This window comes from Asterias rubens, chromosome 18 (genome assembly GCF_902459465.1).
Source record: "Asterias rubens chromosome 18, eAstRub1.3, whole genome shotgun sequence".
In the NCBI taxonomy this organism is placed as follows: Eukaryota; Metazoa; Echinodermata; class Asteroidea; order Forcipulatida; family Asteriidae; genus Asterias; species Asterias rubens.
In genome coordinates, this window is record NC_047079.1 from 4216939 (window position 1) to 4505296 (window position 288358).

Consider the following 288358-nt stretch of genomic DNA (forward strand, 5'->3'; position numbering starts at 1 on the left):
ATAATTGTTTTGAGTAATTACCAATAGTGTCCACTGCCTTTAAGCAACAAATAGACTAGTTCAAATTTTTAAAAGAGAAACGTTATCAAAATCTCACAATCACTGAGTAAAATAGAAAAAGTTCACTTGTGAGAGTCCTGATAGGCTTCACAACCAGAACCAATAAATGAAACTTAGTTTATAGTTTAATATGTTTTGTGCATTCGGGATAAAATGTTTGATGTTTTGTAAAGAAGGTCTACATTTAGCTAACAGTGCACTAATGGACTTTTGGAAAAAACTGTTGTTATAATCAACGTCGTTAGACTGGTCTCAGTGGATACAATTGGATAAACGTGCAGTGACGTAAGCATTCTGTATCTGTGTTTTGATTGGTCTGAGGTGACGTTTGGCAGCTGCACTTTTGGTCGTCTGCATATGAATCTAGGTGAAAGGTGAAGATGGACGGTGGTTGACCTACGCCAGAGGCCATTCTCTGGCGTTATTCACGAACCTCGACCCGTGACGTCAGATATTCAGGCTACAAGGAAGTGTGACCTGTCAAGCATCAACCTCTTGAGGTTGCCCTACTTTTTCCACCCTTGATGGACCGTGACGTACTTCAGGAGGGGAGTCTGAAGGGTCTGCTCTGCGGCTGAGGCAATTTCTATCCCGTTGGTCCCTTGCTGGTAGAGCTGGCACACATTGTCTGTCGGCTCGATGGGATCTAACACGATAGGACTGTTTGGGGAAACATATAACAGTAATGAAAGTTTAATTGAACAAATTATTTTAAGGAAATTTATATCTGAAGAAACTAAACCCTCAAAATTAAACAAACTGCCACGCCCTCTTTCTTGATTCAAAAGTTAGTGACAGAAAAACACACTGTGTTTTTGTAACTAACTATACTGTATAGGTCATCCACCGACCTTTTATCAACAGCCAGGCCAAGTGTTGCACCTATTTGATTTGAGAACTGGCAGCCAGGTTATTCCACGCACTTATGGAGATCAGCTATGAAGCCTTCCATACTCTGGTTTCGCTTCCCGGTATTTTAAATTTGTGCAACAAATCTAATCTAATCATTTATTGTTTAAAGTGCACCGCATACAATTATCCCAGCACACTGTACATAGTGACAATAAAAGTTAATGTTAAAAAGTTGAACAAGAAGAGTAAAAACTCTATATTATAGTAAACAACGACTACCAACAACCATAAAGAGACAAATTTAAAATAAACCCAATGGCTGGGCACTTATAATTTTACTTCACTTACTTTTGCATTCCAAAGCGTGTAATTGCTTTTTGTGCCATTTCGGTGTAGATTTGATTGGATCCTGGCCAGCTAGTAACACGCAGTGCTGTCAACTTCGTCAAGACCTCAAGGACGTTCTTCAACCCCTGGGCTTTGCTGAATTTAACGGGTTTCCCAGCCTTCTCCCAAAGGTGAATGGTGATCAGCTCCAGCCGGTAAGATTTCTTGAGTTTCTCGGGGAGGTAGTCATTCGCCCAGTACTTCACGAGACGTACGAGCTCCTTCACGTACCCAGGCTGGCTACCGACGAAGTTGACCTGATGTTCGGCAAGGGAACCAGAGTAGAAAACCCTGTCTTTGATGTCGTTAAGATACAGCATGGCAAGGAACATATCTGAATGATGAGCAGGTGAAGAAAGAGGAAAGTATGCTGTTAAAAATAATACAATAATATTGCTACATCGGTGCACCGATACGGTGTTCAAAGGTGCAAATGATTACAACAACTTTTAATTAAGAAATAAGGCCTCATCAAAAGTTACAATAGTATCGTCGTCGTCCTATGAGTCATGGCTGACCCTTTGTGACCATGTTATGATGTAGTTCCACTTCTGTCTATCCAGTGCAGATCGATAAGCAACGTTTATTGAAAAGCCCGTGAGTTCTTTGATTCCGTCTGTCCAACGAAGTTTTTGACGGCCACGTCGGCTACTACCTGCTACACATCCTTGCACAATGATCTTCTCAAGGTTGTCCCCCTCTCTTCTGGATATGTGACCAAAGTACTGATTAAGCTTGTTTTTGTTAATTTTTGAGGACAATGTGGGTCTATCCTCTCCTATCAGGTTTCTAACAAAAACATTGGTCTTGTGCTCTTACCATGATATTCTCAGCATTCACCTCCAGCACCACATCTCAAAAGCGTTGATCCTGTTCCTGTCTGCTTTACCCACAGCCCACGTTTCAGACCCATAGGTGGCTATTGGGAAGACGAGAGCATTCATGAGTCGAATTTTGGTAGTTCTGGAGATCCCTCTGTCCTTCCAGATGTCAGTCAAGGAGATAGCTGATGTTCTTGCCATAACAATAGTATATACCACTTTAAAATTAAAAAATATCAATATAATATTGTTTTTTTTAATATTCAAAATCATTTGCCCTATTCTCAATTTCCCCGTGACCATTATGAAATAAATAATCATAGATTCAAAATATTTCTTGACACGTAATTTAGCCGACTTACCTCGACCGGGGCCAGCACACTTGCTTGAAGTTGGTAGAAAATCGATGCTCATACACCTTGAGCCCACTCTGATGTTGAAAATAACCAAGAACTCGTTCTTGCTTACTGCAGATACGGACGGCAGCCTCTTCAACGCCGTGTAGAGATTTTCGATGACGGCAGCCAGCTTGCGCTTGTATTCGCTCAGTCCGAGTGTTAAGATGGAGTCCAAGTCTGGTGGATTGATGAAGGCGATCAGATCGACATCAGAAAGGTCCTTAACCATGGTTCCTTTACCAAGGGATCCACCCTGCAGAAAAAAAACATTGGACCCATTAAATACTCACACTTAAACAATTTCCCGTGGAATTGTCGGGGTGAAGCTTGTCTGTTATATTGAATATAATATTATGGATTGTATATTTTAACGTACACACCTTAACAATTCTATCAACGTTGAAACGTAGACCGCCCGATTTACAAATGCTCTGCACCGATAGGACCACTTCATTGATAGCTCTTTTGCAGTCCCTGTCGAAATCCTCCGTCCCACGTTGAATATTCTCGTTATACCATGTCTCGAGACTGCTTGAATCCATGCACCAAGGCTGTGAAAATCTCCCAGGTCCAGCCATTGCGAGTTGGTTTAGTTTATGAATCCTTCCAAGTTCAAATGCAGCTCTGGTCTGCTGAAATTCCAGGCAAATATTTGGGGGGTTTTAAAACTCCGATTTCACAACTGTGAGCGATTGTATCATGTGATTCCCCATATTTCTGACGATGATGAGAAATCATTTATAGAAATAATGTTAATCTGGACAACAGTCAAGTTAATTATTCATACCACCCTGCGTCACGCAAGCAATCTGATTGGACAATAACATTAAGCAGCTGCGTGATGCCGTTAATATTAACGTAGGTTGTGTATGTGGCCGTCGTCTTCGTGAGATGTTGGGGTTTCTGAACTGAACAAAAAAAACCGCTAGACTGGTACCCTGTCTTTATCTTTAAAGATGCTATAACAGATTTTTGGCCGATTTGACTCCAGAATTTTGATTTAAAATTCAACAGGTTTTTTGATGGGGGTCGAGAAAGTTACAAGCTTTCATTTGAGTCATTGCTCGAAAAAGTCCGCCAATTATTAGGAGCAGTGAAATAAAGTGCTCAAAATTAGTTTTTGTCGGGATCCCGACAATATATCACGTGACCAATTCTTATGTGTTTTATGGGCACGTTCGTTTAGCTTCCCTGGGTTTACCCCGTTGTGTATCGGTTTTTTTTTCCAGGACGAACGTGGGTAATTATCTACACACGCTCGTCCTGGAAAACAAAAACCGCCACACACCGGGGCTGACCCAGGGGAGCTAAACGAACGCACCCTATAAGAAACGTTTTACATTTTTGACATGGTTCCTGACCATTAAAAGTAAAAGTTAAACTTGTTTTCGTTAGAGCGGGTGATACTCTTTGAAATACCATTCACTCAAAAAAATCTATATTTTTTAATGTTTGGGGCCAAAAATCTGACATAGCATCTTTAAGGATCACACGGGTATTGTCTTTATGTATAGACGATGTGACCTCTGACGTCACTCGAAAACCATAACATGATTCGCGCGCATGCAATCGTACCATAACTACGCATCTTTTTGCCCGGCGAAACATAACGTATACAGTGTTTTTTTCAACATAAAAACATAGGTCACATCATCTATACACATGTACGTCAGAATTAACTGCGAATATCCAGAACCAAAAAGACAATGTGTCTGACTGGGAGGTCAAAGGTGATTCATAGACGTGTGCTCAAATGCAGATCTCTGGCGTAATTCACGGGCCTTGAAGTGTGACGTCAGATGTTCAGACTAACCCAGTGGTGCGCTTTGGCCCAACCATAACTCAACAAACAGTTGACGTCAGTGCCTCAATATCTGTCCAATGAAATCATCGGGTTTGCATCACATGTTCTTCTCTGTATAAAGGTGCGCCCCTCTAAATAAACGCCCATAGCATAGGCTATACAGTGAACAATGCTAAATATTCTAAAGTATACATGACAACACTATACTTAGAAGTCTAACAGCTTTTAACAGTAAAGGGACAGTTATAGAATTTATTCTTGAACTTTAATCCTCTGCTCAATTGAACAATAATGGGGAGTCCTGGGCCCATCGAGTTATTCCCCCTCCAAGCCTTGTGCCAGCCGATTGTCTACCTTCCGCCCAGGTAGCAGTTAAAAGGTACAGTTCTTTTCAAAAATGAGAAGAATATAATATAGCAAGACAGTTTTCTCAAGCACAAAACCTACCTGGCAAATAAATACACACGTGGTGTTACCGCAAACCAAATAGTTATATAATAAGTCTAGTCTGGGTGAACTTGTTTGTTTACTAAGACTTTTGCTCTTTGCCTTCTGATTTAGAATTGCATGATCACTGTGTATTTGTGTCCCTGGCCGGGTATCAGGTTCGGTATTCACAGTGACTCACTGTAGCGTTAACGTTCACCACTTTAATATTTTTACAAATACATCGGAAGTGTAAAAATGGCGTTCATGAAAAATGCACTGTTAGTGTGTATAACAGCAGTGTTGGTTGTGTGCGTACCGTCTCTATGGACCAAGACGCCCCCTACACTTACGGCGGGAACTGTACAACCAGGATTCGAACCAGTGCTGAAGGTTTTCAGGTCTGTTGTTTCACCATTACCGGTTCTCTTAAGAGCCTCAAAAGGTTCCCCCGCTGTTATTCTATCTCAAAATCCTACTCACGTTTGGGGAGATTTTGCTTGGGTTTTCTCGTTTGTTTGATTACCTCAATTATTTCACAGTAACTGGTGATTTCAGTTGATCCACTCACTTCAAATTCTACTGCCATTGATTGCAGAGAGACACTCGTACATGGCCATAAAATTACACGCTCAATTGCACAATTTAAAAAAAAAAAGCTAAAAGAAAAACAAAAACAAAAGAACACAAATCACTAATCACTGAAGTCAATTCAATCATTCGATTGAAAGAGACCATGGGCCCGTTTTCGGAGCTGCTTTTAAGCAGCTCTTAAAAGCAAAAAAATGGCTTAAGCACGAAAATAGCTCGCTTTATTTTACACATGTTACAGGCAAAAAATTCATGCCATATAAATTGCTTGTGACTGGTATTTAGCTGTTGTTTACCTAGCATAACGAATTAGCTGGTAATCTGATTTTACTAAGCAACACTTAGTGCTTAAGCAGCTCTATAAAATATGGCCCAGGTGATGGCGGCGACTCCAGGAGTGCGCCCCCATTATAATTTGAGGACGAGTGGGCCACGAACGCAAGTCTATGCCGAATGATGATGATGATGATTCGATTCAACTGAATCAGTATTATCAATCACACCCATTGATAAATCAATAAATCAATAATGACACTATATAATCAATATGACATCGACCAATAGGTTGATCAGTTAAATCAACTGCCTCAAATAAATGCAAAGATTCAGATCTATCCAATTAATCAAATCCGTTTGTCTAAAACACAAACTAGCAATGAAAATAAATGCCCCTTAAAACATAGGTTTAAAGTCTGAAAACTACCGTCGTTTGGTGCCCATTCAACAGTGATGACTAAATAACACAATAATTCATAAAAATGAACATTACTTAATTGGTAGTAAAACAGTTGCTGACAGTGTAGGGCCTAAGCACTTTATTTAATCCTCCATACATAAACTGGAAAAAAACTATAGAAAAGAAGTTTGAGATAGATCGGCCAACCCATGTGGGTCACTAAAAAATAGTGCAAAACCAATTAAATATTTTGCATTAAATCGATGCAAAGATACTTACTGAGCGATGAACTCAAAACGGGGAACTAGTTTTATTAATTTCTTATCAATAATGACACCTTTATAGGCAATGATAATTCATTGGGTGTTTTCTACACTCATCATCATCATCGTCACCAGACTGTGTCAGTTTTATGTAAATCTGTGATCTTCACAATTGTTTTCTTACCAATTCTGTAACGTTCCTTTAGACAATGATCACTATCATATAATCCTCATCCATACGCAAATGTACAAACTAACTAATTATATATACCAACTAACTAAACCATGTATGACTATAATTATAATTAAACGACGCACACTTACTTGCTATTATAACTATAATACCATCTTACTAACTGCATGCACTTTAGTTGGACCACATAGAAAAGCAATCATTCTTATGAGAATTAACTTATACCACATTACAATTTGCATTTTGAACATTAAATAATTATAGTGATTTTGAACGAAAAGCTGGCTGCCAGTGTTTGGGAAACAACATAAACACACTACGAAAACCATCCGCAGGAAAACAAGAACACCACTTTTCTTATCTAAAGAACCTCTATAATTTCAATAAGCATTTGTTGCTAATACCATTGTAAACTTTTAATTTGACATGGCCTAAATATTAAATTAATCTCTGGGGTTTTCCTCCCACATCTAAAACTGAAACATCTTCATGGTCTGCTCCCTATTGGGTTCTTGGTTGGTACATAGTAATTGTTCGTTTGTTGAGAGTCCTTTGTTCAACCAGAACCCCAAAATTAAACTTAGTTTAGTTTAGTATGTTTTGTGCAAGAGGGATAGGATGTTTGATGTTTTGTAAAGAAGGTCTGCAATAACTAACAATAGGCCTTTATACCATTAGACTGTTGTTCGGAATCAACGTCAACAGAAGTGTGACCTGTCAGGCATGAAACTCTTGAGGTCGCACTACCCTTTCCACCCTTGACGGACCGTGACGTTCTTCAGGAGGGGAGTATGATGAAGGGTCTGCTCTGCGGCTGAGGCGATTTCTCTCCCGTTGGTCCCTTGCTGGTAGAGCTGACAGACATTGTTCGTCGGATTGGCTGGGTCCAACACGATCGGACTGAAAATAACAAAGAAATGAAAAGGTTTAGGATTTCAAGGTTTGTTATTTCCAAAGTAACAAATTGTACCACAGGCAATGTACATGTTCCAAATAATACAGTCAAGCCTGGAGGACAGCACAACAAAGATAAGAAGTTATAACATTTTTTTTATTTTACAAAATACTACCTGAAGGAATTCCTTCAACATCAAGCTACATCTAGGCCTCAACTTATACGAACTTCTTGCTTCAAAAGTCAGTGATCGGAAACAAAACTCTGACAGAGAATAACAAACCAACACTGTGTTTCCGTCACAAAATAGTTTCATTGGACTTTATAATGTGAGAAACGTCATCCGCTGAAATCTTTATCAATAGCCAGGGTAAGTGTCGCGGCGTATTTTGACAATTTTGGTGAACTTTTGGTTTTCATGTAGGCCTATTATTTTAACAAGTGATGGAATCCGAATTGCACTTGTTCAAACCACAATGGTAGCGAGAAAGTATTCCACGGCCGCGCTGCTGATACGCGGCTTACATGTAGTATTTCCAGGCTTCTCGGTGTGGCAGGAGTATCTGCCTCCCATTGCGAACTGCGTACACATTTCTTGTGATAGCGCCCTCTTTTGAATCATCCTCCTTCAGCCCATATTTTGTTTCCATTATGGCGGGACAGAATCTCAGATACACCTATGACACTAGACTTTTTAATCTCGTGCACATAGCGCGTGCGCACTAACATTTTGGTTGGCAAAATAATAAGGAAACATCAGACGCGTTTGCGCGTCTGTTTAGCGCACGATAGGGTCTGTACGCATGCGTGAATGTACTTAGCATAATTTCATGGGAGGGATCCATTGATGGGCAGTAAGTTCACCTACTTTATCATTTTAAGCTGTGTAATCGCAGTTTGTGCCAGTGTAGCGTCGTACAGACGGGATCCAGACCAGCTAATAACACGCAGTGCTGTCAACCTCGTCAAGACCAGTAGGACGTTCTTCAAACCCTGAGCTTTGCTGAATTGAACGGGTTTCCCAGCCTTCTCCCACAGGTGAATGGTGATCAGCTCTAGCCGGTAAGATTTCTGGAGATACACGGGGAGGTAGTCATTCGCCCAGTACTTCACGAGACGGACCAGCTCCTTCACGTACCCGGGCTGGTTACCGACGAAGCTGAGCTGATGTTCGGCAAGGGAAGCGGAGTAGAACTCCCTGTCATGGTTGTCGTGAAGCTGCAGCATGGCACGGAACATATCTGAGTGAGCTGGCGGTATTAAAGGAAACAAGAAAACATCGATTTACTTATGATTAATATTGGTGCACCCTCTCCATCCAATCTGATGGTGTTTAAAGGTACAAAGGACAACAGCGTTGCCATAATACTCTTAACACTTACATAATTTATAAATAAAAATATATACAAACGCAGCATCAAATTGCTACGTAATAAATTCCAAAAACAGTCACTCTCTTGATCCCCTTTTTAGACTTAAGTGTTTAATTTTTGCCTCAAAATGTTTCTTGATGAATGACTTGGGCTTTCAACAAACCGACTAACCTCGACCGTGGCCGGCACAATTGTCTGAAGTGGGAAGAAAATCGACATTCAGACACCTTCTGCCCACTCTGATGTTGAAGTTGACCATGAACTCATTCTTGCTGACATTAGACACAAACGACAGACCCGTCATAGCTGAGTAAAGATCCCGGATGACGACGGCCAGCTTGCGCTTGTATTCGGCTGGTCCGAGTCTGACGATGGGGGCCAGGTTTGGTGGATTAATGAAGGCGATCAGATCGACATCAGAAAGGTCCTTCACCATGGTCCCTTTACCAAGAGAGCCACCCTTCAATCAATCAATAAATCAATCAATCAGTCAATCAATCGATCAATCAATCAATCATGCCATGCTAATGTATTTGCTTAAGTGTTAATTTTGGGTTTTGTTTCAAATCCTAGCTACTGACCTATTTTTGTTGTAAAAGTTTTTCAATTAAATTCAATTTAATTCAATTCAATTCAATTCAAAAACTTTAATCATCCTTTGCAGGCAATAACAATAGCAGACCAGCTCCATATAAAAAGTAAATTTGGTCTCATGAGACCAAAACTATTTTAGCATGTAAAATCCCCTTAACCAGTTATGATAGTATACCTAAACCATAGACGAAAATTATTAATTTTACTCATTTCTCAAAAACTACAGCACCTCAGTAAGTAAACTTTCAAGGGAAGCTTTCTTCTATCATAATCTTTAAACTGTATAAGTTTAATGTAAATCTGTGGACACTGTTTTTTGTTAGGAAAAAGCACATATACCCTTTAAGCTAAAGATGAAGGGGAATGACAAAATCCAGTTTTGTAATGTAGGCCTAGCTATTTTCCAAAAACAGAGTGAATAAAGAAACGATTATAATTTTATGTGAGTGAGGAAAAACTAAAAAAACGTCCAACAGTGTTTCTATTACCCGTCCAGGACAAAATGAATTAATGTTTTAACATCTAAAATATCCGACGAGAAAAAATGGGTCCTCTTCAATTTTGTTGGTTCGACTGACTTTTTCAGAGCAAAAATTGAAACATCTTTTCAGAGCAAAATTTGAAAAATGTTTCAAATTTTGCTCTGAAAAAGTCAGTCGAACCAACAAAATTGAAGAGGACCCATTTTTTCTCGTCAGATATTATGGATTTCAAAAACTATGAATCTCATTTCAATGAGGAATTATTTCGAGAAAATATCTCACGCCTAATAAGATAATGGCTGTAATGATGAGGCATACGCACCTTCAAAATTCTGTCAACATTGAAAAGGAGACCGCCCGATGAACAAATCGTCTGCACCGATCGGACCACTTCATCGATAGCTCTTCTGCAGTCCCTGTCGAAATCCTCCGTCCCACGTTGAATATTCTCGTTATACCATGTCTCGAGACTGCTTGAATCCATGCACCAAGGCTGTGAAAATCTCCCAGGTCCAGCCATTGCGAGTTGGTTTAGTTTATGAATCCTTCCAAGTTCAATGCAGCTCTGGTCTGCTGAAATTCCAGGCAAATATTTGGTGTTTTTTTTTAAACTCCGATTTCACAATTGTGAGCGATTGCATCATGGGATTCCCCGTATTTCTGACGATGATGAGAAATCCTTTATATAAATTATGTTAATCTGTACATCAGTAAACAGTCAAATTAATTATTCATACCACTCCTGCGTCACGCAAGCAATCTGATTGGACAATAACAATATAAGCAGCTGCGTGATGCCGTTAAAATAAAAGGGACACACCGGTGTGGCGGTTTCAACTTTCCGCTGTGTTCAGTTTTCCGAATGACCAAATACGGTAGCATTACGTCATGCGATGCCTGCGCACAGCAAGCGAAAGTAGTCCATTTTTAGTGCCGTATTGAGTCAGCCGTTACCCTCCGGTAGCTGTCATGGCGGCGTCCACGAGTCGAGTACAACTAGCGGCAAACGCGCGCGCGTGGATCGTATGAGTTGTTTTTTATGCAAGCAGAGTGTGACCTGCCTAAAGTAGTACACATGTAAAGATGGGGCAAGAGATTATGTGACTACACAGAAAAGAATGTGGCCGTCGTCTTCGTGAGATGTTTAGTCTTGAAGTCAAGACTGTAATTGTTAAGCGCGGTGTGTAGTTACAGCGCGGTGTAGCTACGGGGACGATACACACACCCTCGATCCCAGTATGTGTGTGTGTGTTAGAGCTGCCTCGCGCTACCTACGACTGTTGCATGTGTAACATCGCACTGTGACTGTTGCATGAAAGGCAGACAAATAGGTAGCGCCTAACGACTTGTCATCAAGTTTATGTTGGGTTTTTTTAACTGAAAAAAAACCGCTAGACTGGTACCCCGTCTTTATCTTTAAGGATACGCACGGGTATTGTCTTTATGTACTGCATAGACGATGTGACCTCTGACGTCACTCGAAAACCATAACATGATTCGCGCGCATACTGCCGGGCAAAACCTTTGTGTTTTGGCAGCCAGCTTTAGTGTATGCAATCGTACCATAACTACGCATCTTTTTGCCCGTCGCATCTTCTAAACACATGTAAGTCAGAATTAACTGCGAATATCCAGAACCATAAAGACAATGTGTCTGAATGGGAGGTCAAAGGTGAAATCGAAGTACTACACTAACCACCTCTCATCCGCTGACACTAGACTGTGTTTAAGACGCTTAACACGTTGTTAAATCGCTCTGTTGTCTCCCTACCTTCGAGTGACTCAATGAAGTCACTTAGTAACCGTTTTTGCAACTACTTCAAGGAGAAGATTACTAAAATCAGGCAATCCATCAGATCTTCTCTAAGTGACCCAAATGTCCAACAGGCCGAATCACAACACCTGACTGAACACCGCACTTCATCTGGTGACCGGGGTTTCTCTGCTGCAGGGCCTACTTTGTGGAACCGACTACCCTACAATATACGCCATTCATCTTCATTAGCAGCCTTCAGAAAAGCTCTCAAAACCTATTTATATGACTCTTAATTTTGTTGTATGTTTATCTTGTTTTTTCTTTCTTTCTGTGTAAAGCACTGTGATACATTTTTTGTAAGAGCGCTTTATAAATGCCTTTGTAGTATAGTATAGTATAGTATCCATAGACGTGGGCTCAACTGCAGATCTGTGACGTCAGATGTTCAGACTAATCCAGTCGTGCACTTTGGCCCAGCCATAACTCAACAAATCAGGCAATCCATCAGATCTTCTCTAAGTGACCCAAATGTCCAACAGGCCGAATCACAACACCTGACTGAACAGTGTTGCCCTAATGTCCAGCCCCAGAGCTCACAGACTTCTCTCTCCTGAGCCCAGATGAGGTTGCTAAGCTTGTCATGAAGTCTCCCAGTAAATCATGTGGTCTCGACCCATTGCCCACATGGCTCCTCAAGAAGAACTTGGACATTATGCTGCCTGCTCTGTCATCAATTGTGAACACATCCCTGTCTGCTGGATCATTTCCTTCTTCCCTGAAACCAGCCATAGTCACACCCATTCTGAAGAAACACAACTTGGACTGTAACAATCTTAAGAACTTCAGACCTGTTTCTAATTCAGCGTTTTTGTCTAAGATCATTGAAAAAGCAGCTCTGTGCAGTGTAAATAACCATGTTTGGAGTAATAATCTCACTCAAATGTATCAGTCTGCCTACAGGTCCGGCCACAGTACGGAGACGGTTCTGCTGAGAGTCAAGAGTGATATCATGTCTGCTCTAATTGACAATCGGCGGGCTGTCTTCCTGGTGTTGCTGGACCTGTCGGCAGCTTTCGACACAGTTGACCATAGTGTCTTCTTAGGCAGGTTGTCTAATATCTTTGGCATTAGTGGTAGTGTATGTAAATGGTTTGAGTCATACCTTTGTAATCGCTCCAATAGAGTGAAAATTGCTGGTGCTTTGTCTGATCCACAATCTGTTAACTTTGGTTTGCCACAAGGCTCTGTAATTGGCCCCCAATCCTTTTCTTTGTACACTCATCCTGTTGCAAATATAATCAAGTGCTACAAAAATGTTATGTTTCACTTTTATGCAGATGACACGCAATTGTACATTTCGTTTGACCCTCGTAATCAATGTGAAGTTAATGATGCCCTGTCTTCCCTTTCCAACTGTATTCTGAGCATAAAGAAGTGGATGGCAAATAACATGCTTCAGTTAAATGAAACTAAAACAGAGTTCTTCATTGCTGCAGGTCCCTGTTTCACGGACTTACTATCTTCTGTGACACTTAAGGTTGGCTCTGAAGTAATTCTTCCGGCTTCAACAACAAAGAACCTCGGTGTTGTATTCGACCAATCAATGCGCATGTCAAACCAGGTTTCTTCTATATCCAGTGCTGTCAATGTTCACCTTCGCAATTTGTCTCGCATAAGATCTTTCCTCACTCAATCTGCCTGCCAGGACGCAGTAAGAGCAATTGTCACATCAAGGATCGACTACGCCAACTCTCTGCTTGCAGGTCTCTCCTCCAAAGACACTAAACGGCTTCAACGTCTACAAAACCGGGCTGCAAAGCTCATTTTCCAGGCCAAGAAATATGACCACGTCTCTCCACTTATCCGTGAACTTCATTGGCTCTGTATTTCAAAACGCATCCAGTTCAAACTTCTCACAATTGTTTTTAAATGTATCACCGACACAGATGCTCCGCTATATCTCAAAGAACTCATTAATCCGTATGTTCCAACTAGAGAAGGACTGCGATCTGCCAAAGATAACAGAGTTCTGATCATCCCCCATTCTCGCACTTCATCTGGTGACCGGGGTTTCTCTGCTGCAGGGCCTACTTTGTGGAACCGACTACCCTACAATATACGCCATTCATCTTCATTAGCATGCCTTCAGAAAAGCTCTCAAAACCTATTTATATGACTCTTAATTTTGTTGTATGTTTATCTTGTTTTTTCTTTCTTTCTGTGTAAAGCACTGTGATACATTTTTTGTAAGAGCGCTTTATAAATGCCTTTGTAGTATAGTATAGTATAGTATTCATAGACGTGGTCTCAACTGCAGATCTGTGACGTCAGATGTTCAGACTAATCCAGTGGTGCACTTTGGCCCAGCCATAACTCAACAAACAGTTGACGTCAGTGCCTCAACATCTGTCCAATGAAATCATCGGGTTTGCATCACATGTTCTTCTCTGTATAGGTGCGCCCCTCTAAATAAACGCCCATAGCATAGGCTATACAGTGAACAATGCTAAATATTCAAAAGTATACATGACAACACTATACTTAGAAGTCTAACAGCTTTTAACAGTAAAGGGACAATTATAAAACTTACTCTTGAACTTTAATCCTCTGCTCAATTGAATAATAATGGGGAGTCCTGGGCCCATCGAGTTATTCCCCCTCCAAGAAAGACCCCTACACCAGTGAAATAAATGTATTGAAATGAATGAAATTAATTGTCCAAACGTCCGAGCATCAATCTTGACAAAAAACCAACAACCTCTAATCATAAATACCTCAGACAGTTTCGTTATTTCTATTGGTGGAGAGCGCGGCACGAGGGGTGTTTAAACCTTTGATAATGACCAGTGTTTATAACCGGTTGTGAGCGGGACAGTTTATTCATTCCTATTGGTCGAGAGCAACGGCTGGAACAGTTGTGCCACATCACGCGATACGCGCGACGCGCAGAGCAATCTCCTTACAACGAGTTGTTTACCCGAGGGCCTTACCATTTCATAGCTGGAGGGGTGTTGTGTTGAAAGAAATCATTGAACAATTATAATTTTTGCATTTATTTTACCTTTTTGACCAAAAAGTGTTGATGTTTTTTGACCGAAATTTATGAATGGGAATCTAAGTGTGTTGAATCGGTTTTCAAATAGTGATTTAAACCCCCGCCAGGGCCTGGTTGTTGATAACATTATCAAGAACCAGGCCTCGTTGGGTTTAAACCACTAGTTGAAAACCTCTTCACCACACATTGATTCCCTTTATAAGAGTAGAACAATTAGTTATATAGAGCATAGTGTCATCCACTCCTATAAATATACCTACTTCTTTCTACATTCTCCTGACGATGACTAACTCAATACAAGCTAGTCGAAACGTTGAGAGTTCTTAAAAGAACTCACTCCGCGGTTACTAGTGGAGTTAATAAAGATCATCTTTAAAGACACTGGACACTATTGGTAATTGTCAAAGACCAGTCTTCTCGCTTGTCTGTATCTCAACATATGCATAACATAACAAACCTGTGAAAATTTGAGCTCAATCGGTCGTCGAAGTTGCAAGATATTAATAATGCAAGAAAAACCACCCTTGTCACACGAAGTTATGTGCGTTTAGATGGTTGATTTCGAGACCTCAAGTTCTAAATCTGAGGTCTCGAAATCGAATTCGTGGAAATTACTTCTTTCTCGAAAACTATGGCACTTCAGAGAGAGCCGTTTCTCACAATGGTTTTAACGATCAACCTCTCCCCATTACTCGTCACCAAAGTAAGTTTTTTTGCTAATAATTATTTTGAGTAATGACCAACAATATCCACTGCCTTTAAGCTTAAGTGCCAGCCGATTTTCTAACTTCCGCCCAGGTAGTAGTTAAAAAGCAGGACAGTTCTTTTTAAAATAATGAGAAGTCTTCCGAAAAATCCGAAAGTCTACTCCGCGGTAAAATAATATAATTTGTATAGCAAGACAGTTCTTTAAAGACCAAAATCTACACGGCAAGTAGATATACACTAGTCATACCGCAAACCAAATATTATACATTAAGTCTAGTCTGGGGTCAACTTTATAGAGCTGCTTAAGCAAAGAAATTGCTTAAGCACGAAACGAGCTCGCTTATTTTTCACATGTTACTGGCAAAAATTTCATGCCATATACATTGCTTGTGACTGATATTTAGCTGTTTGTTTACTAGGATTTGCTGCTCTTTGCCCTCTCATTGTGATAAAGAACTGCACGATCACGGTGTGTTTGCGTCACTGAGTATAGCAGTGGCCACTGTAGCGTGAAAGGTTCACCCACTATAATAATTATTAATAATTAATAATTAATAATTTCTCAAGCACAAAACCTACCTGGCAAATAAATACACACTTGGTGTTACCGCAAACCAAATAGTTATATAATAAGTCTAGTCTGGGTGAACTTGTTTGTTTACTAAGACTTTTGCTCTTTGCCCTCTGATTTAGAATTGCATGATCACTGTGTATTTGTGTCCCTGGCCGGGTATCAGGTTCGGTAAATACAGTGACTCACTGTAGCGTGAACGTTCACCACTTTAATATTTTTACAAATACATCGGAAGTGTAAAAATGGCGTTCATGAAAAACGCACTGTTAGTGTGTATAACAGCAGTGTTGGTTGTGTACGTACCGTCTCTATGGACCAAGACGCCTCCTACACTTACGGCGGGAACTGTACAACCAGGATTCGAACCAGTGCTCAAGGTTTTCAGGTCTTTATAGCCTTTTGTTTCACTATTACCGGTTCTCTTTGGAGACTCAAACGTTCTCCCACGATACAATTCTCAAAATCCTACTTTACAGTCATGTTTTGGGTGATTTTGTTTGGGTTTTCTTGTTTGTTCGGTTAACTCCATTATTTTACAGAAAATGGTGATGTGGTTTGACCCACTCTTTTAATTAGTATGTATTATATTCTTTGTAAACCATCATTGATTGCAGAGAGACACCCGTACATGGACAAAAATGGCTGTTTAAGAGTCTGCACATATAAAGTTAAAGGCAATGGACACTATTGGTAATTACTCAAAATAATTATTAGCATAAAACCTTACTTGGTAACGAGTAATTGGGAGAGGTTGGTAGTATAACACATTGTGAGAAACGGCTCCCTCTGAAGTAACGTAGTTTTTGAGAAAGAAGTAATTTTCCACGAATTTGATTTCGTAACCTCAGATTTAGAATTTGAGGTCTCGAAATCAAGCATCAGAAAGCACACAACTTCGTGTGACAAGGGTGTTTTTTCTTTCATTATTATCTCGCAACTTCGATGACGGATTGAGCTCAAATTTTCACAGGTTTATTATTTCATGCACAGGATGAGATAAATCAAGTGAGAAGACTGGTCTTTGAAAATTACCAATAGTGTCTACTGTCTTTAACAACAAAACATTTTGAAATTTCTTGGATTTAAAACGAACCATGCTAAGTAAAGTGAAACATACAAGCTGGCAAATGCCTGACTACCTCACGCCAGCTGCCTTACGCTATACATGAGGCCCCCAGTGTGTGTGACCTTTTGCCGATAATTGCGCTGATTTTCGCCCACATCAAGTAAGGATGTTTAAACACACCATACTGGATGTGTTGACAACTTGTTTTTACATTAACGGCAGTGCCCCTGCTCCTCTTTGCACATTTTTTTTTTCAGGGAAAATTTTGCCAAGGGAGTGGAGTCGCCAACAGGGGGCAGCGCATTCTCTGTTTACTACAAAGGGGCAAAGGTCATTGACCTATGGGGAGGTTACGCCGACACCGAGGCTCTAAGGCCATGGCGGGAAGATACTATGGCCATTGTTTACTCGTCGACTAAAGGTAATCAAAAATTGCATTACTAAACTAGAGCAAAGGCAATTAATGTACACCTTTGGTTTTAGAGCCGTTTGGTTGTTTTGGTCCCCAAAAAGATGTATACAAATGTCACTTTGTGAAGTTTTTAAAAAGGCGGTAGCGTGTATCAGATTTCACCGAAACTGTGTCTCTGTGTGCATAATTCCGTGAGGGCGCCCTTTATTTAAAACTTGTCACTTTGGTTGTGTGTGATCCAGGAATGGCCGCCACTTGCATTGCTCTACTAGCGGATAGAGGTCACATTGACTACGACAAAACCGTCGCATCTTATTGGCCAGAATTCGCTCTGAACGGCAAAGAGAACATCACAGTGCGCATGCTCCTAAATCACGAGGTATAAGTATGATTTCGTTGCGTTTCTACTGCCACGACAGAAACAAATAAGCATTTATAAGAACTTGTTACCACTCTCTGTAACTGATATGCCGATGGCTGCAAAAAGGCGTACAGTGACACTCTGTGCCCAAACCATTCAGATATCATAGGGAAATCTGTCAATTGGAGATTATCCCCCCCCCCCAATTGGAAACCATGGGCTGATAGAAAGAGGGAGCTATCAGAGGATGTTTTTACGCAGATCGCCGTGATGGGGACAGAATCTGTCACACAGCCATTATTAGTAGGTTTATTTTGGTCGTAGTTAGGCCTTAATAAAGGTACATGCCTTTGAATAGAAGATTGATCAAGACGCATTGAGGTTGATGTTTTGGATGTCTGGTTGTTGCATTCATTAATTGTGAGAAGTTTCTGTCGTAGTGAGCGTCTCTCTGTATTTTTTATTTCGTGCATTATTATTCCAGGGAGGATTGTCATACACGGATGGACCAATCAGCTTCGAGCAACTCGCAGACCAGGATGTACTGGGGCAGCTGTTAGCTAAAGAAGCTCCAAAGTGGGAACCAGGCAGTGCCCACGGGTACCACGGAATGACGTTTGGTCTCTACGTCAGCCAACTTCTACGGAGAGCTGATCCAAAGCACAGGACACTCGGGCAGTTCTTCAAGGAGGAAATAGCCCAAACTTTTGGTAAATGTTGGGTTTATTAATTAACAATATTAAATCTTGATTGGGGTTCCAAATACTACTTTGGGGCATGTCCGGTGGTTAATTGGGGGTTGGGGCATCCTGCGCTTGATCGCAGGGTCGGGTTCGAATGCCACTTAGAGGAACAGTAGCATATAGTGTAGACTTGGTTTCAAACAGGACTGGGAAAGCCCCGAGTATACAGAGGAAAAACTTCAAGGTATTATTGATCCCGATGCTGTTATATACTTCATGTATATGACGTCATAAGCTTGAACAGCGCCCCCACTGGGGTTAAAAGAAGAGTTATCATTGGCTGAGAATTGTGCAATACTGGGGTATGCGTCTAGAGTGCGTTGCGTCTAGAGTGCGTTTTATGCGACCCCAACCAAAGCCCAACCGACTCAACAAGTCGGTTACCGGTTGGTCTGAACAGCATCGATCTGTTTGTAAGTTAGGCCCTATCGCATTTGTATTACAAAAGTACTTTACGGTTAGTTATTAAAATCGTCTATATCTTTCCCTTTTTCAGATGTAGATTTCCACATAGGACTGCCCTTAGAGGTCTACCACCGCGTAGCTAGACCTCCGGCTGTAACAGCCTTGTGGCAGACCCTATTCAAGGGGCTTACCAGCCCGTTAAACAGACAAGTCATGTGGGCCATGGCTACCGGGAAAACAGACTTCCTGAAAGTTCTCAATATAGAATCAATGACACAGGTAAACTAAACCTAACCAATTTCAAGTTGATGTAATTTTTGGTTTAATAGTAGGGGAGGTCTGCTCTACCAGCCAGGCTTCTGATGAGTGATACCAAAGACTACATTTGTAAAGGGGGTAGCCCTGTTTCAGCCCACAATTGTGACCCACACCTTGAAGTTGCCTTCAGACCTTGTGTGTCTGGCGACTTGCATAAACAACTTGTAAAAAAAATTTAAAACAGAATTTAAAAAAATCATAATGAAAACGATCGATTTAATGAAGCAAGGGAAGATCTGCCTGAGCAAAACAATATAAACAAATTACCTTTCTCAAAATAACAACCACAGGGGAAACTGACTAATTAAAAGTTACCTTTAGTATGATGTTTTTGCAAATAAAATAAGACATTATCTAATCCCGTTACAGCCCAACGTACCACACAGAGTCACCATGGTCAAGTGGACTTGCAATCACAAGGTTGTTGGCTCGAATCCTACCAAGCTAACCACTGATTTCACAACGACTATAGAAAAAGTGTCTTATAAACTCATATTTCTAGTAATTTCCACAATGACTAGAGAAGTGTCTGCTTGTTCTGAATCAGATTTCATGATTTAATGACGTTAACCAATGATTGTAGTACAATCACAAGGTTTTGGGCTCGAATCCTACCAAGCTAATCGCTGATTTCACAATGACTAGAAAATGTGTCTTCTTGCACAGTTACCGAGGAATCACAATATCTTGATTTTGTGGAATTCATGGCCGTTAAATCAATGTCTTTATGAGTTGTTGCCAGCTTGGTGTTTATATCCCCAGCGCGGGAGTTTGCCGGAGTTGTGGTGGTTAATATCATACTTTGTGTTTCATTGGAACCAGGCGGAGCACTTTTTGAATCCAGAAGTTCTAGCCCTCGAGCAGCCGTCTGCATCCGGCATCGGAACGGCCCGGGCCATCGCTAAGGTGTACGGGATGATGGCAAACGGAGGAACAACCAGGGACGGTCGAAAGTTTCTCTCGGACGGTCTGATCAAGAAATTTATAGGAGAGGCTGAGAAAGTTGCCACAATGGACAGAACCATTGGGCTTAAGATGCTCTTTAATCTTGGATTCATGATCACTGATGAGGTAAGCTTCAGAGCAAACTAAGTCCATAACAACAAAGATTCAAAACTCTGTATTCGAAATGGTGACCTCGCTTTTGTATTAAATGGGTTCACAAGAAGAGGTTTGTTGTTGTGGTGAGATGTTTTTTGTTTGTTCGGTCTAGTTTATTTTTTTCATCTCCTTCTTTGCGTTTACGGTTTTAGTTTATTTTTTTTATATATATTTTTTAAGATACATTATTTCAGCCACAAAGGTACTTTTGTCCGGACCAAGAATAATTTGTACATGTTCAGTCGTTGTATTTATTTTTTGTTTCTGTTACAATAACACAAGCGTTGACATGATTTTGAATTCATTTTGTCTTCTTGGCTTTCCAGGGGGAGCAACAATTTGGCCATCCTGGATCGGGTGGTGCGCAGGGGCGTGCCGATCCAAAATGGCGGATCGGTATGGCATACATAACGAGTTATCCGACCCCCTTCAGTATGGGAGACGACGAACGTTTCCTGACTCTTGAAAAAGCAACCTACGAGTGTGTCAAGAAGTTGGAGGCAAAGTAGATGCATCTAAAAGATGGGGAGTGGACTGAAAGAAGCCCTTGATAATTGGTAGTCTTGGTGCAAGACGTTTCTCGTTTACCTTTCCCGCACAGTGCGGTCAACACATCAATAGAGCCGGGCCCGCCACGACCACCCGTATACACACGTCTTGCACCAAGACTAGATGATTGGAAACAGACAGTAATTTGTTGGACATCATAAAGCGACCGCAACAAAATTGGGCTACTTTATACACTTCCGGTTTTTACTGGGGCATATTTTAGTGGTTTTTTTAGTGGTGTCCAAAAGTTTGTTATCAGTATCTAGTTTTGTTGTGTTGCACATAATGTCATTGTCTTGCACGGTTTTAATAAATAAAAAAAATTAAAATATATATATTTCTTCTATGTATTTTACTAATTCGCCAATAAATCAGGCAAGCTGTTTAAAGGCGCTGGACACGTTTGGTAATAATTTTATTGTCAAAGACCAGTTTTCTCACTTGGTGTATCTCACATAAGCATAAAAAACAAACCTGTGGAAATTTGAACTCAATTGGTTGTCACAGTTGCGAGAGAATAATGGAAGAAAAAGACACCCTTGTCGCACAAAGTTGTGTGCTTTCAGATGCTTGAATTCGAGACCTCAGCTGAGGTCTCGAATTCAATTCAAATATTTCAGTGATAAATTACTTCTTTCTCAAAAACTACGTTACTTCAGAGGGTATGGTATATTTTATACCATCAACACTGAGCTCCCCATTACTCGTTACCAAGTAGGTATTTATGCTAAAGATTTGTTTGGGTAATTACCAATAGTGTGCAATGCTTTTTAAATACAGAAGCTCCATTTTGAGTCCTTGGATCCATGTTAGTGTGTTCTTGTACGTTTTTACCAAAACGATTTTTATTTAAGTAGATATTTGCGACAAATCTCAGCTCTTCAACTCGAATTCGAATTCCATGGGCGTATACAAATTGACACTGCACACTTTGTAGATACCACCGGAGGGGAAAGAACAAAAATATCAAAATTTACACCTGATGGTGTTTAAATAACACAAGTTTCTGCCAACAGAAGTGTTATTTTAACACCCTATTATTGTGATAGTTTTCATTGTTCTCTTGAGAGTATGTGTCAACACCCATTGTCACTTTTACTACCACCAGTGTTGGCACTAAACACATGAACTCTATTGCCCAATCCTCACTGCACAACATCATCGTTGTATGTGGTGGTCTGGTCACCGCTAACTGTAGACTTAATTTCAAGTCTGAGATCGTGATATTCTCTGCATCAGCCACGAAAAAACCCTCCCAGATTAGCTATGATCACGCGCCCACGGGAGGGCGCTATTTCAGGCAATGATGGATTGGCTATCGGGTATAAGACTGAAAGACACGATTACAGTCTTGAACCAAGTCTACTCGCTCACTCTTGTCTGATTATGACAATGACACCAGTCCCCCTATTAATTACAAGGTTGAACCGTTGAGCTCACACTGCTTTGAGTCACAACAATACAGTCAGCTGTCGGGTAGACTAAAAGCCACGATCACAGACTTGAAACAAGTCTACGCTCACTCTTGCCTTCTATGACATTGACACCAGTCCCCAGTTAAAGTACAAGGTTGAACCGTTGAACTCGCACTGCTTTGAGTCACAATACATTAAGCTGTCGGGTAGACTAAAAGCCACGATCACAGACTTGAACCAAGTCTACGCTCACTCTTGCCTTCTATGACAATGACACCCCATTCCCCATGTAAAGTACAAGGTCGAACCATTAAACACACGAGTCACAATACAGCACATGTCAACTTGTTGAACCCAAAACACGCCAGTATATTGAGCAGACGTGCCTGTGGCCGGGTACGCGGCCATAATTACCAATAACTAAATACTTCAACTGCAGGTCGACCATGGCGTTCATGAAGAGTGCATTACTCGTGTGTATCACGGCGGTCGCCGTACTATACTTGCCGAACCTGTGGACTAAACCTCTACCCGTGCTCATTTCCGGGACTACCGCACCAGGGTTCGAACCCGTACTCCAGCTTTATCGGTAACACTACTTTTTATGTTTTCACAAAATTTATGTAGGTGGGGGACGGGAGAAAACAACCACTAGAGATATGGTGCCTGTTTTGATTGTTAGAACTCAAAATGTTATGAACGTTTACGAAAATCGCTGATTGTACATACAATTTTACAAACGTTTCTCGTGTCCATGGTGTTCAGTCAGACCATCATGTAGAGCGACATTTTGTTGTACCTCGGTAACAGTTGTGAAGTTTGATTGGTTGAGAACCAATCAAATGATGTGATACAAAAAGTCGAGGTGACTAAGATCAACGTTCTTGTTTAAAAGTACCCAAGTGTCGAGACTGGGGCTGGAACCAGAAAGTCTAGGCCAGTGCGGTTGACTAATAGACCAGGACGCGCCAACAAATTGACCTTACGATCTTCAGGCCAAACACAATATTTGATTGTAAGGTTCTTCATCAAATGGTTCTGATTGGGATTTGAACTCAAGACCCCCGACATTCCAGGCACTGCTCTCCGAACTCAGAGAGCTATGAGGCAAATAGCAGTTGTTCATCTCGGTGTTGCATGGGTGCGCAACTGGGCATAAGTAACAAACACAATATTTTCTTTGGTATGGGTGCCTAAAAGGTCGTAGCCAAAAAGAATTAAAATGACGCAGGTGGTATTGCGCACATTAATAGTGTATCCATTATCCGCCGTCTGATTGGGTGTTTCTAAGGCTCTGATTTTCAAACTCACGGTTTTTTTTTGTCAGGGAGAATTTTGCAAACGGCGTGGAGTACCCGATCGGGGGTTCAGCTTTCTCGGTGTACTACAAGGGGTCAAAGGTCGTTGATATATGGGGAGGTTATGCCGACAGTGAAGCACTCCGACCATGGATGGAGAACACAATGGCCGTCGTTTTCTCAACAACCAAAGGTGAAAAGAGGCCTGCACTTACATTCAACAAAAATTTCAGTGATTAAGACACTGGACACGTGTGGCAATATTGTCAAATGCCAGTATTTATGGCAAACTATGTACACACTTCTTCTGGCAGTGCCCTCTGTTAAATCATCCTCTTTCATCCCATGTTTATTTCCCATAGGGGACAGAATGCCTGCGGACAGAATTCCCTGGATGGGACACCGCCTATAATGAGACAATATGGTTTCGCAATAGATAATAACGAATGTCAGTCTTTGAAGCATTACCCGCGTAAAACATTGTTGCATTTTTCAAAATCGATAGAATCCAAATGAAAATTTTTTTTCGATTGTACGGTTGTTCTTGTCATTCAGGAGTCGCTGCCACATGCATGGCTCTCCTTGTGGACAGAGGACAACTCGACTACGACAGAACCGTCGCATCTTATTGGCCAGAATTTGCACAGGAAGGCAAAGAGAACATCACAGTGCGCATGCTCCTTAATCACGAGGTACTTAATCTCGATATTCGGACCTCTGGAGGGGAACGGGAGAAGAGAAAGGGAAGAAATTTGATTGAAATCGAGTGTTTTTACCCTAAAGTAAGGTACAATACAAGTCAAACAGTAGCATAGACCCTGTGTGTATTATAGGCATTTACTACATGGCGTCAAAATGCACAAATTCCGTGTGGTGATACTGAATGAACAGACGTAAGAGAAAGTTTTACTATAATTGATCAGTATACGTTATGTATGGTCGCCTTTAACTTCTGTAAATATTTCTGGTCGCCAATGAACTTTTGTTTATATATTTGGTCGCCTTTAACTGTTGTAAGTCTGGTCACCTTTAACTTTTGTTAATATTCCTTGTTGACTTTAAACTATTGTTATTTCTGGTCGCCTTTAACCTTTAAGTTGTTTTAATTCGTAAAAATGAATCATATCGTGTTTATAGGCTGGGCTTCCATACACAAGTAAAGTCATCACACAGGAAATACTTGGAGACCAAAAAGCCTTGAGTCAGGTATTGGCAGAGAGTCCTCCCGTTTGGGAACCAGGCACCGCCCACGGATATCACACCCTGACGTTTGGTCTCTACGCTAGCCAGTTACTAAGACGAGCTGATCCAAAACACAGAACGCTGGGGAAGTTCTTCAAGGAAGAAATCGCTGAACCCTTCGGTAATTTATGTGTTTATTTAGCCAAATGAAAGTGCATGCGTTGTTTTGTCCCCACATTCGTTGGGTTTGGGTGATGCCCCCCCAAACATTAGTTGGGTTGGAGAGCATTCCACGTGAACATGTCATAATAGTATTTTGTAACGCACATTCACCAACCTTTAACACTTAGCATGAAAGTTGATGATAACAGTAGGCCTACTTTTAATATTGGCTTCTTAAAGCGTGCATAATAATCGACGTTCAGTGACGCTCAGTGCATGTGTTCCTGATCCTGCAACGTGTAGGGGACTATGTTTGAATTGTGAGACCTAATCCTTAGCACCATGCTGTGGCGCAATATGCAGCCAATCAAACTAGGACACTGGGCCGGTGACCCCCTTCTCTTTTCGATAGCTGCACTGTGTTATTTTACGCGCGTTACACAACACACGGGACCCACGGCTTTACGTCCCCGCCGAAGGACGCAGCAATAATGGTTGAAGTTTTTTTTGTTCAGGGGACCAAGTGTCACGACTGGGACTCGAACCCACACTCTGATGAAACAAAAACACCGGAGACTGAGTCCGTAATATCACCTCAGACCAATCAGAACACAGAATCCGTCACTGCGTCTAAAGTTTTAACCAATGAAATCAATGAGCCTGTAAGACCGGTGCATTACTTTATTATTGCGGATAGAGACGGGACAGGTCTGTGGGTAACATAGCTTTGTAGTGAGTTAGATTTGTTCTTGATTCCCAACAGGTATCGACTTCTTCATAGGAACACCTTTCGAATCGTTCTACCGAGTGGGGCGTCTTACTGGTGACATCAGTGGTGTAGTGGCCACACTTCTCAAAGGCATGGGCGATCCACTAAACAGAGAAATCGTGTATGCAATGATCATGGGAACAAATAAAGACCTCGCCACCTCATTTGAAAGATTTTCTCTAAACGCGGTAATCATTACGATTTCATTGTTTTCAATATTTCAATTTATGCTTATACTTGGCATGATGATAATTTAGCACCTCGATCCCACACCTCGATCGATCCCATGCAATGCGAAAACTGGGGTAAGTATTGTTTCAAGCTTTGCGTGCGACGTGTGGAGAAGATAATGTTGAGTGTATGTATCCTTCAAAACCGCACGGTGATACAGATTGGCAAGACAGAAGAGAACGTTTTACTATTAATTATTATTTTATGACTGTTCATCTTAAACTTGTAAGTTATTTGTATTGACAAAATAAATCATATTCTGTGCCTGATATCAGAGCGATGTGCAGCAAAATTACAGCGAGTGCCTTTTGCTTCAGAAGAATTATTTAAATTTGAAAACTCAAATTGTATTGTGAAGTTCATGTCACCATCGCGTTATATGTACACTTTTCATTATTCAATTTATCAGATGGAAAACTTCCGACGAGCGGAGGTACTTGCTCTCGAAAACCCATCAGCTGGAGGTGTGGGAACCGCCCGTGGTATTGCGAAGCTATTCGGCATTTTAGCAAACGGAGGCCAGACTATTAGAGATCAAAGGTTGCTTTCAGAAGACGTCATCAGTAAATTTATAGGCGAATCGAAAGCGCCCTCTTTGGACAGGACCGTCGGAATACAGACTGCTGTCAACCTCGGATACACCATAACGAAAAGTGACGTAAGTTTATGATACTGAAATATATATCGAAAAAATGTATCCCCAGCACTTTTATTGAATAGATACTTTTGACAATAATTAATCTCATGACGTCATCGTTTCTTTTCTAGGGGGTGGAACAGTTTGGACATCCCGGGTCCGGTGGAATGCAAGGACGTGCTGATCCACAGCGTAAGCTCAGCTTTGGTTACGTGTCAAGTTATCACTCCCCATTTGGACTAGGGAATGATCCACGGTTTTTGACCCTACAGAAAGCTACATACGAGTGTGTAAAACAAATTGAGGGGCAGTAGCGAAAACGTCATTGAACATTCGATGTACAAATTGTAGTAGTAAACAATATTCGAGGTCAGTCCAGTAAACACAAGTTGACGCGAAAAGGGAGACGTTGAGGCCACCAAAGTCGCCTTAAAATCTAGCGTCACGAGGCTCGTGAATAACGCCAGACACCAGTCTTGAGCGAATGTCCGAAATGTACCTTTTAACTCGCATCCAGTCACCATGGAGATTCACAGTCAAATCCCACGTACATATATACAATAAAACAACCGTACATACATGTAGACAACAACATCACAAACATTATGCACGCTGTATGCATACGACCGAAAGTGCAGCCAAACATCGGACCAATCAAAACACAGATATGGAAACCTTACGTCACTGCACGTTTATCCAATGAAATCAATGCATCCAATGAAGTCACTGGGTCTGTAAAACCAATGCGGATAAAGACTAGAGACCAGTCTACCATCGAAGTTGAACTGCCTTGGACTTTTGAGAATGTTCGAACGCACACACCCTCTTAAAATGTGTACTTCTTTTATACTTATAATTATCACAAGTCATTTTGTTAAAATAAGTCTTGATGTAGGTTTCTTGTAAACAGTTTTTGTAGAATGACTGACTTTTCGTACAATAAAGAGTTTCAACTACGAAATTTGTGTTTGTTTTTTATTTTAATTATTTTATTTATCAGGTGCATAATTCAAGGCTTCAGGCCTGAAGTCTTTTAATTATTTTGTCTGTGAGAAATTACCTCTTTCTCAGGAACTATCTTCTGAGCATGGAGGAAGACGTTGTTAGGGAACCGTTTCTCACCATGTTTTATACTATCAACAGCTCTCCATTGCTTGTTACCAAGTAATTGTTTATGCTAACAATTATTTTGAATAGTTACCAGTAGTGTGCATTGCCTTGCCTTTAAAGCCATTGGACACTTTCGGTAAAGAGTGTTGTCCAAGGCCCACACTTCGTAAACCACAACTTATCGGTTCAATCGGTTATCGGAGTCGGGAGAAAATAACGGGAAAACCCACTCTTGTTTCCCCACGTTTCGCCGTGTCATGACATGTGTTTAAAATAAATCCGTAATTCTCGCTGTCGAGAATTGATATTGTTTTTATGTTTTCTCAAAAAGTAAAGCATTTCATGGAATAATATTTCAAGATAAGTCTTTCACCATTACCTTCTGTAAACCCTGTAAGTTTTTTTGTATATCTGTGAACTTTTGTTCTGTTCAAAAACTGACCAAAGGCTTTAATTGTAAGTGAGGTGGAACAACGTTTCTTCATCATGTAACGTACCACAGACCTTTGTTAGGCTTCGGGGTTTGGGTTCAAAAACATTCAATGTATTTACTGATGATCATTGTTCATTCGTGTAAATGTATATTGAACCGTAATGCAAGGTCATTTTCCATTATCGATGTACTTGTAGTTGGTGATCAAAATAGTGTTCGTAAAGAGTGATGTGATTATGCTGGTGTATGCCTGATCCCATAAGCATAATATTTACAATTACTTAACAATACAATCTAAGTTCAACCATTCATTAACTCAACGCCCAAACTCTTGGACTCTGATCTGATGGAATTCATATATTACCATGGAGGACATCCATGCTGATGATACCATGTAAATTGCATAATGTATTATAATTATTCAGTTTATACAGTGCAACCCTAGCCCCCACTGTGCTCTGTCCAAAACCATTCAGTAAATCACACCCAACTTCTTGGACTCGGCTGTGCCGGGTCCCATGTTAGAGGCAGTGGACACTATTGGTAACTACTCAAAATAATGATCAACATAAGACCTCACTTGGTAACGAGTAATGGGGAGAGGTTGATAGTATAATACATTGTGAGAAACGGCTCCCTCTGAAGTGACGTAGTTTTCGAGAAAGAAGTAATTTTCCACGAATTTGATTTCGAGACCTCATAGTTTACTAGAACTTGAGGTCTCGAAATCAAGCATCTGAAAGCACACAACTTTGTGTGACAAGAGTGTTTTTTAATTCATTCATATCTCGCAATATCGACGACCAATTGAGCTCAAATTTTCACAGGTTTGTTATTGTATGCATATGTGTAGATACACCAAGTGAGCAGACTGGTCTTTGACAATTGCCAATAGTGTCACTTTATCATCACAGTGCAATCATCAGTCCAACAACACCATTCATCAACTCAACACCCAAACTCTTGGACTTCAGTGGTATACCATGTAAATTGCAAAATATTATAGCATCCTTAGTCCAACACCATTCAGTAACTCAACACCCAAGCTCTTCCAGTGATTTTTATTCTTAACACCATGTAAATTGCATAATAGTACAATCAGTTTACATTGCAATCCTGAGTCCAACACCATTCATTATATTAACTCAACACCAAAACTCTTAGACTCTCTGGTGGTATTCCTGATACAGTTTACAAGTGCAACCCTCAGTCCAACACCATTCAGTAAATCAACGAGAAAACTGTTTAACTCGAAAGTGTAATGTTCATCGCATTATCATTGCACATTTCTTTTTGATTTCATTGCGGGGGGGGGGGCAAAAGGGCTTCCCCTGAAATGTTACGTCACCGTTGACTCACACAGGTGTTGCTATAAAGGAACATGGGTTTACTGTAAGCTTGCCTGCTGCTGTGTTTGTACATACATCCGCGTGACTGTTGCACAATATAAAAGCACGCATTGATTATTGAACCGTACAGCAGAGATCGGGCATCGCTATACGGCTGTCATTATATCGATAACTAATGAACCAGTTGGTGATCAAAATGGCGTTCATGAAGAGTGCATTACTCGTGTGTATCACGGCGGTCGCCGTGCTGTACTTGCCCAACCTGTGGACTAAACCTCTACCCTTGCTCATTTCGGGGACTACCGCGCCAGGATTCGAACAAGTCCTTCAGCTTTATCGGTAAACAACGCTCATTATTTATGTAATAAATAATAAGTAATTTTGTTCAAAGGTGAGAAAACGTCATCGCCTGCTTGGATTGCCAAAATCGAAATATAGCTTTTATGAGAACATGTGAAAATCTCCAATGATGCACATTATCTGTCAAGTTTTCACTGAATAATAATTATTTTAAAAACCATGGAGAAAGGAAACCATGGTTAAATCATGTTGGTTGGCATAGAGCAAAAAAACATGGCGGTTGCTTGTGTTCAGCGTGCGCGAAACAGTTTTTAAAAAAAGTCAGCCCTATTAAAAACAATATAAGTTGCCGTATTGCCACATCCATGGCACATGCGCTGACTCATGGGTAACTTCTTTGGCTCGGTTTTTCGAACTCACTGTTTTTTTTTTTCAGGGAGAATTTTGCAAACGGCGTGGAGTACCCGATCGGGGGTTCAGCTTTCTCGGTGTACTACAAGGGGTCAAAGGTCGTTGATATATGGGGAGGTTACGCCGACAGTGAAGCACTCCGACCATGGATGGAGAACACAATGGCCGTAGTTTTCTCAACAACCAAAGGTGAAGAGACTATTCCATGAAAACCTCCATGATTTTATCATTCAATGCACGATAAGTCTGTGCTGCACAGGACAGGTAAATTGACTTCAACTACTCGTTACAAAATGTTGAGTTTTGCCTTGTCATCGTTTTATGCAAATTAATAATCAGTGCATGATTGGATCAAGCTCAAAGTAGATCTAATATGATGAAGGGATTAGTGATTGGAATCAATGAGATATTTTAGCACGGGCATATACATAATTATCTGTCATAACTTCGTTGGAGATTTGCAAACACACTCCCTACAAAAACTAAATGGCATGCCCATGTGAAGCTTTCTGATGCAGCATTGACCCAAATTAACTCATAAAAACTCCGCTTGGGTTAAATGGGGGTAGCTACCTCCATGGGTTAACTTATTAGGGTCACATTAATAATTGCATGGTTCTATGAAAAGCGTTTGAAACCGTTCGTAATATATAATGCATAGAAAGATGTTTTAAAAGTATAACATAGTGTGATCCACACATATGCCTCGAAATTGCGTGGTTTTCCTTTTACTTTGCGAACTAACACGGTAGACCAATGGAGCCAAAACTTTGAACCCGTGCGATGCTATCATTGGCCGGGAGTTATTTGCAATGCGTGCACATCAAATGTTTGTCATCAAATTATGGCGGTTGGTGACGCTATGTGCAATCCACCTTCATCAGAAGCACTTCCATGTGCTCGTTATTTTTGTTTCTTTCAAACTCGTTTTTATAAAACGGGCCTGGAGTTTCCTCAACTGATTTTCTCTCTTTTTGTTTGTCATACAGGAGTCGCTGCCACATGCATGGCTCTCCTTGTGGACAGAGGACAACTCGACTACGACAGAACCGTCGCATCTTATTGGCCAGAATTTGCCCAGGAAGGCAAAGAAAACATCACTGTGCGCATGCTTCTTGGTCACGAGGTACAAAATGAGACTTTTGAGACGCTGGCGGCAGCAGACAATACGGCCCATGAGACCTTATCGCAAATACCAATGCGCAAGCGCAGACTGTTGAATGAGGTGCATTGTGGGATAGATATGAATCAAATTTGGATACCAGCTAGACCACAATGCACCTAATTCCAAGCTTTACGCGCGCGCCCCGGTATTTGCGAAAAGGTCTTTGCGGCTCTGAGCGTGCGCATGCTCAGTACTGCGCGCGTAGGTCTGAGCACGTGGAATATCCGTGAAAAAGGATCGTCTAAAAATCTCCCGTTATCGTGGGTTGAGCCACTGTTGGGGCACCAAATGCAGGAAAACATGGCAAATTTATTATTATTATGTTTGCAAAATCGTCGATTTGCCAGTGTGCTGATCTATTGTACGAAATAATGTAACTGCATGGGTTGTGTTCGCCCCCCCCCCCCCAACAGCAGTTCAAATCATTCAAACTCAAATGTAGTTCCATACTTCATGAAAAGAGTACCATAACAAATATAACAATAATTAATAAAGAAATAACAAATAAACAAGGCTATTTTACAAGACAGGGAATATATTAATTGAGTACGGAGGCATCATCAGGAAGCCGAGGCCTGTGTTGAGACTGCCCGAGGACAGACAGACATTGACATAACTCATTTACTGAACGTACGGACGAACAATTAGAACATAAAAGAAAATGATTCAGACAACAGTTCTTGAAGGCCTACAACGTGTGGACTTGCATTCACCATAAAACGTCAAATTGCTCATTGGAATGGCGTAGTACAGGTATCCTTCAAACCCGGATGGTATATTGAATGGACAGAGTGGAGACTGATTTACTTAAATTGACAACTCTGTTAGATTTTAACTCAACAAAATCTTATCATGTCAGGGTGGGCTTTCATATACGACTAGAGACATCACAGAGGAGTTACTTGGAGACCAAGAAGCCTTGAGTCAGGTTCTAGCAGAGAGTCCCCCCATTTGGGAACCAGGCACCGCCCACGGATACCACGCCCTGACGTTCGGTCTCTACGCTAGCCAGTTACTAAGACGAGCTGATCCAAAACACAGAACGCTGGGGAAGTTCTTCAAGGAAGAAATCGCTGAACCCTTCGGTAAATGTGGAGCTTTTTTGTTATTTGGGAACAGTGGGAAATTAGTATTGCCTTGAACTTTCACTTAAAGGGTCTATGTACCTTTGGTAAGACACAAAACAGAATGTCCACCGATTTACATTTAACTTGAAGATTAACTGTAGAAAGCTTCCCTTAAAATATAACTTGATTGGGTGCTGTAGTTTTTTAGATGCCCTTGAGAATTCCAGGGTAGGCAAGAGAAGAGTAGTCTTGGTTCTGGACGCTCCTGTTAATAATTATCTCTTTACTCGTGCGGCTAATTTCCATTGCTGATTCGAGGTACTCGAAAATATAAATAATAAACTGCATTCAAAAATAAAGATGGCACTAACAGGCTTTCGTACTGACGTCACTACACGTGTATCCAATGAAACCAGTGGGCGTGCAAGACCAGTGCATGTCTTTATCCTTCGGGACTAGTCTATGGGTAAATAGCTTTCCATCGAGTAAGACTTGTTCTTGATTCCCAACAGGTATCGACTTCTTCATCGGAACACCTTTCGAATCGTTCTACCGAGTGGGGCGTCTTACTGGTGACATCAGTGGTATATGGTCGACACTTATCAAAGGTCTTGTCGATCCAATGAACAGAGAAATGTTGGTATCAATGGTAACAGGAAAAAACAAAGACATCTTCACAGTATTGGAAAGATATCCACTAGTAGCGGTAACTATACGTTTACATTATTATTGGAAGTTTCACAATGATTTTTCTTATCATTTTTTTAAATATATTTTTTTTAAGACCCGGCATTTATATCTTTGACCTAACCAGGCATACGGTAATTAATAAATAGGTCTCAATTAACTCAACGTTTTATTGCACTCAATAGTTTAAAAGATGTGTTAAAACAAAAATCATTAGAAACTTTCAAGAACGGTCAGGAAGGGGATTCCAACCACGTTAAAGGAAAGTATACCTGTCGAAGATCTGGGGTATTCTCCGTTTTCGTTAAGTTCCCTTTTTTTCGCCTGCTCCCCACAGTTCCTATGAATTCACGGGCCGTTACAAAAAAAAAAAAAATTGCGCTTTACGAGAAATGCTTTGATTTGAAAAATATGATGTCACCACCATTTGTTTCAGTGATACTGTATTTCATCATTCAACATTGATCTGATTTTTTTTTTTTTCAGTTGAAAAACTACCGACGGGCGGAGGTACTTGCTCTAGAACAGCCATCGGCCACAGGTGTGGGAACCGCCCGTGCTGTTGCGAAGCTGTACGGCGTTTTAGCAAACGGAGGCCAGACTATCGAAGGTCAAAGGTTACTCTCAGAAGACATCATCAGTAAATTTATAGGGGAATCAAAAGCGCCCTCCTTTGACAGGTCCATTGGACTGGAGACTTCTTTCAACCTCGGATACGAAATAACAAAGATTGGCGTAAGTTTACGGCTCTGAAAACTGTGTTATTCAATAATTATTTGGAAAAAACCCATAAAGTTACAAAAATAAGATCTTTATGATGACGTCATCGTTTCTTTTCCAGGGGGTGGAACAGTTTGGACATCCCGGGTCCGGTGGAATGCAAGGACGTGCTGATCCACAGCGTAAGCTCAGCTTTGGTTACGTGTCAAGTTATCACTCCCCGTTTGGAATAGGGAATGACCCCCGGTTTTCGACCCTGCAGAAAGCTACATACGAGTGCCTTAATAAATTAGAGGGTCAGTAGGGAACTGCATTGGATATTTTAGCCACATACGGTAGTAAAAAATCAACAATTTTCGAGGCCAGCCCGTAGCAACTTTTTTTTTGCGGGAGAGAGATACTAAATTTTAGCTGTGCCGAACTCTTGGGAAAGTTCGACTGCATACGTCGCTGACGTCATCGATGAATGAATAGCTTTATGGTTTCGAACTTTTATCTTATATCTTAGTGTAAAAGAGTGAATATTTCACTCTCTTGGTCACAAGTGGTGTCTTTCGCTCTTTATGTGAGTGAAATTCAATCTGTGTCACTCTTTTTGAGTGAAATTAGAACGAACTTCATTATTTTTATCTAAAATCGTCGTCTGCCATATTAATGGCTCTTTGCAAGAAGAGTGTATGGCGGACAAAACGAGTGGTTTCTCAATATATCTCATGAAGAGAGATACGATAGCATTTTTTTCAAAGGAATAGTAAGAACTTTTGGTGTTCAGACAGCTTTGTGGGTTGCTTGTCTGTGTACTAACATCCCCGCCATTTTGTATGCAGGCCATGCCTTACTAACAACTATTTCAAAAGTAACGGCAACACTACAAATCTTCACATTTTCTAAGTTGTTCGTCTGAACTATTACTATTTATAGTGTTTATAACATCATTGATAATATAGCTTCATATTGTTTTTTGTTCAAATATAACTGCTATGTCTTTACTTTTGATAGGAAAAAAGTGACATTTCTTAATGTTATAGGTTTCGTTTTTAATAGTTTACCAAGAAAAGCTGGCATTTATTATTTTAATAAGAACGTTATTGAAGGATTACTCAAGAGTTTGTTTGCATTGTTTCCCTTCATTTTGGAAGTTTTAATTTATCTGCAGTTTTATGGGTTTTTTGCATTGTTTTTCTTCATTTTGGCAGTGTTAATTTATCTGCAGTTTTAAACTCTAAATGTAAGAGTGAAAAGCACCAGTATTTACATTTCGAGTTGTCCCTCAATCAAATGGCTCTTTAAAAAGAGTGGTGGTTATTTCACTCTTTTAGAGGGGGTTCTTCAAAAATCTAAAAGAGTGGAAGACCACTCGAAAAAGAGTTGTCCCTCATTATGGCTCTTCAAAGAGTGCCTTTTACTTCTATGCATTTGTAGCAGTATCCGGAGGCCGCTATTACAGTTGCTACCAAAACGCATGTACATACATGCAAAACTACGACAGCCAGATACCAGGCAAAATCAATCAAAGCGGAAAATTTGCTGTATAACAATAACGTAGCTTTTATTTGTGATAATTTTGTTTGTGAGTGAGAAGCACGTGGAACCTCTCGACAGCTGTTTTAAAAGGATACCCATGTTCCAATCTTCTATTTTTCGGAATTTAATGAAACAGCAGTACACAAAATGGTTTAATTTGGCCGCCACAGCGCTACCTTTATTTTCTTCAACAAAACCGGACCAAAATGAATACAGTGCAACCAATTTGTTGTCCCCTTGAACATTTTTTTAAGAGACTACACGAGGGTTAACTTTGACTTTGCTATGGCTCTGACGGCCACAGTTTCAAATCAATGGACACGGCATAGACAGAGCCCGATCAGAGGAGAATGTCCAGTTACCATTATAGTCTGGTTCCTAATGTTCAAATTAGATTGAATCAACACAAGTGATCGCACTGGGATAACGGCCCGTATACAACAAACATTTTTAGAAGGCACTTGCTTATTAGTGAGAATTGCACAAAACTCATTGAATATTTCTAAAATTTCCAAAAGAAAGCGACAAAATGGGCTTAAACTTTGTTTTCTCTCTCTCTCTCTCTCTCTCTCTCTCTCTCTCTCTCTCTAAAAAGAAAAGCAGATTTACACTGAATGTTTTTTATGGCGGTATACAGCCTACATCCTTTAAAGGCAGTGGACACTATTGGTAACTACCCAAAATAATTATTAGCATAAAACCTTACTTGGTAATGAGTACATGTAATGGGGAGAGGTCGATAGTAATTATTGTGAGAAACGGCTCCCTCTGGAGTAATGTAGTTTTCGAGAGAGAAGTTATTTTCTACGAAGTTGATTCCGAGACCTCAGATTTAAAATTTGAAGTCTCGAAATCAAGCATAAGAAATCAAGCATAAGAAAGCACACAACCTCGTGTGACAAGGGTGCTTTTTTCTTTCATTATCTAGCAACTTCAACGACCGATTGAGCTCAAATCTTCACACGTTTGTTATTTTATGCATATGTTGAGGTACACCAACTGTGAAGACCAACTGCAATTACCAATAGTGTCCAGTGTCTTTAATGATCATTTTTTTAGAACTCCATTTACAAAACATTTCCTAGAAAATTATTTACAATCAGCCTCAATATGACAATAAGACGATCGTTGTGTTTGCGTTTAACTTTCCCGACATTTGTTGAGGCCTTATTTAAGACAGTTTCTCCGAAATTAGAGAATACAATGATTTCCTATTCAAGCCAACATTTTTAGTGCTTTTATATCACGATTCCTGCATAATTGTGCTTGGTAGAGAAGAATAAAGCAATATTAAAAGCAGCTCTATAAAAGTTTAACCTTACGTGCGTATAGCACGCCATGTGGGGGTAAATTTTATTGAAAATGTTTGCGTAGATTACTTTGAAACAAATGTTTAAACAAGGTTTTTTTTTAAAAACATTTTGAGAAAGTTTCCCATTACAGAAAGAATTGTGAATATATTACACTGCCGGTAATAATGATATTTGCTTGTATTCTCCATTATAAACCGCGGGCTAGATCAAAGTGAAAAATGAATTAAACTCTTTCACATAATAACATCACGAAAATACTATATTTTTGTACACTTACAAACTTTAGACAATAACTTGCAGACCATAATTCTGACTATACATCAATTTATTCTATTTTTACATAATTACAAAATAGTTACTCGACTATCTTTCAGACAAAATAAACTCTTTCCTAATTACAAACAATAGCAATACAAATTTTCTGTCGGATAAAATCTAAATCCCAAATATTAAAACATTAAGAAGCTAACGAGTCAGACGAAACAAATAAACAATTTTGTAAAATGTTTGGAGATACTTCTGGGTTTTCATCTCCTCAAGATAAAAAAAATGATTAACATTTACAAGCTATGTAGAAAATCAAGCGTGAATGAATACTCAAAGGTACGAAAGTTGTAGTGCGAAACCTATCAAAATGGTCCAGTCCAATATGAAGCTCAACTTATTGCCTGTACAAGAAGAAAAAGCATGTATCAATTACACTACCCACAACAAAATTTAAATGATCATAATTGCTCCAAGATTTTACAACAAATTTTTTAAAAAGTAAAATAAGCATTGGGCTTAGTTAACTTAGTCTCCACCCCCTACCTCCCCCCCCCCATGTTTTCTAACAGTGGACGTTTCCCGAACCAAGGACCTGAAAGTCCTCTTTTGTTAAAGGTCCCGGTTTGAATGTGTGCATTGTATACCTACTCACAGAAAACACGCAGGGCAGTCAGGTCAGCACAGTGGCTTCTGTCCCTGTCTTTCACCTCTGCGGACCCCAGGTCGATTCCAGGACATTGCATTAAGCCCGGTTCATACTTCCTGAAAATCTGAATGCGTAGCGAATTTTGGTGACGCAACAATTGGTACGCGCTCCATTTCCCTTTGTGACGTGATGAAGTGCGCATCACACGAAGCATTCGCAGGAAGTATGAACCAGTCTTTACACATATTTTGTTTAAAGTCCCTACCTGACTATCAGGTTCTACCCAGAAGAGGTTTTCCTCCCACGTCTAAAACTGAAATTTCCTTGTGTCTTCTCCGCACACAATTTGTATGACGTTTAGAAATTCCCTACTAACTTGCCCAACCGCGGTTGTATGTCATTATAAACTTACCACAGCATTTTCTAGGTTGATAAGTTTAGCAGTGGTGTCGCATAGTTGCTGGTCTTTTTCGCTCAGTTCCTGCAGAGAATAAAAAGTAGGTCAAAAATGACTCTGACTAAACCTCAACAGCCCTGTATGTGACAGTGGGCTACATGACAACCGACGCATTTCATAGAGCCTGTCATGGTATGTATGTCTCAATCCTGACATTTAAAAAAAACTTACCGCTTTTAAGCTTGACAATTCGTAACTCTTCCTCAGCATTTTGTCTTTCTGCGCTTTTTTCTTTCCATCCTTCTGCAAAATTATTTGTTAATAATCGTTAAAAATCATGCATATGATCAATAAATAGTTATATTCTTTAGGCCTATAGATTTATTCATGAATTTATTTCCTTTAATAATACACTAAAAAGAATATAAACCTTAATGGCAATGGACACTATTGGTAATTACTCAAAATAATGATCAGCATAGAACCTTACTTGGTAACGAGTAATTGGGAGAGGTTGATGGTATCAAACATTGTGAGAAACGGCACCCTCTGAAGTGACATAGTTTTCAAAAAAGAAGTAATTTGTACATGAATTTGATTTCAAGACCTCGGATTTAGAATTTGAAGTCTCGAAATCAACCATCTTAACGCACACAACTTCGTGTGACAAGGTTGTTTTTTCTTTCATTATTATCTCACAACTTCGTTGACCAATTGAGCTCAAATTTTCACAGGTTTGTTATTTTATGCATACAATGTTGAGATACACCATGAAAAGCCTAGTCTTTGACATTTACCAATAGTGTCCTGTGTCTTTAAGTCTCCACAATGTGTGGACACATTTAAGTCCACATAGTGTTTCAAGTCTCTACATTATGTAAACATCTTTTGTTCTCAGGTCCAAACTTTCTCTGTTATGCCTGCCCACATTGTGTAAACACAATATCAGGCCTAAAGCTTGTTCAATGGTCAGCTAAATCATAAACAATTTACCAACTATAATGATCCATTATATAGGCCTATTATCAAATCAAATAATCTATACAAAAAATATACAAAATTTAGCAAGTTACTGGGTAATTGTTAAATGTTTATTATAAAAGTTAAAAATACTAACAAATACTTAAAAAAAAAGCTGTAAACCAATATATAAGGACAGAATACAAGAATTCAAAGACACATAATGTGCACAATTTGGCACAATTCAATTAAAGGAAAGCATACATTATAAGATACACAGCCAATCAAAGTACATGTACATGTATACAGGTAATGTAAGAAAGAGCACATGAATGAGAGATCTGCAAGCTAAAAATAAAATGGTTAACAATTTTAAAAAAATTTCTGAGCAAAAAAAAAAAAAAAAGGCAAAAATCAAAATAAGGAAGTCGGATTAAAATAGAAATAATGCCATGCATGTAATACAATCATTACAAAACAAACAAATTCAAACAAACAAATTCAAAAATTATTATACAATTATATAATGAAGTTACACAAAAGTACAAGTTATACGAGCAAAAAGAAGACTTAATATTACAAATAAACGAACGAACCAACACGAAATAGAACGTGAAACCAATGTCAAAAAATCAACAATTAAATGATACCCTTTCAATGCAATATAAATCAATAAAGTTTTTTCTTTAATCAAAAAGAAAAAGAAAATTACCTTAATTTTGGTCATTTCATCCTCGTAGCAGTTATGCTTTGGCCACGTCTGCTTGTTATTTTTATCATCATTCTCCAAATGGAATGTCTGTCAACGGAAAAGTCACGAAAAATTATAAATAAATAAACAATAATAAATCCAATGTCTCCCATTGCTTACAAATCTGAGTACAAATCTGATAATGGGTCATACTTTTGACCGCATGAGGGCGCTCTCAATCACTTCCGGGGGTATATTTGGTCATTCATACTCAAAACAGTTGTTAAAGATTGGAACACATTACCACCACAGACATCTAATCAATCGCGGACAATGTGACTTTTTAAGGAGCCGTTATAATCCACCTCTAAAGCAAATGGAAACTACGGCGCAACAAAAGTGACTGAACGCCTACGCAGGGCGAATCGCGTATTCCATCCGGAAGTGATCAAAAATACTATTTATAGCGCCCTCGCGCAGTCAAAAGTAAGGCGCATTGGGAAGAGACGGAACCAAGTAGAAAAAGCAACCAACCTTTTTACTCTTGATGGCTCTATTTAGTTGTCTCTCCTGGTCTAAGCTTTCTCGGGTTCTTTTCAACGTCTCACGTAAATAGTGAGCCTCCTCGGATCGCCCACGAAGATCGTTCTAAGATGGAAGGAGAACAGACAATAAGATTCAACAAATAAATTTATAACAAATTGACAATGAAAATTTGACTCGAACGGATTTGAACCAAAGGTGTCCAAAGAGTAAAATGTAAAATGACCACAACGGCAAGCCACAGGGGATGTGTTCAAACAGATGGACGGACAACAAACAAAACAATTCAGAAACATTACTATTAACTTTCTAAAAACCAATCGCACTTTTAAACATAAGCTGGAAGAAAGTAATTAGTAGGGACAACAAAAGAATAATAATATACATTCTAAAGGGCAATAAAAAACTAGAGATCCTTAACACAAGTAATGTTTTACCAGGAATCTACACTTATTATCATTTTGTGTGATATTTCTTTTTATTTGAGATCTACAGACAGCAACTTCTAGATTAGGGATTAACATAACTTTCTCCACCTTCTCCTGGCGCTGAAATAGGAAATTATCCTGTCCAATGAAGGATTATCAAAAAAGCCAGTAAACTATAATTGTAGTCACTCACAGCGAGAGTCTCCACCTGCGTAGCTTTCTCATTGGCCAGCCTCTCAGCCAATCGCAGCTTCTCTAAATCCTTCTCGTAATCCTTGAGTAGCTCATCTTTCCTATCCAGCCTCTGGTTCAGTGTGCGCAGACGACTCGCTATCAACTCGTTGGTGTTGGCACGCTCACCGTCGAGTTTCTCTCGCTCGTCTCTTGGTAGGTGACCCATTGACTCTTGACCTGCGACCTCACCAAGACTCAGCAGATTGGCAACTGACTTGGCTAGCTTGAGATACTGGGGACAGATGAAATTGGTATTGATTGTAAAAAAGCAATAGTGCCAAATCAAAAATCAAAAGAGCAGTATTATAAAATGTGTAGAAGAGTTTCCTGTTTATCGTGCCCTCCAAAAATAAAATCGTTCGCAATAAAAAAAAAAAGGTTTCCCTCAAAATATTTGAGCAAAATATTAATTTCAAGGGTTAGAAATTATATTTGAAGGGAACAAAATATTTCAAGGATATGGTGACATAGTAATTAAACGAAAAATGTGTCCACAGGCTTTGCACTTCTGTGTGACGGTTTAATGTTCCCTTCTTTAGGCATACTCTGAACGATAAGAGTAATCACTTTACAAGAAATGTCAACTTGCTGATAAGTTTACAACGTCTGGTAGAAGAGTGTTGATATAACTTAACACAGTAAAGAAATCACAAAACGATAATCTGAAATACTCACCGACTGTTCGCTGATTTCCAGACTATGTTGCATTTCTACCCGAGCACTACGCTCGATCGCAGCGTCGGACGACGCCGTTGAGATTTGCCCGCGAGCCTTGGCGACCTCTCGGTCCAGCAGGGCCTCGGGGTTGGCTCCTTGGTCGATGATCTGGGCCTGCTTGGCTCGCATCTCGGCTAGTTCCTTCTTGAGGAGGATCACCTGTTGAAGAGCTTGGTCTTGGGTGGGTACTGAGGAGAGCAACAATGATCTCAAACCGTTTTACTTCCATCTTTGGTGATAATTGTATCGGGGGAAAATGTATTTTTTGGGGGATTTCTCACTCTGATATTTCCGCTTAATCAGCAAATGCTGCTGAGCATTTTTCTGAGCATTTTTTCACACATGAAATAGTTTTTTAGCTGGTAACCTTAACATGATCAGGTGAGTGTTTTTTTGGCGGTAGGCTGTTAGATCTCTTTTGAGAAGTGGTGGTTCTGAGAAGAGGTGGTTATTTGTTTGACAACTCAACGTTTTGATCAGTATGCTGTGATCGTCTTCAGGAGGTCACGTGTCAGTTTACCACAAGAAACACTGACCTGATTGTACTCCCGCCTTGAAAAATTTCAAAATCCTACTTAACCCTAGAATAGCAAGCATAATTTTGTTGTATTATTTTTGTTTTTTACCAATAAACACTGATGTGTGTAATAGCACTATATACTCGGTATTTTCCCGAGGTCTGTGAAAAAAATTACAGGCATATATATATATAGTATATATTTCTTGAAAAAACCAACAGCGGACGAGGCGTCAATTACAGGAAAGGATAATACACAACTAAAAATATTCATATAGCCTATATAAAATATTATGTATATGTACACCAAAAAAAACAATTAAAAAAGAAACATCTTAGGAAAGAAAATTAAAGCAAACATTGAAGATTAAATAAATTAAAATTGGTAACAGAAACAAATAATCATATTACTCAGGTGGAATTTGTTTTGTTGTGCTATGCTACTTTCTGGGCCCAATTTCATAGAGCTGCTAAGCAAAACAATTTGCTAAGCATGACATTTTTGCTTTCATAATACAGGTTTTCCAACTAAATTTCCATGTGGTTTTCAGGATAAGCCAACAACAGCTGAATACCAGTAACAGGCAATATCCATCAAATGGAAGTTTTGTTGGTAATCCTGTTTTTATCAAGGAAGACATTTCATGCTAAGCAAATTTTAGTGCTTAGCAGCTCTATGCAATTGGGCCCTGTACTTCAGCAGCTCTAGAAACCAGTCCTTATACAGTTTATTTCCAATTGTATGGTCAACTTAAGTGGAACAGAGTAAATTTGAGCAACAAAGGAGAAAGATTTAAACATACATGGAGGTCTATTTGATTCCATTCCTTTGATACGTGACCTCAACTCAGCGAGGGCTTCGCGTTGTCTCGCGATGACTTGAGAGTGTCTCTCCCCGCGACACTGAGCTCCAAAAGCCGACATCTCGCTGGTGATCATTCCCTGAAACATCAAAGATAAACCATGATAAATTTATGAGAGTTATATGCACTCGGTCGAACCAAGTTGGCTTCTCAATGTGGATTATTAATAATCAGCCTTTTGTTAAGCATCTGAAAGCACGCGTTTGTGCAATAAGGGTGTTTTTTGTTTCATTATTCTCTTGCGGATATGATGACCAATTGAGTCAAAATTTTCACAGGTTTGTGAAATATTTTATGCATATATTGGGATACACCAAGTGGGAACACTGGTCTTTGACAATAGGAGACTTTCCAACGCTAGGTGGCAGCAGACATACCGGGTAAATTTCCATTGTTTACGTAGTTCTGAACATGCGCATAATTCTGAGAACAATGGATTTACCCGGTAAGTCTGCTGCCCTCTATCGTCCCTGAAAGTCTCCCATTCCCAAAGACGTCCTGCAGCTGATTTCACGAATCTCGAGTTAGGACAAGTAAGTCAACCTGAACTTAGGATGGGTTCAATGCGTCCTAACGTCTTTGGATAGAGAGCTTAACTCGTCCTTAGTCCTAAGATTAATCCCCAAGTTCAGAAGAGTTAAAACACATGTTCTTACTGGAACCCTAACAATCTTCAGAACTGGAAATCATGGGGCTGTGAGTCCTAAACTTACTTCTTGCTGGACCTGCTCCAGGGCTCGTTTGCTGTTCTCCTGCTCATGATTAAGCTGCCCCTGTATCTTCGCCAACTCATCCCCTCGCATCAACGATTCTTGCTTGTGTTTGGAAACCAACTCCTTCTGACCACTGTTGAAATCAGAAAAAAGGAAATCGATGCAAGATCTTCTTTGAATTGTCATGCATAAAAACAAAAGTATGTCTAGTGTGTGGATGAAAACAGATTAAGGGTCACGTTTAACCGGTTAAAAGATCAGCTGTAAAAAAACTCTTGTTTGTGTTTGGACACCTTTCAACAAAAATGTCTCCGCTGCTAAAACATAGGGTTCGAACTGCCTCTAGCTAACATGCTAGCTCGGAGGTCTAGTGGTAAGACATCTGCTGTTGCAACGCAATGGTTGTGGGTTCATATCCCAATTTGCCTGTGGATTTGTTTTCACAGAACTTGGGGAAAAGTAACAAGTATACAGTTATCAGCACAAATCGGTGTAAGGAAAAAAACAAATAACATTTTTTAACCCCGATGCAAAACTAAGATCCAATTGTGCGTTTAACCTTAAAAACTACCTGTAAAGAATTTGTACCTATTGGTTGCCATATTGTGCATTCATTTCAATGTTGTTGTTTTTATGAAATAAACTAATAAATATAATATAATATTTAAGAAAAATGTCTCAGAAAAAAGTTTATTCTTACCCGAGATCCTTGATTAACCTCTCTATCTCGCTCGTCTTCTTGTCAACGAGTTCTGAGAGTTTGACGAGCTGCTGCCTCTGAGTGGTCAGCTCGGCATCTTGGTCTCGTATCAACACTCGGTTGTTTTCGAGTTCCTCTTTCTGTCGCTCGTTCAGCTCACCGGTCATATCGGAGAGGCGCGCAGACGCACCTGCCAGGTCCCGCCGGAGGCCGAGGATAATATCTTGTTGGTTTTGGACCTCCTTCTTTATATCAGAGTTTTCCCGCCTAAAATTTGTGGGAAAGGACGAAAAGATTAAGCATATTTGTAGATTTACTGTGATGTTGTGGTAGCAAGTTATATGGTGTATTTTAAATTAATAAAAGTTTGAAAACAGAGGTTAAAGGTTGAGCTTACTTGAGCAGGACGATGAGCTGTTCCATGCCTTTGACATCTGCGGCCGGTTGCTGGACTATGACTTGTTTAGGAGGTAGTTGTGGCTTACTAGCTTGCTGCTGGAACTTCAACAACGTCTCCTGAGACCTCTTGGTTTGCTCTGAAAGGGAAAAAAGAAATTGAAAAGTCAATCAAATTATAATAACTAGGTTATAATAATAAGACAAGAAGAAGCAGTTTTTATATAGCGCATTTTACATTAACCACATCAATGCGCCTTACATAGTGCCCTGGTCATTGGGCCAATAACATCCCTTTACTCTTTCTCAGCTCCCTGGGGAGTACACAGCCCTGAGCTGCCAGGGCTCTCATGTGGATTTTTTCATACACAATATAAAACTGTTCCTTGCAGGTACCCATTTATACCCCTTTATCATAATTGCTTCTCTCCACCTAGGAGTACAATAGGGTTACCGACAAGGGCTGAGAATGGACTGGCATCCTGTCCAGGGGGAATACAAATATTCAGAATGCTGTTGAAACCGAATAAAAACACCGACCTGACGAGCCATTTTGGCTCGTTACAGACTTTACTTTTAGTTTATATCAAGAGGTCTAGCATTCTCATCTTACCTGAGAGTTTCTGTTGTAGTTCAACTACCTTGGCCTGACCCTTGGCCAAGTCTTTCCCGGATTTGATGATCTTATCCTCCAAGGCCACGATGGTCAGAGAATGTTGTTTAATCTGCTCTCTGAACGCTCCCGTCTCCGTCAAGTGTTGTCTCTCCGTTGTGGCCATCTTGTCTTGTAAGACGCTCAACTCCGATTGATACTTCTCATTGAATGAGGTCAATTCGTCACTCAGCCTCTTCTGTCAGAGTTATAAAAGAGAGTATTTTTAAAGACACTGGACACTATTGGTAATTGACAAAGACCAGTCTTCTCACTTAGTGAATCTCAACATATCCATATAATAACAAACCACCTTTGTAAAACAAAGTTGTGTGCTTTCAGATGCTTGATTTCGAGACCTGACAAGCAAATTTTGAGGTCTCGAAATCAACTTTGTGAAAATTACTCCTTTCTCGAAAACTATGTCAGGAGGGAGCCGTTTCTCACAATGTTTTATACTATCAACCTCTCCCCATTGCTCGGTACCAAGTAAGGTTCTATGCTAATAATTATTTTGAGTAATTACCAATAGTGTCCATTGCCTTTAAAGGCACTTGACACTTTTGGTAATTACTCAAAAATATATATATAGGCATAAAAACCTACTTGGTACAGAGAGCTGATGATAGTACAAAACATTGCGAGAAACAGCTCCTTCTGAAGAAACGTAGTTTATGAGAAAAAGGTAATTTCTCACATTTGAATCCAAGAAAGACTTCTGGTCTGAAGACTTTTTGAGGAATCTGCACAAGGGTGTGTTTTCTGTCATTAGGCAAATTTTCAGATTTGTTACTTTATGCATAAGTCAGCCGCTTTCAATAGTACAAACATGACCACCTTTTGCAACATAATTTTCACAGACTTTATGCAAATCTGCTCCATGAGTTAGTTACACCAATGGGTATTTTATAACCCAACATTCCCTGATCCTGTTTTCTGCTCCGTCTAAACTTACCTCAGCTGCTGCAGACTCCCGTAATCTCTCCTCATATTGCCTTTCAAGAGATTCCAGCTTTCCTTCTGTTGAGTTTTTCTCCGTCATCGCCTAAAGAAAATTTAAAATAGCGAAATACAAAGAAAAACTAACTAATTTGGGTCTTTGTTTCTGTATGAGCACGTCGCAGAAAACATAATTGGCATTTAAAAAACCAATGGCACATAATAATGTATACACATCAGACGGCAGAAACACTACAGCGAAACCTTCCTCATAGGGATACTGGGCTCTTTTCCATGCATTCACGATAAATAGAATGCATTTTATATAATAGATGTTAAATTTGCATCGGGGGTGTTAAGAATGTTAATTTTGTTTTTTACCCATACACCGATGTGTATTAGCACCCCCCCCCCCCCCCCCCCCCCCCCCCCGAGTCCTGTAAAAAAATATCACAGGCATTACTCGGGTGGGATGCATTTTGTTTGTGCATTGGCACACTCTGTTAAAACTAGTTTTCCTTTTTCTGAAATCTGGTTTTCCGTTTTTCCATATGAGTTAAGCACAAGAGCTTTTTTTAACTTTCGTCTTTTTAGGAAAAAGTGGAAGGTCAACAGGCATTTTGATACTGCCAGTTGTGTGGATACTATGAGAGTTTCGATACAAGAGCGCAGCCAAGTAGCTCTACCAAGTTGGATTGGAACTCATTCTGTACCTGTCTGAGCTCTTGAATCACGGCTTCTTGTTGTTTCACTCTCTTTGTCTGCATCTTCAGAGCGTTCTCTCTCTTGACCAGCTCCTCTTGGCGTACCTCATCAAGCGTCGTCTGGAGCTTCTTATCGGCTGGAACGAAAGTTATAAGATAATAATAATTAGCCTTTCCGACGCTTGGGAAATATCTTTTCAACATCCTCATCTCCTGTGGAGTATACAGCACCAACAGCTATATGGGAGCGCGGTTTGCTGTTCATTCACATCACATCAGTAACATCTAACCTTGCAAGTACTCAATATACTCCTGGGCGAAGGGAAGAAATTAAGTTGTTCAGGAATGGGGATGGCAAAAATAAACGCAACGCATTCTATAATCATAATGACAGGCATTTAATTGATTTATAGGATTATAGGATTCAAAGCACTTTGAACAAGACAGAAAACAATTTGTTTTTTTTAGAGATACAGCAAACCAGGTAGGAAGAGAAACTCAGAAATTCTTTTAAGGAGCTCTCCCATAATGCCAATAAGATGAAGGATGTAAAGAGGGTAAAATATTAACTTTAAAGGCTGTGGGGGACACTAAAAAAGAGGGAGGGAAAAACGAGAACAAAGAGATAAATTGTTGTTACCTTCAAGTCGAGTCTTCTCTAGTTCATCAGCCAGTTTAGTTTCGTATTCGCTCTTGAGACGTCCAACTTCTTGGCTCGTATCGCTCTTCAATGTCTTCTCCAGTTTGTTAAACTTTGACTGGACTTCCGCCGCCTCTTTCTGCGCAACCTCCTTTGCCGATTTCAGATTGTTAATGAAAGCAGCCAGACCTAGACGGAATGCAAAGAAGGCGTAAGTTTGTGTGATACAATTTTTTGAGCATCTCCTACTAAAACATTATGCAGAAGAAAATCTGAATCTTTTTAGGAAGTTACGTTGTTTAAAACAGGGGAAAGTAAAGAGCACACAGTTCTAACACAAATATAATTATTTAGGCCCAACAAAAGTCAGTTTTCAGAAAGAAAAAAAAGAAGGTTTTTACCCTGTCCGGGAGTGTTGACATCTACACCGCACTTCTCCAATACATTCTCATACTCCTGTTGCCATGACAACTCATCCTGTAGCATCATAGCAACGGTGTCTTTAACTCCTTGGAGGCTCTCGTCCACGGTGACCGATGATAGGAGTTTGATCTCGTTGCGGAGGTGGGTGCAAGTCCTACCCCCGTCTTGGAGACGTTTCTAAAAATTAAACCAGAGTTGTTCTCATCAATAAACAAATTATTGCCCAGTTCTTGCTAAAATTGACTAAGCTGCTTAGTTGATTTCACTTGTACATTTAGTTTGCGTTAACACCATGGGTATATCTACTTTCTGGGTAGATTATGTAACTAACGCAGAGTAGACTTTTCGGATTTCACTATTAAAAGTTCAAAGAGGGTGTTTCGCCATGATCAAAGCAGGCCTTTGCTTAAATATTGAGTACAAATTTTCTGCTAAGCAGAAATGAACAGGATACCAGTCACAAAATTACACATGTGAGTTTGTAGTTTGGCGGGTAACCTTGTTCTGGTAAGCAAAAATTTCATTACCTCCAACGAAACCATCTGCTGCTTGAGCGTCTTCCCGTGGGTCTTGGAATCTTTCTTGTAAGCTTCCAGACCCTTGTTGATCTCCTTCAAATCCCGGAGTTTATTCCTGACATCCGTTCTGTCGTCAATCACTTTCTTCATCGTCTCGACGATGGTGTCGTCGCTGACATCGGCGTCTTGGTCCGGCATCTTGAACCCGGGAGTGGAAAATGTTGTCTGCATGACGCGGGTGCGGAAGCGCTCCAACTAGGGAGGGGGGGGAGGGGAGGAATTGTCTAGAGTAAATGTTTGTGCTGGCTGAATCTACAATCGTTTCACAATCCTTTCACAATCGATGGACTGTGTAAGCCTCCACCCATTGTGTACATGATCTATGTATGGAGGTGTTTATCAAGAAATTAGTCTCTAAAGTGTCAAGTTTTAAAGGCCATGTCATGAATCCCTACTCACTGTGAATGAAGATGTATATCATGTAATTTACCCGAAGTTTCAGCTGTATAAGTCAGCAAGTTTATGAGAAAAAAAAAGTGGAAAGGAGACGCGCATAAATCAGTTGTAGATGCTAAAATAATGTTTGTGAAATTGTTTAAACTCATTTCTCAAAAACTACAGCACCTCAGGAAACTTTCTAAAATCATTATCTTTGAATGTAAATATTTTTAATGTAAATCTGTTGACATTTGTCTTTTGTGCTGTACAAAAAGGACCAAAACCCTTTACAACAGAATGTAAGATTGTTTCAATTTTAAAAGTAGAAAATATGGATCTTTTGTTCTTACCCTTTTCTGCATTTGCTCAACATCAGCCTTGGCCGTCTTCTCCAGCCTCTGGATGTCAAGAAATTGTGTCTTGGCGTGGTCCCTCTCTGATTTATACTTCTCCTCCGTCTAGAATTGATCAAATCCAACAAATTCAAACAGGGAAATACGCCTGGTAATCACCTGTTAAAGCATTGGACTCTATTGGTAATTACTCAAATGGTTATTATCATAAAACCTTACTTAGTAACGAGTAAAGGGGAGCTGTTGATAGTATAAAACATTGTGAGAAACGGCTCCCTCTGAAGTAGGGTAGTTTTCGAGAAAGAAGTCATTTTCATCGAATTATATTTTGAGACCTCATAATTATTTAGAGTTTGAGGTCTCAAAATCAAGCATCTGAAAACACACAACTTCATGTAACAAGTGTGTTTTTGCTTTCATTAATATCTCGCAACTTTGACGACCGATTGAGCTCCAATTTTCACAGGTTTGTTATTTTATGCATATGTTGAGGTACACCAACTGTGATGACAAGTCTTTGACAATTACCAATAGTGTCCAGTGTCTTTAAATTACGCCAATAAAAATTCACTTGGTTAGAAGTAGGCTACAGCAGCTTTTGACAGTATCACAAATTTTGAAAATACATTTAAAAATTAAAGTAATGTCGTTAAGGAACAATTTGTTTTTTTGTTTTTTTTTGCCCCAAAGCTTTTGAATATGAGAAACATTTCTGTCAGTTGCATTTTTCAGATTTTGGATTTCAATAACTGATTATTCTCCCTGTGCGGAAATATCCACTCTGGATTTTCAGCGATATCTCAACAATGGCGCAATCATTTGAAATGAAATTGTCAATTTTATTGTGTAGGCCTATCTCCATTTTTGAAAACCAAAGGTATACGTTCCCTAAAATTGTTGGTTTGGGTCGACAAGTTAGATTTGAATTTAAGCTATTTCGATACATTCAAGAAAATTACAAGCATTCATTTAATTTATTGCACAAAACATCCACCAATGATTAATGGTAGCAGAATGATTTACACATCTTTTTCAATAAACTTGCGATTTAAAAAAAACAATGACCTCTTTTTCTTCAAGGATGTGTTTCTTCATCTTCTGGATGTCCTCTTTGTGAGCCGCAATCTCATGAGTCAGCTCACCCACCTTGGTCTCAGAGGCTCGTAGTTTCTATTAACGAAACAAAAGCACAAAAATACAGTCAAATTAAATGCCAAACGAGTAACTTAATCATAAGTGATGTGATCAAGCAAAATGAGTTGTTAGTTGAACTAGGTCATTTCAATTCTTTTTATTCATTTGAAAGGAGCATTATCAAGGCTGTAATACTGTTCCAGCCCAATGTTACTACCACCTTTGGTCAACAAGTTTTGAGAGTAAAAACACCAGTAGATATTGCTACGCCAAAAAATTGAGTTGCCACCGGTCGCAACAATGTTAAGTTAGGGAATGTTGGCTGGTTAATTATCTGTTTCTTCTAAGCAAGTTTGTTCTGTGCTTAGCAAGTTGTTGTGCTTACAGGCTTTATGAAATTAGGCTCAGGAAGGTACAAGCTTACATTTTTATGAGCAAGCCAATAAGAGGGGTTAGGGTAGGAAGAGATGACTGTAAGTAAGGCAACATATAAATTTGAGGATGACTCTATAGAAATGTTTTGCGGTAACACATGGATGTAATGACTATCTCTAATGAGTTGGGGTGGTTCTGAAAAGAACCGTTGGTTTCAACTCGACGTTTCGATCAGTTATGCTCTGATCATCTTCTGGAGAAAGAAAAAAAAAAAAAAAAAAAAAAAAAAAAAAAGTTGAAACCAACGGTTCTTTTCAGAACCACCCTAACTCATTATATAGTCGTTACAGGGTGTCACCGCAAACCTTTCTATATCGTTTTCCCACCATGCAAAGTTTCAAATCCTACTTAACATAAAACTCAGCAATTGATTGATTGCACATTACGCCACTGACCACCATCTTTGATGAAATGTGCACGCGTGAAAGGTGACCATTGGCCGAGAGTTGTGCGCAGCGCGTACACTTTTCAATTGGTTTATCATCAAATATGGTGGTTGATGACACGACACCATCCATCTATACTAGAAGAGAGCAATTTCCTCAAAGCATGCAGGTATGCAAATTGAGTTAGTGCACATGATTAGCTACAGCGATTAGCCAAAATTAAAAATGCTATGTCAGATTTTTTGCCACAAACATTAAAAAATAAAAAATTTTGAGTGAATGGTATTTCAAAGAGTATCACCCGCTCTAACGAAAAAAAGTTAAATTTTTACTTTTAATGGTCAGGAACCATGACAAAAATTTAAAATGTTTCTTATAAAACACATAAGAATTGGTCACGTGATTTATTTTCGGGATCCCAACAAAAACTAATTTTGAGCACTTTATTTCACTGCTACTAATAGTTGGCGTACTTTTTCAAGCAATGGCTCAAATGAAAGCTTGTAACTTTCTCGACCCCCATCAAAATACCTATTGAATTTTAAATCAAAATTTTTGGGTCAAATCAGCCAAAAATCTGACATAGCATCTTTAATTGGAAGCATGAAAAAATATTTTAATTGCGAGGTTAATGGCGTATCTTAAAGTTCATGATCAATAAGCAAAAGCTTGAATATCTGTTGCAAAGGTTTACCTGAGCTTTGATTAATAAGTTTTTTGATATCCAAAATTTGAATTTTGTTTTGCAAGCTTTGAAAGCAAAATGATGTAATGGCCACCTATGATGATTAAAGGCAGTGGACACTATTGGTTATTACTCAAAATAATTAGTAGCATGAAACCTTTCTTGGTAACGAGTAATGGGGAGAGGTTGATGGTATAAAACATTGTGAGAAACAGCTCCCTCTGAAGTGACATAGTTTTCGAGAAAGAAGTTATTTTCCGCATATTTGATTTTGAGACCTCATATTTAGAACTTGAGGTCTCGAAATCAACCATCTAAGCGCACACAAGTTCGTGTGACAAGGGTGTTTTTTCTTTCATTATTATCTCGCAAGTTCGATGACCGATTGAGCTCAACTTTTTACAGGTTTGTCATTTTATGCATATGTTGAGATACACCAACTGTGAAGGCTAGTCTTTGACAATTACCAATAGTGTCCACTGCCTTTAAAGCATACAGCAAGACCGCAAAGCATCTGTAAAAAAAGCCAAGCAGCTACCAACCGCGTTGAAACCCAGATACTGTAACTTACATCCAAATTTTGTTTAACCTCACGGCCCTTTCGGACAGCTTCTTCTTGTTGTTGTTTATTATTTACCTCCGATTCCATCAACTAGTAAACAAGAAAACAAGCTGTGTTAAGTGGTGGGTGCAGCACACTTTGGTCAACTTACATTTTTGAGGCTCAATAATTCCTTGTTGCGACTGGCCATTTCCTCGTCGTGTTTTTTGTTCTCTCTGAACCTTGAAAACTGGCAATGGGAATGGCGATGAATATATGCATTAATTTAAAAACGAAGATGAATGAACATGAAAGAGTAACAAATATAAATGAACAAGCAGGAGTTAGAAATATAAATGAAATAGCCTTTTTGAGGTATGGCGGCATGATAGGAGTGTACTATTTGGCTTGGGTGTACATATATACAGACAAATTTACCCAAACCTTATTGTGTTGTGTCCGCCATATCTCAAAAAGGCTTATGTGCATTAACTTCAACAAAGATAAAATCAATATGCAATTGCTAAAACTTGAAATGAAAATGCATTGATTTTTCAATGAAATTGTGCTAATGGGATGATGATACAAATATTCAACCCTCTTTTCGATAGAGAGAGAGCAAGAGAAACAAAAAATTACCATCTTGTGCAAAAAAAAGAACTATTGACTATAAAATGTAATATAGGATTTGAGGCATTGCATGGTGAGGTATCAATATATTAATTTGGTTTGTGGTAGCACTATGTGTATCTACTTGCCAGATAGAGTTTGTTCTTAGAGAACTGTCTTGCTTTATTCTACTACCGCGGAGTAGATAGTTCGGGTGTTCGGGAGACTTCTCAGTTCTGAAAAGACTTTGTATTCCAATTACGGATTATTCACCCTGCATAAACAAAACTCCTCTAGATTTTCTGCAATATCTCAAAAACACGACCACCTGTTTAAATGAAATTTTCACAGGTTAATGTTATTGTAAATCTACATTTTACATAGGACTTAAACTATCTCACGGCTCCATAAACACCAAATGTATACTTTGCCTTTAAAGCTGCGATGTCACAATTTGTCAGATCCAATAAATGAAGTACTTTGTTTAAACACAGTCAGACAGTCCGAAATGGTTCAATACTATTTCATTTTCAAAGCATTTTGTGGTTTTGTAAACCATCAATTCTTAAAATTATGTTTACCTTAGCTGTCATTGCTGATAATGAGACCTCCTTCTCTCTCAACTCTCTCTTGACAATCTCTGATTCACCCCTCATCCTACAAATGGTATTGTCCCGATTCGACATGTCCCTCTGTAGTGTGGTGACTAGACTGTTGGCTGTGGCTTTCTCTTTCTTGGACCGGTCCAAGTCTTGTTTCAGAGAGGTGAGATCTCGATCTTTCTGGACGATGACGCTGCGTAAGTTTGCTACGTTGTCCATCGGATCTGAACTTTCTGGTCGCATTTTTGTCATCTGTAAGACAAAAAATAATCATCCAAAAGTAAAATAAATACATCAGATATGAAAAAAATCAGCCCAAATTTAAAATTCCATAGACCAATCCAACAAAGCAATTTATCTGTAACAAACAAATATAATAATTGCATAAACTTGCATTGACATAAACTTAACAATGTCAAATTATAAACCAAATGGAAAAATGACTGCGTAAGTTTTAAATGATTTGGGATTGAACAAAGAAAAGCTTACTTGAGCAGGATTTGAACCAAAAACCTTCGGATAAAAGTGCTTGTTCTCTACCAACTGAGCTATCTAACCCCGTATCTGGTGGTCTCCCTATTTTATCAAAACCTTCGTTCAGGGTGCCAGTCAGAAGTTTTTGTTTACTGCTCATGAATTGTTCTGAAACAGCAAAGACTTAAACTATTGGCATAACTTTAATAATAAACATTGTAATTGTTTTTGTATGTTGTTCTTTTACACACACACCTGAAGCGTGTCTCAAAGCACTTCAAACATTATGGGTTGATTTCACAAAGGTAGACAGACCTTAGGACTAGTCCTTGAACTCGAGTTATTAAAAACTTAAGGCTAGTCCTAAGTCAGGTAATGGTAACTCGTCCTAACTCCAAGATAATTAGACTAGTCTTAACTCTTTGTGAATTCTACTCCAGGGGTCGATTTCATAAAGATAGTCCTAACTTAGGATTAGTCCTAGACTCCTAAGGAGTCATTAAAAACTTAAGGCTAGTCCTAACTTTACTAACTCGTCCTAACTTGAGTTACGACAAGTCTTTGTGAAATCCATCGCAGTTCACTTTCCTACCTGGTCTTTCAGTGCGTTGATCTCAAGCTGCTTCACGTGAATATCTCCCTCCAGTTCTTTCACCCTCGTGTGCAGGGCGAGAGAGTGACTTGCGTCACCCCCAGCAGTTGGTTTGACCGACCTGCTGAGGTCGGAGGTCATCGCCTCCATCTCGTCTCGAAGCTGGGCGATCACACCGTCTTTCCGCTGGGATTCCGACTCGAAGACGGCGAGGCGATTGATTTCGTCTCCCATGCGTAACAAACGCTGCTCCTGAAAAATATTTAAATTGAAAATTCATGAATATTGGGGAAAGTTGCACGTTTGGTGAGTACAGTCTTAAAGCATTAACTGTTGAAGGTGAAAATTTGAATTTTGTTTTGTCTCCTTACTTTTTCTTGAAGAGCAATCATCTCGTTGACCGGTGAGGCACGAGTACCAGGACTACCAGCCACCTGCTGGGATGTGACGACAGTCCTCGCTCCGGCTGAACTGACCCACCCTGTGGTTACTACAGCAGAAAAAGGAAAAATGTAAAAGTTAAATTTGGGGGGACAAAAAAAGTCAAAACTCAAGGTGTTCCAAATAAAGTCAAGTTTTTCTGTATACATGAGTCTTAAGTAGTTTCTTTAATTGTCCAGATATCAATTATAACAGTTGAGTCTTAGTGGTTTGTTCATTTATTGTAATTCTGTGTTTTTTATTTTGTATGTTTTTTTTCATATATTATTAATATTTATTGTTATTATTGTTTCTAGGTGTTCCTTTTGTGGCTTTAACTTAAATTCTTAACATATTTTTTTTCTAATTATTGTATTTCAAATTCAATTCAGCCTCTGACTCTGACTTTTGAAATGTTTTTAATAAAAAATAGTAACAAATTCTTATATAGCGCATTTTACAATAACTGTATCAATACACTTTACATTAGTGCCCTGGTCAATGGGCCAATAACATTCCTTTAATCTTTCTCAGCTCCCAATAGGGAGTATACAGCCCCGAGCTGCCGTGGTGGTCCGAAGGCTTTTTCATTCACCTCTACCCTCGCAGGTACCCATTTATACCCCTGGGTGAAGATAAACCAACATTTATTTATTTCACTTGGGATTCAGTCCATTTATACAAACCTCTCCTTGGTGGTCCCGGGCTACCCGACGGACTGTTGTTACTGACCATTGCATTTCCCCCACTTCCTCTCCGATTCCCGGCACTAGAGGGCCTCGGCCTTGGAGGTCTCGGGATAACTACAGTTGCTGTTGGTTGGACAGTTGAGGTCCACGTTGAGGGTTGATTGGTGGAGGGCGGGGCCGTGGATATCATAGGCAGCTGTGATTGGCCGAGACCAGCAGGGTAGGCGGAGTCAGTGTTATTGGCAAGGTGGGGGAGTTGTTGTTGTTGTTGGGTGGGGCCAGTGACGGGAACGTGGTCGTTGATGACTCTGAGGGGTGTGCCCCATGCCGGTCGCTGCTGAACAGGTGGGTATGATACCTGAACAGAAGAAAAAATATTAACGATTATTAGGCCCCTATAGCCCCATTTGTCCCTTTTTTGACCCATAGGACTGAAAATTCAGCCAATTACAGAAATTCCAGTCATAATAAAACAAACTTTGAGTGAGGGGGCCGGCAACCCTGCCTCCTGTATTAAAACTTACTGTAACAGGCTATGTCAAAATATGTACTTGCTCGCAAACGTACAGCAAACTATTAATATCTAGTCTGGCAGGCTAGTCAAGAAAAAAAGGTTGCCAAATACCGTCTTTATAACAAGGCGCCTTTCACGAAATTAACAAAATTTGTTTTCTGTGTCATTACCAAAGTTTGAACCGACTACCATGTGGCCAGCGGACCACTATTGAAGGGAGAATTGCCCAAATATTTTGCAACAGATCTAAGTCTTCATTTAGTTTCTCGAGGTTTATTTGTCCATTTCTTACCATTGGAGCATCTTCAACATCCAGTTCCATTGGAATTCCTGAATATCCAAATCGTATGATATCACCGGGGGCTAACCGGACTGCAGCATTTTGCACACGACAGTCGTTAACGTATGTTCCATGAGCGGTGTTGAGATCTTGTAAAACGAAGCAATATTCACTGTCACTATACTCAATAACAGCATGCTGAAGCTCCACTGTTGAAGACTGTAGGGGAAAATTATGGTATGCATCATTGTTATTGTTATATAGGCCTAAATATCACACAATTTGTATCAATATTGATTTAGCATTACAATATTAAGTTTTGAAGTTTTATAATTCTAATTTATTGGAGTTGGGATTCACTGGATTGTTTGGTAACAATAGCTTTATGACGAAATTTACAAAACAGGATGAATGTGAACAATTACAAAACAATTTGGTTTTAAGAAGACGTACCATAAAATCACTATTTTCAAATTTAATTTTAATTTTAAAAATACCATGCATACTTTCTTTTAAAAAAAAACACGGATAAATTTCCGTATTACAAAAAGGGATATATCAATCAGGTAAATTAGATACTATATTATTTTATTTTGAATGAAAAAGTGGTGGCGCCATACGGAAACTTTTCCAAAAACACTCTGCAGGGTATCAATGATAGACGGCAATTCTGTGCTGAACACAATGTCTTGGATGCGTGCAAAAAATCTTCATCTGAACCTATATAGTTACTAGTCGTTGCCATCCATCACAACACTTACACATACTTGTCATGAATAAAATATTGATTAATTTAAAATTTGTAAAGAAAAATTACCTCTATATTGATATCACAATTCTCCCTGCCTATAACTGTCACCCCAGGAGAAAGCTGTAGCACTCCTTCTACACTCTTGAAAAATCCTTTCACCATTTTGTTCGTTCTGTTGTCCTCTCTTTCAACTGGCTGCACAAATCCAGCCAGGTGCTGTTTTGCACACACAGACCACACACCACACACAAGCCGTAGACAATTTAGTTCACAATTTCGGCAACAAAAACCTGTGCATTACCAACGGTTTCCCTGCACAAAAGTCAGCTGGAATTCGTTCAATATAACACTGCATTTTGGCACAAATTCCATCTTGTCTAGAGTACGGTAAAACTGTTAATTTATGTACAAAAGAAGGAACCGGTGGCCGCATTCACCTGTTTTCAAAGATAATTGAGTGGTATTTTATTCAACAGGAAAGTGCGCTTGCGCGTGGTTTCCAAGGAACGAGATAACGACGGTAAACAACACAGCGCCCTCTGTTGCTGAGTCCGTTATGGGAAAATAAACATTTTTTTTTTTAAGAAGATTATTAATTTGTTGTTGGTGTTTCCTTTTGTTTCTTTCTACTACTTGAGCACCCTTTAAACGTTTTAGTTTGTAAAATATGGCCGTGTGCTAATCACGACCTCAAAAATAAGACAATAAACTGATTATGATTCGAACCAGCAAACTTTTGTTTTATGAATATTCATTAGTTTGAAAGCGTCAAAATATAACCTTTGACACATCGCGGAAGTATTTCGCTCACACACACGTGTCAAGTGTCAAAGTTGTTTTGGGGATTGGAACAGGGCGAAGATTGCTACTCGTTTCTTCCAGAAAGACCTAGGAATTCGGGTGTTTTTTCCCGGTTGGAGTACTTAATTGCACTGACACATAGACAATTAAAGATGTCTGCATTGCTGATTTTGGCGAGTGGGGCGGAGGAAATGGAGACGGTGATTCCAGCCGATGTTTTACGGCGAGGAAAAGTAAGTAATAATAAGTAAATAATCACAACTATTTTGGAAAAGATTTTTTTTTATCTAGCCCACAAAACAACTGTGTTCAATATACCATGAATATTCTAAGCTGTGACTTAATAAAGCCATTGTTCACTTTCTGAACAGAACAAAAATTAAAACTTCACAGATTTACAAATAATTTACAGGGTTTACAGAACTTAGAAGGTAATGGTGAAACTGAAAGACTTCCCTTGAAATATTATTCCATGAAATGCTTTACCTTTTGAGAAAACATTAAAACAATTATCAATTCTCGATATAAGAGAATAACAGATTTATTTTAAACACATGTCATGACACGGCGAATTGTGCGGAAACAGGGTGGGTTTTTCCTTTATTTTCTCCCGACTCCGATGACCAATAGAGCCTAAATTTTCACAGGTTTGTTATTTTATATAAGTTGTGATACACGATGTGTGGGCCTTTTGACGATATACTGTTTACGTTGTGCGATTGCTTTAACCATGTTTTTTTAACTGTGTTTGTGCCTTAGATTGATGTGACAATAGCTGGTCTTATGGGAACTGCGCCTGTCACCTGCAGTCGTAATGTTGTCATTGTCCCTGACAAAAGTCTTGAAGAAGCAGAAAAGAAGGTGAGAACATCTTGAAAATCACTACAATCAGTGCAAAAAATATGGATCTGTCGGAGAACGATTTCATCCAGGACTTTCGTTTTAGCAAAATAGTTTGACCGGAGCAGACTTTGTGCCCCAAAAAATGCTAAAAATATTGAGTTGCAAATGGTGATTTTTTAGTAGACCCAGTAACTGGGGGGCTTAGACCAAGCTACTGGGGTGCTGTCTCCTTTAACATTGTCATTATCGGTCGTTCTAGCACGACCCATAATGACAAAATTGCTAAGACAGGAGTACAGCGCCCCAGATACCATGGTTACTGGGTCTAACTTTTGAGTAGCAATTGAATGTTAGAGGTAGAAAACCCATCGTAGGCCTACTTATGTTCAATCAAGTAAATGCCTTGGTGCCCTTACCGTTTCAATAATGAAGCATACAGACCTGGTTTCTTATTTGGTGTTTTTAATAACTGATTATTTGTTTTAAAGAGAATATTACTGTTAATCTAAAGTGTTTGTTGGTTTATATTTACTGACATGTTCTTGTGGAATTACAGGGTCTGTACGATGTTGTCATTCTTCCTGGTGGAGGCGAAGGGGCAAAGAATCTAGCTGAGGTGAGTTTACTGGGACGACGACCCCCTACAGACTGTAAGCTGTATTACAAGTAAGGCCTACCTCATCTGTGAGGGTAGAGGTTGGTATTGTGTATTCAAAAGCCTTTGGAGCCATACGGCAGCCCAGGGCTGTATACTCCCGAAGGAGCTGAGAAAGATTGAAGGAATATTAGTTGCCCAATGACCAGCCGTCGATTTCACAAAACTCTTCCTAACTTAGGATTAATCTTATGACTTAGGACGAGTCCCAACCCTGCACTGTAGCATGCAGACCTTAAGATTAATCCTAAGTTAACTCGTCCTAACTCGAGATAAGACGAGTTCTAACTCTTTGTGAAATCGACGGCAGGGCACTAATGAAATGTGCATTGAGGCGGTTACTGTTTTGCAAATTTAGATAATTATTTGTTCTTCTTTTTCCCCAAAACTTTATATTACAAGTCATCTAAAGTGGGTGAGATTCTGAGGGCACATGAGTCTGCAGGGAAGATAATTGCTGCTATCTGTGCAGGTAGGTAGGCCCTATAATTCATTTTATCGAGTAAGCGATGAAATTCTTTATACTCTGCATATTGCTCCCTGTTGGAGTCAGCTCTCATGAGTCAAGGGGAGACTTGTTTTCAAGTCTAGGTTTTTCCTTGCTTGCATTAACACGATGGCGTGTTGTGTGTGTGGTATTATAGACCTTTTCGCAAATACCGGGGCGCGCGCGTTAAGCTTGGAATTAGGTGCATTGTGGTCTAGCTGGTATCCAAGTTTGATTCATATCTATCCCACAATGCACCTCATTCAACAGTCTGCGCTTGCGCATTGGTATTTGCGATAAGGTCTATGTATACAGGGTAGTGTTGGATACTCAGCAACCAATGGGAGCCGAGCTTACATAACTTTGTGTTGGTTTGGTTTACATGGTTGGCCAATAAGGATCGGTCTTGCAATTGAGTGGCTGAAAATTTGGCTGGAGCAAGATTGTTGTCACTTTGTCTCACCTTTTTTTGGAGTAACTTACATGCCAGTCAATCATCATTCCTTTCAATCAATCAATCAATCATTCAATAATCAATCAATCAATTAATGAGATATATGATTAGAGACACTGCAAGGTGAGGTTATCAAGCACGGCGATGAGGAGTGGAGCGGGGGTTGTGATAGTTGAGTGATAGTGATGAAGAATGTCTTGCGCCAAGACTAGGATTCCACCTGTGCGATTAAACGGGTTGATCTCACACCCTTCAATCAAATCTCAATTTCTTTTGTTGCATGAAAAATTCATGGACTGAAGCAACCTAATGTCATTTAGTTTCACCATGAATCGCTCAAAACTGTAAACACTTATTTGTTACCAATGTTTTATCTGCAGCACCCACAGCACTGTTGAGTCATGGCATCGCAAAAGGCAAAATACTCACATCTCATCCAGCAGTCAAAGAAAAGATGGAGGCAGATGGTGAGCTATTTCCTTAATTCTTGTAACAAGAGTTGACTAATTTCTACCCTAATTGGATTTCTTCTTTGGACTAATTTGTCATCAAGACTAATGCTCGAAGTATTAATTCTTTGTAATCGGTGTGATTTGATTTCACTTCTTATCAAAATATTTTAATGATTTAATGTATAATTGTGAAATGCTGACCGTTATCCCCTGAAATAGAAAAAAAATTCAAACAAAATAACATATTTTATTTCAATCCGAAACTATTGTTATATTTATTATTAAAGGCAGTGGACACTAATGGTAATTGTCAAAGACTAGCCTTCCCACTTGGTGGACTCAACATATGCATCAAATAACAAACCTGTGAAAATTTGAGCTCAATAGGTCATCGAAGTTGCGAGATAATGAAAGAAAAAAACACCCTTGTCACACGAAGTTGTGTGCGTTTGGATGGTTGATTTCGAGACCTCAGATTTAGAATTTGAGGTCTCGAAATCAACCATCCAAACGCACACAACTTCGTGTGACAAGTTCTAGTAAACTATGAGGTCTCAAAATCAAATTCGTGGAAAATTAATTCTTTCTCGAAAACTATGGCACTTCAGAGGGTGCCGTTACTCACAATGTTTTATACCATCAACTTCTCCCCATTACTCGTCACCAAAAAAGGTTTTATGCTAATAAATATTTTGAGTAATTACCAATAGTGTCCACTGCCTTTATATGAACTTTCACGTCTTGTGTTTGACCATATTTCACTTTTTGGCAAAACATATTTTTTTCTCATTCTTGCTGATTCTTCCTCTTCCCAAACCAGGAACTTATAAATACTCCGAGGACAGTGTCGTTAAGGATGGCACACTGATTACCAGCCGCGGGCCAGGTACCGCTTTCAATTTCGCCCTGGCACTGGTCGAGGCACTGAAAGGGAAGGAGGTAGCGGAGAGCTTGGTGTCACCGATGATACTCAAAGTATAAAGGTGATGATACAATTAGGCCTTTGTGGCCAACGTTTCTTTGCCATAAAAACACTATTCTCAATCAACTTCAAGTGGTGCTGCTTTCTGTAGTTGATGTTCACTCATTATCACTTTTTACAGTTTTAAAAGTTGTGCACAATATTAATTAGATCGGTGGTTATGGTTTTTTTAATAGATGTAAAAGGAACACAGTGATAGATAATTCAAAAAGTAAAATGTAAAGATCCTCAAAATTGCACGGTTTTCCTTTTACGTCGGTCATCTTGTGGAGTCAAAATTTTGACTCCATAAAATGGCCGACTGTGTTAGTTCGCGACGTTAAAAGAAAACCGTGCAATTTCGAGTGATACTTGTGTGTATCATTATATTCTACTTTTAAAATATCTTCCTAACCATTTGCATCTCATAAAAAAAATGGTTTCAAATGCCTTTCAAAGACCAACTCGTCCGATCTTAGGTAACGTGATTTGGAGATATAAATCTTCACAAATTAACACATAAGTTGCATGGTATAAGATGGTCAGAGTGGAGAATTTCCCTTGAAATATATTTTTGCCTGAAGTGCTGCAGTTTTTAAGACACAAGTTAAACTTGTTTGTGATGTTAATTTACAGTAGCGCCCTCTTCTGACAGAAATTGTCCAGTCTCTATGGTTATGAAAAATGTAAAACTTTTGAAGTTATTTCTTTAAAATTGTCCTTTTATCACAAAAAAATATGTTTTTGCCAAATTATGTTGAACAATCTAGAAAACTGAGCCCAAATTACTGGTTTTTTTTCTTTTTTGTCTCTTCTATTTACATGCGGGGAAGTTACAAATAAGTCTGAAGTCAATTTTAAACCAGTTTAAACTTTAACCCAATGACTTTGAGTGTTTGGGAAGTTTTTGCATGTAACTAAAAACATTTATAAAGTAGTAATTGAAGATTTCTTTATTAAATGATCTCGCCAAGGAGGTTTTTCAAAAAAGATTTGTGTATTTAATGATTGAAATTGTCGGTAGAACTTGTTGCAGTATTAATTGAACATATTCAGACGAAACAATTACTTGCCAGTGTTGATTAACTTTAACGAAGTTTCTCAGCCAACAATGTTGTATAAGTGCATGAAGTGCTTAAAACATGTAGCCAATTTCATCAAGCTTGTAAGGACAAACACGACAAAAATATTGCTCTAACGAAAACAAGTTTAACTTTTACTTTTAATGGTCAGGAACCATGACAAAAATTTAAAACGTTTCTTATAAAACACATAAGAATTGGTCATGTGATAAATTGCCGGGATCCCGACAAAAACTAATTTTGAGCACTTTATTTCACTGCTACTAATAATTGGCGGACTTTTTCGAGCAATGGCTCAAATGAAAGCTTGTAACTTTCTCGACCCCCATCAAAATACCTATTGAATTTTAAATCAAAATGTTTGGGTCAAATCGGCCATAAATCTGACATAGCATCTTTAAGTTTACATTGTTGTGACTGGTGCCCCACTTATTTTTTTTGCTTACCAAAAGAAACTTGTAACATGTATGAAATCTAAGTAAGAGTAAGCTGTTGTAGACGATTTAGTTTGTTCCTCCGTCGAAATAGACGTAAACACCTTTGTCCCACAAAGCTTCACTGACCTTCTCTCCTCTAACAATACAAAATGTCGAGTAATTATTAGAAAGAGGGCAGGACGTTTCCAAGAGATGTATGACTACAAAAGAAACCACAAAAAACAAGACCAAGCAAGAAGGACCACAAGTGCACTTTCTTAAAAATATGATAATGAGTTTTGTGTTCTCCAAGGCTGTGCTCCCCCCCCCCCACCCATACTGGTTTTGATAATCTAGCGGCTTATCAGCCTGACCACAGACCTTCAACTATGGAGGTGTCTACCTCCATGCTTCAACTAACTGGAAATGTAGACTAGCCAACCATTGTGATGGTGTTAGTCATTGGGCTAAATATAGAGCAATGTATGGTTACCCCCCCCCCCCCTACATGAGGTTATGAACTTTTAACATGTATGTAGCAGACAAAGAACACTGGTTTTATCCAGTAAAATTTATAGATACTTCAACTTGATATAGGTTTGGAAGTTTTACTCGTGTTGAGATGAGATATTTGTCATATAATTGTTGCTGGTCCATTCTGATGAGGATATTTCTAATTATTCTTGGCATGTCTATTATAATTAAAATGCCTTTTTTGAAGAAAACTGTTGGCTCTGATAAGTGGAGCTGTTAAAGATGTTTTCTTAACAGTCCGACTAGCTAGCTCTGTCTTTAGGAGAAAAATTTACCAGAAATGTACACTTCCAAATGAAAAACATAAATGTTATGACTTAAAAAACAAGTTTAAACTGTTGAACAATTCTTAGGTTCACTTAGGTACATAATGTCATGAATGTACCATTGCTATTAACATTGAAACAGTAGAGCTTTGCCATCGAATTGCTATCCATTTAAATCTTTTTAACTATAATCTAAAGTTGGTCGCGGCGGGACAACTACAGTCACAAAACTCAAACAGTGGCCTCACAGAGATCATCAACATCTAGACTTATCATTGGCTGTGAGTTAGGGCGCACAATTTTGCTTATTTCCATTGTCTGACCTCATGATGACTCCCAGTGCAAGGGGTCTGTGCAATTTATGAATACCTTTTTGATATTACAAAGAAGTCGGCTAACCACAATGTAATTCTAAAGAAGTAAACTGCAAATGGCGTCCCTTTGTGTCCAGTGTTAACAACAAGTAAGCCTTTTAGCAGACCACAGTTCAACCCTATAAAACACAATATGTAGGTCAGTGTCCCCCATCATAGCAAGGTGACAGGCCCCAGGTTATTTGAGCCCCCCCCCCTTACCAGTACCGCCCCATGTGGCATATTTTTAATTAAGTTTCCACCTGTGCGATTTAAATCAAATTAAAGTTGCAATTAGGGGATTTCTTTGATTTGAAAAATAATATACAAAGGTGTCTTTATTAGTGCAGTGAATGAGTTTGGATCAACATTACAACCTCTTTCCCAACCATAAGTCTGTAGCCAGAGTCTGTCTTTGTTCTACCTTGATATTTTCATGATAAATGAACCACCAGTGTGTCCAACCTGGTTCCATTGTCAGTGTAAAACTAGGCTTTCTGCAGCTTGTTCTTACCCATTCACACTTTGCTGAGATATTATTTAAAAGAGCCATTCCAACAGCTTCATTCCAGCATCTCTTTGGAACTCTTTGCCTAATTTTGCAGCCGTCGATTTCACAAAACTCTTCCTAACTTAAGACTAATCTTAGGACTTAGGACGAGTCCCAACCCTGCACTGTAGCATACAGACCTTAAGATTAATCCTAAGTTAGGACGAGTTACTCGTCCTAACTCGAGATAAGACGAGTCCTGACTCTTTGTGAAATCGACGGCCAGTTCCCCCAATCCTCTACAATCTAGAATGCTTTAAAAGGAATACCAATTCCTGTCTTCAACTCCCCCAAGTTATCTTGTTTGTTTCTTCTTCTTGTAACCCCTTTACAAAGAGTGACTTTTAGCCTTAACAATAAGAAATACATTAATAATTGTGGGGTTTTTTTAAATCAGAAAACTCACTGTGTGTTCCATTCCAAAAAAAGCCCTTTAAAGTTCCATTATAGTTTGACAGTGAGGTGTTAAAATTGTGATCTTTGCTTTGTTTAATTTATTCTGGTCAAGGCAAAGGACTCTCAGAAAAGCAAACTTTATCACTGTACTAGCCTCAAACCCCATGGAGAGAAGACAAGGAAAGGAATAAGTTTTAGATGTGGGAGGGAAACCCCAGAAAATTACTCCAGGGAAGGGAAAACTGAAAACCCATTCAACATAGTGCCCCCGGTGGGATTCGAACCGGGGCCCTAGAGGTGGAAGGCGAGGAAAGATACCACTGCGCCAACCTGACCACCCAAAATGATTCCTTTTAGAGTTTTGGTCCATTCTAGCCTATAGCTATTAAAGGCAGTGGACACTATTGGTAGTTGTCAAAGACCAGTCTTCTCACTTGGTGTATCTCAACATATGCGTAGAATAACAACCTGTGAAAACTTGAGCTCGTTTGGTCGTCAAAGTTCCGAGACAATAATGAAAGAACAAAACACCATTGTCACACGAAGTTGTGTGCTTTCAGATGCTTGATTGCGAGACCTCAAGTGCTAAATCTGAGGTCTCGAAATCAAATTCGTGGAAAGTTACTTCTTTCTCGAAAAACTACATCACTTCAAAAAGAGAGTCGTTGCTCACAGTGTTTTGTACCATCAATCACTCCCTATTACTCGTTACCAAGTAAGGTTTTATGCTAATAATTAGTTTGAGTAATGCCCCTTATTTTTGACCGCGCGAGGGCGCTATAAATAGTATTTTGATCACTTCCGGGGGTACACGCGATTCGCCCTGCACAAATTAATAGGCGTTCTGTCACTTTTATTGCGCCGTAGTTTCAATTTGCTTTAGAGGTGGATTATAACGGCTCCTTTAAAAGTCTTATTGTCTGTGATGGATTAGATGTCTGTGGTTATAATGTGTTCCAATCTTTAAAAACTGTTTTGGGTATGAATGAATATACCCCCGGAAGTGATTGAGAGCGCCCTCACGCGGTCAAAAATATGGCCCATTACCAATAGTGTCCACTGCCTTTAAGTGTAAGAATTGAAGGATTGCACGATGTAGTTAAAGGAAGTATGAATTGTCTAGAATGAATAGTGACACCACCAATAACAAAATCCGGTGAATAAAATCTCCTCTGGGGAGACTGGGAAGTGGGAACGTGACACATCATAATTACAGGATGCTGCTTTTCATCTGATCAGCTGATTTCCTTTTTGTTTTAGGGTTTGTTTGTTTAAGTTTTTAGTTGTGCCATTGAAAACTGATAAACACTACACTAAAGGAGTTTTCAGGTCATTTCACAAATATGAGGGAATTTACAGGCAACAAGTTCCAGACAGTCTCGTGCACCTATTTTTCTTGCCGATCGTTAAAGACATTTAATCCAAATATTGTTTGGCCAGTTCATAAAAATGTGTGCATTGACCTCATTTGACCTCCATTGGAATGCTTAGTAAAGTCATTGGTGCCCACATTGCTATGGAAACCGCCTTTAATCGGGGCCATTCAGAGAAGTCGATGTTAAAAGTTTCACCTTATTTCCCCCAAATTTTTCCCAACTTCCCTTCCCATATCTCCTTTGTGGTGAGCTCGAAAACTATTTTGTGTTAATAGCCTACAGTTAAGACAAATTGCACATATTTCAATCAAATGTCTGATGTATTATAATTATTAGAGAGAATTACTTTGTTTACTGACAACCGTCCTGTATTATATGGCTTCACTTGGCTACCTCATATGAAAACATAGAGCTACAAAACCATTCCTTAGAATTTCCTAGATAATTCCTAGATGATGAAGTGTTTTGAAAGATTGTTATTAAACTCTTGTATAGCAACCGTGCAGCTTATTATAATGTAGCTTGATTTCCAATGTATCGTAACTTTTTGCGAAGCTATTAGACCAAAGTCTTGCAAGAGCCACTCCCCAAGTGACTGGAGTGTCACTGGCACTCAAGGACCTACACAGCTGTCTTATAAACTCAATAGTTGTAAAACTTCACAACTAATTGTAGGGTTATTTAATCACATGACTTGATTGAACCTTATACAAGTGACAGTGTTTAAGTTTGATGTGTAAGAGTGCAAAACGCAGACTACATTTTCAATTTCATTGTGTAATTGGATACATCCTTATAGAGCTGAAAACTACAGATCTATTTTAGGGGGAACTCTTGCTAAGACTGAAATGTGTGTCTTTAAAGTTTTTGAATGCCTTAGTAGAGAGGCAGAATAGGTGACATTACTGTTATATCTTTATGGTACAGAACAATATAAGAACCCAGAAACTGCTAAATCCTTCGCTAGGGCGAGCAGTTGAAGAAATCTCAGTTTGAGATGGGTTGGAAGGGCAGGAAAAACAATCTAAATGCAATGTAAATCTAGATGCAACTGCCTCCATGCCCTGCGTCATTTTCCAGTACAATGCTAAACCTCCCTCATTCAGGATGACCAAAACTGAGAAAAACTGCCCTGCACAAACATGTGTATGAAGCATCATGCCTGCCATTCCTTAGACAGTTTCATTGGACTAATAATTGACATTTGTAAGGTTTCTTTCTGGAGAAAAACATGACCACTGATGCAGCCAAATTACAAACTAATTTAGTCTACTAATGATGTTATTGTCCTACGACTCCCACTGTGTGCGATCACTACGGGAACAACTTGCCACACTACCAGTCATCACCATGGCAACCAACAATTAAGGTCATATCTATGTGCCTATGGCAACAGTTTCTTTCAAACTAATACTGTCGGGATCATGGTCGGTGAAAATGGCAAAGTTGTATGCATTGTGGCTTCTGGCTTCTACCCACTCCCCCTACCAAGTTCTTTGAATGGCCATTTGATAAGTTTGGATTGTCTGTCCCTCGTTCTCTATGCTTTGACACAGCGTGTCTTGGCTGACGGTCCAGCACACTCTGGTCTCAAGCTCAGGTGTTTCTGGTCAGCAGAGTGTGGGTTTGAGTCCCAGTCTTAACACTTGTGTTCTTTAGCAAGACACTAACCATTATTGATTTGTCCTTGTTTGGACAGAAAGCTGTATAGGTTTCGTGAGTTACCATTTAGTACACTTATCGCAAAGAAAAGGGGCTTGCCTCTGTGTTTCTGGCAGTGGCCTACTGGGAACCCCATCATCTTCTTGGCCCATTTTAATACCCTAAGGCCAAAATCTCTCAAGACACTATCCATGATGAGGCCTCCTTAATTTGAAGAAAAAAAGAAGAAGAAAAAGGAAATCTGGGTGTGGTTGTCTTAAAATAAAAGCATAATTCCCAGTTCACTTTCACTTGTCTAAGATTATCAGTGTTAATTGAAACATTTCATATCTCACTGCAAGTAAAAAATCAGTCCAAACATTGGAAAGGATATATTCTATTAGAAGAAAGTTTGAACGGAATGGCGGCCATAATTAATTTGTTGTCCAGGGGTCTAAAGTTGGCGTGAGGGGGTAATATTGATTCACAGAGTGGAAATTAACGATTAGCCCGATACGGTTTATTTTGGGAAACCAACTGAAAATCAGATCCTGTGGTTGTAATTTGAGATGGCTCGACGGGTAAATCAAATTATAAACCTAACAAGATTTTTGTTGGATAACGGCGCAAGGGTTTATCAGAACGTCCTAAGGGCTACTGTAACCGGTACTCATGGGGGATCAAGTCAGTCTCTAATAGATGTATTGTCTTACTAGCGAATCGATACAAACTAAGTATTCGATTTCAACTTCTCCTGGGAATCTACAGTGTTTTTAAACAATGAATCGGTTTTGGGAGATCAGAATGATAACAAACAACGTTGTCTGTATTTCTCAAACCATCCCATTTTAAATGATCTCTGTTCCTTTATCTGTTCCCGTACTTCGTCCGTGACCCCTTCTCCCTTCCCTGAGTTAGAAGCTAACGTTTACCCTTCCCCTCTCCTCCCCTGTTGATGTTGATGTTGCTGTTGATATTGTTGTTGTTGCTGTTGATATTGTTGTTGTTGTTGCTGTTGATATTGTTGTTGTTGTTGTTCCTTTTATTTCGATCCTGATCCCTTCTCCCTTCCCTGAGCAAGAAGCTAACCTTTTAACCCCTCCCATCTCCTCCTCCCCCCTGAGCAAGAAGCTAACCTTTTAACCCCTCCCAATTGTTAGCATAAAAACTTACTTGGTGCGAGCAATATAGAGCTGTTGATAGTATAAAACATTATGAGAAACAGCTCTACTGAAGTAATGGTTTTTTGTTGTTGTTGTTGTTGTTGTTGTGTTGTTTTGTTTTTGTTTTGCTTTGACCTGGCAGATACAAGCTGCAATAGAAATGGATCCGGCATAGATTAGTTAAGGGTAACAGTGTCCATTATTATAAGTGACAATACCTGTAGCCACAACAAGAATCTTTAAATCCACTTGAAAGCCTATTCACTCTGTGTGCGTTTCACCGTGGGAAAACTGTCCATACAATGGAAACAGTTTACTTTTTATCCCTAGGCAGAACAAAATATGAACAAACGTCAAATAAATAAAAAAAAGCTAGAATGGTAAAGATGACAGAGGAAGAGTAAACTTGAAAAACAATACTGTATGTGTTGGTTGAGTGTTGGCTTTAAGTGCTGCTAATGGCATGGTTACTCTCTTACAATCAATACGAGGTAGCTTTTGGTGTCAGCCATACACAGCGAGCAAGGCAACAGAAAACCTGAAACAAATTTAATTGCAACTCCCTTGTGATTGAAAGGCTGTAACAAAGTGTCAAAAATTAGCTGCCGCTAAATTATGATGATTATAATGTCTTTGAATCAAGAGGGTATACAGCGGGATGTGTTTACACTTGAAACTTTACCAACAAGAAACACTTCATAGTGATTCAGTCATGGCCTTTTACAACTATTTCTGACCAGTTAAAAAAGAGAAAAGTTATTAGTCACAACCTCAGGACAAAGTTTAAAAATATTATATTATGAAAAAAATCCTCATTAAAACCACGACCTTGTGACATTTTATTTTACTATGGGTGGAACTTCCACTGATTTGCACGCTGGTTTGATGAGGGGCGCGTGCATTTCCACCGTTAACGTAGTTTGTATACCAAGAACGTTTAACGGAAGGATATATCAAAAGTTGTTGGAGTTGACATTTCCTATTGACCCAGGAAACACCAAGGACATTTCAGAGAATCTTGACGTAAGACTTGTAGTTTTTATTCACGTGATTATTGACGGATAAAATGTCTCAAGTTCAAACTTGAACTCTATCCTCTATAGTGTGAACAGGAAAGAATAGCAAAGCATTGGCATTGGAAGATTGGAGTATTTTTCAGATCTCAGCACCAAGGCTTTGGAACTATAAACTTTTAAATTCAATTAGCATATTCAAGAACAGTTTTGAAGTCCTACTTGTATACAGAAGCGTTTGGTCGACTTTATTATTGGTTTGGGATGCTACTTGTTTTTATTGTTTTGTTGTTGTTGTTGCTTTGGTTTTTGGCTGATCAGCACAGCTTGCAGCAGCTATCGGGGTCCTTTTAAAGTTTTGATTATTTTTATTATGGTTAGTTTTCAAAGGCCAAATTTTCTTCTACTGCACAGCAATTAACTTCGAAAAAACTTTGGTATGATACTGGTTTGACCTGGTAACTTCATGCACAGTGAATTGCAGTTTGACCTTACATTGCCCAATAATGACATGCTCTATTTTCCCAATTGCTGAGACAAAATCAACTTTGCTTTTGCAATTGATGTGAAGCGTGGTCCACTTCAAACTGTTGTTGCAACATCAGGATTATTGACGTCACAATTGCAGGATGTACAGTTTGACTTCCTGAAATCTAGACTATAGGAAGTCTAATGTTGTTGATGGCAGTTTTCAGAGAATAATTTTGGGTTGAACCATGGTTGAACAAAGAACAAAATTTACGGAAGCGAGACTTGATCCTGCTGGACCTTCGAATTTATCCAGTCAGTTTCCCCATGTGGTGTACTGCTTGATATGTGACAATAAATGTAACATCCCAAAGTCTTTTTAAATCGCAACTCAAAACTTTTCTTTTTAAGAAAGCCTTCAGTAATGTGTTGTGAGTTTTGTATATTTTAGTTTTTAATTTTATGGTCTCTATTGAGTGTTGCTCTCTTGTATCAAAGTTGCGTTGTTTTTACAGCCTTTATCGTTCTAGGGTGTTAATGCACTTTTTTGCTTGTAAAGTTGTATATCTACTTTGCTTATATATTTTTACGGATGTTCTTTTCTTTAAACTTTTCACTTATTGCATGTCATTTTCTTAATCTTTTGCAATGTTTACTGTCGTGCACCCTCGAACAGGCTGGTCCTGGAGAGAGCGCAATATAAGATCAATAAATTATTATTATTATTATTATTATCCCTCTCCTGTCGCTTCCCAGGTTGTAAACTTGAATGTGATCCCTGGCTGTATGGCAGGTTGAATGCAACCTAAACTAAGTTATTGAAACAAATTTGGAAGTCAACAACATTAGGGTTCGCGTCATATTAATCTGTCACTCTAGTCACTGTTTCTTTGTTCAACCCCAAATTGTTACTCTCTTAAAGTCTAAAACTGAATGAAATTCCATCTAATCAATTGAAACTAAAGACAATCATCTGCGGGTAGTCACTTGTTTCAATTGATATGAGTGAACTTCAGTTTATTATTCCTTCTGTCGGTTTCCATTCTCGTTATTTTGCTAAACAGGCTTTCAACGAGTACCAGCATAGAGTAATAGAAATAACTTAATATTATGCCCTTTTTAACATTACATTAGGCCATGTCATATCCATTTAATCAAGATATACATGTACTGAGTATACAGTGCTAATCAAGAAGTACTGAGTATACAGTGCTAACACTGCATCGGTATGGGTAAAAAAAAATATAAAAAAATTAAGATGTACTGAGTTGGACATTTGTGAATTAGCAGAGCTGCTTTCTAAGTCCAATTTTGATAAATTTTTGCTTAAACATATCTTGACTGTGTGTCTAAATAGTCCCTTGGCCTATGGTTCTGCCTGCTGAAGAAGTCTCAGACAAGCTCTCCTTTGTCAAGTCTCAGCTCAACTCAATTTGCTCCAGTTCAGTCAATCACAAGTAATGTTTGTTTGCATTTGTTTGCTTGTTTGTTTTTTTGGACTAAGACTGATTTACAATCTAGTGTATAGACTGACCTTGCTCACAGCTTGATCCTTTGATCACACATTGTAAAGATATTGTACTAATCATTGGTGGTATATAACCCTGACCCCAGGGGCTGTTTCTGCTTAAACAAAAAATGCTTTCTATAAAACCATTTAAAGTGCCTTCATAAAAAAGCACTATCCATTGTCCAGAGCATCTATAAATTGGGGTCAGATTTAAGGGAGTTGACACTTACATGTAGGCTATCCTGTTGAAAACTATTGATCAGAACAAAAATCATGAATATGGGGTTTATTTAAGCTTAATAGATTGTTGTACCTGAGGCAGTTTTTTATAGTATGTTTTACTTATGGGCTTATTTGTGTCACTCAATTTTCTTGATTTGTTTTTGGTGGAAAATCGTTAAAGAGGTGCAGTAAAATTTACTTTGATCTGTGGTGTTATAGTTCAAAACAGAGATCAGATAAATACTAATAATTATTGTAAATTTGTAAAGCGCTAGTATCCGTCAACTTATAATGATATTGATGACAATATAACTTCATAAAATACACTTCAAGAATGAACAAGAATTATGTTGTTAAGATAGCTTCTTTGCTTTAAACTTGGCAAAGATGGCGTGATTTCATAACGAAAAACGATTTTATCAAAAGTTGTTTATTTTCATTTGCAGAACAAAACATCTCCTAGAGGATTAAGACTCGGTACAATTTTTGACTCCCAGAGATGGCCGACCATATTACTTCGCAGAGTAAAAGGAAAACTGCGCAATTTCGAGGCAAATTTGTGTGGATCATTGTGTTCTACTTTTAAAACATCTTTCTACCAATAACAAACGGTTACAAACGCTTTTTATAGACCAACTCGTCCGATTGTTCCTTTCAGATATGGTGTTTCTGATCACGGGTTCGAGTCTACTCACTGCAGAATATGCTCTTTTGGAAGCTTGTCTAGCTATAAAGGCTAAATTCTAATACCACCGAGTAGATTTCACAGAATTAGGGAGACTTCTCAGTTCTGAAAAGAACTGTCTCCTTCTTCCTGGGTGGAAGGTGGGAAATCGACTGGGTTATAAGTAAACAAGATTTAAGTAGTACTACCATTCATTCCAAAATGATCATTGCTTTTGATCTTTAATTCCCAGCCTTGGGAGGGGTCAGGGCTTGTCAGGTCAAACTTCCTACCATTGTCGGCAAAAAGGGGTCAATAAACCATAAACTGATCATGTGAACTGTAAATCCTTTCATTACCTATAGTTAAACGATGGCCAGCTACTAAAATAGCTTTGACCCAAAACGGCCCTGGTCATTATAAGACAAATCACGAGTCAAGCTTTGAGCTTTGTGACTGAGTGACAAGTCTATAGTAGCTTCATGAAATGGACAATCTACTTTGGATGGTTTGTTCAGTTAACTCTCTGAACTGTGAAAAAGCCTTAACAATGTCACCACTTTACTCTTGTACTGGACAATTATCATAGAGCTACTTTAAATGTATTGTACGGGTTTGGTTGAGCTGACAACATAATCGCAGAGAGTGTTCTTGTGTGATCAACTGTATACAAGAAATAATAAAACTGTGAACAATTTAGGCTTAAAGGCAGTGGACACTAATGGTAATTACTCAAAAATAATTATTAGCATAGAACCTTTCTCGGTGACGAGTAATGGGGAGGAGGTTGATGGTCTAAAACATTATGAGAAACGGCTCCCTCTGAAGTGCCATAGTTTTCGAGAAAGAAGTAGTTTTCCACGAATTTGGTTTCAAGACCTCAGATTTAGAACTTGAGGTCTCAAAATCAACCATCTAAACGCACACAACTTCATGTGACAGGGTTGTTTTTTTCTATCATTATTATCTTGCAAGTTCAATGACCGATTGAGCTCAAATTTTCACAGGTTTGTTATTTTATGCATATGTGGAGATACACCAACTGTGAAGGCTAGTCTTTGACAATTACCAATAGTGACAAAACATTTTCAATATGTAAAAAGATGTCCTTAGATTGAGTAACCAAAACCAGCTTTTGCATTTTTTTTTTCTTTTTTTTTTTAGATACAGTTCTATTAAATATGACTTCAGCCTCATGCTCTAGCTCCTCTCGTGCGCATAGTTAATTCCTAATTAATTATTTATTTCCTTTGACAGTATATACTTATATGCGCTTTTGGTTTTGTTACCCTTATGTACTGATATATTTTAGAGGAAAATATTTCACCAGAAAATTGGTTCTGGTATGAACTTCATAATCAGAAATCTTTTGAGAGACTAAAATAAACTGCTCATCATTGTTGCTTAGCAGAAAATGGTATGTAATGCATGATACATATACTGATACCATGATACCTTGTGTTTATCGCTCTGTAATTATCTGATAAAACAGCTTATCTCATTTAACTGAATCATGAACCTGATAGATATCCTGAAATACTACAACTTCTATTTTGTATGCATTTTGGTGAAACAGGAAATGCTTTTCTGGAAATTGATAGGCTTTTCTATGAAACAAGGATTTCTAGGTGTTTTTTTTTTTTTTTTTAGATCCTGCAAGATTCATCTCGAAATAAGGGTTTCTTTTGTCAGTTAATTGCTTTCTCAGAAGCTTGGAAAATTTTCTTCTTTGAAGAAATGAGCAGGATACCATGTACATGTTACATACGTAACTCGACCAATCAAACTTTACAATTTGTTTCCGAGGTATAACAAGGTATTTTGGCTGGCAACCGTTTTCATGTAAAAAGGCATAACTGTGTTGTGTTTAGCCACATTTTGTGTAAAAAATCAGCTCAATAGTCCAAAGTTCTCAGTGTTTTCCTTTACTTTGGTTGTCAAACGAATTATAGACCCTGGACACTATTGGTAATTGTCTTCTCACTTGGTGTGTCTCAACATATGCATTAAATAACAAACCTGTGAAAATTTGAGCTCAATTGGTCGTCGAAGTTGCGAGATAACAATGAAAGGAAAAAACACCTTGTCACACAAAGTTGTGTGCTTTCAGATGCTTTATTTCAAGACCTCAAATTCTAAATCTGAGGTCTCAAAATCAAATGCGTGGGAAAATTACTTATTTTTTGAAAACTACGTTACTTCAGAGGGAGCCGTTTTTCACAATGTTTTATACTATCAACCTCTCCCCATTACTCATCACCAAGTCAGGTTGTATGCTAATAATTGTTTTGAGTAATTACCAATAGTGTCCACTGCCTTTAAGCAACCTATAATTAAATGTTGTGGCGCTGACAGGTCCGGGTTTGGGGAGGAGGTGGGATGACCATGGTGACAGAGCATCTTCCTCTTGATAAAACCCTATTCATGTACTCTATTCCCTGGGATTACCTCTGGGGAATAACGGCTGGCCTTTTCACACAATAGTCAATTTACCCCCGGTCTGCCCCCCAGTCTGCCCCAGACAATGGGTATAATACCAAGGGATAGCCACCCCTGCTCCGGGAAAAGGGGGTAAGCGGTAAAACCCTGGGGTATTCTTGAAACATTGCAACCGGAATAAGGAGACGGTGTGACAGTGTATATAGGGCATGGCCAGGGTCTTGGGGCCTCCCCAGGATTGTACTCCATGGGGATAAGAAATGTGAAAGGCTAAAGAAAAGACAAGGCCAACTAAACTCTTAAAGTCCTTAATATTTTTGGTGATGTCGAGTTTTAGCAAATCTTCGGCAACACACACACTGTTCATAGACCCTCAAGTTGCTGAATGGCAAGGACTATCAAAGGAGGAACTGATCCTGCTAGGAGCTAGGGGGATCAACCCTTCTGTTGAAGCATTAACACTCGAGTGTGATCAGCACAGTTCATAATCAATTCTAAAGTTGATGGCCATGTGTGGGCCATTTAGAACATCTTTATTATCAACTGTCAAACATTCAGAACAGGATTAATGGTTGTTCCTTATCTGGACTTATCTTGTTGTTGTTTGAAGATTAGTAGTTGTCTGTTTACTGAGTAAACGCATGTCCAGATGGTCAAGGCTTTACTTTTCATGTCCAATAACTAAAGGACAACAACATATGCATTTAAGTTAAGATCAGTAAACAAAGAGAAGTGTTCATTGTTGGCAAATGGCAACATGGGATCTGAGAGAAATGCTCTCTGTACTTCTCACCTTGGAGAGTTTCATGTTCTCACCATCCAGCAGGGAAAATTGGCTCCACAACTTTGCAGAGGGGGGGGGGGGTACTTTTGTGAAACAAAACCACATGTAGATCAGTAGTAGATGGGTGTAGCAAGTTTCATTGCTTTACATATGACCTAGTCTTGGTGCAAGACGTTTCTCGTTCCCTTTTCACGCACACCGCAGCCAATTCACCGACAGCGCGCACACCAACTCACCTGACTCACCGCCCCGGGTGGACTATAAGTCAGGTGAGTCGGTGCGCGCACTGTCGGTGAATTGGCCGCGGTGTGCATGAAAAGGGAACGAGAAACGTCTTGCACCAAGACTACATAAGACCTTGCTCTATTGACTACATAAGACCTTGCTCTATTATAATTCCAATGCAGTCACAGGCCATTATTTGTACTGACGTATTAGATAGAAGTCACAAAGTGTTCTAAAACTCCTAATAAGCATTCCCTTAGGCGAAAACGCATGAAATAAACTGTATAGTTTCTTTTTGCTTATGGGCACTTTGTTAGTCTTCCCTTCAGCTAAACTCAATTTCTACCTCCATGAACTCATTACCAACAGCAGAAAGCCAACAACTGTTTATTCTTAAAAAACAGAACTTATTAGGCCTGTGGACCACACAGATGTTTTTTCTTCTCAAGTTTTCAAATTATAATCAAATCTTATACACCCTCTAAAACTTCAGATGCAGTTTCTTATGAGTAACTGCTTAGCCTTAAGGCACCCAAACATATTAATCAAAGTGGTTTGAATCCTAATACTAGCTCGCCTGCCACCCACAGCAGTTAAAATGTACTTTGGTAGGGAGTCATAACAAGAAGTACCATTGCACAACAGTCCCATAACACATACTTGAGGGACCTCCCGGGTTCCACTTGAATCCAAGGTAGACAAAACATTATTAATAGTGCAGTACCATTTCTTAATGATTGAACTTAAACACAAGTTTAAGGCCGTGTCCGAAACGGCGACTTCGGCTACAGCTACGGCTAGATCGCGCGCGTCTGCCTATTCTTCAACACTGGTAGACGCGCTGATCTAGACGTACCTGTAGCCGAAGTCGTTGTTTCGGACACGGCCTAATTTTAAGACGGGGGGGGGGGGGTGATATTTCTAGTCATGGTATTTTGCCAAGTCAATGTTTTTCCTTGTTTGTTGGTTTGTTTGTTTTCTGTTACTGCAACTATCAAACAAGGAAACAGTTGAGAAGCCAAAGATCCTTATGATCTAATAGACCATTTAAAGGAAACGATCACCCCATGCTGTTGAACACCACCAAACAAACAACACGTGAAAGTCGCCAAATATGGAGCGGCCAGCCAAAGTTCTATTGGAATAATTATTTTAGGGAGGGGATAAACAATTGAAATGTACTCAGAATAATACTGTGCTTGATCCAATTATGGTCATCTTTTGGTATGAAGAGAACTGTCCTGAACAAAAAGCTGCCATACAGAGCATAATACAAAACCCCCAGTCTCTTGAATTCTCTTTATTCTTAGTTTCGCCCACTCATGTTAAAACGAGAGCCCTGTTAATAAGAAGGTACTTTGTTTGGTCCCTGTGATCTGGTTACAAGAGTGAAGAAGAAACACACCCTAATCTTTCTTTATGCTCTACCAGGCCTGTATGCTTTTGTTTTTGAAAGGGCAAGGGCACCAAGGTATTTCTCCTTGGTAGAGGGCACCCTACGAGGAAATTGTAAATATCCACTGTAGCATTTTAGGGGGCATGGAGGCAATCGCCTTTGATGCCTCTGTGAAGTATCATGCCTGCTCTATGTTAGCAATGGGAAACAAAAAACCATGTATCAATACCATGTGCAGGTCGGTCAAACTGTGCCAGATTGACAGATGGAAAAGCTGTAGTAACTCGTTCCGCCAAAATGGCTGCCCACATGGATTTCCTCAAAGAGGACGTTGTCATGTTCTCAATATTGGTCAACTTCAACTTTGCCACGACCCTAACATTATACTGCCTACTGTCTATCTTTGTCAAGGCAAGGCGATTTTTCCAAATTACAAGGGCACCTCTATAGCGGCAAGACACATCTTTACTAAACATTTATTGCGCCTTTCAGGCCGTTGCTCCCCCGGCTGTGGAGTATTTTCCGTGTGAAGCTAGACTTGAAACCGATTTGTGTAATCATGCCATATACTTTTTGCCTGTGTAGTTTTTGTATGCATTGTTTGTTTGTGATCTTCATTTATAAGAGGGCTTTTGTAAAGCATTCCGATCTTTGTGGGGCAAAATGATGTATGTATACACTGTGTGTATGTATGAACATTTCAAAGGGCACCAAGACAATAACCATGGGCATGGAGGCAGTTGCCTCAGGTGCCTTGGTGGGGACGGATTCAGCAGTTTGCATTCTGAATGAATTTAGTTCACAATGTAAGAAGGGGACTAAGAATCTAAGGAATTCTTTAGAGGGGGCGGCTACGAAATAGTTTGTTCAAGTAAGGGAACATTCACAGACTACTCTGCACAGCCGTAGTTAAACCAATGGCTGTGCCTATAGCTAGAAGTTACTATGTCCCTAAAGCCAACAGCCACAGCCTTAGTCAAAGCATGGAGGTAGAATCAGTTCTCAATTTAAGCAAATCACAAAACTTTCACACAGACCAAACAAAATTGTTGTTGATTCTCAAAATATTTGCAAAATTGTTGTATTTTTAATAATATTAAATGTGAAACAAAGAAATGGTTTGGCATACACTTCATTATAACAGATACAAGAAAAACTCAACAGAAATCCAAAGATAAAAACAACAATCATTGAGCACTAAAATGTCCACATATTTAATAATTTACAACCAACGAGGTTGCTTTATAAAAACATTCACAATACAATGTAGGATGTCACAAGAGTAAGTTACTGTGACACATAACCATGATTACATACACGTCTTAACAATGTAAAATAAAAAGACGTCATCTTTTACTGATGTCAAACTGTCTTTCAGATCACATGATTTCATAATTTACAAAATGTCATAATTTATCTGTCAGTCGTTTAAAAATAGCTGTACAAAATGAGTGTCTTGTGTGATAATACAGTATTGCCGTGAGAAACCCCGATGCAAGTGTCTGCCGGGCACACACTCACAAAATAAAAATTACAAACATTAATACAACGCAAGCCCTGAATCAAAACCAGGGCTCAAGATAAGACTCCCTCTTAAGTTCCCATAAATTAAAAAGGCAAATTTTATGAGAAGTTTTCTTTTAAAGATTGCAGAAATTGGAATCTCTGTATAAGTTTAAAAAAAAATCACTGAAAGTACGTACAGTAAGAGTTTCCTTTAACTACATTGCGACCAATCAGCATTTAGTTCATTAAAAGCTAGACATGATTAGTGTTTTTGTTCTGTTTAAAGGAAGAAATTGAGAAAGGTAGTTCTTCTCCGATTGCACATATTGCACTGTTTCACACACAACCGATGTGATGACTTGTTTACTTGCACCACTTTAAACAGATGGCTATATCAAAACGTAAAAAAAAAAAAAAAAAAAAAAAAACATATCTCAAAGAATTCAATAATTTAACTGTTGAGTTGCACCCCGCTTTGCAGCATTTTAAAGGGAGAAAAAATGCCAGATAAAAGCGGAAAAAAACACACCATCCTTAAAAATACTTAAATACTATGTTTTCTTTTTAATTTAGAAAAAAAGTAACCAGAACAATTTCATGTTAATTTCAGGTCCTTAGTTTTTTTGCCACAGCTAGTGGCAATTAAATAGTTTGGCAGCACTTTTAAACTTTCACACAAATCTGAGTTAATCAGAATAAATAACGGCAAAAATAAATACAAATAACTGTTCATCAGACCCCTGTTTTGAGCATGTGTGGTACCTTGCCTTCAACTCCCCACAAGACACATTACTCGAATACAGATAATATTACATTTGATTTAGATGGTATCTGACTATCTTCAACCAGATTTGTTTTCAACGAATACTAATTTACTCCACACACAAACTCCATTATAATTTGATTTTCAATCTTAGGTCGTTTCAAAATGTTACATCTTTTACAGTCCCCCACCCTGTCTTTACATGCATGATATAAAATCACTTGGGTCCCCGGTGAGTGGATCCAGAAACACCAGGGTCCTTCAGTATGAACAGTGCTCGAGTTTTCACCCGCATTTTGAGGGGAGGGTGAATGAAATCAATATAAATACTAAACAATTGAATAAAATTGCATTGATCAATGCTTTAAAGGTAATTGTGAGTTACTATTTAAAACACCCTGAAACACTGCCTGTGTTTGACACGGACAAGCTCGTAACAAAACAACTTTAAAGACTACCAAATAAAAAACTTAAAATTAAATAAAAAAATTATCACAGGGATGAAAAAAAAGAGTTGCTACATTTGTCTATGATATTGGAGTGGCTAAAAACACTTGAGTGTAGACTAAATACAAAAAGTCAACCAAATGGATACAAATTGGATGGAAACACACTGGAGGCACCATGTGACATTTCTTCTTTTAAAAGCAGTACTGTTCTTTTGTTTCTTCTTTTTTTAGCGGTGGTTTAGGTTGTGCTTCTGTTATTTTAAGGAGAGGCTTTTTTTTCTATTGGAGTGTATAATTACTGCTTACTTAAACTTGTGCGAGGGAAAACAGGTACTGATGTGAAATTTGCAGCCTTTAATCACAGCCACCTAATGGTCGCTTCTGATAGGGGATCAAATAATAATTTCTAAGAGATTATTAATTAATTGATTAGTGGTTCCTACTTAAGCAAAGTTAATCAAGTCATCTGTTTAGAATACAGAATTGGTCACTTCTTACACCCTGTTTGAATATTAATAATAAAAAGAAAATACCTCAAGTTAAAAAGTCGTTTACAAATGCACTTGGGTGGAAGTAACTTATCAAGAAGTAGGTGGTTGTTGATCACTGAACATTAGTTACAGGAAGGTCCTTAAGCCAAACAGTTTGATTGGAAATTACTCTTGAGGTAATGTACAGAACAACTCCCCCTTTATACGAAATACTTTGGTCCAGTAACTGGCTTTACAACCCAATATGTGATGAGTCTCTGGGCACGATCCATTCTTTGGTGTGGGGGCGGGATGAAATACGCCAAAAATGGTGCATCTCAAGGGGCGGTCGCTGTGGCAACTCACTGACAGTTCCTCCACGCAGCACTTATGGTGTAGACTCGGGGCATCCACAAGAAAATTAAACTAAAAGATGGACGCAAAACTCTTGGTGACCTGCAACCCCGATTTCTCCATTAATCACCGGCGCAAGTCAGCTCAGAATTGTTTTTTTTTCTTCTCAGCGTTGAGCAAATCTTTGATCAGTGAGCTCCCCCATGATTTGGCTCACCCAACTACAGTAATCTCGTCATTCTTTAATAAATTAAAAATAACTCTCCGGCACGTTGGTTGAGTCATCGTCAAATTGCCTGATTAAAGTCCGCAGTAAATGGCAGCACTTAGTTTTTTTTTTTCTTCTTAAAAAAAAAATGTTATAAGGTAGCACCAACCCTTGAGAGGGGGATCAAGCAGACATCCTTCCATGCGATGAACTTTTTCAAAGTCCCAGCAGCTTGGTGGTCGAAGATAAACGAATGTGTTCATCAGATTTTCTTGTGTTCACGGCCGGCCGATAAGACGGTCAATGGTTCACTGGTACAAGATGTATCTCTTGACCATGGTTGGCAGTGGGAGTTGGTAAATGTCCTCAAGGTGCTCTTTACCGACGGCAAGGCGAATTTCTCTCCGACACAGATCCTGCAGAGGGAGGGGCGAGGCTGTGGAAATACAAAGAACAGGAATATCGGTCAATCATTTTGTTTACGTGACAGATGTGCTTAGATAAATACATGAATTAAGAGTTTCTTTTTTTGTAAATCCAGCATTTCTTTTTTAATGTAACCACAACATTTGACCTTTGTGCAGTTGCGCACATGTATCATCCGTAAAAAGGCAACAAAGAACGGTAAAAAAGAAATTTGAGAGCAAAAAGTGCACATCACTCCTCTCATGAGCCGTAGGGGAAAAAACAACCACATGAATGTTTGTGACGTTGCAATGATTTCAGTTCACATGTTTCCCACTCGCTGCCAGCCTCAAAAACAGAGCAACATTTCCAAGTGGGGATTGCCTATTATTGCCTAATTTTTGTATGCTCATCTTTGGTCGATGAGTGCCACATCGGACAAAAAAGGAAACCAGGTCGCTCTCTCTCCCTTCGGTACCAAACCCTTCCGAAGGGTTCGCATTGCACTTTCCCGCCTGCGCCCCCCCCCTCCCCCCTGCGTCCTATTTCCCAGACTACATTCATGACGCCGGCAGTCATTCTACACAAATTGAAATGCGGAGAGAGAAAAGACTTTTTAACCAGAACAGGAAACTCTCAGGGAAGTTACGCACGCTCATGATGAAACTCTGTGGGGAGGCAACGGCGACAATGTTGGAATGGACTCAACTGTTTGCCCATCATCATCACAATTTTGCATGGATGTCGCCAATAATCTTTTAATTGAATAGTGCTACTTGGTGACTTAAAATTTTCTAGATGGTTGGGGGGGGGATTTGTAACTCACAAGTAGAATCAATTCTGGAGATAATCCAGTGTGGGTTTTTTTTTCCTGTGCTGTTTTATAGATCTTTTTAAGTGATTAATGTTTGTTTGCTATTTCCTGTTCGTTTACTTTGTTTGTGCCACTTCGTCTTGGTCCTTTGCCAGACCACCTGAAAAGATTCACAGGGCATAAGATCCCACACACGAGAAGTTCTCACCCAGTCTTAAAAAGAAGCCTTTTCTTTCCCAATTTTCTCAGCCTTCCACAAAACCCCAGCTGACAACAAGAGGTTAATAACCCTACAATCCCCCCATGTAAACACAGTCCAGCCTTCTCCGAAAAAAATCAATTTACCCCTGAAAGTTGCTTCACATTCACACCAAGTCACACAAAGCACTTCCAACCTTGGGTATGTTTCTTAAAGAAGGAATTAGTCCCTACTAGAAGGAAACCCAGTACCTCTTTCAGAGAACAGGAGAGGAACACAACCTGTGTGTTTATAGTTTTACCTTGGGGGGGGACCAAGGACAGAACTGTTATGCTGGGTCCCAAGGACTTAGAGTAAGCACGTACACACTGGACATGTCCTCATAAATGGTCACATGTCTAAAACACAGTGGTAACACCAATGATAACCCCTCATGCTTGAAGACAAAGCCTTTGTGTGTGCCTGTTCATGCCCCCCCCCCCCACCCCCAACACACAACACACACTATAGTTCCCACTGTTTTGTATCTTTAAAAGGGGTCCCAAAACTCTTGTGTTTGCGCTTTGTCTTTTGTTGTTTCAGGCATTGTTACAGTTAAGTTGTTTGTTTGGATTTATAAAATGTTGTTCACAAGTTTTCAGAGTAGCTTTATGCAAGTATTGGAAGAGCTTTTTTAGAGCTGTGTGAGGCCACACAATGGTGGTTTATCAGGAACAGATGGTCATCAGATAATCTATGAAAACACTGATGGTGAGAAGAATTCATTGTTGCCCATTTCCTCATACAAATTGTTCATCTGCCAACTGTATCACAGGCTTTCAATTTCACATTTAACCATTTCCACCACGTGTTCCTTTTGATTTTAGGTTTAATTAAAGATAAATCTTCACAGACGACAAGTTAAAAGAAAAAAATGCTAAAACTCCTCTATTTTTCTAATCTAAGACAAGCAATTAAGGAACAAAATTTGAAAAACTTACGTTCAAGCCCTCCAAGGTATTTCACAGAGATTTCACAGTGTCCCCAGACAGCGCTAACAACAGGGAACAAACGCTTGCCTTTCAGTCCACGGAATGCGACGCCAAGGAATTGTCCGTTTGCGATGAAACTTAGCGTTCCCTCGTCCATGTCTAGTACCATGAGGAATTTGTCCGGCACAGGGAAGTTGTCAGAGTTTGGCAGGAGTGGATACGACATGCCGGACTTGTGCTTGGCATCGTGGAAGATCTTCTTCCGGCATATGTCCCATCCCCACGACTCTGCATTGCTACCGACTAATGACTGGTACCCGACACAATGAAGTGGAGCGTTCGCTGTGGCCACTCCGACGACGGCGTGGGTACCTCGTTGTCTCGTATTCCAATAAACTTCAAAAACATGTAGTCCTCTTGTGAATCCCACCTTCCCTCGTATACAATCCGTGCTCTGCGCTACAGGGTGTCTGTGGAAGGTCACGGGGTCATCCTCCTTCACAAATATATTCAGCGACCGGTCCTCTTCGTTCCAGGCGTATTTGTACTGGAGTTCCTTGTCCGCCGGGGGCATGTCCAGCAACGTATCTAGCCTGTTTGGTTTGACCAGATCGCCGCTGTAGATGAGTTCTCTCTGTGTGATTTTATTTGAGGGTTCTCTGGCAATTTGCTTCATTCCGCCGGACAATTTCTGCCCCATGACCATCGACCGACTCATGCAATTTCCCGCCGTATTGGCTGCTAGGAACGTACCACTCCGGTGATCCAGGACGTACGGTGTGTAGGTTACACACGCCAGTAGAAACCCGACACTTTGATTTCCTTTTTTCTTTATGCAGTATCCAGGAACAGCTAGTATTTTAGTGATCCTCACTCGATGCTGTCAGCTTCACATATGAAGTCATACACTGGATACCCGGCACTTTATAAACAGCAGCTTATTGTTGTCGGTGACTAGTCAGTGTTGGTGACGTCACTCACAGGGTCTGCACCAAGGATAACGGAGAAGAAAAGAAAACAGTCAATACACTATCAGGACTGACTGACCAGTAAACAAATTGACCATGCACTATAACCTTGGTGCTTTACCATGCACAGGTATTGGTCGTTAATCCACCTGATTAATTAAGTACGCAAGTAAACTATGAAGCAAGGACAACAACAAAGTAAATCCACTAGGTCACAAGTTTGAAAGGTCAGGCGCTGATGTAGTAAACAACTTTTAATCCTGTTTGTCAACAAGTAAACAATTGTTTACACTCGAAAAGCTTCCTAGGGGGGGGGCAGTGAACCATGGACTCCCACGGTCTCTCCCACAGTACAAAGAAGAACCTTTGTGGATGTAAAATGATCATCATACTCAGTCTAAAATAACCCACATTCAATCCTGATGACGTTAATATCTAACAAAAAGCGCAAGGTATCGAGTTCGCGTCACAAATGGTAGCTTCTTAATACTGGTCATCTGTCCATTCTTAGATTTTGTTGAACCAGGAAGATTTGAACGAGGACTATTTATCAGACAATCAAGGCTGGGTCAATAGATAAGTCTCTGTTAATAACACAACCCACATCCTCTTTTCCTCCTCAACAAGACAAAACGAGAAGAGAAAGCACTTTGGGGATTTCTATAAAAAGGCCAGAGGGTTTAGAGGGGGAAAAACCGAGAATCGGGAAGACATTTTGAGGAGGAAATGTAGTTCCCTCATCAGAGATTAGGGGACATTATTGCTAAGAGGAAAAATGTTGGCTGGCTGTTACTCACAGACCATGAATATCCATTTTGGCAGGAACTTAAGGATCCTGTTGGGAGGAGAGGTCCAGGGGGTGGTTGGAAGGGAATACAGGAAGTGAGATCTTATTTGGGGGATTTCACCTTGCCACTGAAGGTCCCCAAACAAAGGAATGGGATTATGACCTTCTGGGGATTTACTCCAGAGTTGAAGAACAATGGTTGCACTATAAATCATCACCAAAAGGCCAGGGACACAAAGAATATCTTTAACTCATTCTTTACAGTTAGTTTTTCAATCTTGGTATCTAAAAATAGTAATACCACTGACCATGGCGTGAGCCAATGGGAGATTCGGTTCAAGAATGGATAAAATATATAAAATGATGGATGGGAAACAGTTTTAGAATAGATTTAAGCATAATTTGATCAAAGAAGAATGAGGTGCAGAAGTATACAATGCTATACAATAATGTTTAGACTGACTTTCTGTACTGATATCTTTCTGACATCTTTCCTTTGACACTTTTTAAAAGCATGAAGACAAAGAAATGTCACTGAAACATAATAACAGGGAAGAAACATGTTGCTGTTTTGATAATTATTGTATCTTTGATGTCATTATGTGTGTGCGTCACACTTTATGGTTGCATAACGAGTGAGTTATGCCGTCCTTTGTATATGGCTTAAGTTATTGTTACTAAAGGGGGTGTTTTTAAAGACAAAACACAGGGTGAGTTATCACCGCAAAAGAAAGTTGATAAGTTTTAATCTAATTTTTAAGATATTGTACCTTTCTTCATAGAGATAATTATATACAAAACGTTGTCGAAAAAAAGGAAAAAAACACCATTTGAATACATAAAACACCTTTGATTGTTTTAATTGCAGAAATCCAAATAAGTTAAGAGCATGTCTGCCAAAATATTGATCAAATCAGTTGTGTTCGGTAGTTTTCACTTGAACTGAATCACCGAACTTCATAAAACTTTCACAGGTTGGTTATTACATGGTGTGTTCAGTGAAAACTAGAAAAATTAAATAAGCTCTTCCAAAAACAGATGACATAATGCAATGCAGTGTACATTTTCAGCAGAATTGACGCACTGCCAATATTATAAGCCATGTTTGAATAAGGTCCGGTACCATGAATTGCTTAGTCACAATATTGACCACTTCGCATTGAATTCCTCGGTCTAGAGCTTCGTCACACAGTTCCAGGATTTCAGTTACGTAAGAGACGGTAAACACCCAGACACGATTCCAATTAAACTACGTGTATGGTGTATCATGGCGCAATAGTACCAGGCATTGCCCATTGTGGAAGTTGCTATAATGTAAAACCTTTCCCTTTGAAGGATCCATAGTGATTGTTGTTAAGCTTGCCTTTGGCACGTAGCAATGGGTTTGGGTTCAATCCGAAGTCGTTTCAGAATTCATGCTCTTGTCAAAATTAAAGGTAAGATTATACTTTAGTAACGTAGGTGAAAAGAAATTAAGTAATTTTTATCTGAAGTACGTACTTGTAATAGAGATTGTAATGGCAATACCGCCCTCAAGTAGGCTGCCCTCAATACGACCACAGATGGGGTTACTACTTGCTCCTTGCTAAACGGGATGAATTCAACGATGAAAATACCGTGGCAGTTTTATGCCGGTTTTTCAACAATAGATCTATTGTTGAAAAAAAACACAAAAAAAACTGTCCCGATATTTTCACTGTATGCAACTGAAACTGTAGCCTAAAAAGTGACTTCGATTGTATTGTTCTTTATTATTTTGCTTATTAATCATCATTAGTTTCAATCCACCAAATGATGATCCTACAAATTTACCTTTAATAATACACACTGGCCTTTTCCATGAATTGCAAAATTCCATCAAAGCATAGAGGTAGAAATCAGAGCAAGGATGTGTTTATGGTGACGCTTTTTTGTATATGTGTACTTAACATCCTGTTTGAATTGTGTTTCCACGAATGACATTCATTCAAAATCTGCTCATCTAATCTCTTATTTATTAGGATCCTCTGAAAGTTAGGATTGGTTGAGCTGACCATGGTTTTGTGTGTTCAATTAGGCCAAGTACAAAAAGAAACATCCCCGCCCGCTTCCTTTTTAGAGGCGCCTCTTTTTATACTTTGTTAATGATAAAAAAAAAAAAAATGATTTTTTTTTATAAATGAAAAAAAGGGATATATTTTTACGGTTTCATCAAGAAAATACTTTACTTAAAAAAATGTGCGGGCAGTCATTAAAAAAAAAGGGTCTTCTTCCTTCTTCCTTCCCCCCCTTTTTTTTTTTTTAAATATGTTTTGTTTTGTTCAATGTCTTGTCCAGCATGTTTCATTTTTTTATTGTGAGTTTGAACAGTAAAAAAAAACAATGGATTTTTGAAATTTTAAAAAGAATGGTGGCCATCTAGAAAATCAAAAATCAAAAGCCCCTCCTCCTCCCCTTATTTTTAGAAACCCTGATGCTAAACATGTTTCTTTATTTACACGGCCTTAAGGCTACATGAAGTTACAAACCCTACAAAAAGAGGAGAAAATAAAAAGAAAAACCATGAACAATTTTCAGCATATAGGGTCCCTAAACTCATTCTCCTTATTTTTGGTTGTAAAATGTAACAACCAAAATCAACAAAAACGTCTTTCAGACTAACTGATGATTTCTTGTGATTTCAACCAAGACATGTACTCCAACAAACTTCCCTTTCAACTTCGGAGAGCAATTCGTCTCAAATCAAATCTACATTGACAGCACTCACCATTTCATTTATAAATAAAAACAGGTGAAAGAAAAAAATAAAATATCAAATTTACCCTGACAAAACGCCATCCCTGAAGTTCCCACATAATTAACAAAAGGATTGCCCGTTGGCGTGCAACTATACAACCGAACAATGCATGCTGCATGCCTCGCACGAGTAGCAATAATACGTAAACAGTCACACAAGACTAACTCCCACCCATGGTAACCAAGAATAGAGAAAAATATACCCGTTGAAAAATCAATTGCTGGAATGAATATTCGTTTACGCTTATTTGTAGGCACACCCTATGAAGTATGAGAAAAGGGCATACATAGTACAATGGATGGGTTCTGCTAACTGCCTCGGCTACTACAGGGTTGTGTAAGCCTTTCTGGGGGCACAACAAACGGTTTCAACCCTCAAAGAGGAAACAAGGAACAAAGGAATCCCTAAATGCGCCCCCACAGGCAAATACTGGACATTCTTGGAGCATTTTTACGGTTTGTTTTATTAGGTCATTTTAGCCCCATTTTACACCCACACTCAAAACTACACAGCCATTCTTTGCTAGTAGTGCAATGAACCTAGTAAAATATGATATTGCAAAAATTATTTTTGTAATAAAAAAACAATGTGTTGTGAATCGAAGCAGTAAACTGTGAGTCAACATTTCTGGAAATGTTAAGTCTGTTTGTTTTGGATTTTAGTTGAAATGGATGATTAATTACCTGTGAAATTCTTCAACAATACGATCATGATGTTTACAGGGCCTTAGTGATTTCACAGTAAACAAAACTTTTGTAGCCTAAAAAACCTTTAAAAAACAAAAACAACATTCTTTCTTTTTTATATTAGATTGATTGAGCTTGTGAAGCCTAGAATTTCAAATTTTACAAAGTGGGGTTAATTCTTAGAAACTAGGGAAATGGTTTATTAATTTTTCTATTTGAAAACAAGTCAGTACACCATTGTGTAGTGTGTCTAGCAAGGCACTGGGAAACACAGTGCTGCCAACTGTGAAAACTTTCATGCGAGAATTTATTGCCTTTTTAGTGTATCAAAAAACAAAATTGTATCTCTTAATGTTTTTTGTGTGTAATTTTTAACATTTTTTTATTTCTATGAATCTCTGTATTTTAAACTCAGTTCAGCTTGTAGTGCGATGTTTGAACGTGTTTTAATAAACCAATAATAATTAAACAAAAATAATAAAAATGTAATGTTAGCTTTTCATTGATATACACCCGGAAAAGAACAATTGATGGTTTCTTTTTGATGACAATTAAATGTTATCAGATAAAAGATACCACTTTCTATCAATTATGAAAAGGCAATATAATTACATTGAACACAAGATAAATCGTAACTGAAACACTTACGTAAGTGTATACTTTCACTTACTGACATTAAATTAATTATCTTTGTGTCATGCTTTGCATTTGAAAATGCTGAACAAAAACAAACACTTTTGCTTACTGACCTTCGATCGAATTGGTCAATTTGAAATGGTATGAAATCAATAACAACAATAAATAACAACAAAAAAGCTTACCGTCTCCACTCGTAACTAGTACGTCACAGAAAAACACCACATCTCAAACATGACACTACGACACACAACTTCAGCAACAATTTATTGCGTCGGTCTACTCAGTTAAACAATTTTCTCTTGTAAAGCAGAGTTAAATGCTACACAAATTGTTTCACTTGCTCCTCCAAAACCAGGATTTCCTACTCAATCAGCATTCAGTGTGCACAAAATAAGTACGGTCTAAATTTCTTGCTATGCAAAATTGCCGAACGAAATCGTTCCGTGCGACTATAGCCACACTGTACTCGGGGAATACCAAACAACCACTACTGGTACATTAGGTATGTATAAAAAATGAGGATCGTAGGAGGAGGACCCCAGTGAGTCAGTGCCTACACACATACAACACCAATGAATCATAACGCAAGGATGACTGTAGCATTACACACACACACACACACGGGTTCAGGGCACCACTCCTACATATAGTCTCCCCCACCACTATTATAGATCTGGTTGGGTTTTTAAAGATCGTTTAAAAAAAAATTATTGATAGCATGGGTGATTCATAGATAAATAAGCACTAGCCTTGGTGATTAGTGGAATTTAATTGGGTAGAACATATGTTCGCTCTTACACGGACACGATACTGGTTGCACTATGCATGGAGCAATACACTATGCAAACCATAAGTATGATATCGCAAAAACACACACAATGTGTCATCGGATAATTTTACAATCCATTTCATTTTACAATCCATTTCATTTTATCACTGACAATTATTTCAAAGAACTTGTCTAATATATTCATATTTTGATGACAGCTTGTAATCATATAATTTATATACATGCAGATATTTTTTTTGTTTGATCAAATTAAATATAAATAGGTATTTTTAGAGAAATCACTATAGTCTATAGAGTTGCAATGACAAGTATTGTTTTAGGGAACAAATAGGGCCTACTTGTTTAGCTTGATGTTGTGTTCTTATAAGCATCACACATCTTTGTGATGTTTAGAAAACAAATGCTGGTGCTCTCTTATCAATCATGACCTAAATTCAGCCTACATAGATAATGACAAAAACAGCACTGCATAATAATAACTAACTTCCAAAGAACCAACAGCGACTGGGATTACCACATAAATTAACGACTTTGACAAACAAAGAAAACGGTTTGATGAGAAAGTTTATGCCCACAGTACCTGCATCTTCAAACGCAAAGTGATCCCATATTGCAGAGATTGATGAAGCCACAACCTTATAAATAGATTGTAACTTCACAGGGGCAACGAAGGCGATTGCCTCCATGCCCCCAGTACCTGCATCTTCAAACACAAAGTGATCCCATATTGCAGAGATTGATGAAGCCAAAACCTTATAAATAGATTGTAACTTCACAGGGGCAACGAAGGCGATTGCCTCCATGCCCCCTGATCATTGCCTTGGTGCCCTTCAAATGCTCAGACAGTAGAAATGTACAATTTCCTCATAGGGTGCCCCTTACCAAGGAGAAAATGCCTTGGTGCCCTTGCCCTTTCAAAAACAAGGCATACAAATACAGGCCTGCTGTAATCAACCATCTGCTAGGATAGAAGTAGACGAGACTCAAGTCAAACCAGTGTGTTCTACATTACAGTACACTAAACATAGAATCGCCACGATGAATGTTATGTATACCCCAACCATGCAGTTATGTGCTGGTAATCTCTTCAGCAGACTCAATTGTGGCATTTAAATTCTGAATTCTTTTTTACTACTTGTATGTTCCGAGTCAACATCATCAACCAAAGGGCCTGTTTGAGCATAGAGAAGCCTTTGTCTATGGCTTGAGGCAGAAGACATTCCTCTTGAACTACTTCATTTGCAATCCAGAATGTTACCAAACAAGTCGAACCAAAAACTTGCATAATACCCATGTCTGATAATACTGTATTTTGTAACAATCCATATGACTCTCAGTACGCCCTACCAGTTCTGTATTTGTTACTCAATGGATTATTGTCCACATAATTTTTGGAAACCAATAATAATAAGGAATAATAAGGAAAATTTATATTGCACATGTATCCACCTAATAAGGTGCTCAAAGCGCATGAAAAGAAGAAAACAGAAACAAATCAACAGAAGGAAGAGGGAACATCAGGAAAACAAAAGAAATAAACTACTGAAAAGCTGTTTGATACATATGAAATTTTAATTTGTCTTTAAAAGTGTCCACGGTGCCACTATCCCGAATGAATGATTTCCCTTGCGTTGAAGAACAAATAGCCTTAGCCTTCACAAAATGTATCAGCCGCAACTCAAAAATCATCATTTGCGACTCAATAATATTAGCATTCAGTCTGCACAGAGTATAAGTTCAGTCTGAATTTGTTGCTATGGAAAATTCCCTGACAAAATTGTTCACTGGAAACAAAGAAAGACTACATCATGCAATACGCATGCATGATTGTTCAGTATCAATAATAAACAGTACTGCCTGCATATTCTGCTCAATGTACACAGATACCCAACACAGCATTAAACCTGACTCAACTGGACCAGCTGCTTCTCAGTATTACATGACCAAATAAGTACACCAATCTGCAGGTAGACTTGTTGTAAACCCACAAAACAAATAAAACCTATTTCGTTTTGTGTTACCCAATGCCCCTTATTTTTGACCGCGCGGGGGCGCTATAAATAGTATTTTGATCACGTCCGGGGGTACACGCGATTCGCCCTGCACAAATTAATAGGCGTTCTGTCACTTTTGTTGCGCCATAGTTTCAATTTGCTTTAGAGGTGGATTATAACGGCTCCTTTTAAAGTCTTATTGTCTGTGATGGATTAGATGTCTGTGGTTATAATGTGTTCCAATCTTTAAAAACTGTTTTGCGTATGAATGAATATACCCCCGGAAGTGATTGAGAGCGCCCTCACGCGGTCAAAAATATGGCCCATTGAGAATTTCAGACCGAGTGTGTTGCCGATTTCAGGGATACTGCGCTTCTACAGCTGATTTGAATAATTCAGCATGGTTCCATAATAAAGGAAACCACACACATATATCATGGAGCAGTGTCCTTTTTCATTTTTTTTTTCCCAATTCAGAATTTCAAAGGTCATGCAGTCCTTTGTTTAGGCATCTCTTTCTCCTACATCCATGTACAGGAGCTAATTAGAACAAAACAGCATCCAAACACACGTACTGGTACGTACATGTACTGGTACGTACATGTAGGCCTAAACTCTTCACCAAATCTCTGAGCCATACTTTCAGGACAATAAGTTTCTTCCTTTCATTTTGATTTCTTGATGACGGAGAAAGTTCACATCCCTGGAAATCTTCACCCATACTGGGAAAGTCCTTTTCTTGTTTAGCTTCAAGTCACGTTAGTTCTTTTTTCAATCCTTAATAGGAGCGTTCAATCTTCCTTAAGGTGGGGTTGGCGCGACTGCGACTGGATAGCTAGCGAGACTTAACCCACTACAGACCTTCCTTCGGAGAACGAGTCTCTATACTTGATAACATACTCTCTCGAGTATAAACACAGAGGGCAATCAGATAAGCGTAACTAGGGAAATCACGTAAGACGCCCACATATCTAAGTGTCTGCTGAGGGAGGATGATGTAGTTGAGTGATCATACCAAACATGGTCAACTCTATTTTTATGTCCTCAGGGTTCACACCAAACAAAAGAAATTAGGCATTGTTTCATTCATGTTTTTTGTTTAAGTCACAAAAGAAAAAACAGTAGCTGTGAGAAGCGATTACAATGTTTCATGTTTTTTAAATTAAAATATTTATATATAGGGCATCCACTTAAGGAGTACAATGTAAAGTGGGGCATAGCCCACAATGGTATCATAACTATCTTGTTCAAAGAAGAAAAAGAACAGAAAAAAAGAGCAGCTTATTTGAAATTCATGAACAAATCTTTGACCTCGTTTGTATCGTTATGAGGGATGTTTTGAGCGCGCATGAAATAAACATTATTTAGGCCTATATGTTTACACGAGGATGGTGTTCAGTTATTGAAACTTAAAAACTGGCAAAAGATAAATCTGACCTGTTGTTTGTGTTTGAGTCAAGATTTATTTACTTGTTTTCTAACTATTTGTTTTTGAACTTATTTAATCAGGGACCCCATCAGTGATTCCAATGTTCTTTCAAGTTGGGTAACCCAGACATACAAAAAGAAATCAGAGGATCATGTTTCGTCGAAAGAATGCAACAATCAGAAACCTGCTGTATGAAAAGTTACTTCGTGCCTACACCATGAAATCTCCAAGGAATTCCATTTGAATGTTACTTGAATTATTCATCAATATCCTTTAAAGTCAACAACACCACATGACTTTTCTCATCAATCGTCCGCCAACATTCTAAATTATATTCCACCTGGATGGATGAGGTACCGAGCTATGAAACATTAGGGCAAGCTAAAAACAGAAACCAAAACCTCTGTAATCGATGTATTTTTATACTTGAGTTCCTTGGCAACAACAGATGGATGAAGGAAGGACAAATTATACATGAAATATTAGGGCATAAACCAAAACCAAAACCAAAACCTATATCGATGTATTTTCAGATGAAAGAAGAACAATACTAAATTAATATCATGAAAATATGGAAACATAATGTATAATTATGACAAACCAGACTGCTAACTCAGCAAAAAATGAAAGGCCTCTAATACAAACAAACAATTATGGCAGAAACTAAAATTGATGCATTTGTTAAATGAAAATTAGTATTTTGGAAACACAAATTTAAAGACAAATTAATATTTCTAACTCAGGAAATGGTTATTTTAAATTTAAACGGGAAAATTTGATCAAGAAAGACACAATTCAGGGCAAACATCAAACAAAGAAATTTCTCGGCAATGGTGTTGAAATGTATGCAGCATTGTTCAGATTGAGTGTGGGCTAGCTACCCACTTCCTGCCACAAAAATGTGCAAGGTGCTTCATAGGGCACAAGAGTGACTGTACTGTACACCCATATGGCAGGCAACACACCTGTGTTAATACATTAACAGACCCCGTCTATAACAAAGAAACCTCATATATGCCCATAGACTTGTACATGGAAGGCAGACTCTAGCCGGCCTGGCTCTCTGTACATGAACTAGAACAAAGACAAAGAAGCAAAATACTCACTGGTTCTAAAAATCCCACATTGGAGGCTGATGATGTCGATGGTTTTCACTTGCGATTCAGTTAAAAAAATCCTTGGATGTTGGCACGACGACTTCGCTTGAGAAGAGAGAGTTCTGTAGTCAGCGTTAGAAAATTTTCACCGGTTTCTTCTACACAAAGGCTTCCCTCTCTGTTCACCGAATGAGAGTGTGAGTCAACTGAGGATCACCACAACATAGAGTTCCCCTTTTTATCCTGCAAGATGGAATGGACCATTGACCTCTACCCTGTGGTGAACTCACTTCCTGTCCTCTAAAACACATGACTGAATATTGATCTCGCTTGCTTCAGCACAGCTTGATCTTGCATTGTCTCTGCAGTAGGGTTACACTTATGACATCACAGCCACCCCAAGGCAATACCACTCAAGGACACCCCTAGTGCTGAAGTCCCATTGACCAAACAAAAGCTGTTGATTTGCTCCATGCCACACTGAGTTCATTCATAAACTCACACTGCTATAGCTCATTATTATACAGATCGGCCGTTCCATTTTGAGTATAGAGGGGTGTTAAGTGTAAAGCTGTGTGTGGGTGTGTAATGTTGTTCTGAGAAATAGAGTGATGTCACAATAACCAATAGAGGCATTCTTGGGTAACTAAAGTACATCTGTTGGTGGCTTATTAAAGACGTGCTGGTTTACCGAGAACTACATTATTCATGTATTAATCTGTTTAAACAATCCAACCTACATAAAATTATGCAAAACGAACAGGGGGGTTTGCGCCTGTGACTAAACGCTACAATTCAATAAGACGTGACACACGTTCATCCTGTGCGTAGACCGCACTGTCCATTGAACCACTGACTAATCATCGTTTGAAGGGGGTTAGTAATAGACGCAGTATGATCATACGCATCGCGATTTTTGACAGAGGGAGGGCTTCAGCGTTCTTTGTCAAACCTGTTTTGAACAAGGGCAACCTACCCTACATCTATATTTTTAATGGTGATAACAGATCAAAAGCAATTTTATTTTCATGCAATAACTGCAATAAGGTAACATACTATTAATTTATTTTTACCCTAGCTCCATGTTTACCCGATGTGTGACAAGCACTGTATTCTCAGTGCTACTGTAAGGGAAAAATACAATAGGGACCATGCTTTGATTAAAATCTACTTGATGAATGAAAACGTTCAAAAAATGATCTTCGTGGTATTTTTTTTCAAAATTGTATCCCTAAATAAACGTTCAAATAAAAATAACTTCATTCTTGAAAGAAGTGTGCACACTTTGTGTGATGATAAACTTCCAGACTATTCATTTATAATGACTGTATGTTATATTTGTCTCCATTTTTTGTATTTCAAAACAAAATCTCATTTGAAGTTTTGTATAATTATTTCAAACCTTTAATTTTCCACCCATCTTTCATAAAACAATTTCCCATAAACTCATTCTATAAACTTGGCCACATGTTGAACTTTTTATCTGCTAAGTTAAAAAAAAAAAACTTCTAACCAAAATGGTCAGTTGGGTAGGAATTCTAATTTAATTTCTACCTCCATGGTCGATCAGCAGGCTATACAAACACACTACATTATTGCCCTTACTGCAAGAGTCAACTTATTTGATTAGTTTTGTTACCGAGTTGAAAAGTTGGAGGTCAGCTCATAGGCTGGAAGCCAGTTGGGAATTGATCACCTCTGGCTGAAGGCAGGCAGGACTGTACTACCTTGACCGGAAGGTAGTAATGCAGCCTATTGGTTAATACAGCATGGTTGAAGGCAGACCCAATGTAGCCTTGACCACTACATATGCAGGTAATGATATACAACAATGGCATTAGTAGCACCACAACATGACTGAATACTGACCGGTGCTGACCGTTCACAATGCCATGGACATACTACAATGACAATCCAATCTACTTTTCAGCCTTGAGTCCGAGTGTCACAATGCAAATGACATCAACTGGTCAGTTTTACTTAATCCCTCACAGTCCACATCGGTCACACAGTTCGGCTTCAAGGTTTCTATCAATCATATAACAAGGAGGTAATAGAGTCAAGGAAGAAATCATTGACAAAGTAAATATTTCTAACAAGTAAATTCTTGGTAATGAACAGGTCTCTTGCAACACAATTGTGAATAATAATATTAATCCATTATCATACCAGGATGTGGGTTAATGTAATAATAGGGCAATAAAGAAACATAAGGGCCGTCTACCTGTAAACAAAATCCAAGTTTCAAGTACCTGTACGTCACAACTGTCTGTTAAATAACAATAGCCGCTGCATATGTAAGTGAACTTTGAGACCTTAAAATCTCTCGAACAATCAGGCACACTGGATTTGTCCGGACTTTTTTTCTTCTTTTCATTCTAGAACTTGAACAAAGGGCCTTTATAGTTATTATGAAGAACTGTTTACTCGTTACAGAAATCCTCCTAATTCTAATTTTAGTCTACCTTGCAAAAAAATGGTTAATTGGTCTGACGTTTCGACCCTAGCAGAGTCTTTCTCTAAAGCTATTAAATGACAACACAACAAAAATGGACAGATAACTGTGTGAAACAACATCCCCTTCTAGAGTACTTTGTAACCAGAAGGGGATGGGGCCCCCGTTACTGAATTCTTTAGACATAATGTGGGGTTGAACAAAGAAAAGACTGACTATAGAGCGGGACATAAACAAATAATATTTTACCATTCAAGTTTGAAGGCACTGGACACTATTTGGTAGGGCCTAATAAATTACTCAAAATATTTGTTAGCATAAAAACTTACTAGCTATGGGTATTGAGAGTGAAATAGACACAACTACCACTGTTTCATAACTGCCTTTGTGCTCGATCTTGAATGTTAATTGTTTGTGTTTTCTTTGTCGATTAAAAAAGTTGGCATTGCCTGAAGAAATTACCTCTTTCTAAAAAACTATGTTACTTCAGAGGGATCGCCATTTCTCACAATGTTTTATAGTTTAAATTACGATCAACACCTCACCGTTGCTCGTTACCAAATAAGTTTAAATTTTGAGTGAGATTACCAATAAGTGTCCAGTGCCTTTAAAGGCGTTTTCTGACCACCAGATGATGTGAATACTAATTGACGCGAAGGTTTTCTATACCCTCCCACCATCCCTGTATTGGCTTAGTTCAACATCAATAAAAAGCAATTAGGTCTCATCACCATTATCACCACAAGACATTCTCTTTGTTTCAATATGCACCACCTGTATACTGAGATCTGTTGATAAAGGATGAACACTCACTCCCTGCTTTCTATGGAACCTGTTGACATTGTTTATGTCAGCCAGGCTAGGGCAGTACAAAATTAGGTACAATAATAGCAGTGGCCCATTGTCATGAGCATGGGGGGGGGGGGGTCTACGCATAAATTTGCATCAGGAATGAAAATGATCCAAAAGTGAAACAGCTGATTGAACAATGACTTATGATCTGTAGCTGTTGCATTGACAGTCGCCCGACAGTGGAAAAGGTTCCGATTCAAAATAATTCGGATGTGACGCTCGTATATTATCTGTAGAAGAAAACAAAATTACAAGAGAGGATTTTTTTATAATTCATGTTTTATATTCTTTTTTGTTTTTCATCTATAGTGCGGCTGCCATGGCATGCCCTGGAGTAGTTCTTTGGGGGAATTTGACACATCATTATCTTGACATTTCTTGTTAAAATTTATCAAAATACCATGGACGAACTAGAAAATACATTTTATTTTTTAACAAGGCTGACCCCTTAGCCCACCTTGTTGGGCTGTTATGACTCTTTTTATCTGTCTTATCACAGGCGCCATTTACACTAAGATATATCCATACAACTAGGCATTAGTGCCAATTAAAGGATAGCAGAGGATTTCTGTTACAAATACACTCATTTCTAAAACCCTTAGAATTGCTAATGTTTTTTTCTGGTCAAAATTACCCTTTTTTCCAAGTACAATTTGGCATCCCACAGAACAAACAGCCTAATGAATACAGTATACTTTACAGGGTTTTCTTGGGTTTTAAGTTTCACCCAAGCAGTTAGCGCTATTAAAACTCCTACAAGATTACCATTGGGTGCATGTTTTAGTGAAGACTACAAAGGCTTCGTTCTCTATGGCATCAATTGCATATCTCTCAGGGGGGGGGGGGGTTACTCCATTTTCTGAAATCGTGTTGCCCTCACTTTTCCCAACAATAAAATGCACAACTGGAAAGATAGAAATCTCGAGAGGGAGGGGTACGTCACATTATATCAACTTTGCTTAAATGTCACAAAATGTCATGGGTGTACTGTATACACAAAGGCGCTTAATAAAAAACCCACTGCTAACAGTAATATGTAAAACGCATTGCTATAATGGTGATGTTTCTGAGGAAACATAACCACACATTTACTGAACCACTCAAAAATAACTTCATAATCAGGTGGAAAAAAAAATATTCAAAAGAGAATCCACAGTGTGTTGTTTTTCACTTCAAACAAATAACATATGATATTCCGCGCATTCTCTTTGGTTTTAACAGAGGTCCCCTAGCCAAACGCCAGTTTAAAGGCAGTGGACACTATTGGTAATTGTCAAAGACTAGCCTTCACAGTTGATGTATCTCAACATAAGCATAAAATAACAAACCTGTGAAAATTTGAGCTCAATCGGTCATCGAAGTTGCGAGATATGAATGAAATAAAAAACACCCTTGTCACACGAAGTTGTGTGCTTTCAGATGCTTGATTTCAAGACCTCAAATTCTAAACTTGAGGTCTCGAAATCAAATTCGTGGAAAATTACTTCTTTCTCGAAAACTATGGCACTTCAGAGGGAGCCATTTCTCACAATGTTTTATACCATCAACCTCTCCCCATTACACGTCACCAAGAAAGGTTTTATGCTAATAATTATTTTGAGAAATTACCACTGCCTTTAAACACCAGAGGACCAGTCAGAACTCACTCCTATCCAACTGACAAGGTCAGCTATACAAGAAGAAGCCCCGTTTCATTTGAAATATAAATCTCTAAAAAGACGACTGACCAGTCAGTGAAATGACAAGATAACTGGTCCTGCTGGCCAGTTAAAAAAAAACAATTAAGGGCAAATGCTGATTTAAAAGTCAATTCAAAATCAGTGGCTGTGGCTGTTGATCACCACATAAAACATGAACTAAGGCGTAAGCTGCCCTTAGCAACATCATTAACAACAGACGCAGCCAAAACAAAGCATGGACTGCCCTTAGCAACAGCATACGCAACTAGAAACAGCCGCAGCAACAGCCGCATCCAAAACAATAACATGTACTAAAACATATAGGCTGCCCTTAACAACAGCCGAAGCAACAGCCGCAGCCACCAGTCTGGACTTGGCTTTACTCACATGTGCATGTAGCATTTCAAGCAAACACTGTTTCAAAGAACCTTGAAAATTAAAGGAAACCACTAGATTATTATAACATTATGCCAACAAAAAACGTTTGTGGGAAAAATGACAATCAAGGAAATTGCTAACAGTTGTTTCCCTAAAATAAAATAATGTGGTAGAAACTCCGTCTAGCTGACTTCCCCGTTATTATTTAACATGTTCTCTAACAACAGAGTACCACTTCAATAACTGACTATCGGGTAGTCAATGAAAAACATTGGGACCAAAAGAGCAGGTTGGGAAATTTCAATTTTATACATCATTCCAGGGTCCCATTCGTGAGAAACTTCTAATCTACAATCCCGGCCAAAATGCTAGGGGCACTGTGAAACTAAAACATGCCCTCTCCCTCATTCATTTGAAATATGGACCAGTGAAAAGGGTGATGAACCAGGGAAATGACAAATTAACTGGTCCATAATGTCACTAAAAACATTAAGGGCAAACCCTGATGAGCACCCATCCAGGGTTACCTTTTTAGGGGGTTTGTGGAAACTGCTGTGGATGTCCTCAAGAAGTTTTTCACAAATATATTTAAAAAAAACCTTATATACCATAGGACTGCAAGTTTTTTTTACCCAAAACGTGCCCATAGATTCGGTATCCTTGACGCAGCTACGTGCACATCCCTCAGTATCGAATAAGATTATTTGAAGAATCAATAGTCTTCCATCAATGACAATCTTATGGGTAAATAAAAAGCACGAGCTACAGGTCAAATAACGGGCAATGACTACCTCCTGACAGTCCCGACAGAGTTCAGCAGATGCTGTCATATTAAGCGGAACAACACTTCAAAGTCCATGGATTTTGTGGGTCAACCGTATGTTAACATTCTTTAAAGAAGGCACTGTCATACTATTAGTAAGTACTCAAAATAATTATTAACATAAAAATTTACTTGGCGAAGAATAGTGATTGTAAGCAGAGCCATGAAGTTGGGCCCAGATGGCTACGCTATCACTGGCATTACTTGTTGGGGGATCACCAACAGCCAGTCAAAACAAATAATCATCATCCCATTTTGACAGGCTGACCAGATAAAGTAATTGCAAGAGATACTACTTGATCTTGTGACCTTGTTTTATCAGACAATGACAACACTGATAATGGAATGGATGTGGATTTATTTAAAGATATCACTGATATCACCGGTGACACCAATTGTATCCTTATTTCAAGGGCTGCTTATAATGTTACACTAAGTGCCTGCGTTTAAAGGGCGTGGACACTATTGGTAATTACTCAAAATAATTATTACCATAAAACCTTTCTTGATTACGAGTAATGGGGAGAGGTTCATAGTATAAAACATTGTGAGAAACAGCTCCCTCTGAAGTGACATAGTTTTTGAGAAAGAAGTAGTTTTCCACGAATTTGATTTCAAGACCTCAGAATTAGAATTTGAGGTCTCGAAATCAATGCATTTGGAAGCACACAAACTTTGTGTAACAAGGGTGTTTTTTTTCTATCAGTATCATTATAATCTCGCCACCTCGACGACCGATTGAGCCACAATTTTCACAGGTTTGTTATTTTATGCACATGTTGAGATACACCAAGTGAGAAGACTGGTCTTTGACAATTGCCAAAAGTGTCCAGTGTCTTTAAGAATATGTTACACATAGTGCCTGCGTTTAAAGCTTGTATGCCAACAGGCTTTGGATACTTTTCACCATGCGTCTCTACTCCAAGCTACATAACACAATAAAAGGCTATGCATTTAAACATGGCCTTTTGATCACCCAATCAGAACGGATAAACTTTCTGGGGTATTTATGAATGTGCTCCAAATAGAATGGATAGACTTGGAATTACACAGAGGGCAACAGAGGGCAACAGAGGACAGCCTCTGTTGCCCCTGGTCATGGGATGGCCTTGGTGCCCCGTTAGAAGTTTCCCATAGACTTTCACATGGAAGTGCCCCTTGCAAAATTGAAAGTGGCCTTGTCCTTTCAGAGATCAAATTCAAAGCCCACAGGAGGCCCCATAATTTTGTCATGGAAGTCCGCACCTTGGTGCCAAGTCCACTACAATAGGACTGGTGCCGACAATGCATTAATCATCAACATAAGCTGTGACCACGTTAGATGATCACTCCTGATCAGCTTCACACTGTTATATTCCTAAGAAAAATTTGAGTCATCACCACCACCACAGCAATCAATTATCCACTAAACAGGACAATCATGGCGGAGGTAACCAGACACAATCAAGAGGGATTCCAAAGGTTGATGACCTTTACAGATCGCTGCTGGCATTCATACAAGTACAGATGTGCAGTACAATAAAGTCTGAACCGAATCAATGGTGGAAAGAAACATATATTCCATGTTGAAATGTATTGTGTCTTCAATGAGTTTGAGCTGGGCCCAATGCAGGCCTCGAAAATGATCGGTTGTTTTTGGATACTGAGCGCTAGTCTTGGTGCAAGACATTTCTCGTTGTTGGCCGCGCTGTGTGTAAAAGAAAAAACGAGAAACGTCTGGCACCAAGACTACGCGCTAGAAAGGATCCGAAAACTGTCCACTTAGTCATAACAATGCAACACACGGACCAGAGCTCAAGCATGTCAGAAAACAGATAAGTTTTACAGTGTTTCTTACTTTATTATGTCTACTCTTTTAACCAAAAAGGCATTTATGAATGGGAATAAAAGAGTAGTGACTCATTCTTTAACTGTCGTTTAAAACCTTGCACACATGGGGTCGTTGCCATGCTATAAATCACACAGCAACGACCCTGCCAGTTTTAAACGGCCATTTAAGAACTACCCTTTTATTCCCTTATTTAAAAATTGAGGAATTTATTTTTTACCCACTTCAAATTTAGAAATTGATTTAGCCTAGATGCCACTAAAGTAATTTTTTCTGCCCAGGAGAAAAAAATCAAATAAAATCGAGATTCAAACTTTGAGGCATAAAAACTGAAAATGCTATTTAATACTGTCGAAAACTGCTCTACTTATAACCCAGTAAGCTTTTATTGCCATTAAGTTGAGGAGTAGTTACCAAACGTACCTTCCCTTCAGCTTACATGTCAAAATGACAAGCAAGCCTATCAATCTTTGATACAAGAGAAGCGACAAAATATGAATATTTAATTGCAAGCCATTTTACAATGTACATGTACACAGTGATGTATGGACTGATATTAAACAATGCTTTAAAAAATATTGCATTCACATAATTTGTCTCTTAAACATTTCATCAGCATAAGTTATTGCAGAAAACCAATTCAGTAAGAAAATCAAAAAGATGTAATTAAATTTTTTTTTTGTTTAAATGAATAAAATAAATATTTATTGGTAGTTATTAGTCTTTATACAAGATATTTTGTGGTGTTGTTATAATTAGAGTTTTTTTTTTTTTTGGGGGGGGGGGTTAATTTATGTAGCCTTCTATAAAATAACTCTGCTGGGGTCAGAGCGTCAGGCCATGAAATACTTTTTGCAATTAACGTATTTGTTAGCATTGAAAAAAAGTGCTCATTTTACACCGTCAATAACAAAACATACAACACAACAATGCATTGCTAATTACGTATCCACTGTGACAGATTTAACCGTTGACGTTAGAGCGTATCCCAAGGCTGTGCACGCACAGTGTACGAGGCACACAACAGTACACATTGATCAATGTCTGTTATACATGGCGACTGTAGTTGAGGACCATGTCTTTGGGATCACCAACAGACAATGAATGCAACCAGATGATGCATCGTTTGTGACGTAGGTGGATGGATGATGTGTACAGAGCAAGCCATGACGAAATACACTACAGGCAATGCGCTGTCGTTGCTATTATGAGGCCAAATGAAAATAAGAACACGTTTAGCATCCTCGCCAGCTTCCTTTTTACAGGCCGTTTCCTTTTTTTACACATTTTTTGAACAACATTTTTCTTTTATGAATAACGAGGATAAATTTTAACGATCTCAGACGAAAACATTAATTTTTGTAATACAGCCAAGTAGTGCTGTTTGTGTTTTAAAATGTGTTGTCGGGCGACCTTCCTTTTTTCAAAAAGGGAGGATGCTAAACAAGTTTTTTTTTCTTTTCTAAATAGACATTATACATTCAGTCTCTGGGTGACACTTCAAATTATTGATGATTCACCGTTTTTATCAAACTTAAATTGTTATGATGTGTTTTAAAAGCCTAAGGGATAAAGATGATGTATTTTCTGGTCATCATGTCCTCAAGCCGACGAAAATCTATTTTTAGTTTCTCATCACCACATGATGAAATTTCGTCATTCATAAGGGGGCCTACTTTATCATGCAGTTAAAGTTGTCTAAATTCCTGGTTACATATCATCCAGGAATTCAAAACATTGGTTGTTTGTGTAGCCTATCCAAACAAAAATTAGGGAAAACAAGGACTTAACGAGAGAAATCTGTTGTTTTTTATGGACTTGTTTAGAATTATATTGGCGATTTCATTCACACATAATGAACAACAAACAATTTCAATGTGGATTTCTGAGGTAAATTTCTTCAGTTCTGTTTATATACTAACATTTCTTCAGTTGTTACTATATAAAAGCGAAGGCTAGTATGAACCGCAGATGATAAACAATTTTTTTTAAAGAGTGCAGGGCCCCAGTTACTGCAAAAAAAATCTTGAATGATTTGATGCAAACGGCCCCAGCATGCTCTGAATAATAATGGCGGTGGAAATTACAGTGACATGCTTGCTGTTCCTTGCTCTTAGTTGCAATAACGTAACCCTCCTGCCGTCGTCGGCAGACATTATCGCAACTACCTTGCTCTATGCTTGGCCTAAGTAAGAACACAGAGGCATGCTAATGTAATATTAAAACTGGCATTTGGAACAAAAGAACAAAATATAAAGCAGTTTAAAGAAAGGCTGACCTACATTTTAAGTGTTTACATTTATACACACATCTAAAATGTAGTAGTACTCAGTAGCCGGGTAGGTAGGCCTAATTGTAGACCTAGTTAACTGGGCCGCTGTACTCCTTTTATCAAAATTTTGACATTCTCTGTCGTGCTAGTAATAGTATGACAGATAGGCCCTATTAGATAATGTCAAAATTTCGAAAAAAGGAATACAGCGCCCCAGTTACTGGGTCTACCCTAATTGTAGTTGCGATACAGAACCCTCCGTTATCGCAACTAGCCTCCGGCTACGCCGTCGGCAGGAGGGTTAACTTTATTGCAACTAGCCTAATTGAATAATATTTTTAATAACTCCCGTTTGCTTTGTAACTTTCTGACTCATTGAGTGCAAAAAATACATGTAAATCAGAAATCGGACTTAAGTAGAACTAGAAGAATATGCCATCAGTGTGTAATGCACTACATGCAGCCTAGACCAAGTAACTGGCTGGGGCGCTGTTCTCCTTTTTTTTGCTTCGAAATTTGTCATTATCGATCAGACGAATTTTGATAAAAAAGGAGTACAGCGACCCAGTTACTGGATCTAACTGCAGCCCATGACTAAAATACCTAGGCCTACCTATGACCGAAGTACTAACTGCTGTATAAATATTCTTCACTGTACATCCATTTAAAAAAAACATCAACAAAACAATAAAAACAATAAATTGTCAAAAATTCTGAAAACAACATACCATTTTTGAGCAGAATTCGACCCTTCCCTTGACGACATGAGGCGGCAAGCTCTCCTCCCTCGGCTACACAAAGCTACAACAAGTACAAACTCCTCATTTTGGTGTCAAATTGCAGTTGAAATGTCAGCAAAAGTGACTCATTTCTAGTACTACTGTACTATTTTAGCAGCTAGCTTTCACTGTAAACGAAAGTATCGCACGTGTGAGTCATAAAATTTGGTTTTAAAGTTTTCCCTCTCGGTTGACGCTGGTTCCAACGAGCCCCTCTTGACTTACCGTTTCTTGGGTGGGGATACCAGCAGCCGAGGGTGAAATAAATGGTGGGCGTGGTAAGTCCAAAGAGGAGGACGTCATGGGTAGAAAGAACTTGATCGCGGATGAGAGTGGAGGGTGGTCCCCTGTTTTTAATTCATTAGCCTTGAAGAGTGACGTCTCAGAATATATGTGGGAGCCCTAAAAACGGGGCTGACGGGGTAGATGAACTTTAATTGCCATAACTTTTTCACACTGGAATCGCGATCCCTCCCCCCTACTTCTTGGAGACAGACCTCCTCACGTGCTCGCAACTCAAGGAAAAGAGCTTAACTAAGCTGCCTGTTTGAGCTTCTGAGCTCGATGCAAGAAGTACATAATCAGTGTAGGATCATACAATAAGATCTTGAGAACATTTTGCCCAAAACTCCTCTGTTCGGTCGGCCGCCGGCGAGCAAGGAAGGTTGGGTGTTGATGAACCATGGATTGAGGACCCATTATTAGCTTTGAGCTGCCTGTAGAGGGCAGTATATAACAATAACACGGATGGACGGTCTCTCCTTCTCTCTCTCAAACAATATCCACGTAGTGTACGCAATGTAAACGGAGGAGGAACCCACCATCCATAACCAGAAAGGTTTGTTATGCTTGTTAATGTTAGGTAGTCTTCACTTCATGGATTGACTTAATTATATAGGTATTAGTCTACATCCGTGGCACTACAGTGCACTCACTCGTAACTTACAAGTTACAAATGTACTGAGGATGCAGCGTCTAATACACGTCATCGGGCATCGATCGTTTTAAATTATATGTATTTAGGGGTAAAAATAATAATTATATTGTTTATAAAAAACTATGATATAAATAATATTAATATCGAAGTCTTATAAATATAGCGCACGTATCTACCAGACAAGGTGCTCAAGGAGCTGAGAATATACAAAGAAAGATCTATAGGTTATTGAAGTGATGAATTATGAGACACAATTATTTAGCACCTCATATAAAGGTTTACAAGATGCTACAGTGCATACAGCAGCCACAGCCAGGAACACTGGGGCGAACCCCTTCTCTTTTCGATAAGTGCACTTGGGTTCTTAATTTATATGTGTTACACAACACATGGGACATACGGCTTAATGTCCCATCCCAAGAACGAAGCAATGGTCAAGTGTCTTGCTTAAGGACGCAAGTGTTACGGCTGGGGATTCGAACCCCACACTCTGCTGATCAGAAACACCAGAGTTTGAATTTGGTGCTCTTAACCGCTCGGCCACGACACTTCCATAGATGTGATTTATCCCTGATGTGATGCAAAATTTCATCTATGATGTATCAATCATGATTTAAAATTAATATTTAAAATATATATTTAGAAGTGCTGGTTCTACCCTACTCCTAGAACTATGAGAGTTGTTTTCGCTATCATCTCCATGAACGATAGCGGAACGAAGCTCATATCATAGTTCTAGGTAGGAGTAGTTCTACCCTAGGTTGGGTTCAGTATTTACTCAAATATTCAAGGCCCTCCAACAAAATGAACTAAGTTCTGTAAACAGATGATGCTTGAAAGATTTTTGTTTCCTTCTGTAACTCTAGTGAGATTGCCATGGCGACTGTACGCATCAAGAGTAAGCGAGTTCTACTTGGGGACAATGGTGGGATTGGACCTGGGGTCTTGGAGATAACCAATGGCAAGATTACTAGCATCATCGAGGGGGAAAATTACAACGGGTCATGGGACAGTCAGAGAGTAAGTTCTCAAGTTCACTATAGCCATTCTGCAGCCAATTTCTCGAAACGCTAGGATTAATCCTTTCTACTCCTCCTAACTTAGGATGGGTTCAATGCGCCCTAACGTCTATGGTTACAGAGCTTAACTGGTCTTGGTCCTAAGATTGTTCCTTATGTTAGGAAGAGTTTGGTGAAATCAACGGCTGGTTCATGCGTTTCGTCTGAAAATGGCGTGCAATGAAAATCACAGCAATGTTTTCAGGAGATTCGCGTAAATCGTTGTACATGCTAACATAATTTTCGTGAAATTGTTTTACTCATTTCTCAAAAACACCAGCACCTCAGCAACTAATATTTTAAGTGAAGCCTTCTACTATCATTATCTTCAAACTGTAAGTTTAATATAAATCTGTGGACATTGTGTTTTGTGTTACATCTGTGGACGTTTGTGTTTTGTGTCGTACAAAAAGTACTCCGAACCCTTATACTAGTGTTTGTTTGTTTGCTTGTACACCCACAGGATATAGATGCAGGGGCACACCTAGTCATGCCGGGGATTGTTGACAGCCATGTTCATGTCAACGAGCCCGGCCGTACAGAATGGGAAGGGTACGAGACGGCAACAAGAGCTGCCGCTGCCGGTGGCATTACGACAATAGTGGACATGCCCCTGTAAGTACATATACGATTTAAAACCATCTTTTATATTCTCAAATACTCTGGCACCCCCAAACCATGAGAAAATAGGAACACCACCAATATAGGGCTAGATAGCTCAGCTGGTAGATTGTCAGCACATCTGGAGGTCGTTGGTTCGAGTCTCACTTTGGTCAATTTATTTTTGTTCAAACCCAAATCATCTTATAATATTCATCTAGCCCTAACCCGAACTGTAGCATGTAAATCATGAGGCAATTTCCGCAACAATGCCGCAACGATTTCCGGACCATAGGAGGGTTGACTATGTACTGCTCATTAAATATTGCATAGTTTATGTACACAACAGTGGATGATATTAAATGGTCAGACAGTGGAAGGGTTAAAATGTTGGTGGAACAGTCACTCAATTGTACTTGTATACAATGCAATATTCTAAGCACTGTTGCTGTTCGGAAAAACAGAAATAAACTATTAAACAGACACTCCCTTCGCAAAAGTTGTAACATTTTTTCTAACAATATTTTGGTTTTTGTCTTGGTACAAAATTTAGAAATGGCAAAAGGCTGTAACATCTGTTCTAACAATGTTTTTTTTTTTTTGTCTCGTTATAAAATTAGAAACTGCATTCCATCTACAATCTCACTCGATGCCTTCAACACAAAGCTGGACTATGCGGCCAAGATGGCGGCTGTTGATGTGGCCTTCTGGGGCGGGGTTGTACCCGGGAACCAGGTAAGCAACTGATACAAGTGAAGAATTATGAAGAAATCACAGTTTAGGAAGTTTCTCTTGAAATATTGGTCCATAAAATGCTTTACTTTTTGAGAAAACATTAAAACAATATCAATTCTCGATAGCGAGAATTACGGGTTTATTTTAAACACATGTCATGACAAACGTGCGGAAACAAGAGTGGGTTTTCCCGTTATTTTCTCCCGACTCCGATGACCGATTGAGCCTAAATTTTCACAGGTTTGTTATTTTATATAGAAGTTGTGATACACGAAGTGTGGGCCTTGGACAATACTGTTTACCGAAAGTGTATAATGGCTTTAAATGTAGGTCAGCTCTTGTACTCATTAAAATGTTCCTACTTGTTTTTCAATTACCAAATATCATTCCTGATAGAAGGATCAACTATCACTTTTAACTTCTTTTTTTCAGCTTGAGCTGAAGCCGATGATAGCTGCCGGTATTTCTGGGTTTAAGTGCTTCCTGATTCACAGTGGAGTGGAGGAATTCCCTCACGTGTCCGAGGCCGACCTCCACAAAGCAATGAAAGAGTTACAAGGAACGGACAGTGTTCTGCTGGTAAATAGGTCATGTCAAACAACACAAAGGTTGATTAACCCTTTAGAGGCACTTGGGTTGATTTCACAGTTAGGACTATTCCTAATTACGGACTAGTCCATGGCTAGTCCTAGGTTAGGATGAGTTAACTCGAGATAAGACTAGTCTTAACTCTTGTGAAATCCAACCCTGCTGTCGATTTCACAAAACTCTTCCTAACTTAAGACTTATCTTAGGACTTAGGACGAGTCCCAACCCTGCACTGTAGCATGCAGACCTTAAGATTAATCCTAAGTTAGGAAGAGTTACTCGTCCTAACTCGAGATAAGACGAGTCCTAACTCTTTGTGAAATCGACGGCTGGACACTGAAGTGGATAAGCAGTGTTTACATTAATAATGCTTTGTCAAAAGAAAAGTGCAGCTGCCAAACGTCACCTTGTACAAATCAAAACGCAGATATAAACAGCTTATGTCACAGCACGGTTATCCAATGAAATGATTGTATCCAATGAATGACTGGTTCTGAAAAGCAAGTACCTGTCTTTAGGGGGCCAGACTAGACCCATTATAGCCAATGAGAATCAGTGTTCATTATTATGATTGTATATAGGGGACTAGACAAAAACATAAGTTGCTCTTTTAATTTGTCATCAACTAACTTCAAGCGTTATTTGCTGTATTTTTTACTAAGTCCATGCAGAAGTCGAAACTAACTAGTATCGTTAATTCGTATTTTGACTAGTTCCATGCAGATGTAAAACTAACTTCAAGCGTTATTTCTGTATTTTGACTAGTTCCATGCAGAAGTGAAACTAACTTCTTGCGTTATTTTCTGTATTTTGACTGGTTCCATGCAGAAGTAAAACTAACTTCTGGCGCTATTTTCTGTATTTTTTTCTAGTTCCATGCAGAAGTAGAAACGCAGCTTGATACCGAGAACACTCAATCTTCTCCTACTGCGTATCAGACATTCCTCGAATCCAGACCCAAAGCCATGGAAAACGGTGCTATTGAATTGGTAGCGAAGCTTTGCTTACAATATCGGTAAGATCGGGGCCCAATTTCATAGAGCTGTTAAGCAGAGAATATCGCTTGACAAATTTCATTGCTAAGCAAATATTATTGAGTCAGGCACCAGCCACAACATTGCAAACTTAATCTAATTTGGGCTGGTAACCTGGAAAGTACTGAGTATACAGTGCTTACACACATCGGTGTATTGGTAAAAACCAAACTTAATATTCTTTATCTCCCATGCAAATTTAACATCTCTTAGACCCCAGTACCCACTTATCGCAAAGAGAAGGGGTTCGCCCCGGTGTAACCAGACAGTGCGACTATCTTCATTAATGAAGGCTGCACTTGAAAGGAAGTAGAAATTCACAAATTGCCCTCTGGTCGGAGTTCGTAAAGCAATGTTACAGTCAAAAATGTAGTCAATGACTTGTTTAAACCAAACCTCCGAACCCAGTAAAACGGAAATTCAAGGGCCCTAAACTTTTGTTGTAAGATTTTGTGTCTCCATGGGGCAAATTATTATTGCAGGGTTTAAATTGTTTGATTAAATTGCCCAGGGTGCCGTGTCATATTGTTCATCTGTCATCGGCCGAAGCCCTTCCCATAATCCTGGATGCTCGTAAACAGGGCGCCCCCATCACCGTGGAAACCTGCCATCATTATCTCTCACTAGATGCCGAGACTGTGCCAAGTGGAGCAACGCAGTTTAAATGCTGTCCACCAATCAGAGAGAAAGAAAATCAGGTGAGGCTAAGAACGACAGCGCCCCCCTCCCCCTCGCGAGTTTCCATTTTTGTTTCCAGTCAGGTTGGCAAAGTGGTATCTTTCCTCGCCTTACAACTCCGACTGCGTTGGGTTTTTCCCTTGAATAATTATCTAGGGTGTTTCTTCGCACTTCTAAACCGAAACTTCCTTCCTCGTCTTCTCTCCAATGGGTTCTTGTTTAGTACATTGATTAAGTTCACTTTTCAGAGAGTCCTTGGTGGTTTCACAACCAAAATAAATGAAATGAAATAAATTATTTTTTTTGTGCAGTTAACATCCAACATAAAACAAACTCCGTCAGCATTTATTTCAAGATTAAGTTACCTTATAATTTTGGGAGACTAATCATCCTTACTCTCAGCTAAGAGCTGAACTGCAAAGGACGCGGCTACAACATGTTCGAGAAGCAGGCATGCAAGGGCGCCTTTGGCTGCCAGCCACATCAATCCATTATGACCACGGAGCACAGCCAAGGTCGAAAGTGTTTGATTTTTCCCAAGGGAGGAAAACCGGATTGGAAAACACTTGCAGAGAACCAACGCACAACTCAACTCACATATGGCCCTTGCCGGGAATCAAACTGGGGTCACCTTGATGAGATGCGAGCGCTGTACGCATAAGCCAACCATGCCACCTTCTAAAGATCTCTGACACCCCAAACAAAGATATTGACAAATAGGGAGACCACCAAAATAGGGCTAGAGAGCTCAGTTGGTAGAGCGCCGGTATGTAAATCTTAACGTCATTGGTTCAAACCCCAAACTATTTCTAAAATTCTTGTCAACTGTTTCCTTTTTCAGGAGAAGCTTTGGCAGGCCGTCATTAATGGTGATATTGATCTGATCGTTTCAGACCACTCCCCCTGTACGGCTGACCTTAAGTTGACCAAGGAGGGGGATTTCATGAAAGCCTGGGGTGGAATATCCTCGTTACAATTTGGTAAGAACTTTGACCTCTTCACATCAATTTAGAAAACAAATCATAACCGTACCTCTGTCTCAAAATATTTTTTTAGAACTTTCCCAACCATCCAAAGTAAATTTGTTGCCATCGATGAAGAAAAATAGTAGAAGAGGTGGGGTGAAGTATTGGTGGGTCACTGGCCATAGGTGTGCATTAATATTGCCTTGGTACTTTTAGATGACATAAAACACAAAAGTCCACAGATTTACATTAAACTTACACGGTTTAAAAACAATGATGGTACAAAGCTTCTCTTAAAATATTACTTGTTTTGAGAATTGAGTAAAACAATTTCACATAACTGTTGGATCGGTGAGGAAAAAATTATATTAACATGTACAACGGATGTTCGTGACTTCCCCGACAACTTGACGATTATTGAAGTTGAAAACTTCTACAGGTAAATAATACTACAGACGTCTTTATTCACAGTATGTAGGGATTGATGTAATGGTCAATAACTTGATCTACAAAAGGAAAAAACCTTCAAGACAAACAACGACATACAAATAAAACAGATGTCTGCTCTATTTCTAGGTCTGTCGCTTTTTTGGACCGGAGCCCGTAGTCGTGGTTTGCATATTCATGAGATAGTGCACTTGATGTGCGAACGGACAGCCCAACTGGCCGGCCTGTCTGACCGTAAAGGTCAACTGAAGGTCGGCATGGACGGCGATGTTGTCATCTGGGATCCTGAATCTGAATTCAAGGTAGATTGACCACCCCCCCCTTCCCCCTCCCTTTTTACTAACTCCACTCCTCACGTACTCAAATTTTCCCTGCAATAATTGTCTGGCGTTTTCCTCCCACATATAAAACTTAAACTTTCTTATTTGTCTTCTCTCCATTTGGGTTCTAGGCTAGTACAGTGATAATGACAAGAGCGCTAACTTGCTCTGCGTTTTAAAGTCGCCCTGTGCGCAGACATGTTTGATGTGTTGCTTGACTATGGAACGATTTTAATTTTAAGAGAACACACATTGCCGGAATTTTTTTACATTCGGCGTCTGCGCTTCCCCTTTCGTACGCGACTGCCCATTCGCGTACGTCCGTGCTACGAAAACCGTAAGTTCGACTTAATTGATGTACTAAAAAAAGCATACGCGCCTTTTAAACATGACGCACATGACGCTCGCAGTTTGTACGCTCATCGCAGCAGATGGCGCATTCACGTTTGCTGCATTTTTTGGTTCGATGACACATAGAAAAGAACAAACACACTATCATGCAAATAGCCGTACAATTGCCGTACAAAAATTCAAGCTTTTGTATTGGTTTGTACATAAACATGGATGCGCCCACACGGCTTCAAAACTTCAGTGCGTGTATAACGGGGTGTTAGTCAATATATATAGCTCTATGTTAAGTTCGCTTCTCTGAGAGTCCTTGGCTTTACTATCAGAATAAATAAACGAAATGGCCAGACACTACAGCAGGACTCAACAAATGACATCAATCCAAACAATACTTTCACATTGTTTTATAAAATTGTAATGTTTTCAGGTGACTCGCGACAAGATTGAACATCGGAACAAGCTTACACCCTACGAGGGAATGATATTGAAGGGCGTGGTCCACAAGACGATTGTCCGTGGTCGGGTGGTGTATGACAGTGGTGTACATTCAAAGACGCCACTTGGAAAGCTACTATTCCGAGGGACTCGGGATGGCGTGTCTGCCAGATTGTGAAGCAGGACATTGTTTTCTTCGTACATCGTTGTACCGTTTTAATTTAAAAAGGAACATTACAGAATTGGTTTTGCTAGCAAAGAAGTGGTTGCTGGCAGTGTAAGCACTTTATGTAATCCACCATATATATATATAAACTGACAAACCTGTAGAAGTTTGAGATCGATCAGCCATCTGGGTCACGAGAAAATAGTGAAAAACCGATAACCCATTTTTGCATGGCATCGATGCAAAAAGAATAATGAATAAAACTCTCCCATATTCCATGGGATGTTTTATACTATCATCATAATTAGACCGTGTAGGTTTGACGTAGATCTGTGATCTTCACGATTTTTGTTTCTTACCAGTTCTGTAACGTTCCTTTTCTTCATTCGATTTTCTTTAATCTATCAGAGTATTATGAAACAAATGGATAACCACTTCAGAGTGAAATTGATATAAATTACATGTATAGGATATTTTTATTGAAACTTTCCAGTTTAAAAATGTTTAGTTTAGTATTCATCAAAGAAGACAAATGATCTCTACAGAGGCATATTATATAAACAAAACAATCCCGTGCCATTTTCTACTATTAATTTAATCTACTACTGTCTCAATGTTCACTACTTTAATGGCACTGGACACTATTGGTAATTACTCAAAATAATTATTAGCATAAAACCTTACTTGGTAACGAGCAATGGAGAGCTCTTGATAGTATAAAACATTGTGAGAAACGGATCCCTCTGAAGTCTTTTGAGAAAGAAGTAATTTCTCACTCATCTGAAAGCACACAAACTTGTGCAACAAATGTGTTTGTTTTTTCTTTCATTATTTTCTTGCAACTTCGATGACCAAACGAGTCCAAATTTTGTCTTTGACAATTACCAAAGGTGTCCAGTGCCTTCAAACTGCCTAGCAAGATCTGTTTATATCAGTCCTATAATGTAGTACTGTCAAGAGCTTTGTCTAATCAATATAGCCTCCGAAATACCTTACTATTGCAACGTCACAGCCAACTAAGGTTGGAAAACTATGGAAAGCCATAAATGCGATTTAAAACAACATATAGCCATAGTTTGTAAAGGCCGGTTTAGTCAGTCGCGCGATGGAAATCTTGACGCGCAATCAAAGAAAGGCACGGTTTTTAGGCCTCAGTCTTAGGATCATGCGCAAGATTTCCATCGCACGACCGACTACAAACCGGCCTTAATAATGTTACATAAATATTCAAAAATAATGATGAATTTCTTGGAAACAAAGCAACCAATGTGTATTGGGAAAAAAAAAAAGGAAAAAAAAAGATAATTCTCAGAAATGTTTGATTTGTTTACAACATCTGCATTCGGCCACCCATGCCAACCAGCGCGGCTCATTTACCAACAATGGAAAGGTTTATAGTGCAATGATGTCATTCCGTTGCTATCATAGAGGTTAAGGGAACACGTTGCCTTGGATCGGTCGAGTTGGTCTTTGACAAGTGTTTGTAACCGTTTGTCATAAACTGCATATGTTAGAAAGATGTTTTAAAAGTAGAATTCAATGATCGACACAAATATGCCTCGAATTTGCGTTGTTTTCCTTTTACTTTGCAAACTAACACGGTCGGCCATTTATGGGAGTCAACAATTGGACTCCCATAAATGGCCGACTGTGTTAGTCGACGAAATAAAAAGAAAACCACGCAATTTTGTGTGATACTTGTGTGGATCATTTTATTCTACTTTTAAAATATCTATCTAGCGAAACGCTTTTCAAAGACCAACTTGACAATTCCAAGGCAACGTGTTCCTTTAACTGATGATGGAACAATGGACACGTCGGCTATGTTTGTGCAGCGCACAGAATGGGACAAAGAGAAACCTTCATTTGACGTGGAGGGCGCCCTAGTCAAATGAAGTTTGTGCACAAGGGTTGCCATTGTGTTTTGATAAAAGTTTGATTCCTGGAAAGTTTATTGGTGATAGATTTAAAGTCAGGGCTTTTATGTTATTTTTTTATATTAAGCGTCCCGATTTCTTCGCAAAAATACTGCTCTATGTAGATAAGTTGCAAAAGACGCCATCTGTACAGACAAATTGCATTTCGGCTTGCAGGCGCATCAAGCGCTCAGTTTATTAACGCAACCACGCTGTTGACTAAACAATCAGGCAACGAGTTTTGTAAAATCTGCGCGTAGTTTTCGAGAAAAAAGTAATTTTCCACGAATTTGATTTCGAGACCTCATAATTAGAATTTGAGGTCTCGAAATCAAGCATCTGAAAGCACATAACTTTGTGTGACAAGGGTGTTTTTTCTTTCATAAAAATCTCGCAACTTCGACGACCAATTGAGCTGAAATTTTCACAGGTTTGTTATTTTATGCATATATTGAGAAACACCCAGTGACAATTACCAATAGTGTACAGTGTCTTTAACTGTTGTTTTTGCAACATTTTATATATTAGTTCTCCAGTTGGAATTTTGATCTTGGTTTTTTAATGGGGACTTTGGGCTTACTGGAATATTAACCAAACTAAGAATTGCTTTAAACACATATTTTTGTTTGATTATTTAAACAGTAACAAATAAAAATGCGTGTCTAACACAACTAGATATTAATATAGTCCACATGTCTTTTGTTATTATTATTATTATTTTTTTGTTGTGTTATTTTTGGTTGTTACTTTCACTAGCATGTTTTTTGTTACTTATTTCTGCTGAAATATAATGCAATGTGTACTTTGATGAAAAACTAGATATTCAAAAATATGAATTTTGATTTTTTTAATTTCGAATTGAAGTCTTAACTGCAAATCAACACTTTGCTAAAGCAAAGTGTAATGTCACAATACAAATCTTTAAAGATGCTATGTCAGATTTTTTGCCCAAAACATTAAACCAAATTTTCTTTTTAGTGAATGGTTTTTCAAAGAGTATCACCCGCTCTAACGAAAAAAAGTTTAACTTTTACTTTTAATGGTCAGGACCCATGAACAAAATTTAAAACGTTTCTTATAAAACACATAAGAATTGGTCACGTGATATACTGTCAAGATCCCGACAAAAACTAATTTTGAGCACTTTATTTCACTGCCACTACTAATTTTCGAGCAATGGCTTAAATAAAAGCTTGTAACTTTCTCGACACCCACCAAAATACCTATTGAATTTTAAATCAAAATTTTTGGGTCAAATCGGCCAAAAATCTGACATAGCATCTTTAAGATGAATCTTCATGCTTCGTGAAATCGAGCCCTGGAAAACATCCAGCACTTGTGATTGGTAAGCTCTATTGCAGGATTTCCAAGTTTGGCCACAAAAACCTAGAAAGTATACATCCTTTTTAATAAGTGGGTGTTAACATTGAATTACTTTAGTTTAATTTCGTTCCACTGTTAGAAAAAGTATTTACTTGGAGACAACATTGAATGCATTTCATTCGTTGAAATCTGGCTTTTCCTTTCCATATTGGGAACGACCAGAATTCATTTCGTAATTATAATCTGCGACGATGCCAAGTGGCCTTTCAACACTGCAGTGAATGTTTTGCATAGTGCGAGTTGCTGAGAATACATCCCTCTCTCTCTCTGTCTTCATCCACATGACCCGGTACTTCAGTAAAATATCGTACAACTTTAGTGCGTACATTCAAAGAATGTGAAAATAGTGCATTGTGTTCTGTAAATGTGAAAATAGAAATGCTACCAAGAATATTAAATATCATTTTTTGAGGTAATGATTTTGTAATACTTACTTTATACAAATGCTTTCATCCCTGCTTCTTCCACCACCCCGTATCACAACCAGTGACATATGACATCGTTAGGCCCCAACAAAAACACCAGGTTTTTAAGCGTCCTGCCTTTTGATAAAAGGAAGGCAGACCTATTGCTTTTTCAAAATGTGCCGTCCGACACAACCGGATTAGTAATATGTAAAAAAGAAAAAAGACAAAAAAAGAAGAGGCGATCTCTTAAAACGAGGCAGGCAGATACGCTAAACATAGACCTTTTTGCAAATACCGGGGCGCGCGCGTAAAGCTTGGAATTAGGTGCATTGTGGTCTAGCTGGTATCCAAATTTGATCCATATATATCCCACAATGCACCTCATTCAACAGTCTGCGCTTGCGCATTGGTATTTGCGATAAGGTCTATGTTTGTTTTCCTTAGTTACACCAACAGCGCCCTCTGCCCATCCACAGCAGGTAGAAGCCAATCTATTGCGAGTTATTTTTTATTTATTGTACACTTCGTCATTATGGCTTTTGTGAAAATATTCTGAATTCATAACTCTGTAGTAAGGCCACTGTTTAATACTTAATGTTGTTTAGTGTAGTATAAATATAGGTATATACATGATTTTTTTTTCTTTTTCTGGAACACAGATGATACCAACAGAGGGCGCTTCAAGAGTAATTAAGTTACACATGGTAATGCTGTTAAAGTCTGTGCCAAACATCCAAGGAGATTTATGTTGATTTGGACCCACATTGATTCAATACATATTAGTCACCTTGGTGTGTATGTTAAGTTCACTTTATGTGGTTGTCCGTATTCAAGACTGAATTGCATAATTCACAAGATCATGTATTATTCATGCTTGATTCATGCATAATTCATGAGCTTGAAGAAACACAAATCTACCACCCATTCAACAGACTCCATGCATAAGGCCACCATTGCTGCGCTCACACAAAGGAAATATGTACTGAGCGTGTGTACACCTCTCGCACACCTCCCCAGCCATGATAGGTCTTCCTTTGACATCATAGAGGGCGCTGTTCGGTCACATGCAAGGGGTCTATCACTATTGAGCACTCAGTAGACCATTCCCTGGGTGACCACATTTTAAACAATTTACCTTTGACACAAAGTTAATCCCTCTAAAGAGAATTTCAGTATTTCTGATCATTTTTTTTGTTGGTATTCTCCGTTTTTCTGAGCTTGTTTCCCTCTTTTCAAGTATCCGACTCAGATGGTTTCTCGTCCTCCTGGAAGTTGCGATTTGACAACATCTCGGGATTATTGGAAGCGAGATTTGTGAAGTCTCGGAAGACGTCTTGAAATGTCTCGTCATCTGACGAGAAAAAAGAGGAAGTAAAGAAAAGGTTGACTACGAGAAGTCTGGGTTGAGGAGTTTTTCTGAAATTGATCACATCATAATCTAATCTATCTATCTATCCACCAATGGGTACATCCCTCCAGAGGAATATAGTCTTAAAATTCAGGATCTTGAAATTCCCTTTGATACACAATAACAAGCCGATTCAAAAACTCAGCACACAAGTCACACTAAAAAAACAAAAATCCATGTAGAACATTTGTTGTGAAGTTTCACTGTTGAGGTTATTATAAAACAGAATTCGTTTTTACCCTCACACCGATGTGTGCTCAGCACTGTATACCAGTGTAAACTGTGTTAAAGCCATTGGACACTTTCGATAAACAGTATCAGCCTTTTTGAGAAGTAAATTTGTGCGTATTGACCATAGAAATAGAATGTGTGTTATTCAGTGAAGTGCGCATTTTAGGCGACGCGGGAGTTTACACGTAAACCTAATGACCACCAACATGGTGAGTGTGGTATAAGTCGCGCTGCTTGTGACGCGTGTATCACGTCCGCCATACCTCAACAAAGCTTATTGTCTAAGGCCCACACTTCGTGTATCACAACCTCTATATAGAATAACAAACCTGTGAAAATTTAGGCTCAATCGGTCACGGAGTCGAGAGAAAATAACGGGAAAACCCACCCTTGTATCCGCATGTTTTGCTGTGTCATGACATGTGTTTAAAAAAACTCCGTAATTTTTGATATCGAGAATTGATAATTGTTTTAATGTTTTCTCAAAGAATTAAGCATTTCATGGAATAATATTTCAAGAGAAGTCTTTCACCGTTACCTTCTGTAAACCCTGTAAGTTATTGTAAATCTGTTAACTTTTATTTTTTTTTTCTGTTTCGAAAGTGTCCAATGACTTTAAGCAGTGTATACCCAGTACAAATTAGATTCTTTATCCCCAATACAAAACTAACATCTAATAAATTGAGGTTATAATATAATAATAATAATAAACGAGACTTATAAAGCGCATTTTACAAAATTCAATGCGCTGGAAGAGTGCTACGGAAAAGACGATTACGAGAATAGATATGTTTTTAATTTACTCTTGAATGTCTGGAGTGTGTTGGTGTTCCGAATATGACTTGGTAGGGCGTTCCAGCACCGGGGACCAGCGACTAAAAAGGACCGGTCCCCTGCCATTTTGTGTGTGCGAGGGATTGTTAGATTCTGGCCGGAGCGGAGCCCACTCCGGCCAGGTTTGTTGAAATTTAGCGACTCTGTAAGTTATTGTTGTTTTCCCTTGACAAAATCTTTAGAGACACTGGACACTATTGGTAGTTGAGAAGACCAGTCCTCTCACAAATAACAAACCTGTGCAAATTTGAGCAAAATTGGTCGTCGGAATTTTTAGATAACTAAGCAAGAAAAAACACCCTTGTCTTACGAAGTTGTGTGCTTTCAGATGCTTGATTTTGAGACCTCAAAATCTAATTCTGAAGTCCTGTTTCTCACAATGTTTTATACCATCAACCTCTCCCCATTACTCGTCACCAAGTGAGGTTTTATGCCAATAACTATTTTGAGTAATTACCAATAGTGTCCACTGCCTTTAAGGGTGTTGCTAAAGGATGTTCTACATGTACACCTCAATGCATGATGACGCTGTGATCAATTCAGACACGACCTAAGCTTTGCACAACAAGCATACGCTCAGAAACTGGTGCTATACACAACACAACAATTGTCTCAAGATTTGACAAAAGGCAGTAGAAGGAGATAAAGTCAGCTGCAAACATCTCAAGAGTTAGTTTTGTTTTTGGAAGAATTAAATTACACCCATCCTCCCTAATAAAATCAGCCACAATCAATCTGGGAAAGTTTTATCAAGCTCGACTGTTACATTTTAGTGTGAAAGTGAAGGGGAAAAAAAGTTAATGTTTTTGTATGGGATATTGTACACTCGACTAAAAATGCTTTCTTGGTCTGGGTACTTTGTTCTAACACAAAACACCATGTCCACAGATTTATATTAAACTCACACAGTTTGAAATGATGATGATAGAAAGCTTCCCTTAAAATATAACTTGCTGAGGTGCAGCAGTTTTTTAGAAATTAATAAAAACAAGTCACACAAATAAATCTCGTCTCTAAAGACAAAATTGCTTCAGCATGTAAGACATACTTTCTTGACATTGTTTTACTCATTTCTCAAAAACTACAGCTCCTCAGCAAGTTAAATTTTAAGGTAAGCTTGCTACTACCATCAAGTGGTGTAAGTTTAACATAAAGGTTTTGTGTTCCAAAATCTTACCGAATCTTGAAAGACTCAATAAAATGATGTCTGGACATGGCTGCAGTAAGCCCTACACAGTGACTACTAGGCAGCTAGGTGTAACTCTATTGGTGTAACCCTATTGGTGTCTGAAAGCTAGTAAATATTGCACAGCGGCATTCTAGTCAACACTGCATTGCTGTAATGGGAAGTAAGCATTGTGAGCTGAAGCAGAACTTCTCATAGTGTGGGCTTAACAAGTACAACAGTGTTAGTATAAGGACAGTTCCATTGTGACTCATGTTACTAGGTGTAACCCTATTGGTGTAACCCTATTGGTGTAACCCTATTGGTGTCTGAAAGCAAGTAAGCATTGCACAGCGGCATTCTAGTCAACACTGCATTGCTGTAATGGGAAGTAAGCATTGTAAGCTGAAGCAGAACTTCTCATAGTGTGGGCTTAACAAGTACAACAGTGTTAGTATAAGGACAGTTCCATTGTGACTCATGTTACTAGGTGTAACCCTATTGGTGTAACCCTATTGGTGTAACCCTATTGGTGTAACCCTATTGGTGTCTGAAAGCAAGTAACCATTGCACAGCAACATTCTAGTCAACACTGCATTGCTGTAATGGGAAGTAAGCATTGTGAGCTGAAGCAGAACTTCTCATAGTGTGGGCTTAACAAGTACAACAGTGTTAGTATAAGGACAGTTCCATTGTGACTCATGTTACTAGGTGTAACCCTATTGGTGTAACCCTATTGGTGTAACCCTATTGGTGTCTGAAAGCAAGTAACCATTGCACAGCGGCATTCTAGTCAACACTGCATTGCTGTAATGGGAAGTAAGCATTGTAAGCTGAAGCAGAACTTCTCATAGTGTGGGCTAAACAAGTACAACAGTGTTAGTATAAGGACAGTTCCATTGTGACTCATGTTACTAGGTGTAACCCTATTGGTGTAACCCTATTGGTGTAACCCTATTGGTGTCTGAAAGCAAGTAACCATTGCACAGCGGCATTCTAGTCAACACTGCATTGCTGTAATGGGAAGTAAGCATTGTGAGCTGAAGCAGAACTACCGCACAACGTGAGGGCCAAACAGGTATCACAGTATTAGTATAAGGGCAATTCCATTGTGACTCGTGTTACATTGAACACCTAGGCATCACAATGCGCCGTATTTGTAGATGCAGGAAGGCGCTCTCAAACAAATTTGTATCACTTCTGGGGGTATATTCATTCTTACCCAAAACAGTTATTAAAGACTGGAACACATTACCACCACAGACATCATACCCAGCACGGATATTAAACCTTTAAAGAAGCTGTTATATAATCCAACTTAAAACTATGGCGCAACAAAAGTGACAAAACGGCCATTAAAACTGTGCAGGATGAATCTTGTATACCCCGGAAAATATACAAATTCTATTGAGAGCGCCATCACGGCGCATTGAATGGCTTGAAAACAAGCTTTGTATTATCTGTGGTCGATGTGACACCAGGGCCTAATTTCATGGCTCTGCTTACCGTAAGCACAGAATCGGCGCTTACGGAAGCAGGAAATTCTGTGCTTACGGCAAGCGTATTTCACGGGTTAGCGGCGAATGTTGGCTTCTGCGCGTGTGTACTCCAAGTTACTAGGCATTTTGCGCTTACAAGGCTAGCGTAGAAATTCGGCGCTTGCACGTAAGCGTGGAAACGTGATCGTAAGGGCAGAATTCGGCGGTTAGAAGAGCCATGAAATTGGGCCCAGTTGACATGGACTTGCTAATAAGCTGAACACACACACACAACAAGAACTTTTTTCCCCGTAAGCTTGCAAAGAGCAAACTTTCCAGGACAGTTCCACAATTTTTCTAGACACAGCAAATGGTACACCAACCGCATGCATCCCACACAAAAGTTTGTGACACAAGTTTACAGTTATATTTACCTTCCACTGTGTGTGTCCAATTAAAATGTTATACAAAAATGGAAGGAAAACAAGAAATGGCTTTATAAAACATTAAATGTTAATCTCCTCACTAAAAGCACAAACGGTTAACAGGGGTCAACAAAGTAATATGAAATAATACCAAGCATTATTTGCATCAACCAAAAGCGTCATGGATGAGAATTGAAATGGTATAGTAGCGATTCAAAAGTATAGTAATATTTTGTCTACCAGACTGTTGTCTACTTAAAGATGCTATGTCAGATTTTTGGCCGATTTGACCCCAAAATTTTGATTTAAAATTCAATAGGTATTTTGATGGGGGTCGAGAAAGTTACAAGCTTACATTTGAGATATTGCGCGAAAAAGTCTGCCAATTATTAGTAGCAGTGAAATAAAGTGCTCCAAATTAGTTTTTGTCGGGATCCCGACAATAATTATATCACGTGACCAGTTCTTATGTGTTTTATAAGAAACGTTTTAAATTTTTGTCATGGTTCCTGACCATTAAAAGTAAAAGTTACACTTTTTTTCGTTTGAGCGGGTGATACTCTTTGAAATACCATTCACTCAAAAAAATATATTTTTTAATGTTTGGGGCCAAAAATCTGACATAGCATCTTTAACTGACCAGGGGTCGATTTCACAAAGAGTTAGAACTAGTCCTAACTTAGGACTAGTCCTGGGAGATATTAAAAATGTATGGCTAGTCGAGATAAGACTAGTCTTAACTCTTTGTGAAATCCACTCCAGGTGCCGATTTCACAAAGAGCTAAGATTGATCGTAACTGCAAATAAGATTGATCGTAACTGCAAATCAATCGTAGTCGCTTCAGTGTGATGTCACCAAACAAATCACTGTGGTGATATTGACAATTTGTCTTGCAATGCCCCAGGGCTCGCTTTCACAATAATTGACCGTTGACCATAAAAGGTCAACAGTTACCACCTGCATAAAAAAAATCATATAATTTTGTATACAGGATGGAAACAAACTATCAAAAAGCAATTAAATTAAACAAGTGTATCAACAAAAAATATGACCATTTTGAGAGCCGCCTTCTGCAAAAAACAAAATGGTTGCAAGCTGAAATAAAATGTTTTATGGTTCTAGCAGCATCTTTTTCCATCTTCCTAAAAACACAGTCGTTAAAAAAATTCAATTGACGGACGATGACACCTACCTGGATTGCCGAAGACCCCTTCCGATTCCTTCATTTCTTCATTTAATCTGGCAAGACGTAGCCTGCATCAGAACAACAAATTGGATTATTCCTTCAAGTTATGACCAAGAATTCTGTTTTCTACTTTAGAGACGGTGGGTTTTTTACTTTGAGACCCCAATGCAGAAGACAGGCACTAACAAGAGAGATTTAAAGGCAGTGGACACTATTGGCAATTACTCAAAATAATTATTAGCATAAAACTTGACTTGGTGACGAGTAATGGGGAGAGGTTGATAGTATAAAACATTGTGAGAAACGGCTCCCTCCATGCCGTCTGAAGTATCGTAGTTTTCGAGAAAGAAGTAATTTTCCAAGAATTTGATTCCGAGACCTCAGAATTAGACTTCGAGGTTTTGAAATCATGCATCTGAAAGCACACATCTTCATGTGACAAAGGGTGTTTTTTCTTCTGTTATTATCTCGCAACTTTGACGATCAATTGAGCTCAAATTTTCCCGGGTTTGTTATTTTATGCATGTGTTGAGATACACCAAGTGAGAAGACTGGTCTTTGACTATTACCAATAGTGTCCACTGTCTTTAAGTTAATGGAAGTCCTACTTTAAATTTACCTTAAGACCAAAACTTCTTTAACAAGAAAATGAAGAAAACAAACTTTTACACGAAAATGAAGAAAACAAAGTTCACTTACAATGTTACAGTATCTGCATTGGCTGATGTGATGGCTATACTTAGCGGATCCTGTAAGATGAAATAAAAACTAAAACAATCAAAATTCAACTAGTTATGACTGGGCTCAATTTCATGGCTATGATATAAGTACACCAGAATAATATTTGGTTACAGTTAGCAGAGTCATGGAATTGGGCCATAGTCTAATGGAAGGTACAAACTATCCAATGGAAATATTGTAAAATGCAAGCTAAAGGGCGGAGTCACAATGCAGCGATAACGAAAACGATAACGATCATGACGCAAAGAGAACGCACTCTATTGGTTGAATTGCTCAGCGCAGAATACGCACACACTCATTAAACCAATAGAATGCGTTCTCTTTGTGTCGTGATCGTTTTTCGTTATCGCTGCAGTGTGACTCGACCTTAAGGCCATGGCTGATTTTAACAGCTATGGTAGTGGCTATGGCTAGGATGTGTAGCCATCAGCAGCCAAAGCGTGAGCCAGAGTCACTTGATTAATTCATTGCTTAAAATTCAAATCATTAACTTATTTATTTAAACTTATTTATACACGGTAGCACATTCAACCAAAGTTGTTTTTCAAGGGGCTGTAATGCACAACTCAAGATTAACAAAAAAGAAGTGATTAGGCCTACATGTAAGTAAAAATAAAAAAGATATAACAAACTTCTACAGCAAGAACAATCACTTACAAAATGCAAATAGAAATCAAACAAGAAGATATGTAAGTTATTTTAAGCAATTAATTAATCCGAAAAGATATACATAAACACAGTGAACAAACAAAATAAAAGTTATATTAAATAGAGCAATTGGAATCAATATATCAATTGTATATTTAAAATATAGAGCAAAATACGTTTATAAGTCAAACGAGATCAGCCGTCGATTTCACAAAGAGTTAGGACTCGTCTTATCTCGAGTTAGGACGAGTAACTCGTCCTAACTTAGGATTAATCTTAAGGTCTGCATGTTACAGTGCAGGTTTGGGACTCGTCCTAAGTCCTAAGATTAATCTTAAGTTAGGAAGAGTTTTGTGAAATCAACAGCAGGTCGAACATTTTAAGCAGTAGGCAGTTAATACAGATGAAAAAAACATGGAAATAATATTAGATACAAACGGGATTTATTATTCATGAAATCATTCACACTAGGAGCATTTTGAATATTGGAGTCTATGGAGTTCCAAGGAGTTGCATTGCACATCGGTAACTAAAACTTTGTTTTAGAGACTCGTATTTTATTCTGCTTCTTTTGAAAGTAAGAATAATAGTATCATCATTATATAGGTATTTATAAAGCGCCTTTAAACAAGGATCAAAGCGTTGAACAATAACAAGAATATTACAAAGAAACAAGGACAAAAAAAAAATACAAAGGATTAATGACGAGGCTGACTGAAAAAGTAAATTTTAGGAAGATAGAATTAGCTGCTGCAAACTGCTCACAGGCCAAAGACCTATGGTATAAATGCAAAAAAAACAGTTGATGGCCTGACGTTTCAACACTAGCAGAGTCTTTCTCGAAGGCATTCTCTTTTGAAAATAGTCACCAATCAATCAGACTTTCAATCAGTTTTAGTTGAAGGTTGGTTGCATTAGCTGAAGGTTTCTAGTTTTGGTTATAACTTTATAGCATGGGTTACAGGTTTATAGCTGGGGGTTATAGGTTTATAGCTGTGGTTATAGGTTTATAGTTTAAGTTGAAGGTTTGGTGCATTAGTTGAAGGTTTCTAGTTTTGGTTATAGCTTTATAGCATGGGTTATAGGTTTATAGCTGTGGTTATAGGTTTATAGTTTAAGTTGAAGGTTTGTTGCATTAGTTGAAGGCTTGTAGTTGTGGTTATCGGTTTATAGCATGGGTTATAGGTTTATAGCTGGGGTTATAGTTTAAATTGAAGGTTTGTTGCGTTAGTTGAAGGTTTCTAGTTGTGGTTATCGGTTTATAGTTATATAGTTAACAAACCTGTCCATCCTTGTCTTTAGCCGTTTGTACTGCACCCCTCTTCAAACACAAGCACACCATTCTAAAACAGAAAAGAAAAATGATTTTTAAAATAAAGGGAGGGAGGAGCTGGAGGGGGGAGGTTGTTGTGTCAATGAATGTAACAATAATAATAATAACAAATTCTTATATAGCACAATAACCGTCTCAATTCGCTTTACGTTAGTGCCCTGATCATTGGGCCAATAACAATCTTTCAATCTTTCTCAGCTCCCTGGGGAGTAAACAGCCGGTGCTGCAAGTTACCGCGCTCCAAGCTAGTCATTCACATAAAACATCTCTGCCCTCACATCTCTACCCTCACATCTCTGCCCTCACAGAGAGAGGCAATGGTTAATTGTCTTGCTCCAGGCCACAAGTGTCACAGCCGGGATTCTTAGTAAGCTGCAGACATATCAGGTAGTTTTTAATTTTTACATAGCACTGACTTTGTAAGTATTTTTGGGAACTCCTACCCTGCATTTCCTTTAGAGGTAGCTATGTGTAGAGGCGTTACTCCGTTAGCGTCGCTCACGTTAACTTTGCTTCGATTGAGTAACAGATATTCCAATGCTCCAAGATTACCCTACGAATAACAGGAAGGAAATTCTGATTAGAAATGTCGACAAAAATCACAGACTGTTTCTTCTCACATTTCAAAACAGTAACAACTATCAGCAAAATTGTTACTTAAAGCAATCGCACGACGTCGGTAAACAGTATTGTCCAAAGGCCAACACTTCGTGTATTACAACTTATATATAAAATAACAAACCTGTGAAAATTTAGGCTCAATCGATCATCAGAGTTGGGAGAAAATTATGGGAAAACCCACCCTTGTTTCCGCACGTTTCGCCGGGGCATGACATGTGTTTAAAATAAATCTGTTATTCTCGATATCAAAAATTGGTAATTGTTTTAATGTTTCTCAAAAAGTAAAGCATTGCATGTAATAATATTTCAAGGGAAGTCTTTCACCATTACCTTCTGTAAACCCTTTAAGTTATTTGTAAATCTGTGAACTTTTAATTTTTGTTCTGTTCAGAAAGTGTCCAATGGCTTGAAGGAATAGAGGATAAGGACGAAACATTAAGTAAAGCAAATTCACCCCCCAAAAAAACAATCATATGTGAATAGATATAATAAAACGTACCACCTTCTGAAATGAAATTTTGACAAGTTGCCTTTAAATCAGGGCCCAATTTCATGGAAAATATTGCTGAACAATTTTCTGCTTAGCAGAATTGAGCAGGATACCAGTTAAAAATTGTACATGTGACATGGTATTTTTGGCTGATACCCTGTTCTGGTAAGCATAACTTGTTGTGCTTAGCTACTTTTTGTGATTAAGCAGCTCTATGAACTTTGACTCGGGAGGATCTTCTTACCGAAGTGGCGGCTTTATGCATCGGCGTTCTCATGTTGTCGTTTGTGTCCATCTCATTGACCTTGGCTCCGTGAGCAATGGCGTCCATCATCAATCCAACGTTGCCACTCGACGATCCCTACAAACAAACAAACAAACAAACACCCTGATGAACAAACAGACCTCGGATCTTAAAGGCCGACAGACTTTGATTATAACACTGAAAGACTTGCAGTGTTGAGTTCCTTAGGAATAAAAAACACTGATGAACTAGACAGAAATATTCCAAGGTTATAATAATAATAATAACCCGTTTTTATATAGCGCTTTTCACACCCGGAGGGCGTAAAGCACTTCATATTATTACCCCTGGTCACTGGGCCTTAAATCACTCCTTAAACCATCTCAGCTCCCTGGTGGGGAGTATACAGCCTTGTGCAACATTAATATGCGCTACTCGGCTAAATCAATCACAAGAACCATCTCTGCCCTCCCAGGTACCCATTTACCCCTGGGTGGAGAGAGGCAATTATAGTCAAGTGTCTTGCTCAGGGGCACAAAGTGTCACGACCAGGATTCGAACCCACACTCTGCTGAACAGAAGCACCAGAGCTTGAGTTCGGTGTTCTTATCCACTCGGCCACGACACCCTAATAATCTGGATATGACTTTATTTTTTTATTTTTTTTACGAGAGATCACCTAACATCACATGGCCACGTATGACCACGTCAAAGTGAGGACTACACTTGACTGCCACCAGGTTGCCACCTACTCCTGGGGCTGAAACATGGTTTACATCCCCTTCACAGTCCACAAGGATGAAGGCATGGGTATCATCCACTAGGGAGCCTGGCTGGTAGAGTAGAATGCACCGCCTTCCACACTTTTTATGAAGCAATTATGATGAAGTGCCTTGCTCAACAACGGCACAAGTGTCATGACCAGGATTCAAAACCCGCACTCTGCTGCTGAAAACACCAGAGCTTTGGTCCAGTGACCTTGACCGCTCGGTCACAACACGCCACAAAGTTACGGCCGCAAGTGCCACGAGGGTCCCCCTTTTTCCCAAGTCGCTCTTTGACATTAACAGAAGCTTACTGTGAACTTTGCTTACCTGGAAGAGGAGTTGAGTAGGGGAGATGTCTACATCCTCCTCCATGTTGTTAATGGCATCAGCTCCCTGCTCCTCTGCATCTGAACTGTCACTCCCTGAGGACCAAGAAGCAAATTAAGACGTTTAGAAAAGTGTGCAGGATCCAGGGGTGGATTTCACAAAGAGTTATTAGACTAGTCTTATCTCGAGTTAAGACGAGTTAGGACTAGCCTTAAGTTTTTAATATCTCCCAGGACAAGTCCCAAGGTAAAGACACTGGACACCTTTGGTATTGTCAAAGACCAGTCTTCTCACCCTCTGTATCTCAACATATGCATAAATTAACAAACATGTGAACATTTTAGCTCAACTGGTCGTGTAAGTTGCCAGAGAATACTGTAAGAAAAAACGCCCTTGTCGCACAAGCTGTGTGCTGACTTTGAGACCTCAAAATCAAATTCTAAGGTCTCAAAATCAAAATCAAATATTTTAGTGAGAAATTACTTCTTTCTTGAATTATACAATAATTATACAATCAACAGCTCTCCATTGATCATTAACTAGTAAGTTTTCATGCTTTTCAACCCCAAAACTCATTTCAAAATTTACCCAGTCAGTTTCCCTTGCGGTTTATATTGATATAGGTTTTTATGCTAACAATTATTCCTAGTGATTACCAAGTGTCCGGTGCCTTTAACTCTTTGTGAAACCGACCCCGGGTCTAATTTAATGTTCACTACACTGGTCAGTCAGGTTTGCATAGTGGTGTCTTGCCTCGTCTTCCACCTCTGGGACCCCCCCCCCCCCCCCCCGCACCAGTTTCTTTTCAAAGAATTTTACAAAACTAGACTGAAAAGGAAAGTTGAGAGGTTTTGTTCGTCATTACCTTCATCTGCTTTTCCAGGCTGTGCTGGGATAGCGTCTCTACTTCCACCGATGCCACTATCGTTTAATTTTTCGGCTGAGGATAAATAAAAGTCAAACAGCAATCATTTAACATCTCTTATATCGTTGCGGTACCCGCTGCCAAAACATAGGATTCGAACTGCCTCTAGCTACCAGGCAACCTCGGTAGTCTAGTTGGTATGACACTGCTCTAGAATTGCAAGGGTCGTGGGTTTGAATCCCACCTGAGTAACATGCCTGTGATATTTTTTTCAAAGGACTCGCGAAAGTACTGAGTATACAGTGCTAACACACATCGGTGTATGAGTAAAAATCAAAATTAACAACAATCATAATAATACAGTTTTTATACGGCGCTTCATTGCACCCAACCATTATTTTTGTACAACAGTCTTGATATGAAAGTATGAGACTCATTTTATTGCACAATTTTCCAGCCACTGACAAAGATTAGGAGCATTTTGTTTTCATAAACATGTTAACATAAACAAACAAACCGATAAATTTGAAAACAACAATGCAACAAATGTGAATGTAAAGTACAGTTGCAATTGTAGAAGCTAAGACGGTTGTTCTGCAAGACGTTGATGGGAGACTTTTCAGACGTTAGGTGACAACAGACTTACCAGGTTAATCCATCATTCTCAAAAACGTATGCATGCCCACAACTACGCAAACAATGGAACAATACCTGGTTTGTCCATTTGAGCCACCCAACTGGCAAAGCACTGCCTACAAATGATGTGCAATATTGTGAGCTGTCATGGTCATGCGGTTAAGAGCACCGAATTCAAGCTCTGCCGATTCTGTTCAGGTCGTGACACTTGTGTCCCTGAGCAAGACACTTAACTACTATTGCTTCTCTCCACCCAGGGGTAAATGGGGACCTGTGAGGGCAGAGATGGTTCTTGTGATTGATTTAGCCGAGTAGCGCATTTGATGCAAGAGGCTGTATACTCCCCAGGGAGCTGAGATGGTTTAAGGAGTGAATTAAGGCCCAGTGACCAGTGGTAATGATTTGAAGCGCTTTGAGACACCCATTCGGGAGTGAAAAAGCGCTATATGAACTCAAAATATTATATATATTATTCAAAAAGATTCAAAATGGATTTGATCATGTCTTGCGACCGGTATACTATGGTAACTTTGAGTTTGTTTCCATCATCAGCTTAGCGGTCGTCCTAAGTTTTCAACTTTTGCACGGTCATACGGAGAGTCCTTCTTTTCAAGGCCCCTATTTCCACAAACAATTGTTGTGGGTGTCACTATTAATGAGTAATACGTATTTTTGTTGTCCGTTGTTCATGGCATTTGCGAAAGTCTTTGCACGAACTTTCGCTCAAAAAATGTTCAGAGAGAAAATTCTCAACAAAAAATTTCTCCTTGAGAAAAATTGTGACGGTCAACTTCAAAGAATTTGTATGCTTAAATCTTGAAGATGATGCTCTTTTTCAATGAAAAAATATTGATAAAAATTAAAAATTTAAATATCACAATTCGTAAAATCATGCTCATGCATATCACTGATTCTGGAGCTTTTAAAATTAATTCTTTTTTTGTTAGTCACTATAGTCCATTAGTTTGATCCGAAGTTCTGGCACTTTGTGGGCTTGTTTGTTTGTTTGTTTGTTTGGTGTTTTTAGGTTGATTGGTTTGGGGTTTTTTTTTTGGGGGGGGGGGCAGGGGTGGTTGGGGTGTATTTAAATTTTTAGGAATGAATGATGGGTGTTGAGAATGCAAGGCATTGATGGTTTCTATCAGAATGGTTGGTTGTTGGTTCCGTTGATGAAGAACAATTGAATGAAGATAGATTTGTCTTTAAAATGGAATCAAATAGTAGAAAGAGTGCTGAGCTCAGTACACAGTCAACCCTCCTACTGTCTGACCCTTCAATATTATCCACTGTGGTTTTTGAATGAGAATGCAAGGCAGGCAGTGGTGGTTAATATCAGAAGGGTTGGTTGGTTGGTTGGTTGGTTGCGTAGATGAAAAACTATTTATTGAATGAAGATAGATTTGTTTTTAAAATGGACTCAAATAGTAGTAAGAGTGTTGAGATATCCACCTTCAACCATCCATTAGTTTCACAATTTCTCTTTATAAATTGTATGATACATGAAACAGTAGTAGGGTGCACAATCAGCAAAAAGGGTGCCATGCAGATGACCAGTAGAGCAAAATGGGATGCCTCTCCCTCCAACCAACCACACCAGACAATTACCTCCATCGACACTACTCCCTCTGGGTCTATCCTTACTACTAGCTCTTATCATTCCAGGGGGATTATTTCTATCACAGCCCTCTGGTTTTCTAACACGCCACCTACGTATTCGGCTGGTGGTCCGGGGGCGGAGACTCGAGCTGCGGAAGCTTCCCGGCACTCTTGAGATGAAGCTCTTGGTCTCGTACTTGGCTAAGATCCACTTCTTACGGATTTGGCTGTGGGGTGGAAAAAAACGATCAGTGTTAAGTTAAAGACACTGGACACTATTGGTTATTGTCAAAGGCTACCCTTCACAGTTGGTGTATCTCAACATACAAATAAAACAGCAAACCTGTGAAAATTTGAGCTCAATCGGTCGTCGAAGTTGCGAGATAATAATGAAAGAAAAATACGCCCTTGTCACACGAAGTTGTGTGCTTTCAGATGCTTGATTTCGAGACCTAAAATTCTAAATCTGAGGTCTCGAAATCAAACTCGTGGAAAATTACTTCTTTCTCGAAAAACTACATTACTTCAGAGGGAGCCTTTTCTCACAATGTTTTATACTATCAACCTCTCCCCATTAGCCGTTACCAAGAACGGTTCTATGCTTGTAAATATTTTGACTAATTACCAATAGTGTCCACTGCCTTAAAAGAAAACAACCTATAAACTGCCTTCTGACGATGACTAGAGCAAGTTAGTCGAAACGTTGAGCACAATTAATACAGCCCACTAAAAGCCCAAGTAGTAGTCCAGGCAAATTTTGTACCTTATGCCCTGGTAGTAAAGCACAACACTTTTCAGAACTGAGACGTCTCTCAAATTCCGAAAATCTACTTCGCAGTAGTAGAATATAATCAAGACAGTTCTCTAAAGAACCAAATCTACCTGACAAGTCAATACACACATGGTGTTACGACAAACCAAATATAAACTTATAAACTGTAAATATTGTCTTGTTCGAACAATCTGTTAGATTGAAATGTACATGACATTTAGAAGTGAACAAAGAGCTACAAGGGAGGAGGAGATAAGGTTCTTACGGGCTGCAGTTAGGAGAGGCTGGTAACGCCACCGTCTCGTCTACTCTTGCCTCAAAGATACTTCTGACGAGATTGTTGCCAAGGTTTAACATCACCTGACAGATAAAGATAAACAAACAAACAAACAAATAAACTAGTTTGTAAAACAAACAATTATTATAACCACAGCCCACTTTCATAATGCTGTTAAGCAGAAAACACTGCTTGACAAATTCCTTTGCTAAGCAAAAAATTCAGTCGGGCACCAGCAACAGCAATGCAAACTGAACAGTCGAGAAACAAAATCCAAAGAGAGGGAATACGAAAAAGAAAAAAAAATGTTTTAAGATGTTTCCAGAAAATTGCGATAGAAGGAGACAGAAAGTCCTACAGTGTAACCACTGGACCATGGTAAGAGATTGAATTACCTTGAGTGTCTCCGGCTCCATGGAATCCAAGGTTAATGACCTCACCTTGGAAACATGAACTCCTAGACTCCTGAGTGAGAAAGAAAGAAAAAAAAACAGAGACTGATGTATCAATTCAATAGGGTGTCATGCCCTCCACCCCTCCCCCATTTATTACTTTTATTTGTACTTTTTGTACACTTGTAGTCTTGATTAAAGGCAATGTACACTATTGGTGATTACTCAAAATAATTGTTAGCATAAAAACTCACTTAATAACAAGCAATTGAGAGCTGTTGATAGCATACAACATTGTGAGAAACGGCTTCCTCTGAAGTGACGTAGTTTTCGAGAAAGAAAACCTCAAAGTTAGATTTTGAGGTACCGAAATCAAGCATCTGAAAGCTCACAACTTCGTGTGACAAGGTTTTATTTTCTCCATTATCATCTCGCAACTTCGACGACCAATTGAGTTCAAATTTTTCACAGGTTTGTTATTTTGTGCATATCTTTGGATACACCAAGTGAGAAGACTGGTCTTTGACAATTACCAATAGTGTCCTGTGTCTTCATAGTTTGTTTTTCTTGAGATTTTCTTGAGATTTGTCTTACCTGTGCACACCTGAGCACTCAATGCACAAAGTGATCCCCAGATTAATGCTGCACCACGTGGGATCTATAATCAAAACAGACGGACAAAAACAAATGAAGATCTTTAACAACTTTTTTTTTGTCAGCAATGAAGTTGTTTATCTTCACACAAATTTACTCCTGACAATTGAAGATTCAGAACAGGGCTCGGAATAGGGCTTGTATGTAGCTCAAACAACTCTTCTTCTTTTTTTCTAGACAATGAACCAAAATAAGACTCAAATTTAAACAATACAGAATATTTATCATCTGTCTTACCAGTAATACTTCAATACTCAAAAAGTGTTGAAGGATATTTTATCAGAATCAAAGTCAATGTTTGAACACAATTTTTTGAACAGTTGAAGAGGAGACTGATTTTCACTTACTCTCATTCTTCTGTCTTACCAGTAATACTTCAATACTCAAAAAGAGTTGAAAGATACTTATCAGAATCAAAGTCAATGTTTGAACACAATTTTTTGGAAAGTTGAAGGGGAGACTGATTTGCACTTACTCTCATTCTTACAGTCACAACATTTATCGTTACCGGGAAGGGACTGGATCTTGGATTTGAAGCTGTGAAATAAAACAAAGATGAGAAAAGTTTTCAAAAGATAAACGAGATAATTTCACAAATACAGGACTCATTGATTCAGACGAGGATTATGTGAAACAATGATAAGAGACAACTTCAAAAAGGTAGATAGAGAATAAAATCAAACATTCCTATCATCTTGCAGTTCACACAAAACGCATCAAGATTTTTTACACATTTCCCTTGAACCCACCTAGAAGGAACAAAATTTACAGCTAGGGAGTCGCAGGCACTAAGACCTTGGCCCAGTTTCATGGCTCTGCTTACCGTAATAAGCAAAGAATCGGCGCTTGCGGTAGCAGGGAATTACACACTTATGTCAAGCGTAACTCATGGGTTAGAAGGAACTTTTGGCTTTGGCACGCAAGTAGTCTACCTAACTAGGCATTCTTCGCTAACACAGCAAGCGTAGAAATTAGGCGCTTAGCCTGCAAGCAGAGAACGGTGATTGTAAGCGCAGAACTCTGGGGTTAGCGGAGCCATGATCTTGGGCCCTGGCTTCCTGAGTATTCTTACTTACCTTTCAGACCGTTTCTTTGCGACAGGCTGGGTGGAAGATTCTTGATGAGGGTTGGGGTTGTCGTTGAAAGATCCCTCTGACTGCAGAAAACAGAATTTTAAAGGGTTTATTTGTTGCCTATCTGTTAAAAAATTGCTGTGCTACTCAGGGCTGCCCATGCAGAAAAGGCGGGCAATGTTTGCAACGAAAAAAGAAAGGTCAACAGGCAAAGGGAGGATGTCGGCAGGCAAAACAATTTCTTCAAACGAGAGGTTCTTACATGAGGTCTTTGAAGCGTTGGGGAGAGACAGTACGCTGAGGTTATGCCGGCTTGAAGCGCCTCTATCCAGGCTTTTCTTATACTTTCGTTGTCTGCTTGAAGGGAAATGGTCCTGTAGAATAAAGAAAGAAGGGAAAAATATCTGGAAAATACCCAACAGAGCAACCTCCAGCAGGCTTGTATGCTTAGTTTTTGAAAGGGCAAGGGCACCAAGGCATTTTATTCATGGTAAAGGGCACCCTCTGAGGAAATTGTAAACGAGTCTAAAGGAGCGTTTCAAGGGCACCAAGGCATTGACAAGGGGCCACGGAGGCATTCGCTTTCATTGCCTCCGTGCAGTATCAGACCTGCTTCAGATGGGCAATATCGTGGTGTTGATAATATTTATAAGGGAATACAGCAACAACAAGGTCTTTACAGGCTGTTTAAAACTGGTTGTGCCCATGATATAAAAAGGCAAGATCCTTTATAGGACCTAAAACTTTCAAAATACACAGGGATATGTAAGAACTACAAACTCATAACAACCACTCAAGGCACACAAATTGAATAAAAAAGGTGCCACAATTGAGTTATTTTCTGAATCTTTGACAACTTACTTGCCAGGCAGAACGATTTCAAAGCAGAATCGTCTGTCGATGTCATCCACTGGTTTTACATTACAGAGTCTCAGGTCCTCGGCAGCGATGCTTATTCCTCCCTAAGGAAGAAGTAAGAGCCAAGATCATAAAGCAGTCAAAGAACATATAAAAGTATTGACTATACAGCGCTAACACCAATGTGTACGGATAAAACCACAAATAATCATCAAATATTCAAGATTTAAAGGCAGTGCACACTATTGGTAATTACTCAAAATATTTATTAGCATAAAACCTTACTTGGTAACGGGTAATCGGGAGAGGTTGATAGTATAAACAATTGTGAGAAACGGCTCCCTCTGAAATAACAAAGTTTTCGAGAAAGAAGTAATTTTCCACGAATTTGATTTTGAGACCTCAGATTTAGAATTTGAGGTCTCAAAATCAAGCAACTGAAAGCACACAACTTTGTGTGACAAGGGTGTTTTTTTCTTTCATTATTATCTCACAACTTCGACGACCAATTCAGCTCAAATTTTCACAGGTTTGTTATTTTATGCATATGTTGAGATACACAAAGTGAGAAGACTGGTCGTTGACAATTACCAATAATGTCCAGTGTCTTTAATGATCTGGGTATGTAAGCAGAGATTTATTTGTTTTCTTACTTTTGTTCTCTTCTGATATACAAGCTGGTCATCCTTGACTGTGAACCAACGTCTGAAGAAAAGAACACAATCAAGTTAAGAAGATCAGACTATGCTGGTTCAAACTGCCTCTAGCTACCAGGCAATACTGTTGGTAAGTCACTGCTTTAGAATTGCAAGGGTCATAGATTCAAATCCCATCCCAGTAATATGCCTGTGATATTTTTCACAGGACTCGGGAAAGTACCGAGTATACAGTGCTAACACATATTGGTGTATGGGTGAAAAACCAAAACAAATTAATACTCTTTATCCCCAATGCAAATTTAACCAACTCTTATATCGTTGCGGTACCCGCTGCTAAAGAGGTATCCCTCCATAGTGGTTCGACCGGGGGAATCGGTGAACCTTACATTCCACAAAGACTCCTACAGTATAAAGTCAATAAAAGCATCACAATTACTAAACCCTTGAAGGCACTGGACACCTTAAACGGCCTCTAGCAACCAGGCAATCTCGGTGGTCTAGTTGGTAAGACACTGCTCTAGAATTGCAAAGGTTGTGGGTTCGAATCCCATCCGAGTAATATGCCTGTGATTTTTTTGTCTTCACAGAACTCGGTAAAGTGCTGAGTATACAGTGCTAAACACACATCGGTGTATATGGGTAGTAGAACCAAAGTGAAAGTCAATTAGTTGTTTGTAATTTTCTTAGTGTGATTTCTATTTGTGCTGACCTGTGCCACGTCTTGAAGGCGTTGTTGGTTTTCTTGAAGAGGTATCCCTCCATAGTGGTTCGACCGGGGGAATCGGTGAACCTTACATTCCACAAAGACTCCTACAGTATAAAGTCAATAAAAGCATCACAATAGGAGACTTTCCAACGCTAGGTGGCAGCAGACATACCGGGTAAATTTCCATTGTTTACGTAGTTCTGAACATGCGCATAATTCTGAGAACAATAGATTTACCCGGTAAGTCTGCTGCCCTCTATCGTCCCAGAAAGTCTCCCATTACTAAACCCTTGAAGGCACTGGACACCTTAAGTAATTATCTTAAGACCAGGGCCCAATTCCATGCTTACCGTAAGCACAGAATCGATGCTTAGGGAAACAGGGAATTCTGTGCTTACGGCAAGCATATTTCACAGGTTAGCGGCGAATTTGGGCTTCTGGGCATGCATACTCCACGCTACTAGGCATTCTACGCTTACAAGGCTAGCGCAGAAATTCGCGCTTGCACGTAAGCAGGGAATCGTGATCGTAAGCGCAGAATTCGGCGGTAAGCTGAGCCATGAAACTGGGCCCAGTATTCCCACTTGGTGAATCCCAACAGAAGCATGTGTGCCTTGATCACTTTAATTTGGTGAGTTTTGGCGCCTTACAAATACTCGTTTTTATTATTATTATTATTGTAGAATAAAAAATCTGTCATAATTATGATTCAATTGGTCATCCAAGTTGCAAGCTAATGAAAGAAGAAACACCCCTGTTGCACAAATCTGTGTGCTTTCAGATGCCTAAAAAAAAGTTTCAGTTCTTTTATTAATATTTGAGGGAGAAATTACCTCTTTATCAAATAGTACGTTACTTCAGAGGGAGCGTTTCCCACAATGTTTTATACTGTCAATAGCTCTCCGTTGCTTGTTATCCAAGTTTTTATGCAAACATTTTATTTCATTTTGCAAAGGTCACTTCCATTGGAAAATCTGAAAGTCAACGGGAAATTTTTAAAGGGCACCAGGGCCAAGACCAGGGGCAAGTGTCATGCGTGTTATTCAAGGCCTGATTATGAATGCTCCAGAGTGTAAGGTAGGGCTTTCATAACCAAAGAAAATATTCCGAAGACAATGTTTCAATTCAGCGTGCTTCGGTCAATCTTCCAAAAACTTGTGTCCAAATAGGGAACTTTCGGGACGCTTGGTGGCAGCAGACTTATCAGGTAAAATCCATTGTTCTTGGTTATGTGCGCATGCTCAGAACTAGGTAAACAATGGACATTTACCTGGTAAGCCTGCTGCCATCTAGCATTCTAAAGTCTCATATTGCTTCTCAGTTTTGAACAATCCTGGGGAGGACCCTAGTTTAGCTTTATGAAATAGAAAACTGTGGTAAGGATTGATTTGGTAAGCACGAAACACCTGCTTACAGGCCTAGTTGTTGTGTTGGTTATGAATTGGAAGAAGGGAAGCCTCAACCAGAGAGTCTTGATTGAAAAACAATAATAATCTTCTAACTTTAATAAGCCAAAGGTTACACTGCATGATGAAAGACATGGGTGTCATTCCTTCCTTCTTTGCCAACTTATAATATTGGAACAGGACTCTTGAGTTCATGCCAAAGTGACCACAGGCCAACATTTTTTAGCACGCTGTTACTCACACAAAATTGGGCTTAGCGAAATTCTCAGCTCAGCTAAAATATTGCAGGGAACCAGTCATTAGACAGTATACAAGACATGGTATTTTGGCTGGTAACCTGTTTCTGCTGAGCAAGATTTTTCAGTGCTAAGCATTTTTTTATTTTTTTTAAATGAAATTTGAACCCATATACCAGTTTTCACTGTCTCCTGCTACTTTTTTGCTTAGCAGAAAATGTCTTATCAATACTTCCTCCTTTAACAACTCTATGAAATGGGCCAAGATAAAATATCATTCTTTATCCCAAATGCAAATTCAACATCTATTAGATTTGATAAGTTGTAAGCCACAAAAAGGAAGAATAAGGAAAACTATATTAACATACTCACCATTTTCTGGACCAGTGAGTGTCTTCCTTCCATGTCCTTCTTGTCTGCTTTGGCCCGGTCATTCAGAATCTGAAGCTGCAAGATCAAGAAAAAACGTAGACAAATTGACTCACAAGAACTTCAGACTAAGTACATGCATCTAGCTACCAGGCAATCTCGGTGGTCTAGTTGGTAAGACATCTGCTCTAGATTGGCAAGGGTCGTGGGTTTGAATCCCACCCAAGTAATACGCATTGATATTTTTTACAGAACTCGGGAAAAGTACTGAGTCCGGTGCTATCACACATCGGTGTCTACGGGTAAAACCCAATAGAATATTCTTTATCCCCGATGCAAATTTAACATCTATCAACAAAGTATGTGTTTGTTGTAAACTAGAGGACAGGAATGAATTTACTCTACTTTTTATTTACCAGGCAGACACAAAGAAAAAGTTTGAATTCAGATAAACTTCTGAAATTTCTCATACCTGCTACAGTGTCACTTGCAGGCCTGTATGCCTCGTTTTTTAAAAAGGGCAAGGGCACCAAGGCATTGCCCCTTTGGTAAAGGGCACCCTACGAGAAAATTGTATATTTCTACTTTACATTTCAAGGGCACCAAAGCAATGCATTTGGAAAGAAAGAAATCTCCAAATGACGGGTATGCAACACAACAGCAAAGACACTGCTTGCGAGAACCATTTCCGACTGTTGCAGCCATATTGCTTTTGACAAATCGAGTGATTAATTTGACATACATTAGGTTAGCTTGAAATGTTAAGCTAGCTTACCTGTACATACCACTGAGACATGCTGAATTGTGCTCCACTTTAAATGCAGTTTTAGAATAAAATCCAGTAAACGAAAAACGTGGCAAAAAAATCCTCCCCCAAAAAGCGTCCAAAAGAAAACTCTGTCCGTTGCAGTAGAAAGCTATCCGGAGACACTGCTTTGTTTTGAAATGCTTGACATTTCAGTGGCAGTGAAAGGCTTATTAGTCGATGCGTGCATGGCGGGGGAGGGGGGGGGGGAGGATTTGAGGATGGGGCGTATTGCTTCACAGACTGTGTAGACAGGATGTGTTATGATTCAATTACATGCCTGACGCAGCAAGGGGGTCTATCTTCCGCCTCCCACAAGCCAGGAACGTCTGGGTGGGGGGGGGGGGGTAGGGGAACAATCGATTATGGAGAAACAGACAGGCTGAGGAGGGAGGAAGGGGGTAACAAGCTGATTTACCAGAGAGGTAGTTATTAATCTTTAAAAAAAGTTGCAGAATCTTACCACATCAATCAGAAAGAAGAAAATATTGCTCAACAATTTTTTTGCTTAGCACAAGCAAAAATTGAGCAGGATACCAGTCCAAGATGGTTACTTACGTGAAAAGGTATTTTGGTCGGTAACCTTAGTCTAGTTGGTAAGGCACTGCTCTAGAATTACAAGGGTCATGGGTTTGAGTCCCAGCCGAGTAAAATGTCTCTGATTTTTATTTTCACAGGACTCGGGAAAGTACAGAGTATACAGTGCTGTAACACACATCACAGTGTTATACAAATGCTTATTTTTATTATTATTATTATTATTATTATTATTAAGGGTAAAACCAAAATTAATAACCTTCTTCAGGTCGGCATAGTTTTGGGTGTGCTACATTTATGAAACTTGGCCCTGTACATGTAGTTGTTGTGTAGGTTTAAAGCAGCCTCGCTACCATTGGCAGCGCGCCGTATCACGCTAGCTCTGCGTGCGTCTCAAACCCCTGGGAGGGAAACTCCGATCTGTATCTTTGATTGGCTACCATATACACGCAAAATTTGAAACGCTGTGCGTCTCCAAAAAGCTCTTTACGCAGAAACGTATAAAGATGTACGTATTCACTTTTTGTTGTCACGCAACACTGAACGCCAAGGCAAGTTTATGACTTTTATTACACACAGCGCATCCAGCGTATGCGCGACTAACGCCCAATACAGAACGGATCAACCACAGGACTATATTTGGATGTTTTGGAGTTACACTTCCAGGGGTTATGATCAAGCAAGGCATGCTGGGAAAAAATGGCGCGGCGCGATCGATCACCCCTGGGAACGAGGTTGGGTTTAAAGTCATGCTTGGCCTAAAAATAGACTTATGTCTACTTTTTATAGCTCCATGGTCTAACCACAAAGAGTATACATTTGTCATGTTTGTGGGAAACAGAGTTCCAACTACTGCCACAGTTACAGAATTTCTTGAAAAGTTTATTTCACTAGAACAATATCCCAGGTCAGTGCGAACGAAGAGTATTTAGAGAGTGACTCACAGGATTTATTATAGCTCCAACAACAGAGCAATTAATTAGTTAACGGGGCAGGAAACAGGTGAGACTTGGCACCTTTCATCAGTGAATGCAGTCCTAGAGACTCCCTAGCTGCATTGGCAGGGGACTTAACAAACTCCATGTAATGCCCCATGTCACTCGACCTCCGTGGTTATTTGACAATGTGTGCGTTCGTTTAGCTTCCCTTGGTCTACCCCGCGGTGCTCACTCGGGTGAGGCCCTGACAAGAGCTAAACGAATGACCACTCACCGCTCTTGTAGTGACATCATGCACCTTGGTCCAGCTTCCAAGTGACCCACTCCACAAGCAGGGGGCTGACCCGGATAAGCCCACGGAATGACGTCAAAGCTATTCAATCGTACCGGGTGAAGACCGGGGTCAACCCAGGGAAGCTAAACGAACGCACCCATTGATTATGTTCTTTACCAAACCGCAGTAAAAAGAAAAGGGGGTTCTTAAAGGGACACGTTGCCTTGGATTGGGCGAGTTGGTGAATGAAACGCGTTTGAAACCATTTGTTGAAGAATGCATATGGTTAGAGAGATGTTTTAAAAGTAGAATACAATGATCCACACAAATACGCCCTGAAATTGTGTGGTTTTCCTTTTACTTTGCTATTTATATTCCCCCAGGACAGGACCAAAGTCCATCGCAGGTTACTCCCCAGCTCTCACCGGTACCCATTTGTACTACTGGGTGGAGAGAAGCAATTATGATAAAGTGCCTTGCTCCAGGACCAAAGTCAGAGATGCCAAGTCCAGAGGCCAGCTATGCATGAGAATTTTCAAAGCGTGAATTTTCAATGCGTGAGAAAATGGTTGCTGTGCGTGTGAGCGTGAGACAGAGCCCAAATGCGTGAGTCTCACGCCTAATGCGTGAGACTTGGTAGGTCTGCAAAGTGTCACGTCTGACCAGGCCAGGATCTGAACCCCCCATTCTGTTATTTACTATACATGAGTCCATGGCCCTAGACCACTCTAAAGACTTCCCAAAAATATGAACAGGGTGGCACCCAAAAGAATATATACAGTTCTCGACAAGTGTGAAAAATCACAGATACACACAAAGATAATCCTGCTTTTCCATTTTGAGTTTTAAACTGTTTCTCACCTGTGTGCCAAGCTCTTTGAGGGATGGTTGTAAATCTCTCATAAGATCAAATCCTTGATGGAAGAATGTGAAGTGAGAGTGCATAAAGGATAACATCTGCAGTAAAAGAAATACAAAATCATGCAACATTTTGTTTAAGGCACAATTAAAAATACATCTGACAGATAACAGCGCCCCATGCACTTGTGAGCAAGCGTATTGGGCAGATGCATGTGAATGGCGGACTGATTTGTGCAAATCACATCTGATACCAACCCCCCCATCAAAGTTGGAGATTTTAAAAAGTCTGAACTGAAAAAAAAAGGAAGGATTTTCAAAGTCGGAAAGTCGGAATTCTGCCAAAAGGCTTCGAATCTTACTTACCGTGTTTAGTACTTCATGTCTTTCCTTAGACTGAGCCAACTTTATCTGAAAAAATTCAAAGGATAATCAAGCTGTTTATTCTTGAAACTTTCACAAAATCAACTTCCTATCAGACTCACCCTCCTACTCTATGACCATTTAATATCATTCACTGTGGTTTTGAATGACAAACAAACTATGCTAGCTTGCAATAAAATATGATGTGGTTAAAGGCACTGGCCCCCTTTGGTAACTGTCAAAAAACAGTATTCCCACTTAGTGTATACCAACATGCATAAAATAATGTATCTGTGAAAATTTGGGCTTAATTGGTCATCAAAGTTGCAAGAGAATAACGAAGGAAAAAACACCCTTGTTGCACAAATTTTGAGGGCTTTCAGATGCCTGAGAAATGCTGACTCTACCTGAAAGACGTAATCGAGTGCTGTATGCCCGAAGGCGGACCTAGTGGCTGTTAGTACGTTGTTGACCTCCTCTATGTCGCTAGGTTTGGTCTTCTGCGCCTGAGCGTTCTTCGTGAGGGCGCTGTCTAAATCATCGCTGATGCGATCATAAACTCGTTTTGTCTCCTTCACCTTCTTCAAATCTCTATAATAAAAAATAAAACATGGAATAAATACCTAGTAATTCACCAGCACTTTTAGGCTTGGAAATCGTCCGCTAATTCCTTCTCTACAAAAAAGCTTATGTGTACCTTAACAAACATAGCTATAGTTTTGGTCAACCAGTGGAAAAACATTGTGTGGATAACATTGTGCCATCTTTGGCAGTGTCATGGCCGAGCGGTTAAGAGCACCGGATTCAAGCACTGGTGTTTGATCAGCAGGGTGTGGGTTCGGATCCCGGTCGTGAGTGCTTTCTGCTCTACCGGCCAGGCTTCGAATTGATGATACCCTAGCCTACATCCGTATGGACTGTAAAGGGGTTAACCCTGTTTCAGCCCTAGGAGTAGGTGGCAACGGCCTCTGGAAAAAATAACTGTAGCCCACACCTTGAAGTGGCCTTCAGGCCTTGCAGGCGACTTGCATAAAAAAAATATTTAAAAAGAAAATTTAAAAAATCTGATGACTAGAGCAAGCTTTTTGAAACATTGAGACCAATTAAGAACTCACTCCACAGTATGGAAGTTAATAACGAGCAAACCTTCTTTTTATTGATACCTCACCATACAATGCAGGCAAGTGAGTAACTATCCTTTTCATTTTCTTGCAAGCCAAATACACACACGCATCCACTCTTCTCAAACAATTACACTGGTTACCAGTCAAACAACGCATCACCTTCAAAACATCAGTGAACATGCACAAAGCACTCTCTAACGTACTTCCACAATACCTTACAGAGTCGCTAAATTTCAACAAACCTGGCCGGAGTGGGCTCCGCTCCGGCCAGAATCTAACAATCCCTCGCACACACAAAATGGCAGGGGACCGGTCCTTTTCAGTCGCTGGTCCCCGGTGCTGGAACGCCCTACCAAGTCATATTCGGAACACCAACACACTCCAGACATTCAAGAGTAAATTAAAAACATATCTATTCTCGTAATCGTCTTTTCCGTAGCACTCTTCCAGCGCATTGATTTTTGTAAAATGCGCTTTATCAGTCTCGTTTATTATTATTATTATTATTATTATTATTATTATCTATGAAAGAAGAGTAAAAGAGAAAACCGGGAAAGAAAAAAAAGCTAATATTCATATACTCTTGTACACATCAAGTGAAGGGGAAAAAAGGGGCAAACCAAAGCCCAATAAGAGGCAAACAGCTTAAAAGAGGAAATCTGAAATGTCTGCCAATGCCTCAAATCCCATATTGCGTAAGCATAAATGCCAAGAATTAGAACTGCAGCAGAAACCATCAGAAAATAATCAATTCTGTAAAGAATCAAAACTGAAACTCAGGCCGATAGATTTCAACGTCAATAAGAGTGAACTATTGTGTTTTCCTGGTATCAATTTTGTCAGTTTCTGAATTCTAATAGCACTTACTCCTTCATAAATAATCCTAGCGCTTTGGAAACCGAGCGATGAGCTTGATCGTCCAATGTCTGTGGGGAAAACAAATATAAAATATATATACATAATTTTTTTTTAAATATACTGAAAACCATGTACATCCCCTCTTTTGGGGTTGAACAAAGGCAAATTTACGAGAGGGGGATTAACGCAATAAAGATTGATAAAGAGAAAGGGAACTTATCCAATTTTCTTCCTTTTTTTTCAGTTCTTTGAAACTTTTCTTTGTTTTTTTGTGGCTTTTTGTTTGTTTGTATGTTATTATTATTATTATTATTATTATTATTTTTTTTTTTTGGGGGGGGGAAGGCACACATTTATATATGAATTTGAATTTTTGATGTGACTTACCACTCTAAAGCTCTGCATCTCTGACAAGGCATGGATGAACTTCATCAAATAAACCTGCACAAAAAAAGGAAATAAAAGAACCAGTGAACTTCAACATTGAGGACAACAAATACCTAAAACCTTTCCTTTTTAGGGTTAGGCTGTGTGACGAATCGTGGCTACAGCTACGGCCACAGCTAGAGTCGCCAATTCATAAACGGCCTTATATTCTCAATTGATAACAAGGCACCAGACTATTTTTCCGTCCATTCTCAGTATGGTTACATTGGTTTGAATGAAAAAAAAAATAAATAAAAAATGGTCGCACCATGATAAAAGTCTATACTCAGCTTTGTGGCTACTTTCTTCATGTTGAAAAATATTCAGCCATGTAAATAAACCTACCACCCCAAGCCAAAATGCTTTGGCCATGTGAAACTAAACATAACTTCCCCTGTTCTCCCCTCCCCTACAATGTTATCAACCCCATTTGAAGCGGAGACCGAGCAATGAGAGCCAACATTGAACAGGGGATGGGGGTAGGGGCCAAAAGAGATGGGGCCTGGATTGTCTAGAAAATGTTGAGCCTGAAAAAAAAAATAATAATAATAACTATAATCCAACATAAAGAAGGCATTCAAAAATTGTGCACAAACAATGAGCTTTATTGCTTGCAGAGTAGGGCGTAATCAAAGGGCTTTTTGTTTTTTTTGGGAGGGGCAAACAAAATATGGGTGGGATTGTAAAGTTGCTTGAGGAAAGAATCCTGACCTGAACGAGGTTATCTCCAGCAAAGTGTCCTGTGAGCTCCTTAACGCCCTGGATGAAGGCACTGTGGTGTATGGAAGAACAAAATACATTATAAAAGATTTGTCTCCCAAATTCCAAATTGTATCTTTAATTTGAGAGATTAAAAGACCTCAACAACAATGAACTTAATTAAAGGGTACATGTGCATGTAGCACTATCATGATATGAATGCATTAAAGTTTCAGGCTAAAGCCTGGTTCCATTTCCCTGAGAATGCGAAGCTAATTTTGACGTCACAGGGCTGTTTTCGCAGTGAATGTTTCGCAGCTCAACTGTTGCCATCAAAATATTTTTGTTGCACTGGCATTCGCAGGTAGTATGAACCGGGCTTAAGGAACGTTGGTCTTCAAACTTACCTCACAGCTAAATTGTAGGCTCTCCCAGAGTCCACCATTGTATTACACAGTTTAACCATCTGTGTGAGAAAGAATTTATCAGATTTAGTGTGTGCGACCGACGACGACGACATTTGGGGCAGAATCATCGACGACAACAAACTATGTACAGCTTAAAAAGTTCATGGAGAGGGGAACGGTTCTCGTCTTAAAGAGAAGGTACCCTATCGGTAATTGTCAAAGACCAGTGTTCTCACTTGGTGTATCTCAACATATGCATAAATAACAAACCTGTGAAAATTTGAGCTCAATTGGTCATCGGAGTTGGGAGAAAATGATGAAAGAAAAAACACCCTTGTTGAAAGAATTTGTGTGCTTTCAGATAAGAATAAAAGACTTCTAGCTAGAAGTCTTTTATTATTTTAGTGAGAAAATACATGAACCTCTATTTCAAAATCCTAGCTACTTCAGAGGGAGCCATTTCTCATAATGTTTTATACTATCAACAGCTCTCCAATGCTCGTTACCAAATCAACTTGTAAGTTAATATTTGTTTTGAGTCATTACCAAACGTGTACCTTCCCTTTAATCAGAGACAGGGTCCAAGTCAGTGTGGATGAAAAAAATATTCTGAAATAAAATAACTCATCTTACCCTCTCAAGTTTGTTTTCAAGATCCCCGATGCCATGTTCTGCTTCTTCAAGGGTGGACCTATAAAACAAGTAAAATAAATAATTAGCAAAAATGAACTACATCTTCAAATGCCGAACTTAAACCAGTAAAATAAACTATCATGAACAAAGGAACTATAGATGTCTTCAAGTGCGAACCAATAAAGCCAGCAAAACAAATAATTATCAAAAAGAAACTATACGTTTTCAAGGGTGTAAGACCTATAAAACATTATTAATATTATTAATAAAAAGGGAATTGGGACATAGATCTATGTACATGTTTACACGTACAGTTTACATAAAACCAATAAAAAAACTATCATCAAAAAGTGACTAAGTAGATGTATTCTGGACCTCCCTATTAAACCAGGAAAATAAACTTTATTCAAAAAGGAACTGCGACTTTGAGTGGCATAGATATTAAGGCCACATTTTGCCCTGTAGAGAATTTCTTGTTGGCAAAAGTCTGCATGAATTGCATCCCGATATTTATTTAAAATATGACACGGAAATTAATTGGTTTACAAGATTTTGAGCTTGATGAATTCATTGTGCATCTAGGGCCTACTGGAACGATGTCAAAACCACATCAAGCATGCCAAGTCAGAAAAGTATTTCCTCTTTAAAATGATCATTATTAGAATCATAACGTTAAAGGCAGTGGACACTTTTGGTAATTGTCAAAGACTAGTCTTCACAGTTGGTGTATCTCAACATATGCATAAAATAACAAACCTGTGGAAATTTGAGCTCAACTGGTCATCGAAGTTGCAAGATAATAATGAAAGAAAAAAACACCCTTGTCACACGAAGTTGTGTACGTTTAGATGGTTGATTTCGGGACCTCAAGTTCTAAATCTGAGGTCTCGAAATCAAATTCATGGAAAATTACTTCTTTCTCGAAAACTATGGCACTTCAGAGGGAGTCGTTTCTCACAATGTTTTATACCATCAACTTCTCCCCTTTACTCGTCACCAAGAAAGGTTTTATGCTAATAATTATTTTGAGTAATTACCAATAGTGTCCACTGCCTTCAACTGTGCAAAAACAATCCACTGAGGATTTTAATAAAAAGTTATTATTTTTAAATGAGTCAAACCAAAGTGAAACCTGCCATTGTAATAGGTTTCATCTGTATTTAAAAACAAAATTACAGTTTCTGTTTGAGTAATTTTCTCGTTTTCGACTGAGACTTGCACAGTCTATGAGACCTTAGTGACTGCACAATCACATAGCAGGGGTGAGAATCATTACTAACGAAAAAGTCTGAAACTTGGATACAAATTCAAAGGTATGTTGAAATGATGGCATTTCTACCGTTTGGTAACCCATGGGTTATAGATTCCAAGGAGCTTCTGGAAACAGTATCCAAAGCACTATCCTAGAGAAGTAGACAAATGAGCAGAATTTCGTTATTTGGGAAAACAAATATTGTCTGATTTTCTTCACCAGGTCGACATAAAAAGTCTGAATTCAGCCAATGAAAGTCTGAACAATCTCATCCCTGACATAGCATTCATGGCTGCTATATATGCGTTGAATTTCTTTCGGTGGGGCGCAGACATTTTTCTCTGGTAAGCAGTTGGGGAGGGGGGGGGGGCACTTCTGTGAGGAAAATTTTGTATTTTGAACGCTGCAAAGGGCACCACAGCAAAAGTAGAACACCACAGCAATTGCTGTAGGTGCTGATGTTACATACTGTATGTATGTATTTCAAGGCCTGCTGGCTATAAAAAGTCACACTCCTTGTTCTAAATTGGCACTACAGTACACAGAGGTTGCCCTTAGCAGGCCTGATACTTCAAAGAGGCAACAGAGGCGATTGCCTCCGTTGCCCCTTGCCATTGCCTTGGTGCCCTTTAAATGCTCCAGTAGAAATTTACAATTTCCTCATAGGGTGCCCTTTGCCAAAGAGAAAATGTCCTTGGTGCCCTTGCCCTTTAAAAAATGAAGCATACAGGCCTGCCTTAGACATAATTTCATTCATGCCCTATGCATTAATAGACCATAATGAAAGAGTCAGACTTGAGTCAAGTCTACATTAGATGTGACCAAAGTGTGAATCTGAATTTTAGTCGGCAAAGCATCCTAATGGAAACATCACACCAATTTTTTTTTAAGAAGAAATTTCAGTTTTAGAAGTGGGAAAAAAACTCTTTATAGGGGGAAAACCCACCATGCAGTCAGGTTGGGACTGAAAAACCGAATCCACTGAAGGCTCTGATCTTGACATCAGGCCTTTATGCTTACTTTTTGAAAGGGTAATAGGGCACCACGGCATTTTCTCTGTTTGGTAAAGGGCACCCGATGAGGAAATTGTAAATTTCTACTGGAGCATTTCAAGGGCACCAAGGCAGTGACCAGGGGGCATGGAGGCAATCGCCTTTGTTGCCTCCTTGATGTATCAGGCCTGAAGCATCAGGTCTGGGGTATCGAACCGGGGTCCACAGAGGTGACAGGCAAGGACAGAAACCACAGAGCTGCATTACATGTAAGCTGACTTCTCTCTTCAAACATTTGACAGCTACACTACAACTAACACTTCTTTTTCGTTGTTGTGTCAATGGCAGACCACGATTAGACAATTCTGGATGCATCAATTGCTGTAATGCCATATCACAATGTATCAATAGCAAGGAAACAGGATGACAGCTTCCTGTGGTTTAGTGTAACACATGTCACTATATAATATCAACATAGCTCCTGTCCTAATTGCACGTTCCTCTGATTGCCAAATGTTTATTTAAACTTAGCATCACTTTATCAGTTTTATTTTCTGCAGGGTGGAGTCATGTTAGTTCTCTGACGTCAAATCCAATCAAAACTTTTGTTTTAGATTTGGCAACTCCAAAGTAATTTATTTCTATTTAGAGTAAATAAGTTAATATAAATATTTAAATGTATTTATTTTGGATAAAAATGACAGAGTGAAATGTCGACATAGTCCAAGAATGAACCGTTTAAAGCCGTTGGACATTTTCTGAACAGAACAAAAATTAAAAGTTCACAGATTTACAAATAACTTACAGGGTTAACAAATAGTAATGGTAAAAGACTTCTCTTGAAATATTATTCCATGAAAGGCTTTACGTTTTGAGAAAACATTAAAACAATATAAATTCTCGATATCGAGAATTACAGATTTATTTTAAACACATGAAAGCACGCGAAACGTGCGGAAACAAGGGTGTGTTTTCCCGTTATTTTCTCCCGACTCCGATGACCAATTGAGCCTAAATTTTCACAGGTGTGGGCCTTGGACAATACTGTTTACTAATAGTGTCCAATGGCTTTAATCCCATCATAATAAACTCCCTGTGAAAAGTTCATGGTTAGCATTTCTTTTAAAGATATTGCCGACGCTAAAAAATCTGGAGCAGTATTGTCCATCACACTTTTAAAGAATAATCCATAATTTGAATACAGAAAAGTTTCTGCATGAAACATTTTTCAGATTGAACATTTTTTGAATACCTTAGAAGTGAACTCTTTTTCAAAGAGCCTTTTCAGAGCCACCTCTTATTTTCGTGAGATAACAAAATATTTACCCACATTTTTATTTTATTTTAGTAATAAACATGTTCTTACATCCTCTTTCAAAAGTTAATTTCTATGATGTTGACTTTCGGCACAAGTGAGATTCCATTCACTTTCGCACTTTAAAAATATATGATTGCAGTGTTGTACATGTTTCACTTTTTTGTTTCATTTGTTTATTACATGGCGGCCCTGTTTGTCAAAATAGACCATTTTGAGATAAATGAGTAAAAAGTTTGATCGACTACATTTTTTTATATACATGAGAAAGCCTAGTAAATTGATATGGTTTGTTTTTTGTCTCTAGAAAGCCGTAATTAAGTTATTTACTCAAGTGTTTTAAAACAAAATGTACACCAGAAATACACCACTTTATACTTTATTTCCAGCCTTTCTCCAATTTTCATGTCATATTTGTATCCACACCATGTAGACTGGGCAGTTTGGGGTGTTATGGCCCAGCAGATTTTCATAAGAGCATCGAACTCAAACTCTGGTTTTTCTGTTCAGCAGAGTGTGGGTTTGAGTCCCGGTTGTTACACTTTTGTACCTGAGCAAGACACTATAATTGCTTCTAAATGGGTACCTGTGAGGGCAGATATACATGTAGCTAAGTAGCGCATATTTGTTGCACAGGCTCCCCCAGGGAGCTCAGATACTTTGATGAATGAAATACATTGTAATTGGCCCAATGACCAGCAGTCAATTTCACAAAACGCTCTGGATTAATCCTATCTCGAGTTGGGACAAGTATAAACCCTCCTAACTCAGGACGGGTTCAATGCGCCCTACGTATTTGGATTCGGAACTGAACCTTTCTTAAGTCCAATGATTAATCCTAAGTTAGGAAGAGTTTGGTGGAATCGACGGCATGGGTTATAATATTGGAAGCGCTTTTGAAGAGATGCCCTTCGTCCGACGTGTATAGCGCGATATAAAATTTATTATTATCATTCTATTCTATTAGTGTCAACAGAGCAAGTGGCTTAATTTCTCATTATTCTCTTTTACTTTCTATGGACTATGGGATGACCTTTGTCACTCCACACCGCATTGTTTGGGCTTTAGATCTGGCCTGACCCTGTCCTAGTCGGGAGGAGGGTTATGTTATCGCAACTAACCCTATAATAGATGTTAAATTTGCATCGGGGACAAAGAATATTAATTTTGGTTTTTACCCATACACCGATGTGTGTTAGCACTGTATACTCAGTACTTTCCCGAGTCCTGTGAAAAAATATCACAGGCATATTACTCGGGTGGGATTCGAACCCACGACCCTAGGAAAAACATAGGATTCGAACTGCCTCTAGCTACCGGGCAACCTCGGTAGTCTAGTTGGTAAGACACTGCTCTAGAATTGCAAGGGTCGTGGGTTCGAATCCCACCCGAGTAATATGCCTGTGATATTTTTTCACAGGACTCGGGAAAGTACTGAGTATACAGTGCTAACACACATCGGTGTATGGGTAAAAACCAAAATTAATATAGCAACTAACCCTGTCCCTGTGTCATGTTTTGGTTGGTGATCAGCACTTGCTGATGTTACTGTGTTAGGGCATGACCCCTGATTCTGAATCCTTCACACTTTGTTTTTGGCAATTTAGATTCATAGAATTTTAGTTAGAACTGAAGAATTGGGACTGTGTCAATTGAAGGATTTGAGTTTGACTCAAAAAGGTAAAAGAAAATCCCAAATAAGTCTAACTTGCAATCAGTCTTTGCGAGTGATATTAAGGTTTTCTTTTTGGTCATAATTAAAGCCATCTGGACCCTTTCAGTAAACAGTGTTGTCCAAGGCCCACACTTTGTGTACCACAACTTCTATATCAAATAACAAACCTGTGAAAATTTAGGCTCAATCGGTCATCGGAGTCGGGAGAAAACAACGGAAAAACCCACCTTTGTTTCCGCGCGTTTCGCCATGTCATGACATGTGTTTCAAATAAATCCGTAATTCTCGTTAAGGAGAATTTATATTGTTTTGCTGTTTTCTCAAAAAGTAAAGCATTTCATGGAATAACATTTCAAGAGAAGTCTTTCACTATTGCCTTCTGTAAACCCTGTAAGTTATTTGTAAATCTGTGAACTTGTTTTTTTTTTTTTTAACCGAAAGGGTCCAATGGCTTTAAGTTGAATGAGGCAGCCGAGTGAAGACCCTATTCTTAACATGCCCAAGGCCAGGGATTCTCCAATGGCCAGATGGCTGCGCAGACTGGCCTGATTATACTTCACAGAGGCAATATGATTATGATGCCCTCCATGACGCCCCTGTCATTGCCTTGGCCCTGGTGCCCTTAAAATGCTCCAGTCCAGAAACTTCACAAAAATGTCACAATTCAATCCCTAATAATAATATTGCCACCCAAACATTGGTCAGCGTAGTTTTAAATTTTCTGCACGTCATCTTTATGGAACAATCTCCTTTATGGAACATGATCAAACAACAAGCTACCAGTACCACTATCTCAAGTTTCAAGACTCTTTTAAAAAAAATTCTGTTTAAATTCATCGATACATACTATCATAGTTATTCTTTTGGTTGTCTGTCGGTGCGGTTATGTTATTCCAGACTTTCTTTTGGAGGTTTTTTAGCAGTCTAGAAATGCAGTTTTATTTTATTGATTATTATTATTATTAATTTTAATACTAAAACTAAGCATGTTAAGACTTAAATTTATAAAATATATTAGTATTTTAAAATAATAATATTATTTATTTGAAAAGGTTTGGCCCTTCAACAAGGAGAAAGTTACTTGGTGCCCCCGCCCTTTCAAAAACGAAGGCCTTCAGTCGTTAGACGCCTTCAGACATACGATTTTGGAGGAGAGAATATGGCATAAAATAAAAAAGTTGACTACAAAAAGTGGGAGGGTCCCGTTCTTACAATCACACAGCTGCATGCAACACTCACCTAAAATTTGGAGAATCTTTCAGCGCTTCTTCGAAGGTCACATTGGGTTTCATGATACCGACCACACTCATTCAGCTCCTGACACCGGGGGAATATTCTTCAGGATCCTGCCGCATAAAGCTTTAACTCTCTATATAATAGGGAGATTGTTGTATTATTTAAAGTGTTTGGAGAAACGATGCGAGTTACGCATGCACAAAGTCAAAGTGTGAAAAATTGCTTGTGAATCCGTGTCGACATTATTTTAAGCATGGTTGCAGATTTATAGATCGCATAAAGATCGTTGTAAAACTAAAAGCGAGTCGGGAACCACACAAATAATACTCTGCCGCCCAAATTAATATAGCGCCCTCAATTGACAAGTCCAGCTAGTCTTCCTTCGTGCATTTGATGCATAAATCATGTGGATGACTTCACAAAAACAATGTAATGACATGATATAATTTACTTTGTAAATTCGGGCATATCGGATGTTTTGGATGTTGACAAATTTGACCACGGAAGTGTATCGAATACAATGGTAATTTACACCATTCTAATGTGAGGTTAGAGACTTTTTCTGACTCCCATGAGGAGTGAGTCATTGCAAAAATGACTCGCCATTGGAAAATTGTAAAAAGATAAAAATGTCCATCTTCTGGAAATGAGCAGGTACATCATAAATTTGAATTGGTCATCTCCCTTCCTCTCATAATTGCAAAGCATTAAAAAAAAGTGAATCTTGGCCAAATATCAACAGTACTGGCTAGCAATGGGTTGTGTGTGAGCGTTTTTTTTTTTAAAGGACCTTTAGATCGAGAGTGCTTTCTCAGTTGTATAACTCCAAACAATGAGAGAAAAAAGAGCACGTGTCTTTTCATTTACTAGGTCGACAAACGTGGGAAGGGGTGGGGAGGGGGTGTCATGACTATTATTATATGCATTGAAATTTACACTTGGAGTTGTGTTTACTCATTACATTGTGTTTATTTTTCTGCTTTTAAAATATTTGTACAGAGTCTTAACCTTGTGTTTTGATAGAACTCCTCGGTTATGCACCAATGTTCATTCACACCCCTAATATACGAGTCCCTAATCCTACCTGTAACCTTAAGAACAACCTAACCCTTAACCAAAATGAGCTCCCCTTCAGTATCCCAAAAGTGTATTTATATCTACCTGGCCAGACCCGTACATTGTCTGTATTAGACTTGTTACTGAGGAAACCTTGTACCGGTAAGTGTGCAAATCATGAGGCACTATTAGAACATAGGGGTCTCGGAACAGGGGCGTCAGAACATAGGGGTGTCGGAACATGGTGTCGGAACATAGGGGTTATCGCAGGGGTCAAAATTGCCACTAGCCCGCTAGCCTAGGACTACCAGATTTACAGCCAGGCTACTCATTTATCCAGTTTGATAGCCCGGCGGGCTAGTGGAAAAATAATGCAACAATCAACATCACAAACAATAATGAACTGTGCTGATGGTCTTGTAAAATGAAACACTTTTGGTGACCAACTTGTGTTGTGACTCAAGACATAGAGTGTTTTTCAGGCTACCAAAATCTCATCAGGGCAACTAACTATTCTGGGTGACTAGCCCTGCCGACTACCAAGAAAGTACACTTAATTTCTACCCCTGGTATCGGAACATAGAGTAGCCGTCCCATTAAAGACAGTGGACACTATTGGTAATTGTCAAAGACCAGTCTTCTCACTTTGTGTATCTCAACATATGCATGAAATAACAAATCTGTGAAAATTTGAGCTCAATTGGTCGTCGAAGTTGCCAGATAATAATGAAAGAAAAAACACCCTTGTCACACGAACTTGTGTGCGTTCAGATGGTTGATTTCGAGACCTCAAGTTCTAAACTTGAGGTCTCGAAATCAAATTCGTGGAAAATTACTTCTTTCTCGAAAAACTACGTCACTTCAGAGGGAGCCGTTTCTCACAATGTTTTATACTATCAACCTCTCCCCATTACTCGTTACCAAGTGAGGTTTTAAGCTGATAATTATTTTGAGTAATTACCAATAGTGTCCACTGCCTTTAAAGACACCAACCGTACTCCATAGTCTCAACTGGCGTATCGAGAGGGTCATTTGTTTTAGTGATGCATTTTTATTGAATTAAAATCCCATTATATTTACATTATCATCATAGACATACCGGTGCATGATTAATATTGAATTACCAATTCTATTAACCAGATGAAATGCAATTATGATATCTGGGGTGACTCTCCTAAATGCTACAAAGTCAACCCTCCTACTGTCTGACCATTCAATATTGTAGTTTTGAATGAACTATGCCAGCCTGCAATTTGATATCATGTGGTGATTGGTGAATGCTATACCAAGTATAAAGTCAACCCTCCTACTGTCTGACCATCAAGTATCGTACACTACGGTTTTGAATGATAGATAAACTATGCCAGCCTGCAATATGATATTATGTGGTAAATGCTATACCAAGTATAATGTCAACCCTCCTACTGTCTGACCATTCAATATCGTCCACTGTGGTTTTGAATTATAGATAAACTATGCCAGCCTGCAATGATCATGTGGTGTGTGCTATACAAAGTATAAAGTCAACCCTCCTACCGTCTGACCATTCAATATCGTCCACTGTGGTTTTGATTGGTAGATAAACTATGCCAGCCTGCACTGATCATGTGGTGCATGTTATACCAAGTATAAAGTCAACCCTCCTACTGTTACGCTTTACCACAGAATATACCCTAACATACCATGTTCTCTTAATATTACTATGCAATATGTGACCATAATCTCAATAAAATATTTTAAAGTAAAACTGACGACCAATCATAGGAAAGGTTCGATTGTGATTTCTATCGCTGCACAGGGATTGGTCAGCTCAAATTTCGTCAAGACTTTCGGATGGAGGACGCCCAAACGGCCGATGCTTGTTCCCTTGACGACGATGTCTGCACACCGTCCGGAGAAATATGTCGCGTCTGTCGTGGAAAAAAAAATAAATATTACATCATTAAAATCTCTTCACAACTTTTATTAACAATTTAAAGAAGTTTTGTGTGAAATTTTCTTTCATTAATTTCTTGAAACTTCAATGACCATTTGCAAATCCAAATTTTCACAGATTTTTTATTTTATGCACATGACGTTGGGATACACCAAGTGAGAATAGACCCTATTCACAACGCGCTACGCACAAACACGCATGTCTCCTGTCCGCCAATTTGTGTGTCAAATCATGCACCTCCGAACAATGTGTGTCTACCATTTCTGCCTTTTTGGGGAAGTCCATTCCTTTGGTGCACGTTTAGCACAAAAAATGGCGGACAGGAGACGCCCGTGTATATGCGCTGCGCGTTGTGCATAGGATCTATACTGGTCTTTGACAATTACCAAAGGTGTCCAGTGCCTTTAATGTCGGCTTGACTGAATGAATACATCAAGTCTAAATTTCCTTCTCTTTATCTTCTGACAATGGGGACAAAACTTAAAATCTCCTTACCTTCCACTGCTCGTAAGAAGTAGCCGTCTTCCTTAGAAAATGGAACCTGCAGAAGTTGCATCGTCCGATCCAGCAGACCATGGATAACCTGTTCAGATAAAACAATCAAATAGTCATGTACGTGTCCTCATTTTGAATCTAGTCTCTTTTAAACAAAAAAAGGTCTTGTAAATAAAAACAAGGTCTGGTAAATAAAAACTTGGTCCAGTAAAGATTCTAAGCTACAACGTCCGGGGCATGTGTGTGATGTATTGACCTGCGACAGGATTAATTTACTCTAGAAGGGGCCTAGCATTGAAGGAACAACCCACGGAAAAACTTGCCTCAAATCCAGGTGTCTTATTGTAATGCACGGCACAGAGGTGTCGGTGATTCTCAGTGCCGACGTCCATCTTCGGGTTTTTTATAATGATGTCGGAGATCTCAAAGGCCTTGATGGGAAGGGGCATCTTACGATTGTTGCTGATTGTCTTCAAGACGCCTGGAAGTAAACAGGTACGCGCCACCTGTAGAGGAAAACAGAAGGATGAGGGTCAGAGAAATGATTATCTGGCCACCTTGAGTCCTTTGAGAATATAGCATGTCGTGGGCGAGTGGTCTACAGCCAGAGCTGCCGGCATTTGTGATGCGATCAAGCTAAATGAGTCTTTTGTCCTGAAATACCGTCACAGATGGTACATGTAACATTGTTTTTTGGCTGGTAACCTTGATCTGGTGAATTATTTTGCTGTGGCTAGCTAATTTTGTGCTTAAGCAGCTCCATGAAAATGTTCATAAGCCATGATTGTAAAAATTGATAGAACCATATCTGCATTGTAAAGCTGTTAAACTGACAATTTTAAAAATCAATTTGCTTATACTGCAATTACAGGGCAGTTGGCTTGGTAACCAATTTCTACTAAGCAACATTTTCCTGTGCTTAGCAATCTTTTGGGCTTACCAGCTTTATGAAACTAGACCCTGGAAACCTTAACGATCCTTATAGGAAACCAAGGGTCTTGATGAGGAGTTACTAACCTGAAAGTCTAGAGTTTTAGGATTGGAGATGACTGCTGCGTTGGTGGTCGACATGTCCTTCCCCAGCTTCTCTGAGATGTCCTCTTTTGAGCACTGCAAGAAAGTAAAAGAATACCCTTAAATAAAAAAAGTCATCCCTTAAAAGCACTGAACACTATTGGTAATTACCTCAAAATAATTGTTAGCATATAAAACTGGAGAGCTGTTGATAGAATAAACATAGTCTGAGAAATTCAAATGTAAACGGTAACTTGTGAATAAGCAAGTCATTGTAAAGTACTTTATTCAAATCTAACTCACAAATGGCATATCCTCTGGGTTCTGTATATTAGTATGCGGCTTTTTTATGCACTTGTTAAGTTTGTTTTCTTACTTTCTTAAGATTGCCTCAAGGTTTCACTGGGCTGCGCCTACAAAATTGTTATCCAGAATACTATTTCACTATTTTTCAAACAATTTTGTTTAACTTATTGTTAATATTTCCTCTCCTAAACCAATTTTGTAGTCTCAATTTTGTAATTGTGTAATTGTTTTCTTCTTTTTAAAAGTGTGTATTCTCTGTATACTTTCCTGTAATTTGACCATTGGTCACCATGGGAAATTTGTTTTTGAAGAATAAACCATTTACGAATGAATGGATCTGACTTACAAGGGCAAAGGTCAGGACTTCGGTGAATCCCGCCGCAGCCATCTCCGGTCTAAGTAGATCGGTCAGTTTGTTGATAGGTAGTTGATTGGCGATGGTGTTGGTCTGAGGGATGCGCTCTACTAGATTGTTGAAACCATAGGCAACGGCAACATCCTCGATGACATCACACGCATGGATAACATGTGAGCAGGGTGTGTTAAGGAGTGTTCTCATGGTGTTTTGTTGCAGGTTTTGAACATGGAGGACGGTGTTTATCTGGTGTTGTGTGGGTGTTGATTGGGTTTTTAATGGGTGGGGTTTTCTCTGGTGTTAGTAAGGGTACAGAGCTGGGTTAATGAGATCCAGTGGAGGTGTTTATGCAGAGTTTGTTTGGTGTTCCTTAGGTGTTTTTTGCAGGTTTTGCGCATGGAGGATTGTTTATCTGGTGTTGTGTGGGTGTTGACTGCGGTTTAAATTGGTGGGGTTTTCTCTAGTGTTGGTTAGGTGTTAGTAGGGGTACAGATCTGGGTTAATGAGTTCCAGTGGTTGTGTTTGTGTAGAGTTTGTTGGTGTTTTCATGGGATTTTGAGCATGGAGGACAGTGTTTATCTGGTGGTACGTGGGTGTTGATTTTATTTTAATGGGCGGGGTTTTATCTGGTGTTGTATGGGTGTAGATTGGTGTTTAATTAGTTAGTTTTTTCTGGTGTTACTTTGGTGTTTGCACCAATTTTGGGGGAAGGGGTATCAAAAGGATATCAGCCCTGTTGGGAGGAACTTCAACTACGAGTCGTTTCTTGTTGTCGATGACCTCACTGCTGAGACACATCCTGGTAAGAAGGCTAGCGACTGCATCAGCATCCTCCCTGAGACACACAATGAACAAACAGATTATTGGAAAAGGTTCGAATCCCACTCACATCAATGTGACAATTGGATGAGCCAAGTTGTAATGCCAGATTGAAGGTAATCAAAGATAAAACAAATTTAGATTCCAAATTCCAAAGTCCAACAGTGAAATAATAAATTCTTAAAAAATGCTTCAAAGAAAGGCTTATAAGAAACATTTATCGCTATGAGTGCCAGTTAAAGAGAAGTTGCTCAAGTTCATGACACTTGTGTCCCTAAAGGACTTACTTAGTCCTAGACTTGGTTTACTTGGTCCTAGATTTGACTTACTTGGTCCTAGATTTTACTAACTTGGTCCTAGACTTTTGACTTGCTTGGTCCTAGACTTTTGACTTGCTTGGTCCTAGACTTTTGACTTACTTCGTCCTAGACATTTGACTTACTTGGTCCTAGACTTTTGACTTACTTGGTCCTAGACTTTTGACTTACTTGGTCCTAGACTTTTGACTTACTTGATACCGATCCTGTTGTTGATAAGTTCCACTGGTAGCTGCTCGTGTCTATAGTGCAACGTTGGGTACATCACCTTGGAACCATGTATATGAGTAACTTCAACACTCTCGATACTGTCAACATCAACAACAAAAATTAGTCACAACTTTTTTCTTTTGTTGTATGCAAGTTCGCCCGAAACAAGGCTAAAATCCACTCTAGGTAAAGGGCTACAAGGAAGAAAATATAGAAATGCAGAAACTCAGTGGAACTGAAGGTAGGAATTGATATTCTTCTTAAAAGATGGCAGATCATAGGATGAAGGGAAACATGCACCAGGCAAGTGATATTTTATGACAATAATTACTTTGAGTAATTACCAATAGTGTCCACTACCTTTAAATAAAGATCTCACGGCATTGAGGTTGACTTGACTCACCTGTGTGGTTTAGAGCAGTACTGACTGAATGTACTGACAATGATATCTAAAACAATCTGAGCTTTAGTTAGATCCTTGGCTGTGATCTCAATCAGGACGTTCTTGGTGGCCAGACTGATTTTAGAATGGTCCCCTGTGTCAACAAAATAACCACAGAAAAAAGAGTTCTAAAAATGCAATAATAATAATAACCGTATTTATAACGCGCCTTTTGCCAAAGGATACAAAGCGTCAGGTATTATTACTGCAAGGAGTGGGACGAAGTTTGAGATATAAGACCCAATAATAAGAAGCCAGATCGCCACTAACCCGTGAAATATGCCTGTCGTAAGCACAGAATTCCCTGCTTCCATAAGCGCTGATTCTGTGCTTACGGTAAGCAGAGCCATGAAATTGGGCCCAGTACAGGCCTTGTGTGTCTGGCAACTTGCATAAACAACAAAATAAATAAATAAATATATTTGCTCTTGGTTCTTACCATTGATGATTGGAGGCATCGATAAGACTGTCTTCTTACTGTCATAGATGATGGGGTACACAGGACTGTCTCTGATGATCGGCAGATAATGACGAAGGTGACTATCCTTCGCAAATAGCTCCATCTGTTCCACGGCCGATAACTCTTTTGTCTGTTAAGATACCAAAGTTATTACAGACACGATAGTTGGTCCTTTGAAAAAAAAAAGAAGGTACACGTTTGGTAACTGTCAAAGACCAGTCTTCTCACTTGGTGTATCCCAACATAAGCATTAGGCATGGGCAAACAATTCAAATATCCGGTTAATGGCGAATATGTTTTCCTATCCGTAAACGCGAATGCCTTTTTTTTTCTTAACCGGATATCCACAAGGGGCGCGAATACCTATTTATAAACCGGATAGTCCTGTAATTACAACCAAGTAACCGGATATTCCTATTATCCGCGGACGTCGGGCAACAACTGATAGGAATGTTTTGTCTGAATCCTTATGAAACTTCTAATAAGACAGCATTAAACAACATTAATAAAGTATTTAACTATGCTCATCTCCGTGAAGAGTTAAAACAATGACATTTCTGACATAATTTGTTCACCTGTGTGAAAGTTTTCCTTCACGTAGAGTCAATCACGAAAAAAAAAAAAAAGCAAATCGCCATCTTTAAATTAGATCCGGTTATTTTTATGAATGACCCGAGTGACACTGTCTAAAACTAATATGAATCTGCCCATAGGATCTCATTCACAAACGAACAGTGCCCTCTAGAGGCCAAAAAAAAAACGAGGGAGCTGTTTCTCACAATTTTTTATACTATCAACAGCTCTCCGAAGCTCGTTACCAAGTCAGTTTTTAAGTTAATATTTGTTTTGAGTAATTACCAAACGTGTACCTTCCCTTTAAACCGTGTAAGTTTTATTTAAATGTGTGGAGACTTTTGTGCTTTGTGTCAGACAAAAAGTACCCAATCCCTTTAATGGCGGGTCCGTTATCTAATCTTACCTGGTTGAGTGGAATGAATCTGATTTCATCAGGAGGCAGAGCGTCGTAGTAGAAGGGACCTTCAATTGTATCCAAGTCATGTGTTCCAATGGAAACTAGAGTTCGTTTCCTGCGGGCAGAGCAAGAGAGACAAACTGCACATTTAAACTTTTAATCAACCGTGGATTTTTTTTCACAGGGTTTAATAATGTACTGAGTGTACAGTACTTTTACACACATTGGAGTTATGGGTAAAACCGAGAAATATCAATGGAAAATACGGTATGTTTCAGCGCCAGGAGCGCCACTGAGTGACGAACATGTGCGCTTTATAAGAAGCCACAATTATTATTGCTATTATTATTATTAAAATGTTAGGAAAATAGAGTACAGTATTGTTTTGGTGACTGACCTGCCAATGTTTTGATGCAATTTGTCTTGAAGATCAATAAAACTCTTGTAATTTTCTTGGGTGAAGGTTAAGTCTCTGAGCACTGCGCCCACAACAAATGGCCTCACACGAGCTGTCTGTTGAACAAAGTCAGCATTGAAAGTTATCATACAGGATTGGTAGAGCTGGCAAAATAGTTGCAAGTACAGTTTTCATTTTTTGTTTGATCGACTGTACACAAAATAACAACCCTGTGAAAATTCGGGCTGCATTCATTAAGTGTGTCAGGAGAAATCAGTTAAAGACATTAGACACTATTGGTAATTGTCAAAGAGCAGTCTTCTCACTTGGTGTATCTCAACAAGTGCATAAAATAACAAACCTGTGAAAATTTGACGACCAATTGAGTTCATCTACCAATAGTGTCCAGTGTCTTTAGTAAGGTGAACTGCCTTGCCTTTATACAAGAACAAAGTATCAGGGCCCAATTTCATAGAGCTGCTAAGCACAAAACTTTGCTTAGCATGAAATTTCTTCCTTGATAAAGACAGGATTACCAAAAAAAAATCCATTTGATGCATATTGCCTGTTACTGGTATTCAGCTGTTGTTTGCTTAAATCCTGAAAACCACATGGAAATTTGGTTGGAAGTCCTGTTTTTATGAAGGCAAAAATTTCATGCTAAGCAAATCTTTGTGCTTAGCAGCTCTATGAAATTGGGTCCAGGAATGTATCTAAGCTTGTGTTTTCCTGTGAACCGAAGATTGCAATCTTACTTACGGGGGGTTTAATGATGATGCGTTGGAGATTGCCATCGGCCGGAGGAGTTGCGACGTATCGAGGATGTTTAATCTTCTGCAGGAAGACGAGGAGGGCTTGGGCCAAGCCTTCAAGACAAAGAAGATCATACCTGAAGATTTAAGAATACAATTTAGTAGTTACTTAAAACTGTGAAACTGCACTGGTTGATCCCTTGAAGTCCTCCCATTGGACCCGGTGGCCTTGTGGACTATTTCTTTTTCCCTTTGGCAAATATGTTTCACTTCTTTCAAGAAAATTGAATGGCTCAAGGAGATATTAAAAAACAATCCTGAAACCAGGAAATACCCCGAGAAACCTATGCCTAAAAAGTCTTGTCACTAGATTCGAAACAGCGCTTTGGGCTAAAATTGCTTGTGAGTATCCGCAGCCATCAAGCAACGGTCAATCACGGTTCCTTGTCCCAACTTGCTCTAGGGCACACGCACCTGTTTGCAGGGACGTCCACTTTGTAGATGACAACGTCCGAGGCACCCTCTGCTTTGTCTGCACCCTGCTCTTTGCTTATCATGGCCCTCTCTGATGTCTGTGAATAAAAGAGATAAAATATCATCCAGAAGCAAAGAATGTATCGACATCTACCTTTTTCCGATGTTACAAGCTTTCAACAGTGCAATTAATGAGTTGTATGAAAGAACTACAGGGCACCAAAACGTCATGACCAACTAATTTTGCAATGCATCGCTGAGCACTGTCAAGCATTGATAAATGACAAGTTGAGGTACCAGCCCAAATATGCCAGCAGTATTCAATTACTACTGGAAGGCAAAAACCCAGACCGTAACAGCAGCTCAGAAGTATGCTTCGTGTTTGAAAGGGCAAGGGCACTAAGGCATTTTCTCCTTGGTAAAGGGCACCCTATGAGGAAATGGTAAATTTCTACTGGAGCTTTTTTAAGGGCACCAAGGCAATAACCATGGAGGCAATTGCCTTTGTTGCCTCAGTGAAGTATAACAAATTAATACTGCCATAGAATGGTAATCCAGCGTGATGGGTAATATTTGAATCATGGGACAATGTTCTGTCCTGGAATGGTGGACCCCCTCAGACATGTCTACGACTCTGTATCTAGTGTACAGCAAAGAAGATCTGTCTAAACCTGAAGTCAGAAACCTTTCTCCAGAAGACTACCAGAGCATACTGATTGAAACGTCGAGTTAAACCAACGTTTCTTTTTTAGAACCACCCCAACTCATTAGAGATAGTCATTACATGTTGTTACCGCAAACCTTTCCATATCGTCAATTTCCACCATGCAAAGTTTCAAATCCTACTTAAAGATCTGTCTACATGCGGCTATAGATAGTTATCATGTTACTTACAATTTCATCTAGCTCCAGACCATAATCAAAGCATAACTCTTCAAACTCCTCATCAGCTGAAAATAATCAAGATGACAAAATGACAATCAAAATCATATTACATTCATTTACTTTTCACTAAAGTAAGTGTACTGCAGTGGGTTCACTATTTACACGCATAACAACAACTAGCCCATCGGACCAACATTATTATTTAACAATGTCAATTTGTCATGGTCATGATAGATGAATGTCTTGCTCAGGGACAAGTGTCAAGACTCATGATGAGGTAGCCCACCTTGTTGAGCTGTTAATGGCTCCGCTTTTAACATCGGTCTCATCACTGTCACCATTATAGCCCACCTTCAATACATGTCTTAAACGCTAAGTTTTCAAAGGTCGCAAAATGCGTGGTAGTTTGATTGCAAATTTCTCCCATTTAAAAAAGTCCTATACTACTCCAACATACCTCATTTTATTCCTTACGTTTGTGGAATTACTATGACACATAACAGGGCTTACTAAATGATGACTTCGTCCAGATGTGATGATTTGAAAATTGGTCCAAAAAATCGTGTACAAAAATTACATTTAACGTGACATGTTCTTGGGCGCCGCCATGTTTTAATGATTCTCCTCTTGTTGGACGTGAGAAGTCAGGGCACCAGGCAAATCTTGCAATGGTGACAGTGATGAGACCGATGTTAAAAGCGGAGCCATTAACAGCTCAACCCTCAACAAGGTGGGCTAATGATGAGGCAGGCTCGGACCTACTCCTCATTGAGTTCTATTCTAGTTATTACGAGGTTTGTTCCGCTATTATCGTCTCCACGACTTCTGGAGACGATAGCAGAAGGCACCTTATAGTTCTCGGAATAGATTGGCCCCACAATCTACTGATCAGCTAGCCATCAATTCAGAAAATTGTGGCAACAAAAAGTGGACCTACGGATTCTTTCTCAACTGATCAAGCCGTACAACATATAAACTACCATCCAAGACAACAAACAACAATAAAGCCTTCAAGACAACTGCTCTCGAGCACATCATCCAGCATTACTAATTTTAACCACAATTTTAAGACCCAACCCTACGTGCTTGACTCCACCAAGAGTGTTACGTAAATCCAGACCCAGAAATGCTCACTCACAGAGATTCCAAGTTCAGAGGCCAGCTATGCATTAGATTTGGTAACAGACGTACAGACACAGTCACACAGAACAGAGAGACAGCTTCGTGAGCATGCATGCTAGCCCAGGTCAAGGTTGGACTCCTCCGTTATTGCAGGCAGGGCTACGCGAATAGCAAAATATCAAACGAGGGCGCTGTTAAACCCACACAAAGGTATAGGCGTTGCGTGCGCCAGTCGTAGTAAACTGCATAGAAACGGCCCCATATTCCTTCCCACAACGCATTGCAGTTCTGAATCGCGATAAACCTTTATGCATGCCAGAGAGGCAGAGATGAGTAGGGTACGCTAGACTAGACCACTCGGCTCGTCTACTTTGTAGTACAACAAGTACAACATACCACTTTGACATTATACACTCTAAAAAAGTGTCTCATTATGTTATTACTATTAGTCACTCTTCTTTTTATATTTTAGAATCTGTTTTGCATTGTGTGTTGTGGGTGACTTGATCCGACGATCCCGATCGACATGACCGACAGATTTAGAAGGAAAAAAAACAATATGCCAAACTCACTGTACGTTCTTCCAAGTGCTTCGAAAAGCAAATCTCTTTTAACTGCTATCGTAGGCATCTTCGTCTCAAGTTGTGCCCCCAAAACGAAGTTTTTACGCTCTGTGAGACAGTAAAGTAGCTTTTCTTCAGAAAAACAGTGCGGCAGATGTGGCAGTTCTGTGGCTGATGATGGAGCAATGATGATGAAACCCAATCAACCTTGTAATAGTCTACTCGACCCCATGTTACAAAGCTCATGAAGTGAGCTTAATAACTTCAGCTGGGAACAAGGTTGAAAACATGCCTGCCTTTACAAAACAGATCGTTTGAGGGCGCTGTGGTATTCTGAAAAAGGGCCCGCCCTAAGCCCCCCCCCCCCCCCTAATCTTACCCTGTAATCTAGTATTGCACAATGTTGCAATTTCTGAAGAGATTTATTATTTTTAGTAAAAACTGGAAGGCTTTATTGAAAATTTAAATGTAATACCTCTAAAAAACGAGAAACAAAACATAAACATGAAGGTACGAATGCATGGACACTAATTGGTAATTACTCAAAAAAATTATTATCACTAAAACCTTTCTTGATAACGAGTAATGAGAGAGGTTGATAGTATAAAACAATGTGATAAACGGCTCCCTCTGATGTTACGTAGTTTTCGAGAAAGAAGTAATTTTCCACGAATTTGATTTCGAGACCTCAGATTTAGAATTGAGGTCTCGAAATCAAGCATCGAAAGCACCGTACTTCGTGTAGACGGTGTTTTTTCTTTAATTATTATCTCGCAGTTTCGACGACCGATTGAGCTCAAAATTTTCCAAGTTTGTTATTTCACGGTTATTTATTCATCCATGATTATTTTATGCATATGTTGAGATACACCGAGTGAGAAGACTGTTTTTTTGGACAATTACCGATGTGCCCAGTGTCTTTAAAACCATTGGACCCTTTCGGTAAACAGTGTTGTCCAAGGCCCACACTTTGTGTACCACAACTTCTATATCAAATAACAAACCTGTGAAAATTTAGGCTCAATCGGTCATCGGAGTCGGGAGAAAACAACGGAAAAACCCACTCTTGTTTCCGCGCGTTTCGCCGTGTCATGACATGTGTTTAAAATAAATCCGTAATTCTCGTTAACGAGAATTTATATTGTTTTGCTGTTTTCTCATAAAGTAAAGCATTTCATGGAATAATAATATTTCAAGAGAAGTCTTTCACCATTGCCTTCTGTAAACCCTGTAAGTTATTTGTAAATCTGTGAACTTTTTTTTTTTTTGAACCGAAAGGGTCCAATGGCTTTAAATTACAGGCACAGGGGAAATCCGTTTCCACTTCCTTTCTGTCGCCCGTTGTAACAATACCTCTTGAGGTTTTGCGCTTAAATTTTTGGTCGTTATTAATTAATAAACGCCTCCTAACAAATTGATTGACCAATGGACCACCAAACATCATTCACACAGGAAGTTAGTTGCCATGCTTACACTTACAGGAAGCGCGTCAAACCATGAACTTTTTCAGGACTAATTCTACCTCCATGGTTGTACGAAGTCCTAAACAAACTGCATTGTTTACTTCTAACGATGGTTTTGGGAAGTATTCCAGCCATTTCTTTTTGTTGTCAAAGAGCTGAAAACAATTCTTTTTGTCTGTTCAGAAAGAGAGATTGACGTCATGATAGTTATGATCGAGAAGCCATCGTAACCCCTTGATGGCACTAGGTGGAACCAGAGCTCGGTCCCAGATGGTGTAAAACTCGTTAGTTTTGCTTGTCACCCTTTATTACGATACATTATGTAGGCGTACTACCGCCTTGTCCACTAAAAAAACACCACAAAAAAAAACAACACACAAACACAATCATAGCCTATACACACCAAATTTCGAGGAAACAAAAATTCGTTTTTTACATTTTGTTTGAAACATTGAATACTCTGAATGACCCCTTCGCATTCCGCAGAATTTTTGTTTTTACCAACACAGCTGGATTTTCTGTTGTATTTGAACTAGACTTCAAATGATTACAAATTATATTTTCCCCTGTCGATTGAAATTATGCACTCCATGGTTATACCAAAAGGTGGCAATCGGATAACGTACCACTTTGTGACCTCTGCAGTGAAATTGCTAACGTTGAATGACATGTTTTCTTAGTTCACACCCCGTAAAGTCAAAAGGTGCAAATTTTATAGTTATAAATTAATAACTGGTAATTTGAGGAGCTTAAAGGCAGTGGACACAAGTTGGCAATTACTCAAAATAATTATCAGCATAAAACCTCACTTGGTAACGATCGAGTTATGGGGAGATGTTGATAGTATAAAACATTGTGAGAAACGGCTCCCTCTGAAGTAACGTAGTTTTCGAGAAAGAAGTAATTTTCCACGAATTTGATTTCGAGACCTTAAGTTTAGAAGCCTTAAGTTTAGAATTTGAGGTCTCGAAATCAAGCATCTGAAAGCACACAAAACAAATTCGTGTGACAAGGGTGTTTTTTTCCTTCTTTCATAGTTATCTCGCAACTGCGACGACCAATCAAGCTCAAAATAATTTTCTCAGGTTTGTTAATTATGCATTATGTTGAGATACACCAAGTAAAAAGACTGATCTTTGACAATTACCAATAGTGTCCAGTGTCTTTAATGGCCATGATAAGTTTACCATGGGTGTTAACTCGACTCAGAGGTCACTAACAATAAAACGTTTGATCGCATGGTAGATACATCTGAACATTTGAAACAATCATTTTAATAACAATACGAGGAAACAAATAGTTGTTTTGATTGAGTTTCATTTATTTTCACGTCTATAATCGCAGGCGCCAACAACTCGATGACGAAGACCAAAGGACCCTCCTCGCCGCCCCGCCCCTACCCAAAAAGGGAAAGAGGAACCCAATTTCATAGAATTGCTAAAGCAATTTTTGGTTAACAATTCTCAGTTAAGTAGAAAATGAGCAGGAAACCAGTCACAGATTGGTACACGTGACAACGGCCCAATTCCATATTATTTTTAAGCGCAACAACTTGCTCCCTGAAGCAAAGATAACTCTTGCTGAGCAAAAATAGGTTGCCAAAAATACCGTACATTTATACCATTGCTGTTACCACTCAATTATTGATTAGCAAAGGAATTTGCTGCTTAACAGCTTTACGAAAAAGCCATGGTAGTTTTACCATGGAGGAAGAATTTGACTGCATGGTTACCTCATTCCGGTAAGCATAGTTTTAATGTGCTTGAGCAGCTCATGAAATTGGGCCCTGATGCTCGAACGATGAATTGAACTGCCGCCTGATAAATTGGGGGGGGGGGGGGGGGGGTGGAGCATCCATCCATACAACAACTTGGAACCACTGTACCAAAGTAAGACTGCAACATTGCTCCAATGTACCGAGACAGTTTTTAAAAGTGTTCGTTATTATGAATGTACACACAGCGACAGATGGATGTAACCGGGAAACTTTGGTTTCATACGAAACATAGAATAAGTGTTTTGTTAAACACCTGATAACATCATGCTCACAAACGATGTTTAAACTACGGTTCTTTAAAAATAATGGCTTTTGCATATCCACTGATAGCTGTGTTTTTGCCTTCATGTGCTGTCCGAACAACGATAGCGTTAACCACAAGGCTCCCTTCCCGTGGCCATCCTTTATATATTTTTTAAGAAAAAACAAAAAAAAACAATCCTTTTGCAGTAAGTACCATGTCTTAATATTTTGGCACATATCTACCTTTTTTTTAAGACGATGGAGGAAAATTTAATCTTAAACAATCTCAAAAATAGATGGCTTTCAAACGTCACTTCCCGTTTGGCAATGACATTAATTAGCATACTTCGCGTAATTCGGTAGCAAGTTGGATTTGATTGGTGCAAAGCTAAACGTCACGATTGTAGAGTTTAACCATTGGCTAATTGATTGCACTCCCTCTGTATATCGCTTCTCTCTCAGGTACCGCGCTAACACATCACGAACTTGCAGACACAGACATTACGTTTGTAAAACAATATTCTTTTGATCGTTACATTTGGAATTGTGCATTATTGTGTGGGTGAGAGCTTGCCGAGTTGTATCCAGCACTGCTCGTGTGTACGAAGGCTGCCGTGCGTGACCTCCATTATTTCCCATCACGGGGTGACCAGCATTTCTACCAACCAGGAAGTTGGATGTGAAAATACTTCTGCAGCGAAACTCCATTTTAATACGCAAATGCACTAGACATTCAGTGTACGTTCCTAAACCAAACGCTTTCGTATCCTGTTTTCCAGAAAGTGTTTTAATCTGTCAAAGCTGCACTTTACTGGTAGGCACTACTGTTTACTACGGGGCAGCTCGGATTAATTGGACGACTAATTGTTGAGGTTTTTGACGAGCAAGGATTATTGGAAGTGGTTGGCTGCCTTTCATTTTTATGAACACTTGTTCACGTTCAAGTTTGCATGGACAACTGTAGACATTTGAATTACGATACGGTAAGTGGATTCTCGGTTTTTCATTTCGTTCTGAGTGTAACAATCATGTGTTGGGTTACAACTGAGTACCTGCATGGTTCCTGGCACTTTTAACTTTGGGTGTGACCTGGAACATCTGGAATGACAAGACGGGACCTAATGTGACTTGTTGTTGTTATTTTATTGACACAACAATATTTTATTGACACAACAACAACAAGTAAACTCGGTGAAGTATGTCTAAGTTAGAGTGACCCAAAGTTAAAACATTACACCTAGGCCTCTACAGGACGACAAGTGAAATTGAAATAACTGCAAAACCAATTAGAACTTGATTTAAACCGATTATTTTAAAGATTTCAATTGGCGTATAAAAGTACACAGTATAATCATAAAAAGCATAACAAAGTATTAAGTAGAACTTCTTTTCAAGTGAGTAAATAGTTAAACGAAACCCAGTACTGGACAAAAAGGGTATGTTTCAGGGAACGATTTTTCCCTGCAATAAATTTTGCATAGCAAAACATTTTAGACTGAACCTTTGTGCACTATTTGAATGCTGTGATCACTTTGACAGCAATTTCAACATAGAGAAAGATTTCAACAACTGAACTAGGATTATCTTCACGCACGGTAGCCAGGCATTTTGCTCTGCTGTAGTACAACGGAAATAGTTTACTCTGTTTTACATTACAAGTTGTTTCTTAGATGTGTTTGTTATTTTGGTGTTTAGAGTGCCCTTTGGCAATTTTTGCAGTCTAAAAGTAACCCTGCTACAAAACCGGATCAAGAGTAGTGACCCCCCACTTGAAACCAGTGAACCGTAAAACTTGGTCGAAATGGGTCACCCCCATCACGTCTTGTGTCTGTGTGGACGTGCGGTTAGGGGGAGGCCCATAGAGTAGCACACGATGAATAAACAGTTGTGACACTCGACGACTGACGTAACTTTTGACTAACAATCTATCGTGCGTGGACTGGATGGCCAAGGGGTTAGAAAAACATCACAATATTTTGATTCTTGTTGGGGTTAATTTCTACCAATGAAACATGGAGACTATACCAGTGATCATAGTAACAGAATCAAGGTAAATATGATCGAACTAAAAGTTTCAAAAAGTTTGTGAAGGTTTGGGAAATGCGGTGTGATTTTTGGACAGAAGACGAAGTCCGTTGACTGCCGTTGACGGGCGTGTGGTGGTCATCGTGAGTGGAGCTTCGTGGGGCGCAACCCCGTTGAGTTCCCCCGTGTGTCATGTGTGTAGGTGGTTGTCAGCAAACGGGATGTCCGGCTCTGTTCCTGAACGACACACACAGTAGCCAAGCCCAAGGTGTTACGTTTCAACATTATCTTGTCTTCCAGTCGTACAATGCAGTGGCGGTTCAATCTTTGTTCGATTTTAACCCCTATTATGGTGTTACTTTTTGTTGAGTGTTATTTGATGACTGTGTGGTTTGTTATCGTTTTTTATGCCGAAAGTGATTTTACTGACCACTGAATTTCCTTGAAAGTGTTGGGTGATTGATTGTTAAAAACACTTACTGTTTTGTGCATGTATTTTGTTATTATAGCTGACTCTTCTTATGCTGTGATTTTGAAAGTTATTTGCAATGGGACAGATTTAGTTTAAACACCAGAGAGACTTAGGCCATGTCAAAAAAGTTGTTGATTGATAAAAAGTACTTTTCCTACTAGAAATTTGCAAATTAATGTCAACATTTAAAAAATGAGTATAAGTTGAGTAATGCAAATGTAAACATTTTTAACAAATAATGTAAGCACAATTTTTTTAATGGATTTATTTTGGTGCTTTGCTGTATGGTACATGTGATGTGTAATGTTTACATTGATTATTATTGAAATACTGAGTACCGTGCCCCAGTTACTGGATCTAGTTGTTGAAAACTTCTGCCGGAGCTTGAGGGAACTCCCCCTCTCCAATTTAGCCAACCAATACAACAATACCCTTTAGAAACAGATGAAAGATAAGTACTTTGTGAAAAACACACATTGTATAAACGATGCGTCATTCACTATTTGAGTTGCCATCCATCATCATTGAGCGATCACAACCGAGATTACCCACAATCTATCAGACCTTTTTATGAAAACAATACAACCCCTTACGTTTAAAACTTTTGTTTCAAATTTAAAAATTGCCGGTTTAAAAGGACCCTTATAGTTTAGAGGAGGAAGGAAAGTTCATACCAGTTTCAAAACAATTTGGCAACTTGCATGTGATACTAAGTCCAGGTTGTTCTTTTGCCAACTCAGTTCCCTGCTGTAAAGTTGGCTCCTTTTCACACCCTGGAACACTTTATACAGAGGCAGTTAAAGGCAGTGGACACTATTGGTATTGGTAATTACTCAAAATAATTATTAGCATAAAACCTTACTTGGTAACGAGTGATGGGGAGCTGTTGATAGTAAAATACACTGTGAGAAACGACTCCCTCTGAAGTAACGTAGTTTTCGAGAAAGAAGTAATTTTCCACAAATTTGATTTCGAGACTTGAGGGTCTTTAGAATTTGAGGGTCTCGAAATCAACCATCTAAAAGCACAAAACTTCGTGTGACAAGGGTGTTTTTTCTTTCGTTATTATCTCGCAGCTTCAACGACCAATCGAGCTCAAATTTTCACAGGTTTGTTAATTATGCACTATGTTGAGATAAACCAAGTGAAAAGACTGATCTTTTACAATTACCAATAGTGTCCAGTGTCTTTAACTCAACAAGTGTTTGTGTTTGCAGATTGTAAAGAACCTGGCCAGCTTCTTTTGTTGACATGTTCATGCGTGTTTGTTTTTAGCTTTTTTTAAAAACTTTGCGGTGTACACACCATCCTTGTTCACCATGTGCTGTACACAAACTATAGTTCTACTGTACAGTTGTACAGCAGAGCCACAATGACCTATTTTAAGGGAACACGTTGCCTTGGATTGGTCAAGTTGGTCTTTGAAAAGCATTGTACCGGTAACCATTTGTTATAAAATGCATATGATTAGAAAGATATTTTAAAAGTAGAATATAGACAGTGTGACCTCTGACGTCACATGAAAACCATAACATGATTCGCGCGCATACCGCCGGGCAAAACCTTTGTGTTTTGGCAGCCAGCTAGAAAGTATATGCAATCTAACTATGACTACGCAACTCAGTGCCTGGCGAAACATGACGTGTATCGTGTTTTGTCAACAGAGGGCGGTTTGAATGTAAACATAGGTCACATCGTCTGTAATGATCCACACAAGCATCACTCGAAATTGCTTGGCTTTTCTTTTACCTCGTCGACTAACACGGTCGGACATCATGGGAGTCAAATTTTAGAATCCCATTAATGGCCGACCGTGTTAAATAGCAAAGCAAAAGGAAAACCACGCAATTTCAAGGCAAGTTTGTGTGAATCATTGTATTCTACTTTTAAAACATCTTTCTATGCAACGTGTTCCTTAACTCAGAAAAACCATGGAAAAACTTTATTTCCCAAGGTTTTAACCAGGATTTGTTGAATGGGTGTCCAAATTTGGTAGTAACTTTTCATAAAACACTGACAAACAAACCCCCCGTCTCTCAAGACTTTCCTTCCACCCACTTCTCTCCAATCAGACCTTCAATGGATAAAGAAGACACTGTGCACATATCAATTGTGGAGGAGCAATCACCAAAGAACAACATGGACAACGATCTCCACGACAGCACTCGTTCTTCCTTCATCTCGACCAACTCTTCGGGAACATCAGGAACGTCCGAAGCAGATGATTTCAACTACAGAGATTCAGTGATTTCAACTTCCTCCATGGACTCTGTTGACCGGAGTCCGTTGTATTCAGGAGATGTTATAACAGGTGGTTAGTATTAGGGGGAAAATAATATGTTTTTCGGTCATCAATTCCTAACCTTCTAAGTAAGCCTGCGACCTGTCGTCTGGTTAGATAGTTATTCCATTTTCCAATTATCTGGGAAAACTTTTTCAAATCTTTTTGCCCGAAGACACTTGTTGGCTTTCGTGGGAAAGTTTGTTTTTAGACCCTTGAATTGGGTGCTCATGACTAAAAGTCAATTTCATAAACAAGCGTAGGACTTGGCAGGTGATATGACTGCTTTTTTTTTTAAATTTTTTTTTTAATGTGTAAAATTAATAATGTAAAAGTGCCATAGCAAACTGAAAAACCATTTCCCTTTTTTTGTCTTCAAAGTTTTATGTTTACATTTTTTATGGTACGTTGGTATTTCTTTTATTCCTTATTTTCACACTTATATCACAAATTTTCCTATATTATTTGTCCTGTAATTCTGGGTTTTTTTGGGGGCTTTTTATAGTGTCTTTCTTTATTGTAAAGTTTTGTTAACGTTGTAAACTACGTTGCAGTTCAGCAGTATTCTGTTATGAAATTTTCCAATAAAGAAACTATAAACCATACCTTAAAGGAACTTGTTGCCTTGGATCAGTCGAGTTGGTCTTTGAAAAGCGTTTGTAACCATTTGTTATAAAATGCATATGGTTAGAAAGATGTTTTCAAAGTAGAACACAATGAACCACACAAATTTGCCTCGAAATTGCGTGGTTTTCCTGTTACTTTGCTAACTAACACGGTCGGCCATTCATGGGAGTCAAAAATTTGACTCCCATAAATGGCCGACTGTAAGTCGACGAGGTAAAATGAAAACCACGCAATTTTGAGTGATACTTGTGTGGATCATTGTATTCTACTTTTAAAACATCTTTCCAACCATATGCATTTTATAACAAATGATTTACAAACGCTTTTCAAAGACCAACTCGACCGATCCAAGGCAACGTGTTCCTTTAAATATCAAACACTAGGGCCTAAACTATAAATAAAACAAACGCGTGAAATGAGACTCAGTATTTAAGGCCTGGAGTTTCATCTTAGAAAGGGCAAGACAATTTTTTAATTTGCAAATGGCACTTCCATTGGAAATCTCAAAGTCAATGGGAAACTTATGAAGGGGCATCAAGGCCAAGACTTGGGGCAACGGAGGGCATGGCCTTCATGACCTGGTGTAGTTCCAGCTCTGTACTACTTTAAAGGAAGTGTACACGTTTGGTAATTGTCAAAGACTAGTGTTCTAACTTGGTGTATCCAAGCATAAAATAACAAGCCGGTGAAAATTTGGGCTGAATCGGTCATCGAAGTTGCAAGAAAATGATGAAAGAAAAAAACACCCTTGTTGGACGAATATGTGTGCTTTCAGATGAGAATAAAAGACTTCTAGCTAGAAGTTGTTTATTATTTTAGTGAGAACATACTATGTACCTCTTTCTCACAAACTACGTTACTTCAGAGGGAGTCGTTTCTCACAATGTTTTATACTATCAACAGCTCTCCAATGCTCGTTACCAAGTCAGTTTTTAAGTTAATATTTGTTTTGAGTAATTACCAAACGTGAACCTTCCCTTTAAAAAAAAAAATTGATATTTTGTAATTCTCCCCTCACTTTGTTTCAATGATCAGGTCTTGGCCGTGTAGGGTCTACTCGCTCCATGCCGCCTGAAAGGATCCAGGGAGCGGACTCGGATCCAGAGGAGATACATGGATTGTTGTCGAGGTAAGAAAAAGAACGTTGGTTTTAGGAATGTTTGGTTGTTTCATTGCTAACCTGTGAAAAATTCATTTCAAAACGTGGTAGCAATTTTGAATTATCGCCGACAAATCTGGAGCCGTTATGTCAGGGCAGGAAGGGTAATCTGTAACTTGGACATGCAATCATGCAGAAATGTATCTCAGATTTGAAATGTTTTTGAATCCCTCTCTTTTAAACCATGTGGAGATGAATCAGAGTAATGACATTTGTAGACAAAGTTTTCTTGAGACACTGTACACTGACAAAACAACTATTTCAACCACTATTACTTGGCTATAAACAGATCAGAACCAAGTCCATCAGTAGTGTTCAATAATTCTCTGTGGAAAAAAATTAGTAGAATATCTGCAACTGCCTTCATGACCAACAATGACATTGTATACAGATTAATTTCCCTTGGTGGGTACACTGACCAGACACTACTATTTCAATAAAACAATTTCAGCTACAATCGATTACAGAAACACCTTCCCTTGCCCGTCTCAAAATAAATTGATAATTAATTACTTCATTTCCTCAGAAAACAAAATTGCCTTCAAGACCAGCAGCTCACGCTCACAAGAAAACCATTTGTCATATTTTAATTCTTATCAAAAAGCTAATATCCCCAGTTGGTCTGACACTCCATTATAGCACATCAACTGATTACCTGGGGCAGGTGTATTTGAAGGCGTTAATTTGCATATGAATGGCAAAGTGCCTTTTGAAGTAGCTCTTATGCCAAGGTCGATCAATTGGAAGGGAACAAAACAAAGGTCAAGTATAGTGTGTAGAAGGTGAAGTGTATTCAATGTCAACTTGGGGTATATGAGTGTGTCTATTATGTTGTAGTTTGTGGTAGATTCTGCACATAATGTAAGTGGACGAAAGTACTGTGCAAATAGCCGAGCATAGCATTTTAGAAGCGGAAGTTAGATAAAACGCTCAATGAGTCAGGCAGCAATAGGCCTATCACAAAGGTTTTAGTAATAATAATAGTAATCTTAACAAATTCTTATATATAGCGCAGTTCACAATAACTGTCTCAATTCGCTTTACATTAGTGTTCTGATCATTGGGCCAATAACAGTCCTTTAATCTTTCTCACCTCCCTGGGGAGTATACAGCTGGTGCTGTGAGTTACCGAGCTCCAAGCTCATCATTCACATAAACCATGGAGGAAGAACCATCTCTGCCCTCACACGTACCCATTTTACCCCTGGATGGAGAGACGTAATGGAGACTTTAAAACCAATGTATTTGCATCAATTCTGAAAGCTGACAGATTTTAAAGTTCATACCTGTCCAGGCTCGAATTTGAGGGAAAATCCATAAGACCATTGGGCTTGTAACTTGAATTTTTTACTTGACCAACAATTTATTTACAACTTGGACTAGATAGAATCAAAATGTGAATCTTCCAGGCATCAACAAGTGTTTTTGTTTTAACAATTCACAAGAATTTTTTTTCTAAATTGTCTATATTTATTTATTTATTTATTTATACTTGCAGGCTTTAAAACCATCAAAAACACACAGGAACAATAACAGAAAATGTAGGATTTAAAAATTTTAGGAAAATAGTGAGAGACCTAACAAAGCAAACAGAAAAAGCAAACAGAAGCCTGGGGATTGCCCAAAAGCGAACCAAATCACTATCCAAAGGGACAACCCGTTGGGTAGTTATATTTGCATTATACTCAACAGAACTGCAGGCATTGAATTCTAAGGAGGCCACGAAGGCAATGGTCTCTGTTGCCCCTGGTCTTGGGCTCGGTGCCCCTTCAAAAGTCTCCCATTTACCATCAGATTTTCCAATGGAAGTGCCCTTTGCAAATGAAAATGGCCTTGCCCTCTCAAAGATGAAATTATCGGCACTCCTGGCACTCCTCTAAAACCAAACCTCACGTACAACTAAAAATTAAATATGATTTTACAAAATGTGACTGTTAATGATGGTTGAAAGCAAGTGTAAGTACCTCTCATAATTCATTTCCATGTGACTCTAGGATTGGCTTGGCCAGATTGTTATTTTTGCCAAAGCAAATAAACACTACACTGACAAAGCAGTTTATTTCCCGAAGTGAATAAAATTCTGCCTTTCCTCCCAGATTTGTTGTTATTTTAAATATACCAACATTGAGTTTGAAGGAGAGGTACTTTTGGACAAGGCTAAAGTTTGAGTTAAAAGAAACTATCAGCCGTAGGGAGTTCCATGGGGCCCCTGATAAAAATGCCAGATCTGATATTCTTCCTACCTAAGTCTGTTTTCCAATTTCTTACCCTTGGTAAAATCAGAGAAATTGTGGTTAAACAGCATACACAATGCTAACAAGTAGTTCAGCCCTTGTTAGATGTCCTTGATAACTAATTCTTACTTCTTTCCCAAGGACCAAATATCACTGTCTGAAATGCCTAGAAATTAATCACAAACTACTCTCAAACCAAAGCTAATTGTGACTGGGGTTTAAAGGCAGTGGACACTATTGGTAATTACTCAAAATAATTATTAGCATAAAACCTTACTTGGTAACGAGTCATGGGGAGAGGTTGATCGTATAAATCACTGTGAGAAACGACACCCTCTGAAGTGCCATAGTTTTCGATAAAGAAGTAATTTTCCACGAACTTGATTACGAGACCTCAGATTGAGAACTTGGAGGTCTCGAGAGCAACCATCTAAACGCACACAAATTCAAGTGACAAGGGTGTTTTTTCTTTCATTATTATCTCGCAAGTTTGATGACCGAGTGAGCTCAAATTTTCATAGGTTTGTTATTTGATGCATATGTTGAGATACACCAACTGTAAAGGCTAGTCTTTGACAATTACCAATAGTGTCCACTGCCTTTAATTGTGACTGGGGTGTAAGGAATGTGGGAACTAGGGCTGCAGTCAAACTTCTTAGGCAAAGTGATGGCCTTGTAAATACGATACCACATTTCTAGTGTTTGGATTCGTGTGAGGAAAGAGGAGATCAAATATTCATGTTTTAGGGAAAACCCCACTGGTTTCAAAACTATATATTTAAAGGGGCAATGAGATTGAGAAACTTGTGGAATTTGCTTTCACTTCACCGCCACCGACACTTTTTATGGGAGGGTTTTATTTTGTGTGAAAACGAAAAAAACTCTTCTGATGTACTGATGTTTGTTTTCAACACTTTAAAGGCCCGGTCCCACTGCAGCGAGAACGAGAACGAGAACAATCACGACGCAAAGAGAACGTGTTCTATTGGTTGAATTGCTCCATGCAGAATACGCACACGCTCATTGAAACAATAGAATGCGTTCTCTTGGCGTCGATATCGTTATCGTTCACGTTATCGCTGCAGTGGGACCGGGCCTTTACTTCATTTTTGTTAGGATTGGTGATAAAGCAATTAAGAGAGATTGATTGCAGTTTCAATTTGAAAGTCTGTCTGATTGTGCAGTTCAAAGCAGTTCCAATCCTCCAGATAAACATTTCCGTCTGTTAACTGCCAAAGAGGAAACAGTGCTGTATAAAAAAAATCCTCATAATAAATTTAGCTAATGAGCATTGCAATAGAAATAGGCCTAATATAGCGCAAAGGTTTGAATACAATGTGGTTTCGTGTTAGAGTGGTAGTCAGTCTTTTTGTGTAAAAGTGCATAGTAGCAATGGGAGACTTTCTGGGACGATAGAGGGCAGCAGACTTACCGGGTAAATCCATTGTTCTCAGAATTATGCGCATGTTCAGAACTACGTAAACAATGGAAATTTACCCGGTATGTCTGCTGCCGCCTAGCGTTGGAAAGTCTCCTATTGTTGGCAAACTGGCTTTCATACACCACCTAAAAGGATCAGGGGTCAATCACAAAGAGTTAGGACCTAACTTAGGACTAGTCCTAGGAGATATTGAAAATGTATGGCATAGTCCTAAGTTAGGACGAGTAACCCGTCCCGACTAGGGATAAGACAAGTCTTAGCTCTTTGTGAAATCCACCCCTGGGCAGCAGTCGGTTTGGCTTCCGTATTTACCCACCCAAATAAAATTCCCAGACCTGGCTCCTGCTATGGTGCAGCCGTTTCCTCCTGTGGATGAGTCAATATTTGTTTCATACCCTCTCTCTAAATAATTGATTGTTCTGTTGGACACATCTGGTCCCATTAAGCTGCTTGAAGAGTATTTGGCAATACTTTTAGTTTCACAATTTCCTCTATTGCTACTAATCAACAAATCAGGCTGTGAAATAACCCACGTATGTCACCCACAGTTATTCCTGTGCTTTTGCTGTGGTGCCCTCTGCAAGGTTCCAATACAAACTTACATTTTCCCCCATACAGTCACTTTTGCCTAACATGTATAGTTCGTATAGTAGAAAGTTGCCATTTTTCTTTCATATAATAAAGCTTATGAAGCTGGATCTTTTGTCAAGACTTAAACAAACGCCTGGTAAGGAGCAGCATGTAGTAATACAAAGGCCTTGAATTAGTCCTAGTTTTTCTCTCGCTCTCTCTCTCTCTGATCATGTTTTGGTACCTGGGAATAATCCAGGAACTTCTGTCCAAGATGTGAAACAAACACTTGCTAAAATGATATAATGATGATGCCATATGGGCGAACATTAAAGGAAATTCTTTCCTCAACAGTTGTTTAATTTGCATGTTGGTCAAAATATGAAGAAAGAAAAACACCCAACGTTTTAGCAAACACCTGTCAGCCTTAGCTGTCAGCCTTCGCGGGAAGCCCAAGCTAAATATTGTTTTTGTAGACAGCATTCATTCCAATCATCTGGTTTTGAAAAAAGATCATAACTTTTCCCTTTTCGCTGCTGGGCAAGATTTGTTTTCAGAAATTATTTCACTCCTCCGGAGAGTGGTCTCTCTCATCAGGAACGTTGTTTCTTCGCTGAGGCTCTGTTCCTGCAGACTTGGGCCAGCTGTTGTCATATTATAATGCAGATTAAAATATCTGATTTCATCAGGGCCCACTTCCACAAAGTCTCATTTCATAAATATATTGCTTACCCAAATCAGGCTACCATCCAAAATTCCATAAAATTAACATTGTTGTGATTGCATGCAAAGTGAATTATGGTGACGCAATATTGCGTCATCTGTACGCGCTGTTTTTCAACATGTGACGCAAGCACATTTGTTTCACTTTCGCAATATGAACCAGGATCTTCTTGGGTAGTTTTTTTGTTTTTAGATCTCAAGGATTTGTAAACAAAGGCATTTGGTTACAAAGTATTCACACAGCTGAACAGGCTGAACGAAGTTTCTCAGAAAATTGAATTTTGTTCCTGGGGTTTTGACCAATTACTAACTAGCCAGCAGGACAAGTAAATCTTTTCCTTTCACTAGTCTGTCAGCCTTTCCCTCGTCCTTAATTCATGCTAAAATAGGGATGCTTTTATTTACTGAAATACAATTACTTGGAGATAATTTTCTTTGGCCATCAACTTTTTTAACTAGCATTTGTCAGGTGGACCACTGTTAAAGGAGAAAACCATGATCTCAATAAAAAAATCAGAATATTTGAGTAACATAGGATTTGAGGCATTGCATGGTGAGGTATCAATGTATATTTGGTTTGCGGTAACACCATGTGTGTATCTACTTGCCAGGTAGAGTTGTTCTTAGAGAACTGTCTTGCTTTATTCTACTGCCGCGGAGTAGATAATAGGAGGTTCGGGAGACTTCTCAATTCTGAAAAGAACTGTCCTGCTTTTTAACTATTACCAGGGCGGATGGTATAGAAAATAGACTGGACTACTACTTTAGCTTATAGGATTGTAATTAACTGTACTGCCGTGGAGAGTTCTGAATTGGTCTCCAATAGGTGGTGAAGAGACCAATTCAGAACTTAGTGATATTTTACTTTCAGCTACTAGGGCTGGTGTGAATGATCAGAAAACCTTGTAAAAGGAGACCTTGGTATGCAACTTGTAGTGTACCTTTAACAACATTGTCTGTAGATAAAGACACCGGTGTAACACATCAAAATAGCTGTGCCCTTTTCTCATGGAATACACAAGGCCTTGGTGTGTTAGTTTGTGTCCTGCCTAATTGTTGACTTACTGATCCCTTTCTCTGGGGCCCATGGCCTAACCTCTTTTGGAATGTTTAATCTGGTTTAGGCCTAGACTTGGTTCAAGTCAGGTCTCGTGCTTGTTGAGTCAATAGCCGCGGCAGATGAGTTTTTCTATTGGCAATCCAGTGACTTGGGTCGGACTTTCGAAAGCAGTTAATTGGTACTTTCCTGGCAAGTGAGGGCGCACAACAAAGCGGTGAAATAAAGCTCCGATTTACAGTTTTTCAATTCGACGCAACGAAGGACTCGACGAAAGTTTGACTTGGGTCAAGTCTAGTTTAGGCCTACAAGGCAACCATAGAAAAAAGAACACAATGTTAATGGCACTTGACACTATTAGTATATACTCAAAATAATTGTTTGCATAAAAACTTAGTTTCTCTGCTAATTTCTTTTTTGAATAATTACCAATAGAATCCAGCGGAAGGGTGGGTGGTGAATGGAGGTCATTGACCTTTGTCCCCGCTCCACTTCTTAGTGATTGCCATGGCCACCATGACCAACAATATTCCATGGGCAGGAATGAGGAATTTATTATTTCTTCAGATACATTTATTAGTGAAATACTCTCATGACCCAAGGCGGATGTGCAGGTTGCTCTCCGAAGAGGAAGTCAAATGTTTTCTTTATCCTCAATGCAGACAGAACAAACTTCCTCGTACAGCAATTCTAAAGCAATCCCTCTGTTGGGCTATCTCTCTGTTGATTAATCAGTTTGATCGTGAAAGTCCATGTGTACATAGATAGATGGATAAATAGATACATCTTTTAAGAGGAATGTCAATTCCTACCTTCAGCTCCACTGAGTTTCTGCATGTCTATGTTTTCTTCCTTGTAGCCCTTAACCTAGAGTGGCTTTTAGCCTTGTTTTGGGCGACTTGCATAAAATAAAAAAAACCTTCTTGCACAAATTGTGTGTGCTTTCAGAAAGTTTTCCTGGCCTGAAGTCTTTTTCAGATTTAAAAATAATTATGTAAGTGAAAAATGACCTCTTCTAAAAAAGTACATTATCACAGAGGGATTCGTTTCCCACAATGTTTTAAACTATGAACAGCTCTCCAATGCTCGTTACCAAGTCAGTTTTTAAGTTAATATTTGTTTTGAGTAATAACAAAAAGTGTACCTTTCCTTTAACCCATAAGAATCAATAGTGAAAAGGGAAACAAGGGGCAAATAGATAACTACCCAAGACAATACATACACCAGCACACACACATTTTCACTGGCCTCAGGAGTGCGTTTTGGCGACCACAACCAAAAACTGTTTCTGACGTCATAACCAAAACGGTAACCGAGCTCACAACTCAGTTATCGTTCAGTCTGAACAGCAGAACCAACGACCAACGACCGAAAAAGTATTTTGGTTGGGGTCGCCAAAACGCACTCCAGGCCTGCCGTCCGGTGTAAAATGCGAGCCCTGGTTCATGTATTTCATACTTGAAAAAATATCAAATAAAAACCATTAGAGTAAAAATATTAAAGTAACAGCGGCTACAGGATAATCTCAATATTTTGACTATTACCCTTTTTTGGCCAAACACACATGGTAGATACCGATTTATAACCATTTCATGCTTAAAATTTGCATGTGGTAATAGATAATTCAAATTTGTATTCGGTAATAGATAATTCAAGTCAAAAATGCACCTCTCCGCACGGCTTTTTCAGCCGACAGTCAAAAACGGCTTATCTTTTGTAACGATCACTTGACGTCAGTGGCGATTTTCCCCTATTGGGTTTACACAAAGTTCTCCAGCTTAGGCAAACTGAGGGCGCTATTTTCCACATCAAATAGCCGCCAATGACACCACGATTCTTTTGTCGCGCAGGTTTGTTTTACCTTACATTTTTTCAGAATTTTGGCTTGGAGTGTTTCGGGGAAAAGCCATTTTTACCATGTTTTAACGTGAGGTAAGAGACTCGTTATATGTTTTTTCTGTTTCCCGTGGACTGCATCTATTACAAAAATGTAACAACTATATATTTCTGAGCATTCTGTAGCCGCTGTTTAAAGACTTTTACAAACTTAACAAAAACACTCTTCATCTGTGTGTGTATGGAGTTCTTCTCTAATGAGACTTTTTTTTTTCCTATCTTATATTTCAGAGATATCGTCAAAGAAAGACTTAGCCGTAAGACAGGTATTAGGAGACACCACACAGTGGTAAGTGCAGTTGGTAGCGTTCTCTCTGAACAATGGCTAGTTAACCAAATGCTAGATAATTACACGGCGACCAGTCAAAATTCCCTTTGAGTAAACCGGCTAGCTAGTTGAGTGTTGAAAGGCCGCACTGTATGAAATTATGGACTAGTGAAAAAGCTGAGGGGGACTAAAAACCTTTGCAAAGACGAGCTCTTGTCTTGAGTTATGTCGAGGTCATGGAGGCCATGGCCTTGGTGCCTCTTCAAAAGTTTCCCCATTAGTACTTTCCAATGGAACACTTGTGCCCTTCGCAAAAGGAAAATGGCCCTGCCCCCCCCCCCCTTTGAAGATAAAATTCTGGACCTACAAGCTAACTCGTCCCACTGGCTACCCTGATGCCCTGACTTTATAGTGTAAGGATGGAGCTAAGTAGTAGATGTTTATTTATCAAGACCCCTTTCTGTGTCAACAATGTCCATATTATCTCATGGGTTTTTTGGGGGAACAAAAGAAAGTTATGAACAAAGTGAAACTTGAAACCAACCGATTAGATCATCACTTGGAAGGTGAAATTATTCTCTAGCTGAGCTGTAAAGCCAAGTCAGGGCTCCAGTCTGGGGGTTAAATTCTCAAGATGGCTCAAAGACAAGAATCAAATTGAGAAGAAGGAAAAAACGTCTGCATAGTTTAGTTTCATACAATTAACCTAAATTGTGTATGTTTTGAACCTTGAGCGAGCGCTAAGAGACAGTCATCTCTTTGTCTCCAGCACCAAAAAAAAAATGTTTTTAGCGACCTGCCTTTAAAAGAAAAGTAAGGACAAGGTTTTTTTGTTTTCAGTATGGCGGCTGGACACAACTTTGAAGACAAAGACTGGGCTATTTTTACAAGCTATAGAGTGGCAGTATTTCAGTCTGCTGCCTCCTTCATCCAATCTAGCAATTCTTTGTGGCCAAAACTCCAAACAGCCAAAAATCCCTTCATGGCTTCAAATTATGCAAGAAATCTCTCTAGAAAAATAATCAAAGGTGATTAATCTCTGAGCATGCAATCCTCCCTGGAAAATTATCTCTTGCCCCTGGCACTTTCACATTTTCTCGAGTGAAGATAAGAAAAATGTTGAGCAGATGGAACGTTCTTTTTTTTTTTTGTGCGCTGTCTGAGGCTACTTGGGAATCATGTATATGAAATCTCTCTGTAAATTGTGCCTTTCTTTTGATTTCCAGACGCCAAATTCTTCACCGAAGGTGCGGGATCGAAGGAATCGGTCCAACTCATCCACTGAGGAGCCATTAGAGAACCTTCTGGAGAATGTGAGTCAATTTTTAAGGCTTTCAGTAATTTGTGTTTGTTTTATTTGAAAGGCACTGGACACTATTGGTAATCACTGAAATAAATTGTTGGTAAGGAGCAATGGAGAGCTGTTGATAGTTTAAAACATTGTGAGAAACGGCTCCCTCTGAAGTAACGTAGTTTTTGAGAAAGAGGTTTTTTCTCACTCAAACAATAAAAGACTTCAGGCCTGAAGTCTTTTATTTGGCGACTGAAAGCACACAAATTGGTGCCACAAGAGTATTTTTTCTTCTTGATACTCTCTTGCAATTTCGATGACCAATTGAGCCCAAATTTGCATAGGTTTGTTATTTTATGCATGTTGGGAGACACCAAGTGAGAACACTGGTCTTTGACAATTACCAAAGGTGTCCAATGTCTTTAAGGCTCTCAGTAAGTTGTATTTTTTTTATTTTAACCAACCAACATGACCAACACAGAGCATGATGAGCTCTAAGAACAGGATGAATTGGTGACTAAGAAGAAATGTTGAGTTTTAGATGGAGGAGTAAAACCCCTGAAAAAAAAATGTAAAAAATAAAAACGAATAGGGATTAAAGGGAAGGTACACATTCGGTAATTACTCAAAACAAATATTAACTTAAAAACTGACTTGGTAACGAGCATTGGAGAGCTGTTGATAGTATAAAACATTGTGAGAAGCGACTGCCTCTGAAGTAGCATAGATTTTGAGAAAGAGGTAATTTCTCACTAAAAATATAATAAAAGACTTCTAGCCAGAATTTTTTTATTCCTATCTGAAAGCACACAAATTCGTCCAGTTAGGGTGTTTTTTCTCTCATCATTTTCTCACAACCTCGATGACCAATTTAGCTCAAATTTTCACAGGCTTGTTATTGTATGCTTACATGTATGTTGGAATACACCAAGTGAGAAGACGGGTCTTTGACAATTACCAAACGTGTACCTTCCCTTTAAAAACCACTATCAAGTAGGGACTGGAAAGCTAATCCACAAGCAAGGCCATGTGTCTGAGGCAGGATTCGAACTGGGTCCACAGCAGACACAAGGCAAGGAACAACACTAAGCCTACCAACCAGATTTCCAAAGAAGACAACAAATAAATTCGGATTTTAAAATTTAATAGACATTGCGTAAAAAGATCATCAACTGCAACACAAGTGTACTTTTCTGTTGACCTAATGACGCATGCTGTTAGTTTCTATCTACATTTGTAGCCTCATGGTTTATTTATGTAGCTTGCCAGTCCTTTTTTTTCACCAACACTCTCTTTTTTTGTTTGTAAACATGAACGAAGCATGCATTCTTCTAAATATAACGTCACCAGGATTCCTGAAGTGAGAATCATATTTTCAAAATCAGGATATCTTATGATTAATGACAGCATTCAAGCTATTGTCTACAAATTTGCGAGTTTTATCTGATAACATAAGGGGGTATCGATTGCTTTATGACCAAAAGAAAAGTTGTGTTTTCTTTGACAGAGTAAGGTATCATCAGAATGGTAATACTTGTCTAAACTGACAAAGGAATTGTAAATAGATGCTTCCTGTCTGGGAACTTTGAACCCTGGCTGTTTACTTCACTAAGTTCATACTTACCTACATCTGTGTATGACTTGGGTGCATGAAGAAGGCAATGGTTTCTGAACTAGTACACAAGATAGTGTCACTATACTATAACTATTGTAAAGTTCATACTTGGATACAAGTATGACTTGGTTACATATAGAGCACACTGGTTTCTGAACATGTTCATTATCTTCCAACAAATCTTTCTAAATAGGTTCAAAACTAAGTATGAAATAGTCAGTTTTAACTTAAAAGTGGAAGTTTTCTATCAAACAATTCAACAACTTATGACAGGAAAACACAATAAAGGGTACTCTTTGCAAGAAAAAACAAAAAAAGTTCACAGATTTACAAATAATTTACAGGGTTTACAGAAGGTAATGGTGAAAGACTTCTCTTGAAATATTAGTCCATGAAATGCTTTACTTTTTGAGAAAACGGTAAAACAATATAAATTCTCGTTAGCGAGAATTATGGATTTATTTTATACACATGTCATGACACGGCGAAACGCGCGGAAACAAGAGTGGGCCTTGGACAATACTTTACTGTTTACCGAAAGGGTCCAATGGCTTTAAGGGACCTAGAACCACCGAATAGTGTTTCAACATGTGTATGGTCACGCAGGCATATACCAAATTTATTTTTAGTTTAATATTTATATAGTAGTATAGCCATTCGCTATGGGTTGGGTCCTGAGTCTCGGCTGAATAAAGGTGTAGAGGATGAACATCTTACAAGGTTAGCAGCTGACTCAAGACTGCCTCGTGGCTGGCCCGCTCTGACAGTCCAGCCACTCTGACAAGCTTGGGTGACTTTATTGTTTGTCAACACGTAATGTCTACAACATAATACTTTACATCACTACAATATATAGATTTTTTTTAATTTACATCTTTACAAAAGTTTCTTCTCAATATAGTCCATACAAAATAAATGGAAAAGTTTTTGGCTTTGCCTTAAAAAAAAAAAGCTTCATTTCCTCTAAGTAGGATTCCAAGGCCGTGTTTTGACAAGGGTTTTAAAATGGGATGTTCCTGTTTTGGGTTATGTAAGTTTTTTTGGGGGAAACAACATAATTACCAAAGAACCTAACCACAAGAAAATCGGTACAAACTATTTTAATTTCAAAGTTTCATCTCTGACTTGTCTCCTGAAAGTGAAAGTGATGCAATCTCATAAAAAGCTCCATTTGTGGGCCAGGCAGCTGAATTCTTTTTTTAAGGGTAGTAGTGAATTTCCCTGGAATGTTAAGTACCTCTGGTATAGATGCAAACAAATAGTTATTGCTCATGGGTAGAAACGTCAGGCCATTAAAGACAGTGGACACTATTGGTAATTGTCAAAGTCCAGTCTTCTCACTTGGTGTATCTCAACATACACATAAAATAACAAACCTGTGAAAATTTGAGCTCAATCGGTCGTCGAAGTTGCGAGATAATAATGAAAGAAAAAAATACCCTTGTCACACAAAGTTGTGTGCTTTCAGATGCTTGATTTCGAGACCTCAAATTCTAAATCTGAGGTTTCGAAATCAAATTCGTGGAAAATTACTTCTTTCTCGAAAACTACGTCACTTCAGAGGGAACTGTTTTTCACAATGTTTTATACCAACAACCTCTCCCCATTACCCGTAATCAAAAAAGGTTTCATGATAATAATTATTTTGAGGTAATTACCAACAGTATCCACTGCCTTGAAGGCGATTAAATTGCCTAAAGGCAATTGAACCATCACTGACTGCCCTCACATTAGTTAGTACCCATCTAAATGTACTGGGTGAAGAGAAGCAATTAAATGTTAAGTGTCTAGCTCAAGTACACAAGTGTAATGACTGAGATTCGAACCTTCACCTGTGAACAGAAGAGCTTGGTGCACTGGACTGCTATAAGTTACGACACGCCATAGAAATGTTTGTGAAAATGTCTCCTTTTTTGTGTCACGCTTCACTTGGCAGTCAGTATAAAAAAAGCCAGACAGTCCAATTCCAGAATGTTCTCAATCAGAACATGCTTAGCACATTACTTTTTTCTAAAGCATGTGTAGCTTAGTTAAAAATAAAAACGGGGCACCAAGCACAAGAATGTGAATTTACATGCCATGTTAGCCGGTAACACTTTTCCACTGCGGTTTTGTACTTTTGGAAGGCTTCATAAAGTCAGAGAGGGGCCTTGGTTAATAATTTGTCTGAAACGTTTTCGTTCAGCCTCTTTACCTGTGGTGGTATATCAAAGTTGTATTATATGTGTAATGTGTCACTGAAGGCTGTACAATAGAAGTTCTGTATCTTGTGTGGCAGAAATGCATTGTGTTTTTATTCTCATTTAAATAACAGGGGGCCGATTGTTAAAGGAAAGGTATATAACTACGAGTTTTACATCTATGAACAATTTTGAAATAATTTTATGCTACTTTTTAAGTACGTATTTAAAAAGGAATTTTTTAATGAGATCTGCCTACCTTCACAAGGCCGGATGCCAGGTTAAGTCTACTAGGAAAGGCACAGGACACCTTTGGTAATTATCAGAGACCCGTATTCTCACTTGGTGTATCCCAACATATGCATAAAATAACAAATGTGTGAAAATTTGGGCTCAAATGGTCATCGAAGTTGCAAGAGAATAATGAAAGAAAAAACCTTGTTGCACAAATGATTATGTGTGCTTTCAGCAGCCTTATACATGTAAAAGGCTTCAGTCTTTTACATCGAGTGAGAAATTACCTCACCTCAGATGTTACTTCAGACGGAGATGTTCCTCACAATGTTTTATACTTTCAACAGGGGCCAATTTCATAGCGCTGCTAAGCACAAAAATTTGCTTAGCATGAAATTTTGGCCTCGATAAAAACAGAATTACCAACCAAATTTCCACGTGGGTTTGAGGATAAACAAGCAATATGCAAAAAATGGAAATATGGTTGGTAATCCTGTTTTTATCAAGGAAGAAATTTCCTGATAAGCAAATTTGTGTGCTTAGCAGCGCTATGAAATTGGACCCTGCTCTCCATTGCTTGATAGTAAGTTTTCTATGCTAAACAATTATTTAGGGTATTTACCAAAAGTGTTGAGTGCCTTTACAAGATGAACCAGAGTGCTGTGTGAAATGGAGACCTTCCATATTAACCCAACAATGGAACAAATCTTTCTGGGAAAAAAAAGAAAAAGGATTTCAGAATGGAATGGTGGGACTTTGCTCTTGGAGGTACTAGGCCTATAAGTACCACAGCTTTGTGTCCCGGTGTATTTCTTAAAGAAGAAATCGCGGCTGATATCACCCCCAAGAGTTAAAGGAAGAGTTCAGCATCGAGAATGATATTAAGTTTTCAAACTATGCAGTCAGTTCTAAGAAAAAAACCTTGTTGATGTTGAATTACTTCAATCTCCCTATTAGCAGATTATTTTAGGCTGTCATCTGAGAGGTGGGAATTAAACAAATAAGGATAATATACAATGTACAAATATGTGTTTCTTGGCAACTGTTAAAGATTTCTAAAACAAAGCAAAATATATAAGAGTATAATTATGTTGCTTCCTTGTACCCATGAGGACACATTAGGATAACAATTGCAGTCATTTTAAGGCTTCCCAGATCTCGTGTTATGTTAGCCCTTTAATGGTCACATGATGAGGAAAAGCTTTCTGCTATCATCAACAATAGGAAAGCCTTGACTACTTTTTGCACCGTTGTTGAAATAGAGTTCGTAAAAATTACGGCTGTAGGCATTGAGTTGGAAACTTGAATGTAAATAATTATATCTATGAGAAGGGCTGTATGACTGAGTATTGATCGTGCATATAAATGCGTTATGAAAAGACACACTGCATAGTGGCCCCTCTACACAGCTGCGCTGTGAGACAGGTTTGGTCCGCAGTACGAGTGTTGTTGGCATTTTCACTGCGCACATTAAGCAGTGGCTTGGCTTGTTTGGAGTTTAGTGAGTCGGTGATGTTGAGGAATTTAAGCGTTCTGTATCCAGCCTGGTGTGATTTCCTGATGTAGTTGACAGTAAGTTGGATGTGTGTTTGTTCACTGAGTACCAGTTGTGTTTAGGCTCGGGATGCAGGGATTTTATATGAGTTTCGTGTGCTATTAATCTATTGGTTGGTTAACTTGTACTGAAGGTGGAACGTGCACATGTACTGTACGCTACATTGATTTTTTTTGTTCCATCGGATGGCTGATCTCTTTGTTAGTTTGACCAGTGGTTTCAACCCAAAAATTGTTCTCGGAATCAGACAAAATGTTGAGCTTTTAGTGGTGGGACAGCAGAGGGAAAGCTGTTTCTGTTACTTCCTCGTGTCAGTGTGAAGTACATATTTTAGAAAGGGTATGGATCAATTAAAAAGTTGTGAAATTTGTCTTGACTTATTGGTATATAGCCTAAGGGTCTTGTCAAATGAGACAATTAACTTACGTAGCAACGAGTATCTCCAAGAAGAGAATCCATTCGCATTCTTATGTTCACATATTTTCTTGTTGGGGATGGTATGACCATGTACATGTAGCTCTATGGTATGACACTGTTTGAAAAATGACTCATGATGTGCTACCAAAGTGCTCCTGTATTGCACTGCAGTTGGTTGCTGCCAACCGCCAAGTTGCCTGTAAAAGTGTTCTTGTGTGGCAAGGCCCTATAAGTAATTGGTTATAATTTTATTGGCCCGTTGTTTTCGCTAATAATACTCATCCTTTTTGCAAGCTTTTGTTACTTAAAGAAATCAATGTCTCCTTTTCAAGTGTCTACAAAGTCATTGATTTTTTCACTATGAGAATTGCCATCCAAAACTGCTCATCAGTGTCATTTTGTTTGTACTCAACTGAAAAGACAAGCATTGCTTTGACGTCTTAAAAGAGTAGACCCTAAGGAAGACTACCTAATTCTACATCACACTGATATCAAATATACAGTTGACTTGTTATTGAAGAAAAGATTTTTTTTTAAGCAGAATTAGGATAATAAAGATGATCGCTAATTATAATGCCGCTTATTTACATTGTGAGCATTCAAGTTATGCGCTGATCACAGCGTAAAGCTACATTAAATCGTTCTTTAGCCCTGGGAAAAAATGCCCTACCAAAGTCTGAGATCAAAGTATAAAGTTTGAGAATGTAACGCAGGCCTGATGGTCATTGCCTTATAGTGCCCCTTTAAAATGAACAGTTCCCTCATAGAATTCCCCTTTACCAAGGATAAAAGTGAAGCGTCAGACCAGGGGTCGATTTCACAATTAGGACTAGTCCTAGGAGATATACAAATTGCATGGATATTCCATAAGTTAGGACGAGTAACTGGTCCTAACTCGAGATAAGACTAGTCCTAACTCTTTGTGAAATCCACCCCAGGGTTTAATTTCATAAAAAGCTGTTAAGCAGCAGTGCATTTATTGGCTATATGCAAGAAATGATTGGGGTACCATTAGCAGCAATGGTAACTGTTATGTACGGTATTCTGGCTGGTAACCTGCTTTTGTGCTAAGCAAGTTTTTGGTGCTTACAGGCTTTATGAAATTGGGCCCAGAACAGCAGCAATCAACCAGCGCAAAACTGCTTGTGCACAAAAAGGAGCTAAGCACAACAAATATATGCTTACCAGACTAAGGTTACTTGCCAAACTACCATGTTACATGTGTACTATTTGTGACTGTGTTCTACTCATTTCTGCTTAGCAACAAGTTGTTAAGCAATATGTTCTGCTTAAAGGCAGCTTTAGCGCTTTGTATCGCTTTTGTAAAAAGCGCTTTATAAGTAAGGTTATTATTATTATTATTATTATTATTATGAAATTGGGCCCAGGGGCCGATGAAAAAACAAGTTATAGTTACGTGTATGTAACACAACCTCGTGTTGTGATAAAAAAGTTTACAATGAAATTGTACCTCGGTAGCCTACAGTAGTTTTAAAACAAAAATACGACAAGCAAGAAACTGAAAGTATCATGCACTTCATGGTTTACATGTATTACAAATGCAAAGCCGGATCAGGATATGGAGTCCGGATAAGACAATAGTGTACATTACACGTCGTCTGTGTACAATACACAGTTGATACACTGCACTTGGACATCGATGCCCTAAATGATCATTTCCCATGGGGGATATACACTAGAGATTGTTATACACCCATCCATTATTCCCCAGTAACAATGAACTTGTTTGCCCCGTAGGGATAATGAACAATTAGTTGAGAATTCCTGTGGAACTATAATAACCTGGTTTGTAAACTTCCTGTTCAATTTTTTGGGAGTAATAATTGTCGTCCTAAACACGTTTCCATTTAAACATGTGCTTTTGGAACCGCTGGAAGGTACCTGCAATACACTACGAAGTCACATGTAAGTTTTGGAACAAAACTTCTTTCTTTTTGTTTATTTGTTTGCATGTGTCACCAATTAGCATGTACTGACAGTCACCTATAGGACTATAGTGACTGTAACAGAACAAGGATGTCCTTGGTTCAGTTTTGTGCACAAAACCAATGTAGACATCGCTAAAATAACATCAAACTCCAAACAATGGGCGACGAAAGTGAATTTGTTTATTTACCAGGTTGACGAACGTACTGTTGTGTCTGTATAATTTTGTAAACCATTCACAATCAGCATATTTTCAAAGACACCTTTATGAATAATAGAAAGAAAAAGTTAGGTGAGGTTTGTGGTAGCACCATGTGTTATCTCTTTCGAGTAGTTTCAAATCATACTTAGAAATATATAGAAAGACTATTTGCAGAGGGTTTTTTTATTTGATGAACTTGACAAAGGATTATTTGTGATTGAATTTTGAGAGTTTTTTGTTTTTTCAGGGGTCAAAAACACTGGACTGCAGGCCCGAGATTTTAGCCTGGCCGGTTTAGTAAACTTATGACTAAATAACTCTGGCTGTTCTTGTGTAATATACCTCATCGTGTCATACCTTTTTTGTTAATACCAAAAAGAAATGGTGGCCAAATGTTGACTTTGGTACCGGTAAATTTCTGGTACCGCTAAACGTCCGTCGAGTATCAAAATAAACATGTAAGATAAATGAGATCAGTCTTCTCTCAGTGCTTGCTCTGATAAAAACAGTTTAAATATTTAACTTTGTTTAAAAAATTCTTTCTCATTCATTCTTTCTCATTAGGCCTACAATTACTATGTTTTTTTCAGTTCCTAAATTCAACAATACTTAAAGGCAGTGGACACTATTGGTAATTACTCTAAATAATTATTAGCATAGAACCTTTTTGAATTTGATTTCGAGACCTCAAGTTTAGAATTTGAGGTCTCAAAATCAAGCATCTGAACGCACACAACTTCGTGTGACAAGGGTGTTTTATTTCTTTCATTATTATCTTCTAATGAGACAGCACTTTTCACCATGAGTCGGCCATCGATCATGATCGTTTTTAGTTTTTTCCCCTCTAAAGGAAATGATACTCAGCTGTATTTGTTGTTGTTCTTTTGTTTTTGTTTTGAGGGGGCACAATTTTGAAAAGAAATTCTTGTTTTGTTCATGGAGAACAATGGAATCGCCAATGAGGTCCCTGGATAAACCAATAAATAAAGTAGGGTTACATTTGTACATATGATGTACATTAATTTGATGACCGAGTTTATAATGGTTATGTCAAACACATGCTTCAAGTCACGAAAACACCTGTCTTTGTTTTCAATTATGTCCAAGTTAAAAACCATGGACAAAGTATTTCTCATTATTTACGATAAGATCAATTAATGTAGTATTTTCACAACAAAGAGTACAATGCACTTAAAGTGACACGTTGCCTTGGATCGGGCGAGTTGGTCAACTTGAACTTCATGAATGGCAAAAGTTCTCAACTGTGTTTTCAAGCAAAATGTGTAAATGAACACATGTACCTGTATCCTATCCTATCAAGGTCGTGATACAAAAAACAGTGAACTTCATTGTTGACTTTACCATACAACCTCATTGGTCATCTGATTCTGGGAAAGCGTTTCCTTCAAAACAGTTCGTTTTTGGTCACTTAGGAAATGTGTTAGCACCATAAATGGAAATATCTGGGCCAAATTTCATAGAGTTGCTAAGCACAAAAATTTGCTTAGCATGAAAATTTCTTCCTTGATAAAAACAGGATTACCAACAAAATTTCCATTTGATGCATATTGCCTGTTACTGGTATTCAGCTGTTGTTTGCTTATCCTGAAATGTGGTTGGAAATCCTGTTTTTATGAAGGCAAAAATTTCATGCTAAGCAAATTTTTGTGCTTAGCAGCTCTATGAAATTGGGCCCAGGTTGGTAAAGAGAGAGCTTAGAAGACAAACACAATTGTAGTTGTCTATAGAATGCACAACGCATTTTAGAACAAGAGATCATTAGAAAAAATAAAATAGTAAATTTCTGATAAAAAACAATAACGTTACATTGCTTTTAAAATGGTTGAATGGACACGCTGCCTTTGGATTTGGTGCTTTGAGCTAAAAGTGTTGGCTATATGGTTGGAAAGATGTTTTAAAAGTAGAATATTTATAATAATCCAAACAAATATACCTGAAAATTTGGTGGTTTTCCCTTTGCTTCATGAATTAACACAGTACGCCATTTTGTGGAACAAAAAATTTGGTTATACAGTATGCTCCAGTTTTATTGCTATTATCTTAAAAAAGCTATCACGTTCTAAAAAAAACAATTTTGCACAGGTTAGTTGTTTTGTACATATATGTACATTTATGTGGGATAAAAACAATCATCCAAAAACCAAAGCTATACTTTACCTTTAAATTTATTAAAGATGTATTTATGCAAATTTGACCAGCATTTTATTTGACCTCACCATGGTCGAGTCAACAGAGTGGAAGTAATGGATTCTAATTGCATTCTAATTTAAAAATGGGACAACAATCGAACGCACAGAAATTCCACAGAAATTCCGCACAAGAAACTGTTGTTGTTTTTGATACTTATCAAAACATACAGGGATGTTAGTGATACTCATATTTATAATTATGATGAGTATTGATTTTGTTTAGTACTTGTACCTGATGGTTGTCTGGCTGAGTATATTCTCTAGAAATGTCAATTTTTCTTTTGTGAGAAGGTTTGGGATTGGGTAATAAAAAGTTGTGTGAAATAGTTTAAGGCATGTGCTTTGGTGAATACCCACAGTACTTGGGGTTGTTTGGCTGAGTATATTCTCCAGAAATATCAATTTTTGTAGTGATGATATGGAGTGGGATTCTCTGTTGGCGATATAAGCTGGTAATAAACAAATTGTGTGAAATAGTGTAAGGCATCCGTTCTTTGGTGATACCCTTAGTACTTGTGTTTTGGGTTCTTGGGCTGAGTATTATTCTCCAGAAATTTAATTTTTTTGTAGTGAGATGGTTTGGGTTTTTCCGTTGGTGATGTAAGATGGTTATAAACAATTTGTGTGAAATAGTGTTCTTTGGTGAATCCCCTTGGAAGGACCATGAAAAATCCTGAGAGTGCTTGGGTGCACTTTGACAACCCCAACCAGACATGTAATCTAAGCTACGGTGATTTCTTATAGGTTTTTTTGCAAGTTCGGTTTAATGCCATGATGATCGATTTGCTGACCTAATCCTAACAGACTCGTTAGTTCAGTGAACAGGCCTGGTTTTTGTGATCATGGTCAGAAATGTGTTTGTGCATCGGTCATTTTCCTGAGTTTGGTTAAAAAAATAAATTAGCTAAACATAAACTGAGTTGTTGATAGGTTTTGAAGATGGCGGATATTACAACTAAACTGAAAGTTTCTACTGAATTTAAATAACAAAATTAAAATAAATAAAAAAGCAAAAGAATGAACTTGAAAATTTAAATGTTTGTCTTCTTTTCTTTCAGGTCCCCAAAGAATTCTTCACCCTAACCTTTGAACTTCGTGTTTACAGTCAAACTCGACAGATAGTGGCTGCTAGGAACCTTTCACTAAGGTAAGAAAAGAGTCAAGAAACTACGCATTTTGTGCATGTGCCCTCCTCACTAACACTATGCTGTAGCAGTCCTCGGTCCAACACAATTCAGTAACTCAACACCCAAACTGATACCAAGTTTTTCTGTACAGCCAAACGTGTCCAATTATGATTTCACATCTCAATGTCATTCACCCGTAATATGATTAGCACTGTTGTTTACTCAGACCTACAGATTAAAAACAAAAATTATTCAGGGTACTATAATGACATTGAGGTAATATCTCTATTCATACAAGCGTACAACTTCACAGTGAGCAGACAGCGCCATGAAGATAGACCGAGGCCATCCAGTCCCTTTTCAAACAATTTTTGTATCGATGGATATTTTGGTTTGTTTTCAGAGAGGCGATCAGGCCGATTTTAGCTGAGACTCAGATCGATCTACGAACCGTTGATGTGTTCATCGAGTCTTCATCCACTCCGACGCCATTTGAGTTACCGACCTTTCCTCTCAGTGGAAGACATCTTTATGTCAGAGGTTAGAACCTGCCCTCACTTGTAAACCCCGTCAAACTAATCCCTTGTAATAAAGATAATTAATAACAGGGCTAGATAGCTCTGTTGGTAGAGCGACGGCAAGTTAAACCAGAGGTCGTTGGTTTAAATCCCGCTCAACCCCAAAACATTTTTAATTTACCCAGTCAGTTTCTAAATAAGTAAGGAATGTCCAAAATAAATTGAAGACAGAATTTTCATATGTGCTGTCAATACCAAGTGGATGTACACAATATTCGAGCATTTCATGTACATGAACTTTCTGAACCACCCAGAAAATTCCCTCAAAATCCATTTAATGAGCTTGTAATACTTTCCCAGTTTATTTTTTAATTAAGTCGGTGCGCTTTTAGTAGAATCGCAACCTGCATTTAAACAGACCTAACTGACGTCACTATTTTAACCGCTCTCCATGCTGGAGCACTCCCACGCGCACAGCGCACGTCTCGCACACGCATTAACTGCACCAATCCTGTGCTAGGAAACGCTGGATGGTATGCGCATACGTATCCTACATGCGGATGGTACTCTAGGATGGCAGACCGGCCGCGCTGCTGTATAAATGTGACGTCAGAGAGAAGGCTGTAGCAGAAGGTCCTTCAAGGTTAGGACTATATTTACATCTTTTTCTCAAAGGCACGGGACACCTGTGGTAAATGTCAAAGACCAGTATTCTCACTTGGTGTATCCCAAGTATGCAAAAAGTAACAAATCTGTGAAAAATTTTCTCAATTAGTCAGTGAAGATGCAATAAAATAATCAAAGAAAACATATCCTTGTAGCACAAATATGTGTGCTTTCAGATGCCTAAGAAAGGCTTCAGTTCTCAGATTTAATTATTAATTTAGTGAGAAAATGTGCAATTTCATAATCGACAATGGGTGAATTCTTGAGACCTCCTGGAAGATGAGCTAACTGTTGGATTTTTTAGAGGAACCCTGAGACAGAAAACCTGCAGACTTGCCAGACAGTTAAGAGAAATGTACAATTAGTTAGAATAAAAAAAAAGTGGTGCCAACTGAAGACATTCCTTAAGGCTGGCTTCTGTTTAATTGCCTAGAAGACCGACTCAAACTTTTCATGTTAATATTGAAAAAAAAACGTACTGATTCAACCCTTTTGCCAGTAAAACCTCCTGATGAGAGTAGAAACCATCTGCGCTGGTACCTCGCAGCGTCCCTCGATCAGTTACCAAGGGCAGTGATATCGTGATCAATCATGGCCCCTTTGATCGAGGAGAATTTAGTTTCCATGACAACGGTTGCGCACGTTCAAGAGATGACGACATGGAGTATTGATTAGTGGTAATTTGGGCTTAATTCTTCGGCAACTTGAGGATTGAGCAAAAAAAAAAAAAAAAACGTAGCCTGGAGGGCATCGTCCGGGATGAGTAATGATGCTTATTCGATGTGAAAAATGAGACGATGGAAAATTACTATCAGCGGAAAGTGAACAATGACAGTTACAGTCTACATGTTCTGGATCCGTGGGAATAAAAAACATTGAGCATTAAAAAAAAAGTCACTTACGAAATTGAAAATTCCTTCGGGACGTGGACATTTCTCCTTAGTATGATTTGTGCATACATCGCTGAATTTTAAAAACCATCATATAGTAGCCAATTCTGGATGAACTATGCAAGTTTTACACTTCATTGTAAAACTCACTTTTAGTTTGTATGTTTTGATGATATTTGGTACAGTTTGTGTGTTCTTATTAGTACACATTTTGTAAAAATTAAAAATAGTTTTCTTAAACACATTGCCCCAGCATACCAGTCAAAATAATTAGCATTTTAAAGGCATGGACACTATTGGTAGGTGTCAAAGACTAGCCTTCACAGTTAGTGTATCTCAACATATGCATAAAATAACTAACCTGTGAAAATTTGAGCTCAATGGGTCATCAAAGTTGCGAGATAATAATGAAAGAAGAAAACACCCTAGTCACACGAAGTTGTGTGCATTTAGATGGTTGATTTCGAGACCTCAAGTTCTAAACTTCAGGTCTCGAAATCAAATTCGTGGAAAATTAATTCTCGAAAAATACTCCACTTCAGAGGCAGCCGTTTCTCACAATGTTTAATACAGTCAACCTCGACCCATTACTCTTTACCAAGTGAGGTTTAATGCTAATAATTATTTTGAGTAATTACCAATAGTGTCCACTGCCTTTTAGGTGCCTGTTAGGTGTAATAAAGACCTACATAAAAAAAGTGTATCATTATGAGAAAATAGATTTAGCTGTTGCAAACTGTTTATTTTAACAGCTTGAGGCTTCAAGCTGGCCAGGGTCTTTTTTTGAGGCTAAGTGAAAACACAAGACACAAAAACCAGGTCCCATTTTCATAGAGCTGCTTAAACACAAAATTTTGCTTAAGCAAACAAATCCTTGCTAAGTAAAATCAGATTATCGGCCAAGACTTCACTCAATTGTTATGCTAAGTAAACAACAGCTAAATAACAGTCACAAGCAATGTATATGGCATGAAAATTTTGCCAGTAACATGTGTAAAATAAGCAAGTTATTGAAATTTGCCTCAGAGCTCAAATTTCATAAAGCCTGTCAGCACATCATTAATCCTAAGCGCAGACAAGTATTGCATAACAAATTAACAGAAACAGGTTTCCAGCCCAAATTACATTAAGTTTACATTGTTGTGACTGGTGCCCCACTCAATTTTTGCTTAGCAAAGAGTTGTGATAAGCATTTTTTTTTGTCTGGTTCACAGCTTTATGAAATTGGGCCCATGTTAAAGGCAGTGGACACTATTGGTAATTACTCAAAATAATTATTAGCATAAAACCTTTCTTGGTGACGAGTAATGGGGAGAGGTTGATGGTACAAAACATTGTGAGAAACGGCTCCCTCTGAAGTGCCATAGTTTTTGAGAAAGAAGTTATTTTCCACGAATTTGATTTCGAGACCTCATATTTAGAACTTGAGGTCTCGAAATCAACCATCTAAACGCACACAACTTCGCGTGACAAGGGTGTTTTCTTCATTCATTGTTATCTCGCAACTTTGATGACTGATTGGCTCAACTTTTCACAGGTTAGCTATTTTATGCATATGCTGAGATACACTAACTATGAAGGCTAGTCTTTGACTATTACCAATAGTGTCCACTGCCTTTAATAATTGTAAGAGAAGCAGTCAGGTGGAAATACATGACTAGAAAGCACACAGAAAAAATCGAAGGGATGTACAATGAAGAAGGAGACAAAGGGGGGTTGGAGGGAAGGAGCTGTTTTATTATAACGAAGACATCTTGTAATAAAGGGGCTGGTTTGACCACAAGAGGTTGGATACGCAAAGTCTAAAATCAAGGTGGGAGGAGGGAGAAAAAGTGATTAATTAGTGAAGGAGGCAGGGACTGCAAAGGAGGAAATTTGTTGGAAAAAGGAGAAAGAAAAGACACATAGTGTTTAGTCATTTCTGCCTTGAATGTTCAGACCATGAAGTTCAATGGTCTGAAGGCGCCTTATCCATAGTTTTTTACTATTATTTCACATAAAAGGATTTTTTGTTTTTCATTTAGTCATTTTTTCTTGAATGTTCAGACCATGAAGTTCAATGGTCTGAAGGCGCCTTATCCATAGTTTCTCATTATTATATCACATACAAGGAAAAAATGTTGTCATTTATTATTTTTTTCTTCAATGTTCAGACATGAAGTTCAATGGTCTGAAGGCACCTTATACATAGTTTCTCATATCACATTTAAATGGAAACAATCTAGTGCAACACCTGGTTCAGCTGGCACATACTTTCTGTATTCTACAAATTGTGAATCTTTTTTTTCTTTCTTCCTCTCATGAACTGTAGCTAAATCTGGCAAGAACTCACACACAAACAGCCCAAGCTTCTCAAGAAGGAGCATGGAGGACCCGGATTTTATAGAGGATCCAGGGGTAAGTTCATCACAATATTGCCTGTTGCCATGGTAATCAGTGTTTTCTGAGACACCCATCAATTTGATGTCGTTGATCAAATCTTGTTATATTTGAATCACCAATAACGATAGATTTTTGAATTGCATACAAAAAAACCCAAGCACCTTGGTCAAGCTTGAACACGGAAATGCCAACACGTTAGTATGTAAATGCTGATCCAAAGTGCCATAGAATGAGCAGGTGTTTGGTTAACTTATCCCTTAACCCCCCCCCCCCCCCCCCCCACCATCACCTGGGAGCCAACCTTGCATCTATCTCTAATTCTACACTCATTAATTTGAAGTGGTCATCACAAAATTGTGATATATAACAAATCCTCTCTTCCGACAAAAACGATTCTTCACCAAATCTCATGAATAATAAAACCTGATGCCCAAGGCTGTAGTACTGGTCCTTGGCAATTACCAATGCTGTTCGCATGTGACATCTGCTTTTGAACATGGTGAGGTCATATGTTGGAAACAATTTGCTTAGCATGAAATGTCTTCCTTGATAAAAAAAAACAGGATTACCAACCAAATTCCCATTTGTTGCATATATTGCTTGTTTATTGGTATTCAGCTGTTGTTTGCTTATCCTGAAAATCACGTGGAAATGTGGTTGGTAACCCTGTTTTTATCCAGGAAGAAATTTCATGCTAAACAAATTTGTGTGCAAATTTGTGTGCCCTGGTTGCCTGTGGATAATTCAATCTCATAGGTCTTGGGGGGGGGGGGGGTCATCAGGTATACAATGCTCATCACACATTTGTGTTAAGAGCAAAACCAAAACTTACTCGACACAATTTGTATCTAGTTGGTAAGGAGTGCTGTAGAATTGCAAAGGTTGTGGGTTCGAATCCCAGCTCAGTAATATGCAAGTGATTTGTTCACAGAAATCAAGGAATTAGAAATATACAGTGCTTACACACATTGGTGTAAGGGTAAACAAACAAAATTAATATAATTTGTATCATTAGTCAAAGTCACTTTAATGAAAATGGCAAAGACTGTGCTCAGTTCTGGCTGAATCTTGAAATCTAAAACGTGTGTGGACACGATGAGAAGAAGAAGAAGAGTTTTAAAAAGATGTCAAATTTGCATCGGGAAAATGAATATTAATTTTTTTTTTTTTTTTACCCATAAGACTGTAGTATGCCTGTGATATTTTTTCACAGGACTCGGGGAAAGTACTGAGTTAACAGTGCTAACATACATCAGTGTTTAGGAAACAAAAAATTAAAGAGTTTAGCACTTACCCAGTATGCACTGAAGTTGTTAAATGTGTTGTTTGTTACATTGTACATTTTTATCGGTCCTTCATGCCTGGTACTTGTGGGAGCAACCGCTGTAATTACCTCCATACCCTCTGGCCATCCCTTTGCATGCCCCCTTGGAATGTTCCTGGAGATATTAAAACTCATCCAGGGTCTCCTTAAAATGAAGGAAATTCCCCTTTTGCCCTTTATACAAGAACAAAGTATCAGGCCAGGGGTGGATTTCACAAAGAGTTATTAGACTAGTCTTTTAAAACTAGAATTAGGACGAGTTACTCGTTTTTGATATCTTCGAGTTGTACTAGGTCTGGCTCTTTGTGAAATCAACCCAAGTTCTCCCCCCAATTCTTCCCTCATCCACAGCCACTCCCCTCCCAGCTGCTTTGCACTTTTCTCTGTCTAAGGGCATTGTGGATAAGTTTCCAAGTGTTTTAACAAGATTGTTATGGCTATGACTGTTGCTAAGGACATCCAACACCATGCAATGCCTCAAATCCTATAGACATCCAACTTTTCTCTGTCTAAGGGCATTGTGGATAAGTTTCCAAGTGTTTTAAGATTGTTACGGCTATGACTGTTGCTAAGGACATCCAACACCTTGAGGATGCGGTGATCTAGCCGTAGCCACCAAATCGGACACGGCCTAATATTCCCTTTCTTTCTTCTATTCATCCATTGTGAATGTTTGTTGTATGTATATTTTTTCAACCATTTAGACAGTACCAATGAGGAAGGACATGACAAAATTCTTTGGCGTAGAGAGCAATGAACTTCATCAGGCAGCGACACCACGAGTACGGCTCACCCTTTAGTAAAATTACTCATCGCACTACAAGTCTTTTCAATGTCGCTTTCCTGGCTGAGGCTGAGGCTTGTTGCTTGTGACTTCAAAATGGCCGTCAGGCAAGCCGCAGCCATAGCCAAAGAAGCGAGTTTGATAAGATTAATGCATGGCATGACTAAATTATTCACAAACAGTATAAAACATTGCTCATATCAAATTGTTTTGTATTTACAAAGTAACTTGTTTCGTTTAATTTATAGTCCTTTAGAAAGTATTTATTTGTGTTTGTTTCTAGTGCTGTTTTTGTTGTCCTGTTTATTTTGAATGCTTTCCTGTGCCATCTCAATATTGCTGTATTCCTTGTATGTTTGTTTTGTATTCTGTTTGGTTAAGTTGTTCGTTTGCTTGTTTTTTTTTTTTTTCACCAATTAAAGGATTTGGGTACTTTTTCAAAATGTCCATAGATTTACATTAAACTTACAGGGTTTGAAGATAATGATAGTGGAAAGCTTCCCTTCAAATATTACTTACTGAGGTGCTATAGTTTTTGAGAAATGAGTAAAACAATGTCATAAAAATACGTTTGTAAATGCTTAAAATAATTTTGGTCTCATGAGACCAAAATTATTTTCGTGACATTGTTTTACTCATTACCTGAAAACTTCAGCAGCTCAGCACGTAATACTTTCAGGGAAACTTTCTACTATCATTATCTTCAAACTGTGTAAGTTTAGTGTAAATCTGTGTACATTGTGTTTTTTGTCCTACGAAAAGTACATACACCCTTTAAAATTGCAAAAACCTAACGCCTGAATATGTAAGGTTAGACAGGGAATCTTTCTAGCAGCTTTTGCATAGAAAGCTGTAATTGCTTTTGCTCAACATTGATCATTTTTAGAATTAATTCCATGGAAATTAAGATTCTTCGTTCTCATTGGGGGCACCATTTCTTGTTTGCAGAACATATTGCCCCAACCCAAGCAAGAGCACATGTTTCCTTGTTTGTATCTAGTTAAAAAAGACACTTTTTTGAACCGTTCTTATTGGAAAATGTTTTGAGAGTTGATGTTTGCTCTGGACGTTTTCACTTTGAGACCGTTAAATAAGAAATTTTTTCTTTGGAGTCGAGAACAATTTATATATGTTAAAATTGAGCAAATACCGTGTGAATATGTTTGTTTTTGTCTCAAGACTCTTCAAGTACATTGATTGGACATCTTTTGTTCTTGAGTACACACTGTACCCAAGACTTCAAGCTTTCATTCCTATAATTTTCCCCACAATAGCCACGCGAAGAGACTAGTTTCCTTTGCTTTGAAACTGTAGGTGCATGACAACTTGAATAGTTATGAACATGAATGTGTATTCACAACTCGTATATATCTTTTTATCCCCCACCCAACATCTCTTTTATTTTGTTTCCATTATTTTGATGAAAATAACTTTAATGATATTTTAATTTGTACTTGCATCTTGTTATTTTTTCATCACAACGATTGAGTTTGAACAATCTTCTCATTGCTGATTAATGACATCCAATGTGATCTTAACACATCGACTGCCTATTTTGTGTTTATATACTCAATGCTATTTACAAACCATTGTGACTTGGGTATGCTGGCATCGCCATTTATGTTTCTTCAGCCCTTCTCACACTTATCCCTGTGGAATACAGTAAAGTTACAGTAAAGTTACACGTTTAAGCCTGGTTCACACTTCCTGCGAATGCTTTGTGCGAAGCGAATTTCATTGCGTCAAAAAGGGAACGGGAGAAGTAGCACAGGGTTTTACCATTACCCCTACTCTAGGCTACGGGTGGATATTGGTACATGTAATGCCCATTTGCCGGGGCAGACCGATGGCCGACCGGGGGTAAAAGCAACCCGAGGAAAAGAGTAATAATAAATAATAATTAACCATTCTTATATAGCGCATAACACATAGAAATCAAACATGTCCCTAAGCGCTTCTGAGAAAAACACAACAGAATACAAAGACAAAACGTACTGGGTAACAAATAAAATGGATGAATTAAATGATAAATAAGTGCGTCTTTAAAGCAATCTTAAACCTAATAATGGAATCAATGTTTTTTATGTGTTCCGGGAGATTGTTCCATAAGGTTGAGGCAGTGTGAATGAAGCTGCGTTCACCATATGATTTGGTTATCACTGGTGGAATAACAAACAACTTTTTCTTGTTAGAACGAAGATTTCTAGAAGGTGTGTACAATGTTAACAGCTCTGTCAAATAAGGAGGCGCAAAATCATAAAAACATTCATATGCTAACAACAATATTTTGAATGAAATGCGAGAGTGAATAGGTAGCCAGTGTAAGTCTCTTAGAATAACAGACACAGGTTCATGTTTCCCGAGGAAAAGACTAGTGTGAAAAGGGCTTAACAACATTACCTCTTATTAGCAGGTGGAAAGTTCCTTATCATAAAGCTCATGCAGTTCTACACTGCTAAAAATGGTATTCTTGAAATAAGACAAACATCTCATTTTGAAAAAAAAATATTTCTTCTGTCACTCCCTAGAAAAAGTTTCTCGGGAGTGACACAAGAAAATATATTCTCAAAATAAGATGTTTTTCTTGTTTCAAGAATACCATTTTTAGCAGTTCTACTCCTTTAAGTGCCGTAAATTTCATTGGTTGGAATGAACCTCAACCCAGTTTAGATGTGCCTTTCGGATTCCATGGTAACCTACAACCATGGCAACAAAGCAGCAGAAATCAACAACTCAATTAATATCAAGCCTACATCCGTATGGACTGTGAAAGGGGTAACCCTGTTTCAGACCCAGGAGTAGGTGGCAACGGCCCCCTGGAACAAATAATTGTAGCCCACACCTTGAAGTGGCCTTCAGGCCTTGTGTGTCTGGTGACATGCATAAACAAAAAATATATAAAAAATACACATTAGTTCTTGTTTCGTGGGATAGATGTAGTCTTGCAGCATTCTCTCTTAACAGTGGTCCGCTGGCCAAATGCCAGATAAAACACTTGAGGTCCAGTCCGAATTCACTCCTAGTGGTCCGGACAGTTAGTTCAGTCTAGAAGAAAAGCAGATCCCCTATTTCGTTTGAAAGACTGACCAGTGAAAAAGTTTGTTGACTAATGACATGACAAGTTGAGTGGTCCTGGTGGCCAGTTACTCAAAAAAAAGTTAAGGTCGAACCTCAATGCCTGCTTCGTCTCAAAAAGTCATTCTTAAAAAATCTCCTTCTGATTTGATAAATCCATGCCAGGAATGTAATTTTTGACAAACATGGTGCATTAGATATGAACAGTATTATTGTTTGATCATTTTTAAAGATACTTGCTGCAAGACGGCTCAATTTCCAAAGACCAGAACTTTCACTCAGGTTTTGTTCCATCCAAACTCGTAGGTCTTCATCTTTGCATACTTACACACCTGTTACAAATGCATGTTGCTAAACTCATTTACAGTTAACATTGATGAGCACAAAAGAAACACTAAATTATCAGAGGTGGATAAGACACCAGATTTGTCCAGTGATATCTATTCTGTAAGCATATCACTGGTAACAATATGAACAAGAAGGGAATTTGGGCTGTTGTAAAAATGGTTACCAACCAAAATAACTGAAAGTATAAATGCAAACAACTTCAACGGACTTTGTCCATATAATATGTATAGCAGAGAAACTCACATAGGCTTTGGCATCAACATATCACAACATTTTATGTTAATTTTAAGCAATCTTTCAGCTGTTTAGTAAACCAGTGAAACATGTATTTGTTTTAAAAGTTGTTAAGTTGAGGTTGAACAAACAAAAATTGACTAAAGCAGGATTTGAACCAACTACTATGGAATTAACATGGGAGCGCTCTACCAACTGAGCTATCTAGCCATGTAAGCAGTCAGCTTATTTTATCAATAACTAAGCTATTTAAGAACAAACAAAACATTCTGTTTATTTTCTGCTCTGACAGAACGGCCGGTTTTCATGAGCTAGGTTCAGTGACAAGTCATTTTCACAGCCAAATCCAAGGAAATAAAACCCACATTCTGTGGAAATTTAACTCCTACTTATTTTGCAGAGATGCATAGTTTAACCTCTTCCCAGCAGAGCTTGAAATCAGCAAATTCACCGTACCTTTTCTAAGGATGGGGAAACAGTAAACTTTAATCGGACATGAATTATTTGCTCAATTTCAGCAATCAGTACAGCCACAGAAGAAGGATCTAACCAAACACCTCGGTCTAAACGACGGGAAGTCAACTATTGGTAAAAATCGTCGCAAATCAGTCCCCGTCATTCCGCAAGTTCAAGTAAAGGTAAGATTAAATCAATCAGAAACTTGATAAGAATAACCAGGGGCCAATTTCACAGAGCTGCTTAAGCCAAAATTTTGCTTAAGCACGAAAATAGCTTGCTTATTTTACACAAGTTACTGGCCGAAATTTCATTCCATATCGGTGGTTTTGACTGGTATTCAGCTGTTGTTTACTTAGCATAACAATTGAGTGGAGTCTTGGGCTGTAATCTGGTTTTACTAAGCAAGGATTTTTTTGCTTAAGCAAATATTTTTTCTTGAGCAGCTCTATGAAATTGGGCCCTGTAAAGAAAGGCTTGCGGTAACACCATGTAATAATAATAATAATTTCGAAGTCTTATATAGCGCACGTATCTACCAAACGTATCTACTGAATCAAGGCACGCTTTAATTTTACCAGGAAGGGAGAATTGAGTTTGTTATCTATTATTTATCAACCTATCTATGACGACACTATTTATTCACTGCAAGTGAACAAAGACATTAATTCACTGTGAGCATTTTTAAGGGGCTTTAATGCATGGATAATCTCCTGTATTCAAAAGACTTCCTAGTAGGTCAAAGAGCAGGGAATGCCCCTATTTGGTCCACAAAGACTTGCATAGGATCTAAAAAGGAATGTTAATCTATTGATGGTGAATGAAGGAATCAATTTCTGATACAGTTGCTCAGTGAGTGTGTACAAAAGATTACCAGTCCACTGATGTCCAGTGTGGGGTTAGTCCAGACATGGACTATTGATCACAATCACTTCATCGCTGGTCGGATCACAGCTCCACCCAGCAATAGTGTGATCTTAAGTGACTGGAGTGGTCTCAACATTCTGATAGGTTTCCGAGCCTTTTCTAACTCACCTTGCAGTATTGAGGTTCCAGTTCCACCCAATGACCGTGTGGTTTGGCCACGGGAACACCAAAAGGCTCAGCTGGGGCTTCTGAAGAGAGGCGTGGCTGCTTTATTCTCAGTGTTTTGGGAAGTTTGGTCTAGCAGTCGTCGGGAGACTGCATGGAGGTAGAGTGGAGTGCATCTGAAGTGGAGGATTCTGTGGAATTGATGATACATAACAAAGTCAGTGGCTCAGCAGAGATGAGATTTGCCTGCCAGTGAGGAATTGTGTGCTCAAGATAAAGTTTCATGATTGTGAGAGTTCCGACTCACCAAGTGAGGTCAAAAGTGACTTGGTGATTTTGAGATCTAACTGGCTACTCATCTGAAGTGAGATACATATACAGTATCAATTAAGTCAGCCGCACAGTGGAAAGGTTTATGCCAGTGAGATCCCAATACTGACGGTGACTGCAAGTTCCTACTTGCTACTCACTTCTACCTCCATGCTTGAAGTGAGACAACAACAAACTTGGTGGCACCAGTAAGCAAAATTGGGATCCCAATGATGTCAGCAGTTTAAGTTTGAACTTGCTACTCATATGACATGTCAACAAACTAAGGGATCACACAGCCAGTTCCAACTCTATTCGCATCTAAATTAAGACCACTACACCCATTGCGGAGTTCCAGCGATCGGCAATGAGATCAAGAGCTTACTCGACAATGGTGAGATCGACAAAATTAAATAGTCACAAACTAAAACAAAGTAACTCTTCCAGCCTTAACCCTAAAGTGTCATGATTTTGTGATGTTGTCTTTTCACTTGTGTATTGTTAAAATCTTAATACGTTATACCTCATTAATGAAATATCAATAGGCTTTAAAACTTTTGAAGGGGAACATCAGTTTCTGTCTGGTAAAGGGGACTTCTTTAGGGAAAAGTTGTACTAGAAATTAAAGGGCACATTTACAGTTGATTTGGGTGCAGTGGGTTATTTTGTTGACAAAACAGCTATCTCACAGCGTGTGTTTGTGCGGCCATTTTGTAAGTTGAACAAACAGCATCGCGTGAGCGTTCAATACAAAAAAAACTCAAATGTGTATTTCATATTCTACGCGCGTGCAGAATGACGCGCTTGTCATCTTGCGGTCCCGTGGCGTTTGTGCACGAAGCATCACTCGTGCGCCCTCTAGTTCTTATATATAACTCTAGGAGGTAGACGTACATTGTAAGTTCCAGCAGGCAAGGGTTTCTGAAGCGGTATCCCAGTATGTGGCTACCAATAGTGAACCCTCTCGGAGATTTACAAAACTTTTAATTGGTTTGATTTCCTCTTTAGGAGAAGGTCGACCCAAAGTTACTCGCCCTAAAAGAAAAACTGGATGATTTTATGATCAGCGGGCTGCCCGACTTTCCTGCTCTTCTAACCTTCAGCAGCAACAAAAGAGAAAACGATGACGAGGTGTTCCAAATCGTAAGTTGAACTTTCAAAGCAGCAAGGCCCAATTTCAAAGAGCTGCTGTTTGCCTTGATAAAAACAAGATAACCAACCAAATTTCCACGTGACTTTCAGGATAAGTAATCAACAGCTGATTACCAGTAACAAACAGTATGCAACAAATGGAAACTTGAATGGTAATTCTGTTTTTATCACAGGGAAGAAATTTCATGCTAAGCAAATTTTCATGCTTAGCAGCTCTATGAAATTGGGCCCAGAAGTGGGTTGGTGGTTGTGGTAGGGGGATGAAATCACTTCTCAGAAGGTCAATAAGCCAGTCCAGCTTTTCAAAACAAAACCATTTCCAAAACAAGGACGATTTGCTTTTCAAGAGCTCAAAATTGATCGTAAGTTGTGTGCCAATCGCAAGTTGTAAGGTGTTACATGTATGTCAAAAATTTGGTCAAGTTATGATTACTAATATATCTTTCTGGTATTAAAACCAAGGGCCCCTCGAAGATGTCTTGCTCTGTAATCTCAGGTCTGAAGCAACATACCTGTGTAGGAGCAAGGAATAAGAAATTATCAGTTTTAGATGTGGAAGGGAACCGAACAATCGGGTAGGGACTGTAAAGCCAGTAGACCCCTTGCATAATGCAAACGCTACACTGACGCTAACGTTTTCACACACAAAGAACAGCTCTAGTCCAATCATTTGCCTCCGTTGACCCCATTCAGGGCGCTTTTTGACTCAAGTGAGGATGCTGTTTGACCCCAGTGAGGGCACTGTTTGTGCGTATGACGGCACATGCGAGGGGTCTATCACATGGAAGGTGGGATTCAAACCTGGTCCACAGAGGAAAGGCATGCAAAGAGACCTGTTCCCCCCTTGCCAAAATTTACCAAAATTCTTAAATTGCGTCTTAGTACTCTCTATAATTTTGTGAACTATTTAATTTTTTAACTCAAGGAGGAGTCGTGGAGGAGCTACGCCAATCCTGACGACATTATAGACTTGACCAAGAAAGAGATGGATCAGCAAGAAGCTATCTGGGAAATCGTCAAGACAGAAGTGGGTTACATCAAGAACGTCCGAATCATTGTAGATGTAAGTTTGCCATTTCTGTTCTTCCAGGACAGACTCGCTTCCATTTTATTTCATTTGTTCTGGTTGTGAAGCCAATGTGGGAGGAAAACCATTACAGAGAATTATTCCAGGGAAAATTCAAGCAATGCGGTGGAGACTGAAAACCCATTCCACACTGTGCCCTCTGCGGGATTTGAACCGGGGGTTCCAGAATTGGAAGGGGGAGGAAAGATACCACCACACCAACCCGAACGCCCAAGTCTAAAGTCTAAACCCAAACTCACTGTTGCAATCTTTAAAGGATCATTACAGAATTGGTTTTTGCTAACAAAACAGTTGCTGGCAGTGTAAGCACTTTATGTAATCCAATACATAAACTGACAAACCTGTAGAAGTTTGAGAACAATCGGCCATGTAGATTACGGGAGAGTAGTGAAAAACCGATTACCAACTTTGCATTGCATCGATGCCCAAACAAAAAATGAATAAAACGCTCACTGAGCGATAAACTCCAAACGCGAAATTAGAGAATTTATTTCTCATCAAATAAGACATTTCAGACAGAAATATTTCAAGTGATGTTTTCTACTATCATCATTAGACCATGTAAGTTTTATGTAAATCTGTGATCATCACGATTTTTGTTTCTTACCAATTCTGTAACGTTCCTTTAAGAGATAAAGTCTATAACAAAACAGAAGAAAAAAAAATAAGTGATTATTTCGGTGTTTTCAGTTTTTTCCAGAAAACTGACATTGCTGCTACAAGTTTGTGCACAATTTGTAATTATGTTATGTTTTAAAATTTCAGCATAATTTTCTTTGTTTTTCCTTCCTTTTAGTTTTATTTATGCACGTTGATCAATCTTCAAGCATCCTTAATGCTGAACGAGGTAAGATTTAATAAATACTTGCAATTTGGTAAAATTTTGAATATTTGATTGGAATTTTTCACAAAATTCGGGGGAAAGTGCAAAGCGTTCTGTGCTTAATACACATAGGTGCACACAATTAAAAGGAATTTTCTTTATCCCTGATCAAAGACCTTCTTTAAGCACTCAAGTATGAACAGTTCTATTGGCATGTGTGAACATTTCTGGTTGTGAAAGTGTCGTGGCCGAGCAGTTAAGAGCACCAAAATTCAAACTCTGGTGTTTCTGATCAGCCAGAGTGTGGGTTCGAATCCCCCAGTCCTGACACTTGTGTCCTTAAGCAAGACACTTAACCATTGCTTCGTCCATTGGATGGGATGTAAAGCCGTTGGTCCCATGTGTTGTGTAACGCATGTAAAAGAACCCAGTGCACTTTATCGAAAAGAGAAGGGTACGCCACAGAGTTCCTAATAAAACCGTTATAAGGTTGACAGTGCCAGGTAAAGGTTGGGTCTCAGAATTCATCACTGCAATAATCTTTCTGAAAGTTTGTATATAACTCAGCGCCTTGAGCACCTTGTTGGTAGAAATAGTGTGCTACATAAGACTTCGCCCAGGGGTATAAATGGGTACCTGCGATGGTAGAGGTTGATATTGTGAATGACAAAGCCTTCGGAGCGCCACGGCAGCTCGGGGCTGTGTACTCCCTATAGGGAGCTGAGAAATATTAAAGGCATGTTATTGACCAAATGACCAGGGGACTAATGTAAAGCGCATTGATACTGTTTATTGTGATAACCGCACTATGTAAGAATTTGTTATTATTATTAATACTATTATTATTTGTTGAAGGTTGAGACAGAAAAGATCTTCAGTAACATCAGTGCCATTGAGACGCTCCACACTAGATTCTGGAAGGATAGACTGTCTAAAGTCATCTCCAATGCTCGTCACGAAAAGAGAATACTGTCAGCTACAGACTTGGCCGTCGCCTTTGAAGGGGTACGTTGTTATTAGTGAATATGTCAGCTACAGACTTGGCTGTCGCCTTTGAAGGGGTACGTTGTTATTAGTGAATATGTCAGCTACAGACTTGGCTGTCGCCTTTGAAGGGGTTCGTTGTTATTTAGTGAATTCGCAGTGTCAAACCGTACAAGTATACTAACAATCGTTGTGTTCAGTTCTTCCCTGAAAAGCATACGTCACATAAGGAATAGGAATGTGATTTCAAGACCTCACAATCAGATTTTCACAGGTTTGTTATTTTATGCATATGTCGAGATACACCAAGTGCGAAGACTGGTCTTTGACAGTTACCAATAGTGTCCATAAAGGAAATTTATAACAGAGTTTTACTCTTACCTCAGTTCCCAGATCTCTTTGCGCCATACATCAAGTTCTGCACCGACGAAGCCGACTGTTTAGTGTACCTACGGGAGAGAGAGAAAGAGAATGAAATGCTCAAACACTTCATCGATTGGGCGCAGAGACACCCAGAGAGCAAGAGGCTGAAGCTGCGAGATCTTCTGGTGTATCCAATGCAGCGAATCACAAAGTACCCTCTTCTACTTCACGCCGTGGAGAAGAAGACTGTGGATGAGGAGGTCAAAGCTGTAGTCAAATCCAGGGTAAGGAGCAGGCCTGACACTTCACGGAGGCAACAAAGGCGATTGCCTCCGTTGCCCCTTGCCATTGCCTTGGTGCCCTTGAAAAGCTCCAGTAGAAATTTACAATTTCCTCATAGGGTGCCCTTTGCCAAAGAGAAAATGCCTTGGTGCCCTTGCCCTTTCAAAAACGAAGCATACGGGCCTGAAGGAGGTTTCGGGTTAGAATCCTACCAAGCTATAAATCGCTGATTTCACAGTGACTAGTATTGTCGTCTAGTGACTGAATCACAACTTCTTGATTTGTGCAATTCATAATCGTAGACACGAAACCAATGTTTTTATGAGAGAGGTCTTGCCATTAACGAACCTAATACACCATGTTCCTCATCTTCAGATCTCTGAAGTAAAGGAGTTTGTTCTTCGAGTTAACCACGAGCTGAGACAAGAAGAAGAGAGGCAAAAGATGGAGTTGACGATCAGTCGTCTTGACGCCTACGAGGCGGTCAGTGTCCCAAGTGGTTGTGACGAGTTGGCAAAGGTATGTTGCAGTCTTTTTGAAATGTAAAGTAGACCTTTAGTTTTTTGAACCAGCGTTTTTATTGCTATAAAAATGTAGATGTATGTAATATAACTACATGTACTGTGTGAACTTTTCAATGAACTTTTCATTTCAAAAAGTTTTGTTTTTTTGTTTTTTTTGATATTGCAAACAATCCGGAGCAATTATGTCCATGAAGAATGATCTCTAATAGGTTATACAATCTGAGAAACGTTAGTGACGTAACAACTGATATTTTTTACATAACCACATTATTTCGAAGTGAAACGTTTCTCAAAATGCTCTATACTATCCGAAAGCTGCTGTAGGCTTCTAACCAAACGTTTCGATTGCCATTTATTTCAAGAGTGTTTGCCAATCGTTTACCTTCCCTTTAACGTGTTCCCCATAAATCTCCCAGTAGCTCGACGATAATTAGTGTGTTAAATTTCCTATGGAAGATAGCAAGAGCTTTTTTCCAACCTTAACTACAGCTCAGGCTCTGGCTTCCTTTTGGTGATAGAGCACCAATGGCGAGCTAGCCTGAGCCTAGAGGTGAAAAACGCCCCAAGCACTCCAGAGTCGGCCGAAACAAATGCGGAATTAAGTTTGACTTCTGAAACAGTCGGTAGTGACTCTACGCCCTAGAAGTAGAACGACTGTTGCAGTCATTCGGAACGACAGACTCTGGTTTCAGGCGTCGATCTTGTCATGAGTCAAAATGCTATGTTAAGCTCGCCTGTCTGAAATCAACCTAGAGTTGCTCCTAATCTATTTGGTTTGGCGCGACTATGGCGCGCCTGTCTGAATCGGGTGTAAGTTAACGCTGATTTTGTTTTCCCCAATTGATACTAAATTCAGCTAGTGGAGGAGAACTCTTACCTAGACTTGATGTGCAGTATGCCGGATGCACCACCCCAGCATGCTCGCTGGCTCTTAATGCAAGGCTCTCTCAAGCTACGAGACGGGGACTCCAGCAGGGTGGACGCCTACGGCTTCTTGTTCACAGACATGTTAGTTATTGCCAGGCAACGCAAGAGTGAGCAGTTCCGTGTCATTAAACCACCGATGAGGGTCGACAGACTCCGAGTCCAGGAACTTAAAGATTCCAGTAAGTTGTAGAAACAAAATAAGACTTAAAGAGCTATGCATGGTGGAAAATACCGAGTAAGATTTGCAGTGACACCCCGTGAAATCTCTTTGTGAGTAGTGTTTGTACTTTTTTTATTCTCCAAAAGGGCTTTACTCTTAAACTCTAGGAGCCTGCTTTGGTTGCCTGACTTAAACTCATATATACAAGATTCATATCATAAAGATTGGTCGGATGGGACGTAAAGCTGTTGGTCCCATGTGTTGTATAACGCATGTAAAAGAACCCAGTGCACTTATCGAAAAGAGAAGGGGTTCGCCCCGGTGTTCCTGGCTGTGGCTGCTGTATGCGCCGTAGCACCTTGTTAACCCTTGTAAGGTGCTACATAATTGGGTCTCAGAGTTCACTGCTGCTCATTAACCTATCTTTCTGAAAGTTTGTATATATACTCAGCAACTTGAGTACCTTGTTTGGTAGATACGTGCGCTATATAAGATTTTGATATTATTAAAATGACACTTACCTAATTTGATGCGCTTCTTTGCAGCTGGTTTTGCTCTGGTCCACTTGGACGACTACGACTGTGCTGCTTATGGTTGCGTCTTATCAACACCCAAAACAGCCACCTGGTTGCAGAAAATACAAGCAGCAAAGGTAAGCCTTGGACACAGTGTTATCAAAAGTCACTTTAGAAGCAATTATAGCTTGTGGCTTGTCACAGCCCGTGAGGTCTACAGCATCGAACTCATGTTTTGGTTGCTGAGGCTGTGTCCGGAACAGCGACTTCATCTACAGCTACGGCTAGAACAGTGCATCTGCCAGTGTTGAAGGATAGGCAGAAGTGCACTATCGGAGTCTCCGTTTTGGACAAAGTTATCGGAGTGTAGGTTTGAATCCCTGTCTTGACATTTGTGCCCTTGAAAAAGGAACTTATCTGTTAATGTTTCTCACCAGCCCATAAGGGAAAGAATTGGTTGAGATTGTTGGTGTGCATCCCTTTTTGACGCCCATTTTGCTGTTGTGCTGCATTTTAGGCAGTAACTGTTTCTGCTAAGTAAAACCTGAATGTGCTCAGCTGCATTGAGTCTCCTGCAGGTGTGGTTTAACGAAAGTAACAGTCCAGTAGTTTTATGAAACGTAAGTTGCAAATCGTGCATGCGCACTAACACTACTGGGATGATGGTGGTGTGAGGCATATGCTTTTGTGAGTTTCCTCTTTTCTGCGTGTCCCCCCCCCCCCCCCCCCCGTCCAAATATTAATGCCTGTTGTTTTGTTATTTTTGACAGGATCTGTACAGCAGTATCTGTGACTTCAAAATCGAGTATCCCAGCGGAGAGGAGCTTGATGATGGTTCAGGAGAGCCTCCTACCTCCCCAGAAGCAATGATCATGCGTTCCACAGCCTTCTCGTTCATGGACAGCTCACCAAACTCAAGTCCCCTTAACTCGCCCAAGTTACCCATGAAACACCTACTTTCAGTAGACATAAAGAGGGCGCGGTCCTCAAGTTCCTTATCAAGTATGCCAGGAGGTGGGGTGTCGCCAGTCCCAGAGGAAGAAGGCGAGGAAGGTGTCGACGGAGGAAGCAGGGACAGAAACAGTGACGAAGATGACATTTTGACAAGCCCCACAGACGGGGATTCTAACTATTTCGACACCTCAAGTGAGGACACAGTTAGTGTGAGCAGCAATAACCTCAGCAGTTCCTCATTGCATGGCAGGGCAAGTTTACCTCAAACTATCATCATATCATCCCCAACTTCCAGCGGTCCCGATGAGGTTCTGTCTCCCAAAACCCCCACCAGGCGACCCGGAATTCTGATGCCGATTCCTCCTAGCGCCATCAACCTAAAGAGTCCTGCATCTCCTGCTGCTGATATCATCTCCTTTGATGAATCTGACGACGAGGAAGCCCCGCCTCAAGAGAACTCTGTCTACACATTTGATTCCGGATCATCACCAAAACGTAAGACTTCCCATCAGGTCAACCAAATAATCCCAGTGAAGAACACAAAGAAGCGGAGTACCAGCGCCACTGGGCACAATCACAAATCGGAACTCGACAAATCAAAGGAAGGGACTGGAGACCAACACAAATCTAAAAGTAAAAAGAAGTTCTCACAAATAACTAATAACATCACTAAGAAATTCTCGAAGTAATGGTTTGAGAAACGTAGAAGGCACAGAAAAGATGTCTTTGGAAAGGTGGACATGTGTAGCGACTAGTGAACCAGATAAAACACTAGCTTTGTGAGCCAAGACTATTTCATTTATGCCTATTGTTCCCTGATGGTAACATCAGGCTCTCACATGGAATAATGTGTCTAACAGGCCTTGAACCTCGCTCTCGAAGGGCCACAACAATTTTCCTCCACTAAGGAGGCATTCTATGGAGAATATGTATAAGAACCTTGCAGAGGGCAACTCAGCAAAAAAGCACAGGGCACCACCGCAATTGCTGTGGAAGCCTTGGGTTATTCTGAGGTCTGCCGTCGATTTCACCAAATTCTTCCTAACTTAAGACTAATCTTAGGACTAAGGACGAGTCCCAACCCTGCACTGTAGCATGCAGACCTTAAGATTAATCCTAAGTTAGGACGAGTTACTCGTCCTAACTCGAGATAAGACGAGTCCTAACTCTTTGTGAAATCGACCTCAGGTCTGAGAAGTGTTTACTTGGGCACTTTTATGGGCATTACACAACTCACAGGACTTACAGCTTTGCATCCTAACCAAATGAGAAAAAAAAACACAAACAGTTGAGGGTCTTGCTTAAGGCACTGAAGCTTTGTGACTAGTGTGCTTGACCGCTCAGCCCCTACACACCATAAAAAGGACCAGCGATATTACGGCATGCGCCCTCTTTTAAGACCTTTAAGAAAAATAAATGGACCAAATTATGCTTTTAGGGAGTACAACTCTCTGAATATATTGTTCCAAAGTTTAAAGTTTATGTTAATAGTATGCAATTCGAAACCCTAGCAATATAATAGTGTCATTATAAAAAGACATCCAAGCTTTTGATTCGTGCCTACCATTTGGGTAGCAGCAATCAAAAACTGTAAAAAAAAAAACAGGATTAGCATCCTGCCTTTTTGAAAAAAGGAAGGTTTTTTGTTTGTTTTTTCCTCCAAAAAATGGCTGGCTGGGTGTTTTTCAAAATTTATTTTTTTCGTCTGATATCGTCAAATGGTGTCCCTTTTTGGGAGGTTAAAAAAGAAGGTGAAAAAAGGTGGGACGTTTTGTTTTTGTTTACCTTCTAAATATGTTGTTGATTGTGAACAACAGGGACATTCCAGCAATGCAATATTATTATTTTGCTCTTTGCCATAATGTTTTTAAGTGGACAGTCGTCAGTTGCGTTTTATTTGTATATTCTGCAATTTTTGTTACGATATTTATATAATACTGCAGGTATCTTACGGGAGCAACTATTAGAGAGTTTTATGAATGTGTATAAAATGATTTAAAGGAACATTACAGAATTGGTTTTTGCTAACAAAACAGTTGTTGGCAGTGTAAGCACTTCATGTAATCCACCATGTACATAAACTGACAAACCTGTAGAAGTTTGAGATCGATCGGCCATCTGGGTCACGAGAGAATAGTGAAAAACCGATTACAAATTTTGCATTGCATCGATGACAAAACAAAAATGAATAAAACGCTCACTGAGCGATAAACTCCAAACGCTAAGTTAGATTATTTATTTCTCATCAAATATGACATTTCATACAGAATTATTTCAAGGGATGTTTTCAACTATCATCGTCATTAGACCGTGTAAGTTTTATGTAAATCTGTGATCTTCACGATTTTTGTTTCTTACAAATTCTGTAACGTTCCTTTTTAAAGGACATTTGATAAATTAGTTATTATCATTTTTAATATTTGAATAAAACAAAAACTCACCACCACCTGGACCCAATTTCATAACGCTGCTCACAATTTTGTGCTTACAGCGTGGGTTTTCATTTCATAGCGCTGCTTACCATCCTTACACACAAAAAGGCATGCTAACCTTGCGGTGCTTTCCGTCATGCAAATGACAGAACAAAGCAAATTCATGGTGAAAGTGTTGCTGGTAACCTGTGAAATTCTTTTACACTTAAGAAATTTTTCAGCTAAAGCACAAAAATGTGATTACCGTTAAGCAGCACTATGAAATTGGCCCCAGAAGTGACGCAAGTTAAAGTGCCAACTATGTCAATATTGTCATTCTACAAAAACAAGAGGATTGGAATACAAAATTAAACAGCAATTACATCTGTCTGTGCTTTGAAACTTTGTGGTTTGGTTTAACGAAGCAGCTATATTGACTCCTATATAAAGAGGGTCATAACAATTTCAGTGTAGTGCAAGAGCTGTTTTCAGAGGACCTCACAGCCGATTTCACAAAACTTTACGCAACTGCGTAAGTCCACTTGCGCAAAGTTTATGGCACAAGTTGCTCCATAAACGTTGCATAAAGTTTCGTGAAATCGGCTGCTGGGGTCGATTTCACAAATATAAAGTCATGTTAATCCGGAGGTCGTTGGTTCGAATCCAACTCTAGCCAATTCTTTGTTCAACCCCAAAATTCATTTCAAAATTTACCCAGTCTGTTTCCCTTGTGGTTTATATTGATAGTATAAAGTCCTAACTTATACGACTAGTCCTAGGACTGTTTCAAGTTATTAAAAACATAAGGTTAGTCCTAAAACTATTCTTAACTCTTTGTGAAATCCACCCCTGGTCATAGAAACATAAAACTGGTAAGCGCAAACAAATTTACTCTAAGCACAAATAAAGTTCACTTAGCAAAAACAGGTTACCAGCCAAGATGCTGTTAAGTTTACATTGTTGTAACTGGTGCCTCGTCAAGCTTTTTCTCAGCAGTACATTTATTTTAAGCCATTTTTTGCTTTTGCGTTATATTGACATTGGACCATGGGATTCAGGTTAGGTACTGTGAGTTCTATTTTGTTGTTGTTTATGTCTGAACATGTGACTGCGATACATAATTAAAACTACAGCCTTGTACAAAAATAAATAAAATTGTAAAGAGTGTAAATAAATTGTAATTAATTGTAATTATAAGAGTCAGGTTGGCGCAGTGGTACTTTTCCAGCTATCCTATTATCTCTGGGTGGTTCAAATTCCACCTTGGACTAAAAGCTAGATGTTGATTTGTTTTTTTAATAGTTTTAGAGATGGGGTTTCTTATCTTGCTGTTTTTCTTTACTTCTCACTGTTGTTGTAGTGTTCATTGTTGTTTTTTGGGGTGGTGGGGGTTTAAATTACTTTGAGTGGGGGCTTTATGGTTTCACAATAAACACAGAAACATTAAATACAATCAAATCAGTGTCCAAGAAGAACATCATATGAGATTAAGTAGTTGAAGCTTTGCCCTGTATAACCTTCATTTGTAATTTGAGTGAAGCAAACTCTATAAAATCAAACAACCAACCAACAACAACCAAACAACCAACAAGCCAGCCAAGCAACCAACCAACAAAACAATCAAGTCCAGTGTAACCAGCGACAAAAACCAAGCCAGCAACCAACATGTACAGACCACCAAACCAAGCTACCAAGCAAGCAGGCAACCAACAACCTAGGCAGTAACCAACCAACAGACCATCAAACCAACCAACAAAACAACCAACCATGCTAGCAACCATCCATGCAAGCAACCAACAGCAAAAGACAATTCACTTTGTTTTGTAATAAAGACTTCAAATGCAATTTAGTTATTTAAATACTAAAAAAGAATGCCCTTAAAATAAAACAATTTAAAAAAACAAAAAAACATGCCTGCCCAATTAATATGTAAATTATTTAAAATCTGTTTCGCCATTTACATTTTGATATGATAATCGTCTCCTATTGGTTGTTCCCTCTAAATTTATGCAGATTGTTTTTTGATTTGTTATGCAAATCAGCATGCTCTATCATTTGACTTTCATGTATAGTATAATTAACAACTTAAAGATATTGCATTGTATGAATAATTATGTATGGACATGTTTTGTCCATACATACATTGTATACATATATTTTTGTATAATCTTGCATATATAGGACTAGTTTTAATTGTGTAAATTAATTTTGTTTATAAACACCTTTGATACACAGCACTGGGAAAAAAAATAATAAATTTTGATTTAAACTAGTTTGTGATGTGTTTATTTGTTTGCCTGATTCACATACTTTTGGTCAATGGTTGCCTTTCTACTTAGTTAAGATTACTCCTTGCAAAAAGACAGCAACACATACAAAAAAACACGCTTAAAGACTTTGGACACTATTGGTAATTGTCAAAGACCAGTATTCTCACTTGGTGTATCTCAACATATGCACAAAATAACAAACCTGTGAAAAGTTTAGCTCAATCGGTCGTCGAAGTTGCGAGATAATAAGGAAAGAAAAAACACCCTTGTCACACGAAGTTGTGTGCTTTCGGATGCTTGGTTTCGAGACCTCAAATTCTAAATTTGAGGTCTCGAAGTCAAATTCGTGGAAAATTTTAAAAAACCTCTCCCTATTGCTAGTTACCAAGTAAGGTTTTATGCTAATAATTATTTTGAGTAATTACCAATAGTGTCCACTGCCTTTAAATCCACTGGACACCCATGGTAATTGCCAAGGACCAGTACTCTCACTTGGTGTATCCCAAATAATATGCATAAAATAACAAATCGTGAAACTTTGACTCAATTGGTCCTCCCCAAACATTCTGGCTTACTATACGTACTCAATAGTTCTCCTAGGCAGATTGCCTTTAAGGTTGCGTGTTTGGTGTTACCCCATTGGGATGTGGTTAGGAAGTTCACCGAAACCTCTTCCCGACTAAAAAACACCTCTCACCTGTTCCCCCCCTTCGAGCCTCAAGACCTGAACCCCAACCATTCTCAGAAACCCCACAACACGTTCTCCCTTGGTGAATCAAAAGCCAAGACTGAACAGAGAGAATTCGCACTAAATAATAGATCGGTGTTTAGGGGCTGTCCAAAAGTGTCATCACTCAAATCACGTCAAACGCCGTCAACTAAGGCCCTTTTCGAAACCACGCCTCGGCTCCAGATTCGACTCAGGCTAGCTTGGCCCCGCCGTTGTTTTGAGAATTGCGCGTGTTTTGCGTACCTGCTTTTAGGGCTTCAGACGAAAAGACGGAGCCGGAAGCCGAATCTGAAGCAAAAGCCGTGGATTCGAAAAGGGCCTTCGTACTTGCATGCAATGACATGTATCCTGACGTGACGAAGATGGATTAAAAAGGATGGGAAAATTTGGTAGACCAGACAACGCCTGTAAACACCACCTGACTATTCTCTAAGTCATAATGGTATTATGTGACAAGCAATATTGATCGGCAATGGGTTTGATTACTGGTGATGGAATCAATTTACATGTCCGGGAGATCGTTCCTGTTTCTGATGAAGACTATGAATGATGTTCAACAAATTCATGCAAAATAGGCTCAAAATTGTTTGCCGTGTCCTGGACAACCTCTTTGACCGATGCACGCCCTCTTGTGGACGTACTATTAAACGCAGCCAAATTATTTAACCCGTCGGTTTGTTTGACTGAACTCCGATTGCCACTGTCGTAGTGCTTTTCAATGGGAAATTTGTTTTCTGTCTAAATCAATTCAAAAACGGGGCAATCCTTAAAAATAAAATCAAGAGTATTTTTGAGGATGGCAATTCTTAAGTGCAAAACATTGCGTTCAGGCGGAGGGTGGGGGGGGGGGGGGGGTGCTTGGCATCATGCGTGGTCCTATGAACACAATTGAAACCATTTCACAGACGGGACTATTTTCTGGTCTATACAACTAGGGCAGACAGGTGGTGGAAGAAAACACACAACAAGTGCTCAATCAATGTCCATCCCGACTGCTAAACATTGGCAATATTTCCCGACGGGATGTCTCATTTAATTCTTTCTTGTCCAACTTGTTGTAGGTGTTTACAACGAAGGATGTCCGTCTGTCCGTCCGTCCGTCCGTCCGTCCGTCCGTCTGTCCGTCCGTCTGTGCGTCCGTCCGTCGGTGTGATCTTCCCGACAAGGGAACTCGGCAAACTCCCACAAGGGGATATAAACACCAAGCCGGCAAAAAAAAAAAAATTGTGATTAACTAGACCTTATTGTAGTCTTTGTGAAAACAGTGGTTAGCTTGATGGGATTCGAACCCACAGCCTTGTGATTGCAAGTCCTGCAGTCTGACTACGTGAACACAAGGGCGTTTCGGGGGGGGGGACAGTAGCTTTTCTTGCCACCAAAACATAATTTGTAAACTGTGATATTTCAACGGTATGAATAAATCTATAATGCGACTTGGACATTCGGGGTCCGGTCTCCAACACAAAAAATATATATATTTCATCACAGTCTCCTAAACGGCGTCGATTTTTATCTCACATTTATAGGTGTTAATAGGCCTTTCCAAATCCTAAAGGTCAAAAGTCAAACATGAAACTGCCGTGAATCATCACTGAAAATGATGAAACCGGGCAGACCAGACGATAAATCCTGGATAAAGAAATATTTGGGGGAAAGTTTAGTTTGTTTTCTTTCTTTTTAATACTACAGATTCGTTTTACAGACAACAAGACGAAGTCATGTGTGGCCCTATAAAACAAGACAGGTATTGAACGTACATGACTTGAGGAGCTGATTTCTTGTGTGATCATGGAATTGGTGTGATCAACCATGCCTTATAACAAACCTGTAAAAACTTGGCCTTATTCCGTTGCATGAATCAGGAGAAAATAGTTGTTCTTTTTTTACAAAATTTGTAACATGTAAAACCGTTGTACTTAGTTGAGGTTTGTAACAACCGATATCAGCAGTTGTGTTTTTGTGTGTTTTCAGTTTTATCAAATAAGCCCATGACTTCATTTTAAGAGTGAATTATTTCACAGTGTACAGTGCCTTTAAACAACAGATACCGAGTTCCACAGGGCAGACTTTTGCTAAAAACAATAGGCATAACAAGTGTATGGGCATTTACAATTTCCCCAGCACTCGAACACAAAAACCATGAGTGTACAAGGCCTTTAAACAACGGATATCGATGGGCAAGAAGTTCCACAAGGCAGTCAGACTATGCCTAGAAAATAACAGGCCTAAAAAGTGTTAGACAGATCATGGATGAAGCTATGGATATTAAAAGATTTCTTACAACATTCAGAGTTGCAACAATTTCCCCAGTGCGGATGCAACAGCAGATAACACGACCAAAGACCTTCACGCGGAGAGACAGGGGAGCGCGACCGGGAGAATCAAGGACTCGAGGTGGGAGTAAATCTGTCAACCTCGTCCTCCCAAAGCACTCAGACATGAAGACCCTGGCCCGAGGAACTGCCAAAGCTGACGATGCACAGACAAGTCATCATTCATTGTGTCCAAATGTCTAGATTGGTTCAAAAACCATCAAGTTGATTATCTGTACTCATATACATGTACATGTGTTGCCTTTCGGTATCAATATCAGATCTGGGCCCAATTTCATAGAGCTGCTTAGCACAACATGAAATTTTTTCCTTGATAAAAACAGGATTACCAACAAAATTTCCACATGATTTTCAGAATAAGCAAAGAGCTGAATACCAGTAACAAGCAATATGCAACAAATGGAAATTTGGCAGGTAATCCTGTTTTTATCAAAGAAGAAATTTCTTGCTAAGCAAATTTTTGTGCTTAGCAGCTCTATGAAATTTGGCCCAGAATATACCAGTTGGAGTAATGAGAACACAAAAACAAAATGGCGACGATGAAGAACTGAATCTCTGTTGAGCGTTGGTGTTTTACGGCTAGGCATACTCTGTCATTTGGTTGATGTTGTTAAAGGCACCTGGAAATAGATTTTGTTTTCCTTCAAACATTAGAGAATAATATGTTCCTGAACAATAAAATAATTTTTCGAGTAATTGTTTTTGACGATTTATATGTTGAACAAATTGAATAAAGTTGTGTGGGGGTGACTCCGCCTACCCCTTTTGTGACGTCAATCGAGGAAGACTTTGCCTCGATCGAACATCGAACACACGTACGTGCTACATTCAAGTCCTGGACGTGAGTTTGTACGTTTGAAAAAAGTTTTTTTCTTGCATTTTTCCGGCAATGTCAACCAGGTGTATTGCTGCTGGATGCAGCAAAACAACTAAAGATGGTGTCAGTTTGCCAAGTTGTCCGGTCCGACGTCCGACGTCAACCTCTCCCCATTACTTGTTACCAAGTAAGTTTTTGAGAAAATAGAATTAGCTGTTGCAAACAACTTACCAACCAAATGGACCGAGGGTATAAATGCAAAACATAGTTAATGGCCTGACGTTTCGACCCTTGCAGAGTCTTTCTCGAAGTTTTTATGATAATAATTATTTTGAGTAATTGCCAATAGTGTCCACTGCCTTTAACTGTATCTTGGCTGGTAACCTTATTCTGGTGAGTAACAACAGTTTGCAACTCCGATACTTGTTTTGCTTAGTAAGCAGCTCTATGATTATTGTACCGAGTTTGGACAAGGTAATAAAGTACCTGACATTTCAAACAAACAATTCCACCGAATTAGTTCATCTTGTTTGGATAACATGAAGTGCCAGGAAATCCCGCTTAAAAAGAAACCGCCCCCTCTAATCCTATAATCGTATTAAGACTACAAAGGAGCTGTCTAAACTTACCTCCTTAACTTCCAAGATGGGAAGATGGAGAAACTCTCCTCTTTTCATCCGCGGCCTCTTCATTGTTGGTTTAACATCCTGAGCTCCATTCATAGACGGGAGAAATTGGTTACTGATGCCGGTAGTTTACCCATACTGTCAATCTGTCATGATGTTCACATAATTGCATCACTTGGGGGTAGAACAGACCCCACACGTATCCTGGAGTACAAACAATGAAGGAAGAAGAAAGTAAAAGAGACATAACAAAAAATAGCAACCAAGAAAGTATAGGGTACGAGTAATTTGTTGGAACATCTCTATGGTTTGGAACAACTTTGAAGTAAGCACAAACACTCAGATAGTATGACTAAACTCGAAGTAATATTGCTTCTATTCTGTGCTTAAAGGCAGTGGACACTATTGGTAATTACTCAAAATAATTATTATTAGCATAAAACCTTTCTTGGTGACGAGTAATGGGGAGAGGTTGATAGTATAAAACATTGTGAGAAACGGCTCCCTGTGAAGTAATGTAGTGTTCGAGAAAGAAGTAATTGTCCACAAATTTGATTTCGAGACCTCAGATTAAGAGTTAATTTTGAGGTCTCGAAATCAAGCATCTGAAAGCACACAACTTCATGTGAAAAGGGTATTTTTTTCTTTCATTATTATCTCGAAACTTCGACGACCGATTGAGCTAAAATTTTCACAGGTTTGTTATTTTATGCATATGTTGAGATACACCAACTGTAAAGGCTAGTCTTTGTCAATTACCAATAGTGTCCAGTGTCTTTAGGCGTCCGTGTAAATAACTTTTCCTAACAGAATAGTGTCGAGTGTCTTTAGCGTCCGTGTAAATAACTTTTCCTAACAGAGTGGTAAATATTCGTCGTCTTAAATCGCACAACACCCGAAATGAGCGCGCAATTTTGCTGCTTTTCGAGTGTCAACACGAGGCAACTTTGACAGGCACCATGCATGGAGGCAACCAACTTCAGTGCCTGGTACAGGAGCACTTTTTGAAGTCTGTGAGTATTTTTACAAACAAATGTCTTACAAACCACAGACAAAAATATGAACATTCAAATATGAATGCATTTTTCTTCATTATGGTTTTCATGAACTGGTTGCCATTAAATTGCTTCGTGTTAAACTTGTGCTCACATCCCTACCAAGTCTTGTCTCACACGAGGTAACTTTTGCTGGCAACTTGGAGGCAACCAACTGCAGTGCATGCTACAGGAGCACTTTCGGAAGAAAATGACTAAATTTTCTAAAAACGCTTGTACGATCTCCAAGATGTGAATGTTAAAAATATGTGAATGTATGCCATTATTTGAGATTGCCTGAAACTGGTTACCCGTAAGTTTAGATAGCTGTTGATAGTATAAAGCATTGTGAGAAACGGCTCCCTCTGAAGTAACGTAGTTTTTGAAAAAGAGGTAATTTCTCACCCAAGTAATAGTAAACTTCTAGGCCTGAAGCCTTTTATATAGGCATCTGAAAGTACACGCATTTGTGCAACAAGGGTGTTTTTTCTTTCATTATATATTCTCTTGCATCTTCGATGACCAACTAAGTCAAACTTTTCACAGGTTTGGTATTTTATGCATATATGATGGGATACACCAAGTGAGTTACCGAGAAGACTGGTCTTTAACAATTACCAAAGGTGTCCAGTGCCTTTAAGACAAGCTTGTACTGACCTTTATGATCACCTTTAATATGACCCGAAGCCACTCAAGTCTAACGACAGAATCAATTATTTATAATCTCAACCAATTTGTGTTTCTGTGCAAGAAGAAAGGATAGCCGTTTCACAAGAAGGACAAAGGTTTTTTCGTGTCCAGTTTCCTCCAGTTCAGTTTTTAGATTATTAATTCCGAGGGGGTCATCCGCGTACAAAAACAGACGTATAAATCAGTCACCAAAGAGTCAGCTTAATAAAAAAAAGTTCATTTACTCAAATCAAAATCTCATTAATAACATCGTTACTGAGCACCTGACCTTCCAGCTAAAGTCACGTGATGCCGACTCGCATGCCTGCCATGCCTGTCCTTAAACAACACCCCCGTGGGGGTCGGGGGTATCAGTGACAGATACTCAACAGTGGGCGATGTACAGCGTTATTGATACACCACTTGAGTTGGAGACTAACTCTTTATGAGTGGGCGGGGTCTTGGCGACTTAAGTCACACCGAAGGTATGACTTGAAAAAAAGTCTTGTTTACGGGGCCGAATGTTAGCACTGAGTGTGAACATCCTGTATATTTTGCTATGAAACCGTTCAAAACTCAATTAGGAACGCTTCTGCCTGGGTTTTTTAACGACGTTCAGAGAACTCAACATACTTTTCTCACTATCGTTATCAATAAGGTAAGTTTTTAGTTTGTACTTAAAATATCATTGATTTTTTATAAATTCAAGCATCATATAGAAATGAATTTCAGGTATAGGCTACATGGACATGGAAATAACACACTAGGCCTAAAAAAAACAAGAAAATAGAAAGCATCTTATAACCAATGGAATAAAGCTCGTCAGCTTGCAACTATTCCATATTACGAAATTCATTTAAAATGAGAAAAGTGTTACAGAACACTGACATTCTAAGGAATTATTTGCTAGGCATTAAGACACAGACAAACAGATACACAAGTTACAAGCACATGGGCTGCCACAAATAATTTATAGTGGTAACCAAGTTCTGCCGAGTACGATGGCTTTTGGCAGAGGTCCCTTATACTGATAAGAAGTTATCCAGAAATAATTATAAAACGGATTGACAAGCAATGACAAATTATAAAAGTTAGGGACGTGCCTAGAAGATATAACTTTTCTAAACGCAGGCCCCGACCCAACCCCCATGGGTGGAGGCTACAGAAGTAGAAACAGAAGTAGAAACAGATGAAGAAATTCAGTTTGTAAAACTATTCAGGTAAATTCTGTCATGGAAGTCACTGGCCGTTTAATATTGCTTTAAATTCTGTGTAGCCGCCAAACAAAACATGACAAAAAAAAAGTGTGTGAGTCACTGAAGACGCTCTTTGGTAGTCTTTGCACGAGACGTTCTTGTTGGGTTAGTAGTCCTCGATAATCGCGATAATTGAGTGATAATGAACAGCAACGTCTTGTAACAAGACTGGCTCTTCCGGAGATCGTGTCTATAGTGCCGACGACACTGATGACTGTAGTGGAACATCTCTAAACCGTTAAGTACTGATCCCATGTGATTAATTATCCACTCATCCTTATCCCCGGAGCAGGCTTCTTTCATCCTGTCTTGATCACCCCCTCTCATTTTAAACCATGTCACCCGCGGCATTGATTGATCTCCACTCAGCTATTGTCAGGGAAAACAATGGAGTTTGCTTGCCTCTTTATGCCACGGGCTCTACCAATTGCTGGGGCTGAAAGAAACGCCGTGCCCAGAGCAGGACATCAACCCTCCTTTTTGCTGGACCTTTCTTTTTTTATTGAGTTGTTTTTTGCGTTGATTGTTTGGGACTTTTTTTTCTCGCTTTCTTTTCTTCCCGACAACAAAAAATAAAAGAGGAAATAAAAAATGGAAAGAGGTGAGAAACGTTGGGTGGTTGTAAAGAGAAAGCCCCGGCCAACCCAAGTTACACAGGGGCGGTCCGTGTGTGACATTTATGAGACTTATGGTAAGGTAATTGAATTGATACGCCGGTAATAAAAAATAGGAAAAAAAGTGTTCAACCAACGCACAAGGGGGGCTGCCGCGGTCGTAAGGTTTTTGTCTGAACGGTGTGTAAGGAAACTACACACCAGACACGCAGTTTTTACTACTACGGGCTGGTTCGCCAAGCAGCGTCGTCACCGCGAGCCAGAGTGAGAAACTTCGGCAGCTGTCGTGCTTGAGAGCGCCGCATGGGAAGTTTTTTTCTCTCCCCCAAATCAAATTGTTGAGCAACGACCTGGAGAGAGGCGGTGTGCTGCTCAGACTACGTTCTTCGTCATCGAAAGTAAAACGTCTTGGCTTCTTCATCTTCAAGACAGGGGAAAGATTGTTTCTTTATCTCGCGGAGGGATTTATACTCGTTTTTGTTTTTATAAACGGGGAAATAATAACAGAGAACGGCACGGCAGAGAGTATCTGTAGCTGGGATTAATAACTTTCATGACATCCTGGAATTGATACAATTTTTTTTTTTTTTTGGAGACCATCTAAAAGTCGTCAATCACTCAGAAGCTGAGTCAGGCTGCAACATCCTCGGGGCACATAGTCAGCTCTTCTTGGAATTAATTTGCGCCCCGGAAGATTCTTTTTTTTCATTTTGGTGTAGCCCAACAATCAATCGGTTTGCACTGGGGATCACTTCTTGAGGGTTGACCTGTTGTTGTCCACAAAGCATCGTTTTTCTTGTTGTAGTATAGAGGAACCATTTAAGTCAAAACAACAGTGACCTTTGCACTCTCATTGCCACGCCAACGATAAGAGGAATACAGAAGATTATAAAAGTTCTGCCATGATTATAAATAAAAGTCTGTTATAATCTTCACAAAGTGTGAAAGGTCTGGAGCTGTCGCGTGTCGCTTCCTTTGGGTTTAAGACGAACAAAATACAATCGCGTGCTGTTCAAGGTGTATCCTCTAGTTTTTGAGGTCTCAAGAAGCCGGCACAGAGACACCGATGCGTCGAGCTGGTGTCAACTTCAAAACTAAAAGGAATCATTTTCAAGAAAGTTTGTTCGCTAACATCAACCTCTTTTAGTCTTAGACTTTGAGTGGGTGACTAGAGCTCTCGTCTCGGCGGATACCATCAGTACGTTGGATCGATTTGTGTTTGGATTCGACGAGACTTTATCTTTAATCCTCTCCTCTCCTCTCGACATGGAGTTTCTTTCTCGGCAGAGGTTGTTCTCGTTTCTGGTTCTTCTGCAGGCGTGGATCGTTTGTGGGAACGCATACAGATGGTTGTAAGTATATTTTTGTTTTAGTAAACTTGTATGATATTGTACAAAATGCAGTGTTTTTTCCTCTCTGTCAGTGCTACACCCGATTGAAGCTCATCGGTTTCGGTCACTGCAATGCAGTGTGAAGTATTCGAATGACGTTCAACTTCATCAATTCTTGAGACAGTCACAGTTTAATCATGGTGGTTCAAAAGTTACAAGTTTTATGGTCATTGATTGTTTGAGGGATTAGGCCTAAAATCCCAAGAAATACAGAACTCGCTGGAGACATAACGAAGAAGCCCGTTACTATTTGAGAAAAATATTACTTTCTTGATTTTTTCCATTGATTTAAAAAAAAAAACTTTTGATAGATCAATACAGTTTTTCTTAAAGTCGGTCTAGTTTTGGCCACCAGATGGCAATTTCATCTTGGCTTGGGGTTTACAAACCGAGCATGCCTGGAGTTCGTCTCTGAGAGAGGGCAAGGCCATTTTCATTCTGCAAAGGGGCACTTCCATTTGGAAATCGAAACTACTGAAGGATGGGCACCAAGGCCAAGTGGACGGAAAACAGTGGCCTCCGTTTCCTCCAAATAATAATTGAAGGCCTTGCAGTGATATTTTACGGGCATGCAGTGATTGGACCTGGCCTGAAGTGTTGTTAATTTAATTTCATTCCATTTCATTTATTCTGGTTGTGAAGCCAATGACTCCCAGAAAAGACAACTTAATCACTGTACTATCCAAAACGGAAACAATGGACAGAAGACAAGGGGATAACATTTCAGTATTAGATGTTGAGAGGGAAAGCTTCAGAGAAATTCCTGGGAAAAACCAACGCAGTCAGGTAAAGGGACTGAAAATCCAACCTACCCCTGTGTGATTCTAACCGGGGTCCTCGAGGTGAAAGTCAAGGAAGGGTACAACTACGACCCTAGCAGCAAATCTTACAGATGTCAAATAATGAATGTTATTGTCTTCTTCCCTCATCTTCTTCCAGGGCTATTTTTAACATTCAAGCCATCGGAATCACGAGCATAAACTCTCAAGACAAATGTGAAAATCTCCCCGGACTTATCAACAGGCAGGTCCAGATTTGCAAGAGAAATCTAGAGGTAAAAAATTCAGTTAAGATCACACTTTCAATGTATAAGGCAACCATTGATCGAAAACTCTTCTTGTTGTTATAAAAGTATTGGTTGAAGCTTTGCATGGTGTGGATAACTAGGAAGAAACTAATAAATAAAAAGTCAACTTGCGGGTACATTCATGTGTAAATCTGTTTTGTCGGAGTGTTGGCTCTGAGAAGAGCCGGCTTGTTCTCGACGTTTCGACCAGTCTCTGCTCGTCTTCAGGAGAAACGTCGAGACCATAATACCGGCTCTTCTCAGAGCTATTTATAGTTTATTCCTACTTCTATTGTTGAAACCAGGTATGCATCATAAGTGAACATAATTTACTGTAGCTCACAAGCTTGGGGAAACCTGTAAATAAACAAGGGTGCTTGCGATGTGAAACAGAAACACCAGGGTTGGTTAACCCCCCCACTCTTCCCCGTGTAAGAACTGGGGTTAACCCTGGTACTTCTGTCTGTTGGTTCTTTTACGTGCACTTCCAATCCTACAAGAGATCTTCGGCCTAATGTCCCATCCGAAGATGTTTATGAATCCAACAGACCAGGGAATGAAATTTAACGATCATCGTTACTCCGTAGACATTCTTCTTAAAGCAATAACTCGCGTATAGCGCTTGGAAAAAAACATCTTGTTTTTGTTGCGATCAAATCACTGGAAACAAACCGAGACATGAAGTGGATATAGTCGGGTCCCGTTTAATGTCACGATGAGCAAGTAGCCCCAATTGGTGTATGCAGGGAACACGATGATGACCAACGCGAACGGTCAAAATGCACAAATAATTCAGCGTAATAAAACGGAATGAATTTAACAACCTTGTTGGTGGCAAGATTCGTAATTAACACTACCACGATAACGGACTCGTAGTGTTTAATCAGGTGTCCAAGGCCGGAATTATCAGCAAAAAAAATCTCGCTACAAAATGTTGGAGCAAGAAATACCTATGGAGCTATCACCATGTTACAACAAAGTATTTTAAAGAGAATAATACAAACAATGACACTCAAGTTAAGGTGATCGCAGGAAACAACCGTCAACAAGAGGCATGATCCAAAAACACGACAAAAACCAAAACCGTCGACAAGAGAGTGACAACCCTCCTACTACACGACTCGACGAAAGACAACACGACAATAGACAGATACCATAACCGTCAACAAGAGGCAAACCAAAAACACGACAGCAGACAACAACCAAAACCGTTGACAAGAGAGTGACAACCCTCATACACGACTCGACGACAGAAAAAACGACAATAGACAGATACCATAACCGTCAAGCAAGAGGCGACCCACAAAACACGACAGCATGATTGTTGACGATCAAACCGGATAGGCCTATCAAGAGTGGACACTATGGTCCTCAGATGGTTCAAACTCCAGTTGGAACACGGAGAGAGTGTACAACAACAAAGGGGCTGTTGCCAAAAGGTTAGAGTACAAACACAAGAGAAACAGTCAATAGTATAAGGTTTCGATTGCAAGTTTATGTTTTTTTGTTTTTTTATTTGTATTTATTTATTTATTTCTTTTTGTTTATTCATTTTTATTTATTTATTTATTTATTTATTTATTTTTTTTTTTTTGGGGGGGTGGGGGGGGGGGGGGGGGTGTCTGGGGGAAACAATAGCCAGTACACTAATTCGACCTCCGTGGTTATTTGATGATTTGGAATCCGCAGGAGGTAGATTGCAATACAGTTTCGCACGGTGACCGGCCTTTGTGAAATTTTAAAGTTGAAGTCGCAGTAAACTGCAACAATAAATCTTGCGAATGAAAATTGAAATTAATTCTGTTAATACGTTCAAGACACGCAGTTTTGGACACCTTTGGTAATTTTCAAAGGCCAGTATTATCACTTGGTGTTTCCCAACAAAGGCATAAAATATTAAACCTGTGACAATTTGGACTCAATTGGTCATCGAAGTTGCAAGTGAATTATTAACGAAAAAACCACCCTTGTTGCGCAAATTTGACGTGTGCTTTCAGATGAAGTATTTTAATAAATTTGAGTGAGAAATTACCCTTTTCTCAAAAACTATGTTTTACTTCACAGGGAGCCGTTTCCCACAAGGTTCTATTCTACAAGTTCCTTCATTGTTGTATGGTAGTTGGAGTAATTACCGAGTGTTGTCCATAACAGAAGCAGAACCAGAGAAAAGATTTATTAGTTAACAATTTCCTCCTAAATTAGCCGACAAATTCATCATAATTTTCACTTTTTTAAAATAAAACCACTGGTATCCCCTTGGTGACTCGTATCGTAGCCGACCCGAACGGTCAGCTGTCCACGATTAATGATCTCAATTTAAAAACGCGGTTTAACGAGCTAACGGTCTAATTTTTTTCAGCACACAAGATTGCCTTACATTTCTAATTCCTGATCAATCAACTATTTGATTCAGGCAATTAACCACCATTTAACACAACTCAATTTTAATCAAGATGGAAGATTTGTTTTGGAAACGGGCTAACTGCGGACATAAATAATTTATAACTGCTTAATTAATATAAAGCTGAGCATCCTGAGTAACCAGATTTCCTAATTACGTATCTGAGCTCTGCTTTTATTAAAATTTGAATTAAAAAGGGCCCGTTCAAAAAAAAAAAAAAAAAAAAGTTGGCCAAAGTCTTCAAAGACAAATCATCAAAATTGTCTTTGACGTTAGCTTATCCTCATATAGGAGTACGTATGCGTTAGTCATGAATTGTGCAGGCTGGTCTCGTTGGCAACTTAACAAGTTCACTACTAACCAATATGTTTCGGTTAAAATGGCCATTGGTTAATCACTTGCCAATGACCGACACAGATATTGGTTACAGCCGCCAAAACGCACCCTGTTCAATCCACGGCTAACGCGCGCGTGCCGAGTATGCAAATTAGCCCAATGTCAGCCATTGCACAACCACAACCGACAGTTTTTCCTAGCCGTGAATATCTTGAGACTGACATTATTTGGATCAATCAATCAAGCACCCAATCAATCACAGAGTCAGTCGATCAGAGTATTCCCTATCATCCACTCTATCGATCACCCATCTTTAGTGTCCGACAGGTGACCCCCCCCCTCCTCACCACCACACATCACTCTCATTGAGAGGTCAGGGGTCAATATTTGCATCTTGTCTTTCATTTGCTTTTAGTAAAATAAACCATAGGTCTATCCAATGAGAAGCAAGAGGAACAAAACGGACTGTTTATCCCTGCATGTGCTTTTCAAGTCAAACGAAATCGCGTCAGTCATTTTTTTTTCTAAATTCCAAACAAAAAAACTGTTCTGTACAAAACCAACAAATGCATACAATTACAAATCTGTGAAAAATCGGACTCAAGTGGTCATCAAAATAGCAAGAGAATAATGAATGAAAAAAAAACACTGCTTTCAGATGCCTGAAAAACGGCTTCAAGCTTGTCTTTCATTGTTTGAGTGAGAACTTATACCCTTTTTCTCACAAACAACATTTCCCACAATGGTTTATGCTATCAACGGATCTTCATAGCTCGTTACTAAGTCAGTTTGTTATGCTAAACATTATGTTAAAGATGCTATGTCAGATTTTTGGCCGATTTGACCAAACATTTTGATTTAAAATTCAATAGGTGTTTTTGATGGGGGTCGAGAAAGTTACAAGCTTTCATTTGAGCCATTGCTCGAAAAAGTCCGCCAATTATTTGTAGCAGTGAAATAAAGTGCTCAGAATCCCGACAATATATCACGTGACCAATTCTTATGTGTTTTATAAGAAACGTTTTAAATTTGTGTCATGGCTGCTGACCATTAAAAGTAAAAGTTAAACTTGTTTTCGTTAGAGCGGGTGATACTCTTTGAAACACCATTCACTCAAAAAAGTCTATTGTTTAATGTTTGGGGCCAAAAATCTGACATTGCATCTTTAAGTAATTACCAAAAGTGTTAAGTGCCTTTAAGGTTTACCCCTCTCAAAAAATTACATCAATCGAGTAACAGATTTGTATCATCATTCTAATTTTGTCGACGTCTGAACAAAATTGTTAAGGATTTCCCCCCTTTAAAGAAGTTCAATTGCCAAATTGAAAGGCAGAAGATGAATTATTAGACATAGGGATTCGACTAGACCATCAATCCACATGGGGGGAATATATCCTCCCACCGTTTTTACACTCTACTACCTTCGTGCGAGTCCGTTAAAGGCACACTATTGGTTATTACTCAAAAATAATTGTTAGCATAAAAACTTACTTGGTTGAGCAATGGAGAGCTGTCGATATGTATAAAACATTTAGTGACCAACGACACCCTCTGAAGTAACGTAGTTTTTAAGAAAGAGGTAGTTTCTCACCCAAATAATAAAACACTTAAGACCTTTATTAGGCATCTGAAAGTACACAAATTTGTGCAACAAGGTTTTTTTGCCTTTCGTTATTCTCATTGCAACTTCGACAACCAACGGAGTAAAAATTTTCCACATAGTTGTTATTTTATGCAATTGCTGGGATACACCAAGTTAGAATACTGGTCTTTGACAATAATTACCAAAAGGTGTCCGGTGCCTTTAAGTCACAAACGTTGCTGGCACTGTTGGCAGAATACTCTCCCAATGCTCATAGGGAATACATTTTTGAACTGTTCTCATCGCTAGAGGAAGTGTGATTAATATAATGTATTTTTATTGATGACTGACTTTCTCCCAAAGGTGGTTCACGGGAGTCGTTTTGATATAGTGCTGTGAACGTTTGGGATCGAGACAAGAAGTGCAGATGTTGTTATACGACCTACATTTTGTTAAACGTCCGACCGGCGAATCCCACACTGTCGAGTTGATATGTTGATGTAACTTTTAACTTGGCATAAATCACGCACATTCCCAGGGGTGGATCTCACAAAGGTAGTCCTAACTTAGGATTAGTCCTAGGCAATGCTAAAAGATAGGACCGGTCCTAAGTTAGGACCAGTAACTCATCCTAACTTGGGACTGGTCCTATCTCTTAGCATTGCCAAGGACTAGTCCTAAGTTAGGACTACCTTTGTGAAATCCACCCCGGGCCTGTGTACTTCCTTTTGTGATAGGGCAAGGGCACCAAGGCATTTTCTCCTTGGAATGGCACCCTATGAGGAAATTGTAGAGCTCTACAGGGGCATTTCAAGGGCTCCAATGCAATGGCCAAGGGGCATGGAGGCAATCGCCTCGTTGCCTCCGTGAAGTATATCATGTCCACACTCCGGGCTTCCATTATATAATCTTATTATAGTCTATGGGAAACTGCCTTGAATGGGCATCAAGACCAAGACCAGGGCAACAAGGCCAAGACCAGGGACAACAGAGACCATGGCTGGCCCCCTTGGCATCCGTGTTAAGCCCTTCACTGAAAGGTCGCGACCTCAAAAAGTAAAGATCCTCCTTTCGCGCCCTTTTCCTGACGAGTTTTTAAAGATCAACAAAGTGCGCGTGTACTCTTCAGTCAAACGATAATGACTTCGAGATATTGGAAAGGGCAGTGACTTGCAAGTTTCCATGCGGCTGACTTTTATAGTTACCAGACTACTGACGTATACATGTTGCCATGTGGTAATAATGTCTTCCTGAAATCTGCATTATGTCACGGAGTATAGGCTACGTTTATGATTGAAACATGCGACTCTTTCAAAACAGCATTCCTTGAAATGTAATTATATTGATTTGGTAAGAGGTGTTTGGACAGGGAGTTGTTCCCACCCCCGTGACCATCCTTTTTTCCTTCATCACCGACCACTAAACGATGAGGTGGTGTGTCAGTGGTCGATTTCACAGAGAAAGTCATAATTTAGGACTTGTTAATTTCCCCAGTGTGGGATAATAAAGTTCCTATCTTATCTTATCTTATCTTATCTTAGTCTAAGCTTTAGGAGTTATTAAAAGCTTAAGGCATAGTCCTAAGTTAGGCTTAAGTTTAGTCCTAAGTTAACTTTGAAACTTCGGGTCTGAAGCCCTTTTTAGCCCTTCGTGATATTGTCTGACTCATTTCTCAAAAACTACAGCACCTCAGCAAGAAATATTTTAAGGGAAGCTTTCTACTATCATTATCTTCAAACTGAGTAAGTTTGAAAATGTAAATATGTTGACATCATGTTTTGTGTTTAAAAAGGACCCACATCCTTTAAAGACAGTGGACACTGTTGGTAATTGTTAAAGGCTACTCTTCACAGTTGGTGTATCTCAACATTAATGCATAAAATAACAAACCTGTGAAAATTTGAGCTCAATCGGTCGTCGAAGTTGCGTGATAACTATGCACTGTTTTATACTATCATCAACAGCTCTCCATTGCTCGATACCAAGTGAGTTTTTATGCTATCAATTAATTTGAGTAATAACCGATAGTGTCCAGTGCCTTTAAGCAATTTTAAGAAACTCACTGTCATGAATGAATCCCCTGTTATTATTGTAATTATAGGTTATGGACAGCGTTAGCACAGGAGCCTACCGAGCCATCGCTGAGTGCCAGCAGCAATTCGGCAACAGACGCTGGAATTGCACCACAGTCGACTCATTTCCCATCTTTGGGCACGTCCTTGACAATGGTAAGCACTGCACCACCCTTTTTAATTGTATCCAGACGTGTCTGGTCAACGGACGACCAATTAGTAGATCTGGGTGTGAGTAATGTCTCACTTGTGGAGTGCCAGTCTATTGTAGGAAGTTGAATTTACAACCTCGTTCCCATTGTGTGTAATTATTTATTTATTTATTTATTTGTTTATTTTTTGCTTATTTATAGGGGGTGCACCTTTTAGTAAGAACACTGATTTTCAAAAGCACTAAAGCATCAATTATTTCTTTTTTGATTCCCAACCTAGTTCCCACGGTTGTTCGATATCGGCACCCCATTAAATTTCCCAAACATGCCTTGGTAATTCCTTCATCTATGCATTGGTCGACCAGTGTCACCATTCCAGGGGGTTAGCGGGTACAAGGGACTCTCATGAGAAAAACATCGTGGCTAAAATTCCTAACAGAATATCAATCATAGCCATAGCGGAACCGTCCCCAGACCGGCTTGATGGTCTACAATGCACACATATCAACTGCAAGGCTGCTATATGAAGAGCACCAGTCTAGTGTTGAATATCACATGAACTTCGCATGGTTCATTGTGGACACCACACCCCATGCGTAAACACATAAACACATTTTAGATCAACAGTGAGAACAATCACGTGACTGGATAATTAGTCTTTGTGACACCAGCCTTATTTGAATCAGCCACAAACCAACGTTTCAATACCACCCCGCTCTAACCTCGTTTCCTGAGGTGATCGATCTCGCCGAGGCTGACCCCGCCCCACACGGCATGTCTGGAGCCCTGACTCACTGACACGAAATGTAATTGTGAAACCAGAACATACGCAGACTCCCTCCAATTCGTTTTTGCAAAAAGTGAAGAAAAAAAAATGATCACACAGTAAATTCGACCGCACCCATTTCTAGTGTTAATGCCTGATCGTTAATTTGTTGGAAAAACAATTAATCCCACACCTATAAACAATATCATGTCTCATAATAAAAGTTCTCAAAAGACGATCAGAAATGGCAGTTGGACTGAAGAAGTCGGCAATAATGTCAATCATTTCCCTCCAGTCTACACCAGCAAATACAAAATTCCAAGTTTACGGGAAGAAAATTGAGTTTTGTGAAACTGTCAAACCTCCATGTAGTGGCTATAAACTACTGCATTACCGGTAGACCACCCATCCAACTGAATTGATATAATACGGTATTGCCCTCAGCCACTGTGTACCCTCGTTTCATAACAGAAGCAGTATTGAAAATGATACTTTAAACTGGGATTTCTTTTCCCTTTTTTTCTGGACCCAGTGTTGTAAGAAGTCTCAAGTAGCTTCAGGGGTTCAAAGTGGTTTGTGGTGTCTCTGATTACTTTACAATCCGTCAGGGAAGTTCATAATCAACTTGCGGCCCAGACCTGATTTGAAAATTAAGACACTCGGGTTCCTTGCCGCTGTGTGGAATTCCTGAGCCCTTAAAACGGCTCCTTTAATTGAAAAACCATCGGGCGTTAAAAGCAATTTTGATTTCTGGTGTTTGTGCAGTATGTCAAGTTTGCTTGGATTGGTCATCAAAGTTGCAAAAAAATACTGAAAGAAAAAAACACCATTGTTGAACAATTTTATTGTGTGCTTTCAGATGGCTATTGAAGGCTTCATGTAGCCTTTTAGGCATCTGGAAGCACATAAATTTGTGCAACAAGGTGTTTTTTCTTTCAATATTTTCTTGCAACTTCAATGACCAATTTATTGAGCCAAAATTTTCACAGAGTTGTTATTTTATGCGTTGTTGAGATACACAAGTGAGAATACTGGTCGTTGACAATTTACCAACGGTGTCCAATGACTTTAAAGTGGAGTTCTTAGGTTTTAGCATTATATATTTTAAGCCACCTTGTTTTGGGGACTTAAATCTCAAAGTGGCGTGTCGACGTTTCAAGTAATTGTGTTTCAAGAAACAACCTTTTAAAAAGTTTCCATTTACATGCTTTGCAGCAGCTGTTACTTCTCATCTGTAACTCTCACCTCAAATTGATTTTTTTGTTCAGAGCATGTCATGTTTTTGGTCAACCCAATTTTTTTTTAATAGACAATGTTGTTCGTTTGAATTTCACAATCTTTGACCAAGGTATACCGGTACACCTCCTTTAAATTGCAAAAGAAAAACGTAAAGTTGTGGAATTCCCTGCAGCAGGGAACGAGACAATTCATAACAGAGTACACGTCTTGTGATTTGACAGACCGAACCGGTCCCGAGACGTCGCCCGTCGATCAACGCTCTCGACGGTACAACCTTGATGTCCATTCACGCATCCTCCTGGCTTCCGTCCGGTCACTACCGCCGCATAGTTTGAAATTAAAGTTAATTTATCGTTGGAGGAACGGGTCCTGTTTAGGGCATTTCAGGCCGCAAAATGTTGCAATACGTTCTGACACATCGGCCACCTGAGAATTGGAACACCGGAAGGCATGAATGCAAGTGTATTGTTTTTAATGATCTGCTGAAATAAGTTTTGATTGACAATTCTGAAGAGAGGAAACAGTTTTTGAAATAAAGGGTTAAAAATGACAGTGTCATTTTATACAGGCAGACTTTGGGCTACACAGTGACAAGTTCAATAACATCTATTGTATTGTAATCGTTTATCCACGCTACTTGTTTACAGTGATTGAAAGGTTTTCACACGTAAAATGATTACCGTTTTCAAAATGTCAGATGTTCAACTTGGTAATTATCAATCATCTTTGTCTTGCTTAACAAAAGAGGCACTGAAACCGTTAACAAACTTGACACACTGGTATTTCTCTCCTTTTTCCTTAAGAAGTCCCTCAAAACATTCCGCGGTCGCCATTTTGTTTTGTTTTTGAGTTCGCAAAAAAAAACCGTCTGAGCAGTGGTATTAAGATGTTGTGCAAGTTCCCATCACGGCAGGCGACCGATTAGCTCGCCTTTGTGCGCAGTTTAACGCCGGCGACCCCACCAAAATTGTTTGTCGTCGTTTGAGACAGAGCATATTAGCCGCTCTCTGGATAATATTTCCTTCGAGTGAATTTGCCTCGCCGTTGGAAGCTAACACGGTACTTGGCGATCCAGGCATACCCTGGTCTTGTTTTGCTCTGGGAGGGAACTTGCTATTTTTTCCACTCCGTGGGTGATCCGTCAGAACTCGATACAGTTGCTGAAAATGGCCGGGGTGGTGGTGTGATTCCACGCAGGGAGCATGTTTGTACCGTAATACGCTCAGCGGTGTCGGACGAATGTTCATGCTCTGCTCGCTGTCGTTTTTCGTTACAACTTACTCGTAATTTCGTTAGAAAACACGCTGTTTTTGTGAACATATTTCACATTTATGACGTGTGTGACGTGGTAAGAGGTACATAATACCGACAGCGTCAAAATGTCTTCATTTTCAGAAGTTTTATTTTTGTAAGACCTAAGTGCTTTCTTGATTAAAGGGAAGTACACCCTACACAATGCCGGCAGACCTAATGGATGTACGAGGCTTATTTTAAAATAACCACCAAAAATCACGATCAAATAGCTTATTGGTCATCGAAGTTGCAAAAGGGAATAATGAAAGAAAAAACACCAATGTTGCACAAATTTTGGTGCTTTCATTCAGATGCCCAATTAAATAGTCTTTTATTTTACGAGCGAGAAATTACCCCTTTCTCAAAAACTGCATTACTTCCAGAGAGAGCCGTTTCTCACAATATTTTAAATTATAACACCTCTTGCAAGTATTCTGCCTGCTCATTGGTTTAGAGCGCGTCACATGACATGTCTTAGTTTTGCTAGACGGCGGCCGTGTGATAGTGCGTCGGTTTGCCATGCGCTAGTCCGAAGACTAGCACACGGCGTGCAGTACCCAGACGTCCGTTGCGTGTACGAGGATGATAAATTAATAGTCTGTAACCATTTCGGATTGCACGACACTACATGCAGCACAGTAAAAGTGTTTGCAATCTGTATTCGCGTCGTCCGTGGATTGTAGCATTCAGGTCTGTAACTTAATAATAATAGTACAGTATTTAGAAATGTTTGGGGTGTTATAAAACAAATATTGACTGCTTTTACTCGTGCAATGGTTAAAAACTATGACTCCCTCGGTGATCACCGTAGCGTTCTATTTTCCCTCGGCTTCGCCTCGGGAAAATAGAACGCTCCGGGGATCACCTCGGGAGTCATAGTTTTAACCATAGCACTCGAAGCAGTCAATATTTGTATACTACCAACACCACCCCATTACTCGGAACCAAGCTAGTTTTTATGCTAACAATTATTTTGAGTATTTTTAAATAGTGTCCAAACTGATTTCCCCCTCCCTCTCCAGATGTTCCCTTTAAAGGTAGCTGTTTCCTTTTATCAATCGTAATGACATCTTGAGGAGTTTTTTTTGTTGTTACTCTTCCAATGATACAAGACACTCCGTCAAGGTTGTGCCTTCTGGCTGTTTTCTGGCGGTTTCTCTCTCTAAATAATATTTTATTTCTATTACACCCTGATCAACCCGGAATAACCTTTCACTACGAATGAGACGCCCCGTCGCTTGACATCCCATACTTGTCACCCACAGCCACAGTCTGTTAACTTCGTCAATAACTAAACCAATCAATTTCTCAGTATTTCTCATCATAGTTTCATATTCATTCCTCTGTTTAGCCCCCCCCCCCCCTCTCCCACTCGAATCTGCAACTTGTGCCAAAATACTACTGTTAATGGTGCCCCCGTGGGTCATGCGGCCGGACCTGAAGGCGCATGCGCCGTCGCTTGAGGGGCTATTGCCGTCTCCTGGTTGGCTGTCGCCCGAGTTAACTTTAGGGGGCAGGGGTTAAGCTGCTCCAATCGGCTCCCCGCCCTGTCATTTGCTCTTACGTGTGGGCTTGAAATTTGACGAATATTACCCAAAGAGGGACATTCTCATAGTTGAACAACAAGTTTGTGTTGCAGCTTGGAGTAATGACATTAATTGTTCGGCACGGCAAAGCGGCATGAAAAGCTTGCCTTAAAATTTTGGTTCGATTTTTGGCAAACTGCCCTTCAGTTGGGCCCTCAAAGTTACAAGTCACCTTTTCAGGAAAAGTCTTTGAACGTTGTTTATTTTCATCCACATTTCTTTCATGGACAAGATTAGGGTAACATTCTTTCATCTCAGCTTGATAAAGGGGTCAGTAGATTGGATATAAATCATACATGATAGATGCTACAAATGCTTGGACCCATTTAAAACTCACACATGCCTACATTGATTTAGTTCCGATTCGAACTTGACTTCAGTGTGGTCTTGAGTTCACTACCAAACAATGTCCGACTTGACATATTTATGGCTGTATTACGCACGTCGTCCATCCTCGCAAACTCGTCCCCCTTGTTTATTTGTTGACGCCTGAGGGCGTTGTATAAAAACAAACGAGCGGTGAACCCGCACTTAAGTCGTCTCTCCTTGGGACGATTGATACACGTCGCCATGGCCACGGCGGCCATTTTGGAAATGTAGCTGATAAGTGATGACCCCGTGAGTTGCGGATTCAATAAATTGAGAATAAAATTGTTTACTCGTTGCGAAGTGTGGGAATAAATCAGATGATAAACCTTTTTTACAGCGGCAATTGGTCACGTTTTCTAGAGTTTTGGAATTTCATGGTCGCCATTTTTATCTGGTTTGATAATTGAAAATACTCCAAAAGGCGCCGCACCATAACCCTTTCCCTTTGTGACGCAATGAAATTCGCATCGCACGAAGCATTCACAGGAAGTATGAACCGGGCTTTATATTATTACAAAAATACTTTATAGTGTGTGTTTAGTATCACGCAACACTAGAGATGGCGCGCTTTCGCCCTTAATATTTGGCGGCAAATTATGTTGGTCGCCCGGCCGCCCGCCCGACTACATGGGGGCTATATTTCATTGATGCAATTAGTCGGATGGTAACATGCAATAACCAGAGTATCGAAATAGCCTTTATTCAAGGCGTGTATTGGTGGTCGCGGTGCACGTATTAGTGGATGCCAGGCTTGCTTTCTTGCTAGTCTTGTTTCGTGCGTTTGGGAATATCTTAAAGAGGCCGCAGTCACCTTAAGGAAAGGCTACACAGTGGAATTGGAACACGATCCTTTGCAATAATCGTGGGAATTAGAGTTATTGCACAGAGAGTATTTCATAACAAAGAGACATTAGCAGAGCCATTAAAATGGCGCCTGTGAAAATGCGGGCTACGTGTTCCACACTATATCGTAATTCATACAAATTAAAGTAACTAGGGGGTACTTGTATTACCATAGAGGTCCTTTCTCTATGATATTACCATGGTATTACTATGCTAGCCTGGTTTCCGGTCAGTTCGCTATATATGGAAAGCTTTTTTAGTGGTGCCAATGAAGGTTTGAATGTTGGGGTCAAGGTGGAGTGCTTGGAAAGCGAGTCCATTTTCTTTTCTTTTCTTTCTGTTTATGAAGCCAAGGACTATCAGAAAAGCGAAATTATAATAACTGTAGGCTACTACTATAGTAAATAACACAACGGAGAAAAGAAAAAGAAGACAGTTTCAGTTTTAGATTTGGGAGAAAAGCCACAGAGAATACAGTATTCTAGGGCAAACCTACACATGAGGGGTTACCCCACGTTGTGCCCCGGCGTGATTCGAACCGGGATCCTAGAGGTGGTCGGCGAGGAAAATTTTGTAGAGTTATTACACCGAGATTGTTTTGGGGGGTAGGGCATACTTCCTTTACGCCAAACCGACCCCAACAAATAAAAGTCTAAGGTGCGAGAGGATATGCAACCAAAGTATGCGAAATTGCATACATTTATTATTATCAGAATGCAAGTAATTAATATCTGAACGGCAGTCAGTGTTATCCCAAATTGTTACACGAAGCAACTTTTACTGGCAATTTGGAGGTAACCAACTGCAGTGCATATTATAGGAACACTTTGGTAGCACATGAGTTATTTATCAAACAATGTTTTGAGACGATCCCCAATATATGATTTTGTGAACAATCAAATTGTCCCATTTTGTTTTGATTGAGTGATCGATACCTTATAGTTCACAACATAACTCCACCGGGGATAATCACATGAAATTTATCATTTCCAGTCTTGTTCATTCAGGTTTTTTATGTTTATGACTTAAAGGTACGAGGGAGGCTGCGTTTGTTCACTCGATTTCAGCGGCAGGAGTTGGGTATGAGGTCACGAGGTCATGTAGCAGTGGTGACCTGCAAAAGTGCGGTTGCGATAGGACAGTGACGGGTACCAGCGACGAGGGTTTCACGTGGTCTGGCTGCTCCGATAACGTTAACTACGGTAGGTCAAGCCAGTTCAAGGTTCAAAGTTCATTTATTTGTTCACAGTATCAACAAGTAACAGACGTTATCACTCAAGAGCGATCAGTTTAAAGATGCGTCAACTTTAGAGCAAAGATAAATCAAGAACTAGATGAAAACATGACACTGCAGAGGGATCAATTTTAGAAGCAGAGCTTGTACTTGTAGGCAAGGGTATCGATAATGGTATCTCCCAAAGTATCAAAACCAAACAGATATTTGTGTCTGTTTGTTTGTTTGTTTAGATGATCTTCCCGTCAAGGAACTCTCTCAGCAAACTCCTACAAGGGGATATGAGCACCAAGCTAACAGCCAATCTCTCTCATACAAACATTGCTTCAACATTTATGATTATGAATGGCACACATCAAGAAGTTGTGATCCAGTAACGAGACTATACTACTCATTATAGTCATTGTGAAATCAGCGGTTATAAGCTTGGTAGGATTTGAACCCCCAACCTAGTGATTGCAAGTCATGCAGTCTAACCACTGGTCCGCCGTGTCTTGAATTTGTATTTGACAATACGTTACTTCAGAGAGAGTAGTTTCTCACAAAGTTCTATACCATCAACAGCTCTCCATTGCTCTTTACCAAGAAACTTGTTATGCTCAAAAAACAGTTATTTGGGGTAATTACCAAGTGTCCATGGCTTATTTGGTTGTTGTCGATGGTTGTTTTATAGGGATGATGTTTTCGAAGACATTTGTGGATGCCAGGGAGAGGAAAGGTCGCATTTCAACCGAACGGCAACTGATGAATCTCCACAATAATGAGGCCGGTCGCCTTGTAAGTATTGAATAAACCGCCAAGTAATAAACCACAGGGACAACTGACTGAGTAAAGTTATAAATAGTTTTAGGTGTGGTTGCACATTGAGGTTTCAACCCTTCGGCGATATCATGTTTAGAATTCGCTCGAGTATCACATCACAGTGGGCGTTCTCCTGAATGGAGGGGGGGGGGAACACCATTATTTTAGAAGTGTGGCAGACAAACGACCCTTCAATAGCTCCATGGAAGGTGCAACACATCCAGGAGTTTACTGAAAGACTTGACGATTTATAACCCCCGTCAAAATCTGGCGCGATCGTCAAGGTGAACATGCCGTCATAATGTCAGAAAACACCGCCTACTGTTTCCCCCCGAAGCCCGCTTTCAGTGAAAAGTGCCCCACAGTTTCAGCGGGGGTCGTAAATTACGTGTCCTTTACAATGCAATGTTAGACAGTTCAACGGGATCATCGACAGTTTTATGGAGTGATTTCGTGTTTTTTTTCCTCGAGTTGATACCACCAGAATCGAGGTCGTCTCTCAAAAGAGACTCACATTTTACCCGTGTCTGCCGAAATGTGTTCGTTTTTATGGTTGTGGTGTTATAAATGGCAATACGGTCTAAGAATAAAGACGACGGTAGTTTTCAAGACGTCTTGAAACCGTACATTTATATTGGTACTGGAATTAGTCACAAAAACTAGTCCTCTAAAAAGGGTTGTCACTTTCAGTCAGAAAACATAATTTGCACCCGTTGTCACCTGTTTGCATCTTAATGCAAAGGAAATACAATTTTTGTTTGTTTCTAGTAATACTAATTTTAACGAAACCTAATCTACATGGAAGTGGTCAGTGATATTAAGGCCGTACCCGAATTGGCGGCTATAACGGCGGCTACGTCATCTTGCGGCGAGGCCATCAAGTATTATGTCGTCCAAAAGTCGATGGCTGTAAACGTATCTGCCAATTCGGATACGGCCTTATTGTATTCACTTTATAGATTCATGAAATTTTTTATCGATGCGTTAAAGCGTCAGGGCGCCCTCTCGTGGTTTTATGCATCTACGCTGAGGAGACGCACATCCCTCTTACTGCGGTGTTGTTTTACCCATTTTCTTTTGAAAACAATAGCGTTTGAGTGTATTAGTTCTTTTAAGAACTAATACACGAGACATTTCGGTTGGAGGAAACCCGTAAGAGAATTATTCCATGGAAAACCCACGCAGTCAAGTAGGGACTGAAACCCATTCCACATTAAGTTCACCCCCCCGCCGTGGGATTCGAACTGGGGTCCCATAGGTGGAAGAGGAGGCCAGACATATAGACTTCACTCAAGTCCCAATCCCGTGAGAGGCCCTTTTATTTTCAGTCCCATCGCCTAACATCAGAAAAACTCCCCGACCACATTGGTACATTTTGACGGCGGATAATATAGGGACCTCTCGCACGAGAACGGAGCTTGAATCAAGTCTAGGCCAGACATCACTCCGCCAACCTGATTCATGTTTCCATGATTTCTTTTTTTACTTTTGAAGGCCATCGAGAACAACATGCGGGTGGAATGCAAGTGTCACGGCGTCTCCGGCTCGTGCGAACTACGGACATGTTGGAGAGCAATGCCGCCCTTTGTTCAGATTGGCACCATTCTCAAAGAGAAGTTTGACGGAGCTACGGAGGTTGTGCAAAGGAGGCTAGACTCCAGACGACAACTGGTGGGTATCTGACTATTAAAGTAGTGCGCGCGACCTCGAAGACGATGTTCGACTCGTGAGGGGGCGACCAAACATTTTACTGGGAAACTAAGAACCAAGAGGTTCTGTTTTTAATAATAATGTGTTGAATGTTTGCGTTGAAAAGATGCATTGAGTAAAATGAAGACCAGTCATTGGCTGAGAGTTGTCCGTGGCACTCTTCTATTGGCAGACCCATAACAAAAGATGACAACTAAACAATGCAAAACTAGAAACAAATGCTATGAAAATTGTTAAAGACAGTGAACACTGTTGGTAATTGTCAACGACCAGTCTTCACTTGGTGTATTTCAACATAATGTATAAAATAACAAACCTGTGAAAATTTGAGCTCAATCGGTTGTCAAAGTTGCGAGATATTAATGAAAGAAAAAACACCCTTGTCATACGAAGTTGTGTGTTTTCAGATGCTTGATTTCGAGACCTCAAATTCTAAATCTGAGGTATCGAAATCAAATTCGTGAAAACTACTCCACTTCAGAGGGAGCCGTTTCTCACAATGTTTCATACTACCAACCTCTCCCTATAATACTCGTTACCAAGTAAGGTTTTATGCTAATAAATATTTTGAGTAATTACCAATAGTGTCCACTGCCTTTAAAGTCAGTATAATGTCGAGAGATGAACGTAGTGAGCATTGATACTTACATTGGAAACTTTAATCTTTATCTCTGCCCATAGATTCCAGTGAACGAGAACTTTAAGCCACACACGGAGACCGATCTTGTCTACCTCGTACCCTCGCCAGACTTTTGCGAAGAGGACCTGAAGATGGGGTCCCTGGGCACCCACGGGCGACGCTGCAACAAGACGTCAAAGGGCATCGACGGATGTGAACTCCTCTGTTGTGGGCGGGGCTTCAACACGAGGGAGGAGGTGATTGTCGAGAGGTGTAGCTGTAAATTCCACTGGTGTTGTTACGTCAAATGTAACACGTGTCGACGGACGGTGGATGTGCACACCTGTAAGTGATGGTGAGAGAAATGTATAACAACATCAAAGGGTCCTGCCAATTACGGGTTCAATCTCTATAGAACCCATGGAAACTAAACGTGACTTGTATATGGAACTAGGCAGACTTGTGGACAAGTCTATGGCTCAAGTCGGGTCAACATAGGTCAATGGTGTCCACCAAAATATTCGAGTCGAGGCTCGTCAAATAGCTTGTCGTTTAATACTGATAAAACTCGCATGCAAAACAAAAAAGTGCAACTTTACCCTCTTTGCTGTCACTTGTGTTCATCGATAAATATTATACTTAACTCAACGACAGAGGGCGCGCTGTTAGTTGTACGGATATAATTATAATCAGAGGTGTGAAATGAGACTCTTCGACAATTTTGACGATTAAGCCTGACTAGACATTGGGTTGTGCTGCATTTGGAATGAAGCCACCACACGGCAAAAAAAAAACTGGTCCCTACTTGTCGCAACCCTTTTAATACATCTGTCTGACTTGAAGTTTTGCCGAGTGCCACAACAAAACCCTTTTGCCAAGGCTTCGGCTTATTAGCCGTTTTGAGGTATGGGTGGATAAATCTGACAGTATACACCCAACACAGTTCACTCCAATATGCCTTTATCATGCTGTCTCCATCTTGGTCATGTTCCTTGTATCGGATAACAATAATGAATGTAAAAAAGAAAACAATTGCAAATAGGAACCAGACTATTGTTCTTCCAGCCTCGGTTTGGTTCCATTGATATCAATGGGAAAAATTCAAGATGACTGCACCATGATAAAGGTCTTTGGCCATTATATCTCAAAAAGACTAATTAGAGGTCAGGGTCGGGAATGGGTTTTGGTCCAACTCCTCAAACCTCATTGGGAATATCTGCCGCCCTCAACGTTTATTCGTGGATTGAATAAAAAGTAATCTCATTCCTGCACGTTCGTCTTTAATACCCAGTCACTGGTTTGATGCACACTAATATACCTTTATCACGCTGTCACCATCCCCATGTTCCCTGTTAACCATAACAGTATAAATGGATGCTAACATTCATTGCGCAAACATGGCACCATACTATTATTTCGTCCAGCCTCAGTTTTGTTACAATGAGTTTAAATGGAGTAAAATCAAGATGGCCACACCGTGATAAAGGTCTATTGGTAAGGCCCTTTATTGTCTTCTAACCGTCTTGTACAAATTGTAAAATAAACTGTCCATATTTTATACATTTAATCACAAACCTGTAAAGTTTTTTTTTTCGCCTGACTTTTTTCTGTATACTTCTAAGTTTTTTTCTTTATTACTTGAAATATTTGTATTGTAACTTTTCATCTAGTTTACTATTACACACTTGTGATCAACAAGTCAAGAGTCTTGTAGCAACGGATTGACTTGCGTGTTGATCTGTACCTTTGTAAGTATCATGTGTTACTTGTAACTAATAAAATAAATTCCTCGTAAAAATGACTGTGACATCGTCCAGATTATTTCTTGGAAAAGGGCTTCGATCGGGAATTGATAATCTGATCTACTGTCTCAGGAACAAACAACAATGACAATGACATCCACGACAACGACAGCGACAACGGTGAGTTCTCATTGCGCTTAAAAGATAAGTTGCCAGTATTTCCATAGTGATTTGCATGACACCATGATTTGCTTTTGTGAAATCGGCCCCTGGTGTAAAATCGGCCCCCGGTATATCATGTGTAGAAAATGTTTGGTTTCCGAGTACACGACATTAAAGGCAGTGGACACTATTGGTAACTACTCAAAATAATAATTAGCATAAAACCTTACTTTGGTAATGAATAATGGGGAGAGGTCGATAATATCAAAGAAACAGCTCCCTCTGAAGTAACGTAGTTTTCGAGAAAGAAGTAATGTTCCGCGAATTTGATTTCGAGACCTCGTAGATTTAGAATTTGAGGTCTCGAAATCAAGCATCTGAAAGCCCACAACCTCGTGTGACAAGGGTGTTTTTTTCTATCATTATTATCTCGCAACTTCGACCACAATGCAATTGAGCTCAAATTTTCACAGGTTTGTTATTTTATGCATATGTTGAGATACACCAAATGAGTAGACTGGTCTTTGACAGTTATCAAAAGTGTCTAGTGTCTTTAAAATTGCTCCCCCCCCCCTCTCAGTCTCTCTTCAAACTAGAAAACCTTGAATTTGTTGTCAAACTTTAGTCATAATACTACAATGACAGTTCCTTTCTTATTATAAGGAACCATTATGAGGAACCATTGAAATAATATTCCGTGAGAGGGCGCCCTTTGTATCTACCGTTCTGCAGTCCCACACACTCTTCAACACACAATGATCACTCACACAATGAAGTCGACAGTTCAACGTACATTTCCCAATCGATCATTTTACGAGTGTAACACTCAGACCCCGAGGGCATACGACTGTGCTCAGATTTCCCATTCACTCTCAAGTCTCCCCGGTCTTACTTTAAACGAAAACAGAAAAAAACTCGTCATAATCAATAAAAAGAGTATCTTAATGTCCATTGCGTACAAGTAACACCATCTTGTCCGGTAAAACAGGTAGACATCTTTCTTACACCTTAGTACACTGGGTGTTATGCGTACAACTTCACCTGCTAAACGCTTGATTAACGCACACGTACTTCCCCTGCCTGCCATTACGAGTTGCAACACGCCACACAAATTGTTGCTTTTCCCCCACTCGATTTTTTTGTTGCTAAACGCCACAATGCGCTGTTGCATTCAACGAGTGGTTAAGTTGACGTTAGAAACAGGTGTGTGTTAATTTCCGTGATGACGCTCAAGTGTCATGATTTAAAGGCGGGAAAAAAAAAACTCTACATTTGCCCGAGGTGCGTATGGTTTCACCTGTGTCTATTGTGGCAGGTTTTGTTTAAAAAAAATGTGTGATATCGTGGTTTAATATCACGACCGTAGGTTGATGGCCTCCGTATGGTGTGATGGGACTAATCGCCGAACCCTTTGTACTAAGTAAACGTCTCTTAAAGGACACTCAAATATCTGATATGACGTGTGTGAGCTGTTACATGTCAGTAAAAGTAGAAAGCTTGACGGCAGTGAACAAACAAGCATGAAAATGTTATCCACGCCTAAACACAACAGGTCGAATAGAGTGAGAAAAGAACCCTACAGAAGTCGACATTTAGATGACGCAATAGAAAGGTTAAACTCTGACACCAGGCAGATGGTTTGCATTAAAACTGTGAATACAATCTCGTAATCACTGTAAAATATTGCATAAACAAGCTGACGACCAAAGATGGATTTTTAAATGACGTCATTGACCACCATCTTGAGTAATACACACTGGAACAAGAGCCTTTCACGCGTGCACGTTTCATCCAAGATGGCGGCCAATGGAATATTATCAATTATTTGAAATGAAAGCCTATCACGTGTTTTGCATCGAAGCTGTTATTTGTGAATACAATTGCGGGGAAATAACAGTTCTCAAAATATGTCCGAGAGAATTTACACTGAAGATTGCTGGCAACAAGTTCAATCATAGGCTAATGCACGACTTCAGCCTTTCTCATGTCACAACTAATACAATTTTCGATATGAGAGTCTAGACACACAGTTTGTTGAATTGAAGATCAAAATAGTGTAAAAAAATTCCCCGCGAAAAGCGCAGAAATGCTGTCTTGTCGGAATAGGTACCATTATGCATATTGTCCATATTCTGAACAAGGTCAGTTTGCTGATATCCAATGTTTAAAAGGCCGTGTCCGAATTAGTGGCTAAAGTTACGGCTACGGCTAAGGCTTTGGCTACAGCTCGATTTCCGCGTTATCATGCGTTGAGGTATATGACGTCCATAGGTGACCCTTAGCAACGGTCGTAGCCATAGACCCTTTTCACGGTGCAGACATCTTGAATTTTCCTCATTGATATCAACGTAACCAAACAGAGGCAGGAAGAACAAAATAGTCCGGTTCCTAATTACAAAATGATTATTAGCATTCACCAGTGTGACTCGAAACAAGGAACATGACCAAGATGGAGGCAGCATGATAATGGTCTAAAGCCGAAGCTGAAACCGCCTATTCGGATTATTAGGGTACATCATTCACAGGAACCGATCCATTTCATTACCTCCAATTACAACGGTTACCGGTGATATCATATTCTCCCTTGAGTTCCCAAGAACAATGTCTTTCCAATTAAAAGTGACGTCTTCCGACACTGAACGAGACTAGCATCGATCAATAAAACACTCATGAGGATCCAGATGATCTATTGATGTAGTCTGTTTTCAAGTACCATCCTCGGCCTAAAAAAATAATTGCACGTTTTTAATCTTAAACACAGCCGCAGTTTTTCAAGAAGACAGTTAATGATGACTTCTTCTAAAGCAATCGATAAAATTGTCAACAGTTAAGCAATAATCGTTGGTGAGGGTGATCAGTAAACATATGAATTCAAATATATATGCTTTCAAAAAAAGACATCCAACTAATCATTGGAATATGAAGCAGGTATGATTATCTTACTGATCGTAATATAGAAATTGTATTCAAAAATTTGTTAAAGTTTTAAATTCTTAGGAATCATTTCACTACACGATACTCATCCAGACCCCACCGCTGCCACCAACTCATTAGATTCAAATTGTATTAGATATAAAAGTATCCTCTTCTCTTTTTACATCTCAATAAAATATCTGTAGGTAAATTCGTTTGCATATTATTATCATCCCACCGCTGCTACCATTGTTGGTAAAGTACGACCCCGGTGTAAATTTCAAATAACTTCAACAGAAAAAACACTCTCTCTAAACAGTGACATTATCCAATAATAAAGATAAAACTCACTGAACTACTGTCGGCCCATCCAAGCAAATTCCGATGCTGTTCTACAATATCCCCATATACACTTACCCTCATAAGTGAATTAAAATAAAAATGACTAACCCCCCTTGTATTAATTACCTTAGCTAAATTCTTTATAGCACTTTTGGCCGGAGGGTATACAGTGCCACTCCGTACAAGGTACTCCAAGTCTGCCATCGACGAAATGGTCAGACGATAAAAATGCACAACTTTTCTATATCAGACCTTAGCTGGTTTACCATTCGCCCCTTGAGGGTGCTATTCAGCAAACTAAACCTTCTCTAGTTCCACTGTGCGGGTATTATAAACGATGACCGACAAGGGAGCGTACAGAGAAATTACAAAATTCCTAAGGGGGAGGAATGCAATATTTAAGGGACAGATTTTCCTTTAGTATGTTCAGCACTTGCCTTTATATATATCTATACATGCTAGTATTAGCATGTTAATTCCCCCTTTGAAACGAGACAATTAAGGTACGGCGTTGATACGTTTAGAAAATGTACCCTCACCTTGGCCGAGTTTCATAAAACGATAGGCACTGCTGAGGAAGTTTCTATAATTATGCTATAAGCAAATCAATGAGTGGGGCACCAATCACAATAGTGTAAACTTCATGGAATTCGGCTGGTAAACATATTCTGCAAGGCAATTATTTGTCTGTGCTTAGCAAGTTTTTTTTCGTGCTAGGATGCTTTACGAAATTGGGACCAGGGCCCAATTTCATAGAGCTGCTAAGCGCAATAGTTTGCTTAGCGTGAAATTGTTGCCTTGATAAAAACAGGATTACCGAACAAATTTTCCACATGGTTTTCAGGAGAAGCAAACAATAGCTGAACACCAGTCATAAGCGATATGAAAAAAATGATATTTGGTTGGTAATCCTGTTTTTTTTTCAAGGAAGAAATTTCATGCTTAGCAAATTTTCGTGCTTAGCAGCTCTATGAAATTGGGACCTGATGAAGTGTCGTTCATGCGTGTAAATACAGAACATGATATTGGTTTGCGGTATTAAATACCATGTGTGTATCGACTTCCAGGTAGAGTTTGTTTTCTAGAGAACAGCCGTCGATTTCACAAAACTCTTCCTAACTTAAGACTAATCTTAGGACTTAGGACGAGTCCCAACCCTGCACTGTAGCATGCAGACCTTAAGATTAATCCTAAGTTAGGAAGAGTTACTCGTCCTAACTGGAGATAAGACGAGTCCTAACTTTTTGTGAAATCGACGGCTGTCTTGCTCTAAGGGAGGTTAAGCTGCACGTTATGCGAGCAAAAACGTTAAAGTGAACGTCAAAACATCGTGTTGTTTCTAGGTGACGTCAACACTTTGGGCTCATTGCATGCTCACAGAATATAACGTCTGCACGTACGTATACCTGACATGAAAAATGGCATCTTCACGTATGTTAAAAACGTGAGATTTTAAAGGAACACGTTGCCTTGGATCGGTCGAGTTGGTCTTTGAAAAGCGTCTGTAACCGTTTGCTATAAAATGCATATGATTAGAAAGATATTTTAAAAGTAGAATATAATGATCCACACAATTATGACTCGAAATTGCGTGGTTTCCTTTTACCTCGTTGACAAACACGGTCGGCCATTTATGGGAGTCAAATTTTTGACTCCCATAAATGGCCGACCGTGTTAGTTCGCAAAGTAAAAGGAAAACCACGCACTTTCGAGGCAAATGTGTGTGGATCATTGTATTCTACTTTTAAAACACCTTTCTAACCATATGCATTTTATAACAGACGGTTACAAATGCTTTTCAAAGACCAACTCGACCGATCCAAGGCAACGTGTTCCTTTAACAACACAATTTTCTGACGTCCATGTTCACGTATTTGGTCGCGTAACGTGTAGCTAAACCTCCATTTATATTCTACTACCGCAGAGCAGATTTCTTTTTGATTTTTAGGGAGACTTCGCAGTTCTTGAAAAAAATCATGTCCTGCTTTTTAACCTAGGCGGAAGGTATAGAAAATCGGCTAGTACTACTACTTAGCTTATAAGATCGTTATTAACTACACTACCACGGAGTGAGTTGCTTATTGGTCTCAAGATTTCAATTAGCTTGATCTAGTCATCGAGACGGAACATTTTGAAAACAGGTCAGAATTTAAAAGCCCATTTAGTTTTGCTTTCTTCATAATGGGGGTCAATTGTCTTTCCTTCTAAAAAATGAACCTCCCAATCAACCAACTTCACCAACAGAGAAGGTTTTCGGTTTATTGCGGTCTTCATATAGTTTAAAAATTAATCAATATTTAGACCTTAATATCTCAACAAGTTTCCCCATGAGGTTTTATCATCATATCGATGTGATTTTACCTCACACTAAAAAAGTACACCCCTTCACCTCGCTCCACTATCTTCAACACAATGTCACATCTCGGTTTACATCTCAAAACTAATTTTGCGTCTTTTCCCCGGACTTGCTCCCAGACGATCTCAAAATGCACCTGGAATTCAGACATTCTCTCAATAAAGCTACAATGGAATTCATTGGTTGATTCAAAGCAGCGCGTAACCCACTTCATCGTTGTTCAGCTCATAGTAAACCGATAAAGGTCAAAGGTGAACTTGCGTAATTAAGGTGGCTGGTATATGTTTCGAAGGATCGCAGAGCGACATCTTTCGTTCATAGGTTATTCGGTGCTTGAGCTTTTCACACAAAGGGTGTTGACTCAACTGCTCCGAATAATACAGAACTCCCTTTCATCAAACTGTTGATCTAACATCGTCAGGGAATCTACTGTCACGTGACAATCATTTCAATCGTCGTGAGGAATTTATAAAAAAAGGTGAGAATATTATTTCTTGATATCCAAGTGACATACATGGTGCACTACTTATTTAATATGTTTCCAATAATGAAATCCTCAACAAGATTTAAAAGAGCTGTGCGTAGGCATCGAACGAGGGGGAGTCATACTACACAAGCAGAAAACATGGGGGCAAGAATTCAAAGGGAATCCAGAGTGAAATCTAGGAAATATATTTGAAAACACATTTGATGTTTTAGTCTGAGTAACCAGTAACCACAAACTAAAAAGGGGACTGGTGTTTGAAAGTTCTCCCATTCAAATAATATAGGAAGGTTTGGTCCATTTGGCGCATTTTTTTTGCCTACAAGTGGAAATCTAACACGCGGACATACTTCACCATAGGAGAGCTCTTGTACAAAACTTGGCAAAAATATATACTGCTCGAAACATCGAGACCAACCGGCTCTTTTCAGAGCCAACACTTCCTCAAAAGTGAATCATTACACGGTTGTACCTGCAAGTTTACTATTATTTATATGTTATTCTCAAATTGAAAATTGATGGAGAATTTTAACGAGGTCGAGGGATCCCATGAAACAGAAGGCCTGGTACTTCATGGAGACAAACAAGGCGACCTGGGCCCAATTTCATAGAGCTGCTAAAGCACAAAATTTTGCTTAAGCAAAAAAAAATCCTTGCTAAGTAAAATCAGATTACCGGCCTAGACTTCACTCAATTGTTGTGCTAAGTAAACAACAGCTAAATACCAGTCACAAGCAATGTATATGGCATGTAACTTTGTCCAGTAACATGTGTAAAGTAAGCAAGTTACTTTCGTGCTCAAGCATTTTTTTTTGCTTAGGCAACTCTATGAAATTGGTCACTGGTCCTTGCCTTGGTGCCCTTGAATGCTCCAGTACATTTACAAATTTCCTCATATGGTGCCCTTTACAACGGAGAAAACGCCTTGATGCCCTCGCCCTTTCAAAAACGAAGCGTACATGCTTGCAACTTATCTGATATCAACAACATGCACAATGAGAGTGGTGTCAAAAAAGTAAAATTCAAAACACTTGCCCTGGTTAACAAAACAATTTTAGGCTTAAGGAAAACATATGACGTCAAATACGAAGTGCTCCACGGCAACGGTATGCATTGTTTCTAGGGCCTCGCTGAGGGCGTTTTCAAAACGCTGGAGGGAAAACAAAACAGTATAGCCGTACGGCGACCCAGGAATAGGGGACTACACTCACACAAAACCAACTCTAGGGTTACCCCCAACGTGTGGAAAACAAAATATTAAATCAACTTCAGTTCATTTGACAGATCCAACGAAAATATCGCAGAGTATTATTCGAATAACATGCCTGCGGGTGATGCTCGGGCGCTGATGAAAACTTTTGGCGCGAATTGAACTCGGTAGTGGCGGGAAAAGTCAACAAAGCATAATGACACGTGAGCTACGTCATTGCTGCAGCTGTCTCTTGCGCGGTAGAATGTGAGATTATTTGATGTCTCTTGCGCACCTAAATGGGTGACAGTTTGGGTGAGGGGGTACAAGTGTAGGCGACCTCCTTGAAGGATAAACAAGGTGTAATTTGGGAGCAGGGTTTTGGGTTCAAGATGAGACTGAAGTGAGGATAGAACTATGATGGGTAAGATTAGTCTTTTCAGCGCGGTAGAATGTGAGATTATTTGATTTCTCTTGCGTACCTGAATGGGTGACAGTTTGGGTGGGGGGGGGGGGGACACAAGTGTAGGCGACTTCATTGTAGGATAAACAAAACACTTGCCCTGGTTAACAAAACAATTTCAGGCTTAAACAAAACATGTGACGTCAAATACGAAGTGCTCCGCGGCAACGGTATGCATTGTTGCTAGGGCCTCCCCGCTGAGGTCGTTTTCAAAATTGCTGGAGGGAAAACAAGGCTGCCGCTTCCCAGGTTGTATCGTAATTTGGGTGTGATCCCTGGCTACACGGCAGTTAACGGTTGTATGGCTTCTGACTGGCACCCCGAACAAAGATATTGACAAAATAGGGACACCGCCAATATAGGGCTAGATAGTTCAGTTGGTAGAGCGCCGGCACGTTAATCCGGAGGTCGTTGGTTCGAATCCCCCTCTAGTCAATTCTTATGTTCAACCCCCAAAACCAAAATAAATGTTCTCATATTATGAAACCAAATTTGTGCATACTTATATCAAAACATCGTTGTCACACTGTATTTGTTTCGGAACCACCACATGCGAGACTTTATGTGCAAGATGATGTATGTATATGTAAAGTTACAGATGGAATATATTGAGAACATTGAGTTGCTACACTTTCATTTTTGCTTTCATCGAACCACAACTCAACGAGAGACTTGTACAAGATGAGGAATGTAATGTTACAGATGAAGAATGAAGAGACATATATAGAAGTGGTGCTGGGAGAATTACAGAGCTAAGTTTGAGGCCGGTAGGGGTGAAGAAGCATGGCCACTTAACTAATTGAATAAGATCATGTGCTGATATCAGTTCCTAACTTTCACATCAGACGCTGTGAGTCCGATACATCAAACACACACTGTTCAAATTGGGGTTGTTGATTTCAAAACAGGTTTTAAAAAAGTAAACACTTTGCTTCTCCCTCTGATTATTAAAGAAGGAGAAGAAGAAGTAAAAGAAGATATCAATCAAGTTTTCCCCAAAGAGGACAGAGATGCTGAATAATGATAAAAGTATTCCAAAAGAAACCGGTCTTGAATTTCTCCCTCAAGAAATCTCCAAGGTTTTCCGCCGTTTCTCACGTGCAGGGCCCGCGGTCCGGGAGTCGATCTGCACCGGTGCCTGGCCGCAGACAGATCGCGTTTCCGCCGCGACAACTCGAGCGAGAAGACGCAACCGTAGATGGGAAATGAACTTACCTGTTCTCGGGCCGATGATCAGGAGGGTTGGTTTGGAAGTGGGGGGGGGGGGGGGGGGGTGAAGCCTGGAAGCCCCACCCGCCTCCTTGACCATCCTTGACATTAATCTAATAAGTCGTGATTAGTCCCAGTTCCCCCACAGGTACCTCACGGGGGAAAGTGCGCGAATACAACCCACCAACATTAAGACTGAGCCACGCTACATTCACTTAAAGTTTCAGGTTGTTATTAGTTACATTTTGATCTCTCTACCACCTTTTGGATTCTATGCTTTCACTTTCAGGACCTTATGGGGACCGAGGACAAAAGAGAAAAGGGAAAATGACAAGGACTCCATAGGGTGCTCTAAAAGAAACTGTGTGTGCAGAGTCTTTGGGAAACTGTAGTGCATGAGCAAAGAACATACCCCAAAAAGAATGCTCCAAAAGGATGCTTTCTTGAGAATGTGTGGTTGTTACAATGTTGAATGTTCTGACTTTATTTTAAGTAAAATCTCTGCACATCCAAAATGTCATCTTGATATTCGAGATCAGAATGAATGACATTTTAAAAGAAGAGTCGGCTCTGCATACACAACGTTGGGGTCAACATGAGGAAATCCATGTTTTGCCGGAGACAATTAATGCATCACTGAATCCCGCATAAGCCGGTTTGTAAGCCGGTCAAATTGATAGATCAGATCGATCATGTTCTGCTATAAATTAGTCTGGCCGGCCCCTTTGGTCTTTTTTAAAGAAGTTTGCAAATCGTATACAGTTAGAATTCTGGACACCTGTCCATTATGACGCTCGGGCATCGATCCGCGTTATGTCACCGCGGGGTGGCGTTTGATATAATGGAGGGAAATCTGTCTCATAAGAAACGGATACATTGAAAGACTGTCAAAAACTTCCATATATGATTATCATTTTTCGATGCACAAGCACCGAATACCTCTTCAGATAGTTGTTAATGTAGATTTGTTGACAAAAAGTAATAATTGTAAGTGAATAATGGATAGGCCGTATTGGTCAATGGCAACGTTAGTAAACAATAATAATAGTAAGAACAATAGACAAATTGAAATTGAATGTTGCAGAAGGCGGCGCTTTGGGGAACAGCGAGGATTCTGAGAAAAACCCTAGAGATCAAAGGCCACGGGACTTACCCCGACTTGAGGAGTAACCGGCACAGCGAAAAAATTGTATCTTTCTTTTGCATACTGTGATAAGGTAAACTAATATTAATATCGACTCTCTAATAGCGCAATTCAGAATAATGCTCATTGTTTTTTTTTTTTTTTTTTTTTTTTTTTTAAAGATCTGTGCCCTATATTTCATTCCTTAAACCATCGCAGATGGCTTCGCTGCCAATTGTGAACCACACTAAGCTAATAAATTCCAAGAACCAAATCTGCCCTCACAGGTACACATTTACGCCGGGTGACTAGCAGCAATTGTAGCTAAGTGTCTTAATCAAGGACACAGGTGTCATAACCGGGATTTGATACCACACCCTTAAAGGGTGGCTGCAGTTTTTTTTTTTTTTAATAATTCAAACGATTAAACATGACTTTTTAAACCTGAAATATTTTTATATATTTTTTATTAAATGCGCAAGTATTTTAAAAATGGTTTTCAAGAGATTAGGGGAACCCACCCCGCCCCTAAAAGGGAACCTTCATTTGCATAAACGTGACGTCATGTCGGTAACCCGAGCCGTCGGGCCCCCTGGCTGTGTGCATATAGAGACGTGTGCACTGTGTGGCCTGGTACCTAGGCGCGTGTAGTTAGGGACCAGACTCTTTTCTGCCGACGATATGTTTGAATTCCCGACGTGACGTCGATGGTAGGGGGCGGTAACAATCCACAAAAGGGGGGCATGACTTATTCGCTAATTACGCAAGTGAGATATGTCGGGAATAAACAAACACATTTTATTGACGTTCAATACATATAACAGAAATAAATGACAGCAAAATTAACTGTTTTATTTGAATTCACTGCAGCATCCCTTTAAATATTAGAGTACTAGTAAACAACTATTAACTGCTTCTTATAACACCCCAACATACTATTTATCATCCACGTACGCGTAACGTTCGTACGCGCGTTTCAGATACACAGATGCACAATTGATTGGGTTCGAGGTGGGTAAAAAGACGTCTGGGTACTGCACGCCGTGTGATAGTCGTCGGACTATCACGCGGCAAACGATGTACTATCACACGGCCGCCGTTTCTAGTAAAACTAATTAAGACATATCATGTGACGCGCTCTAAACCAATGAAAAGGCAGAATATTTGTAAGGGGTGTTATAATAGAGAGTGTTTGTACCTTGGAGTTTTTATCTCATGGAACACCAGATTATTGGCCGTGGATTCAGAATTCCGAGCGGTAAGCAACTCCATTAGACTGGGCTCTGGCAAACTGGTAGCGCGAGCATTGTATAATAATTGGAGCCCCAAAACAAAATAATAAAATACTACATTTATTAGTTACTATAACTTATTCACCAAATAAACAATAATAACTTTTGCTCGATACTATGTATGTTTGTTTCCGGAAGCTTTGAAAGCGGTTTTTTTTTAATAACGATTAAATACTTTATTTGCAGCTGATGCAACAAAAAAGAAGAAGAAATACACAAGAAAGAGCAAAAGAAAAAGATATTGACATTGACCAAAGGGGTTTCACGCTAAAAACAAAGTATGTAGACAATCTGAAACTTCGCGTACATGATTTGTAAATTTAACTCATGGCAGTGAATGGAAACAATCCTTTCAACATAATAAGTGGCCTTTAGGTCAACCGTGTGGCTGGTTTGGAGGCATAGGACTGCAATGTAAATTAATCACTTCTATGTCCCATGATCAAATTGTCTCTGTGGTGAAAGTCACAGAGGAGAAACATATTACAGGCGCTACCCACAAATCAATGATTTGTACTCGTGTACTCGTTGAGAGATTATTGACAGAACGCAATGCGAAATGATGATGACTGAAACATTATTTTGTAAACGGATTTTGTTCGCCAGTTTTTATTTTATTTCTTCTTTCTAATAAGATCCGGTGATTTATTGTGCTTAGAATGACGTCGAGCTAAAAATTCTATGTTGACGTTAGTACAGGTGCCAAATACATTATGCAGTGACGTCATCCACGCCGCCATATTAGAGGTAAACTGATGATTAAAAAAATGGAAACGAGCAGATTTGTACGCATCAAGCGAGTACACATCATCATGATACGTCACGCGTTGCTGTTTTAAAAGTCAAAAAATATTGTCAATAATGTTATGAACAGAACATTCCCTTTCCACATAAAATTGAACCTCAAAAAATCGTTGATGAAAACAAGTGCAGAACATTAGACTGTATCCAACGGCTTTAATACGGTAAACCTGGCTTCAAGTTTTCAATTAGTTTAACACAGAACTGAAATTGTACAGAATACACGGTCCACTCCCGGCGCACTCACACCGTTAACCCCCAAATATGATTCCGAATTTAATTGAAGATGCTAAATTGAAGACATTCCCTTGCCCCCGGTATCGCCAATTCTGGCTCACTGCCTCTTTTTTTGGAGACGAGTCATTGAGAGAAACACCTAGCCCCCTCAAGGTAAGGAGTTGTAAGGACCTACTAACCTTATTAAAGATAAACAGGCATGAGGGGCAAGATTGGGAGTGTGGTGGTGATCTGACGTATATGGTGTAGTAAACATGGTCAGACCATGAATGTAAGACTTGGAGGAGGAGGAGGAGGAGGGGGAGGAAGGGGAGGGGAGAAAGAAGAGGAGAAAAGAAGAGCAGGAGCTGTAAGAACCTACTTGCCTTATTTGAACTAAATATGCACAAAGTGCAAGCTTAAATGGTGTAGTCAAAATGGTCAGACTAGAGGAGTTCAGGTCAAGTGCACTATAGTTGTACTGTGATTTTAAATCAACTGGTCAACAATTAGCATTGGAACAACTTGTTCTCATCAGTAGACTGAAAAACAACAGACCTGACAAGTTCCTAGATTTAGCGGGAGCTGGAACGTATAACATATAAACGAACAGAAAGCACACAAGGTGACAGACACAGTAAGACACATGTAGACGATGATCACAGAAAAATGAAAACAATCACGAGCGGTGAAGATGTCGTATTGGCCGAGATTGTACAGAGACCTGGGAATTATAAGGGGTTCGCAGGGTTCAAAGCGATAACGTTGGTTGCCCAAGAAGAAAACCACAAGAGGTAATTGAAAAAAAAAGAGGAAGACGATTATGAGGTACAACGAATACATGACCCAGAAACAGAGATGCCATAGATTGAAATGTGGTATAGGGGAATATTCGCAGATGCAGAAATGCAATTTGAAGTAAAATGCACTCAAGACCGAAAATGAATTCATGACCGTACAGTAAAATGGGTGCGATCACGAAACCTCATTAACACAGTTACAGACGTTTTCTACAAAGGGGCTATAACTAAGTTTGATCCCTCTGAGTGTGCCACTCTCATGAGGCATGCGACGCTTAAAGTGCACTACTGGTAGGCCCCAAGCCTCAACACTATGCTCCGCGAGTCTTGTGAACAAGTGTCCTTTGCATCTATGTGAGGCTAACTTTATGACAGAAATATGATCCAATAATTTTAAAATCACCGAGATGCAGAAGGTAGCATGTGAAGTCGCCACATGAATGGCTTTGGCTGTAGGCTACAGTGGGAATATGGAGTGCGACACGCGAATAGACCCATTTCAATGACCACCATCGCGTAAATCCGGTGTAGGCCCTACCTGCTAAAATAATTGTTGTTTCACTGAGACGGAAAATATTTTATTTATTTTGTTACCTAATTTCCCAAAACTAACAGACCTCTATAAGATAAGAGGCATTGCATGGTGAGGTATCAATGTATATTTGGTTTGCGGTAACACCATGTGTGTATCTGCTTGCCAGGTAGAGTTTGTTCTTAGAAAATTGTTTTGCTTTGCTTTAACAGCACCTAATCAGCAAGTAATACTTTAAAGGAAGCTCTTCCATCAATATCTAATAACCGTGTAAGCTTAGTGTACATCTGTGGCCTTTAAGAAGTTGTAACATTAGCAACTTCAACGTCAGCCCGTCTTTCAGTCGACTATTAAAGATCGGGGTCAAATCTTAATCAGAACCCGTAACTAATTCAATTAGTGATATCCCAATTTGCGCGCCATATGGTGCCAGTCCGATTTGATATCGCGAAGTTGATTTCATAATTACCTTCATATTAAATCGTTCATGATAGTTGTTGTTTATTTGGCATTTGTCCCAGTTGCTTTGACCTATCTAGCCTTGGAATTTCATGGAGGTAAAGCCCACTGTTTAATTTGTACATGGTACAACGGACAAGGGGTAATCTAAGGCCGTGTCCGAAACGACGACTTCGGCTACAGCTACGTCTAGATCAGCGCGTCTGCCAGTGTTGAAGAATAGGCAGACGCGCGCGATCTAGCCGTAGCTGTAGCCGAAGTCGCCGTTTCGGACACGGCCTAAGCCTCTTCACTTCGTAAAAAAAAAACCAAAACCAAAGCCATTAAGACAAACCGAACGCAAGCATGTACATCTTCTTAACATAGTCTGGTACTTAAATGTATTGGTGCCATAAAGTCTCTTTGCACAGGATACCGCCCAAATATGGACACGGAGCGATAACCGTCGGAATATTCATAGCATAAATTAACATTTTAGCCGGAAGTATTAGCTGCTTGAATTTGACAATCATGATTACAGTCTACGTATGGGCTGCCGCAATACATATTACAAAACATTTGAATCTTACTCATTTGCTGCATTGCCAACTTTTTAAGCCCTTTCTCCAAAAAACAATCAGGTTTCAAATGCTTGTTGTCATGGCGAAAGAGTACAATCAAAGATCAGAATTAAAAGAAACTTAGGTGGCACATTTCCCAGTCACTCTGCAATCTTTTCTTTCCCTCCAGGAAAAAAAACCCGCAAACAACCTTGGTGTAGACTGACGATCGTAAATCCCAACAACACTAATTGTTATATGAAGCGATACCAATCCCTGGGTTGATTCCTGAAGGATTATGTATCAGTCTTGCGCTGATTGCTTGGTGTATTGCCTGGAATTGACAAAACACCGGTGTCCATGTTTTCGGCTGATTAGTTCGCTGAAGCCGAAGCTCATGTTGACATTTTCTTCTTCTTGTTCAAACTTCTCCACCAGAGTGGAATGTTTTGATGGTGTCGTATGAATGTTTTTCAGGATGAAGTGAGATTGCTCTACATGCAGTTCTCGTGCAATATTACATTTTTTTCCAGCCATGTCTTATATCTCAAGGTAAGAATGCACAATAAAAAACATTTTTTGCAGAATGCATTTTTTTTTTGGCTGAAATGTTGAGGACAACCTGCACATGTTTAAAATAATGCCTAACATAATGTCAATTTACATTATGTATACTTGCCTCTGAAGAAGGTCCGGTTTGGATCGAAAGCTAAGGCCATCTACCCTACTCATAATATTTTATAAAAAATAATAATAACAAAAGTACACAAAATTGATTAACTACATCAGCTTTCATGAATTTTAAGAGAGTGCTCTTTATTGAGTTCATTCTTCCAACGGACGTAGTTTGATCCCAGAGAAAACATGATTTGTAGAGTCACATCAAAATTTGTGAATTTTGAAAAGATTGTTTTTTATTAACAAATTACTATTGATTCAAACTTCTGCTAAAAGTGCGTATAGATCGGAAACACGACCCGGGAATGTTGCACCTTCTCAAAAGTCAGTACTCCGAATAATTCATTGTGTACATCGGTCAGTCTTTAAGAAAAACACTCGCCTGAATGCGCTCAGCAGGTGCAAATTCCATTTATAGTCCAGACTGACCCCGTAACTGGGTCGAACTGATCTTTCCAGATCTCTTAAACTGGGTTAGAAAGTACTCCCACACCTGCAGCTTGCGGAGCACCATGATAGCCAACGAGTCGCCGTTATGCAAAGTTATACAAAATAGCTCACAGGTGCCTTAATTGCATAGACAAACAGCTGCCGTGATACCAATGGAGTTTAAAGGCAAAGCTCTCTACCTGTGAGTCTCCCCCTCTTTTCGTCTGTCCCGTATTTTCGTCTCTCGCGATCATCTTATTATCATTCACTCGCTGAGGGGGAAATTGAAATAAAAAGAGCGGAAAGGGGAAAAATCACGGGAGATAAATTCCCCTCTAGCGATGAAGTAATGAAAAAGTTGTCCACGCATGAAATTGCACAACGAGCATGGGGGAGTTTTGAGATCAGCCGTGCGATTGGAGAAGACGGGGCAAACTAATAATAGTTTTTTTTTTTTTTTTTTTTTTGCTCGTCGTCTGCGAAATTTTTCCGCGGTCAAACAAAATATAATGTTTGCGGATTTAGAGCATTAGCTTAGAAATAACTGACGGACATGCGGTACGTGCAGGTTGTCCTTGCGTCATTAGTCAAGGGTTGGGTTCCGGCATTGGTGATTGTTGGGGTTGAGAGGGGGGAGGGGACAAACGAGGGCGGGGTCATCCTCCCCCGTGTTTCCATGACATTTTAAGATACATTTAGTTTCCATCTTTTATTTTGACAAATCAATATTTTGCTGTGGGATTGATCAATGTCGGTTTGATGACACGGTGGTTTACGAAGGTACCGGTTAGGCTATGTGCGATCTGAACACTTGTGTGTGTATACTTTTACTTGAAGGCAGTGGATACTTTTGGTAATTACTCAAAATAATTATTAGCATATAAAACCTTACCTCGTAACGAGGAATGGGGAGCTGTTAATAGTTAAAAACTTTGTGAGAAACGGCTCCATCTGAAGTACCTTAGTTTCGAGAAAGAAGTAATTTTCCGGGAATTCGATTTCGATATCTCAGAATTAGAGTTTGAGGTCTCGAAATCAAGCATCTGAAAGCACACAACTTTTTGTGACAAGGGTGTTTTTTCGGTCATTATTTTCTCGCAACTTCGACGACCAACTCAGCTCAAATTTTCACAGGTTTGTTATTTTATGCATTATGTTGAGATACAATAAGTGAGAAGACTGGTCTTTGAAAATTACTAATAGTGTCCACTGTTACTATAATTTGCACTGGATGCAGAAAACAACTATATAGTATGCATGGTGGAAAATACTTATTAAGTAGGGTTTGCGTGACACCATGTACAAATCTCTTTACATACAAACACCAACGGGTTCACGATCGACACACAAAAACACTATTAAAAACTGTCAACGTGGCTCATGGGTCCTAACCCACTTTTGGGTCAGGTTTGATACAGAAACTGGTTTAAAAAAATGTGTTTTTGCCCCGTTTCTGCGTCGTTTTGACCTATTTCTGGGTTATTTTTGACACCGATTCTGGGTCTTACTGACCCCAAAATGGATCAGACCACACGGGACGTGGATCCAGATCCAGGCCATTCTGACCTCAGAGCTTTTGCTAAGAGAACATTTTCTAAAGGTTTTAGATAAAACAAAAGGGAGAGACACACAATTTTGGGCGCGTAAAAAAAAACTACAGACTATTACTGAACACAAAAGAAACCGTCTTCGACGAACAGAACTCGGACTCCACAAACTTTGTTGTCCTCAAAGCATTTTCCCCATTCAGTAATCACTTTCTATCTGCCATAAATATCAACAACACGGCTGTTATCTTTGCAGTCACACCAAGCTCAAACAAATATTGTTCATGAAAAAGCGTTAACGGGCTGTTAACATTAAGAATAATGTTGTTCTAGCTTAACAGGATTTCAAGTATTTTTGTTTTGGGCCAAGACTTGTTTTGTAATTCAATAGGTATGCGGGCACAAGAAGTGTGGACTAGTCAAGGACTAGTGTGGACTAGTCAAGGATTGGATCACATATCAATTATCATCTCTAAATAATTGATAGTGATTCGAAAAAAGCAAACTTTAACAAAACTAACCTGATGTCGACAAGGGGAGTAGTTGCTAAGTGTTATGAGTTGGCAATCTTCTTCCGTTTACTGCTATTTATTTTGTTTGAATACTGATAATTTATTGCCAAGAATCATTGACGCAATCCAGCAGCAGTTGTGTTAATATTGCATAATTCTGCACTGCCCTAAGACGATTAAACTACAAGGACGCACTGCGCACACAGCTTTATATTAATGCACAACTCCTTGTGTTCCCCCATCTGCCGAGAGCATTCATTCATTTTCTTAGGAATCTCAAGATGCTTACTAGTCCCTCCGGCCGCCTCTCTTTCATCCAAATTAAACGTCTGCTCTCCTCTAACACTAAGCCCCCAAACTACCACGTCAAAAAACCCCTACGCGAGCATTTTGTCGAACATAACCGGCATTTCATCAAACCGTGTCCAACACTTTCCAGCTGATTTCACCGCGCTCGATATAACAAGCCCCGGCCGGAGGGCGAGTCGCTCGAGCCGCGCTTCTCTACTCTCTCCGTTTCCCGGTGAATTTTTGCCCCGGTGATGTCTCGTGCTGGCAGTGGGAAGGAAGCTACGGAGGGTCGGCACGGCATCATCCACGCCCGGGGTCGGTCATCTGTAGCTTTAATAAATATCATCTGGGTAGTTATGCCGGCTGGAGGGGTGGGGAGGAATGACTAAAGGGATTGAAGATGCTTCGGAGATTGTCAGGTCAGCGCGTGGAGGATGAGGAACAAACATGGGGAAGACGTGCGGACATTATTTTTGTTGTTGAACAACATCAAAAACAATTTTAATTTAAAAATAGGTTCAGTTACCAGTGTAGTATTTTTTCAAAAAGAAGAAAGGGTACTTAAGATTATGGTTTAAACATGTTTATGCCAAGGAAGAACCGTAAAAAAATCAGATTTTTTTTACAACGCTACCCAGTAAAATAAACAGAATGGTAGTAAATACACTATTGGTAATTGTCAAAGACCAGTCTTCCCACTTGGTGTATCTCAACATATGCATAAAACAACAAACCTGTGAAAATTTGAGCTCAATTGGTCGTCGAAGTTGAGAGATAATAATGAAAGCAAAAACACCCTTGTCACACGAAGTTTTGTGCTTCCAGATGCGCTTAATTAATTCGAGACCTCAAAATCTAATTCTGAGGTCTCGAAATCAAATTCGTCGGGAAAATTACTTCTTTTTCGAAAACTTCAGAGGGAGCTGTTTCTCACAATGTTTTGTACATCAACCTCTCCCCATTAATCAAATACCAAGTAAGGTTTTATGCTTATAATTATTTTGAGTAGTAACCAATAGTGTCCACTGCCTTATATTGGTTTTTAGCTTTGTGCAAGAATGTTTCACATAGCCACAAATAGAACGTGACTTCTATTAGGTCAACCACATGGCAGTGAATAAAACAGTGACTAAAGAACAACTTGTTTCCAAAAACTACTGAATTTAAAAGAGCTACAATTGACGAGTTCGTTTCCAGTACACACAACGGTCACTAAAATGAGGTTCGCCCCAGGCACAAATCTCTTATGCAGTAAACAACTGCAACCGTACAAAGCACGCAGTCAATTGCAAAGTCAAGAAAGCGCGCCAAATCGAACAAACTAAACCCTAATGTAGAATTCGTGTCACGTGGAGTGCTATGCTATTGACCTGCGGGGAGCCCTAGCGGTCACGGGAGTCTCGATCAAAGATGACCACTCTACACTCGCCCTGTCCCTGTCTATATAGGCTTCGGTGTACAGCCACCCCGCACGTTTAAAGTTTGCGTTATACCGGGAAAACCCTTGAGATGCTCCTCGCTGCGATCACGTGACGGGGCCTGAGGGCCCTTCAACTCAGATACTTACAGTCGTTGTACAAGAAGTGATCACCCCAAAACGACTTTATTCGGTTTATGGTTTCACGCCGGTCATAAAAAGTGAGCTGGAAATATATCCTGAGCATCGATTACTGCCAGTTTCCTCCCTCGTGAAGGAGGTGGCAAGGCAGACACGTTAATGGACGGCACTGTTTGTTTTTTGCCCTTTTCTCGACGGCTGGGAATGGATGGTTTACTGGAGTGTGTTATTGGCAAGGGATGATGAATTTTGATGGATGCAAAAGTAGTTTGTCGGGTGTCAACAGATGACGTTTACTCTTCTCAGTCAGTTGAATGTTAAACTACAACGATCCCGCCATCCTGTTTATCCAAATATTTGACCATGGACTATACACACATCAGATACCATTTTTTTGCATACACATATTCTCATGACGATGACTAGAACTAGTCGAAACGTTGAGACCAATTTAAGAACTTACTCCGCGGTAATTAAGTTGATAACGATCCATTAAGCTAAAATAGTAGTCCCATCCGATTTTCTATACCTTCCACCCAGGTAGGAAGCAGAACTGAGAAGTCTCCCGAAACTCTACCTTGCAAGTAGATACACACATGGTGTTACCGCAAAATATTGATACCTCACCACGCAATACCTCAACTCCCACATGTACATTATTCGACTACATTATCTACCGAAGATCTAACAATGCGGTTATGAAACTTGAGTTTTTGTTTTATCTAAGAAGAAAATGTTGCGACATTCATGCTAAAGTAATACAATGTGGCAATTTAACTTTTTGAAAATTTTGAGTTTAAAATCCCGCTGTGCAAAATTGTTATACATAATAGAGCAAGATGCGCCATCTTTGTAAAAATTGTTCAAAGCACCGTGCACTGTATTCGAATGTTTATTGAGATAAAACTATCCAGAGAGTAACATTAATGAGTAACATTTATGCAGACTCAGACTGTTTCAAACCTCGCGTAAAACGGAATCTAGGCGATCCATATGGAAATTACGAACACTAATAACATAAAGGGCGCCCTCTGCAAGTTAATCAATTCAATTCAGCAGATTAAGATTAACGGCAACTCGTGCATGAAATAGGATGGCGCGGTGACTGAGGTTAAAGCTTTCAAGAAAGACACGAGTCTACCTGGTTAAATATTTATACGCAAGTAGTTTAAAGCCAATGTAAACTAATGGTAGGTCCTCAACAAAATTGTGAATACAACTTGGTCGTAAAGAGCAATGGAGAGCTGTTGGTAGTATAGAACATCGTAAGAAACGGTTCCCTCTGAAGTAGGCCCTACGTAGCTTTTTGAGAAGGAGGTTATTTATCAATCAAATTTAAATATGTCTGATCTGAAGCCGAAGCCGCTCTTTCGAACACGGCATCACTTTCATATTGACCTGATACAATACGTAAATCCCAAAATGGTACAACAAGTTACCAAGTTGGCCTCACCAAAGTTTACAGCAGGTCAACCATTGGTCTCAGAGGGTGCAATCAACATTAAGATGATGTAGGGTATCACGACATGAAATTATCGGTATCAGTGTATAACAAGACAAAAAGAAACCAAATTAAAAAACAGTGCTCGACCCCAATCACGATTTCCCGGGGAAAATATTTCGTGCTTTTGAGCAAGAAATCCAGCAGCACTCGACTCGCCCAAGTATGAAGCTCAAGAGGGCCAAGCGTGCGGGGGTTTAAGGACCCTCCGCAAAATGTCGCCTGCTAAATTGTGTTTCTGTTTCAGGATGTAACTCGACTAGTCCGTGCGGTTTAGGCTGTTATCTTACCAGCAGGTTCAATTCATTCCAATTTCTTCATCGTTACCGAGTTTTGATGATACGGCGAGAGAGGTTTAACATTGGAGAAAACAAGCACGCACAACTGAATAAGTTTTAGTTTACTGGAGACAACAAATGCACCGTGACAAAAACAAAAATGTAACAAACAAAGAACAGTAAAAAATATGGAAGAGAGGTTACTGGAGGAAACAAGCCCACACAACCGCACACGAACTTTCATTACTGGAGACAACAAATAAAACAACCAGAGCACCGTTATACGAAAAAGAGGTTACTGGATGAAACAAGAACACACAACCGAATAAGTTTGAGGTTACTGGAGACAAAATGCAACAACACAAGTAGGCCTACTATATAAAAGCTACCTACAGTAAACGTCAACGGTGATATTTAAATACAGTTTAATTGCCCCTTGTTAAACATGAGAGGTTTAAACTGTAACTTAAATTACCACTAACACGCCAACAATACACGGGGTAGAATTCATTTAGTACCACTCCCATCGGAAACGTCTCCGTGTTTTAACACGTGAGACAGGTTATAAAACTTACGACCGGTGTTTTTAGTTTGTGGGAAAGTTCTTTCAATTAAGGGCAATATATCACTCAGATATTTAAAGCACGGGTGCTGCAATTAAAGAATGGATGACGTATGTAAATTGTAAAAGGATACACACATATTGGTGATTGAGAGTCTCTCTATATAAATAAAGATCATGGGGTAAATGTTTCCTGAAATGGCAAAAAGGAAGGTTTATTGCTGTAAATCAAACAACTTACTACGTGTGATGCAAAGGAAACCCCTTTAAAGTCAGTGGACACTATTGGTAATTGTCAAAGACTAGCCTTCACAGTTGGTGTATCTCAACATATGCATAAAATAACAAACCCGTGAAAATTTAAGCTCATCGGTCATCGAAGTTGCGAGATAATAATGAAAGAAAAATAACCCTTGTTTTTGTGTGTGAATATTGGTCCCTGGAACGTTCCGGCTTGTTCTTTGTGAATATTGGTCCCTGGAACGTTCACGGCTTGTTCTTTGTGAACATTGGTCCCATGAACGTTCACGTATTGTTCTTGGTACATTTTGGTATACCTAGCGGCTTATTCTTTGCACTTTTTGGTTACTCGAACGTTCACGGCCTGTTCCTTGTATATACAGGTTGGCCCAAGGAACGTTAACGGTTGTTTGTTGTTCATGTTGGTCCCTCTGCGGCGTGTTCTTTGCGCACTTTGGTCCCTGGAAAGTTTGCAATTTCTTTATTGTACGTCCGATATGACGTTACAACGTACACAAAATGCTCACCGTGTACATGGTCCTTACAAAATGATCATTGATCAATTTTATGAAAACGTCTTTCAACTCCTTTAAAGGCCGACCAACGCGCTCCTCATAAAGTATGTCATTAGTCCAGAATATATGCATGCCCACTTTATGGGGGATCAATAAATATGCACATAAACGCACCTGTGAAAATACACCACAATTATAGGTCTCGTCGCGTACCGACAAAACAGACTGTCAAAACTATGACCGATTCATATATCCCCTAACGTTCATAGACATGGCTGCATATGGAACAGCTAACATCAACATTGTTTTCGTTGACGAGGAATCACTCAAAACGCTTGAAGATTATATTATTTTTCCTTAAAAAGTACAAAACTCGCGGTACTGTTGTATCAAACAAAAGAGAAACAAAATCAGAGGCTGCTGTTTAAGTTCACACATTAAAGACACTATTGGTAATTGTCAAAGACTAGTCTTCTCACTTGGTGTATCTCAACATTATGTATAAAATAACAAACCTGTGAAAATTTGAGCTCAATCGGTCAGCGAACTTGCGAGATAATAATGAAAGAAAAAACACCCTTGTCACACGAAGTTGTGTGCTTTCAGACGATTGATTTCGAGACCTCCAATTCTTAATCTGAGGTCTCGAAATCAAATTCGTGGAAAATTACTTCTTTCTCGAAAACTACGTCACTTCAGAGGGAGCCGTTTCTCACAATGTTTTATACTTCAACCTCTCCCCATTACTCGTAACCAAGAAAGGTTTTATGATAACAGTTATTTTGAGTAACTATCAATAGTGTCCACCGCCTTTAAGAAAAACTAAAGAGCTGTGCGACCTAACTGTTAAAATTTAAATAAACAGAGTGATAGAATCGATCAGTGACGCAGCAAAGGTTTGACATGTTCTTAAAATAATAAGAGATTTTTAATGCTTTTTTTACAGCAGACACTGAGTTAAAAATCACATTTTGAGGATTATAAATCCTAAATTGATGTAACCAGGTCACGTTTGATTCAGGGTGCTAAAAATGCGCATACTTTCCGTTCATTTACATTCGCATTCTGCTCGGTTCAATTCAGGAATATTTCCCGACAGTAAAAGCGTGACAAGTTAACTATTGTTTCAATTTAAAAAAACACTATCATCAAAGTTCGACTGTGTTATCAAAATGGTGTAGGCCTACTGCGTAAGATGCGATGAATAGAGAAATGGGAATAGTTTTTGAAAAAAAAAAAAACCAAAAAACAAAACATGATTGATTTCACACTCAGTGTTGATTTGTTTGCATGGTACAGAAAATTGGAACCGGTTATTTGTGTATTAATACAACGGATTTTTAATAAAGTCGGAACAATTAATGATGTGCATTCTTCAATGACTACTACTACTACTACACATGTATCATTTCGTTGAACAACCAAACTCGTCAACCTCGAGCCCACGATAAGTAGTAGGCCTTTGATAGAAAAACTTTCCTGTAATGGAAACAAGGCTGACCAAACTGGTGATGAAAACTGTTATTTGTTGTTGTTTTGCCCTTCGTTTTGTAATCGGCTCCAATCGTTGTTAAAATAGACACTCGACAAAATAAAGTCATAATAAGGTCATTACATATCATAAGGAGATCACAAATCAATAATCTTTCTCTAACCTCCCCACTGCCTCCCACAGACAATTTTAAAGGACTATTTATTCCGGTTGTTGCACCGGTCAATTATAACCTCCGAAACAGTACAATAGGTAAACAGTTTGAAGAACAATACTGTACAAAAAAGTGCAGTTTCTGGTGTCCTCAGAAGAAATTTTTTTTTTCATCAAATTAATCGTCAATTAGTTCGGATTCCTTCCCTCACTTCAATGAAGAAGAAAAAAAAAACAATCGGCGGATTCCTTGCAGAATATGGAAAGCAGATATAAGTTAGCCTAGATGCAACCAAAGATACGGACCAGACTATTGCTTAATATTAAAAGACATGTTGACAATAAACCTTCCCCGAGGCCGGCCTCCAGACCACCAGGTGATCTTACTCATTTCAAAACATCTTCTATTTCTGTGCTTCTTTTCAAAAGGAAGGTATTGGGGGGTGAGTTGTGGGTGTACCGTAAGATGTGCCATTGCCAACGGGGCGTTGATACCTCATTCAATACATCCGCAGGCGTGGTATCTCCTTCTATACATCCACATGGTATCTCTAAACCATGCTGTTATTGGATAGCAAGAGCGTTTAGGAGCCATCTTGTTGTCCGTACAGGGAGCTTTTTCTAGTTACTGTTTGGTGCTTACGTGGTTCGTGTGGTTAGGCACTTGTACTTGGAACTGTTTGGCCGTGGTTCCAACGGAAAACAAAGTTCCAACGTTCCAAAGTGGCTTTGAGCAAGATTCGAACCATCGACATACGGCTACCACAATATACTCAAGGGGATTGAACGCACAGAAGCATTTTAAGAATATCTTTAAAGGCAGTTGACACTATTGGTAATTACTCAAAATAATTATTAGCAAAAAAAACTTATTGGTAAGGAGTAATGGGGAGAGGATTAAGAATTTGAGGTCTCAAAATCAAGCATCTGAAAGCACACAACTTCATGTGACAAGAGTGGGTTATTTCCTTTTATAGTTATCTCACAACTTCAATTTTCAAAGCTGAAATTTTCACAGGTTGGTTATTTTTCGTATATGTTGAGATACACCAAGTGAGAAGACGGGGTTTGACAATTACCAATAGTGGCTAGTGTCTTTAAATATGAGACAAATATTTTTACTATCATAAAGCTTATATATTATTGGTGTACATTCCGATATGCAACTATTCAAAACAAATGATTGTTTTCAGTAATTTAATGCATACAATCTTTAATCAGATAATTAAAAAAACATGTGATTTTCCCTTTAAAGGAAACGACAAGCAACTTCAGTTTGAAAATGTCAGATTCTTGTCACCATCTTTTGCTCTCTGGTAATTCTACCTAGTCAGTTTCCGATCTCGCACCAACGAGAAGGCGAACTGTTTTGCAACATGACGCGATCGTGTCGTCCCTGAAGACGGCTATCCTAGGAAGTTTTGTTATGAACAGTAAATGGAATAATATTAGTTATCTTAAAAGGTTATCTCGAGAGTATAAGGTATAAGTGTGGTCATGTATATTTTATGGCGAGAGAAAATACACGGATGCCTTTATACAGAATTTGCCATTCCGTACACCTTCGTTAAAATTTTTTAAGACACTGGACACCTTTGGTAATTGCCCAAGACCAATATTCTCACTTGGTGTATCCCAACATAATGCCTAAAATAACAAATCTTTACAAACATGAAAGCAAAATCACCCTTGTCGCAAAAATGTGTGCGCTTTCAGATGCTTTGAAAGGGGCTTCATCAGGACTGATAATTTTATTTTTTGAGTGAGAAGTTACCTCTTTCTCAAAAACTACGTTACTTCAGAGGGAGCCGTTTCTCGCAATGTTTTATAGCTCTCCATTGCCAGTTTCCGTTTGTATGCTAACAATTATTCGAGTAATTATCAGTAGTGTCCAGTGGCTTCAATGCCCTCTATTATAGTTCTTTAGCGGGGAAGACGGCACACATGACTGAGACGTTATCCTTACATAGTTTCGGACGGAGATAATGTCTTGAGACAATATCTCCCATACCACTAACGTTATAAAATACCACTTGAGATTTCAGATTTAGACCACCATAGACCTTTTCGCAAATACCATTGCGCAAGCGCAGACTGTTGAATGAGGTGCATTGTGGGATATATGGACCAAATTTGGATACCAGCAAGACCACAATGCACCTAATTCAAAGCTTTACGCGCGCGCCCCGGTATTTGCGAAAAGGTCTATTATTCAGATAGATCCTGCTTGGCCTTATTATCCAAGCTTGACCGTGTCTTTAATATCAGTGCTGGATGCAGATCGCAAACCGGTCATCCATCCGTCTCAATTATTCAAGATTCTGGGTATACCATGGGTACCCCCCCCCCTCAATATTCCAAATATAGGTACGAGTGTTCCGTGGGTTATTAAAACTGATGACTATAATCGATAATTTCATTATCTCCCCCAGGCGAAAGTTAACACTGCTCAATTTCCGGCTGGTGTTTGTTCTGTAACTCAATTAATGCTCAAGTCATCGGACATGGAAATAAGGCAGAAGGGGAGATGGGGGGGGGGGTGCAAGACTGAGATATCTGTGTTCTGCTTATTGGCTGTTTCACAGTCTCAAGTGAAGGTGGGGGGGGGGGGTAAAGAGAGTAGGATAACCTCATTTTATCTTTGGATAATAGTACCTCAATACTGCGATATGTATTTTCATGTAAGCCTTTCAAAATTACAGGATTTTGAACTCAATGTGAAATTGTTCCATATTCTGATCAGCACAATGCTAATGAAATCAGAATAGGCCAAGAAACTCAGCGGAATGCCCAAAAGGAAACTAAATTGGAAAAAACCCGAAAACAAGCAAGCGATTTCTAAAGACGGTAATAATAGACATAATCTAATAGAACGCAGATTCTCTCTCAAAACGATGGAGTCCTGACTCACCGTTCTAGACATAATGAAGCTTCATGGGTCATTAGGCCCCATGTCACCTTCACATTCGCATCAACTAATCCCTTCATTCTTTTAATAATTATTATTTTATAAAAAATAATAACAATGTATTCATTTATATAGCGCCTAATTTCAAGTTATCTCTAAGCACTTTACAAAATAAATAACTAAATAACCTGTTAAATTATGTACAAGTGACTGAAAGATTAACACACAAGTAAGGTAAGTAATGCATATTTGGGCGCGATATTGTTGAAGGTATATATACAGCACAGTTGAGGATTATTGCCTAAAATGCATCAACACCAAGAAAACCAATCTAGGCCCAATTTCAAAAGCTGTTAAGCAGAAAATATCGCTCGAAGAATTTATTTGCTAGGCACACTTAAATGGGGCACCATTCACAACAATGTACGCTTTATATAATTTTGGCTTGTAAAAACATTTTTTGTGCGCTCAAAGTATTTATATAATATTGGGCACTGGAGTCGATCAGTAGGGGGCGGGTCGGAATTGGGTGGTGGTGGGGGAAGCTAATCACCACGACAGACACTACATCAATGCTCTTTATTTCAGGTATCTTTGGGCGCGATATTGTTGACATTTTCTCTTCTGTGTTGATATAGGAAATCAATTAGCGTCACTGGTAATTCTAAAGTAAATTATTCTAAGATTTATTGTGTAGGTGTCGTGATTCCACTTTGCACACATTGCTTCGCTAGGGGACGGTAAACCTTCCTCCCCCACATAGATCTACAATCATTGAGAAGGTGTAGCTTCTGGATAACACTGACTAACATAAAGGGTACTAAGTCTGAATCAATTGACTTTGGCTCCGGCTACGGCTCCGGTGAGTACTATGGCTACGGCTGCTGGCTGACAAAAACTGTAAGTTCGCGTTTATGCTAAAAACGTGAAATTGTAACGACACTATTCGCCGACGTTCACGTTCACGTTCACGTATTTGCTTGCAAACATGCAGCTAAACCTCCATAATGCTAGCCGTACACGCGTGAATGTTTCATCCGAACTGGTGGTCTATGACGTCATGTGCAATCCATCTTTTACTACGTCGTGCCGAAACATAAGACGAAATAATTGTCAATGCAGATTTTTCTTGTTAAATTTTTAAGGGAAACGATAAGCCGCTTAATATAGTGTAATGAAAACAAACGCTAATAAACTCTCTGTCTTTTAGCAAGCAAAAACAGGGGAAATTCTCTTAAAGGGTTGAATGAAACAACTCTTGAATTCCTTAAAGAAACTATTATTTACGCATGAAATACCGTGAAGCTTAGGCATTCGCGCTGTCCAACTTAAAACTTCATTTTATTCATTAAAATGGTCGGGCGGTACACATACACGTCATATAGAATTTACTCCCATATTAATATAAGTACCGGCTTTTAAAGCATCGTCCCCCATTGTCAGAAACCCTTTTGTGGTGTTCACGTTTGATCAACGTTTGGTAGCACCTAATAATGCGCGGACCGATTGAGAGATGCCGCATTAGGACTTTATTCTTGTGTCTGTGTGGGTACGAGACGAAAGGGCGTCATGTATATCCATGGAGATGAAAACAATTAGTCAACTCTGTAAGAGGAATTGCAAAACAGCTGCCAGTTATGGTTTATTTGGTTTTGAATCAAGCTAATGATACCACACTGCAGTGTGGTATCGAGTCACAATTCATTGCATTGGTAATTCAATTGGCAAACTATACAATTCGATAGTGTTAATCCCTTACAAATTAAAGAGAGTGGACACTTATTGGTAATTGTCAAAGACCAGTCTTCACAGTTGGTGTATCTCAACATATGCATAAAATAACAAACCTGTGAAAATTTAAACTCAATCGGTCATCGAAGTTGCGAGATAATAATGAAAGAAAAAACACCCTTGTCACACTAAGTTGTGTGCTTTCAGATGCTTGATTTCGAGACCTCTAATTCTAAACCAGAGGTCTCGAAATCAAATTCGTGGAAAATTACTTCTTTCTCGAAAACTACGTCACTTCAGAGGGAGCCGTTTCTCACAATGTTGTAGACTATCAACAGCTCCCCATTACTCGTTACCAAGTAAGTTGTTATGCTAATAATTATTTTGAGTAATTACCAATAGTGTCCACTGCCTTGAAGAAAAACTAAAGAACTATGCGACCTAACCAATATTGTCCACTGCCTTTAATGTAGATTTTTATTACAAAAATCCGAAGCGAATGTTCATGGAGGAGGAATCATCCCTGATGGGAATACACAATCTGGAGAAGTGTAACTGGCAGTCACGCTTCTGCATCATCTTATACAACCGGTCAGATGTTAGAATCAATAAGGGTACAACATTGGCTGCTGTGATAAAAACCGCAGCATCTTGTTATTGCACTCTCTATGAATCAAGATAAGGTACATCATTGGCTGCTTGATCAAAGACAGCTGGTCAGTGTCCACTCTGAATCAAGCAAGACAGGGCCATTAGTTGTTTGCTAAAAGCTCACGCAGCAGTGAGTGTCCGTTTAGAATCAAGTAATAGGGTACAATTTATAGGGGATTGTCCATTTAAGAATCACGTATAGGGTACAATGTAGGTGAGTGTCCATTTAAGAATCACGTATAGGGTACAATGTAGGTGAGTGTCCATTTAAGAATCACGTATGGGTACAACATAGGGGAGTGTCCATTTAAGAATCACGTATAGGGTACAGTGTAGGGGAGTGCCCATTTAAGAATCACGTATAGGGTACAACATAGGGGAGTGTCCATTTAAGAATCACGTATAGGGTACAGTGTAGGGGAGTGTCCATTTAAGAATCACGTATAGGGTACAGTGTAGGGGAGTGTCCATTTTAGAATCAAGTATATGCTACAACACAGGGTACTGTTTTTAACAGAAGCTACTGTAGCTGGTACGTTTACTTTATATGAATCAAAATAGGGAACAAAGTTGTTTGATTAAAGCTGCTTCATCTCTTGAATCTCATACAGTCGGTCAGTTTCCAGTTTGAATCAAGATTGGGTACAACTTTAATATAAAAGTTGGGTATAACATTGGTTATTTGATAGAAGCTGCTACAGCTAGTCAGTTTCCAATTTAAATCCAGAGATGATTTATACAGTGTTGGTTTGTGGCTCCACCCCGCACGATGTTTACTGTAATTTGGTTCACGCTAAAGTGTTACTTACAGCAGGTTTAGATTGCATTTCTACACTGGGGACTCCATGCAACCTTGTCAACATGCATCCATTGTAATTATTTTTAAGAGTGGAATTGACACATCGGAGACACAATGACCAAGTGAAGTACACTTGATACAGACTGTTCATTAACGGCAGCCCTCGACACGGCTCGATCTAGGCCTTTTCCCAGGTGCATTGTCATTAGCCAATCGGGAGAACTGACTCATCTGCATTGGCCAATCAGATGTGAATACGAGGAGAATACGATGACGTCGATTCAATCCACCTCTGCTATTGGTCGATACTGCAAGCTATGATTGTTTGAAGTAACCGCCCCAGTCAGATACTTTGATGACAACTTTTAATCGATCTCTCTGATTGGTCAATACTGCGCGCGTTCATTCTTTCTGATTGGCCAATGCAAACAAGTGTATGTTGTCCAATCAGTGCTTGCCATGCTCTTAGCGCTTAATCACCTTTATATTCCCTGCACGGTTTGCTTTGTCTATTAACAACGCGCCGTTAAATCTATTCCAAGCCGTGGCCGAGTCATTACCTTTGCCTGAATCAATTGTTTAATAAAATAAGTTTTGATTTAGTAGCCACCAGCCAGCGTCTAATGTGATGTGTAAATTTACAGTTTCTTTGAGCTGAAAACACGACGCCCAGAGAAAGCTGTGACGGTTACTGGCGCTTGGCTCTCCCACCAGTCTGTTAACTCAATGTATTTGCAAATGTCACAACCGGCTAATTTGTCGTGTAAACGTTAACCTTTGTTTTGGGTATTAATAAACTGAATTACTATCTCGCACGTATACGTGTCTTTCATTATCATCAACTCAAACCAAATATGCCATTTTTCATTTTAGGAATGCATGCTCCCAACAATTAATAAAAATGGATTAAATTATAGTACGTTGGGTGGAAAACGAATCGGCCACGCACTGAAACGTGGCTCTGTAATTTTTTTTACTAACTTTTGTTTTAATGGGAAAAAAAAAATAGTTCACGTCAATATGATAAAGTAATTGTTACAATTTCTCTCAAATATTTCCCCAGAGTTGTCCATATTGGATGCAGTCATCCCGTTGGCGTGACACTCCACTTAGCTTTGAATGTAATGCGAAGTGACGCGTTCTTAATGTAGCATCACATTGAAATTTGCCTTAAAATGTTTCCAACAAAACACCGACGGCAAACACGAGAGAGACGACTTTCTACAATTCCCCAATCGACTCACCATCCCTCGCTAGTCCAAAAATAGACACAATTAAGGGAAAGTTCCAAGACAATAACGTAACACTGTGTAGGCCTAATAATGGGGGCAGATTTAGTCTAATAGTTTGGAAAATTCTGACGTCATGTGTTTGATCGGCTCAAAGAGGAATTAAAAAGACAACGACGTATATTCGTATTGTATTAGGCCTATATATATTAATTTTTGGTATCTACGCAAAGCCTTCACGAGGACTAAGGAACACGTTGCCTTTGATCGGTCGAGTTGGTCTTTGAAAAGCGTTTGTAACCGTTTTTGTTATAAAATACATATAGAATACAATGATCTACACAAATTTGCCTCGAAATTGCGTGGTTTTCGTTTTTACTTTGCGAACTAACACGGTCGGCCATTTATTGGAGTACAAAAAAAAGAGAACTTGGACAGTAGCATTTTGTTTTGTCCTTTCACATGAGGTAGATTTTGTAAAATTTTACTACCACGCTACATTTTAGCAAGGGACTCTTGCTAAAATGCCGTCATGTGAAAGAGGCTTTATATACGACACAAGTCCTTATCATCAGCCGTTGCGTATAACATTGCCAGCAGTCAACAACAAAAAATCACCTTGTTTAGATTAGAGCCTGCCCGATACGATTTATGGTGTAACTCGATTAAGTGTCCATTTACCACGGAAATACAACAAAGAATTTCCCGCCATCGAGAATGCTCACTCTGAGGATTTCGCGAGTAATTCGAAATTGTGTTTTACGGTGAGGGGACCTCTTTGAGCATGCACTTCTTCAAAGATCAGGAGTTGTTGATCCGATAAATTAGAAATCCTGTACGCAATTAGCGAAATGTATTTTTGGGGGAGTTTTTATGGCCATTTATTGAAACGTTAACATTTCAAAGACTCGCAAACCTTTTTGAACCTTAAACAAGTAGATCTTCCTTTTATCTGAATTATACATTTGCGGAAAGCAAACCAAGCTAGGTTTATGTTTATTTATGGTGTTTGAGGTTTTCCCTCGATTGTTGATCCTCATGACTAGAAATGTTGAGATCACTATCAGGCAGGAATGTCACGACAGAAGTACAAGGTGAGACCTACATGCATAATTAATGATGCACAGAGAGTGCGCTACGTTTACTACCTTAAAGGCACTGCAGCCGATTTCACGAAACGATAGGATTAATCCTAACTCGAGTTAGGATGAGCAACCTGCCCTAACTTAGGATGGGTTCAATTCGTCCTACGTACTTGGATACAGAACTGAACCCGTCCTAAGTCCTAAGATGATTCCTAAGTTAGGAAGAGTTTGGTGAAATCGACGGCTGGACACCTTTGGTATAATATTGTCAAAGACCAGTCTTCTCGAAGTTGCGAGAGAATAATGGAAGAAAAAACACCCTTGTCGCACAAGTTGTGTGCTTTTAGATGCCTTGAATTCGAGACCTCAGCTGAGGTCTCAAATTCAATTAAACTATTTAAGTGAGAAATTAATACCTCTTTCTCAAAAAAATACTTAACTTCAGAGGGAGCCGTTTCTCACAATGTTTTATACTATCAACATCTCTCCATTGACTGCTAACAAGTAAGTTTTTATGCTCACAATCTTTTGAGTCGGATTACCAATAGTGTCCAGTGCCTTTAAAACCCAAGGTGTCACATTGGTTATTGTCGTCATAACTATAGTGTTGTGACACACCTAATTATATGAAATAACAAACCTGTGAAAGTTTTAGCTCAATCGGTATTTATGTCACGAGGAAAACCGGGAACAAAACCTTAAATGTTTTCATCGTTTTTCTTATAACATTGAGTTTTGGGAGATCTTCGACATCAAACTAATTGATTTACTCACTCCACTAAAACTGAAGCTTCCAACCATAATCATAATTGTGTTCATATCTGTGAGCATATATGTTTACTCTTGCCCTTTAACCACAAGAGAGCTGACAAACTAGACCTGAATGCAAAATTAAATTTTACTTATAAACATTTAGCCATTTCCGTATATTTTCAAAAAGTCATAACGGCATAAAGCGTATACACACCGACCCACAACACACAACCGAGTAAAATAGAATTCCGATATATATTGTGTATAACTAATATTTTTTAGACTTATCCACAATGATCTAAACCAGAACAGTGAAGCAAACAGCAAACGGGGGGGGGGGGGCAACTTATTTAATTTAGCAGGTATTCCGAGTAGTCCAGAAACCACTTGTAAAACAAGTGGCTTTCTGGAAAGCTGTCTGACAGTCGCTTCCTTCAACTGTAGAGGATTTTTCTTTCGAATTCCAATCAATCACATTCCCTTCTTCTTCCCCTTCCGAAAAAACAATATCTTGCCCTCCAAAACAAGGCCATGCTGTAAAGCCAAAATCAAAGATTGCGTATTTTGTCTTTCAACATTATCCTACAAGACAAATCATTCAGCTCCCACATGATCAGAATTTCTCAGTCATCGCCGATGCTACTAATTTTTAAAATTAGATTTACTCTAATGATATTACGAGAGTAAGCAATGTAGAGCGATTAATCGGCTGCATTTTATTTTATTTCGGTTATTTCCTTTTTACTTTACTTTTTTTTTTACAATTTCAAATGTTTCTTTGTCGCAAACGAATACTTATTTAAAAGGGCCGAATGATGATAATGACATAACCTGTGCATTATAGTAATGCCATAAATCATTAGCCTGCCATAATTTAATGAATCTTGAGCAGTAATATAGTCATAAATCATAGTGATTACGTCTTAATGACGCCATGGGGCAATCAAGCGGAAACTAGTTCAGCATCGGTATCCTCTAATGCGATCAAAGACCGATCACTAAAGAGCGTTCATTATACAATGCAGACATCTCAAGCATATTATGGCTTTATTCGATTTGAAGAAAAATAAATGGGTGAACAATGAAATCTCTTATTTCATCACTAAAGCATCATGGCTCAGTTATTATGTTATTTCCAAAGAATCATGGCTTTATTTGAAAAAAATGAAAATATTATACTGTTGGTGAAGAATGAAATATGTGTCTTCTAAATTATCATGTCGCCATTCGGACAAAATCAAATAAAAGGGTGAACAATGAAATCTATCATTTTTAAGCTGTTGTGTCTTCATTTGTACAAAAGAAAATATATGGGGAAAACGATGACATCTATGCATCACGGCTTCAGTCAAATAAAGAAAAATATATGGGTGAACAAAGATATGTCACTTCTATTGTATAATGTATCC

General features: G+C 39.2%; 13 protein-coding genes across 20 annotated transcripts; 7 read left to right on the plus strand and 6 right to left on the minus strand.

Annotated features, from left to right (window-relative positions):
* Positions 1 to 566: 566 nt before the first annotated feature.
* On the minus strand, positions 567 to 3192 carry LOC117302602 (2'-5'-oligoadenylate synthase 1A-like). Its single transcript, XM_033786579.1, has 4 exons — positions 2899 to 3192; positions 2483 to 2771; positions 1261 to 1669; positions 567 to 720 (listed from the first exon to the last, which is right to left on the minus strand). Exons 1-4 carry the CDS (start codon positions 3094 to 3096, stop codon positions 567 to 569), a joined length of 1050 nt encoding a protein of 349 aa, XP_033642470.1. The 5' UTR covers positions 3097 to 3192.
* A 3430-nt stretch (positions 3193 to 6622) lies between these two features.
* On the minus strand, positions 6623 to 10460 carry LOC117302142 (2'-5'-oligoadenylate synthase 3-like). The gene is made up of 4 exons (XM_033785944.1): positions 10138 to 10460; positions 8911 to 9199; positions 8235 to 8616; positions 6623 to 7371 (listed from the first exon to the last, which is right to left on the minus strand). The coding sequence occupies exons 1-4, from the start codon at positions 10333 to 10335 to the stop codon at positions 7215 to 7217; spliced, it is 1026 nt and encodes a 341-aa protein (XP_033641835.1). The 5' UTR covers positions 10336 to 10460; the 3' UTR covers positions 6623 to 7214.
* A 5456-nt stretch (positions 10461 to 15916) lies between these two features.
* LOC117302077 (beta-lactamase domain-containing protein 2-like) lies at positions 15917 to 21188 on the plus strand. The gene is made up of 7 exons (XM_033785874.1): positions 15917 to 16293; positions 17232 to 17395; positions 17629 to 17765; positions 18232 to 18457; positions 18987 to 19174; positions 20036 to 20284; positions 20641 to 21188. The coding sequence occupies exons 1-7, from the start codon at positions 16151 to 16153 to the stop codon at positions 20821 to 20823; spliced, it is 1290 nt and encodes a 429-aa protein (XP_033641765.1). The 5' UTR covers positions 15917 to 16150; the 3' UTR covers positions 20824 to 21188.
* Positions 21189 to 22577: 1389 nt separating this feature from the next.
* LOC117302126 (beta-lactamase domain-containing protein 2-like) lies at positions 22578 to 27518 on the plus strand. The gene is made up of 7 exons (XM_033785926.1): positions 22578 to 22867; positions 23606 to 23769; positions 24132 to 24268; positions 24714 to 24939; positions 25684 to 25877; positions 26330 to 26578; positions 26689 to 27518. Exons 1-7 carry the CDS (start codon positions 22725 to 22727, stop codon positions 26869 to 26871), a joined length of 1296 nt encoding a protein of 431 aa, XP_033641817.1. The 5' UTR covers positions 22578 to 22724; the 3' UTR covers positions 26872 to 27518.
* Positions 27519 to 29596: 2078 nt separating this feature from the next.
* Positions 29597 to 35114, plus strand: LOC117302645 (beta-lactamase domain-containing protein 2-like). The gene is made up of 7 exons (XM_033786628.1): positions 29597 to 29788; positions 30186 to 30349; positions 31150 to 31286; positions 32185 to 32410; positions 32905 to 33098; positions 33566 to 33814; positions 33921 to 35114. Exons 1-7 carry the CDS (start codon positions 29625 to 29627, stop codon positions 34101 to 34103), a joined length of 1317 nt encoding a protein of 438 aa, XP_033642519.1. The 5' UTR covers positions 29597 to 29624; the 3' UTR covers positions 34104 to 35114.
* A 1188-nt stretch (positions 35115 to 36302) lies between these two features.
* On the minus strand, positions 36303 to 57937 carry LOC117302420 (forkhead-associated domain-containing protein 1-like). 2 transcript variants are annotated; one of them, XM_033786360.1, is made up of 26 exons: positions 57554 to 57937; positions 56749 to 56955; positions 55940 to 56300; positions 55205 to 55323; positions 54834 to 55085; positions 53747 to 54019; positions 52587 to 52667; positions 50441 to 50545; positions 49373 to 49480; positions 48594 to 48839; positions 48045 to 48243; positions 47644 to 47832; positions 47013 to 47140; positions 46316 to 46405; positions 45322 to 45559; positions 44710 to 44848; positions 44313 to 44579; positions 43613 to 43745; positions 42840 to 42978; positions 41478 to 41707; positions 40762 to 41034; positions 40132 to 40245; positions 39619 to 39705; positions 38178 to 38249; positions 37962 to 38030; positions 36303 to 37304 (listed from the first exon to the last, which is right to left on the minus strand). In XM_033786360.1, the coding sequence occupies exons 1-26, from the start codon at positions 57647 to 57649 to the stop codon at positions 37293 to 37295; spliced, it is 4227 nt and encodes a 1408-aa protein (XP_033642251.1). In that variant the 5' UTR covers positions 57650 to 57937; the 3' UTR covers positions 36303 to 37292. The 2 variants fall into 2 exon arrangements, with proteins under 2 accessions (XP_033642251.1, XP_033642252.1); XM_033786361.1 differs by lacking the exon at positions 52587 to 52667 and adding an exon at positions 52729 to 52806.
* Positions 57938 to 58321: 384 nt separating this feature from the next.
* LOC117302229 (protein/nucleic acid deglycase DJ-1-like) lies at positions 58322 to 62439 on the plus strand. Its single transcript, XM_033786067.1, has 6 exons — positions 58322 to 58521; positions 59048 to 59149; positions 59688 to 59747; positions 60189 to 60258; positions 61108 to 61194; positions 62000 to 62439. The coding sequence occupies exons 1-6, from the start codon at positions 58441 to 58443 to the stop codon at positions 62158 to 62160; spliced, it is 561 nt and encodes a 186-aa protein (XP_033641958.1). The 5' UTR covers positions 58322 to 58440; the 3' UTR covers positions 62161 to 62439.
* Positions 62440 to 82160: 19721 nt separating this feature from the next.
* Positions 82161 to 107285, minus strand: LOC117302216 (protein gustavus-like). Of its 2 annotated transcripts, XM_033786043.1 has the most exons (4): positions 107235 to 107285; positions 106959 to 107137; positions 84787 to 85763; positions 82161 to 82824 (listed from the first exon to the last, which is right to left on the minus strand). In XM_033786043.1, exons 3-4 carry the CDS (start codon positions 85493 to 85495, stop codon positions 82697 to 82699), a joined length of 837 nt encoding a protein of 278 aa, XP_033641934.1. In that variant the 5' UTR covers positions 85496 to 85763; positions 106959 to 107137; positions 107235 to 107285; the 3' UTR covers positions 82161 to 82696. The 2 variants fall into 2 exon arrangements, with proteins under 2 accessions (XP_033641934.1, XP_033641933.1); XM_033786042.1 differs by lacking the exons at positions 106959 to 107137; positions 107235 to 107285 and adding an exon at positions 95953 to 96233.
* Positions 107286 to 107747: 462 nt separating this feature from the next.
* Positions 107748 to 115443, plus strand: LOC117302215 (allantoinase, mitochondrial-like). The gene is made up of 10 exons (XM_033786039.1): positions 107748 to 107847; positions 108813 to 108966; positions 109468 to 109619; positions 110225 to 110339; positions 110772 to 110918; positions 111800 to 111942; positions 112473 to 112659; positions 113481 to 113619; positions 114181 to 114353; positions 115147 to 115443. The coding sequence occupies exons 2-10, from the start codon at positions 108823 to 108825 to the stop codon at positions 115330 to 115332; spliced, it is 1386 nt and encodes a 461-aa protein (XP_033641930.1). The 5' UTR covers positions 107748 to 107847; positions 108813 to 108822; the 3' UTR covers positions 115333 to 115443.
* Positions 115444 to 119459: 4016 nt separating this feature from the next.
* Positions 119460 to 156046, minus strand: LOC117302416 (arf-GAP with coiled-coil, ANK repeat and PH domain-containing protein 2-like). Of its 3 annotated transcripts, XM_033786354.1 has the most exons (29): positions 155820 to 156046; positions 149347 to 149404; positions 148714 to 148772; positions 148319 to 148379; positions 147569 to 147622; positions 147191 to 147249; positions 145607 to 145790; positions 145203 to 145247; positions 144840 to 144935; positions 141428 to 141502; positions 139417 to 139517; positions 138702 to 138753; positions 138052 to 138152; positions 137453 to 137564; positions 137194 to 137273; positions 136593 to 136654; positions 136058 to 136121; positions 135467 to 135536; positions 135060 to 135154; positions 134137 to 134249; positions 131791 to 131865; positions 130926 to 131020; positions 129832 to 129948; positions 128920 to 129029; positions 128426 to 128486; positions 126454 to 126503; positions 125761 to 125822; positions 124577 to 124582; positions 119460 to 120377 (listed from the first exon to the last, which is right to left on the minus strand). In XM_033786354.1, exons 1-29 carry the CDS (start codon positions 155888 to 155890, stop codon positions 120259 to 120261), a joined length of 2307 nt encoding a protein of 768 aa, XP_033642245.1. In that variant the 5' UTR covers positions 155891 to 156046; the 3' UTR covers positions 119460 to 120258. The 3 variants fall into 3 exon arrangements, with proteins under 3 accessions (XP_033642245.1, XP_033642246.1, XP_033642247.1); XM_033786355.1 differs by lacking the exon at positions 124577 to 124582; XM_033786356.1 differs by lacking the exons at positions 138702 to 138753; positions 139417 to 139517.
* A 1739-nt stretch (positions 156047 to 157785) lies between these two features.
* On the minus strand, positions 157786 to 168584 carry LOC117302530 (phenylalanine--tRNA ligase beta subunit-like). The gene is made up of 15 exons (XM_033786505.1): positions 168402 to 168584; positions 166717 to 166772; positions 165823 to 165920; positions 165356 to 165485; positions 164597 to 164712; positions 164206 to 164314; positions 163206 to 163356; positions 162728 to 162860; positions 162309 to 162422; positions 161707 to 161813; positions 160970 to 161151; positions 160321 to 160413; positions 159627 to 159809; positions 159304 to 159391; positions 157786 to 158782 (listed from the first exon to the last, which is right to left on the minus strand). Exons 1-15 carry the CDS (start codon positions 168457 to 168459, stop codon positions 158631 to 158633), a joined length of 1770 nt encoding a protein of 589 aa, XP_033642396.1. The 5' UTR covers positions 168460 to 168584; the 3' UTR covers positions 157786 to 158630.
* A 3868-nt stretch (positions 168585 to 172452) lies between these two features.
* LOC117302251 (pleckstrin homology domain-containing family G member 5-like) lies at positions 172453 to 220284 on the plus strand. Of its 4 annotated transcripts, none has more exons than XM_033786102.1 (19): positions 172453 to 172858; positions 176445 to 176686; positions 178316 to 178409; positions 186592 to 186649; positions 187855 to 187941; positions 199338 to 199426; positions 199810 to 199946; positions 203792 to 203877; positions 205891 to 205968; positions 210146 to 210265; positions 212433 to 212567; positions 213502 to 213639; positions 214460 to 214510; positions 215342 to 215491; positions 215857 to 216117; positions 216491 to 216634; positions 217496 to 217745; positions 218272 to 218378; positions 219012 to 220284. In XM_033786102.1, the coding sequence occupies exons 2-19, from the start codon at positions 176452 to 176454 to the stop codon at positions 219882 to 219884; spliced, it is 3093 nt and encodes a 1030-aa protein (XP_033641993.1). In that variant the 5' UTR covers positions 172453 to 172858; positions 176445 to 176451; the 3' UTR covers positions 219885 to 220284. The 4 variants fall into 4 exon arrangements, with proteins under 4 accessions (XP_033641993.1, XP_033641991.1, XP_033641992.1 ...); XM_033786100.1 differs by lacking the exon at positions 172453 to 172858 and adding an exon at positions 173811 to 173925; XM_033786101.1 differs by lacking the exon at positions 172453 to 172858 and adding an exon at positions 173811 to 173925 and having other exon boundaries at positions 176445 to 176683.
* Positions 220285 to 232259: 11975 nt separating this feature from the next.
* Positions 232260 to 252445, plus strand: LOC117302391 (protein Wnt-4-like). The gene is made up of 7 exons (XM_033786323.1): positions 232260 to 233307; positions 234286 to 234400; positions 240833 to 240959; positions 248083 to 248253; positions 248959 to 249062; positions 250581 to 250757; positions 251478 to 252445. The coding sequence occupies exons 1-7, from the start codon at positions 233222 to 233224 to the stop codon at positions 251766 to 251768; spliced, it is 1071 nt and encodes a 356-aa protein (XP_033642214.1). The 5' UTR covers positions 232260 to 233221; the 3' UTR covers positions 251769 to 252445.
* The last annotated feature ends 35913 nt before the right edge of the window (positions 252446 to 288358 follow it).

What these genes read in the sequence shown, in the direction of transcription:
- LOC117302215 (XM_033786039.1), top strand. Translation starts at nt 108,823, where the DNA reads ATGGCGACTGTACGCATCAAGAGTAAGCGAGTTCTACTTGGGGACAAT. An exon ending in GGTCATGGGACAGTCAGAGA is followed by an intron (nt 108,967 to 109,467) that starts GTAAGTTCTCAA and finishes GTACACCCACAG; the next exon opens with GATATAGATGCAGGGGCACA. An exon ending in GAACGGACAGTGTTCTGCTG is followed by an intron (nt 110,919 to 111,799) that starts GTAAATAGGTCA and finishes ATTTTTTTCTAG; the next exon opens with TTCCATGCAGAAGTAGAAAC.
- LOC117302530 (XM_033786505.1), bottom strand. Translation starts at nt 168,459, where the DNA reads ATGCCTACGATAGCAGTTAAAAGAGATTTGCTTTTCGAAGCACTTGGA. An exon ending in GTGGACGTCCCTGCAAACAG is followed by an intron (nt 165,486 to 165,822) that starts GTGCGTGTGCCC and finishes TTAAATCTTCAG; the next exon opens with GTATGATCTTCTTTGTCTTG. An exon ending in GCATCATCATTAAACCCCCC is followed by an intron (nt 164,713 to 165,355) that starts GTAAGTAAGATT and finishes TTTGTTCAACAG; the next exon opens with ACAGCTCGTGTGAGGCCATT.
- LOC117302251 (XM_033786100.1), top strand. Translation starts at nt 173,888, where the DNA reads ATGGAGACTATACCAGTGATCATAGTAACAGAATCAAG. An exon ending in ATCAGGCAGCGACACCACGA is followed by an intron (nt 205,969 to 210,145) that starts GTACGGCTCACC and finishes GCTCAATTTCAG; the next exon opens with CAATCAGTACAGCCACAGAA. An exon ending in CATCCTTAATGCTGAACGAG is followed by an intron (nt 214,511 to 215,341) that starts GTAAGATTTAAT and finishes TATTTGTTGAAG; the next exon opens with GTTGAGACAGAAAAGATCTT.
- LOC117302126 (XM_033785926.1), top strand. Translation starts at nt 22,725, where the DNA reads ATGGCGTTCATGAAGAGTGCATTACTCGTGTGTATCACGGCGGTCGCC. An exon ending in CGTTTTCTCAACAACCAAAG is followed by an intron (nt 23,770 to 24,131) that starts GTGAAAAGAGGC and finishes CTTGTCATTCAG; the next exon opens with GAGTCGCTGCCACATGCATG. An exon ending in GCATGCTCCTTAATCACGAG is followed by an intron (nt 24,269 to 24,713) that starts GTACTTAATCTC and finishes TCGTGTTTATAG; the next exon opens with GCTGGGCTTCCATACACAAG.
- LOC117302391 (XM_033786323.1), top strand. Translation starts at nt 233,222, where the DNA reads ATGGAGTTTCTTTCTCGGCAGAGGTTGTTCTCGTTTCTGGTTCTTCTG. An exon ending in ATAATGAGGCCGGTCGCCTT is followed by an intron (nt 249,063 to 250,580) that starts GTAAGTATTGAA and finishes TTACTTTTGAAG; the next exon opens with GCCATCGAGAACAACATGCG. An exon ending in TAGACTCCAGACGACAACTG is followed by an intron (nt 250,758 to 251,477) that starts GTGGGTATCTGA and finishes CTCTGCCCATAG; the next exon opens with ATTCCAGTGAACGAGAACTT.
- LOC117302420 (XM_033786360.1), bottom strand. Translation starts at nt 57,649, where the DNA reads ATGGTGAAAGGATTTTTCAAGAGTGTAGAAGGAGTGCTACAGCTTTCT. An exon ending in TGATTCAAGAGCTCAGACAG is followed by an intron (nt 46,406 to 47,012) that starts GTACAGAATGAG and finishes AATTTTCTTTAG; the next exon opens with GCGATGACGGAGAAAAACTC. An exon ending in GGAATCAAATAGACCTCCAT is followed by an intron (nt 41,708 to 42,839) that starts GTATGTTTAAAT and finishes TGCTCTCCTCAG; the next exon opens with TACCCACCCAAGACCAAGCT.
- LOC117302142 (XM_033785944.1), bottom strand. Translation starts at nt 10,335, where the DNA reads ATGGCTGGACCTGGGAGATTTTCACAGCCTTGGTGCATGGATTCAAGC. An exon ending in TTGTGCCGGCCACGGTCGAG is followed by an intron (nt 8,617 to 8,910) that starts GTTAGTCGGTTT and finishes TAATACCGCCAG; the next exon opens with CTCACTCAGATATGTTCCGT. An exon ending in ACACAGCTTAAAATGATAAA is followed by an intron (nt 7,372 to 8,234) that starts GTAGGTGAACTT and finishes TGTTATTTTCAG; the next exon opens with TCCGATCGTGTTGGACCCAG.
- LOC117302077 (XM_033785874.1), top strand. Translation starts at nt 16,151, where the DNA reads ATGGCGTTCATGAAAAACGCACTGTTAGTGTGTATAACAGCAGTGTTG. An exon ending in TGTTTACTCGTCGACTAAAG is followed by an intron (nt 17,396 to 17,628) that starts GTAATCAAAAAT and finishes TGTGTGATCCAG; the next exon opens with GAATGGCCGCCACTTGCATT. An exon ending in GCATGCTCCTAAATCACGAG is followed by an intron (nt 17,766 to 18,231) that starts GTATAAGTATGA and finishes TTATTATTCCAG; the next exon opens with GGAGGATTGTCATACACGGA.
- LOC117302216 (XM_033786043.1), bottom strand. Translation starts at nt 85,495, where the DNA reads ATGAGTCGGTCGATGGTCATGGGGCAGAAATTGTCCGGCGGAATGAAG. An exon ending in ATACCTTGGAGGGCTTGAAC is followed by an intron (nt 82,825 to 84,786) that starts GTAAGTTTTTCA and finishes GTATTTCCACAG; the next exon opens with CCTCGCCCCTCCCTCTGCAG.
- LOC117302416 (XM_033786354.1), bottom strand. Translation starts at nt 155,890, where the DNA reads ATGAGTGTGGTCGGTATCATGAAACCCAATGTGACCTTCGAAGAAGCG. An exon ending in GCCTACAATTTAGCTGTGAG is followed by an intron (nt 148,380 to 148,713) that starts GTAAGTTTGAAG and finishes CATACACCACAG; the next exon opens with TGCCTTCATCCAGGGCGTTA. An exon ending in TGGAGCCGGAGACACTCAAG is followed by an intron (nt 135,155 to 135,466) that starts GTAATTCAATCT and finishes TTTATCTGTCAG; the next exon opens with GTGATGTTAAACCTTGGCAA.
- LOC117302645 (XM_033786628.1), top strand. Translation starts at nt 29,625, where the DNA reads ATGAACCAGTTGGTGATCAAAATGGCGTTCATGAAGAGTGCATTACTC. An exon ending in CAAGTCCTTCAGCTTTATCG is followed by an intron (nt 29,789 to 30,185) that starts GTAAACAACGCT and finishes TTTTTTTTTCAG; the next exon opens with GGAGAATTTTGCAAACGGCG. An exon ending in GCATGCTTCTTGGTCACGAG is followed by an intron (nt 31,287 to 32,184) that starts GTACAAAATGAG and finishes TTATCATGTCAG; the next exon opens with GGTGGGCTTTCATATACGAC.
- LOC117302229 (XM_033786067.1), top strand. Translation starts at nt 58,441, where the DNA reads ATGTCTGCATTGCTGATTTTGGCGAGTGGGGCGGAGGAAATGGAGACG. An exon ending in ATGTTTTACGGCGAGGAAAA is followed by an intron (nt 58,522 to 59,047) that starts GTAAGTAATAAT and finishes TTTGTGCCTTAG; the next exon opens with ATTGATGTGACAATAGCTGG. An exon ending in GGGCAAAGAATCTAGCTGAG is followed by an intron (nt 59,748 to 60,188) that starts GTGAGTTTACTG and finishes TTATATTACAAG; the next exon opens with TCATCTAAAGTGGGTGAGAT.
- LOC117302602 (XM_033786579.1), bottom strand. Translation starts at nt 3,096, where the DNA reads ATGGCTGGACCTGGGAGATTTTCACAGCCTTGGTGCATGGATTCAAGC. An exon ending in ACGTTGATAGAATTGTTAAG is followed by an intron (nt 2,772 to 2,898) that starts GTGTGTACGTTA and finishes TTTTTTCTGCAG; the next exon opens with GGTGGATCCCTTGGTAAAGG. An exon ending in ACACGCTTTGGAATGCAAAA is followed by an intron (nt 721 to 1,260) that starts GTAAGTGAAGTA and finishes TTCCCCAAACAG; the next exon opens with TCCTATCGTGTTAGATCCCA.